The 218,100-nt window shown below is 46.3% G+C and overlaps 5 protein-coding genes across 9 annotated transcripts; 3 read left to right on the top strand and 2 right to left on the bottom strand.

Moving 5' to 3' along the window:
• Positions 1–3,264: 3,264 nt before the first annotated feature.
• Positions 3,265–55,860, top strand: DLEC1 (DLEC1 cilia and flagella associated protein). Of its 2 annotated transcripts, none has more exons than XM_060280932.1 (37): positions 3,265–3,392; positions 4,679–4,819; positions 11,173–11,329; positions 12,503–12,613; positions 13,976–14,175; positions 15,789–16,012; positions 16,388–16,469; positions 17,623–17,710; positions 19,538–19,711; positions 20,420–20,556; positions 22,388–22,480; positions 23,612–23,702; positions 26,672–26,834; positions 27,526–27,718; positions 28,379–28,437; positions 29,367–29,538; positions 30,431–30,524; positions 31,079–31,209; positions 31,497–31,655; positions 31,793–31,932; positions 33,120–33,270; positions 33,357–33,467; positions 35,010–35,128; positions 35,385–35,576; positions 36,827–36,894; positions 37,065–37,216; positions 37,742–37,851; positions 38,422–38,492; positions 39,440–39,627; positions 40,586–40,750; positions 41,604–41,726; positions 42,413–42,507; positions 44,168–44,252; positions 45,225–45,419; positions 46,655–46,816; positions 48,085–48,238; positions 48,803–50,154. In XM_060280932.1, exons 1-37 carry the CDS (start codon positions 3,330–3,332, stop codon positions 48,925–48,927), a joined length of 4,938 nt encoding a protein of 1,645 aa, XP_060136915.1. In that variant the 5' UTR covers positions 3,265–3,329; the 3' UTR covers positions 48,928–50,154. The 2 variants fall into 2 exon arrangements, with proteins under 2 accessions (XP_060136915.1, XP_060136916.1); XM_060280933.1 differs by lacking the exon at positions 3,265–3,392 and having other exon boundaries at positions 4,778–4,819; positions 10,975–11,329; positions 48,803–48,923; positions 50,053–55,860.
• ACAA1 (acetyl-CoA acyltransferase 1) lies at positions 51,046–64,905 on the bottom strand. Its single transcript, XM_035129375.2, has 12 exons — positions 64,697–64,905; positions 63,620–63,713; positions 63,336–63,393; positions 62,138–62,217; positions 59,202–59,244; positions 57,490–57,588; positions 56,624–56,704; positions 54,574–54,764; positions 53,342–53,521; positions 52,686–52,741; positions 51,968–52,113; positions 51,046–51,201 (listed from the first exon to the last, which is right to left on the bottom strand). The coding sequence occupies exons 1-12, from the start codon at positions 64,883–64,885 to the stop codon at positions 51,126–51,128; spliced, it is 1,293 nt and encodes a 430-aa protein (XP_034985266.1). The 5' UTR covers positions 64,886–64,905; the 3' UTR covers positions 51,046–51,125.
• A 782-nt stretch (positions 64,906–65,687) lies between these two features.
• Positions 65,688–178,498, bottom strand: LOC118091861 (mitogen-activated protein kinase kinase kinase 3). Of its 4 annotated transcripts, none has more exons than XM_060280931.1 (17): positions 178,480–178,498; positions 125,558–125,640; positions 113,466–113,575; positions 106,095–106,138; positions 103,528–103,627; positions 95,037–95,150; positions 93,290–93,401; positions 89,873–90,006; positions 88,338–88,411; positions 85,809–85,867; positions 82,625–82,717; positions 81,223–81,420; positions 79,104–79,252; positions 77,457–77,588; positions 75,631–75,760; positions 73,449–73,626; positions 65,695–72,829 (listed from the first exon to the last, which is right to left on the bottom strand). In XM_060280931.1, exons 2-17 carry the CDS (start codon positions 125,565–125,567, stop codon positions 72,601–72,603), a joined length of 1,866 nt encoding a protein of 621 aa, XP_060136914.1. In that variant the 5' UTR covers positions 125,568–125,640; positions 178,480–178,498; the 3' UTR covers positions 65,695–72,600. The 4 variants fall into 4 exon arrangements, with proteins under 4 accessions (XP_060136911.1, XP_060136914.1, XP_060136912.1 ...); XM_060280929.1 differs by lacking the exon at positions 178,480–178,498 and adding an exon at positions 164,633–165,223; XM_060280930.1 differs by lacking the exon at positions 178,480–178,498 and adding an exon at positions 148,456–153,174.
• Positions 178,499–180,975: 2,477 nt separating this feature from the next.
• Positions 180,976–195,140, top strand: LOC118091862 (cryptochrome DASH). Its single transcript, XM_035129378.2, has 14 exons — positions 180,976–181,096; positions 182,123–182,295; positions 183,139–183,232; positions 185,472–185,602; positions 185,688–185,836; positions 187,101–187,189; positions 188,585–188,658; positions 189,095–189,184; positions 189,951–190,030; positions 190,303–190,362; positions 191,655–191,812; positions 192,564–192,683; positions 193,989–194,165; positions 194,638–195,140. The coding sequence occupies exons 1-14, from the start codon at positions 181,034–181,036 to the stop codon at positions 194,746–194,748; spliced, it is 1,569 nt and encodes a 522-aa protein (XP_034985269.2). The 5' UTR covers positions 180,976–181,033; the 3' UTR covers positions 194,749–195,140.
• A 1,069-nt stretch (positions 195,141–196,209) lies between these two features.
• Positions 196,210–207,952, top strand: MYD88 (MYD88 innate immune signal transduction adaptor). The gene is made up of 5 exons (XM_035130082.2): positions 196,210–196,614; positions 199,034–199,168; positions 200,874–201,054; positions 203,160–203,251; positions 203,563–207,952. The coding sequence occupies exons 1-5, from the start codon at positions 196,254–196,256 to the stop codon at positions 203,715–203,717; spliced, it is 924 nt and encodes a 307-aa protein (XP_034985973.1). The 5' UTR covers positions 196,210–196,253; the 3' UTR covers positions 203,718–207,952.
• Positions 207,953–218,100: the final 10,148 nt, after the last annotated feature.

The following is a 218,100-nucleotide window of genomic DNA, read 5'->3' as shown; positions in this document are numbered from 1 at the left end:
AGGTATTCAATTGAATGCAATTGTCTTTCAAATAATCTGCAAATTTAGTCCATTCTTTGATGAACTTCTGATCCCACTGTTCTCGGATTCTTCCCGCATGCGCGGAAATCTCTAAAAACAGCAGGGGCCTCGGGGCAGAGGCAGAAACAGAATTGCTATCTTGCCTGCTTTTCTGGAGAGGCAAGCAGTTCCAAGATGTTGTATGGTCGATCGCCCTTCCCTATGAAAGACACGGGGTGCTATTTCCAGCTGAGCCGTACCAGACTTGAAATCAATGCTGTCTTAGCTCTTATTACTGCGTTAAAGGATGAAGCCCAAAGAGGTACACCATCTCTCTCTCTCTCACTGTATCTTCAGGATGGTAAAAAGAAAAAAACGACCAGCAAGCAGATTTTTGCCATGTGGCTGAGAAAAAACGTAGGAGCCCTTCCAGAAAAAAAGAGAAGACGACAGAAACCCAGAGCTTCAGAAATAGACATGAAACACACTCAGATTAGAGACTTGAAACTTCAAAGGCTTGAGGGTGTCTAAACAAGACACAAAAATAATCCTGGATCTCAGCTTTGTAATTTTGGAGATTTGCAATGGAAGAGAGGATGGGAATTCGAGAAGGCAGGCCACATTCCAAAGGTTGGCAGAATATAGCAACCCATCCCAGCCATTATCTTAGCTCCCTCCCTGGGGTCCATTGCCCTCCTTGCTTTCCTCTTTGTGCAGAGAAAGCCAGTGAATAATTGCAACATTTAAGAGTTTTCTTTGCAATTAGAGAAATGTTGACAATCTTGTTCTTTATGGGTGTGTGGGAAGTTCACCCAGCAGGGAATTTCCCCCCAGGATCCTGAACAGTGACATTCCTTTGAGGTGACAACACAATGTGCTCCGTTGGGTTTTATTGGACCAATGGGATGGATGCTTAAAAAGCAGTTTAGTGAGTGCATCTGTGCATTAATCTGTATCCATTGCTTTTCAAAAGGAAAATTGCAAGGTGGTTGTTGTTGTTATATTAAGCCTGCAACCAAATAACTGGCTGGATACTGTAGTATAAAGTCCTACAACAAGGGAATCAGATGCTAGGGACCTTCGAGTATCTTATTCTCTGCAACACTATGTGCAAGCACAGGGAACTGAGGAGGTGGAGGCATGAATTTCCAGCTGCACAGTAGGCAAACTAAAGCCGGGGGGGGCTGGATCTGGCCCAATCGTCTTCTCATTCTGGCCCGCGGACGGTCTGGGAATCAGCGTGTTTTTACATTAGTAGAATGTGTGCTTTTATTGAAAATGTATCTCTGGGTTATTTGTGGGACCTGTCTGGAGTTTTTACACGAGTAGAATGTGTGCTTTTATTTAAAATGCATCTCTGGGTTATTTGTGGGGCATAGGAATTCATTCATTCCCCACCCCCACCCCAAAGAGTCTGCCCCCCCACAAAGTTTGAGAGACAGTGGACCGGCCCCCTGCTGAAAAAGTTTGCTGACCCCTGCATTGCAGTGGCAACCTATGTTGCAATTGCACTGTTTATTTTTTAAAAAATGCATGCCACTGTTTCCTAAATATGTATCAAAGCAATGTACAGTGTGTGCATACAATAAAAGCTACAGATCATTGCCAACCATAACAGATTTTTCTTTTCTTTAATTGTCTGCATAAGCCTGGTGGCACAGAAAGGTTTCCAGCAAACTTTAAAGAAAATACACTTAAAAATTAATACAAAAACGCCTGCTGGATTTCCACTGGGAGAGCATGCCACAACCCCGGGCGGCTGACATTGAAAGTTCAGTTTTGTGTTGACCGTCACATTAGCTTCGCCAACTTGGGGGACAACCAAAGATGCTTCTGTGGATGATTTCAGTGATGGAACTGGGATTTAGCAGTTCAGAGTAGCAGGCACAGGGACCAGATTTGTTCTGGACTGGGGGAGCTTACACTTGCATTTAAAATTATGGTACAGTCATACCTCGGGTTGCAAACGTGATCCGTGCGCATGTTTGCAACCCACAGCGTTCACAGCCTGAAGCGCCACGTCTGCACACACGCGTGACGCAATTTGACGCTTCTGTGCATGACGTCATTTTGCGCGAGCGCCGAAATCCGGAAGTAACCCGTTCCTGTACTTCTGGGTTTGGCACGGTCCACAACCCGAAAACGTGCAACCTGCAGCGTTCGTAACTCGAGGTATGGCTGTAAATTAAAATAAACAAAGGCAGGGCATGATCTCTGAAGGTTTTTCCCTACAATCAAGTGGTATATACAATTTATGAAATTTCACACAAACACACACACCGATATCTATAACTGCTCCCACATTTGCAAAGCTAAGCAAGGTCTGGTATGGTTTCAAACTGAATGCGGGACTGAGTGTTGATTCTTGTGTTGCTAGGGTTGGACTAGATGACCCTTGGGCTCCCTTCCAACTCATATGATTATAAAGCTCGGCAGAGCATGAGACTCTTCACCCCAGAGTCGTGGATTTGAGCCCCACACTGGGTGAAAGATTCCTGCATTGCAGGGGGTTGGACTAGACCAGGCACGTCCAACAAGTAGATCGTGATCTACCGGTAGATCACTGGACGACACTGCTCCCCCCAAAGAAGCTCAACAACTTTGGCTCCGCCCCAAAAGTTTAGCTCTTCACCCCCCCCCCCAAAATTGGGTTTTCCACCTGCCTCAAAAAAGCTCAACTTTGACCTGAACCCCTTAGAAATGGGCCTTCCTTAAAAAATCTCAACAACTTTGACCTGAACCCCTAAAAAGGGGGGTAGATTACTGCCAGTTTTTATCTCTGTGAGTAGATCGCAGACTCTTGGGAGTTGGCCACCTCTGGACTAGACGACCTTCAGAGAACCCTTCTAACTCTTGGATTATATATCCACCTCGTGTGCATTGAAAGGCTTATAGGGGCGGCTTATTCTTTCCCTTCTCGCCCCACACCCTCTGCTCCTCAGCCTAAAATGAAAAATGAAATAAAAAAGCGCACAGCCCCGTGCACATTCACCTAGGGGAGGAAGCCCCCTAGATCAGATCCGGGCTGAGTAATCATTGCAAAGCGCTGGGCTGAACCGCTTTAGATAAAACAGCGGGGAGACGAAAGGCACTCTGCCCATGCTCAGAGGCAGTCCCGCTGCAGCGAAGAGGAACAAACGAGGACTCCGGGGTAGAACGTTGGGGAGGCTGCTCGGCCACGCCCCTCTCTGGGTGGGAGGGGGCGGAGGAGGAGGCGGAAGTAAGGCCGGAAGCCGCCGTTGCTAAGAGCCGAGGGAAGCGGGCCCTTAGCAACGGGGAAGAAGCTTCGCCGGGCGAGCCGGGAGCGAGCGGCGGCGGAGGGAGGCGCCATGGCTCGTCAAAGCCCCGAGCCCTCCATGGGCAGGCACAGGCCGGCCTCGGAGCTGACTCAGGTGAGGGAAGCGAAGCCTCCCGGAGTCGTGGGTTCCAGAACCCTCGTTAGGTCAGAAGTTTCCGGCATTGCATGGGGGCTCGGCTGGATGACCCTCGGGGGTCCCTTTCGAGTCCATGACTCGCCGCCCTGAGTCCCTTCGACAAAACTCGCGCGTTATAGGCTCAGGCTTCTCTGGGCATGTGCAGAACGCCCTTCTTTCTCATATCTGAGGAGTTTGTTTTTTTTGAGGGCGGGGAGGAAGTTTCGACTGCCGCGCGCTTGCATGGGGGGGGGAAGGTGTGCAGAGGTTTCTCTGAGCATGTGCAGAGCGCCTTTCTCTCTCGCTCTCACCCACAGCGCCGCTGATGATTGATTTTTGGAGGGAGCTGCGTATGTAATTCAGGCTCCGAAGCACGTGGGTGTGGTAAAAAGGAAATTCTCTGAGCCTGTGCAGAGTGCCTTTCTGTCTCACTCAAACCGCAGCATATCCAAGATTTGATTTTGAGAGTGGAGTGGAAAACGTTCCTTATATGCATGTTTACTCTGCTGCTTAGGCATGTATTTAAAAGGTTGCGCTTCGACACACACACATACATACACACAGACTAGAGCTTCTCTGAGGATGTGCAGAGTGCCTTTCCTTCCACAACACATCCGAGATTTAATTTTGAGGGCAGGGAAGGGTTATCCCTTGTGCTTTTTTATTCTGGTGTTTTTGCATGTGAAAAGCCTTGTGTAAACAAAAATGTATTCAATCTGAAAATCATTACTGACACTTGCTTTCCAGAGTAAACAATGTTAGCAGAGTACTTTGGGAGCTGCTTTGGTTTGCAGCAGTTTTTGATATGAAGCTTTATGTTGTTTTCTGTACTGTATTGCATCTTTTGTTTTGTTTTTGTACACCACTTTGGATATTTAAAGGAAAACGTCAAGTGGTTTATACATATACCTAAATACAGCAAACTTTTTCATTCTTTCCAGCAATTTTTAAAATTCCATGTTGACAGTTGTTTTTAATGACAGTCTCAACTTTTAATGGTTGCTATACATCCCATTTATCAAGGTTTAGCAAGATCATCATTGCAGACTGTAGTATTGTTTGGCCTTCGAGTTAACCTCTTCTGAGTCAGTTGCAGTTACGTTGATGAGATAAAGTCTTTAGTAATTCCCCCCCCCCATTTTTATTACTTTTTATTTAAATGCCTAGTCCTCCTCACTCTGGGACCTTTGTGAAATATTCTCAAAATCACATCCAGTCTCCAAAGCTTTTTTTAAAAAATAAATCTTCATTTTCTTTCTGTGTAGGACATTTCCCATCTGCTGGCAAGTGTGTTTAAGCAGATGTATACTTCAGAGTTCATATCAGCGAACACAGTGGAAAATATGATCAAATCCCGTGGAGGAGACAATTCCCACCATGAGCAGTTTGTGAAAGAGTTGCAGAAGGTAATCTCTCCATTCAGTCCTGTAGACTCAGTGCTTTGATTTGAACCAGGAAAATGGGTTGTTTTGTGCCTGTTCGAAATGGAAGTATCTCGAAGAAATATATATATAAATTGAGACCAATATTATTTGTAACTTTGATCATGCCTGACCTACCTTCCGGGGTTGTTGTGAAGATAAAAGGGAGGGGAATCATGTACTCTGACTTGAGCTTCTTGGAAGAAAGGCTGGATATAAAAGTAATAAACAAAAGCCTCACTCAGCCACAAAGCAAGGCTCCTTCCCAGCCCTAGGTGGAGATGCCGGGGATTGAACCAGTGAATTCTGCAAGCAAAGATGCTCTGCCACTGAGCTATGGTGGCAGAGTAGGTCTTTAGCTGGCAGCAAAAACTCAATAAGAGCAAGACATATCTAGGAAGGAAACTCATATGCCAGGGTTGGAAACAGGACATGTTTGAGGTAGTCACCTTGTTTGTGTTTGCTCTGAGCATGTCGTCATCAGCAAAGGGCACTCACTGTCTTGGGAAATGGAGCTTCAGTCTATTCCTTTCATTTCATCTATTGAATTTCTATGGCACAAAGAGGCTTACAAACCAGGGCAGTCTGGAGCAGGTCGGGCGCCCTGGCGCTGAGGAGCGGAGATCGCTCCGGCGCCCTTGCAGCGCCCTGCCTGGCTTCCGCGCGGCTTTGCCACGCAGTGCCCCACCTCCCAGCCCGGCGCCACCAGGATCTTACCTAGAGCTGGCCCTTTTACAAACAATAAAGGAAAACATACTAGAACACCACAGCATAAATCATACGGAATAATTAACAAATCACCAGTAACAACAAATCACCTTCTATTAAACACTATTAACAAAACAACTTAAATAAGCTAAACAGCACAGCTACAACAAAAATCATATCCACAAAGTGTTACAGCACTCATAACCCACAAAAACAATATAGTGGTACCTCTGTTTATGAACGCTTCTGTTACGTGCGCTTCAGGTTACGAACTCCGCTAACCTGGAAGTAGCTGCTCCTGGTTGCCAACTTTGCCCCAAGATGCAAACAGAAATTGCGTGTCAGAAGTGTGCATATGCAGCGGGAGGCCCGATTAGCATAAGCACGCCTCAGGATAAGAACGGTTTCAGCTTAAGAATGGACCTCTGGAATGAATTAAGTTCATAACCAGAGGTACCACTGTATTAACATCATTAACAAACTAACAACTGAAAACAAACTTAGCACTGTGGAACTCACACACACACACACACAGAGAGAGAGACAGAGAGAGAGATACTCTACCCCCATGACTCTTAAATTTCCCCTCAGTTCATCGAAAGACACACATAAAAATGCTTTTGGCAGCAACTCCATTCTGAAGGCTGCTAGGGCTGGAGGGTGGGGTGGGGCAAGGCATGTGGAAAAAGCCATTGCCTAGTTGTCAGCACAAAGTCTCAGTCCCCTCATAGTCTATAGCTATCATGTTCTTTCATGGACCTATCCTCCATTAACCCTTTTTAAAAACTGTTGAAGCTAGTGGCTGTGAGATCATTTTGTGGCAATGAGTCTCACAGGTTAAATGTTTGGTGCATAGCACTTATTTCTGTTTGCTGTCAGTCTGTTTCCTGGTTAGCGTGATTGAAAAGGGTCTGAATGCTAGTAATGTCTAGTAATGAAAGAGTAATGTCTTGCGATTCCCTCTTTCCACTTTGATCATAACTTAACAAGCCTCATTTAAAAAGAAGAACAAATAATTTAACAAGCCTCTACACATGCACAAACTTAGTACAGTGGAACCTCGGTTTATGAACACCTCGGTTTATGAATTTTCGGTTTATGAACGCCGCGGACCCATCTGGAACGGATTAATTCACTTTCCATTACTTTTAATGGGAAAGTTCGCTTCAGTTTATGAACGCTTCAGTTTATGAACAGACTTCCGGAACCAATTACACCCATGTTTCAGTTTATGAACGCTTCAGTTTAAGTACTTCGCGGACCCATCTGGAACGGATTAATCCACTTTCCATTACTTTCAATGGAAAAGTTCGCTTCAGTTTATGAACGGTTACTCCGCGGACCGTCTGGAACAGATTAATCCACTTTCCATTACTTTCTTTTTTTTTTTTTCTTTATTGAAATACATTATTTGTACAAACAAGGAGAATAGAAATGAAGAAAACAAACATTAATAAATAACAAAATATAAAACATCAAACAAAAACAAAACAAAAATAATACATTTTTTCCAAGTTGTACATATTTTCTTATACTCCTATTTCCTATATCCCTCCACCCTGCCCACCACCCACCGTGCGTGGTTAGATACTTCCAGCCTTATTCTATTCTGCGCCTTTCATGTTCTTGCGTGCAATTGTATACCTGATTTCTTGTTGTGGTACTGTTATTGAACCTTTTTGTATCTGAGCCCTCATATGGCTTCTGCTACCGAGGGATTTTCCACCATTGTTCTTAGATAGTTTCTGTATTTCCCCCAATCTTTGTTTCTAACTTCCTCATTTATTCCTTTAACTTCAGCATTTTTTGTTGCTGAGTTATAATATGTAAACAATTTATTTTGCCAATCCTCTATGGTCGGTGTCTTATTGCTTTTCCAATTTGAACCAATTAAAGTCCTCGCTGCTGTTCCTGCGTACATTACTATATTTCTGTCTTTTGGTCGGATTTCATCGTGAAGCATTCCCAGGAGGAAGAGTTCCGGATTCTTTTTAAAGGAGTATCTGAGCATTTTTTTCAATTCCCTATATATCATATCCCAATATGGCTTGATTTCACTACATCTCCACCATATATGAATATAATTACCTGTCTCCTTTTTACACCTCCAACACTTTTCATCTGCTCCCTTGTACATTTTGGCCAATCTGTGTGGGGTTAGATGCCATCTATATTGCATCTTGATTAGGTTTTCTTGCAGATCGTAGCTTGGTGTAAAATACATATCTCTGTTCCAGAGTTTTTCCCAACTCTCGATCATTATTTCTTTTCCCAGATCCTGTCCCCAGCGAATCATTGAGGTCTTAGTTAATTCTTCTTTTGTTTCCCATTCCAATAGTAGATTATATAAATTTTTTATGTATTTGCTTTTGCCGATTGTTAGAATTTTATCAAATTTAGACATTTCCTTATTGAATCCTATCTTTCTATCTTTTTGAAATCTTTGATTTAGTTGGAAATATTGTAGCCAGCTGTTTAGAAGATGTTTTAATTCATTGTAGCTTTTTAGTTTTAATTTGCCCTCGTCTTCTTCTAATATTTCTTTGTAAGTTGGCCAATTTGTGCCCATATTACGTTTTTTGACTGCCACCACTTCCAATGGAGATATCCACTTGGGGATTTTTGTTTCTAAGATGCCTCTATATTTTACCCAGATTCTATAAATAGACTTCCTAATAATATTATAAAAGAAAATATTTTGGGGCCTTAGATTTTCTTGAAGTAAATAAAAGTGCCACCCGAATCCTAACCCATCCCCTTCCAGGTCCAATATTTCATCGTTTTTGAGGTCCACCCATTCCTTCATCCAAAAGAGGGCTGCTGAATCATGATATAGTTCCAGGTCCGGTAAGCCCAGGCCACCTCTGCTTCTGTGGTCTATTAGCACCTTATATTTTATTCTGGGTTTTCTGCCTCCCCATATGAATTTGGTGATATCCTTTTTCCATTCACTAAAACATTTCATTCCTCCTAGGATGGGTAGATTTTGGAAGTAATAATTCATTTTCTCTAAGACTGACATTTTAACCAACGATATTCGCCCTAATAAAGAGATTTTTAATTTTGTCCAAATTTCCATTTTCCTTTTAATCTCCTTCCAAATTTTAACATAATTTTCCTGAAACAGATCAATGCTTTTTGACGTTATTTGTATCCCTAAATATTTTATTTTATTTTTGATTTGAATACCAGTCAATTCTTGTAATTTTTCTTTTTCCTCTAATTCTAAATTTTTTACCATCATATTTGTTTTATTATAATTTATTTTAAATCCCGCCAACTTTCCATACTCCTCAATTTTTTCCAACGCCCTGGGTACGCTATTGATTGGGTCCTCCGTTGTTACAATAACGTCGTCAGCGAATGCTTTCACTTTAAACCTTTTTTGGCCTATCACCACCCCTTTAATTTCCTCTTCATCTCTTATATTTTTTAATAGCACTTCCAGCACTATTATATAAAGTAGGGGGGATAGGGGGCATCCCTGTCTGGTCCCTCTTTTTATGTCTATTTTATCCGAAAGGCCACCATTTATTATCAATTTCGCTGTTTGATTAGTGTAGATTGCATCTATTGCCCTTTCCAGGTTATTTCCTAATCCTACCTTTTTAATTAATCTATTCATAAAGAGCCATGAGACTCTGTCAAAGGCCTTTTCCGCGTCAATTGATATCACTGCTGCCTGTTTACCTCTATTGTTCTCCAAGCATTCAAAGATGTTTATGATGTTCCTGATATTATCTTTTGCCTGTCTACCTTTAACAAAACCCGCCTGATCTGGATGTATAATGTCTTTTAAAATCAAATTTATTCTATTAGCCAATATTTTTGCATATATTTTATAATCCGAATTTAATAATGAAATTGGTCTATAATTTTGCGGTAATTCTAAATCTGCATTTTGCTTGGGCAGCAGTGATACCAATGCTTCTTTCCATGATTCGGGTAATTTCCCATGCTCCATAATATTATTAAATAGGTCTTTTAATGGTTTTAATATTACTGCTTCCAGACATTTGTAAAGCTCCGCCGGTAGGCCATCCGGACCTGGTGCTTTGCCCCTTTTTATCTCGTTCAACACTGCTTTGATTTCATTTTCAGTGATTTCCTGATTTAATACTTCTATTTTTTCCGGTGGTATTTGGGGTGCCTTGTATTTTTCCAAAAACTTTTCAATCTCAATAATAGCCGGGTCTTCATTTTGGTATAACGTCCTATAATAATTTTCGAATTGTTTCATTATATCTTGGGGTTGATCAACAATTTCATCCTGAATTTTTAATCTATTTATAAGTTTTTGATTTTGACGTTTCTTTATTTTCCATGCTAATAATTTACTTGGTTTGTTTGCCCATTTAAAATTCCTATATTTCCAATATTGGATTTGACGTTCCATCTCTTGGTCTACCAAATTTTCATATTTTGCTTTTAAAATTATTAATTCTTGATTGATTTCTTTTCTGCCTGATTTGTATAATATTTTTTCTTTATTTCTTATTTCCTCCAATAGATTCACTTTAAATTTTTCTCTTTCTTTTCTTTGGAACGAATTTTGCTGGATTAGGTAGCCCCGTATCACCGCTTTTCCCGCGTCCCAAACCGTATTTATGTCTACCTCGCCATTTGCATTTGTATCGAAATATTCTTTCATTAACTTAAAGGCTCCCTGTACAATTTTTTCGTTGTTTAATAGGAATACATTCATCCTCCATTTCTTTGCGGCATATTGGTTTCTTCCCTTTATTATAATTTTGATTGGGTTATGATCTGCCAGGAGCTTAGGTAATATTTCTACCTTATTGACTCTAGAGATTAATTCCTTTGGTGTCCATATTGTATCTATTCTAGATGCCGTTTGGTGTACAGGGGAGAAATATGTATAATCTTTTTGTGTAGGATGTTTGAATCTCCAAGCATCAATCAATTCAAGATTTTGCATCATTTCTGAAAAATTTTTTGGAAGTTTGTTATCTTTTTTCGTTTTTTTACCTTTTGTTCTATCCATTACCGGGTCTGTCACTCCATTCATGTCTCCCATAATAATAATTTTAAGCCCTAAATAATCCAATAATTTGTTTTCCACTTTTTTGAAAAAGTCCACCTTGCTCCCGTTTGGGGCGTACAGTCCCACCCACAACCACTCTTCACCTTCAACCAGTGTTTTTACCATCACGATGGGAAAGTTCGCTTCAGTTTATGAACGCTTCAGTTTATGAACAGACTTCCGGAACCAATTGTGTTCATAAACCGAGGTACCACTGTAATATTTTCTTCTTCAGATTGGCTGTTGGTGCAGACTTACATGAACATTGCAAATCTCTTCCCACCCACCCACTGCCACCAATTTTGTAAAACAGGTGTTTGTGTCTGTTGCCTCCATCAAGACCAAATTACAATTGAGCACTATAAAAAATGCTTTGATTGCTTTACAGATGCCTCTGGGAACCTGTTGAAGGTTTATGCCCGCCTTCCGCAGCCTGGTGTTCTGCAAACATTTTGGACTACGGTTCCCATCAGGCTGTGCTGGCTGAGGTTGATGGGAGCTGTAGCCCAATACATCTGTAGTGCCACCGGGCAGAGGAAGGCTGCTTTACATTAGTAAATCAGCAGTTATCTGGTTGCTACATCAGGTCCACAAGGAATATAACGGCCGGCTGACAGAAGCAGACATGCTAGAAAGGCACATCATCCAGGCAAGGGCCCGAGCCGCAGTGGAAGAGGAAAGGATCGTGAACTTATATCAAATGGAGATTCCAGAGAACTACTCTCATATTAAAATGCCACCAGGTGAGGGAAGTGACAGTTTGAGTTCTTCTGGGGAGGCCTTTCCCTTGGTCCTGCCACCTTCACATGCTTCTTTGGTGAGAGCACAAGAGAAAGCCTTCTTGGTGACTGTTTCCGGTTGTAGAAATCCCTTGCCTGGGAGGCTGGGCTGGACCCTTCTTGGCTTTGCATTCTCCAGAAAGCAAATACATTTTTTTGCCTCTGGCAGGCCTGTGGCCACTAACTGGCTGTTGTGGCAGGAACTTCTAAGGGTCAGGGGTTGTGTGCTTTTAGAATTGTAGAGCCGGAAGGGATCCCGAGGGTCATCCAGTCCAACCTCCTGAAATGCAGGAATCTCAACTAGACTGCAGGCATGTCCAACAGGTAGATCGTGATCTACCGGTAGATCACTGGACGTCTGTTGTAGATCACCGGTAGATCAGTGGCTCCCCCCAAAGAAGCTAAAAAACTTTGGCTCCCCTAAAAAAGCTCAACATCTTTGCCCTGCACCCCTAAAATGACCTGAACCACCAAAAACAGGGCTTTCCTTCCTAAAAAAAGTTCAATGTTGCTTTCCTCTTCCCTAAAGAAGCACAACAACTTTGACCTGAACCCCCCCAAAAGGGGGTTAGATCACTGCCAGTTTTTAACTCTGTGAGTAGATCGCAGTCTCTTGGAAGTTGGCCACCCCTGAACTAGAGTATCCATGACAAATGGCCATCCAACCTCTGCTTAGAAACCTCCAGTGGTTTTAAGTATTTTCAGTGCTATTTTTAATAGGATTGCTTACTTTTTTAAAAAATATTTGTATTTATTGTATTTTTAGTTGTGTCTGTTTTAGTTTGTGCTGTGAGCCACTTTGTGTCCTGCACTGCATAAAAAGATGGGAATATGAAATCAATCATTATGCAGCCTCCTATTTTATCTCGACAGGCAAAGGGAAAATATTCCTTCTGGTTCACAGGGAAAAGGTTAATTTAATTAAGCAAAGCCACGGATTTGAGACAGATTTGGATTGGAGCATTACAAATTACTTATTTGACCCAAAATAGCGCTAAGGGGATTTTCAAGTTAACACACCTTTTTTTGGTGTTCGTGTGAGTTATATTGAAATGGTCACTATAAATGATAAACAACTGTCTGATGGGCTGCTGTCTTTCTCTAAAATTAACCTCTCTTTAAATCTGCATGCCATAGTGAGATCTACCTTCAGATGGTGTGTGGATAGCAAGCTTCTTAAAGACCATAATTTAATCTGCCCCGAAGATTATATCACGGATCCAGAAATAATTTCCCGAGCACCTAAAGGTAAGCTTTCGAGACTAATATGGCTTGCCAAGAATATGATTTAGGAATCACATGAAATAATTACACTATTTGAGATTGCTGTTTGTACTCCCCTGTTCCCTCCAAGCATCACAGAGTGGCTGGTGTGAAGTTACCCCTCTCAAGTTATATTATATTAGCCTATATCCATTTTATAGCTGTTTTACTGTTGCCCAAAGAGTCCTGGGAATTGTAGTTTGGTGAGGGTGTTGATAATTCCCAGGAATCTCAACCTCTGCTCATTGAGTTTTCAAACTTAATTGAGGAGAGAGGCTGTTTTATGCCTGTGACGGAGAGCAAGCTATATAGGTAGATCCTAGATAATAGAATTGTAGAGTTGGAAGAGACCACAAGGGTCATGTAGTCCAACCCCCTGCAATGCAGGAATCTTTTGCCCATTCATGACCCTGAGATTATTTTGCCCAATGTGAGACTTGAACCCATGACCCTGAGTGGTGCCACCTTGCTGCAAAGGTATAGCTATCTCTATCTATCTGAATGTACCCATGTCTTTCTGTCTATCTACACTCAGGGTAAATATTGGGACAGAGAGGGGAGAAATACCCAGGTTCAAAACCCTTAAGAAGAAGGTGCTCAAATTTTTATTTGTATTTTTAAAACTTGCTAGGTGCTTGATGGGGCATGCTGACAAATGGAGGGGAAAATGTATGCTCTCTGTTCTTATTAATAAATTAAAAGTATATCCTGCGTTTTTATCTGACAATTAGACCCTCAAGGCAAGTAATAACCATTTAAAACAGTGAGTATGTAACAGTCAGCTAAGATGAAAAGCCCAAGAATGAACAGCTGCGGTAATAATAAACAGGCAGAACACCATGCTGACAAGCACATCTAGATATAATGGTTTTCAGCTGCCACCTAGAGCCACAAAGAGAGGGAATCATCAAGGAGAGGGAGAGTTCTGCAGCGGTGCCACCACTGAGAAGGCCCCGTCTGACACATTGGGACTCTCTAAATATTGTGGGCAGGTACATATGATTGGAGGTGGCCTTTTAGGTATCCAAGTTCCAAATGTAGTGTTGGCTGCTTTTAAAACTTTTGTGTTTTTTTAAGAGAGCACTCAGCTCCCCGAAGAAGCAAAAAATAAAAAGGGTCACAAAATAGCACACGGGTACTATTTTAGTATTTCCTATGCAATATTCTTTGACTGCCCTGGAGAAAGCCGGAGCTAGCCATTTGGAGGACAATCACATTTTACAAGTCTGAGCCAGCCCTCTTTGTGGTGAAAAATGAAGAGGCATCACCTGGAAAGGTCTTCCAAATCACAGTGGAATTTGCAAGAAAAAGATTTCAGTGCTTTCAGACCTTCCCTTTTAATTGCAGATTCATCTGAGCCTGGCTACTTGCAAGAGATACTTAGCTTCAAACAGCATATATCTGACAAAGCAAATTCTCCTGCACTTGGGGAAAGCCAGCGTGTTAACAAGATTCTGGAAAATCTACCAGAAGTATCGTTATCCAGCATTACGTTTGAGTCTTCACCTTCTGCTATTTCGGATAAATTGAAGAAAACGCTTTCTAAGGTATCTATCTGTATGTGTTTCATTGCCTTTTTGCACACGTAGGCAAGCTGAAAACCTCACCCTCATTTTTGTATCTTTCCCCCACTCAAGGCTCATTAAACTACCCCATTCTTCCATCCTGTAAAGTGTTTCCACCACCTGCTTTCTATCTTATTCAGAACAACAGGAAAGAGCAGTGTTTTATTTGAATTTTGGGTGTACATACATCAGTTTATTTGTATGCCGGCTTTCCATAGTTGAATCTGTGCTCAAGGCGGCTTACAACATGAAGAAAATTACATAATTGCAAACATAACAAAAGTAGTCATGAACAATAAATTAAACATCGAAAAGTGCACAACCGAATTGAAACAATTTCCACACAAATCACAATAAGGTCTGAAATAAAGTCTTAATAACCGTAACAACAACCCTGCAACAACCCTCCCCCCCCCCAACAGTACCCCAGCCTAAGAGTCTGTTCAGCAGCCTCAGCTTCTGCTGATTCCCAGCCTCACCCTCCCAGGCCAGGTGGGAAAAGGCCTGTAAGGCAAGGAGCAGGTAGAGTTGCCAGACTCAATAGAGGACAGGACTTTAATTGCCCTGCTCTCTTGTTTTGAGTCTGGAAACCTTAAAGAGAAACCAGCAGACCCTTTGTTTAATTTCCAAGCAAAGGGTCTGCTGGTTTCTTTTTAAGGTTTCCAGACTCAAAAGAGAGCAGGGCAATTAAAGGCACAGAAGTCCTGTCCTCTATTGATTCTGGCAACCCTAGGAGCAGGTCTTCCAGGACTCACAGTCAAGATTTTTCTGGCCTCAGCTTTTGTAGCTGGAGTAAAGGTATGTAGCCAGTGAGACAAGGGTCTCTTTCTTTTAATATTGCAAATGTAACATGTTTGTAGTAGGAAAAGCAAATTCTGTAACCATAAGGGGCATAGTTCTGCTAATTAGATAAATAATTATGTGTATAAGTTATATAATCTAAACAGTTGCGTACTTAAAAAAAACAAAAAACCTCCAGCCATTTTGATCTGGGATGTTAAGTGGTTGTGAACTGTCCTAAGATCTATATGGGTACATTGCGGTATACAAATTTTAATAATAATAATAATATTGGTCCCTGATTAAATGGATAGTAGAACTGAGGCATATAATGGAACATACATAGAATGTTTAGAAGCAATAGGTTTATAAGATTTATAAGAACCGGAGTGATCAGTCAGGGAGAGAAGGTTATGGGATTCAAAGATCCAACCGGCTGAACTCTTGAGCCCTATCCAACCCCAACTATGAGCTGTGAAACTTGATCCTATACATGTCTTCACAATATGTCCCATTCAGTTCTATGGATTGAAGAGTACTCATAGGATTACAGCTTTTACCAGAAACTTCCTGTCAATTCCATTTCCATGTCTATCTTGGCATTCATGAGCACCAGAGACTTGTTTTGTTGAGTGTAAACTTCTAAAGCAAAAGTAGTGATCTTCCTCTTTCCGACAGAGAATGCCATGCTTCCCTCTGCAAAATGAGGTCAGCATATATGTTTATGATCAGTCTTAATGAAGGTGAGCGAATCCATCGTAAACCTGTATCTGAAAGCGGTTCCCCCCCCTCTTTTCCATCACATCTGCTGTCAGAAGAAGGATAGCCCCTCGCAAAAACCAACTTGGAAGAATGACATGACCAGACCCGAACGACAAAAAGACCGTGCTTACCTCCAGAGGCTGGAGGACCGCCACAACTTCCTGAAGAACCCCCGCTTTTTCCCGCCTAACTCTCTTTGTGGCGGCAAGTCCTTGATCTTGCCTCAGAAGAAGGTGCAGCGAATGATCGCAGGAAAGAAAAGGACCATGGTGGAAAGGTAACTGCGTTTTTCCTTTCAGAACAGATAAAAACAAATCATCTAAATTAACTAGAGCCAGCATTCCCAACAGCGATAATTATACCGAGCATTTACATCGCCCTTTCAAGCATTCAAAGCCATCGTGTTCATTCCCCCTACAGCTCTTAAACAGGTCTGGTAATGTCAGGTAAGATAGTTTGCTGTAGTTTTTAACACCTTCGTGGACAGTGAACACAGCTGTTGTCGAACCGGCATCTGTTCTGGGTGTGATGTGAAGGACTTCGCAGCTCCATGCCTCTCAAAGAAAAGGAATTGGCGCCGCCACTGTTCTTACCTGCTATGTGCAGCCTGTAATCACTCCCTGGTTTTTCTCATTGTCTCATTTCATTTCAGCGACTCCCAGTCTGTGCCTGTCTTTCTAGCAAACCCGCCGGCTGTTGTGTTTTCTTATTATGAAGTTGGGCAGGTTTATGAGGTAAGAGCTTTGCCTCTTAAGGCTCTGCATGTAACTCTTCCTACTCTTGTATGTTGGAGACTCAGTAATAAGCTTCCATTTTCTATTAAACATTTCATAAAATGTGGAACCCGCAACAAAATGTTGCAGCGTGGAGTTTGGGATTCCAGCCACTCTGTTCCGTTCACCCTTTTCTCCAGGTATCCCCCCCCCCCATCTCCCAAAAACAGTTAGTCAACATTGAGAGGAAACTGAGCACACTTAGTAGTCATTGTGTTGTTGTTTGGTCCTTCCTCCTTTAATCTTTTTTCTTTCTAAAGTGTGTATGTACTTCTGCAACCTTTGGGTTACTCCACACCTGCTGATGCTTTGTCTCTTGTGTGTGGGGTGATGCCATTTTTACCATATCAGGAACATCACTTACAGCCCAAACTCTGGAAATAGTGGGAACGATTCTTTGTTGATTGAATAGATAGATATTTTATTGTCATTGTACATAGTACAACAAAATTGAATGTCATCCCATTAAAACACAATTACAGCCACACATACACACCCATCACAACTCCCCAAGATCATATTATTTAGTTACAACATTTAAGATGGTTATAGCTCTTGGATAGAAACTGTTTTTTAATCTATTTGTTCTTGATTTAATTGTTCTGTATCTCTTGCCCGAAGGCAACGGTGCCAAAAGACTATCCAGGATGAGATGAATCTTGTAAAATATTATTTGCTTTTTTAAGGAAGCGGGGATTGTATAGTTCTTCCAGAGATGGGAGAGGACGACCAGTAATCTTTTGGGCTGTGGTTATGACCTTCTGGAGCACTTTTCTGTCCATGATTGTGCAGCTGGAAAACCAAGCACAGATACAGTATGTAAGAATGCTCTCTATGGAGCCTCGGTAGAAGGACACCAGCAGTCTCTCACTCAGCTTGTTCTTTTTTAAAAGTCTGAGGGAAATATATTCTCTGCTGGGCCTTCTTTACCAGAGCAGTGGTATTTGCACTCCAGGTCATACTGTGTTTAGAAAAATGTTTAGGGGCAGGTTGTTACTATTGCTATTATCTATTCATTTTATTGCCTGGAATAATAATATCATTTCCAAAGGCTAAAAATGCTTCACAGGATGCATATATGCTGCCATATTTTTTTAATTTTCTCTCTTTGCAGATGACCATAGAGTTACAGAACATGACTTCAACATCTCAGTGTCTTAGAATAATTCCTCCAGCTACCTCTGCCTTTTCCATTGGGCTAGGTGAGATTCAGGAATGCAAATTTACTTGTTGGTTGCTTTTCTGCAGAAATTGGCATTTTTAAAATGCCGCCTGATGGCTAGAATTTTGCTTCATTTCCTGAAAGAACAGGAAAACACTTGTCCTGAGAATTGCAAATATTGTGTGAGCCATGCTGCTGATCCCCATATTTTAAATTAGTCATGGACTTAATTTGGCTGTCATTTGGACAAGCTCAGGGCACCCAGGTCCCACTTTGAGACACTCGATTATCAGAAATATCAGTTATCCAAGTACAAAGAATTATACCCAAACTTTGCTACAGGAATGGCCAATTCAGCTATCCAAACAGCCAGAGTTTGCCCACTACTTCCTTACTTGTTTGTGTTTTGCTGGTCGGTTGAAGCCATTTCTGGCAAAAAATCATGGAGTGGCGCTGTGGTCTAAACCTCTTCGGCTCTCTGATCGGAAGGTCGGTGATCCGAATCTCCACGACAGGGTGAACTCCTGTTGCTCTGTCCCAGATCCTGCCAACCTAGCAGTCCGAAAGCATGCCAGTGTGAGTAGATAAATAGGTACCACTATGATGGGAAGGTAAACGGCGTTTCTGTGCGCTCTGGCACTTGTCACAGTCCTCCGTGCGCCAGTAGTGGTTTAGTCATGCTGGCCACATGACCCAGAAAACTGTCTCTGGACAAACGCCAGCTCCCTCGGCCTGAAAACAAGATGAGCGTCACAACCCCATAGTCACCTTTGACTGGACTTAACCATCCAGGGGTCCTTTACCTTTGCCTTTTTAAATCACTTGTTCCTTTGGTTTTTGCTGAATGGCTGCAGCAGTTTCAAGCAGAAAGCAGGGAGGGGGGAAGAACAGGCAGTTATAAATGAGAAATGCTCCCGTCGGAAATATTGGAAACCACCAGCTCGTTATGCAAATGTTTGCCTAATGAACAGTTTCCTGGGAGAGTTCAGAAAGCAGGACCTGCATGTAGGTGCCAAGGCAGTGCTGGTTGTCAAATTCCTATGAAAATCTTACGATGGAAGTGTAATCCTAAAGTTGCAAACCTAGGAGAAAACCTATTGAAATCAGTGGAGCTTTATTTCCAATAAACATGTGTATAATCAGGCAGTTGAGGAGGACCTGAATTGGAATGCTCATGGGGTGAGGATTGTCAGAGATGCAGATGCGGCTACTCTAGAGTAACGACTCCTCACAGCATTGTCCTTTTAGGCTTTTATTAAGTGCTGATTATTTACAGTGCTCGGAGCGATCTATATACATGTTGTCAGTTAGGCGTCAGTACCTCCGAATGGAGGTTGGCGCGTCTTCTTCCAGCAAAGAAGTTTGGGAAGCCCTAATCTCCTCCCACGACGCTTCTTGCGTAATTCCGGGGTCGGCGGGGTCAGCCTTCCCCCCTTGCTCCCCCCTTCCTGTCCCACCTTGTGCATGGGCTCCGCTACCTTGCCGGAGCCTCGGTCACCACTTCCTGAGTCTCCGCTTGAGGCGGAACTCTCCCTGCTTTCCCCAGCGCTTGGCGATGAGCTGGTACTTAAGATGGGAGGGACCTCCCGGTATCCCCTGTCCCTCACAAGGATGATAAAAATTAATGACAATTTAAGTGGAGAGGCATAGAAATAGGCATTGTGGTGAATTTAGACGGCTGCTCAGTGGGGCAGCAACCTGTCCTCTAGTACTCTGAAAAGTGCCTTTGCACATTGCTGGCACTGTCTTATTTTCAACAACAACATCCTTGTTGTGCTCTGGGCAGAATTCTTTTGCAACCTGCTTGCGGCACTAGATGCATCTGTGATAATGAATTTTTCAAAGGATACCCGTGCTCCTCCTCTAGGACAATTTCCAGGCAAAGGAGGACTTGTCGCCCCCGGAATGAGTTGCTACTACGTGGTCCAGTTTATTCCAGAATACCTGTCAGATTACAAGGATTACATACTAGTAGAGTCGCAAACCACCTACCCGCTGCTGGTCCCTTTGGAAGGACGAAGGCCACCTCCCATCTTAACGTGTGAGTTTTCTTTTTTCTTTTTCTTTTTAAAAAGCACTGACTATTTGTGGGGCAAGTATGTGAGCTTCTGGGACGTTCTTAGGATGTCATACCGGTTGGTCCATCTCGTTCAGCCTCCCATTTCTTGGGGTGGATCTGCATGTTGTTTATAACGTAAAAAAATGTGTTATTAAAATGTGACACCAGAAGGCGCTGCAAATCAGCGAGCCACTGGCAGAGGAAAGCTGCCATGAAACTTTATAGAATGTTAGTGTTTAGAACAGGCTTGGCCAAACTTGGCCCTCCAGATGTTTTGGGACTACAGCTCTCATCCTCCCTAGCTAACAGGACCATTGGTCAGGGATGATGAGAATTGTACAGTGGTGCCTCGCTTAACGAATGCCCTGCTTAACGAAATTTCCGCTTAACGAAAGGTTTTTTCTAGCGGAGGTTGCCTCGCTAGACTAATTCGTTTTATGAAAAATTCGTCTAGCGAATCGCGGTTTCTATGATTCCTATGATTCTCAGATGAAGGGTGGTATATAAATGTAATGGAGAAGGAGAAGGAGAATTTCACACCATGCCAACTGAAGAACACAATGAACCCCCATCCCCGACTGCTGCCTCTAGACATAATAGAATGTATTGTCCTGGATTGAGAGTGCTTTTTTTATAAAAGCCCCTTTCTTGCTCTTGCTTCCCCCCCTCCCTTTTCTTCTTTTGCTATAGTGCCTCACATTTTGGACTGTGGGCCTTGCCTTGTGGGCGGAGTGAAATTTACAGAATTCCTGTGCAAAAATGAAGGGTCCAGCATTGGGAAGTTCTGCATAATGCCAAAGCATCTCTGGCCACCTCCTAACTTCCGGGTAAGTAAGAATAGGAAGTCCCGCCCCCACTGCCATGTCCTCAATTCCTTTTTTTTTTTAAATACATTTTATTCCAATTTTCCAAATTTAACAAATTAACAAAACCAATCTTTTATACAAAATCTTATATTCACATCTTTTACCTTGCTCCGCCGAGCTATGACTTCCCCCCCTCCCTTCATGCGGGTTTCTTGTTAATTCCCTTTTTTGCAGTTCCTTTTTTAACATATTGGTCAATTCGTAAGGTTATTTTAATCCTGCGAGAGTTTTTAATGATCTACAGTTTTTCTCCATATAGTCCACATATTTACTCCAGTCCTTTTGAAACCTTGTCTCCCCCTGGTCACGAATCTTGCATGTCAATCTAGCAAGTTCAGCATAGTCCATCATTTTTATCTGCCACTCCACAATTGTAGGTAATTCCTGTAATTTCCATTTTTGGGCTAACAAAGTCCTAGCCGCGGTTGTTGCATACATAAACAGTGTTTGATCTTCTTTTCTAATCTCTCCTCCTATTATTCCTAACAAAAATGCTTCTGGTTTTTTTGGAAAGGTATATCTAAACATCTTTTTCAATTCGTTATATAAACTTTCCCAAAATCTTTTAACTTTTTCGCATGTCCACCACATATGATAAAATTCACCATCTTTCTCTTTACATTTCCAGCAACTTTTATCACTCATTCTATACATTTTAGCTAATTTAACTGGAGTTAAATACCATCTGTACATCATCTTATATACATTTTCTTTCAAGGCAGTACATGCTGTAAATCTTAAAGTTTGATTCCATAATTTCAACCACGCATCATATTCAATATTATGCCCCAAATCTTTTGCCCATTTAATCATCACTTCTTTTGTCAACTCATCTTTTGTATACCACTCCAACAACAAATCATACATCTTTGCCAAAAGCTTTGTTTTGCCTTCTAGCACTTCTATTTGAAATTTGGATCTTTTATCCTCAAAACCTATTTTTCTATCTTCTTTAAGCACATCATTTATTTGATGGTATTCTATCCATCCTGTTAACACTCCTTTAATGTCCTCAAAAGGTTTTAAACTCCATCCTTTTTCAGTTTTCGTCAAGTTTTCCTCATACGTGGCCCGCCTCTTCTCCATATTTACTTTCTTAACTGTTAATACCTCTGCTGGTGAGACCCACCAGGGTGTTTTAGTCTCTAACAGCCTTTTATTTCTTTCCCACACCTCGTACAGAGATCTTCTTATCACATGATTCGTAAACCCGGTATGTGATTTCTTTTTGTCATAACATAAATATGCATGCCATCCAAATCTATTGTTAAAACCTTCCAAATCTAACAAGTCCATATTCTCTAAAGTTATCCATTCTTTTATCCAACAGATACAGGACGCTTCATAATAAAGTCTCAAGTCTGGCAGGGCGAATCCACCTCTTTCTTTCTTATCTACCAAAATCTTATGTTTTATTCTAGGTTTTTTCCCCTGCCAGACAAATCTTGATAAAATCTTTTGCCACTCTTGGAATTGCCTCGTACCTTTAACCACAGGTATAGTTTGAAATAAGAATAACATCTTAGGTAATACATTCATCTTTATTGTTGCGATTCTTCCTAAGAATGACATTTTCATATTAGTCCATCTTTCCAGGTCTTTCTTTATTTCCTTCCATACTTGTTCGTAATTATCACTGTAAAGATTAATATTCTTTGCTGTCATCCATATTCCCAGATATTTTACCTTTTTAGCCACGTCGAGTCCATGTCCTCAATTCCTAATGGAACGTTAGGTCGCAGTACAGATTTCGTATAGCCATGTGGTGACCGTTCTCTTTTCTTATACAAAGGCCGTTGCCACTTTAGGTTACGTGGAGCAAGAGCCGTTCGGGATCCGACCTGCCGTTTTTGAGCTACCTCCAGGCCAGTCTACTCTAATTGAGGTCAGTTGTTGCCACTCTAGCTCACATTTCAAGCATACACTCAAAATAGATGCACAGTTATTAGGAAATCCGAAGCAGGATTCAGCAGGTGGTTCATTCATTTAAGAAAAAAAATGAAAGCACTGGTAGCAATGTCATGCCCTCCAGATGTTGCTGGATTCTAGCTCCTGTTGTTTTCTTCCCTCATGACCTTTTCTGTGGTGGCCCCCAAATGTTGGCGCTCCCTTCTTTGCGACGGATTCCCAGCCCCAGCATTGGGGATGATCAGAAAACACACAAAGGCAGACTTCAGACTTGGGATTCTGCAATGATTCCTTGCTTTCTGCATATTATTTTATCAGTGATTGCTGTTTTAATTGTTTATGATCTGTGTTTTATAGTTTTTACTGTGCCGTAACCTGCCCTGGGATCTTTAGCAATGGGCTGGTAACAAATATGCCAACTAAATAAACCTTTCTTTCCCATGGGCCTTGCTTGCTGGGCCTGATGGGCATGGTGGTCCCTCACCTGAACAGCCCCACATGGACTACCTCTGATACATAAGATTGTGTTGTTGTGACACTGAGGACCAATTTAGAATGATATGGCGATCAGAGTCAGTGATGCCAATCTTGTGATGCGAATCTGTCTTCTCCACTCAGCTTGAAGACAGATGTAACATTAAAAAGAGGTGTTTGTTGCTGCTTGATTCTCGAACTTAATCTGTTCCGGGAGTCCGTTCGACTCCCGAAACGGTTTGAAAACCAAGGCGTGGCTTCCAATTGGCTGCAGGAGCTTCCTGCACTCAATCGGCAGCCGCAGAAGCCATGTCAGATGTTCAGCTTCCAAAAAACATCCGCAAACTGGAACACTTACTTCTGGGTTTGCGGCGTTCAGGAGCCGATTTGTTCGGGGGGCAAGCCGTTTGAGTACCAAGTACCACTGTATTTTGTTTTCTGTGGATTGCTGGTCTGTGTTTGAACTGTTTTAGGTTTTAGTTTTTATATTAGCAGTCCCCTCATTGTGCGACACTTCCCAATATTCTTTTGGAAGGCAATGATGAAGTTGAAACTTAGCACAACATTCATGTCCATTTGTAGCGTAGCTTGTGGGAGCGTTGTTCTTTTCACGATGCAGAAACTTTTCTTACAGGTTGTGTTCATGCCCACTTTGCCCGAAGTGGTGTCAGTGAAGTATATCCTCGTTTGCGACAATTGCCAAATCAACGACCTTACTGTGACAGGTTTGCCACTATCAACTTTGCATTTTTAGCATTCAAATGAAAATGAGTTTAGCGCCAGGATTTGGGGACCATGCAGGCAAGCTCTCATCAGCAGGACCTCTTAACTAGGGATGGGGGTCATTCAATCCAGTGTTTGGCTAAAGCTGGATCTACCTAATTCACGCTGTCTGAAATTGTGCCCCAAGTGAAACGAAACCATCCTTTTCAAAACCACACTTTTCTATGTATTTTGTAGTGTGGTTCTCCAACCATGCAACGTGTGCAAAAAAACCCCCAACATATACTAAGGTTAAGTGTGTGGAAATACATCTACAGTAATCGGTGAAAGCCATATACAAAATGCATTAGATTAGGCGAAATTGCCTAGAAAAACATGTTTTGGGAGACGGTCACACTAAAATGCTGGTGATTTTTCACTAGGACTTTTTTTTAATAAAAAATAATATCACAAACTGAAGTGGGAATGGGGAGAACTGAGCAAGAGAAATGAAAATTGGCAGATTTGCCCATCCCTCATCAATGGTTCCTCTTCATCCTGGAGAGAAGTGACTAGTGGGGTGCCACAGGGTTCTGTCTTGGGCCCAGTCTTATTCAACATCTTTATCAATGACTTGGATGATGCGCTTGAGGGCATCCTGCGCAAGTTTGCAGATGACACCAAATTAGGAGGGGTGGCTAATACCCCAGAGGACAGGATCACACTTCAAAATGACCTTAACAGATTAGACAACTGGGCCAAAGCAAACAAGATGAATTTTAACAGGGAGAAATGTAAAGTACTACACATGGGGGGGGGGAGGCACAAATACAGGATGGGAGACACCTGGCTTGAGAGCAGTACATGTGAAAAGGATCTAGGATCACAAACTTGACATGAGTCAACAGTGTGATGCAGCAGCTAAAAAAGCCAATGCAATTCTGGGCTGCATCAATAGGCGTATAGCATCTAGATCAAGGGAAGTAATAGTACCACTGTATTCTGCTCTGGCCAGACCTCACCTGGAGTACTGTGTCCAGTTCTGGGCACCACAGTTCAAGAAGGATACTGACAAGCTGGAACGTGTCCAGAAGAGGGCAACCAAAATGGTCAAAGGCCTGGAAACTATGCCTTATGAGGAACAGCTTAGGGAGCTGGGTATGTTTAGCCTGGAGAAGAGAAGGTTAAGGGGTGATATGATAGCCATGTTCAAATATATAAAAGGATGTCATATAGAGGAGGGAGAAATGTTGTTTTCTGCTGCTCCAGAAAAGCGGACACGGAGCAATGGATTCAAACTACAAGAAAGAAGATTCCACCTGAACATTAGGAAGAACTTCCTGACAGTAAGAGCTGTTCGGCAGTGGAATTTGCTGCCAAGGAGTGTGGTGGAGTCTCCTTCTTTGGAGGTTTTTAAGCAGAGGCTTGACAGCCATATGTCCGGAATGCTTTGATGGTGTTCCCTGCTTGGCAGGGGATTGGACTGGATGGCCCTTGTGGTCTCTTCCAACTCTATGATTCTATGATTCTAATGGTCCTCTTGGAGGGTCCACTTAATTCACAGTGGTTGGAGGGAAGTTGTGCAGCCCGTTGTCAGCTTAGATGACACCTGAATGCAAATCAAGCCTCCTGGAAAATCCAGTATCTCCATGGCATAGCACGTGCTGTGAATGCAGAAGGGTTTAGCATTTGCTGTTGCCAACAAGGTTCTCGGATGGTAGCTCTGGCAAAAGACCTTGATCTGTCATGACTCTGGAGACAGGCACCACTTATTCGGGGATGAGGTTGGGGTTTCCAAGTAGGGCAAGGAATTGCCCTCCTAGCTATCCCCAGATGTGCATACGGACCCTGAGCTATTGGTGGACGAGTAGCCTGTTGCACAGCGCCTCTCAGGCCCAAGGAAGTTGTGTTGCTGTCCTCTGAGGGTTCTAGCTTTGACACCCTGTTGGAATCACAACCTTCTCTGTTCCATCAGAATCAACAGCTGCCAAAGCAGTCTGGGTCCCTTTTAAATCGGGAGATTCCTCTCACCAAAGGCGAGCTAACAGCTGAGATACGTATGGCCCAATCGGAGGATTTCTGCTCCTGAAGCGGCATTTGAACACCGCTGTTGGTGTCTCCAGCCGGAGACCTGCGTGGAGTTGTCCATTGAAATCTTTCCTCACCTCCGTATGGCGAGCCAGTTCGTTTATTTCTTATAGAGTTGGAAGGCGCCCCAAGGATCCTCTAGTCCAGCCCCCTGCAATGCAGGAATATACAGCTTCCCCGTATGGGGATAGAACCTGCAGCCTTGGTGTTGTCAGCATCACGCTCTAACCGACAGAGCTGTCCGGTCTTTCTACCCAAGGTGGCATGCATAGTTTTCCTCCTCCCCATTTCATCCTCACAACAACCCTGTGAGGTAGATGAGGCTAAGAGACAGTGACTGGCCTGGGTCACCCAGTGAGCTTCATGGCCAAGTAGGGATTCGGACCCTGGTCTCCTAGATCCCTGGTGTGATGCTCTAGCTGCTACCCCACAGTAGCTTTCAAAACAGATCATGTTCTGAGACTTTGGAGAGCTGCTGCCAACTAGGGTGGGATGGGGGAAATCTATGACTTTGCAGATGTTGCTGGACTACAATTCCCATCAACCCTAATTATTGGTCATTTGGCTTGGGCTGGAGTCCAACCACATCTGGAGAGCCGCAGGCTCCTTCTCCCTGGGAGAGACACTACTGGCAATTTCCTATGGTCTGATGGGGGTCATGTTTTATACCAGACATCCCCAAACTGCGGCCCTCCAGATGTTTTAGCCTACAACTCCCATGATCCCTAGCTAACAGGACCCAGTGGTCAGGGATGATGGGAATTGTAGTCCAAAACATCTGGAGGGCCGAAGTTTGGGGAAGCCTGTGTTATACCCATAATGCAACAGGGTAGTCGCGTTGGAAGGGCATAAGCTCAGTCATGTGCATTTGCCGCAGGATGTTTGCGTTCACTTTTGTTTCCAGGACTTGGGCAGCTGATAGCTCTGCAGCTTTTGTCTGTTACTGGAGGAGAAAGCAGCCCTGTGCCCGGCGAGCTTGTCGATGTGACAGCGCAACACCTTGTGCGCTTTGGTTCTTTGAACCTCAAATCTAAGGCAGAGAAAACTCTGGTTCTAAGAAATCTGACGTATGTATGATGCTAAAACTGTATGGGGTGGGGGTGGGGGCATTTTTCTGGGCAGAAGCCAGTGGTCTTTGCACTGAACAATATTTATTATAGGATAATACAGAACAATTCTCGCGTACACAGCACTTTTAACGACAAGTTCACCTGCCCTAGGGTTAGCTGCTGGGGGACGACACATTGCGCTCATATGTTCCATCTTGTCCCTCACCCCTTGTGCTCCAACTGTGTCCCTGACTTCCTGGTTTGAACAAGCAACAGTTTGTTGTGATCTCTGAATTGGGTAAACTGTGGTTTTGAAAAACCGTAGTTTACCTCCAAACGCACACTGAGGGAGAAAAACACATGATTCAGTATTCTCATTCTGGTTTGAAAGCAAATTATGGTTTGTGAAAACTGGAAAGTTAGGAAAGGGAGAGGAGTGCGGGGGGTGGGGCGTGGAATGGCTGAGGTACAATTTCTGGTGCCAAACTGCTGTTTAAATAGACAATATGTGGGAGCTGAGCCATTTCTCTTGGACCAGCTGCTCTGGTTCTATATCCTTGAGGTGGTGGGGACTAACACAGGCAAATACTTAAGTCCCTTATTTTGGGGGGAAGGCTAATTAAAAGGTTCGCTAAAAATGTAATTTTCCTAAATATTTAGCCTGAAGCTGCAGAATTGAATGCCTTCTTTTTTCCTTCTCTTTGCTCAGCCACGTGGATTTCCCTTTTTTCTGGCAGATAATGAAGCCTAATCTGCAGGCATCAATGTTGGAAGGAAAAGCGGACCTTACAAAGATAAAGTACAACTTGGAGACGGAATCTGCTTTCTCTGTGACTCCTGCCTCGGGGGTTCTGCGCCCCCATACCAATCACTCGTTTACTCTCTCTTACCTTCCAAAGGAGGTACAGCCTTGCTTGTACTTGGTTGATACAATATTTGCAATCTATGTGCAATTTGTTGGATAAAAGTTTAACCAGCGGCTACTAAAGGGTCTGAATGAAACTCAAAAGCAAATGAGTTAATTTCTTTCCATACTAAAAGTCATTCTTAGATTACATTATGTATGTGCTCTGTAGGCTGGTATGAATCACGCCTGGCTAACTGCTGCTTATTTTTATTTTTATTACAAACTTCATTGAAAATTTGCCTTCCAAACTTGTTACACCTGCCAAGCCAAGCTCGCTCTACCCATTTGCTGTGGCCAGACACGTTCTTGGCACCGTTTGGTGTGAGACAATTAGCAAAACCAAGAAATCCCTCGCCACACCTGGCTACTGAGCTGAGATTGGCTTGTGTGGGTCTGGGGTGGCTGTTTGGGGCCCAAGTCCACCTTCAGCCTTGAGTTGGGGGCACATGCCAGGGTGGGTGTGGCTGCTTCCAACTCCATGGCGAGAGAACACTTGGTGCAAAAAGGCTCTCAGTCTTATCTGAAGCCTCAGCTGTTTAAACTACAAGAGGCTATGATCTCTTGCAGCCCAGAGGCAAATGCAGTTAACGTAAGCCATAGATTATTTTGGTGTGCATTAGTTGATTGTCGTTCTGGGTTTTTCTTCTCCTTGCAGCCAAAGTCGTATCACAGCGTGCTTCAGATTGTGCTGGAAGATATCCCAGAGCTACCTGAGTAAGTGATGTGTCAGAGGCATGTGAAAAAGTTCTTAAATTGTGCCAGAGATGGTTGGCATTCTTGTTGCTGTGTTGGTCTGAGAGATGAATTTATTGTCCTAGTGGCACCTTCCTCTGTCTGATTTAGCACCTTATTGCTAAACTGTGTGTGTGCTGCCACACAAACACAAGCATGGATACGCACGTGTTGCATTTGTTTCCCACTCAACCCTGGTCCTACTCCACCCCCACCATGGTCTAATAGCAGATTTGGGGGCTTGGGTGGGAATGAGACCCGAGAACACATCCTCTGCAGCGCAACTTCCCCGGTCTCATGCCAACTTTAGCCCTTTAGCTGTGCTTACTTTCGGTGGATTGTGCCGGGAGCGCAAAGCACCTCACAGGTCCTTTGCATTTATGGCAAAAGGTGTGAGGCAGGTTTACTTCCTGACAGGGTGGATCTGATTTAAATCAAACATGAAATACCTAAAACAGATCCTTATTTCCAGATGAATAGCCTTTGGACTATAATTGGACTATAATTGGACTGTAACTTATAAGAGAAAACTACCTTTAGAAAGATTTTTCCTCCAAAAGCATTTTATTTTAAAAATCCAATTTAAATTTTAAAAATCAATTTAAATAAAAAAATCCATTTAATTTTTTTTTAAAAATCCAATTTAAATTTTAAAAATATTATTATTTCCCCCCCCCATCCTGCTTCCTAAATCCTGTTCCTCTGTATGTTTAGTCAGTCTCTATGCCATCACATTCGGAGGGGTTTTCTCCCAAGCTAGGGGGCAAAGCATAAGAAACAGAGGCATAGACCTGAATGTGCCAAGAGGAGGAAGAGCAGTCTGTTTTTTTCCTGCTGGGATGGGAATCACACCCATTATGCCATTCTAAATATCCACAACAGCAGCAATTTTAACGCTGTCCCTCACGCAGCCCTCAAAAACGGGAGCAGTACGACAGCGGAGAAAGGCGTCAAGAAGACGTGATTGCTTTGGAAATAGACGTCAAAGGCGATACGGAACCCTTCCAGCTCCTTTTGGAGCCCTATGCCATGATCATCCCAGGAGAAAACTACATTGGTGTAAATGTTAGGAGAACATTTAGCGTAAGTCTACTTTTACTTCAGCCAGTATATGTATGCATTGATTGATTGCCGAAAAGTATTTCTGTATCGCTGTGTCACAGATTACCAATAGTGTGGTGTACGATGTTAGAACATAAAACACCACTCACAAAATAAAAAATGCATTTAACCCTTAAGATGACAGGCTAATGGAAAATATATAACCGGCTGCAAAGTCCTGTTGGCATAGATAAGGTCTTCAAGAGACACCTGCCAAATCTCTGCTCGGAGTGTGTCCTGTCAGGTGGGGGACCAGTGACACTAAATCCCCAATTTCGAGTTGAGGCAGTCGGGCCTCTGTAACCTGGAAGGCAGCAAACTGCCCTCCTGGTTGTTTGTGCTGTTTGGAGGTTGTGTCTGTTCTGTGCGCTTGGAGGCCTATTTAAGTGTGAAATCTATTTCTTTTGTAGTCTAGAAGAAGCCCCAGTGCCTGGGAAGGGAGCTTGATGCTTGTCCATGGTCTTGTGTGTCTTCCTTCACCTTCACACATGTCAGAAAATAATTCTAAACTCTGCAAATTGAACAATGCAAGCAGATTAAATTGCTGTCATGCAGAGCTAGGCTTTGGCTTTATATTTCTAGGTGTAAGAACCTACTTTTGTGTTATCGTGGGTAGGATCACTGCCCCTTACAACCCTGTATATAAGAAAAGTGTACAGTATTACTTTTTCTTACCCCTTTAATCTCCACTACCACCATTCAATTCTAAATATTCTCAAATTCATATATTAATACCGGTACTAATGAAGTATTAATCTATGTGTCTGTATTTTGTGTCTACCTGGCGCACATGCCGTTGTTTACTTCAGAAGTCTGGAAATGGTGATTTGGTCATATAATGGCATTGATTGTCTGTTCATTTATGAATCTCCAGATGTACAATAACAGCAAATCATCCATCAGGTTTACATGGGAGAAAATAAGTGATTGCGACATAGTTGAAGTTGAACCTTATTCCGGAAAATTAGGTAACTCTTTTTCTGTCTGTTGCATCTGTGTTGCGCACACTGCATTAATCTGGGCAGAGGGGCTTCCTGGCGAAAAAGGGGGAGCAACTTCCCTCCCCACCCCAGTCCTCCAGCCTAGCCCGGTGCTGTGCTGAGAACCTGGGCAGACACAGCTGGGCCACTCACACCCCACCCATCTTACCTGCCCAGGTCTCAGGAATATACACCTGGGCATTATCTCCCCATCCATGATCAGATCATGAATGAGTGTCCTTTAATTTGGACTGACCTGGCATTGAAAAGCAGCAGCACCAGGCTAGAGGGCTTGTTGCCAGGGCTTCTTACATATCATTGCATATGTATGTTCTTGATACTCCCTAGGCCCCATCATAAGACAAAGGAGAACGGGGTGGGGAGGAAAGATTATATGCATAAGTGCATATGCCACTATCATGAGAAGGCCATGATACGTGTTTTGGGTAATGCTGTTGGGTTTGGGAAACCATTAGGCTTTGAAAAAACACCACCTATGCTCATTTTCCCCCAGATGGAAGTAACAGAGTTGTCTTCTCTAGGGGTAAATGAATTCCAAGAGTTTGAGTTCACCATTACCGGAGGGAAACCTGGGCATTCCTGCCATGATCTGCGGTGCAAAATCACTCACTCCAAAGATCCCGTGATACTGCACGTGGAAGCCGACTTTAAGGTGGGAATATCTCAACCTATGAAGCTGCCTTATTGTCTTGGCCCTTGGGGTGAGTGGAGCCATGTGCTTTGCGCTGGAGGTATGCTCCCCTCCCCACACAGTGCTTGTGGCCTTCCATTGGACTCAGCTGCCCCCAGCAGAGAGTTCCACAGTCCCCACCCCAGTGGGTTTCACTCAGTGTTGTTGTGTTAGTCAATTTGAGCATGCATAACCTTGTCTTTTGGATGCTTTTCACTGAGACTTCTGTGGTGGTAGCTGACCTGTTTTATGTGGTTCGCTTTTCTCAGGGACCTGTTCTTTCCATTGACGTCCCATCCTTTGACCTGGGCCTGCTTAAACTAGGAGAAAAAGCGCGGTTCACGTTTCAGATAGAAAATCTAAGTCAGCTGCCAGGGAAGTGGAAAATTCAGGAAAGCCCTGCTTGCTTAGCAGAAAGAAATGAAGAGGTGTGTTGCTCTGAGATCAGAATTTGGCCATTTCCCTTCCTGTGCTTTGTCCAAAGGCAGGGCATTGAATGGAAGACTTTTGATGCCCAGACCTCTGTTCATGGAATTACATTGGCTCTTGGGTTTTCCCCCTGCAGACCTCTCCGTTCAAAGTTCAGCCACGTAGTGGAGAATTGTATCCTCTTGGCAAGTGCAAGGTCTCTGTTTTGTTTACATCATACATGTGTCAACGTCTTCAGACCGTGTTAGAGATGGAGGTGGAAAATGGAGTTGGAAGGTGAGGACATGAAATGGGTTAGATACTATTCTGGTAATGATGAGATCTCTCCTCAGTCTCCCAGAGGGCATTTCAAGAGAACATTTCCATCTCTGCTGCAGAAAGGGTCCTATAGCGTTGGTCATGTGGCGCCTGGCAGAAACAGTCCTCTTTACCCAGGCCTTTGGCCATTAAATAAACTATGGTTTGTTAAACCTGGGGTGGGGGTGGGACTGTTATTATGATTATTTTATTATTATGCTGTCTGTTATGCTTTTATTATGTTTTTATTATTGTGTTCCTTAAAACGTGTTCTTAATGTTGTGTACTGCCCAGGGATCTTTTGATAAAGGGAGGTATATGAATTGAAACAACAACAACAATTAATGGGAGTTTGGGCAGCCCAGAGGGAGGGGCTGCCCTGTCTCCCCTCTCCCCAGGACCAGCCCTGTCACACAGCAGGGTGCCTGCTGTTTTGCAGTAGAATCGGCAATCTTGCTGGTTCTTTTACCGGTAGAACTGGGCAGTCCAACTTCTCATACTGAGTGGGCTGCAAGAGTACTTCAGTACAGACCCCGCAGGCTGCACACAGCTTTGGGGAGGGGGGGAGCAATGTCGAAATTGGAGGGCACCCCAGCCCTCATGCTGCCTTCCAAAAGCTAGACAAACAAGGTACCAGGCTTTGGGAAGGAGGCACGAGACTGGCAGAGTCCAAGATCCCTCCCAAAGCTGGCTACGTGCTAACTAGGCTTCGGGAAGGAGGTTGAAGGACTCTAGGACCTTGTCAGAGCCCTCACGCCTCCTTCCCAAAGCCCAGCGCCTCGCTTACCCAGCTCTGGGAAGGCAGCACAAGGGCTGCAGGGCGTCAGATGTTGTCATGGACCGCCAAAAAAGACCTTGATGACCACATGCAGCCATTCAGACACGTGTTGGACCTGTTGAGAAAATTACTTATTGTAGTAGAGAACTTCACCCCCTCTCCCCTGTATCAAAAGGAGTTAGGAACAGGAAAGTTTGGTGCTCTCAGTAGAGGGGCTCCTGTACCTTTGGATGAATGATGCCCAGGCTGCCATCATTGCAGCCTCGGAAGTCTTAAAGGGACACTTGAAGCAGAGAGGGGGCTGAATTTAAAACTGCCCTGCTACGGAAGATAAGCGTTTGTTCACTACCTGCTGCTGGAGCTCATATACTTTTTTTCCTGTTTTCAGTCACATCCTTGTTTTTGTGGAAGTCCAGACTCCCCACGTCTGCCTGCTGTCGAGTCATTTGCATTTTGACCTCTCAGTTGGAATCCCCGCAGAAGCAGCCGTTCATCTTTTTAACCAGACGCTGCTCCCATCGCGCTTCCAGTGGGGCGAGGTCAGTGGGGCGCCTACTCCTGGCTAGTCAGAAGAGCATCCAACTGCCTCCTGTTAACTGACCAGCCTTCCTGATTTGTCCGACAGCTCCTTGGAAGCCAAGCTTCTTCCTGCGAGCTCAGCATCTCTCCGGAAAGTGGCACTTTGGGTCCCAACGAAACGAAGGAATTGCGCGTGGTGATAACTACTAATGTTAAGGTTAGGGTTTTTGTTTTAGAAATACTTGGCTTTCAAAGTGAAGAATAACATTGTGATTGCTGCTTCATTTGTTCATAGACAACCCCCTTGTTTACGACCCCCACAATGGGGTGGGATGCTGATGCTCACCTGACCTCTGGGACCTGTAGCAGTTAGAGTGTTGGACTAGGACTCGGGAGACCAGGGTTCGAATCCTCACTTGGCCACAAAGCTCACCAGTCACTGCCTCTCTGCCTAACCTACCTCACAGGGTTGTTGTGAGGAGGAAAAATGGAGATGAGGAAAGCCGGAAAGGGGGTTATTGTTTTGTTTTTGTTTTAACTATTTTGTGCTTTTATCCTATATTTTTACCCTGAGATATTCAGATGAAGGACGGTGTATATATTTCAGTAGTAGTAATAATGATGATGATGATGGTGATGATTAATAATTGCACCACACCAACTTTGCCTCCCCCTCCACACAACCACCTGCAGTGGTTGTCCCCCCCCCCCCCACGCAGTGATGTCCCCCCCCCACGCTGTCCTCGGCTGCAGTCAAAGAAACAAGAGCTCCTTCTTTCCTAGAACTGGCTTTATCTGCTGCTTCTGTATTTTAACTGCTGCCCTATTTATTTTTTTGCTATTGTTGATTGTTCAAATAATCTTCATTGGATTTTTACTGTGTGCATTTAAACAATTTAAAGCTGCCATGAGCTCTGCAGATGCCATGGGGGGGGGGGGTGAGAGGCAGATAAAAGTGTGTTGAATAATAGTCACCCCAATCTCAAAATGGTGCAAGATTCCAGGCCTTCACCCATCTTTCCTTTTGGGGATGAGGCACAGTGGAGGCTGTGGTGTCTCTATGGTATATGGTTTATTTACACATACATACAACCTGAGCCTACGATGGAGGGGCTCACAGCATCAACACCCCGAAAGGCCCTTATTTCTCCCATAGCAGTAGCCTTGGATTCAGACAGACATCAAACCTTGCCCTGCCTCTCTCTCTCTCCTCCCAGCTTGCTGCTTTTTCCTCTGGCTCACGTCACTGCCGCTCTCTGCTTTCTACTCAGGCTCTGTCTTTCTAACGATCCATGAGTTGAGGGAAGGTCCTCTTCCATTTCCCACGTCCCACAGAGCCCCTTCCTTTGTTCTCCTTATATCTCACCATAAGGCTAGCCTGGCTATTCCAGGAATTAGAAGACTTGGTTAGATTTTAACACTTGCTGGACACATTGATTAGAAGGGTCTGGCACACAGATTGACATCCCAAATTCATAACAGTAGCCAAATAAACTACGATTCTTTTTTTTTCCTATGGCAAAATTGGTTTTTGTATTTGTATGGATGTTTCCCCCCACCCTTCAAAAACCTTTCTCCCCTTTTCTTCTTCTTCTTTCATTGCATTCCAATATGTCTGTCATATTAAATGGGTGTGAATTTTTGCCTCTGACTTGGGGGTGTTCCCTCCAGATTTAGTCCTCTTGATGCCATTTGCTCTCTACCCCTCTGGCCCACCGTTGATGATTCTTACACGAAGGTCTAATTCTTTTTCTGCCAGGAGAAACTGAGTAACCTTGCCCTGTGCTGTAGCATTGAAGACATGTTGGATCCCCTATTTCTGGCAATTTCTGGTGAAGTTAAGGGGCTCAGAATCACCTACTCCATACCTTCTGACAGGTGAAGGAAACTTACAGTTAATAGCTTAGTAAAATATAGCTATTAATTACTAGTGGCTGAAAATGACGCTTTCTTTGGATTATATTAGCTAGGGTATAAAGAAGCATTTTACTTGTATTTCCACTAAACTGTTAATGGAAGCCCAATGTAATCGCTCATTTTCACATTCATCTTATCTTTCTTTCGTTATGTCTCTGAAAGTGTCTCACTGGCAAACAAGGGAGTCCATTTAGCATCTGTTGCTGTTTCTCTGCAGTGTTGAGGAGCAAAATTCGGATTCTTCTCAAGATCTGATGCTAGACTTCGGCTCGGAAGTAGCATTGAAAAGTGTGATAAAACACCAGCTAATAATTACCAATCACTCTGAGTTAGCTGCTCTGTTCTCAGTAGGGGTTGAGTATTTCAGCCAACCAGGTCCACTTCCCTCAGATGAACAGGAACAAGATGGGTAAGTCTTAGATCATATATGCAAAAGTCTCTTTGTGGGGGATTGTTTTATAATGGATAAATATTCTCTGTTGTAAGTGTAAGCCTCCTTTACTTCCATTTTGCCCTGATTAGTAGTGAGAATAAATAATATTTACTAATAGAAACTCCAAGTGGCCAAGTGCCTGTTGCTTGCTTTGGGGGCAGCACTGTTGGGGTGGAAGCTCCCTAGATATGCTGAAATATACGTTTGTAAATTAAAAGAAATATATATATATATATATATTTAGGAAACAAAAACAAAAAGTCCTGACAACCACTTGTGAGCTTTCAGGACATGCAAAATATTGGCTTGTCAGTTGAGCAAAAACAAAAAGGAAAGGAAGCTGGAGGTAGCAGGGGAGCAGAGGCAATAGGCTTCATAAAACCCCTAATATCTTATTTCAAGAGGAAGTAAAGAAAAAAGTCTTTCCTCTTTCTCTGTCTAGAACCCTACCTTTTACTGTGTAACCACAAAATGCTCAGGTTCCTAAGTCCTCTAGCACTACATAAGAGAAGAAGGAAGCTTGGGGAATTGTCCACATCAAGCTTCCAGAGTGGCTTCCCTATCCCACAAAGGCAACCACAGAGGCTTCTGCAGAACCACCTTGCCTTGATGTGGGGTGGGAAGAAACAGGAATGGCCTTTCCTAACAAACAAGTTGTCTTTTCCATTCTGTTGTACCCTTTTAGATCAGTGCTTATCTTGGTGGCAATCCTACGTAAACAGTTTTGTGAAATCCTCCTGAATAGGAACACTGTAAATTTTCCATTGAAATTGGGTCACCCAGCACCATGGTAAAGTTGGAAGGTATCCTGAGGGTCATCTAGTCCAACCCCCTGCAATGCAATGGGTGGCTACACTCACCTGCCATAGTGACCTAGCAGGGTGGGTTTGCTCTAGCCTGCTGGTTGGAGCTTGCTCTCCATCCTTGTCACATAATCTAAATGTGGCATGGCTCACTTAATCCAGCTGCTTTCCCATGTGAGGAAAGCTGATATTGGGAGGAAAGCTGATATTATACCCCTTTTAAAGATGGGTAACTAAGTCTGAATGATAATCATTTTCAGTAGTAAATATTGATTCACCCAGCTGGCCTTAGGCAAGTGGCTAACACAGCTGTACTGGTTGGAGCAAGCTCTGGAGGGTACCGGGCTCTTGAAAACTTAAAGCATGACATCTTAAGAAATCCCTGCACCCTTCAGAGTTCTCACAGAGACATCTTTTTCCAAGATCCTCCAAAGCTGTTGTGGAAACCCCAAGACGAATAACGAGGCAGGCCGCAAAGAGGAAACAATCAGGTAGGCAGAGTCTGGCATTGCTATCTTTTCAGATGCATTGTGGGTAAGGGGGGGGACGCAATGCAGGGATAAATTGAAAAAAGTGCCGCTGGATGTGATCTGACAAGAGGCTCTCCTCTTCCAATCCCATTGCCTTGCTGTCAAACTGTTCGTGTGCTCTGGTCTTACAGCCTTCAGAGCTGCCATGCTGTCTCACGGAAAGGGAGTGACTTTCCACGTACACCCCTCTGTGGGGATCCTGAAGGCCTTCGAGGAGCTTGTGGTCAATATAACGGCTTATAACAACATGTGGGGGCAATACCACGACACCCTCATCTGTAAGGTGGGTGGTCCAGGGGTTGCAGCTCTGAGCTGGAGGTTGGGAAGACCGAAGCTTAACTGAGAGTTCAGCATCATTGAGCAGAGTGGGGTTTGCTTTCATGTAAGCATGCATAGGAATGTGCAGAAAGTCTGTGCCCCCCCCCTTACTAGAGGATGAGCCCCCACTGCACTAAGGGTAACTTAACTTCCAAGGAAATGGGTGTATGAGTCCCTGGTGGGTGGCATAGTTCGCACCCAAGGAGTTTGGAGCTCAGAATGACGGACACTTTGTGGTTTGCTTGGGCTTTGTCTGGGTGTGGGAAGAGGAGCTGTACACTGAGCCTTGTTCACGAGGTTGTGACAAGCGACAGACCAGCTGTGCCGCATCTGAAGGTGTGCACATTCCCTTCAGTGCAGTCAGTTATCTGCAATAAGCAAGTGCTTTCTTGCTTGCAAAAGGAAGGAATGCCTGAGAATCATTTGTCTCCAAGGACACCTCAGGATTTAGCAGCTAGGTTCCATTCAAAATATTTCTTTCTCTGTACAGGTGGGGGAATCAGAGCCGATGTTGATCCCCATCCAAATGACTGTGAAAGGCTGCCCAATCTTCTTGCAGATGACTGGACCCAGCCATCCAATGCCCACGCCTGTAATCCGGTATAATAATAGTAATATATTATTTACACTCCAACCATCTAACTGGGTTGCCCCAGCCCCTCTAGAAGGCTTCCAACAAAATATAAAAACACAGTGAGACATCAAACGTTAAAAACTTCCCGATACAGGGCTGCCGTCAGATGTCTTCGGAAAGTCAAGCAGTTGTTTATCTGTTTGGCATCTGGTGGAAGGGCATTCCACAGGGTGGGCACCACTACCAAGAAGGCGCTCTGCCTGATAGAAACCTACCTGCTCTTCGCAAGGCAGTTGAGGCTGTGTCTGCATTCAGGATGGGCAAAACCTTGTCCATATTTGGTCCCTGTTCAGTTTCTCATTTTCAGATCTTAAGTGCAGTTCTCCACATTGGTTTGTAAATTGTCAAAAGTGTGACTTAAGGAGGTTCACCTGTCTTGTCAGAATTCCCAAGCCCTTCTGACCAGTTCCCAGCAGTTCCCAGCTGTCCCGGAGGAGAGCAGAGCCCTGTGGCAGAGGCATGCCCCCTTCAAAAGAAAGACCCAGAACGTAGACTTAAGTGATGCATACCCAGATGACCCCCTTTTTCTTCACCAGGTTTGGGGCCCACATCTCTGGAGGGGATACAGTCTCGCGGTACGTCCGGCTCAACAACCCCACTCCCTTTGGTAAGCGAAGAGGATGTTTGTCCTTTGTGAGAAGCATTGTAGGAAAAGCAGTGATCCTGTTTCCAACCCAAGAGTTGCATTCAGTTCTGGGCAGCTTCCAGCACCGAGTGGGGCCAGAGGCAGAGCAATAAACGTACATTAGTTCCTTTGCACAGCAGGCTGCTTTCTGCTGTGCAGATATTAATGCACCCCTCTCTGTCCATCCATCCAGCCAAGCAAGGAGCGTTATCAGAGTCCAAGGGCACTTTTCAGCAAGGCAAAAACACTAGGGTGAGGGAGGGGAGTTCCAGGCACCAGACAGACCCCCGGAGCAGGTCACATTTGTCTCATGGGCCTGAGTTTCCCCACTTCTGCATTACAGTGTTTTTGTTGCTGCAATCATGGCAAAGGCCCAGTAGCAACCTGTTCCAGTAGGAAGCTTTTGATCTCCTTTCACTGAGCCCTCCTTGCCTTTGTGGGGATACTGAATGAGCTACAAGAAGTGATCCTGGCAGTTTTGGAATTTGCATGTTGACCGACAGCAGTTCGAGGCTCCATGCGGTCCCATAGGCAGAGGTTTTGCCGTGAACATCCCAGGGCCACTTCTGTGGTCTGAGAACTTTCCCCTGCTCGCCTGCTTCCAATGTTGCCTTTGCACCCTTGAGGATTAGAAACCTGCTTTAAAAGGAAAGAAAGCTGAGGTTTTTAGGTCGCTGCGTTCTACACCAGTCCCAGTGCATTGTAGCATTGCACACAGCTTTGACTGAGACATGCTGTTCAGCAGTGTGCAAGGTTTCTCGTCTGTGGCGCTTGCCTGGTCACAGTTATTTCACGCGTGCGAGACATCATCTAACGTTGCCCTTGCAGATGGATGAACATGCAGATACAAGCTCAAACGTGGTTATAAATCCTTAGCAACTCGTGAGTTTCTTTCTGCATCCCCCACCCCACCCCCTTTCTCAATCCAGACATTCGAATGGACTGGGAAAGTTATAACCAGGATAAAGATGACGACAAGCTGGTGGACCTCTTGGTCTTCTACGGAGCTCCTTTTCCCGTTAGAGACATCGACGGCAATGAGATTGAAGTCCTCTGGGAGACTGAAACACCTCCAGAGAAAGTGGATTGCACTGACGGATCTCTCAAGGAGAAACCGGTAAGGATCTATTGTGCAGAGTTTCCTTAAAGGCACTTTCCCTCAGGAAGGCGCCTTGCATGCAGCTCTTGAATACGAGCAAGAATGCTCACATGAGTGCGTGCAATTCAACACAAATGTTCTTTACAACTCTCCTTCCTTCCAGTTGCATTATCATTCAGTGGTGTTGCTTTCCAGGCTTGAAGCTAGAGCAGGCTTCTCCATCCTAGTGAGCACTAGGTGTTGTTGCACCTCTGACCCCCTCATCCCTGACAATTAGATTATTTGATTTCTATATTTAAAATATATCTAAGTGGTGGACAAAAAACTGAAGCAACAACAAACAGACTTAAAATATTACAAAAAGACACAGCTACATATAAAAATGCTATATTAATACAAAGTTGCTAATATATACAATGTGTGACCAGAACGTTCGGTGGATGGTCACAGAAATCAGACAGCGAGAAATATTCGAATATACAGTCGGCATCAGAAACCCATGAAACGCTCACAGTTGTGTATGGAGATTAAGCTGTAACTGGAAAGACAGTGTATGAGTGGTTTAAGCGTTTCTGTGAAGGGCGACAACATCTGGAGGGAAACCAGGTTGGGAAAGGCCAGACCTAGAGAGTTTTGCATAGGGCTGTGGCTGCGCTTCCAATTGTTGTTTTGCTTTAAGACGAGGAAACCACAAGGCCAGGTTCAGACATCATGACATCTTGGAGGTGCAGCAAGAGCAGCAGATAACGTAGGAGCAAAGGAGACACCATAGTTTGTTTTTAACTGTGGTTTAATGTTCCATGCGGACCAGGCCAACCTGGGTGGAGTTGCAGAGAATCAACATTTTCTCCTGGGATGAAGGCCCATTGTGTGGGTTATGGCACCATCTGTCATCCAGAGGCAGAACATGCAAGCTATTTTTATGTAGTTTCCTCCCTCTCTGATCCTTCACAACCTATATTTTTCATTGCCATAGAGTCTGGGTGCAATTTTGGAGTACGACGAAGGAGGAAGCAGTAGCAGCAACAGCGATGATGACACTTGGCAACCGACCGTCCTCAAGAAAATAATCTCAGTGGTAATCCGGCCCCACGAGGGAGTGCCCTCTGACTACCCTTTCTGCATCACTCCCAAGCAAGTGGTATGTTCTACCTTGCCCTCCTGTGACCTTGGAAGCCAAGGGGTGAAAAGATGGGAGGGAGGGAGGAGAGGCTTTCAACACGAGAAAGGACTTGGGGGGGGGGAGTTTCATGTATTTATGAATCCTTCCCTGTGTTCTTTGAATAGAATAGAACAATAGTAGTAAATAAATTAATTAATAATAATAATAATAATAATAATAATAATAAATAATATACCACCCATCTGACTGGGTTGCCCCAGCCACTCTGGGCAGCTTCCAACAGTATATAAAAACATAACGAAACTTCAAACATTAAAAGCTTCCCTATACAGGGCTGCCTTGAGATGTCTTCTAAAAGTCAGATGGTTGTTTATTTCTTTGAAATCTGTTGGGAGAGCGTTCCACAGGGCAGGCTTTTTGTTTATTATTATGTTATTCAAAACAAGGCGATTGAAGTGGTTGGATTCTGGAGTTCAGGATATCACAAGTATGGGGGGGGGGAGGAGTTACTTCTTTTGAATGCTTCTCCGTATAAAACACTCCCCATAATAGTCTATTTCGCGCTATGTGGTGGAGCATTTAAGAATGCGTTCCCTCCACCTCCTACAATCTCAGTTTTGCGGGCTCCATATATTTAGAAAACTGGTTCTCTTCAGGAACAGGACACAAGGTTGACCCTAGGCAGCTGGGGTTCAAAACACAACCTTTCCTCTCTCCCCAAAAATCAGAATATTTTTGAAGCCTCCCTAGCTTCGCAAGTTGTTTGCCACATATGGAGGAGGGGGCGGCTGTTTCGGAAATACAAACCTCAAGCCCCCCCTGGATATGCAGAACCACCTGCTAATGTTCCTAATCAGCTGTTTGTGCCCAGGTGGTCCCCGCAGGTGGTGCTTCTGCCATCCACATTTCCTTCACTCCGCTGATGCTGCCAGAGATCATCAATAAGTTTGAATGCGAAGGTTTTGCCCTTGGCTTCATGAGCCTGGATAGCAGGGTATGGATAAGAGAAGACCCCCTTTCCTTTCCCTCCTCATCCATCCCATCCCTTCCCATCCCACCCGACTTCTCTCTTTTCCAGCTTTGTTGTGTCCCTTAGGCTTTGTCCAGCACCTGCTCTCGCCGCCCTACCCAAACTAACACCCACTTGCCACCACCATGTGTCATCCTACCCAAATTGTCCTCCCCAAATAGAGAGAAGGTGTGCTGTTTTTTCAGGGCAGCCCATGAGCATAAGCCAGATTCATTCCCTGAGTCTTCCCCAGCAGGTGGCCCAACAAGATACGCAGATAGGCAGGCTAGGCAGCTGCTCATGGTGACACAGCCCCATCACCTCTTATCAGGCCAGAAGCCTCGCATGGGTCCAGTTTCTTGCATCGCTGCTCCATGGGCAGCTCTTTCCACAAACTGAGATGGTAACCTGGGGTCCCTGGCAACCTTGCAGTGCAAACAAAGCCATTTTCTTCCAAGTGGAAACCATCTTGGGAAGCCACACCTCGCCATCCAAAGTGCTCTGGCCGTGGCAGGTCCTGCCTGTCCCCCGCGCCCAAGAACAGCCGTAGCCCAAATCGAACTGCAACCCAAATTAAGCCCAGCCCCATCCCATCGCTCGGAGGAGGCTCAGTGTGGCTCTAAGTGCCCACAACGGACCACCGTTGATACCTTTTTATTCCGCTCCACCAGATGATTCGGAACGTCCCTGGGAAAGTAACTCGGGGAGACGGCTATGCCGTCGCGCCTCTGCGGATTGACCTGCAAGCCTTTGTCAAGCCTGCTTTGTAAGTGCCATACCTGAAGTGATGGGGTAGCTTTTAGGACAGAGTGAGTGGTGGGTGCTCACAGCTGCACAAGCAGATAATAATAATAATTTATTATTTATACCCCGCCCATCTGGCTGGGTTTCCCCAGCCACTCTGGGCGGCTTCCAACAAAAAAACACACAGTGATCTATTAAACATTAAAAGCCTCCCTAAACAGGGCTGCCTTCAGATGTCTTCTAAAAGTCTGGTAGTTGTTTTTCTCTTTGACATCTGATGGGAGGGCGTTCCACAGGGCAGGTGCCACTACCGAGAAGGCCCTCTGTCTAGTTCCCTGCAACTTGGCTTCTCGCAATGAGGGAACCGCCAGAAGGCCCTCGGTGCTGGACCTCAGTGTCCGGGCAGAATGATGGAGGTGGAGATGTTGGGTGGTGAAGGGCACCTCCTGGAATGGGCAGTATGCCTCACGACTGGGATGATAATCTGATCATCCAGAACAGAGGCGGGACTCTTTTGTCACCATTTTTGGATTAATGCTGCCAGAAGAGAGTGCTCGCTTGGGTTCCTTAAGGGGCTGGAAACCTGGTTTCGTGCTTCCATTTCCTGAAAGAGAGTGGCGTTAGCTCACCTTGAACCCTGGAAATCTACAGAGCTGATGGGCCAGAGAGAACTTGAGCAGAGCCCAAAGCTTTCCCAAAATGGAGCTGGGGTTCTTTCTGCTAGGCAAATACACTTACAAAAAAACAAAAACAAAAAAATCTCAATCCTATTTTGTCTTTTATGAACTCCTTTGCAGCTTTGAGTTTTACTGCTTTATTCATTTTATGGTTGCTTTAGCCAAAGGAGAAATGAACTGCGTTTCATTCATAAACTGCTCTGCTGCTATTATTAAAAGGTGGCAACAAATGAACGTCATAAAATAACACCCGTACTAAATACAAGCAATGAATAAAATTATGGCTACAGTAGAAGGGCAGGGATGATGGGAGTTGTAGTCCGAGGGAAGGGGGACAGACTGGAGAGTCTCCTTCAACCCCAGGCCAGAGATTCCTCAGCTCTGACTTTAAAACCTCAAGTAGAAGATACACAAAAGTTGGCCCTTTCCTCCTGTTATAGGCCGCAATAACCATAGCTGCCAAGTCTCCCGTTTTCCCCGGGAAATCCCTGTTTTTCCAGCTGTTCCTAGCTGAAAAAAATGGATTTTTTTGTTTTTTCCCGGTTTATTCCGGCGCAGCAGCCATTTTGGAACTGGGCGGAGCATGCTCAGAAGCGACTTTTGATGCTGCTCTGCCCAGTTCCAAAATGGCTGCAGTGCGACTTCTGGCGCGGCGGCCATTTTGGAACTGAGCAAAGCAGCATCAAAAGTCACTTCTGAGCATGCTCCGCCCAGTTCCAAAATGGCGGCAGCGCTACTTCCGGTCTGCTATTTCTGGCCCAGTCCCTTATTTCTCTGACAGCAACTTGGCAGGTATGGCAATAACTGAGACAGCTGTGCATGGGGTTGCAGCCTAGTGCAAAGTTTATGGACTTGTTCATAATTCTGCTATAAGAGCTTAGTGAAAGCAGTCCAGAGCCAAGCTCGGTGGGCATGCTCTACACTGAATGTGCCACATATAATCCCATTAGTGGGTTACACTCCTGCTTAGAAAAGACTGAACAGCCTTTTGTTTTCTTCCTGCAGGCTAACTGCCGAGATGGATCATGAGAGCGGATTGGTGTTTCACGCTCTGGCCAGTGCCCTTATCCCCAATGAGCCCCTCATGGGCGTAAGTGGTCCTGATTACTTTCCTACTTTTGAGACCCTCAAAGAGTTGTCTCTTTCCTCACAGAACAGGCATCCCCTCCAGATGTTTTGGCCTACAACTCCCATGATCCCAAGCTAACAGGACCAGTGGTCAGGGATGATGGGAACTGTAGTCCAAAACATCTGGAGGGTCAAAGTTTGGGGGTGCCTGTCACAGAACAAGGCTCTGAAAGTGCACCATGAAACAGTCACACTCGGAATCCAGTGTGGGGATGCACTGTAAGGGAAATGCAGTCACCTGGGGATGTGAAGTGGGTTTTTGATAATTTGTTCCTCGACACTTCCCGCAAATCACTTAGCAACTGACAACAATTAAGCACTGGCGTGCAACAAGAAAAAAATGCTTTGGTGCAGTTTTTGCCCTTTTTTGCAGGTTGAAATTACAGTGGGACCTCGACTTACGAGCGGAAAAAGTGGCCGCTGACATCTGAACGGAAAAGCCGTTCATGGCTAGATGCGGTTTCCTAGACTTACGAGTTTTTAGATGCGGTTTCCTCGACTTACAAATTTTCCGTTTCCAATGCATTTCTATGGGAAACCGCTTTTCCTATGGGAAACTCGACTTACGAAGTTTTCGCCCTACGAGTGTGCATTCGGAACGAATTAAATTCGTAAGTCAAGGTCCCACTGTATGTATTTCCCAGCACCGCAGATATATGCAGCCGTGTGTGAGTTGAATGCACCTTATAATATAATATAATATAATATAATATAATATAATATAATATAATATAATTAATATAATATAATATATATATATACCGCCCTATACCCAGGGGTTTCGGGGTGGTTCACAGAATAAAATCATAATTAAATAAAAATAATTCAATAATTTTTTTAAAAAAACCCAATAGCCCTCCCTTACAAAAAGCACATTTTAAAAGGCCATAGAATGTATGCCCTTTTATGTACATGCTCTCTCTCAATCCTTTAGGTACTGACACAGTCAGCCACAACCCTCAACCTGAAGCTCACCAACAACACAGAGACTCCTCTGTCCTTCAAGCTGGTTTTGACGACGCCCTTCTCCGTGTCTGGCGTGGACCCCAAGAAGAACCTGAAGATCCCCCCCAGTGACAGTGAAGACGGGGGGCAGCACCTTTTACTCTATCCTCTGGAAAATATGCTGGTAGGTTCATCTTCAAGCCTTAACCGGCAGCTTATAGGCACCATGGATTGGATGCGGACTAAGTTAAACTTGAGCCCCATTGCTTTCACTGGTGCCGAAGTTCTAGTATAAAGAAATAGTGACACAGACCAGGGAGGGAGACCAGGGATTCAGATTAGAAGCATAAGCCATTTTGCAAGGAAGTTTTACTATTTAAACTACCCCAGCTTGAAGTGAGAACCCCGTCAAAGAAAAGGAGAGAACTATCCAATGTCTATTTAGTCATTATTACTTACTTAATACCGTCTTTATTAGTTAAAACAATCGTATAGATAAAAACAGTTTAAAGCAGAGGCAACACACGCATAGAATCAGTTCAAATCCAAGATCCCGACTGGGATAAAGCCTTCAGAAGGTATGTTGAAAGAGGAACGTCTTTAGCAGGAATCAGAAAGGCAACAGAGAAGGCGCATGCCTGATACGCAGTGGCAGGGAGTGCTAAAAGATAAATGCCACCGCACTGAAGCACCCTCCTTCTCACTTGTTGCATTTGAATTTTTAAATTGCATTTAGTCCCTTCAGTTCAAACTCACAGTGTTTGCAGGTCAAAAGAGGGCCCCTTTTTTAAAAGTAGGAACCTGTTTGCACTGATTGATTAGCATCAATATGGTAACCGAACAAACCAGAATGACTGGCTTGGCTTCTTCTGTTGTCTTCTATGTGAAGAGTTCTGTGTAGTTCAAGAGCCTGTTCATCTGCTCACTGAGAGAGGTTGGTCCAGTAAAAGATAATGACATGGTGTTTTACTGGACTGCAATACCTCATATTTCATATGAACCTACCCGAACGCCGAGGTCATCCTCTGAGGCCCTTATTTGTGTGTCTCCTCCATGAGAGGTCCAAAGGGCAGCAACATGAGAACGGGGCCTTCTCTGCAGTGGCTCCCCATCTGTGGAATGCTCTCCCCAGGGAGGTTTGCATGGCACCTTCATTATACACCTTTAGGCGCCAGGCAAAAACGTTCCTCTTCAACTAGGCCTTTGGTTGATTGACATCCAATGCCCTTTTAAAATGTTTTTTTTGGGGGGGGTGTTATTAGGTTGTTTGTTTTTATTTTGATTATGTATTTTGTGTTTTTACGGTATGAGATCTGCAGGTATGGGGCAGTATACAAATTTTAATAATAATGTACAGCACATCATTTTCCCTGCAAACATGGTTCTGTCATTAACACATTTGGCCTGGCTTACATGTAGGTAAAGGTGTCATTCCTTACATCCCTGGAGTTACTAACCTACCAACATCTCCCGGAAGACCAGTTCCTGCCTGGGCTTCAAGTGCTACAGCTTGAAAACGGAGACAAAATACTAGAGTTTAAGCAAAATCTCGTCATTGAATACAGTAACAAAGCAACCCAGGTATGCGGATTGATGTCAGTGAACCGAAAGTTCAGGGGAAAAAAAGATTCCAAGGGCTTCTCAATGTCATATGGGAGCTACCCCATAGTGGCGGAGCTTCGTGCCTACCCCATTCAACCACTATTGGGCAAGAAGCTGTATTTACTGCAGCAGGGCTCCCCACTACAGCGGTACCTCGACTTACGAAGACAATCCGTTCTGTGGCCGTCTTCGTAAGTCGAGGTTTTTGGATGTCGAAGCACGCGGTCGGCGCATGCAGGACGCGCAGGGCGAAGAGACTTCTGGGGTTGTCGACTTCGGAAGTCAAAACCTTTGGAAGTCGAATCATTTGGATGTCGAGGTATGACTGTACACACATTTTGCTTATGGGTGTAGGGGCCCAGAACGTTAACCCCTACGTATGCCGGGTGTCGCCTATACTTTAAAATAAATCAATATATTCCCATGCTTGCATTGATATATTGCCTCTAACTGCTTAAGCCCACTTTACCACATATTGTTTCAACCCTCTTTCATATTTTAATGTTATTTTATATACACCTTTGGCAGGACAGGTTTACTACCCCCAGACCAGTTACTAGTCTTCTGAACCTTTTTAGTTTTTAGGTACAAGTTTGATCTTTAAGAGGGGTGGGTGGCTGAGCAGACGTACCTGCCTTGCCGTACCCACTTCTTTTTTTGGCCAGAAATATGGACTGCCAAACTGAATTGCGTGCAAGAGCAACAAGGTCTCCCTGATTGCAGCAGTGTCTGGCTGTGCATAGAGCTGATTGGCTTACACTTGGCACGGTTAGGAAGCTGTTGCTCAGAGAAGCAGTCTTAAAATTTCTGTTTTTACCCTGCAGCAGAAAGAAACAAAACCCCAGAAAACACTGGCTCCTGTGTGGAGGTCCATCTGAATGTATTTTATGGTTAGGTTGGATCCTGGTTAACCACTCGTGCTGGCAGAAATGCTTACCCAGCTTGGGAGAGTTATATTTGGACTGGGGAAGGACTGTGTAATCCCACAACTCACCCCCAGAATTTTAGCGGTTATTTTATAAGCATCCATTTAGTTGGCATTGGCCCTCAAAGAGATCTGATGTCCACACCTGAAAGCTGCACTAGAAATGCTCTGGGATGCTTACACCAAGCTAGCTGCACACCTTACGTATACGGGCAATTACTATAGATCAGCTCTGGCCTATCGTCTTCCCAGTCTGCTTTGCCTTGTCAATGCAGAATTCCTCCTTGATCAAAGGCTCTTTCCTTGTTTTATACCTTTGCAGGCATTGCCCATGGCTGCATACCTCACTGTCCCAGTACTTGGGCTCTCTTGTGACACTATTGATTTTGAAACCTGCCTCGTTAATCAAACGAGGTCCGAAGCTGTCCTTGTGATGAATACAAGCGGATGCAGAAGCTACTGGACAGCTTTGCTGGGTAAGAGAAATTGGGAGGTTGACATCTCCCACTCTGTTAAGAAGGCTCCTGTGCTTGGAAGCTGCACTGTGAGAATGTCCATTTATTTTTTAACAAAATCATAGAATCTGTTTAATTTAGAACATTTGCAGATCTCCTTTGTGCAAAAAAAAAAAGGGAGCTCATTGTGTTACTGGTACATTAGAATGATAATCAAGGACACTCATTTGCAAACTGAGGTGTATTTTTGAAACAATTTTGGATAAATTAGAGCAGGCATTGGCAACCTCTGTCCCGTGGGCCGGATGCGGCCCACGGAGGCCACTTATCCGGCCCACGAGCTGCCTGGTCACTGAGCCGCCCCCTCGGCATGTCCCCGCTCCCCGCCACGTAAAACCGGTGCAGCACGGTGCGGAGACTCGCCGAGTGGTGCTGAAAATGGCATGTGCGCACGCATATAGATGCCAGAAACAGTGTCTGGACATGCCCAGACGCCCGAAATCGCTTCTGCGCATGTCAGGGCATGCGCAGAAGCGGAAATCGCTTCTGCGCCTGTGTACAACTTTTGCTCTTTCACTCTTACAGATAAAAATGAGCGGCACAAAGAACCTGAAGTGTTTTCCATCTCCCCAAATAATGGCATTCTTGAAGCACATCAAAGTAGTGTTCCTACCAAAACACTTCTGGTGGTTCGCTTCACCCCAAGGTAGGCCATGAAGCGAGTTAATGTTCTGCATTGCTTTTGTAGGGTTACCACCAAAGCTGCCAACTTGTTTAAAAAACCAGGGTGGGCTTTCTGAAACCATGTTTCCTCATATTTCAGCTGTAATGGCTGCATTCATAAGCACTTCCTCTGCTAATTTCTGCAGTTCACGCTACAGTGGGGAGGTAGCTGGAACAGAATTGTTTTCCATACAAAGGGGTAACCTATGGGTCTTCCGTGTACAAGAAAGCAGTGGCTGCAGAAGTATCCTAGGGCAGGTGGGCTCCCTGGCTCAGAGAGCAATAAAGGTAAAGGGACCCCTGACCATTAGGTCCAGTTGCGAACGACTCTGGGGTTGCGACAGTCATCTCGCTTTACTGGCTGAGGGAGCCGGCGTACAGCTTCATGTGGCCAGCATGACTAAGCCGCTTCTGACGAACCAGAGCAGCGCACGGAAACGCCGTTTACCTTCCCACCAGAGCGGTACCTATTTATCTACTTGCACTTTGAACTGCTAGGTGGGCAGGAGCTGGGACTGAGCAACGGGAGCTCACCTCGTCACGGGGATTTGAACCACCGACCTGCTGATTGGCAAGCCCTAGGCTCTGTGCTTTAACCCATAGCGCCACCCGCGCCACCCAGAGAGCAATACTTGCATATTAAATATAAATTGTGTCAAGGAGCTAGAATTAGGGCACATTGCAAAACAAGGGTTACTAACCCCTCCAGATGTTGGGATTCTGAAGTCCAGTTACCAGCAACCGCTGGAGGGTGAGTTAGCTCTGCCCAAAAGACTTGAGGCAGATACAGCAGCAAGTTTTCTTTATCCACTTGTGTGTGTGTGGGGGGGTTAAAATCAGGAGTGCAACACAGCTGGTATACAAAGATTTTAACTAGCAGAGTACCACATAAATTAAGAACGAGCTTAATCCTGCTGCTTCTACCTTCCATAATATAGAGTAACTGCATACATTCAGGGCTTCCTGCCATGCTGCATCAGTGTTTGTGGCTGGAGATCCCTCTGGGAGAGGAGTTTAAATGTATGTGGCTTGACATCACCACTAGTAAGCAGCTGCAAAACTAGCAGGCCTCCACCAGCCTTCCTGGATTGTGTTACTTTCCCTTTAAACAGGGAGGATGTGGAATATCAAACCGTAATCACAGTTGTTGGTATGCTGGGAGAGGCACCCTGCCTGCTCTACGTCCGGGGAACAGGATCTTACGATGAGAAGTATGAAGAAATGCGCAAAACGTAAAGCGCCCAACCAGTTTTCCAGTTGCCACAAGTGGCTGTAAGTAGGTTTACCTGGTTTTGGAGATGTATAGTAGAAAATAAAAAGCCATTATTTCTGTTGACTTGAGTGTGAAGGCTTGATTAAGAAGCTGAGCCATCAAATTTAAAATAGAATGTTAACACGATCCTAAGAGAGGTGAGCTAGTGCATTTTTAAAAATCAGGACTAGAAAACAGGAGTTATTAGAAAACTTTATTATTTAGTTGCTATTAAAGGCTCAAGTTCTGACACTAGGTGTCTTGCAAAGGCAGCCATACTGAGGTTTTCATTAATGAAATTTAATTAATTGGTTAAAATCCTTAATGATCAGTGTAAACTTCTGACCTTGCATAATATTGGCAGGAATGTTTTAGGAGTTATTAACATATAGGAGGGGGAGCACTTGAAGCCACCAAAGTAAGCTTTTGAACTCCAATTATTAAGTCACCTTCCCATAGAAGTTCCCCAAGCAAAGCCACAACCCTCCTCTGTTTCAACAGTGCTACATCAACCTGTACCTTTTTATCAGTCAGTCCTAAGAGGACCTCTACTGACTGACTTTTGTCTCGCAGAGTTAGGCTGGCTAAACGAAGAAGCCAGTGCTACTGGAGCCTGCTCCCAAATACACGATTAGTCCCTTTAGGCAGAATTCCCCTCAGGAACAGGTACTCAACTGGTTCTGCCCCACAGATCAAGATTTATGACACTCAGAGTCCCATCCCGCTTACCCAAAGCCTCTCTTGTAGGAGAATGCCCTCCCTGTGCAAGATTTAGCTGGAAGGCTGCAAAGAGAGAGATGACTGAACTAGAGCTCGGTGGCATGTATCCCACCTGCAGGCTACATACTGAGAATCTTTTCATTGGACTGATCCATGAATCATTTGGGGGGAGGTGCTGGAAACTTCCAGCCGTTAAGCAGGCCAGAGTTCTGTTCACTTTCCAGGGTACTCAAACACCGCAGCCGCTCCCATCCCTGTTCCAATGCACATGGAGACCACGCCGTACCCTCTGAAAGGAGACAAGTTAGTGTCTAACTCTGTTTGCATTCTCTAGTTTTATCTGACATGGTTTTAGAAGCAGACTACTTTTGAACTCATACCCCGATTGATGGTCGCGCAGGTCAGAATTTGCAACACAGACTAAAACCAGCTAACTCTTCTGCCCTACATGACAACTAGAATAAGTGGCACAACGGCAGCTGCATGCAGATCCAGCCACCTGAGATACTTCAGCCCAGTATTCCTAAACTGTGTGCTGCAAGAGCTAGATTTATTCAGAAGTACTCACCCCAGGGGCTGCCTGATGTGCCTCTGTATGATTTACTGCTCAGACATACCCAAAGCAGTGTATGAGAAAATGAGAGCATGCACATCTTGGCTATCCAAAGATCGGGGGAAGTTGCTTTCAAAATCATTTGAGTTACTGAGATTTGGGGAGGGAGAGAGAATTAGGTGTTCACTGCAGTAGAACCTAACAGTACACTTGGATTGCAAGTTTAAGGAGAAGTGGCAGGGACCAAACTGTTGAATTATTGCCACATGCAATAACAAAGTCCTTTGATGTGTCTTAAATTTATTTCTGCCAGTTAGAACTTGCATAAGAGTTTTGCGATAGTTGTAACTCCTGAACAAGTTCCGCCAGTTTAGAAACCACCTGCGCAACCCCTCCAGCTCTCTCTAGGGGCATTAAAAACTATGTCTTTCTTTGTTTAGCAACATGCAACATCAATACATACTTCAAAGTTAAGAGTTAATGCAAGTGACTCCACACTCACCTCTTCCCCCTACGCTTCAGCTCGTTGAGCAGAGTGACCACCTGCCGCGCCCCAGTGCAGCCCAGAGGGTGCCCCAAAGCAATGGCCCCACCAAGGGGATTGACCTTCTCCATGGGGATGCCAAGCTTCTCCACACAGTAGACAGCCTGCAGAAACACCACAAGTCAGTGTCACCTCCACTTAGCCAGGTGGATTCAGATTCAACATCTGAATCTCCCATCTTACACTTCTTAAGGAGATTCAACATTTTAAATCAACTGAATAGAGTTATGCAAGTCACCCATTCCTAGGTGAACACTAGAATTACCTGAATAAAGGCATGACCAAAGAATATGAACACCCCCACTGTATGCACTGGATTTCTACTATTCACACCACATTATAAATGTCGAAGCTTTGGAAGGGATGTACAGGAACTATTATGTGTGGGCCTGAGGGACTGGATGCCCATTATCCAGGGGCTACGAGAACCTTAAATGCAGTCCACCTCTTAATTATTGCAACTAGAAAGCCCTTATTTTTTTTTTACATTTTTCATCTACCTATCCAAGTTGCTTTTAATACAGATGCATTGCAAGAGAAGTGATGAGCCCTTTTGCTTTCACCTAAGCCTATCACCTCCGGAAGAAACCTAAATCCATTTGGTCCCAATACAGAGAAAAGGGCTTCTTCCTACCCCACCCTAAAAATGAAGTGCAACAGAATGGGCAAATCTCACCTGACTAGCAAAGGCCTCGTTGATTTCAAATATGTCAATATCTTTCACAGTCAAACCTGCATGTTAGAGCGAGAGAAGATGCCAAAGTAAGCCTTTCCAGTTAATATTCGTAACACCATTGTTGCAATTCATTGTGAAATTAGCCTGCTCCACCCTTTCAGTGTTTGACTCATCCCCCCAAAAGATATGGGAGGGAAATATGAATATGGGGTGGGGGAGAGAGAGAATGAACTTGGGGAGAAAGAGGGAGAAATATCTGTGAAGTGTGTGTGCAAGAGTTAGAGATGCTTGTGTGTCCATGGTTTGTTTGTGTGAGGTATGTGCACGAGAGTGAGTGAAATACAGTCACCTTTTGTATTTTTCCTGGTACTGGTGAATTCTCCCTGTTACTAGGTATAAGTGGCATCAGAGTTTGTGTTGATGAAATTAATATTCGTGATCCCCACCCATCAGGACATAGTGGACTTTCTACTGCAAGCCTCAGGTTTTCTGGGTGGGGGTGGACAGCAGCAAAGACCATACCCTCTCCATTTTGTGTGTCATGCCATGCTCCACAGCAGCCCTTTTGCAACTGGTGCCCACAGCACTTACTCAAAATCCAAAAAGTGCCCATTGGCCCCAAAAGGCTGGTAACCCCTGGCCCGAGGTTAACTTACCAGCCTTTTCCAACGCCACCGGAATGGCATAGGCTGGTCCAATGCCCATGACATCGGGCGGAACGCCAACTATTGCACACGACCTCAGCACCCCAAGGATGGGAAGGCCCAGCTGGGCAGCTCTGGAACGTTTGGCCAGGAGAAGCGCAGCAGCGCCGTCACTAACTTGGCTGGAATTACCTGTGGCAAGAGATTTCACATGCCAGAGCAAGGTTTCAGCATTGTGAGGCACGTTTAGTTACACAGAATGCTGGCAAGCCCAGCACAAACCTGTTATGACAAAACTCTACCAGAGAAAAAAAGAAAAGATTCAGACTGTCTGTTCCCAGCCATTTGCAGGCCTAAGTTAATGAGGTCATGGGTGATCTTTGACACAGAAATCCAGCAACATTAGGCATTTGTTTGCAGTGACTATGACTAATACTGATGGCAGCTATTCAGAGCAGGACTAACAGCCTTCAGAGAGGATCAATATACCACTTACTATTTTTTTTTATTTTTGCTGGTCTCCAATGTGGGAATCATAGAAACTGATACTGATTGAGTACTGATTGGCTGCAGAACTCTGCAATGTTCAGGAATTGTTGCCTATGCCTTCCCATCTAATCTGTTTCTTTCCCACAACCCCGCTTCAAACATGCACACAAGCTTCCACCATCAATAACCCGTTTAAGAGCAACTTTATCTGTTTCCTTAATCATAATAAAAGAAACAGCCTAGTCCAGATTATGGGTAGAAAGGTGCCTTATACCAGGTCAGATGATCTGCCCATAGAACCCAGTATTGTCTACTCTGACTGGCAGTGGCCTTTCCTATTAAGATGGAGATGCTTGAGTCTCCAGCTGTTTTGAGCTACAATTCCCATCATCCCTGACCACTGGTCCTGCTAGCTAGGGGTGATGGGAGTTGTAGTCCAAAAAACAGCTGGAAACCTAAGTTTTGGAATCTCTGCTCTTGAGTGTAAATGATGCATTCCACCACTTAGCTATGGCTCCTTCCAAATGCATGTCACGACTAGCTTCATTAATTATTTCAAACTGGCTTTTCTTCCTTTGCTGTTAACAGGCACTTTGCATCTTGCAGCTACTAAGCATTATGTAAATAACAGCCAAATCAACAAGACTGAACTGGCACGTGCATAACTGCAAATAGAGAAGACCCATTGGCACAAATTACAAATGCCTCCAGTTGCTTCATCTCCTGTTAATTCGGCCTCTGCTCCTGGTACTTACCAGCAGTCGTGGTGCCATTCTCCTTGAAGGCCGGCTTTAGCTTTGCCAACCCCTCCAGCGTGGTGCTTGGCCTGACCCCTTCATCTTGGAGCACAGTGATCGTCTTCTCTTGGCCCTGGTCATCCGTGAAGGTGGTGGTGACAGGGACAATCTCATCTTTAAACCACCCCATCTGCTGGGCTCGAGATGCTCTGGAAGCACAAATGTACTTTTTTGCACAACATTTTTCACGACGTGGCTGTGTTCTAAGCAACAGGGTGAAGCCACAAAATAAGATTGTGCCTTCCACAAGCCAAATGAAAGACATTTAAATGATGTCACCTATGTTAGCACAGGAAGGGAGCAGGAGGAGTTGTCCATGCTTGCTTTAAGAGGAGTCCAAGCAATGTTTGCTGCTCTGGGACCCCTTCCATTTGAATGCAAGGTTTCTGCTCATTTCAGTGGTGTTTCATGAGGATATTTATGTGAGACTGAGATAGACCTGACTTTAGACAAACACACTATTCCTAGTCTCAAGCATTGGCACTTGAGATGCTAAACTATGGCAATTGATTAGATGATCCATGACCATTCGAGCCTGCACAGGTTCCACAAAGCTCTTCCATCCGACAGGATGACACGTTTGCATCCAAACCTAAGACAAACACAAACAGGTCTACAAACTTTTACAGCCCTGCACTGCAGCAAAGAGTGATCCGTTAAGATTACTGACTTCCATGTTCTGCATACAAGCCACAACTTGCACCATAGCATCTGCTCATGCAAGGCAAGATACAAAACATTTGTCTTCCTAGGCAGAACTGAAAGAATTCAATTAAATGGAAACAAAAAAAAATTCCTTCCAGTAGCACCTTAGAGACCAACTAAGTCTCTAAGGTGCTACTGGAAGGAATTTTTTTGTTTCGTTTCGACTACGGCAGACCAACACGGCTACCTACCTGTAACTTCAATTAAATGGCTCAAAGGTACAGTCAGATCGAGCTGCAGAACCCAAATGACAATATCTCACTTTTGGAGAGTAGGTGCACTGCATTCCTGTGCCTGCAGAGCAAGCAGCACCGCATGAATCAAGCCAGCTAAGCCACACAACGTTTGACACACACCAGAAAAGGCCATAAATCAGCAGTAAAGCCCAGGTCCCTCCCAAGTCCTTAGTACAGTTGGGAAAGAGCTATGCTTGAAGCCCGAGAGAACCAGATTACTGAGCTGCCAGGACCAATGGAATGACTCGGTGTGAATGCAGTTTCTGGAGTTCCTACCAGAACAAGTCAAACTGAGGAGAAAGGGGTGAGCAGGAAGACATTATTTCCCCTCCGTGCATATCAGAACCCCCCCCCCCAACCGCAGAGGGAGGGTGTGAATGCACGAACTGCTATGACTGGTGGTGCCCTAGCAATGGCAAGGAGAAAGGCTTGAACCTTGAATTCCCTGGGAGGAAGGCCAAGTTCTAAAGGGCATCTGGCTTGGAAGCAACTTCCCCAACTGTGCACTAGGCACACAACCAACAAGCAAAGTCCCTGTTGCAAGCCACTATGTTATATCATCAGGCAGGAAGGAAACCTGGAAAAACCACTGAACCAAACAGGTCATTTCACAGGAATGACACAGCGTGATTTAATGCTGTATTAGTCAAAACATGGTATAATCGTACCTTGGTTTTCGAACAGCTTAGTTCTCGAACGTTTTGGCCCCCGAATGTCGCAAACCCAGAAGTGAGTGGTTCTGGTTTGTGAATGATTTTTGGAAGCCAAACGTCCGACGGGGCTTCCAATTGGCAGCCAATCAGAAGCTACGCGCTTTGGTTTCTGAACGTTTTGGAAGTCGAACGGACTTCTGGAATGGATTCCATTCGACTTCCAAGGTACAACTGTACCAAGAAATGCTGGATTCAATAAGCTGCTCTGTCTTTTGGATGCTGGTGTTTGCATAGACACAGGTGAACCGTAAGCAGTGGCTGTGGCAAGTAGGACACACAAAGCCGGCAGCTTCTAAATCGGAAAGAGCCAAAGTCCGTTTCTTTGGGAGCTGGAAGAGAAAAGCAACCACTTACTTTTGCTGAGAAGCCAAGGCAAAGGCATCTTGCTTTTTCCGGGTGACGTTAAATCTTTCGGCTACATTTTCTGAGGTTATTCTGAAAAACAAGATTAGTTATCAGGTGGATTAATCCATTGGTTCAGAGCATATTTGTCTCTCTAAGGAAAGAGAAGGAACTGTGGAACCAATGGAACTTTCAAAAGAACCAGGTGGTCCAGAATCAGGATCTACCACCCCAAGAATCACAACTTTCATTATTAAAAAAGCAAGTTTCCAGTTCACATTACTGCAAGACTAAGCTTATAAATATGTTAGCGATGCCCAATGAAAAACATCAAAAGAAGTGGCGAGGGAAAAGAAACCAACTGGCTGAAGAGGCGATATTTATTAAACACTTTTATAGTACTCCTTTCTGTAACAAAGTGACCTCAAAGCAGCTTGCATAAAGCATTGAAAGCAATACAAATTCTTAAATTACAAGTAAAAAAATCACAGCAATAAAATAATTATAGTCAACAAAACAATAGCAAAAAGAGAGAAGAACTGGAGTAGCCTAAACATAGTTGCCAAAATGTTGGGAAAATACCAACCGTGCCTTTGCTTTCTTTAAACAACTTACTCCAATGGTAAGCACATGCAAAACAGATGAGTTTGTTCAACTTATTATACAAAATGCCTAACTTCCATGCAAACTTTGACTTTTTATTGGTGTGTGTACACAAGTTGCTGTTATATTTGCTGTATGCCTTTTACTTGCCTTTATCATCATTCATCAGCTTTACCAGAAACCTGACAATGAACAATTTCTCAGAAACTCAAATAGATGGAAAGTAGCATCAAAAAAGCCCCCCTAAAACCATAAGAAGAGATAAAAACACCTACCCCATTGGGATAAGACAATCTCTGGCGTTGCTGTTGTCCATCATACGAGAACTGACGTCCCCAGGATTGCCGACGGTACGCAGAGACATGCTTTCCACTCTGGAGGGAGAACAGAGAGATAGAAATACTTTTGCAAACCTCACTCATATTAAAGAACCATATAGGGATCAGGAAAAGAGACAAGTACCTAACTGCTTTCATAGGGACACCAAAAAAGAATTAAATAAAGATAGCACATAACCAAAATATAAACTCGCTGCCTACATATATTTTGCCTGTTGGACCATCTGGAAAAATCACTTGAAGCAGCAATCTTATACCCACTTACTCAACTGGACTACTTCCAGGTAGACATGTATAAGATGATACTTCTCCACTAAACGGTATCAATCTCCGCCAGCCTTCCTTGGATTGGTGCCCTCTAAACATTTTGGACTATAAGTCATAACATCCCTGACTCATTAAACATGCTTGCTGGACCTGATGGGAGCCAAAGTCCAAAACATTAGGGGAGCAACCAGGTTGAGGAAAGCTGTCCTGTGCTATCAGGTCAGAACTCTGAAAAAGACTGACGCCTCAGTTATATTTATATTAACTCTGAAGGATCCTATTGAAATCAATTATTTCTAAGCAACAGTGTGTTGAAGGATAGCATTAAAGATATTAGGTGCCTTTAGATCTTACTCTGTACGAGCTGGGGTACACTGTTTGCATTATTTTCTGAAACGCTCCTACATGCAGTATTAAAATATGTGTTTAGCAAGAGAAGCCATCTGCCCAAATTCTTAGCAGTCAGACTGAATAGTCCATGGGTCAAGGTTGGTTGCCAAACAGCCTCCACAAAACTAATAAGCCACCCGATGAAGCCATGGACTTTCCAAAGAGCAGGTTTTTAACGTCTGCAGTGTCAGTTTTCAGCCCCAGACTAGAAGATACCAAAAGGTTTACGGCTCACAAGAATCAACTACCACTTTTTATTTGTAAGGGCAGCATATCTGCCAAGTCAACCGTTCTGAATTCTGTACAGATGCAAGAGCAGTTCCTGGCTACACTTTAAAACTCTTGATAGCATTAAACAACAGATCAATGTTGCCAGGCGGGCCGGTAAGTTAGCTACAGCAATTCTCTACATAGTTCTAAAAAGTGGGCTTAGCGAGTCTTTCCCGGAGAAATCAATACAAAGCCACTCGCAAGTGGCAACACTTGGCCTGCATTGCTCAACAGGAACTGAAGGTCAGAGTGCTCGGTTTCGGAATCCCAGATCAGCCTTCGTCCTACATTTTTCTGGCCTAGCATTTGCAAGCTAAGCTTTCACAACACATACATGTCACTGCAAAATTAAGACCAAGCTACAAAGCCTAGATTATAACAAAGGTGTGATCCTGAGCAGTATAAAGCTGAAACATGTAAACATCCTCCTACAGGAATGGCTTTTGCGCTGTATTCTAAATTCTAAATCAAATTAAAGTGGAAGTAGCATCAGACCCACAAGTTTCCATAATGGATTCGGGTGTTTTATTCTAGTGCAAACATTGCTTCACCATTGCTAGCACGAAACACGGAGGGTGTCTTTACATTCCTAAAATGCCAGAATGAAAAAAGATCCCTCTTCTGTACCAGCTGCCTCAAACAACAAAATACTATATGATCTGAAGAGAACATGATTGAGGTTACAGACTAGCAAGGGATGTTCGTGAAAAAACTCTTCTTACCCACAGGCCATGCCCATGTCGTAAGCTCCATTTCTGATGCCACCTACAAATAAAACAAGCAATAATTTAAGATCAACCGTAGGTTTCCGAGTGGGAGTTGATCATGGTGTGGATTTGGCAAGCGTGCCTTCCTCTTAGCACATTTCTCCCTTGTGTCCTGAGTTCAAGTGTCTTCAAAGTTGGTAAAGGCTGTTCTCCAACTGGAGCGTTTGCAGCCAGTGTTTCCCAGTTGTCAGTGTTTATACTACTGTTTTTAGATTTACCTTGAGACAGGTCACTGACTAATACGCTGCATGATGGCTATCAAGATTATACCTCAATGCAGGCTTCAAGGAAGGAAACTATTGAGGCGTCTCTCTATTAGCTGCAACCGGCAAAATTCTCACAAGGATCTTAGCAAACTGTCTCGTAACAATATTCGAGGTGACCCTTCCTGAATCCCAAAATGGTTTTCGGCCTTCTAGGGGGACAGTGGACATGATTTTCACTGCTTGACAGCTTCAAGAAAAATGCAGGGAGCAACACCAACCCCTGTATATGGTGTACATATCTTTAGGCACCAGGCAAAAACATTCCTCTTCTCTCAGCCCTTTGGCTAATAAAACAATCTATAGCCTTTTAAACGGCGGGGGTGGGTGGGTTGTTTGTTTTTATGGTGTGTATTTTTGTGTTTGTATTCTAAACTGCCCTGTGATCCTTGGCTGAAGGGCAGTATAGAAATGTAATTACAGTGGAACCTCAGTTTACGAACACCTTGGTTTACGAATTTTTGGTTTACGAACGTCGCGGACCCATCTGGAACGGATTAATTCACTTTCCATTACTTTCAATGGGAAAGTTCGCTTCAGTTTATGAACACTTCAGTTTATGAACAGACATCCAGAACCAATTACACCCATGTTTCAGTTTATGAACGCTTCAGTTTAAGTACTTCGCGGACCCGTCTGGAACGGATTAATTCACTTTCCATTACTTTCAATGGGAAAGTTCGCTTCAGTTTATGAACGCTTCAGTTTATGAACAGACATCCGGAACCAATGGTGTTCATAAACCGAGGTACCACTGTAATAATAATAATGAACACTCCCAGATCTTCATGGAAATAAACTTATTGGTCCAAATATCTTAACCCCATCTATCAACAGAAATCAATACAGAAACAGCACAGGAAGGTCAGCTGCAGGAATTTAAGTACTCACATGCCAAGCTGACACTTGCTTTGATCAGGACTTTCAAAAGCACTAAAACTAACCAGGCCTCTGAAAACCCATAAGTGCAGAATTTTGAGGCAAGCTACTTATCCTGAGAATCTGGCGGTTTGTCTTAAGTTCTTAAATGTGAAATTGTATTTGAAAGTGTGCATGCAATGCCTGCCAAAACATTTGTGGGGGAAGGAGACAACTTCTGTATCCTGTACTGATGTACCCAGGTACACGCCCTCAGGTATTAAGTCTATGTCTAAGGTACAGTGGTACCTCTACTTACGAATAACTCTACTTACGGATGTTTCTACTTATGAACGGAGCTCCGTCCGCCTTTTTGGATGCGGTTTAGGATTTTTTTTTCTACTTACGAATTTTAAGATAAGGTTGCTTCAACTTACGAATTTTTTCTCCCAGTGCATTCCTATGGGATTCGACTTACAATTTTTTTTGACTTACGAATGTGCGTTCGGAACGCATTAAATTCGTGAGTAAAGGTACCACTGTATATATCTGCAAAGCCTGAGCCATCTTTGTCTCTTTTGCCTAGAAGCAGGAGAAGCAGAGATTCATATTTTCTTAAAAATCATTTCTAAGTCTGTGTCCTCTGTCCCACTAATGAGAGGAGATGAAGGAATCATGTTTTGACAAGCGCATCCTTATTTGAGATACCAACCACCTGGTTTTAGTATATATTCTTCTCTAGGAAGAAGATGTTCAAGGTTTCTGAAAGAACTGGCATGCGGCCTAGAACTGTGATAGGAAAGGAATTCTTGCGAAAGCAGGCCACATGGGTTGTGTGGACTAGAGTATTCAGATTTCAAATATATATAGAAATATATATGAATGTGTCTAATAATCATTTTTCCCTTCTGTATCACTTCTTTGTATCAATAATGTATCTGTAATGGAAATAAGGATGTTGGAATGTACCTGTGTAGGGAACCTAGCTTCTCTCTGTAATGGGACTAGATGTTGACATGAGTCCTACAGAAAGGGAGGGGGTTTGATTTGAAGGAAGGCTGCTCAACGGAACTGGGTGAAAGTTACATACTTTACAAACTACTAGGTCATTGTAACCCTAAGTTTTGCGCTGACATGCCTTATAAGGAATAGTGGTCCGTAATCCTAAGTGAGATAATTGCGGATATTTCATTTATGGTCATTAGGTGTGCCTTCTCAGAATGGGATGTCTCTTCCTAGAATAAGGGTGGAACTGTTCAAATAAGGTCTGAACGGAAGGGCCTTCACCCCTAGGATTGGTCGTTCCTTGTTCTTTTAGAATGAATTTCATTGGTTGTCCTGTGTTGCAATATCTGGTTTAAGGTATATATTTTGTTGGCAACTGATGTTCTGGGCCAGCCTATGCTGAGTCACTTTCTTGCAAGCTCGCAATAAAGTACTCTTTATACTTTCAAACTCAACCCCATGTTTCTGGAAGTCTTCTTCGCCTTCGCAGCTGCCCAATAATTTGAACCCGCTTCTCAGGTACAACAGTATTGCTACCCGTGCCTCTCTTCCCAGCCTCAATATATTTCTTTATACACATCAATCACATTACACCACACATCCAGACTCTGCAAAACTTAAACTATTAATCAAAGATACAAAATAGGCATATTCCATGCTTATCAGGAACACCATATCAGAATTACTGAAATGCAGAATTTACTTGGAATGCAGAATTTTCATGAGCTTTTTGCCATGAAGCCCAGTCACCAGCCCCCTTCTTACCAGCTATATTGATCAGAGCCTGCAACCCAGATGAGCACTGCCTGTTAACACATGATATCGGTACAGTCTCTGGAATGCCACTGAAACAAGACACAAGCAAGATGATTCATTAGCACAGAAACTAAGTTGGAAGCCCATCTCAGAGATGCCAATTTAGAGGGATGGAGTCATTCTTTTGAGCGTCCGTTTATGCTGAGAGTAAGATAATGCAAGAGACATAAGGTATTCCAGCCACTTAAGACTCCTTAGTCACACTGAAGAAAGTAGGACTAATGATCTGGTGTAGTTTAGGGGATTACAGTCTATACAAGAAATCTGACTTATACCAAGTCAGACTATTGCACCATCTAGCTTTGTATCATCTATGCCAGATGTGCATAAGCTTTAGCCTTCAGCTGGCAGAATGTGACTGACTTAATCACCGTGTCCTGGCTGAACCAATTTGCAAAGTATTTTCCAAAAGATTGCCAAACGCCTTTCTGCACACATGCACCATTCTTGTATCCTAGTGATGTGTTGTATTTTAATGTACTGTTGTTCGCTGCCCTGGGAACCTCTGCATTGAAGGACGAATTACAAACTTAATCGCAATGCATAAGCTTTCAAGACCAAGAGCAACCTTCTCACATAATAAACCCTGATGGAGACACAGGACAGTGAGAGCCACATTATCAGACTGCGAGACGCCAGAAGAGATGCTAGTTGTCACTTTTTATGAGTAAGCACTCAATTACCTGTAAGTGAAAAGCCATCTAATCATATCTTTCTTTCTAAAGCACAACCCCCATTTCATAGCCCAACCTCTTAAAGACAGGTCAAGTAGACAATATAGGCCTCACCTGTGGTGGGGGGGTGGCATAAACAGAGAGCAGCACAACCCTAAACCATTACACCACTTTTCCTTGGCCTCTTTTAAGCCATCTTGGAATTACTTAAGTTACTAACACTTGTTCCTTAGCCAGGGGAGTGACTATCAAGTTTCATCTCACCTAGTATTCCTCCTCCCCTGCCTTGCTTTTTTCCTCTTGGCATGTGGAGAACCTGAGATAGTTATTACCACACCTGCTATCTGCCCCACAATGCATTACAAAGTTCACAAAAGTAGGACAAACCAGCAATACTCCTTCCGCACTCTCAAACATTAGCCAAAGCTGGCAGCCCCAATCTGGTATCAAGAGTGTTAAATAGCAAAGTTCACCTTAGAAATTGTCCAATCCTCGCCACTAAAGCTCCAGCTCCAGGTTGAAGAACATTTCCTAGGTGCAAAGAGATTAACCTGCTTTTGTTATCTGCAGTTCAGAGGCCATCTCCAGATTTATTTTTTAAGAAGGGGCAATTCAGCATTTAAGAAAGAGATGACAGCCCATTTCCCAGGCAGGAATTCTCAATCATTCCATAGCACAAGGTTAGTGATTTTACAGTTACAACTGGGGCAGAAACAGAAATATGTACAGTGATGCAACTTCAATATAAATTACTCACCTACACAGATATCTCCCAGCAACTCAGGGCTTAGATTTAGGTCTTTAAGGACAGCTGTCATGACCGCAGCAAGAAGTTCATCAGGTGTAGTTTCCTAGATGGGAAAGAAACAGAAAACCGTTCTCTTGTGTGTTTCCCACACTAAAGGCTTTACTATGTAACTTGTTGTTGTTGTTGTTTAGTCGTTTAGTCGTGTCCGACTCTTCGTGACCCCATGGACCATAGCACGCCAGGCACTCCTGTCTTGACTATGTAACTATGTACTACTTAAACTTTGATTCTTTTAAAAAATTACTTTTTGTAGCATTGAATTCATTCGGCATCTGCGAAATTGCTAATTTTTGCCACTTGAGTTTACTGGCATGTCATATACTTTGCACAATTGTATTTCCATTGCTCTGTATTCTGTTGTTTGGGCATAGTTTGTTGCGGAAAAGCAGCATATAAGTACACTAAATCTGTCAAATGTTTACTTACATCCCACCTTCCACCACCATCTGTACCCCTGGACCAGGCCTCAATGTGGCTTGCAACAAATTAATCCATAATCTGTTGGTTAGCTTAATAAAAAGAGAGCCACTGTGTTTGCCCTGGGAGTTAGTTCATTTTTGCTGGGATAGCTCAGTCCTTAAGAGTGTGACTCTTAACCTTAGGGCTGTGGGTTCGAGCCCCACATTGGAGAAAAAAGGGTTGGACTAGATGACCCTCATGACCCCTTCTACCTCTACAATTCTATTTCTCTCTTTTTCACAGACCCCTCCCAATCTCCTTTTCCCATCCACAAAAAGTGGTTTACACCTATTGTGTCTGACCTAGTTGAGGTTCCTGCATTGCAGGGGGTTGGACTACATGACCCTACCACCTCTATTTTATGCTTCTAAGATAAAAGGCAAAAAATCCAAAAGCACATAAAAAGATAGTCGTTTTTGAAATAGTATTATTTAATGAAGTGAACTGTAAATGTTTCTAAAAAAACAAGCTTATGAAAATGCAGAGAACTTGAAAGCATCGCCTCAGCCGCCCCCACCTGCGCCTCCCTCTCCGCCCCCCCCCCAACCTGCTCTCTTCGCCCACTACCTTGAAGCCGCCCCTCTTGGCCTTGGCGATAGGCGTCCTCCGCCCGTGGACCACCACCACATCCTCCGGGGCTGCCACCGTTGAGAGGGCGGCCCCCGAGTAGCCCAGGCAGGGGCTGGCCCGCAACGAGGCAGGTCGGCCGGCCCCGGACAGGTGCCCGACAACCACCTGCAGGCGATGCATCCTCATCCGCTCTGCGCCGCCCCTCAAATGGGCAGGTGAGGCAGCCCCGGAGAGCCACGCCCCTCTGCGCGCTGCATGCCGGGAGGCGCATAGCCCCTCCCCTGAGACGGCCCCGGGGAGCCACGCCCCCCGCGCGCTGCATGCCGGGAAGCGCCTCACTCCTCCCCTCAGCTGGGCGGGCGGGCAGGTGAGAGGCAGAGAAGACCACGCCCCCTCCGCGCTGCATGCCGGGAGGCGCCTCGCTCCTCCTCTGAGGTAGCCCTGCGGAGCCACGCCCCATACGCGCTGCATGCCGGGAGGCGCCTCGCTCCTCCCCTCAGCTGGGCGGGCAGGTGAGAGCGGCAGAGTTGCCACGCCGGCCCCCCCCCGCGCGTACTGCATGCCGGGAGGAGCCTCGCGGCTTCCCAATCACCCGCCGATTCTGGGCGCCATCTTGCCACAGGCAGCGTGAGAGCAGCGCCATAGAAGTAGGAAAATACTAAGAGTCGCTCGTAGACACCCCCACTCATTGGATCTGAACCGGGAATCAACCTCTCAATCTACGTCGCTGAAAGCAGAATCGGGAGCTTGACAGATTGGAGGACTGGGCTAAAGTTAACCAAATGAGTTTCAGTAGGGACGGATGCAAAGGTCAGGGGGAGAACCAGACGCACAAATATAGGATGGGGGACCACAAGCTTAACATAAAGTGAAGTGTTCTGCAGCAGCAAAAAAAACCTAATGCAATTTGAGGCTGCATCAACAGAAGTCTAGTGTCCAGATCAAGGGAAGTATTACGGTAGTACCACTTTGTTCTGCCCCGTTCAGACCACACCTGGAATACTGTGTTAATTTCTGGGCACCACAATTTAAGAAGGATGTTGACAAGCTGGAAGGTGTGCAGAGGAGGGCGACCAAGATGATCAAAGGTCTGGAAACTAAGCCATATGAGGAACGGTTGAAGGAGCTGGGTATGTTGAGCCTGGAAAAGAGGCGAGTGAGAGGAGATATGAGAGCCATCTTCAAATATATTCAAATGTCCCACGGAAGATGGAGCAAACTTATTTTCTTCTGCTCTGGAGGATAGGACTCGAATCAGTGGCTTCAGGTTGCAAGAAAGGAGATTCCGACTAACCATTTGGAAAAGCTTTCTGAGAGTAAGAGCTGCTCGGCAGTGGAACGGTCTCCCACGGGAGGTTGTGGACTCTCCTTCCTTGGAGGTTTTTAAGCAGATGTTGGACGGCCATTTGTCATGGATGCTTTAGCTGAGTTTTTCTGCATTGCAGGGGTTTGGACTGGATGATCCTCAGGGTGCATATGGCTCTGTGTAGAAAACCTCTGATCTACTGTAACCCTTTGCGTTTCAGTTCTCAGTGTCCCACTGCTTGCAACCAGAATGTATATCACGTGTAGACCTCTGTGGACCTGTGGACCTTCCATGTATCTTGACAAATTGAACTCCAGTCTACAAAGGCTTATACATACCACAGAAAACTTCCAGAAGGGCAGCTGTGTTAGTCTGCTGCAGCAAAAGCAATGGAGACTATTGTGGTACCTTAACAGCTAACAAAGTTAGTGTGATTTTGTTGAGATTCCTGCATTGCAAGGGGTTGGACTAGATGACCCCGGGGTCCCCTCCAACTCTACAATTCTATGATTAGATTCTTCATGGCACAAGCTTAAATAGGCTACAGTCAGCTTCATCAGACGCATTATGCTTATGCCGTTATATATTTGTTAGTGTTTGCTTAAGGTGCCACAGAATCCTTAGTTGGTGTTTTTGCAATAAATATTTAAGGGACCACGAGACTCTTGGTCATTCTTCCTGAAAGAAATTCTCACGGGCTATAATGACCATACACAAAAAGGAGGAGGAGTTTGGATTTGATATCCCACTTTATCGCTACCCTAAGGAGTCTCAAAGCAACTAACAATCTCCTTTCCCTTCCTCCCCCACAACAAACACTCTGTGAGGTGGGTGGGGCTGAGAGACTTCAAAGAAGTGTGACTAGCCCAAGGTCACCCAGCAGCTGCATGTGGAGGAGCGGAGACGCGAACCCGGTTCCCCATATTACGAGTCTACCGCTCTTAACCACTACACCACGCTGGCTCTCACAAGCTGCTGATCTGACAGTCAGTGCATCATCTAAGAATGCCAACTGGCAGACTTGAAACACCAAACACCTACAGCCTTTGCTGGTATAAAGGGGTATCTTTATGCTCCTTACTAAATGAATAAAATTAAGCATTTCTGCTCTGATTTTCCCAAGTGTGGATGAACAGATATGATCAGATGTGTGATGCTCTTCCAGAATGAAACATTTCACCAGGCTGCAGTCAGTGTGTTTCTTATTCCCTCCCCTCTTAAAAAAATAAATCAGAAATCTGCCCTCCTATTACCACAAAATTTAAAAATATTTTATTTCATGCATTTGGGGAGGGAGAGAAGATAACAGCATTTACAGCATTTAACAAAGTACATTCAACAATGTGCCCCAGTAACTCTTTTTTTTTCTTCCTATCAACAAATCCTTCTAGAACTAATAATTTACAATATTTAAAATCATCCATACCATTGTAGAGTATGAACCTATCTCGAGGATAAAGCGCTTTAACAGTGGTATTTATACTATGATAATGGTTTGCAAAGTGGGCAGTTTTACAACCAGGATTCAGCACGCAGCCCATGCCTCGTTCACGCTACAGTTTGGCAGTGTGTGTGATGCCCCCATTGCTTTGTGGGACAATGTGACCCTTCTTATGTGCAAACGGATCTGGATGCGATGGGATCTTTTGAACTGGGATCCACCTATGAGTGCAAGAACAGGGCAAAGGGGATATTGGCATTCTGCAAGCTAATTTCTCTTCCTCCTCTTAGCTCAGATGCAAACAAATGGAAATGGATGGATACATACTTCATTCCCCCACAACTTGAGTCCAAAAATTAACCTCATAACACTCGTCCAGTTTTCAACTCTGAAGTTCGAGAACACTCGTTTCTAGAAATGAGTGCATATACCTATATTGCTTATTCAGTTTATATTAAACTCATTCATTCACATTTCAAGCTTCAGAACTGAATGCATTGTTTTCCCTTTTAATTAAACCTCATTCCTAACAGGCTTTAATATTCTCCCGCTCCCCCCCAAAATAATAGGCAAGATTCGGTGCTGATCATACTGCAGACCCACTGAAGTCAATGGAACTAAGCAATCACAAGTTAAGTTGGATTTCATCCAGTACAATTCTTTATAGGTGTCTTAGAGGAAGCAATCTTGCTCTGGTTATGCGGCAGCCGGGGTGGGGAATATCAGGCCAAATGCGGCCCCTGGGCTTCTCGGCTCTGGCCCTCGGAACCCTCCCTGTTATGCCCCTTGCTTGTCTGGATAGCCGAGAGGAAGGGTGTGTTTGTTGTGTAGAGAAACTAACCTAATAAATAAGGTACAAAATAAAATTTATGCTCCCCTCACTTTTGCCTGTGGCCCCAGTCACCGCTGCCATGTGGCCCTTGGAAGGTTTCCCAGCAGGGAATGTGGCCCTCTGGCTCACAAAAAAGGTCCCCCAGCCCCAGAATGCAAAGGAGACATTTCTGTACCCAAAGCTATTGGTTTCCCTATGCGTGCAGCAATAGACTAAATGGCTCTTTGGTCCCTTCTAAGTGTTAGATCCATGATTATGTCTGTATTATGAATTTAAACAACTTTCAAGATGGGTTTTCCCCCCGCCCTGGCTGCTGTAGCCAAGGAACTGTAGTTGTGTGGACAATTAAGGATCTGTAATTTTTAGGTTTCCCAGATAATGCAAAACCGCCACTTCCCCAACTCCTTGTCAGGAAGGTGCAACTGTTAATCCAGTTTCACACCAGCTTCAGAGATCTGCTTGAGGGCTGGATCTGTAAAGTTAGATATACAGTTTCACTCCTAACCTTTTTTTCCCTCCTGTGCAAGGACAGACAACAAACAGCAACATCACTATCTACATGATGATGTCGTCTTTGGGATGAGATTGCAGTGCTTTCAAAAGCGGTGTCCCCACGACACACCTGGAACTTACCTCCTGATAGGCTATGTGCCTTTTGAACAAGTCATACAATTTGCTTCCCACCTCCCCCTGCCTCACACTTCTGCCTTGTTCTCTTTTGAACCTGAATCACTGCGAGAGATTTTGACGAGGAGAAAAGCAAAGGTACCCGAGGAGGAAGGACTTCACAACTCTATACATATAAACATGGAAGGGGATAGGGTGACATCAGTATATCGGTGGCAAAGGCTGCGTATGCTGTGGCAGGAGCCGCCGAAATAAGCAGGGGTGATCAATGCGCCAACTGGGGTAAAGTCCTGTGTCATGATATCCAGGTCAGCCCAGTTGGGAGGTACATAAGGAAAAGAAGTACTTGCAGCAAAAGTGGAACAAGATAAAGACTGCCTGGTGAGCAAATGGCTCTGTCAGAATCAGAGATGGCGAACCTGTGGCCCTCTGGATACTGTTGGACTCCGAATCCCATCATCTCTGACCAGGTTCACGTGGGCTGATGGGGGGTGGGGAGTCCAAGCGCAAGTGGAGAGTCATGGGTTCCCATTCTTTGATTCAGAGCATCAGATATTCTGGCTCAACACTCCTTCAACTCGTTTTAACCCTTGGATCTGCTCACACTTTTCAGAGGGCGAAATGAAGGCAAGAAGCAAGAGGCAAGAAACTTGGTAAAATGAGCCGCGTTTGGGTTCACTGCCCTTTTTCGTCCTCGGATAAGCAATCTCGTACACAGGAACAGGGTTGTTTTTGCTTGGTGGTTGGAGTTTGCAGTGCGACAGAGAGCGCTCAGTATCCAATGAATGACTCAAAATAAGGGTTGGTATGACTGACAGACCCTCGCGTTTGATGCTGGCGTAGACAGGGGTCGGTTCCTCGCGGTATCAACCCCCGAGACACCAACTTCTGATTTTCCTGGGTGTGCAAATAAGGCCTTAGACACCATCTCGTGAAACTTGTGAGCAGATCTTTTGAAAAGTAGGTCATGTTGCAGCCCTGCCCAGGCAAAGCCTCTCCGCCTTTTGACATTTTCATCCTTCAGTATTAACATCCCCCCCCCCCAGCGCTCCCTGTGGAGCAAGAATGAAATCCAGATGGCAGGGGGTTAGAACCAGCAATCTGCAATCAAATTCTTCAGGGCAAGCGTTAATATATGGGGGGGAAAAATGGCGACTGGGGAATCACGTCCCTTAAAAAATGAAAACAGAAACTCCAATGAGAACTGGCATACAAGCAGAGTCCGAGGGAGCCTTCTCAAATCAAGAAAAGACCATTTGATCGTCACGGTCTTGTCTATTCTACCAGCTTACTACAATTCCACTGCCTAGTTGAAACCGGTTTTTGGAGTAGTACAGGTAAAAAAATTAATGAGTGGGACGCAATCACGCCCTCAGCCAGAGCTGGCTGAATTCCACTTATATTGAAACACGCTGTGTAATCCAAAACAACTGAGATCGGGCACAAGATTCGGCATCCAGACAATCTCTGCTTGTTTTAGGTCTTTATGGCTGTAGAGGTGATCCAGAAAACATGTGCCTTTGCCTAGTGAAATTTTAGGCGCTCAAAGGCACGGCCAGAATGTGGGGATGGAGAGGAGCCGGGCTCCAGCGTCACGCACAGAACTCCTCGTATTTCTACTGTGGGCAGCAGAAGACATCATGTAAACGAAGCAAAACATATGCAAAGAACACACATTTGCTTAAAATGCACAACTGACTTAGGCCACACAATATAGAATACACTTTGGAACACAATCTGATTTTTGGGGGTGTGTGGTTGAGGGGTGGGGTGGGGAGATACTAAAAAAAAACCCATTGCCGTGGGATCTGCTGTTATTTGCCATGTTTCCAAAGGATTGCTAAACTGGCATTGAGCAACGTCGATCAACTCAGGAAGGAGATAACCAGATACAATTTTCTGTGACTTGCGACTACAATTGAATATAATAACGTCCACTTGTAGGCTGCTGAACAAGGTCCTTATCAAGGTCCCTACCATTTTAATGTTCCTCAGCATGTATATCCTCCTAAGCTCATGTAGCATTTGTAGCATTGCCACGGCACTGAGGATATGTAAGGTTCGGGGGCAATGCTTTTGGCGAATGCTTTTGGCTGTCACCCAAATTAATCTTAGTTCAATTCTTCATAGGGGTTTAGTTGATTAACCAATTAAACCAATTAAATGTTCGTCTAAATAATCATTCCGAAGAAACGAGATAGGTAGTACTTTCTTTGGTTTTAGGTTATGTATAAATGTGCCACAACACATTTATACATTTTAGGTTTTAGGTTATGTATAAATGTGCCACAACAGGCATCAACTTAGAAGAGGGAATGTTTCTTTTAAGACAGCACCTGACAGCTGTAGTTTGCAGAAGCGCTTCCATAAAAAGAAAATTATATACATTTTAAAAAAAACCTGCTGGCAATTAATGGGGGGTGGGCACTTTTTAATCAATAAAAATAAACAACTGATTAATCCAATTGATCTGACAAAAGCTGCAACCCTGCACACAGTGGCCTGGAAGGGATTCCCATTGAATTTAGAAGGACTTATTTCTAACGGCTAGGATTGCATTGTGTACATTGCAGCTCTAGTAGTAAATCATTTTAAAACGTTACTTCCGCCTCAGGAAAATGTTTTTTGAGAGCCTCCATTGCAAATAAGCAGGACGGGGGTCTTTAACGTGTAAACTGGCCCCTTACAATTGCACTAAGCAGAGCCAAGCGTCAGCTTGTGGGTTCATTTAGCAACCTCCTGCTTAGGGTTCCGGGCAAGGGAATATATTGCAGAGACAGCCTGCTGTTGTCTCAATCTCTGGGGATTTTAAACAATTATTTCTCTGCTAGGTGGGTTGGATAGAACTGGGTCCAAGGAAAAGATAGCTTTGTGGGAATTTTATAAGGTTCTACAATTCCCATGGTTTCCTGTTTGACACGATCACGTTTGCAGTCATATCCCTGACTTGATAACTTTAGGATGGATTGCAGCTATGTTTGCCCTCTGGATTATAATTGCCACTCAATATACAAAGGAATCCTCTTTGCTTTCTGCTCCCAACAGCAAAAGGCAGTTCAATGTGCACCAGAACTCTTTGCTTCTAGGACTTAGTAATGGCTTCTCCTTTTTCAAACAGAAGTAGATATGTGCCTTTGCTCTTTTGTGCTGGCGATTTATTTCCACTGGCTTCACACCGCGCCTGCTTTTTTTAACGGTTGCCAACCGGGTGACAAGCTAGTTCTACAGAGCACCCAGCCCATTCTGCGGCTTTCAGCTCTTTTGCCTGGGTGCTCTGGTCTGCTGACAAGAGGCTGCCAAAACTTCCTTAATTTTTTGTTCTTTCGTGGCTGATCAAGTCCGTGAGACCCTAACAGACACGTCACGCAAGCAGATAATTCACTGGCGTTCGTAAGGCAAGATGTCCTCCTTGCCAGCATCACCTCAATTCCTCCAAATCCCTCCATCTCAGGGACCCATCAGCCCCCCCCCAAAAGCCAAGATGGCCGCAAGTACGCTTTGGAGACTTGGCAAGATGGAAGCCACCTGGCCAACAAGGCGTGATTGTCAACACAGCGCAGCACATATGGCAGTAACCCAAACAGGAAATTGAGGTTGGATCTGGAAGTTTGCGGTTTTGGTCCTGTTGCTCAGTCCTCCGCGATGGTGTGAATCTTTGGTCCTTTCCCCGCCCCTCCCGATAACGGGAAGGTCTGCTAGAGGCTAAAGCTCACGAAGGGGTGCCTCAGGAGGTCTTCCGCGGTGGGCCTCCGCTTCTCTTCCACAAAGATCAACTTGAGGAAGCTGCGGCAGTAGTCCGAGACGCCGTCTGGAAGCTGGGGCTTTGTGGGCTGCGTGGCGATCTTGAAAATGGCGGCCATGGCTTCAAATTCTGCCCAGGGTGGTTTCTCGGTCAGCATTTCCACCACTGTACAGCCCACACTCCTGAAAGGCAACGCCAAGGGGAAGGAAGGAATTAGGAAAGAAGAAAGGCTCTCTTACCCTCGCAATTCATTGATTATTACATTTCGATCCAACCTTGCGTCCAATGGAGCCCAGGGCGGTAAACACAAACATGTTAACATAATATAATTAAATTAATATATATATATTTTAAAGCACAATCAATCACACATATTATGGTTTTTATAGCATTTATATTAATAAACAAAATGCCTTAGAGGTCCTATCCGATTTTTCCTCACAACAACTCTGTGAGTAAAACCTGACTGATAGAAAGTGGTTCGGCCTATTTTATCCATTGCCCAAAAGTGAGAAGATCTGAAAATCTTCTACCACATGCAAGCTGAAGACTGTCACCAATACGTGCGAGTCCCGTTTACTTTCCGTTCGTTTGTAACTTTTCTTAAAAATCCAGCGCTTATTATTGTAATAATCTTATTTAATCTTTGTGAGATCTGGCTGAAAAGCGGTACACCAATACTCTAAATAAAAAGGCATTCACAGTTATATACATTAGGAGATTCCAGCAAAAAACCCGCTCCTGCTACCCTTTTCCACCTCAGCAACCGAAACACATTTCTGGGATTAACTGAGATCTTACCACACGTCAGCTTTCCTTCCGTATCCTTCCCCGCTGATCACCTCGGGGCTCATCCAGTATGGCGTCCCCGTGACAGACTTCATCCCTGTTCCAGACATACAGATGGTCTGAATGCGTTTGCTGGCACCAAAGTCTCCGAGTTTCACGTTCCCGGCAGAATCTCTCAATATGTTGGCACCTAAAGAAAGTAAGAAAACAGCCCACCTCTGAAATGGAAGCTTTGTGGCAGAGCCTGTTGGAGGATACGGTGGCACCATTCACAGAGTGAAAGCTGCCACAGAGATACCAACGTATTCAAAAGCAGGGGGTCCATGGCTTGGCTTCTGAAAAACTGGGGGTCTGCAGGACTTAGCTAATGGGGATCCTCTGGGCCAGATGGCTCAAGGGTCTGACCATAGCTGTGAACCCTCCCCTTTTTTGAGGGAAACTCCCTTATTCCAAGCCACAGCTGTCAACTTTCCATTTTTTTTTGCTGAAAATTCCCTTATTCCAGCACCGTTTCCTGCTGTTATCCTGGATTGTTAGATACGCCGTAGAGTAGACTGTCCCCGGGACAGGTGAGGCTGCTGATCCCTTATTTTCAAATCCGAAAGTGGACAGCTATGGGTCTGACGCAATATGAGTCAGCTTCCTGTGTAGCCCAGCAGTCCATTAGCAGTCTTGCACTGTACAAAATGTTGAATATCTCGTTTAAATATTAGGGTTCATTATTGTTCCACAGGATGTGCAGGGTGCATATCCTGACCTAGTTTTTGCAGTTGTGTAGCAGGAGCTGATAAGTCGTTATAATTAGCCGAATAAAGGTGATTACAGGGTTTCATTTTCTTTAACATATTGCATGTGTCAGCAACTGTGAATGGTATATAACAGGCATCCCCAAACTGCGGCCCTCCAGATGTTTTGGCCTACAACTCCCATGATCCCTAGCTAACAGGACCAGTGCTCGGGGAAGATGGGAATTGTAGTCCAAAACATCTGGAGGGCCGAAGTTTGGGGGAGCCTGGTATATAATGTGCTGTATGTACAGTACCTTACTCTGCCCCCTGTGGGTGGATGAGTGATGGTTACAGACACTGTGTAGAAGGGATGACTGTAAGATGTATGTTTGGGCAGCTGTTGTTAAACCTTGCAAAGATCTCTTTGTGTCTTTTCAGTGATTCCATCTGTGTGGTCTGTGGCATGCTGCACAATGGAATACCTTTCCCTAAATTTGTCAGCCCTGGGATATAGTCTGAAGGCACATGAGTCCCCCAATGTGCCAAAGCTAAGCGGGTCTGGATCTGGTCAATGCCAGGACGGGTGACTGAAAGGAACCACATGTCCCCGGCCTTGGGTTCCATGGTGGAAGGAAAGCGGAATATGCGAGAAAATAAACACCCAACACTTAACGGGGAACAATACAGACTGAGTGGGCAGCACACTCAGTGACCACACCACACGAAGGGCCCTTATTTCCCACAGGCATTGTGGTTGTTGTTAATTAAATTTCCTAGTTGCTTTATCTTGCCCAAGGTGACCCAAAGTGACTTCCAACCAACTGAAGAAACAAAACGAAAAACTCGCAGGTACAACTAAAACTGGGGGAGGAAGGACAACAGCAAACCTTATGCACGGGGTTCTGAACAAATATTTAACTTTCCTTGTACGGGAATCAGTGTTTTTGCAACATTACATGGCTGAGTCTCCCCCCCCCCCTTCAACAATCAGAATGTTTGCTGGCATTTCTTAACATCAGCTTAACTCAGCCAATGGTTGGAGGTGGTTCAGGGCTCATGGACAGTGGTTTTTCCAGCTGAGAGCATGCTTGCCGGTTGCAATAGGCCCTTGGGGTTTATGCAAAATGTGCCTGCGCTGAATGGATTGTACGTCTTTGTCACTTATGGTCAACGAGCTCACTGGGAGCCAGTGTGGTGTAGTGGTTAAGAGTGGTAGACTCGTAATCTGGGGAACCGGGTTCGCGTCTCCGCTCCTCCACATGCAGCTGCTGGGTGACCTTGGGCTCGTCACACTTCTTTGAAGTCTCTCAGCCCCACTCACCTCACAGAGTGTTTGTTGTGGGGGAGGAAGGAAAAGGAGATTGTTAGCCGCTTTGAGACTCCTTCGGGTAGTGATAAAGCGGGATATCAAATCCAAACTCTTCTACCTAAGCGAGCGGAACATTTCCCCTGGGATCTCCACCTACCTTTGATATCTCTGTGTACAATCATGTTGCTGTGCAGGTAGAAAACCCCTTGCAGGATCTGCCGTGTGTATTTCCGGGTCACGTTCTCAGTCAGGGCTCCATAGGCTTTCAGCTGGTCTTTGATAGAACCCTAAAGAGCGCGAGGGGACAAACAAGCCTCCGTTGGCTACTTTGGATAATGGAACCGTGTCGTTTCATTAATGGCGCGAGCCATTTTGGAGAGGCCAGTCAAAAAGCAAGCTACGTATCAAGTAAGTTGCAACATTTCGAATCCTAGAATTGGAGGGACCCTGAGGATCATATGCAAGTTTGTCCCATACAGGGATTGAACCCCCAACCTTGGAGTCATTCGCTCACGCTCTAGCCAACTGAGCTATCTGCCAGGCATTTAAGCAATGGAGAAGTGAACTATTAGCTGACAGTACTGGAAGATCCTTCTTGCACCTGCTGAAAAGGGGGATATTTTGCTGCAGTTTCCTCTGCTAAAGAGAGTTTAAATGCCAAGAGCAAGGGAACATACAGTATTCAATTAAAAATGGCTTTTTTAAAAAAAAAATGTGGAAATCGTCTTAAAGTTACCTTAAACCACAGGACAATACTGCGTATTCCAAATACTAGCTGCATTTCCCCCCCCCTTCTTAAATGAAGCATACTGGCATTTAACACACATAGGTGTGCAAACTGCGTTTTCTCCCCCCCCCCCCGAAAGCATATTGAAAACATTTCAAAATAGATGCAAAATTGCTTTGGGAAACCATTGAGGAAGATAAGGGGCCATGACATCACGAACACTGGCCAATCAGTGGCTACTGAACCACCTCAGCCTGTATAAAATGTTATATCTTTTCACAGTTTACATCAGCTGTCAGGCTCCGATCTCTATGTAACATTTGTCCAAACAGGAGTACGCTCAAAATTATTTCAGGAAAGCAGGGTCCCAGTCCACGTGGGCCGTAAGAAAAGGTTTGCTGGTCAAAGGAAGACGAGGAGCACAGAGAATGCCAGATTTCGGGCCATGCAGAAAATTCCCTTCCCTTTTTGAGCTGAGGAAGCACAAAATAACAACAACTTCTGTTCTTGTAATAATGTGACGTTTCAGTGAGCCTGTTGGGAAGACCCATAATGAAAGCAACTGTGCCAAAAGGAATTACTGTGGAAATAAGCAATATTTAGAGGGGAGAAGCACTAGATTTTTGTCCTCGCTCAGGGAGCCATATGATCGAAATCTGCTCCTGGGACACTGTAGAAGGGATGGAAAGGGAAAATAAGGAAGGTAGATGTTATGTACTGAGCTTGGATCCTAGAACAATAGGCAGGTAGGATCCTAGAAGGCAGCAACCTGTTTGGTCTGCAGGAGCCACCCAATCAGGCTCCAGGAGGAAGTGAATCAGAAACCTGATTGGTCTGCAGGAGCTGCCCAATCCGGCTCCATGAGGAAGTGAATCAGCAACCTGATTGGTCTGCAGGAGCCGCCCACTCCAGCTCCAGGAGGAAGTGAATCAGCAACCTGATTGGCCTGCAGCAGCAGCCCAATCAGGCTCCAGGAAGAAGTGAATCAGCAACCTGATTGGCCTCCAAGAGCAGCCCAATCAGGCTCCAGGAAGGGAGTTGAATCAGCCAATCACGCAGGACCCATTGTGTAAATAATGTATATATAGCCAGAGGTTTGGGGGGGAAACACACTCATTCACTTTGTACAAGCTGCAATAAAGAGCATGAAATCACTATGCGACTCCGAGTATATTTCAGTGGACTGGAGTTGGGGAGCTCTGAGTTTATTAAGAACTCCACGACTTTGACAAAAATGCCCATGCAGGCTGGCTTACCCCTGGCATGTATTCCACAAAGATGGAAAGCTTTCTCTCCTCGGCGTCCCGTAAGCAACCGTAATACTGGACGATCCGCTCATGACGGAGGGTTTTGAGCAGCTGGATCTCACATTCCAAGGCGTTCACCTCCTGCAGAAAAGACAGAAGCAGCTGCATGTGGAAGAGGAAGAGGAAGGGGCTGTGGGCATAGCTAGTTGTTCCGGGGTGCATGGCACGCACGGATGGTGTCCGTGCAAGTTTGGGACTAATGTACTTCAAACCCCGATGGTCCCTGAAACGTCACTGAGCAGCACGGCAAGGAACGGGCCTGGGCTTCCAAAAACAGAAGACGGTTTGTCCATGCGAGCTGAATTCACGCAATCGCTTCCTTCTCCCAATATGAAGCCCCAACAGATATGGAAGAAAATAGGAAGGGCACCCTGCAGATCAGAAAACCCAAAAGGTCCTTCCTTGCTTCAGCGTCCTGTTTCCACCACTGGGCAGTCAGGTATCTCTGAGAAGCTCACATGCAGAACATGTTTGTGCCCAACACCTGGTGTATTGAGAGGTCCATTGCTTCAAAGGTTTGTTTATTTATTTGTTTGTTTATTATTTATTTATTTAAAAGCAACGTCGGTGCGGCCCTCGCAAGGCCACCGCATCCTATGTCGCCCCTTTTTGTGACATTTTTGGGGGACTTCCGGGACTGGCGTAAATGCGCACGGTCACACACATATCGGACGCACCTAAAACGTTCCCTTCCTGTGCAGTGGTACCTTGGTACTTGAAAGGTTTGTCTCCCGAACAAAGCGGTTCCCGAACGCCGCAAACCCAGAAGTGTTCCGGTTTGCGGACGCTTTTCGGAAGCCGAACGTCTGACACGGCTTCTGCTTGAGTGCAGGAAGCTCCTGCGGCCAATCGGAAGCCGCGCCTTCATTGTTGAATGGTTTCGGGAGTCAAACGGACTTCCGGAACGGATTAAGTTCGAGAACCAAGGTACCACTGTAATGAGTTTTGCACAAACTGCCCTTTATCCGAAGATCCCAGGGTGCTTCACAGCGGAAAAATACAAAATGAGAACACACAATAAAACAATTAACTCCCCCTCTATTAAGTTGCCATGTCTAACAGCCATGAACATGAACACCCCACCCTTTGAACATACATAAGGGTCTGGTGGATTCAGTTTCAGTGTATCTGACGAAGTGTGCATGCACATGAAAACTCATACCAAAATAAAATGTTAGTTGGTCTTTAAGGTGCTACTGAAGGAATTTTTTTATTTTGTTAGCCATGAACACGTCTATCCTCCTTGACTTTTCTCTGCAAAACCAAGCACAAAGAACCAGGGTGCGCAATCTCTCTACACTTCCTCGTTGATATCCCAGGTCAGGCATCCCCAACCTTTGGCCCTCCAGATGTTTTGGAATACAATTCCCATCATCCCTGACCACTGGTCCTGTTAGCTAGGGATCATGGGAGTTGTAGGCCAAAACATCTGGAGGGCAGCAGGTTGGGGGTGCCTGTCCCAGGTCCTTCTCAATTGCTTATGGCCCCTTATTGCCCCCTTCAGACCTTCCCGCCCCACAGAGGAACACACACACACGTTAATTTGGGCGGGGGGGGGAGAGTTCACACTGTGTCTTATCTGGTCCACATACTCACTTTGCTTGTCTCTTGGCTGTCAGGGTCAAAGGGCACCTGCTTTACAGAGAGCTCCCGGCCAGTGTCGACGTCGTAGCAAAGGTAGACCTCCCCGAAGGCACCTCGGCCCAGCAGCTTCCCAAGTCTCCAGTTCACTGGGGCCTGCAGTGCTACAAGGGAGGCACAAACCAATGTCAGGGAGGGGTGGGGCGAAAGGCTACAGACACCCAAGGTCTGTACAGCCATCACCGTGCCAAAGAGTTGCAAAGTTTGCATTCTTATTTTATTTTTGCTTGCACGGAATATGATGGCACCTTCAGAACACCAGTTTTCATTTCGAAAACCCCAAGATACCTGCCTCTTTCCGAGCGCAAGAGGGAAGCAGGCCTCCAGTTTCAATTCAGGAAAGAAAATCCCTGTTCCTGAATTGTCAAAAACATTGGCAGGGTGGCATTGCTGTAGCCTTTCTGATTCCAGGGGGGTCTGCGAAGCCGCAATTACGATTCCAAGCCTGATATTTCATACACTCTGCAACTGGTGACTCTCCAAGCCAAACACAGCTGTGGCCTGCCTGGCGCTTGACAACGCTCCTGTTACTGCAGTCCCTGGCAAAAACAGCCAGGCGTAAAGGCTTACGGAGTCCTTTAATGGTTCGCCATAGATGGGGGGCTTTCAGCTGCCCCAGGAGTTTGTAGGGCCTTTTTTTGTTCCCTGTGACAACTGGTGGATCCCTCTAGCCGAGTATTACCAATGGAAGGTGTAAGGGTGCCGTTGCGGCTACTTTTGAGTAACAACGTCCGAGTCTGCTCTGTCTTCAAGAGTTTTATTGCGCATAGTATTTACAGTGCAAAGATGGTAAAAAAAAAAGACCTCTCAGTCCCTCGCAGAATCCGGGTGTGGACGCCTCCTGTTACGCGTCCAGCATAAGAGCTTGGGAACCCCAAAATGCAGCCCCCCAACCTTACGTTTCGGCGCGCGCCTTAAATCAGGCGACGGAAGCGGTTGCCTGCTCCCCTCTACCTGTTGGTCAGGGCAGTGCAAGGGCTCTCCTACATCTCTGAGCCTTAACTGCTCCATCCCGCTAACTTCCTCATTTCCCCCACCTGACCCGCTGCTGCTGCTGCTGCTCTCACTGGTCGAGGTGCTGGTGTGAAGGATGGGCGGAGGCTCATTCCAGCAAACTCACAACGCAGGGGTTGGAAACCCATGGCCCTCCAATATTGTTGGGACTCCAACTCCCATCAGCCCCAGCCACTAGGGACAAATGATGAGGGATGATGGGAGCTGCAGTTCAACAACATCTGGAAGGCGACAGGTTCCTTTCCTTTGCAGTGAAGCAACCCCTTCAAGGCCAGCTCACTTTGCTTTTTTTGACAAAACAAAACAAAACAAAACCCTCTTTGCTGGCAAAATGCAGGCCTGCTCTATGTTCCATCTCTGTGGGAGCACCAAGTTTCTGCAAAGTTGGCAAAATGCAGAGCCCCCCCTATAGATCATGGTGTTCACCCACCTCAAAGGACATGAAAAATCTTCACAATCTGAACAGCCTTTAAATGTGATCGCCTTGGAGTGTCCATTACATCATGCAATTGCATTGGAACGTTTACTCTACAGTATTTGTCATGAACTGATAGGTTTAAATGATTGGCAGTTTGCTTGACGGGGACTTTAAAATGTTCTAATAGGCCACGTAATCAAATGGGGTTATTTGCTGGGTTGCCATGCTATGCTTTGAAACGGTTTCGTATCTCATCATTACTGTAACAGAACACTGATTGGTTTTCTCATTTTGCTGGAAAATTTGCAGCGTGCAAATTCAAGTAACAAATAACAATGAATAAATAACCAGGCTTCCTGCAAGCTACGCCCTGATTTCTCCGCAGGCCAAGTGTCAGTTATTCAAGTCGGCATTCAGTTTTGCTGATGATGTACAGAGCAAGGCAGGGTTCCGCAAACTTGGGTTTCCAGTTTGTTTGTTTTTTGGACTACAATTCCCATCATCCACTGCTCCTGCTAGCTAGGGATGATGGAAGCTGTAGTCCAGCAACAACTGGAGATCCAACTTTGGGAAACCCTGGAGTAGGGAAGACCCTTCCCGGCCCACATCCCCAACAGCCCCTTTGCTGGGAGGCCCACTTACTGTTCCTCGTCTTGGCTGGAGAGGAGCCGAAACCTTGGAATATCTTGTCACAGTTGTGCCACCACTTGTTTCCCCCGCGTTCCTCGTACCGCAAGGTGACAAGCTTGTTGTCTCCGTTGAAGCTTTTCGTCCTGCTGGACGGCATGATCTGGAAGAGGTTCTCTGGCGGGGCGTAACTTCTGGGGAAGGTTCTCCGGCCTTTTGGGGCAGGAGAAGGGGATTAAGTGAAGCTATGAGTAGGCACAGTGCACTGCGAATGCCTGCCGAGCTCTGCATCGGCCAGGAAGCTTCCTTACACAGAGTCAGACCACCAGTCCATCTAGTCTGAGCATTGTCACTCTACACTGACCGACAGCAGCTCTCTAGGATTTTTGAGAGAGTGACTCCTCCCAGTTCTACCTTGAAATGCTGGGAACCGACACTTGGGCCCACTTGCATGCAGAGGAGGAGGAGGAGGAGGGGGAGGAGGAGGAGGAGAATTTATTACTTATACCCCGCCCATCTGGCCGGGCCTCCCCAGCCACTCTGGGCAGCTCCCAACAGAATATGAAGAATTCACAATAAAACATCAAACACTAAAAACTTCCCTAAACATGGCTGCCTTCAGATGTCTTCTAAAAGTCAGATAGTTGTTTATTTCCTTGACATCTGATGGGAAGGCGTTCCACAGGGCGGGCGCCACTACCGAGAAGGCCCTCTGCCTAGTTCCCTGTAACCTTGCTTCTCACAGGGAGGGAACTGCCAGAAGGCCCTCGGCGCTGGACCTCAGTGTCTGGGCAGAACGATGGGGGTGGAGACGCTCCTTCAGGTATACTGGACCAAGGCCATTCAGGGCTTTAAAGCTCAGCACCAACACTTTGAATTGTGCTCGGAAACCAATGTAGGTCTTTCAGGACCAGTGTAATATGGTCTTATATGGTGTTTGTTTTTTTCTTTAAAAATGTTTAGGGGTACTCTCTCATTTTGAATCAAGAAAACCAGCATTTTATAGTTCAAATTGGGGGAAATAAAGACAGCAAATGGACAGAAGTTCAAATATTCACAAAATGCTTAGGGGTATGCATACCCGTGTGTCCCTCCATAAAAAAACACTGGTTACATGGAATGATGTGCTCTTCCGCTCAGCTACAGGCCTTTCCTAGTGTGGATCAGCCAGGGTCCACCACCTGGAGGCATTCGGTCTACTCACATTGTCACCACGTCGGGGAAGGAAAGCTAGTATTTGGCGCCCACCTTACAGGGCCCCCACCCTGAACGGCACCTCTCTCCAGAGCTCAAGAGCCAGTGTGCTCAACGCAGCTGCAACAAGCCCAATTCCGGTTCCCAGTTTCTGCCCAAGGCACCCACCGAGCTGCTCCCGGCACCCTTCCCCTCGGAAACCCACCAATTTAAACAGCCTTACCGTCACTGTAGTCCTTGCGGCTCTGGGACAGGTGATACTGCCTTGGAAAAGTCCCTCCCTTGCCGAATCTCTCGCAAAACGGGATGTCAAAATCTGACAAAAGCACAGAAATGACACTTACATCTAGTTTCTCTCCCTGTGCTTTGCCCACAACACCCCAGCATAATAAAATCCAAGATGGCAGCACTTACGTTAAGATTGTACATGGGGTGTGTGTGTCATGTTGAGATATCTGATCATGTTTTGGGTTGAATTAAGAGCAGAACAACAAACTATGGCCACAGCTGCACCTTGCATTTAAAGCAGTATCATACCACTTTAAGCAACCATGGATTCCCCCAAAGGATCCTGGGATGTGTGGTTTGTTAAGGGTGCTGAGAGTTGTTAGGTAAAGGTAAAGGGACCCCTGACCATTAGGTCCAGTCGTGACCGACTCTGGGGTTGCGGCGCTCATCTCGCGTTATTGGCCAAGGGAGCCGTTGTACAGCTTCCAGGTCATGTGGCCAACATGACAAAGCCGCTTCTGGCAAACCAGAGCAGCACACGGAAACACTGTTTACCTTCCCGCCAGAGTGGTACCCTTTATCTACTTGCACTTTGACATGCTTTCGAACTGTTAGGTTGGCAGGAGCTGGGACTGAACAACGGGAGCTCACCCCATCGCTGGGATTTGAACCGCCGACCTTCTGATCGGCAAGCCCTAGGCTCTGTGCTTTAACCCACAGCGCCACCCATGTCCCTTTCTGAGAGTTGTTAAGAGATCCCTATACCCCTCACACAGCTACAATTCCTAGAGTTGTTGATCCCCCTTCCTAGGGAAGTCTGGGAATTGTAGCTCTGTGAGGGGAACAGGGATCTCTTAGCATAAGGTTACCAGATTTTTCTCTCTCTTGGCACCCATAACAAGCTACACCTCCCAGGATGCTTTGGGGAAGCCACGCCCATTATAGTGATTTAAACGTAAGGTGCAGGCAGGGTCTCCGATTCTTTTTGCAGATTTTGTTGATGCTGCTGCTCCTCCAAGCTGCTTTTGTCAAGAGGGGAAAGGGCTAAGAAATCACACGTGGGCCCCTCGAGGAAAATATATCTGTGACAAGAACTGGGTGAAGTGTGGCTTCACCCTAAACTCAATTTCCACCTTCTAGGTGCCACATTTAATTGGTGCAAGAATGCTGCCTCTCTGAGACATGACGGAGAGTTCAAATGAAAGCAAGGAATGTGTGCATTCTTGCTGAAAAATAATCATTTTGCATATATATATATATATATATATATATATATATATATATGCGCGCGCACACACACACACACCTAGGGCAGTCTCGAGCAGGTCGGCCACCCTGGCGCTGAGGGGTGGAGATCGCTCCGGAGCCCCCACCCTCGCAGGGTGCAGCATGGTTTCCGCACGGTGCCCTACCGACCAGCCTGGCGCCCTGGCGCACCGCGCCACCAGGGGTCTACCTAGAGCCGGCCCTGCACACACCACAGATCACCAAAATGGATGCATCTCGAGGGCTATCTGCTGGCACAGCATTAACTAGGCAGCAAATCTCAAAGGTATATTGTTGCAAAAAGTTTATCTCTGGGTTTGCCGTCTTCCGCTGCCCAATTTTCCATTGCCACACTTTTAACTCACCGACCTCGCAAAGCCACTACTCAGTGGTTACCCCTTTAGAGTCGGGTTTCCCAAACTTGGGTCTCCAGCTGTTTTTGGACTACAACTCCCATCATCCTGAGCTGGGATTTTGCAAGATGATGGGAATTGTAGTCCAAAAACAGCTGGAGACCCAAGTTTGGGAAACCCTGCTTTAGAGCCAAGGGGGCTTTCCTCCCACCCTATCCACCCCCTTCTAGAAGCAGAGCATGTAGTGATGGTCACACAATCAGCGTGAACAGCAAGCCGGGGTGGGGGGGCCACATCCTCGAGGCTCTGGCGGACGGCCTTTTAAAGGGAAATTTGAGCGCTGTGACCCAGGGGGCATATTAAAACTTCACAGGATCACTTGGCCTTATTTGACGCTCAACTTCCATGCCTCGGCCCAGCGGCACCTCCGCAAGCCAAACATTGTCTTTTCATCCTCTGGGCCCCCTGCCATGCATTCATTTTTTAATAGCAGAGGTTACTACGATGCAGCAATGATGAAATTTTCCGTGATTTCACCAGCTGCACATGTGCGCTCAAGCGAAGGCTTCTGAAACCAGAGCTCTGCGAGTTAACATGTGTGATTTTGAAGTTCTCCATCTTCCAAAACGCCCGTTCTCTGGGCTCGCTCGCCCAGCTCCATCCCTCAGGCTTCTCAGGGTTCTAGTCCTCAGGCAATTTTGTTATCTATCTATGTGTGGGCACTTTGCATACTGCTGAATTGCAGTAACCTATAAGCGGCGTGCAGTACGATGAACAAATACAACAGAGATAAAAATCTAACTCCAGAATGAGAAATGATTATTCAGTATGGGCCTAAAGTTCAGCAGGGAGCGGGTTCCACAAAACTGTGCCAACAAAATGGAACTGGCGGATATGAGCTGAGCATGCAAGACTTCAATGACCGGGTAGGGATATAAGAGATCAGACTTTCCAAGGAAAAACATGGACTGGCATCTTTGCACTCAAGGACTTCTCACTTGGAGGCAGTCTAGCCTTCAGCAGTCTCATGAGATTCTCAGGGTATCTCCAGGGATGTTGGAAACGGAAGCCGGAGCAGAAATTTCCACAATTTGCATGTTTGCCTGAGGTCAGGAAAACAAGCAAACATAAGCAGCATTCGCTGTCGCTTCGTTTTTGGTTTGTGAATGTTGCATTTTAACTATGAGATTTATTTTTACCACCCTTTGTCACAAGATCTCAGGGCGGTTCGCAAGACAAAAATACAAGGTAAAAGCAAAAATAAAAATAGTTACAACAAAGTAACAACTCCCCTCCCAATAAATCATAATGTTCTCCGATTTGTCTTGATGTTTCCCTTCCACCGAAATGCAATGGAGTTAATTACGTGATTAACTGCATTCGTTTTGGCCGCAGCAGCTAGCGAGAGAAGTGACATAGTTTTGGCAGAAGCCAAACTGCAACGGAACAGAAACAGCACTGATTGCAACCAGCATAGGATGGGATTGAAATTGCTGCCTCCTTACATCCCTAGAGATCTCTCTCGGCGACCGTAAGCAATGCTGGCTCAGAGGAACTTACCTAGGCAATCAAGGCTGTCTTTGTCCCTTCTTGAAACAGGTGCTTGGCTAAAGGGGGGACTGCAGGATGAGAAAAAGGTGCATTAGACCCAGTGACATAGCCCTGGTCTTCAGCATCACTTATTCTAATACAACTAACTATCACCAAAACAATAGTAAAGTTTTGCATTTATATTGCGCTTTTATTGCAACCCAAACCTAGAATCATAGAGTTGGAAGAGACCACAAGGGCCATCCAGTCCAACCCCCTGCCAAGCAGGAAACACCATCAAAGCATTCATGACTTATGCCTGTCAAGCCTCTGCTTAAAGACCTCCAAAGAAGGAGACTCCACCACACTCCTTGGCAGCAAATTCCACTGTCGAACAGCTCTTACTGTCAGGAAGTTCTTCCTAATGTTTAGGTGGAATCTTCTTTCTTGTAGTTTGAATCCATTGCTCCATGTCCGCTTCTCTGGAGCAGCAGAAAACAACCTTTCTGCTTCCTCTATATGGCATCCTTTAATATATTTGAACATGGCTATCATATCACCCCTTAACCTTCTCTTCTCCAGGCTAAACATACCCAGCTCCCTAAGCCATTCCTCATAAGGCATCGTTTCCAGGCCTTTGACCATTTTGGTTACCCTCTTGTGGACACGTTCCAGCTTGTCAGTATCCTTCATGGCTTCCAAATGTTTTGGACTATAACTCACATCATCCCTAACCATTGGTCACACTGGCTGGGGACAATGGGAGCTGTAGTCAATAACATCTGGAGAAACACTGCTTGAGAGCAGGGGTCCCCAACATTTTGGGGCCCCAGGGCAAATCTGGAAATCTATGACACTGTTGTGGGTACTTCAAAAAAATGTACCCATTTCAAAGAAGGGAAGGTGGTGATGCTCGCCAAACATTGCCATGCACACTCCAAACAGGACCACAATACCTCAAGGACCGCCTCTTCCCATATTGGCATATTGGCATCCAACACCCTTTTAGAATGTGGCTTTTGGGGGGGGGTGTTATTGGGTTACTGCTTTTGGTTTGATTTTGTATGTTGTGTTCTGAGACCTCTGGTAATAGGGCAGTGTAGAAGTTGAATAAATAAGTAATAATAATAAAACAGACGAATAAGGAGGTAACAGCCTCACCCAACAGGTAAAACCCCAACTATACAAGAAGGCCCCCCCCCCCCGAAAAAAACATCTGGAAGGAGTAGGAGGCCTTGACAGGAGCTAGGGCAGATGTTTGAGGGCCTTGTGAGGCTCACAGGTGCTGCTTTGGGGGCCCCTTAATTTGGGAAGCATTTGAACCAATTCACAAACGACAGACTTGCAAGGCAGGCCAATGATATCACCCCCATTTTGCTGTTCATACGGCAATCTCTGCTGACCAGCCCTTAGACGCAGCAACCATACTTCTCCCTCACCTCCTGGTAGCAACTAATGAAACAAATACTGAACGGGGCATCCTGGCCTGTAGCGCTTTCTCACACCCCGGGAGCAAACGCCAATTAAGTGTAGTGTGGGGAAACGGGAGAGAACAAATGTGACGAAGTCCTGGCACATGTTTCTTTTACTGGACGTTGCCAGGGAGACTTAGGGGGGAGATGAGGGTCAGTGGTATAATAATAATAATAATAATAATAATAATAATAATAATAATAATAATAATAATTTATTATTTATACCCCGCCCATCTGGCTGGGTTTCCCCTGCCACTCTGGGCGGCTTCCAACAGAAAAAAAAAAACCCACAGTAATCTATTAAACATTAAAAGCCTCCCTGAACAGGGCTGCCTTCAGATGTCTTCTAAAAGTCTGGTAGTTGTTTTCCTCTTTGACATCTGTTGGGAGGGCGTTCCACAGGGCAGGCGCCACCACCGAGAAGGCCCTCTGCCTAGTTCCCTGCAACTTGGCATCTCGCAACGAGGGAACCGCCAGAAGGCCCTCGGTGCTGGACCTCAGTGTCCGGGCAGAATGATGGAGGTGGAGACGCTCCTTCAGGTATATTGGGCCGAGGCCATACGTCTCCTGTAACTGTCAGCGAGGGCTGTAGGCCACCCAATTGGTTCACAGCTAAGGTGACATCTGAGGTGGAGGCCTCTCAGCTCATGTTCTTCATCACTAGAGAAACTAGCAGAGACCCATCTTGAGTGCTTGTGGAGGTGACCTTGGCCTTCTAGAGCAGTGCTTCCCAACCTTGTGCCTCCAGCTGTTTTTGGACTACAACTCCCATCATCCCTAGCTAGCAAGACCAGTGGTCAGGAATGATGGGAATTGTAGTCCAAAAACAGCTGGAGGCACAAGGTTGGGAAACACTGTTCTAGAGTATGCAGTTCCTTGCTAAGTGTGCAGGAAAACTTGAGAGAGAGGGTCTTCCCCAACAGATGGTCCTCTCCAGCTTCTGCTTGAAGACCTCCAGTGATGGTGAGGCGCCTCTAGGCTCTCCTCCCATCTTGCCACCTGCCGGACACCATCCAGGCTATGACCTCAAGGACTGGGTGGGCAGATATGGACTCAGCTGTAAAGGGAACCATATCTGACTTACCTGTCTCCAGATCGATCCAGGGATTGACAGCTTGACGAGAGCGAGTCGTTTGGGCTGATGAAAGGCTCCAATAACTTTTTGAGAGGAAAGGAGGAAAGGGGGCACGGGGAGAGAGAGAGAGAAAGAGATAGAGAAAGATGCATTAAAATTTAGAAACAATTAAAGCTCCCCCTTTTTTGGCATCTAGGCGCGCACTGCACATCTGTGCTCGGCTTCTGCCAAAACTCACCCGGAGCGATTTTGGATCTCGTCGTTGTCATGTTAAAAATATGAGAGAGGTCACGATAGCATCACGGAACAAAAAGACCTCACCTTGCCAACGAGAGCGGCCTCCGGGGGCTTTGTAAGGGAAATGGGGCGCTCTCTGGGAAGCCTGCAAGGAGGACAGGACTGCAACAATCCTCTCCCCATTTGTGATTCCTAGCAACTGGTTTTCAGAGGGACGGTGTTTCCCATAGTGCAGGGACCATGGTATAATGCTCCAGCCTTTCAGTTAAGTAGTACGGCGAAGCTTGTGCCAGGGGGCATGCGAATCAGGAGTTGCTGTGCCAGAAATGCTACAACCACGTGCTTTGCATGCACAGGGTCCTGGGTTCGGTTCCTGGAATCTCCAGGTAGGGCTGGCGTGGGGTAGCTCCCTGCCTGAACTCCTAGAGAGCCACTTCAAATCAGTGCAGACCATAGTGAGCTGTGAGGCCCAATGGTCAGATTCGGTTTCCTGTGTTCCTGGGTGGAGGGGCAATAATGGTAGGCCAGCTTCAGTCTAGCCAGAGTGATGTACCATAAGATCTGGATCCCCGGATCTGGAAAGCCAGGTAATGCAAAAAGAGGCCAATTGGGCACTACGGGAGGGTATTAAGACTTGCAGATCGGCCGACTTCCTTCAGCCTGGGCAAATCCAGCTGACTTTCTGTATTGTGGTGCAACTCTGACATGAAGAATTAGTCTGCGATACGCTCCTTCCTGGACCATACCATTTCAGGATGCAGTCCAGGAAAGCATGGGATTTGAACGTTCCCCCGTTTTCAAATAAAAAGCTACCTCCCTGCATGCGGAAGGCTGGCAGTTCAGGGAGAAAGAGACTCTAAAATGATCTTCCTTGACAGGCTAGGTGTCCAAGTGCAAGGCTTTTGGAATAACAATCATAATTAGGATGATGCCGGGTAGTACATTCGCCAAGGCAACCCTTCACTTGAACTGGTCCAGGAGCAGCTGTGCCACATGATAAAATTGGTCCCAAGCAACCTAACCTAAGGGAAATGAGGTTGGAGACCAACATGAGAGTGCTTCAACCTTGGGGACCCCCCACGTTGTTGGACTACAACTCCCATCAACAACGGGCCGTTACCCAACGGTCTGTGTTGACAGAGACACATGGTTGAAGCGCCTCCCTTAGGAAGAACCCCAGGAGGTCAGAGAGAAAAAAAAAACCCAAAGGCTCTGTTTTCGCAAAGGGCACCCATTCACTTTTTGCCTGCTTACACCCTTCCCCAAACAAAGCCAGGCAGGGCAATCGCTTCCAGGCTTTAGCTTACGTTTTGGTCCATCATCTCGGGGATGAATTCCCCTTCGCTGTTGATGCTGGTGTAGGAACCCTGGCGCGCAATCTGCTGCTGCTCTTCGGGGACGCTCCCGGGGGGCGGGGAACTGCGGCCGGTGTGCAGGGAGCCTGCAAAACAGAAAGAGGCCCAGGGATTCAAGTGAAAGTCCCAGGACCATGCAAAGGCGAGCGACTCCGTAACGGCGCGGCACTCAAGAGTCCTGTTTTTAAGTGGAGATGTTGGAGGCAGGGCCTGGGACCTTCTGCAAGCGTTCTCCCGCTGATCCAAAGGGGTTCCCCGATTATCAGCAGAGAAGGGGCGGTGGGGGGGGGCAATGCTAAGAGCAAACGTCTCCATACAAATGGCAGCAAAGGAAGCCGTCCCTGTTGGGCCGCAGCAAGGCTGCAATCACACAGAGCACAGTACGCTGCAATGGCTAGGGAGTCAAGAGCCGGGTTCGAGTCCACACTCAGCCACCAAGTTTGTGACGTGCATCCAGAGAGCGACACACAAGAATGCGTTGGTACTTGGGGCTATTAGCGCTAGGCCGTATTGCTATGCGCAATACGATCCTGCTGTTTTGGCTTCTCACCTCCCACCCCCCGGGGAGGGGGAAGGATTTGAATGGTTTTTATGTTACTTATGCAACTGCTGTTATCAATAAAATAAATAAATAAATGGGGGAGGGGCACACACCAAAACAGGTCAGCGATCATCAGCCAAAATCTTCCTCACAGGGTTGTTGTGAGGATAAGACGGGAGGGAGGGAGGAGGCCAATGTATGCCCCCCCCTCCACAAGCTCCTTAGAGATCTAGGAATCTAATCCTCTGCTGCTTGGCTTCCTCCCGCCCTTGATTTCTTTCAAAAGAGAGGGTTAAAGGGCAGAGAGTGGGGGGAGGGAGAGGAATAGTGTCGGACCTGGGAGACCAGGGTTTGAATCTCCACCCGACCACGAAGCTCACCGGGTGTGGCCTTCGGCCACTCACTCCCTTTTCTCAGCCTAACCTACTACGCAGGGTTGTTTGAGGGAGCTAAAGGAGGAAGGGGGAGAAACCAGTTATGCCCCCCCTCGGAGCTCCATGGAGAAAACGGCAGGCTATAAAAGCAATAAACATATTAAGTAAGTGAATAAGATAGGGGCAGAGAAATATGTTGGGTTCTCCAACGCTCCAGCTTATTAAAAAGTACAGCATGTCCCATGAAGAGAGATGCCATTCCAGGCTGGCAGGCCCTGGGGCCTTTCAATGTCCTTTTTCCACGCCGTTATTTTGCAGCCAGATCCCAAAGCTGCTCATCGGAAAAATTGCCACAGTCTTGGCGTCATTCCTCACACAGATCCAGCAAGGGGAAGGAGAGGCTCTGTTCTGCCGAAGTTATAAGGATCCTGAACGGCCGCTGGCCAGTCCTGCAGCTTCGGGTGTCAACAACAGCAGAGCCACCCAAAGCAGGACATCTCATCTGTGCCACACTTTGTGGGGCGCTGGGGTCTCGAACCAGGAACTCACGGGGCTCAGCAGCATGCGCCACCATGGACGTCTGCCACAAGGGGGAGCCGCTCCGTACCTCGTAGCCATTATCCTTGGGTCTCAGCCGCCATCTGTGCAATCGAGCGACCCCTTATAAATCTGACTGCACATATGGTTGCCCCCCCCCCATGCACCCAAACAGGAGGCTGGATCCTGCCCCAGGTATATGGAAGACTATGGATGTGATCTAGTAATAGCTCCACCTGAGCAAACAATACAGTATTGGCGTGAATGTAAGCCTTTTCCAAATTCCGACCGTGAAAACTTAAAGTGTGGCTTAAATTTGCGACCTTACAAAAATGGGCTTTTACGATATCGCTGCTGAAACAGACATACGCTAAAATGCAACGGGTGTGAGTGCCTGCAGAATTTTGAGGCAGCGACTTATATTTGGCCGTTGTCTCCCCCCCCCCTGAATTTTAAAGGTGCGGCTTATATTCCGGCCAATACGGTATTTGTACACACACACACACTGAAAATTGCACTTATCTTTTTTTTGTTTTCAAAAACCTTACTGCAAAGTATCTGAAACTCTGCTGTAAGACAGGCAAATTCTGCAATTCTGCTTTTCATTTCAAGGGTCGTTTTTCTTCCAAGAGACTGCTATCAAAACTTGAGGTGTATCTCTCCCTGGCCCTCTCCCCCCGCTCCTTATAATCATGAGGACCAGAAAGTTGCTTTGTTTAAAGGAAACGAAATTTTGATTTTCAGTATTTCCTGTCTTGGAGGGCCTATACCGCAGCCGTGAAAGTTTTCCATTCCACCCAGGCATATAATAATAAATAATAATAATAATAATAATAATAATAATAATAATAATAATAATTGCACTTAATGCCATAGTTATTTATTTAGGACAACTCAGTAAAATCCAGGCCTTGGCCTTCGTAATAATAAATAATAAAGCAGCCCCATAAACTCTGCGTTCAGCAATGGTTGTCCCCATTACAGAAGAACAGGAAGTTTATGGGTTCTGCCAGCAACAAACTGGCACCAGTTCCAAATTCCATTGGGTTATTGGTGTTGGTGTGTGGCAGGGAGAACAGGCTGGCAGTCAAAAGAAAAAACAGCAAAAAAAAAATATTGTTAACTTTGTTTGAGTACAAGAAGCATCTGCAGTGACTCGATGTAACAGCACATTTTGTTTCAGAAAGAACCATCCCAGAATTCTGGGCAAAGTCTCAATGGCAGCGTCGAGGGAGGAAAGCTTTGACAATTAAACAGAAATTATAGGCCCCTGGTTTGTGTCAGCAACTGGGGGAACATGCGGCAGCTGACCCGCTTCTCCAGCAAAGGACTGGGGCATTTGGTGGGAGCAGCTACAGGGAAAACAGCAAGTTGCATCAAGGCATAGCTTGTCGGTTGGGCAACTGGATGGGGTCAAATCTGAAGACCTTGAGAGCAGAGCTGCTGGATGAGGCCCAACGCCTATTTAGTCCAGCATCCTGACATTGGCCAGCCAGATGCATATGGGAAACCGGTAAACAGGCCAAGAATGCATCAACTGTGATTCCCAGAAACTGGTATTCATGCTACTTCTGACAGTGGAGATAGATTTAACTAATCAGATAAATCTCCGGCCACACACCCCTGCCCAGTGACTGTGCTCATCAGATCGGGCACTGCTGAGAGTGTTGAATGCTGAGAAGTGTGCTTAGCTTGCACTAGAAACTGGGCTTTTAGTGTTTTGGCTCCAGCCCCCTGGAATCAGTTGGTTCTTGAAATTAGACAGGGAAATCCATCACTAATGCACTGTTACTGCATCAATGGCATGTTGCAGAATACACTCGGGGAGGGGGCTGGGCGCTGGAGCGGCCCCGTTTTCGGTGGTTGTCACCGCCCTGGCAGACCCTGTGGGAGAAAGAGAAGCTGCGTTTCACCGACCTGTTGAATGCTTCCGTGTCCTTTCTGCATCTTTGTACAGGGACCCCAAGATATCTCCCATCGATTTGGATATCCTCATCTCGTGCTGCTTGCTGTTGTTGGGTTGCAGAGACTACGGAAGGTATGTGAAGAGGGAGCTGTTAGGTTTCAGACTCCTCCGCAGGGAGGGATGCTTAAAATATTCCAGGCATACGCGTGAATGCCAAAGCCCGGGGTCAACTGGGACTCAGTCTCCCGGTCCAAAACATATCACTGGACTCTAATCTGTAGTGGCTGGCGCCCATGGGAACTGGTAGGGCAGAAAGCAGGGAGCCCAACAGTAGGTGGCGCCAAACCCAGCGACAGGCAGAGCCAATTGATTCATTCTCCAATGAAGGAGAATCCACCACTTTCCAAGGTCAGCTGTTCCACGGTCAAACAGCTCCTACTGTCCGAAGGTTCTTCCTGCCTGGTGTTTTATCAGAACCTCCTTTCTTGTAACTTGAACCCATGTGGATGGACAACAACTCCCATTGTCTCTGGCGGAGGGCAGAAGGAGGCTGATGGGGAAATGCTCCCTTTGATCTATGGGTCAGTCATCACCGGCCCCAAGGCTGGGGAGCCTGAGGCATTTTGCTTTGTCTAAAGTGGCTCAGGGAGGCACATGAGGAGACTTGTTCCCCTGCCAGAAATGGTGTTTTCCAGCTTCAAAATACAGTGGTACCCCAGAAGTCGAACGGGATCTGTTCCAGAAGTCCGTTTGACTTCCAAAATGTTCAAAAACCAAGGCGCGGTTTCCGACTGGCTGCAGGAAGCTTCTGCAGCCAATCGGAAGCCACGTCGGACGTTTGGGTTCCAAAGAACGTTCACAAACCGGAACACTCACTTCTGGGTTTGCGGCGTTCGGGAGCCAAAACGTTCGAGTCACAAGGCGTTTGTCAACCGAGGTACGACTGAAATGGCAAGGGGTGTGTGGCTGGACCCGGGCAACCGAGGAAGGTGAGAGAGAGACGGAAAGATTCGGTTCTGGTGGGTGGGAACTAGAGGGTGCAGGCTTGTGTGGAGAAATATCGCACTGCCACACAAAAGTCATGCCATGGGGTTGAATCTAGGGCATCCAAGGGGAAATCCTTCCAGTTAAGCTGAGGAATTAATCGCAATAGCCTTTTTGCCAACCGGGCGCCCTTCAGATGTCTGGAACTAAAACTCCCATCTGCCCCAGTCTGACAAAGTCCCCACCACAACCATTCCCACCTTGGTCTAGGTCAGGCACCCCCAAACTGCGGCCCTCCAGATGCTTTGGCCTACAACTCCCATGATCCCTAGCTAACAGGACCAGTGGCCAGGGATGATGGGAACTGTAGTCCAAAACATCCGGAGGGCCGAAGTTTGGGGATGCCTGGTATAGGTGAATCCTTGGTCTGATTCTGCAAGGAAACACTTATCTCCTTATCCCAAATCCCAAAACAGGCTGGATTTTGCTTGAGGGCTGCTAGATGCTAACAGGACGGCAACTGCATCATGGAAGGGCTATGGGGCAGAGAAAAATGGACTCCAAAGCAGAGCTGAGTGAACAACCCCCCCCCCCGAAACAACCAGATTCCAGTTCTAAGAGGGTGCCCTTGTGACACATTTGCCACGTGATACATCATTCAAACACGCAAGAGCGTTTTGACTCCCTGGGACAAGAGCATCGCCTTTTGCTTTGTACACAAATGGAAGGAGGAGGAAGGGGGGTCGGGTGGGAAAAGCTCAGCCGCTCTCTCACGTTTGTTTTCTTTGCCGTTTTCACAAACACTTTTAGGCTCTTCAGAGAAGGGCTGAGGTCCAAGTGTTCCACTGCCCGGTCCAAGTCTTCCTGGGATTTCAGGGGAATCAGGAGCTGGAAAAAGATTGAACAAACACCGTCGTTGCAGCTGAGTTACAAACAAGAGCAAACAGAGGAAGCCGGAGAGCAGCCGGGGTCTTGGGAACTGGCGGGGAGGTGGGCAGTTAAGACCCGGGGCACGGCAAAAGCAACCCGAGGCCCCCGGCAGAAAATAGCAGCCAAACATCTGGGCGCTTTGACCTTCTCTTCCAAGATAGCATCCCCCCCCCCCCCGGAGGAATCGGATAAAAGTTATCAAAACAACGGCCTGCGAAAGGGAAGGTGCAGAAGCGCCGCTGGCTCCGCTGGAGGGAAGACCTGTTTGGAAAAAGTAAATAAAACACTCGGGAGACTTGGATCTGAGTTTCAGATGCTACCCAGCAAGACAGCATCCAACTGCTCTTGCGTAGTTTGTCGGTTTAAAAACAAGACAGGCGTGCTTCTTAAAGGCAGCTGCTTCTGAACGCTGGGCTGAGGGGCACGGTCGTGTGCTGGGAGAGAACTCTTAGCATGCCCAAAGAATTAAATCGGTTATTTAATTCATCAGATAATTACAGGTTTCCCTGCAAGCCCCGAGTGTCTAACCACCAAAGAAGCTGCCCGTTGTGTCTCTGCATGATTCCCTGCTCTGGGTTTTGTCTCCTTCCAGGTTTGTTCAGACAAGTGACTGATTTAGAAAGGGGAAGAAAGAGATGGGCTCCTCTGAGAGCAAGGTAGAAGAGTATTTATTTTTGATATAAATACTGCTCCAATTTCAGTTCAGAAAATAGCGTGCTTCAGCTATGCGGTCGAGGAGACACAGATTTTATTTGCGATTATTATTATTAGGAAAACTTCCATCTGTCTAAAATAAACACTGACGGCAGCTCACAATATAATTTAAAAGCAGATCAGTCCACAAAGAGGCAAAATCAACATGCAATTTAAAAACACCAGGGAGAGCAGCTAAAAATTTGTAACGTACAATAAAAATGTATTTATGAGATAGAGGGGAAATTATCACAGAGGGAGAAAGCTGTGTCCCGAAATGCAGGGCGTCTCCAACTTCCCAACCAAATGATTTCTGGTGTTGAGGCTGGGATTCGAATCAGGTCCTCTCCCAGACTAATATATGGATTGGAACTTAATTAAAGAGAGACCTTATAAAAGTGCAGAATGTGAAGCCAGGCCTTTGGCTGATTGGCACGCTATGTCTTTTAAATATGTTTTTTGGGGGTATTGCTTTGCCTCTGGTTTTACTTTTATTATGTATTCTGTGTACTTATTCTGCATTTTAATGTTGTTGTTTTTTCAGCTGAAGAGCGGTATGCAAATTTAATAAAGAAAAAGAACAACGGTTATCCTTAAGATTTTGCACTTCTTCATAATTTGCGATGAAGGTTCTCTGCTCAAAAAAAGGTACTGCGGTGCTTTAAAATACATTTATAATTGTGTGCATGGAGATGAAGTATGTTTTTAAGCATGTGTTTCGTAATAAAATATTTTTAAGAAAACACAAATCCACAGGTAATGCCAAAATGGGACAGAACAGACTTGTGAATATGCATATGAGAAAGCAACATGGAGTTAGTTTTGTGAACAATGGGAGTATTCCACCCATTCCAACTTTGTATTTGAACATTCCTCCCCCCCCCCATCAGTCTTGCCTAGAATTTGGACCCGGACTTTGGGGGCAGTTCCCTGGCCGTCCCCCTAACCTCGCCCCCTATCCTCCACCCCCAAACCTACACAGGCCTTCCCAAAAAATGCCTCTGCTTGGAATAAAATGTCCTACGGACTTAGGAGCCTTTCCACCAATGTTCTATGTGGTCCCGTGCCTGGTTATCGAGACGCCAAAAAGAGACGCCGTGTTTGAAAACTTCTTCCTGTGGTCCTTTTGCCTAATGCTTGTGTCTAGCGAGAAGGTTTTCTGCCTCGCCTGCCAACGAAGCTGCTCTTTACATGAACGTTCCCTACCAGACACGGACCTAAATATAGACACACGTAAACCAGAGGGAGAGAGAGAGAGAGTTGGCAGGTTGCAGGCTCAGGAAACGGAGCAAAGCGTTCCTACAGCCGGTAAAACTGAACAGCTAAGTAAATGAGCCAGGGCACCCGTGATGGTGGTGGGGGGGTAAAGGGGGGCATGATTTGCCGCGTGCTGATTCATCACCTTGCTAAGCTTCTCAAGGTTTGAGCCTGTGAGGGTGAAGAAGACAGATGAAATATATTAAGAGAGGTAGAGGGGGTTTGGCCGATGTGCTGCTACTCCCGCTCCCATGCAAAAACATGCGTTTTTCAGCCTGAGAATAAGAAAGGAAGCAGGTTGCGGGGAGTTCTGCAGGTTTCCAAGCGAGATTTACATGGAACTGAGGGGCGGCTGGCTGGGGAGCGGGGAGCCTACCTGAGAAAATAATAAAAGCACCTTGAAAAAAATTTGGATTAGATGACCCAACTCTATCAACAAAGCCACTTCCGCCTTAAAGAAGAGGTGGTGTTGCGGGCTCTCACGGCCTCCCCACGTGCGCAGGGGGTGGTTGGCCAGCCCTGTGCGACTGGGGGATTCCCTGCTGCGTCACTGGCCAGGCCAACTGAAATATACTCGGAGTCGAGAGTGAATTTCATGCTCTTTATTCAGCTCATATTCATCAAGGAGAAGAAGAGAAGACGAATGGCTCTTTTCCCAAAACCATCTGCTTATATACATTATTTACACAATGGGCCTTGCGTGATTGGCTACTTCAGGGCTACACCTGTGGGCCAATTATATTGTGGATTGACTTCTGCCTGCAGCCTGATTGGCTGCTCCTACAGGCCAATCAGGTAGCAGATTCACTTCTGCCAGCCGCCTGATTGGCTGCTCCAGCAGGCCAATCAGGTTGCGGATTCACTTCCACCTGGAGTTGGATTGGGTAGCTCCTGCTGATTCTGAATCCTATTGTTCTAGGATTCAGCTCAGTACATAACACCCCTCCCCTCTAAGTTCCAGTCCTGCCCGGGAAGTTGCATTCGTAGTCCCCAAGGTCTGCTGGCCGCCTCCGTGTGCGTTGTGGCCTGGGGTGTTCCTTGGTCAGGGGTTCTGGTTCTGGCTCGTGTTCCGAGGCTGCTGGCTGTGCCGGGGCTGTCTGGTCTGGCGCCACTGAACCACTAGGTTGTGACTCTGGTTCCGGTGTCCTTCCAGCCTCGGGGCGCCCCTCTGTGCCTACTGCTTCTGCTTCCCCTGCCCACCCCTCTCGCTCTACAGGCCTCACTGCCCTGCTGTCCCCTTGGGACCCCTCTGTCCCGCTCTCCTCCCGGGTTCCTCCTGGGAATCGTCGCCGTAGCTGGTCGCAGTGGCGGCGCCAACATTGCCCCCCTTCCGTTAGTACCTCGTACGACACGGGACCGGTCACCTTGGTGACTGTGGCGGGTACCCATGCTGGGCCTGCCCCAAAATTCTTTGCATACACTGGATCCTGGGCCACAAATGTCCGGGGGTTCCTGCCTTTCCCCACCACTACCTCATCCTGAGCTCTGTCGGGGTGAAGTCGGTCCAGTCTAGTTGCAAGGCGCCGGCCCATGAGTAGTTCAGCTGGGCTCCGGCCCGTCGTTGTGCTTGGGGTGCTGTGCTGTGCTAGAAGAAATGCGGCAAGGCGGTATTCCCAGTCCCCTTGTGTTATGCGGCGGAGGCTGTCCTTGGTGGTCCGCACCATGCGCTCCGCTTGGCCATTGGTGGCAGGGTGGAATGGTGCTGAGCGGATGTGGCGGATGGCGTTCTGCGCTGTGAAGGTCTGGAACTCCTCTGACGTGAATGCGGTTCCATTGTCCGAGACGAGGGTGTCAGGGAGCCCGTGGGTTGCAAACAGCTTACGTAGTACCCGGATGGCTGCCGCCGTAGAAGTGGACGGTACCAGTGCGACCTCCAGCCATTTGGTGTAGGAATCCACCACTATGAAGAATGTTTTTCCCTGGAAGGGGCCAGCGAAGTCCACGTGCAAGCGTGACCATGGATGTCGGGCGGACTCCCAGGGCTGGACTGGGGCCCTTGGGGGATCCGGGCGGGATTCTTGGCAGGTCTGGCAGTGTTGGACCCAGGCCTCTATCTCTCTGTCAATCCCCGGCCACCACACATAACTCCTGGCAAGGGCCTTCATCCTCACTACCCCTGGGTGTGTCTCGTGTAGGGCTGTGAGGACCCTTTTGCGGAGGGGCTGGGGAACAACAACCCTGCTTCCCCATAACAGGCACCCCTTGTGGGCCGACAGTTCATGTTTGCGGTTTGTGTAGCCAGCGAATTCTGGCCCGGGGCTGCTGCTGGGCCATCCTCGCCACACCCAGTCCAGGACCCGGGAGATGACCCTATCTTTTGTGGAATGGTGCGCAACTTCTTGTGCCTGAATGGGTCGGTCGGGAAGCAGCTCCAGGGTCATAACCTCTTGCGCAGGCGCTGGGTCGGGGCCTGTTTCTGGTAGTGGTAGCCTGCTGAGTGCGTCTGCGTGGCCCATCGCCTTCCCAGGGCGGTGGATTAGTGCATACTGGTAGCCGGCAAGGAAAATTGACCACCTGAGGACACGTGGAGACAACACTTGGGGGGTCTGCTTCTCGGGGGCAAACAGGCCAAGCAACGGCTTGTGGTCAGTCACTATGGTAAAGGGCCGCCCGTACAAGAAATCATGGAATTTTTTTACGCCCTTCACGATTGCCAGACCCTCCTTGTCAATCTGTGAGTAGTTTCGTTCGGCTGCAGCAAGCGTCTGGGAGAAGTATGCCACCGGCACCTCTCTTCCATCCGGGAGTTGGTGTCCCAGGACAGCGCCGATGCCATAGGGAGAGGCGTCGCATGCCAGCACCACTGGCAGCCTCTCGTCGAAGTGTGCCAAGACCGAGTTCGAGACGAGTAAGTCCTTGACTGCCTGGAATGCGGCCCTTTGTCGCTGGCCCCACACCCAAGGGGCCCTTTTATCTAGGAGTCTGTGTAGGGGCTCCGCTACCGCTGCCTTATGGGGAAGGAAGGCATGGTAAAAGTTCAATAGTCCCAAGAATGACTGAAGTTCGGGCTTGCTCTTGGGCGCTGGGGCCTCACAAATGGCCCGTACCTTGTCACCGGTTGGATGGACCCCTTCTGCGTCCACCTTAAATCCCAGAAAGTCCACCTGCGGCACTCCCAGTAAACACTTTTCCCGCTTCACCTTGAGGCCCGCCGTCTGGAAACGGTGCAGGACGGAGCGGAGGCGGTCCTCAAATTCCTCTGGTGTGGGCCCGGCGATCAGTACATCATCGAAGAAGGGGGTGACGCCAGGAATCCCTTTAAGGAGGGAGTCCATTAGATTCTGGAATATGCCTGGTGCCACGCTAACGCCAAATTGCAGCCGCTTTACTCTGAATGCCCCTCTGTGCGTCACAATCGTCTGAGCCTCTGCTGTGGCTTCGTCCACAGGCAACTGTTGATACGCTTGGGCCAAGTCCAGTTTGCCAAAGATTTTTGACCCAGCCAGGGTGGCGAGGACATGGCTGACCACTGGCACTGGGTATGCATGGGCCGTGAGAGCCTTGTTTATGGTGCATTTGTAGTCTGCACAGATGCGGACCGAACCGTTAGGCTTGACGGGTGTGACAATTGGAGTTTCCCAGGGGGCGTTGGGCACCGGCTCCAGCACTCCTTGCTCCACGAGCCGGTCCAATTCCTCGTCTATGCGGGGTTTCAGGGCGAACGGGACCCGGCGAGCCTTGTGCCTGATGGGTCGTACAGCGGGGTCTAGCTGTAGGGCAATGGGGGGTCCTGTATATCGTCCCAATGCCCCATCGAAAACCCCTGGAAACTCTTTGCATATGGCGTCCACGTCCACTTGTAAGCTAGTGCGGTTCACCCCGGTAACGGCTAGCCCCAGAGGTCCAAACCATGCCAGTCCCAGTAAGCTAACGTAGGGGCCCTTAACTACCAGCAAGTCCAATTGTTGCTTTCGCCCTCGATATTGCACCCTGAAGGTCCCCACCCCCATTGTAGGGACCTTACGTTTCTGGAAGTCCCGGAGGGTGAATGGGGCCGGCCTTAGTTTGGGACCCCCATTAGGGCACAGTTCCCTTAATGTTCGGGCCGAGATTATGGATAGAGTTGAACCCGTGTCCAGCTCCATGCGGCATGGGGCTCCCTCTATCTGTACCTCTATATAAATTTTCTCTGTGCTGGGATGGGGCAACTGGAATACCTGGTAGTCCGTGATCTCCGTCGAGTTGCCTTGGTGCATGGTGCCGTGTGACCTGGGGCTCCTGGGTCGGTCATCTGATGCTTGTCGACGGGTGAGTCGAGCCCGACACACCCGGGCGATGTGTCCCAATTTTCTGCACTGCCTGCACTCTGCGTTGCGGAAACGACAGGTCCTCCTCTCGTGGTTCTCCCCGCAGCTTGCACAGTTCCCTCCTTCTCGTCGAGGCTGCTGTGGTGTGTGTGCTGCTTGAGTGCGCCGCTGTACTCGGTGTACTTCCTCCCTGTCAGATTCGGATTCGTCAGTGAGGTCTTCGTGGTAGACCCTCGGTTGGGATGGCGGGGCCGGTCGTGCCTCTTGCGTTGACCTCTCGGCGGCTTCGGTTGCCAGGGCTTCCTCCAGAGCAATCTGGAACGTGAGGTCTTTTTTGGCGTAGAGGCGTCGTTGCAACATCTCGTCCCTCAGGCCACCGACGAGGCGGTCACGAAGCATGTTCTCCAACTCTGAGAAGTTGCATAACCGGGCGGCTTGGCGGAGGGAGGTCACAAACCCAGTTATGGTTTCCCCCGGGGCTTGCCGCTTTGCGTAGAAGGCATTTCGGCAAGCTACCACCGAGGGCTGTGGTGAAAAGTGCTCCTTCAGCCGTTCCATTATTGTTTTGTAAGAGACGGTAGCGACATCACTAGGTGCAAGGAGAGCCCGGGCGATTACAAACGTCTCCTCTCCACAGACGCTGAAGAATGTCGCCCTCTTCATGGCATCGTTGGTGACTTCTTTCGCTTGCAGGAGGAAGTTGAAACGGGCGGCGTACCCTTCCCAGTCTCCTGATGCTGGTTTGAATGGCAAGAAGCTGCTGTCGGTTGCCATTCTGGGTTCCTTGGGTCCTGGAGCTGAAGCCTGGATGCACGGTGCGATGCAGCGGTGCAGCAGGTGGCGGTGCTGCGGTGCAGTGCGTGGTGGCGGTCAGCTCAGCAGGATCCCACCTTCGTCGCCAGTGAAATATACTCGGAGTCGAGAGTGAATTTCATGCTCTTTATTCAGCTCATATTCATCAAGGAGAAGAAGAGAAGACGAATGGCTCTTTTCCCAAAACCATCTGCTTATATACATTATTTACACAATGGGCCTTGCGTGATTGGCTACTTCAGGGCTACACCTGTGGGCCAATTATATTGTGGATTGACTTCTGCCTGCAGCCTGATTGGCTGCTCCTACAGGCCAATCAGGTAGCAGATTCACTTCTGCCAGCCGCCTGATTGGCTGCTCCAGCAGGCCAATCAGGTTGCGGATTCACTTCCACCTGGAGTTGGATTGGGTAGCTCCTGCTGATTCTGAATCCTATTGTTCTAGGATTCAGCTCAGTACATAACACCAACCAATCTGGTTGGTCTGGGGGTGTGGCTTTCCGATAAAGGCAGGACGCAGCTGGGAGATCTCTCTCTCTTTCCGGCTTCCAGCTGCTCCGGTTTCCCCACCCTCCTGCCCTTTAAGGTTTTCATCTCTTTTGACCTTGCTATGGACTTCGGTTGGTCGCCATTGAGGGGCCTGGTAGGAACTTTTCCACATGGCAAATTGGCACCAGCCACTTGGTTTTCGCCTACCTCACAGCAAATTGTCACAACTTTTAAGATTTGGCGGTTAGGCATTTGAATATTTCTGGAGAAGAGAAGAGGGGAGGCAGCGGCATCACCTGCCCCCCATATTGAAGGGTATTCCATTAAAGGATTCCAGGGGGCGTGGTCCTGTCCGAAGCCTAGGGAGGTTAGGGCCTAAGGCACGACCCCTATCAGTGACCCCCAGGGGAGCTCCTAGTTGATGTGCATTGGCAGAACTCCCCCAACTGGTGGTTAACCCTTCCCGGACTCCCTGCAGACGGGCTGGAGTCAGATATAGTCGGTTAGATCCAATGCCTAAGCCATCATCTGTAACAAATAAAGTTGTGGCCTTTTTTAGCCTGTTAACCTTAAATATTTGTGCCATGTGTCATTATCCCCCTGTCGCGGGGATTCGAACCGCCGACCTTCTGATCGGCAAGCCCTAGGCTCTGTGGTTTAACCCACAGCGCCACCCGCGTCCTAACAAGATATATACACAGTTTAATTTTAAAAAAAACAAAAACCAACCAACAAGCTCTAGGGAAACTATCTTAGTTTGCTGTAACCCACCTTGCAGAGAGGAGATTGTTTTAAGCACACACACATACATACATACATGCAAGCAAGCAAACCAACCTCGTTGTTGGCGTATTGCAAGTCCATCATCTGCCCAAACGCGTCCATGGCTTTCTGCAGAACTTCTTTGAACTTAACTGGCCTCTGGAACTGCATAATCCTGCAGGGAAATAATAGGCGTTTTGTTATTTAAAGTGTCACTCTGCCTCTGCTCAGTAACGTGGAGCAGCAGGGCATTCTTCCATTGCTTTCACTTTTCTTTGGGATATTTCCCAGTTTGTAAGTGGCAATGGACAAGGATGGAAAGGCCGTAGCTCAGTGGCAGAGCATTTCCTTGGCATGCAGAATATTCAACCCCCTGTCCAAAATCCTGGAGAGCTACTGCCAGTCAGTGCAGACAATACTGCGCTAGATGGACCAACGGTCTGACTCAGGATAAGGCTAATGAACGCATGCCATTTGCTCATACAGTATTAGGCAAGACAGGTGGTTTTCAAAGTATTTTTCTTTGCTTGCTAAATACAAGTAAAAATACAGTGGATGCTTGGGTTGCGAACGTGATCTGTGCAGGAGGCACGTTCGCAACCCGCAGCGCTGCATCTGTGTACGTGCGATTTGGTGCTTCTGCGCATGCGCAAAGTGCGATTTAGTGTTTCTGCGCATGCGCGATTGCCGGAACCCAGAAGTAACCCGTTCGGGTACTTCCGAGAATGGCACGGGATGCAACCTGAAGCGTCTATAACCCGAGGTATGACTGTATAAGCTGTGTTGGATCAATGCAAAGTGATGGATTTCTCATGCAGATTAATCTATGCAAATTGATCTAATTTGCACATGCGAGCCAGAGTGATTTAGTGGTTAGGGTGTTGCGCTTGGACTTGGGGCAGCACGGTTCAAAAACCCACTTGGCCATGAAGCTGCCTTGAGCCAGCCACTGCCTCTTAGCCTAAGCTGTTGTAAGGATAAAATGGGGAGGGGGAGAACGCTCTATCGCCTCTTGGGGGGCAGGTGGTATATAAATGTAAATACATACAGGTAAATGTAAAAAGGTAAAGGTAAAGGGACCCCTGACCATCAGGTCCAGTCGTGTCCGACTCTGGGGTTGCGGCGCTCATCTCGCTCTATAGGCCGAGGGAGCCAGCGTTTGTCCACAGACAGCTTCCGGGTCATGTGGCCAGCATGACAAAGCCACTTCTGGCAAACCAGAGAAGCGCACGGAAACGCCGTTTACCTTCCTGCCGGAGCGGTCCCTATTTATCTACTTGCACTTTGATATGCTTTCGAACTGCTAGGTGGGCAGGAGCTGGGACCGAGCAATGGGAGCTCACCCCATTGCAGGGATTCGAACCACCGACCTTCTGATCAGCAAGCCCTAGACTCTGTGGTTTAACCCACAGCACCACCTGGGTCCCTACAGGTAAATGTAGTGGTATTTTTAAAAAACTCTTTGAGGTTTTTGGTGGTATATAAATGTAATGCATATGGATAAATGCAGTGGTATAAAAAATGCTTTGAGGTTTTTTTGTTTTACAATCAGTCTGTATATAAATTTCACGAAATAAGCAAAAATAAATAACCATTGTTGTTGTTATCTGCATCAGATTCCCCCCCCCCCCAGGAAACTCACGTCAATGCTGATATTGTGCATGTTTTTTTACAAATGACAGCAAGTTAAGTGGGCAGTGGAATTAGAATCCAGGTTATTGAAGACTGCCCAGAATTGTGACCTGACCTCCCCCAGCCAAGCCCTGTTACTGGAGCTTACAAGGTCCTCATAACCCCGCCCCTTGTCAATTTTGAAGGCATAAAAATCTCCCTGGGCAGAAGGCAAAGCTGGAAGGTTTACAAGGAGCCTGACACCAGGTGTATTCTCGATGGAAACCACACTGCCCCGTTGCTGGGTTACGTCAAAGCAGAATAAGGCCCCTGTGCCTTCCGTAAGAGCAAGGGTTAATTAAGTAGTTAATTTCTATTTTTATATACAGTATATATAAAAAATTATTGAAATTATAAATTAAAACTTACAAATCAAATAAAATGTCCAAGTTAATTTCTACTTTTATTGTTATTATTAATAATAATTAAATTTGTTGGCGGCTCTTTATTTTGCCCAGGGCAACCCAAAGCGACTTACAACCAAATTAATTGATTAGTTAAAAGTTAGCTGCAAGGAGAGCTTGGGTAGGTCTCATCAACAGTTGAGAAAAGCTGCACTCAGTTCTTAATGGATATTCAACAAGATTTATATACAGGTTAATATATTGGCTTATATAAATTAATACAAAATATTTAAAGAATTGTCTAAATAATTATAATCAACAGACTTTAAAAAAAAAAGTCAACGGGATGCAATTATGAAAATATAGATGAAGCCACCAGTTCTGAAAAGCAAATATACATAACAAAATTGCATGCAATTAAATTAAACTCAACCAGTCAATCAGTTTTAAACAAATTAGCATATTGTTAGTATGGGTTACTCCTTTCCGTTTTTAAGGATCCTGAAGGACGGGGAGTTTCTCTCTATACGTGTGAACAATTAATGGAAGGGAGAACGACTCTGGGCTTTATACAATTTAACGAAAAACAATGACACACATTAGTCTTTATGCAGCCAGAGAAGGTACCTTTTCTCTCCATCGTGGTCAAATTTGATCCTCGCATTCCGCAACTGAGGAACAAAAAGAGATAGAAACTCATTAGCTACAGAGCCGATGTAGCATAGTGGCAAAAAACCCCTGGGCTACACAAATCTGGACACCCCCCCCAGACCCAAATCTCCACTTTACAGTGCTCTCACTAGATCTCTCTTACTCTTAAGTGAGTCTCTTACTCTTAAGTGAGCCGACCTCGGCCTCAGTCTGCCTCCCCTCCATCTGCAAAGTGGGGAGAATAATAGCAAGCTGCCCTGCAGGGTTGCTTAGAAGCTCCAAGGTGGATAAAGTACACCAAGCACTTTGAACATTCTCTGAAGCAGGGATGGGGAACCTCTGGCCCCTTAGACGCTGCTTGACCCCAACTCCCATCAGCCTCTGCCATAATGGCCAATGGTTAGTGGTGAAGGGAGCCGCAGTCCAAGAAAACCTAGAGACCCAACACGGAAGAAAACTGTTGGTTGAGTCCAACCCCCGCCAGCCCCAGGTAGTCCAGCCAATGTCTAGAGATGATGGGAGTTGTAGCTCCAAGTGGTACAGGACCATTCTGGACCAGAGATCTCTTTGCTGGGCTTCCAGGAAAGAGTTCTAGAGTTCTAGAAGGAGCAGATGGCCAAAGTTTGTAAGCCTTTAAGGGATGGACCACGGACAAAGTCCTGCTTCCCAACACACCCTAGAGATGCCGTCCTGGGGTTTTGTCTCTCCACTTCATAGGCACAAGCAGTCGGGTATATTTCGGCTTCTCTTGGTTTCTCATTTTTTCTAGACTTAAATTCAGTTTTCCACATTGCCGCGTAAGTTTGCAATTCACAATTCTTTTTAAAGTCCTCATGAAAATCCACCAGCAGTGCAAATTTCTTCTAATATGCAACCCCCCCCCCCTTGCAATTTCTCCTAATACACAATTATTATTTTTTGCACAGCAATTTTTCCTGGTGTAATGCAACTTTGTATGTTTTTTTAAAATGCACATGTCTTTATGCATATTTTATATTATTTAAGAATATGCATATACTGTATTCCTTCATTGTGGCAAAATGTCTAAGTGTTTTACATTTACCCTAGCAAATGTGTATTTTTGTGGACATTACACGGCTAGAGAAATGCACTGCAAATTTCGAAGCGGTGGCTGGTTTGCATGAAATTTCAGAAAGTCTGGGTTAGGTTCAACACGAACTGAATTTCCCCCACATCCCTAGCAAGCGTACACATTTATTGCAGCCTGAAACTGAGCAGCAAAGCCCATTGGTTGGAGGGCCTCGCTATTAATAGATTTTTTAAAATAAATAAATAAATACAAAAATAAATTACAGCCTCATCTCTCTCCTCCCTTCCTTTATTTTCTGGATGGGGAAAAAATGTATTCCCTACGCTGGATAAAGCAGGGCTTGGAAAGATCAGCCACACGTTGCTTACTATCAAATAAGGAGAATTCCTAGATGGGAGAGAGAGGGGTGACGTCTCTTCCTGAAAACGCTCCTTATCTTTTACTCGTATTTTGCCCAGAGCGCAGTTGGCAGTTTCCATGCTCCCATCCTACACTTCCTCAGGGTTTTGAAGAACTTGAAAACTGCCACTATTTTGTGATGTTCTGGTTACTGATACAGCTTTTAAAAAGAAAAAAAAAACCACAAGGAGGGTGGCAACACGAGAATGGGCCTTCTCTGCAGTGGCTCCCCATTTGTGGAATGCTCTCCCCAGGGCAGTTCGCTTGGTGCCTTCATTATACACCATTAGGCGCCAGACAAAAACGTTCCTTTTTAACCAGGACTTTGCTTGATCTGATTTACATCCTATGCCCTTTTTAAAATGTGCTTTTTTTGTGGGGGAGGGGGAGGCTATTGGGTTGTTGTTTTTATTTCGATTATGTATTTTGTGGTTTTATACTGTGGCACCTCGGAAGTGGAACGGAATCCGTTCCGGAAGTCCATTCAACTTCCAAAACGTTCAGAAACCAAGGTGCGGCTTCTGATTGGCTGCAGAAAGCTCCTGCAGCCAATCGGAAGCCGCGGAAGTCGTGTTGGGACGTTCGGGTTCCGAAGAATGTTTGCAAACTGGAACACCCACTTCTGGGTTTGCGACGTTCAGGAGCCAAGACATTCGACTCGCAAGACGTTCGGGATCAAAGGCACGACTGTATCTTGATTTTATTTTGTAATCTGCCCTGAGACCCCCGGGTATAGGGCAGTGTATAAATTTAAATAATAATAATAACAACAACAACAATGATCCACACACAAAAATTCGCATACAGGTGGCTCCCTCCCCGTTGCTCTGCTCACAAGTCACGTGGCCTCCTTGATCCTGGCTACAAAATGCAAAAGGGGCAAGAGAGGACGCTGCTTTGTGCTGAGTCAGATCATTGGCCCATCTAGCTCAGTATTGTCTTCACTGACTGGCAGCAGCTCTCCAGGGTTTCAGGCAGGCAGGAGTCTCTCTCAGCCCTACCTGGAGACGCTGGGGATTGAACCTGAGACCTCCTGGATGTAAAGTGGATGCTCTACCTCTGAGCCAAAGCCCTCCCCATGCAAATCATATGTCCTGGAAACATCCTATAGAATTACCAGGCACAGAAATCTGAGGTTTTGTGCAATGAGTGCTGTTTGCTTCGCTGAGCAAGAGAGCTTTGAGCCGCCATCCCCGCCCGCAAGACTTGATGCCGTTTCTGCTGACCAGAACGACTCTGTTTAGGAACAACGTGTTGCTGGAAATCGCCAGAGCACTTGTTTAAAACAGCCCCAGAAGAGCCCCAGAAGAGGGGGGAAATAATGACTGCATCCTTTTTCTCCGGAATGAAACAATAACAACAACAGTGACCTCCTCTGGCCGAGGGCCAAAGAAAACACACCAGCCGCCTCTCACATAACAGCACTTGGCTGGCGAGGAGAGAAATGCGAGAGAGCCAGATGCAGAAGAAGGGGTGGGGGGGCTAGAAAAGATTTGCAGGGCTTCAACTTCCCCTGCACTCAAGTGCCGCTCACTAGGAAAAGAACTATTTGAGAAAAAGGGCCCCAAAGACCAACTTCATTTGAAACGGATGGATCCTGCACCCCTTTGCAGGGTAAAAGCAAGGGTGGGAATGAGTGTTTTTGTCTGTAGAGACGTCCAACATTTATGTGGCTGGAAGTGCAAAAGGAAGGCGTAAGAAGTCGCAACCATCGATCTGGCCACCTTGGCCTTTGACCCCCACCAGGGCCGGCCCACGGAAGCAGCCACCTCGGGCGACGGAATACCATGGGGCAATGCCCAGCGTCCCCAGCGGGGTCGTACGGCAGCTTCCAGCGAGATACTGCAAGCGCTCCATGAGATTTTGCTGGAAGCCACCACCAAGGCCGATCGCAGTAAGCAAGACTTGGGCAGTAAGAGCTGTTCGACAGTGAAACAGACTCCCCAGGGAAGTTGTGGACTCTCCTTCCTTGGAGGTTTTTAAGCAGAGGTTGAATGGCCACCTATCCTGTATGATCTAGCTGAGATTCCTGCATTGCACGGGGTTAGACTAGATGAACCTCGGTGTCCCTTGCAAATCTACAAGTCTATGACTTCTGGGAATAGCAATAAAAGGAAGGCAGCCCGTTAGAACGCGAGAAGCATCCTGCAAAGGGACCGCCTAGTCCAGCATCCCATTTTCCAAAGCTGTCAGCCAGTTGCTTACAGGGAAAGGGCTTTGTCTGATGTTCTTCCCCAGCAACTCTGCCTCTAAACCTGGAGGTGATGTATAGCCCTCAAGACGAATAGTCCTTGATAGGTCCACCCTCCACAAGATAACCTAAAGAAGGAGGGGGGGAGGAGCAAGACTGACGGCTACATTAGCAGTGGAATCGCTGGTATGTACGCCTGTCTTTTAGAAAACGAGGGCAGGAAGAAGATGGCCTCATCCCAAGGGAGGAAAAAACCATGGCGACCACTGTTTTGATGTATGTTTACATTTGATGCATGTAACATATATATATGTACACACACAAGGATCTAGCGAATTTCTGCTCAGCTTTCATTACAGCTTTGGAAGGAGGTGTGGAAAGAGCCAAGCTGGCTGGTTTAGATTATGAGAACTGTTGGAAAAAACTGGGGAGAGAGAAAAAAATAATCATAACAAAGCGTCTCTGAATGAGGTGAATCATGATCTCATGCAGCATTCCCTGAAGAAATAGCTGCTGTTTATAATAAAACACAGAGTACGCAGTTAAAAGTTGCAGTGGGCTGTTCGGAAACTCGCGGAGAGGAACCAAATGTTTTCTGTGCACAGATGAGCACAGATATAAAGGAGAGCAGAGGGCATTCTGGCCAGAGGGTGTGGTGCATTATGGGTAGCAGAAGGGCAATCTGGCCAAGGCGTGAGAGGCATTATGGGTAGCAGAAAGCCTAAGATGGGCAAAACCATCTGTGCCATCCCTGCCCATAGCTGCCAAGTCTCCTGTATTCCCCGGGAAACCCCCGTTTTTCCAGCTGTCCCCAGCCGAAAAAATGGGTGTTTTTTTTTTTTTTCCGCGGTTTATTCTGGCGCGGCGGCCATTTTGGAACTGGGCGGAGCATGCTCAGAAGCGACTTTTGATGCTGCTTTGCCCAGTTCCAAAATGGCTGCAGCACGACTTCTGGTGCGGTGGCCATTTTTGAACAGGGCAGAGCAGCATCAAAAATCCACTTCTGAGCATGCTCCGCCCAGTTCCAAAATGGCGGCAGCGCTACTTCCGGTCCAGTCCCTTATTTCTCAGGCCGGAACTTGGCAGGTATGTCCCTGCCACTGTCTTGAAATGGACTACAACCCCTTTTTCCGTAATGCAGACAAAATGTTGGGCAACACACACAGGACCGAACTATGTTACATGGAAGCACATTTGCTGGTAGTCCCTTTTGCAAATGCCACTTTGTGAGGGAGCTATTGGAAGCTGATAAGTGTGTGTGGATGCCTCACCTTTTTTCACTTGCTTAACATTTCTCTACTCTAAATGAATTCCACCCCTGCCCAGGTGGCTTTTCTGCCCCATGGGATGGTCAATGCACAAACAAAATCCCACAGAGGAAAGATAGATGGCAGGGGAGGAGAGCTATCTCGATTGGAGAACAGCAAGGCCAAGGAATGGCTAAGCAGCTCTCCTCCTCCTTGCCATTTTTATACACACATACATGCATCCACACACAACACAGTTGTCAGAAGGCAAGGCGGCTTATTTCCACACTCCCCTGTTGACACCTGCTGCAACCATCAGCTGCTAAAAAGTACAAAGCAGTTTCACGGCGAACCTTTGCTTCGGGTCTCCCACAAATGAATGGTTGGTACAAGGAGGGGAGAGGGAAGGGGGGGATGGTACAGAGAGCTTGGAAAGAGGGGCGGCCAGAAATCTGAGAAAATAACCTGTGTGTGTGGAACATGCATAGCTGCCAAGTCTCCCGTATTCCCCGGGAAACCCCCGTTTTCCTAGTTGTTCTCAGCTGAAAAAACGGATTTTTTTTTGTTTTTCCCCGGTTTATTCTGGTGCGACGGCCATTTTGGAACTGGGCGGAGCATGCTCAGAAGCGACTTTTGATGCAGCTCTGTCCAGTTCCAAAATGGCTGCATTGCGACTTCTGGTGCGGCGGCCATTTTGGAACTGGGCAGTGCAGCATCAAAAGTCGCTTCTGAGCATGCTCCGCCCAGTTCCAAAATGGCGGCAGCGCTACTTCCGGTCTGCTACTTCCGGTCCGGTCCCTTATTTCTCCCACTGGAACTTGGTAGGTATGGGAACGTGTGAAAAACGAAAACAAGGAATGTGCAACTTTTTGCAAAAGAAAGCACACAACTCGTTGAACAAATCCCGACTTTCAAGCTGTTCTTCAGATCGTTCCAGGATGGGCCTCTGCCTTCACCCGTCACCTTTCATAAAATGTTAATCCACCCAGCACCAAGCCGACAAAATCTCACTAGGTCATCAGACATCACCGCAGCTGTTAGGGAGCCCGCGGGTTTGCTTAACATCTTGGATCCTTTTCAGCAGCCGTCGGATCTAGTGACACCTTGGAGGATGTGTGTGGACACGGACAGGCGCATTTTGAGCTTCTATCAAGCAGGTGTGCATCACTGTGGTATGGGGAAGACCGACAGTAGGTGGAGCCAGTCACAACGACAAGCAGAGCCAACTGACTCTGGTCACTCTGGGAGACCAGAGTTAGTTGGCTCTGCTTGTCGTTGGGTCTGGCTCCACCTACTGTCGGTGCCAGCGATGGAAAGAAGATAAAAGTCCCTACCAGAGAAGGATGGCAGATCAAGTTGATGGACTGTGCCAAAATGGCTAAAATGACCGGAAGAATCAGAAATCAGGAAGACCAAACTTTTAACAAGGAACAGGGGAAATTTAAAAGTTGGATGTAAGGGGAAGAGAGTATAGAGAACCTCCCCCTTGCATCGGGAGTAGCTCCTCCCCAAGCAGCGATGGGCTCTGAAGAGGCTAGTCAGGAAGCGGAGAGAGAGTGCTAGGTCTCTGGCAGCATGGGAGAGCCCCGGCTCCACAGGAGGGAAGAGAGAGAGGCGGAAAGGGAAAGCACGGAGCGTGGAGCTTTTCCCCTGGTTCCGGAATTACAGAGGAGGAGAAAGGGGAGGAGATTCACTGTCCCGAGGCTATTATGTTGGGGGAAGTCGCGCAGGGGGGCAGTGCCGGATTCTGGATCGGAATAAGCAGACATGTTTCCAACACCCCGTTACACTGTAAATAGAGTGCACCAATAAAGACTGTTAAAAGACAAGCATGCGGAAAGTCGTTACTCTAGAGTAGTCGCAACAACCCCTGACATTACCTTCAAGACCATTGTAAACAGTTGAAATCGTTAGTAGGGTTGGAATATCACTTGTAGTTTAATGGTGAATTTTGGATACAGTGGAGAGATAGAAGATTTAGATTATTAAAAGAGATGCAGGAGGAAATGATTAACAACAGGGCCCACAAAGGGGAGGAGGGAAGTCCAGGAGATTCCTTGGAATCTTGTTTTTATGTTGTATGCTGGACATGTGAATGTAAAATTTTAATCTGAAAACCAAATCAATAAACTTACTTCTTTTTTTACAAAAAACAACAACTAACTCTGGTCTCACCACCGGGATCTTTCTCCATGCTGTTTTACCAAGGTGAGACGGAGACTAAAATGAAGGAGGGAGCCTACAGGTAGTTCATTAGTTTCAATGGGTCTACTCTAGAGTAAAACATCACTGAATACCGCCTGTTGCAAGCAGAAAGGCAGGCAGGCGATGGCTAGCTGAGGGCAGATTAAGGTGGGTGGGGAAGTGTCCCATTCATCCTAATGGACCAGACTCCCGGTGTTTGAGAAAGGGCAACGTTTTGAGCCCTGTAGGAAGGTGTTCCCAGCAACTCAACTCACCTGTTTGTTGGAATAGACATGGTTTTTGTTCCGGTTGGTGTCCAAGAGGCCCCCGCATTTGCCCAAGGCGGCGAGATCTTTCATAATAGAGTTGAGTGCCTCCTCTTCGTCTGCAGAAGAAAGGAAACAGATTTAGTCTTGTGAAACACAAGGCCTTACCCTTCTGGACCTCTCCAAGCGCCTTGTGTTACACAGGTTAATTCAAGAACGAGTGATCCGAGATTCCCACATGTGTAAGACAAGCTACGGCAAAAATCTTTTATTCTTAGCAGAGAGAAAAGGAGGAAGCAAGTAGGCACAGATAAGTGTGTTTAAATGAGAACACTTCACACAATTTATATAGTTGCAAATTTGTTTGTATTTTCAGACAGTGCAATCTTCAGTACATTTTTTTTAAAAAATCAGTCGTGAGTGCCAGTGTGGCACAGTGTGGGTACAAATACATGCATTGATACTGCAGATTTTAAAGGTTAATATCCAATTGAAGCAAGAACTTTTTTTTCTTTTAGGGCTCATAGATAAACAACTGGAAAAGGACTGTGGAAGGTTATTCCAGGATATGATTACAGCGGCAAGTTTTACACGCAAAAAGATGGAAAGATACAGCCCACCCCTACTATGGAGGAATGGTTGACAAAACTATTGGACTTATCTGAGATGGCAAACTTAACAGGTTTAATTAGAGAAAAACTATTATTGACATTTATTAAAGACTAGAAACTTCTTATGGACTTTTTGTGTGTAAGAGAAAATGAACTCGTAACTTTTGGATTTGAAGATTGGAAAAAACATTGTCTTATAGAAAACAGAATAGTTGGATGTTAATGAGTGAATACTATATTTAGCTGATATGTATTTTCCATTCTCTTTTTCTTTCCCTACTCCCCCTGCTCCGCTTTTTCTTCTTTTTGAGCCCTGTACCTTTTTAGATTATAGTTTTTATTCTGGCATATTATAAAAAAGATACTTTGAACTGGGTATGAACTTTTGTATATCTTTTGATAAGTACCAATAAAAACCAGTTGTTACTAGTTTTTTTTTAAAGGAAATCTATACCTGTAGGTTTCTCAGAAAATGAGAAGACGAGCTCCTACTAGCATGGAATAGAAGGAGTAATCCCCTTCCCTCAGTTACCAGCAGGGTGGATTTGATTTAAATCAAACTGATTTAAATCACGATTTAAATCACTAGTCAGTAAGGCTTGATTTAAATCATAGTTTTCTACATAAAGACTAATTCTTGCTGGTATAACTTTAATATGCTGGTAGATGAAGATTTTTAGAATAACAACTTTTCATATTAGTTTTTTTATCCCCAGTTTAATAGGTTAATCATTCATACTGTATTTGGACAACTTTTCTGTTGTACTTAGGAAGGAGAAAAATAATCATTACCTTAATAATAACAATTTAAATAGATTTATTCAACTGAAACAATAACATTACAGCATATGTTATTTGCTTAAACAATCATCCATGTTTGTTAAGTAATTTGGCTAAACAAAAACAAAATATATATATTTTAAGAAACTTAGACTGTCAGACCAGCCTACACATGAAAAACTTAAATACTGTCCACTCCAAACAATCAGAAAAATATTGTTTCTATTCTATTCACTGAACTTTTTGAAACTTAGCACTGAAGGGGTTGATTCTGTATTCATAGGTTTGTAGAACAATAGGATTAAGGTCTTTTTCTCAACTCTATTCATGTTATAACATTTTTGCTGTGAAGAAGAGGCATGTGATCTCTGCTTAGTCAAATTCAGTTTTGAGAACTGCAAAAGTACACCAAGCATCTGTGATAATATCTTGCAGGCAGAGAAACTGCCCAATAATCTTACAAAAACCTCTGGAAGAGCATGACATTGTGAATGGATTAATGGAATTTATTTACCAAAAAAATTAAACATATACAACCTTATTCTACATAATTAAAAATCTAATCTTTATTTCATGATGGAATAACCTTTGGATGGTAATATATTTTCCTCAAAAAGCATTTTATTTTAAAAAATCCGATTTAAATCTGATTTAAATTTTGATTTTTTTAAAAAAAATCATTGATTTTTATCCACCCTGGTTACCAGAATGGGGCAGTGTGGTCCTGTGATTGTCAGTGGTAAGGAGCTGTCATTATGTTTTCCTGGGGTTCCCCACCCAAGAGAAAGATCACCACCAGTCTGAAGCAGCAGAAAAAGCTGCAAATCTAAATGTTTCCTTTATGCATGGAAACACTGAACCAGTTCACAGGTTGCAGTAGCCAGGCCCGGATGCTAGCAGTCGAAGGCTTTCGGCCATGCCCAAGAGTCCCCATGTCTTAGAAGGGGTGCCTGGCCAGTATACCTGAAGGAGCGTCTCCACCCCCATCATTCTGCCCGGACACTGAGGTCCAGCACCGAGGGCCTTCTGGCAGTTCCCCCGTTGCGAGAAGCCAAGTTGCAGGGAACCAGGCAGAGGGCCTTCTCGGTGGTGGCACCCGCCCTGTGGAACGCCCTCCCACCAGATGTCAAAGAGAAAAACAACTACCAGGTTTTTTAGAATACATTTTTAGAAGTTTAGGGAGGCTTTTAATGTTTAATAGATTATTTTATTTCATTTTTCTGTTGGAAGCCGCCCAGGGCCACTTCTCAACAGGAGCCAAACTTGGCTCCTATGCGCAGTGGCCGTGCACCATTTTAAATTGCCTCAAATGCAATGCCCCAGCAGCCAGTAAGTCTTCACAAATCTCTGGACTGGTGGGTTGCATTCTGGGTAGATTAAGATGGCAGGCAGCCACTGCGGATGAAAGCAGTGCATGGATCCCATTTCAAAGGAGGAGGAGCACCTCCCCTCTGCTAAAATGCCACAAGGAGGACAATGGAAGGTGTGACCGATGTGGTGGTCTTGCATAGCTGCCAAGTCTCCCGCTGAAAAATGCGGGATCAGCAGCGGCGCGGCACCGGAAGTCGCTTCTACGCATGTCCGGACATGCGTAGAAGCGACTTCCGGTGCCCCGCGACCCATGTCTGGGCACCAGAAATCGGGCGGCACCAGCACTCAAAATGGAGCCTCCCTGGCAAGTAGGAAATCCGGGGAATTTACGGGATTTTTCCCAATCTGGGCTGCCAGCGGGAAACAGTTTAAAATACGGGGGTTTCCCGCGAAAAACGGGAGACTTGGCAGCTACGTGGTCTTGGCAGCAGGGGAAAAAGTGCAGGTTGGGGTTTTGGGGGGGCAGAACTGTGCTGCAGGACGCCTGAAATCTGGCACCAGCCCCTTAGTTAATGCTTTACTGTGAACGAGCTGGATTGGGCTCTTTTCTTTGTCCCTGCTCACACTGGGGAGAAACGAGTCACGATACCTGACTTAGCATTACGAGAAAACCAGGTCGTAGTTTGTTTTGCTACGAAGGAACCACAAGTCAGCAAGCCTTGGCTACAGACTGAGGTTTGCCATGAGCGAAACAGAACACGGTCCCTGGTTCTGCCGTAACACTTAGCCAGGGCTTGTGCTTTGTTGATTGATTGATTTAATTGGTATACTGCCCATCATCCGTAGATCTCAGGCAGGTTCACAACATAGAAATGCAAAATGAGAACAGAAAGTACATAATAAAACGAAAACAAACGAGTCACGACCCCCCAAAAAACACATTTAAAAGGCCATGGAATGGTTAATCAGCCCGAGGCCTGGTTACAGAGAAACATTTTCACCGGGTACCTAAGGGTGTATAATGAAGGTGCCAGGCGAGGCTCCCTGGGGAGAGCATTCCACAAATGGGGGGCCACCACAGAAAAGGCCCCGTTCTCATATTGCCACCCTCCGAACCTCTTGTGGAGGGGGCACAGGAAGAAGAGCCTTAGATGATGATTGCAGATGAGTGCTTCTCTCCAGCGTGAGCCAGGAGGCATGTGTTGGAGCAAAGTGGCAGCAATTTGCTTGCGCATAATACGCTCTTGGTTTATGGCTCTGTCTCCCTCTCCCTCACACTATATCCATAGTGATAAAAACCTAGAAAGCACAAGAGCTTGTGAGGACATCAAGAGTAGCCTTAATACCAGGACACAGAAGCATAGAACCATGGAGTTGGATGGGACCTCCAACGGTCATTTAGTCTAACCCCCTTCAATGCATCTAAAGCATCCATGACAGATGACAGATGGCCAACAGGTCAGATCGCTGAGCTACCTTGCCTCCTCTCATGGGCAGCGGAGATCTTTCCTCACCCTTCTACACGATTTTGGTTTTAACCAAATATGCCGGTTGCCAAATCCAGGGGTTTTATGTGTGCAGCTGCGGGCTATGTGTTCTACTACTGAGCTGGCACCATTGCACCCAAAACCATTCGAATCCTGCTCCAAGCCTTGTCCTGCTGGCTCTACTGTTGTCCGTCGGTCAGGTGGCTTAAAGACAACATCTGCCTTCAGTGACTGGAAAATGTACAGCCCTGTGTTTTTCTACCTCAGCAGCAGTCCAGAAGGATGAACTAACAAGGGAAGACCACTCTGATGTACGGAAGAGCCACTTCCCCCTCTGCTCGATCTCCAAAAACATTTGTACTTCAGGAAACCCCTTTCTCCTGAGTTCTGTAAACAAAAATAGATGGCAGGATGCTCCTTCAGACAGTCCCATGTGTGTGGCTTAAACAATAAGAAAACTTGTTTGTTAAAGCATCGGTGGAGCGATGCTCAACCTCCAAGTCCTCCCAAAATAATAATAATAATAATAATCAGAATTCATTGGAGAAGACAGCTGCAATGCAGATCAGAAGAGCTGGCATCCCGGCTTGCAAAGCTGCTGCTCATTCAGTCCTGTTTACAAAGGATCCTGGGCAGAAATTGATGAATCCTGGCTCTTGGGATCCACCCTCCAGGGTCTCTTGTCCTTACTCATTCTTAGTTCTAACTCAATACTTAAGGGGGCATGATCTGAGATTATTATTGGGTGTGTGGTAATTCCTTTGACTATCCAATTACTATTGGCAAGTGCCCATTGTTATCCACCCCTGGCACCACCACCGCTGCTGGGGCAGCAGCTGGCACAAGACCCCTCGCTAAGTTTGGGGCAGGGGAAGGTGAGGGAGCTGTGTGCCAGGTGCTGAAACTGACAGCCGTGACAAGGAATTCAGGACAGCAACACAGACAAAAGCCAGAAGGCAACATAACTCAAGCCACAGTGAGTGGCTTGACAGGACTGCCTGCCTTCTGCTCACCGAGGACATCAGTATCCGGTGCATTTGAAAACATGGCACATTCCTTCTTCTCATGGCTGAAGAGTTAAGACGGGAAATGTGTGGGGAACGGCTGGCAACGTCCCCAGAAGCCTGCTTGCCATTGGCAAGTGCTCGCTCTCTCTCTTCTCTGAGGGCGGCAACACAAGCATCTCTCCACAGAGAAGTGTTTTGGTGATGTGAGCCCTCTCTCCGCTTGCAGTGCGAAGCGGCGCGGCCCAGGTGCATGTTTGGCAGCTCTCTAAGAACCAGCACTTAAAACATGCTCCCTGGCAGTTTAGCATGCGAGGACATGGGAACACGTGGTCCTATAAATAAATGTGTTGCAGGGGAGAATACGAGGGCAGGGGGAAGTCTTAGCCACCTACTCCTGCCTGCCACTCCCTGATGGCTCTGCATTAACATTTCAAGGGAAACCCCCTCAAAACGCACCGTTCTGCCCTAAAACACCCTGGGGGTGGGATTTTTGAGATGAGTGCAAAATAACAAGCACATCCCCTGCCTCACCCATAGGACTCGTCCATCTACCTTCACTCCCCACCCCCACCCCCCCCACCCCAGCCAGGCACCCCCAGCTAAGTGGCGCCTTCCCCTCGCTGACTTTCACATCACCTCAACTTCCCTTTTCAAGCAGTTCTTGAGAACCCGTTTGGCTTTCTCTCCCATTGCCTAGCTTTCAAATGCTATCTTTCGCCTCTCGGCCTTGCAAGAGGAAATGAGAGGATTTGCAAAAAGCGGAGTTTAAGAAAACATGCACTGTCTTGACAGTGGAACGGACTCCCTCGGGAGGTGGTGGAGTTTTTAAAGCAGAGGTTGGATGGCCATCTGCCGTGGGTGCTTTAGTTGAGATTCCTGCATCACTGGGGGTTGGATTAGATGACCCTCGGGGTCCCTTCCAACTACAATTCTATGATTCTACGTCAGGCATCCCCAGACTTCGGCCCTCCAGATGTTTTGGACTACAATTCCCATCATCCCTGACCACTGGTCCTGTTAGCTAGTGATCATGGGAGTTGTAGGCCAAAACATCTGGAGGGCCGCAGTTTGGGGATGCCTGTTCTACGTAGTCCTGTTACCGCAAACATGAACCATCAATTTTGAACCCCACACACACCCTAAATGCTTTTTCCACCTCACAAACATGTTGCTAGCATAATATTTAATGTGAGAGAGGGGGAACAGTAAATAACAGCACAATAAGTGCTATTAGCCCTGCTTCCAAGTCTTCCTCATTGGCTGACTCAGGATTGTTTACTTACAGGGCAACCCTGCACACGTCTCCTGAGATATAAATATTTGTTGTTGTTGTTTAGTCGTTTAGTCGTGTCCGACTCTTCGTGACCCCATGGACCATAGCACGCCAGGCACTCCTGTCTTCAACTGCCTCCCACAGTTTGGTCAAAGTCATGTTCATAGCTTCGAGAACACTGTCCAGCCATCTCGTCCTCTGTCGTCCCCTTCTCCTAGTGCCCTCAATCTTTCCCAACATCAGGGTCTTTTCCAGAGAGTCTTCTCATGAGGTGGCCAAAGTATTGGAGCCTCAGCTTCACGATCTGTCCTTCCAGTGAGCACTCAGGGCTCATTTCCTCCAGAATGGATAGGTTTGATCTTCTTGCAGTCCATGGGACTCTCAAGAGTCTCCTCCAGCACCATATAATTCAAAAGCATCCATTCTTCGGCAATCAGCCTTCTTTATGGTCCAGCTCTCACTTCCATACATCACTACTGGGAAAACCATAGCTTTAACTATACAGACCTTTGTCGGCAAGGTGATGTCTCTGCTTAATTATTGAGCTTAATGGGGGGGAAACCTCTGTCCGTCCAGTGCAGGGCTGGGAAACCTCTGTCCGTCCAGATGTCGCTAAACTACAACTCCCATCAGCCCTAGCAGCATTAAGGAGGCGGATGGCCAACTGGTAAAGCTGGCCCCCGGAACCTGCACTGTGAGGAGCTGGGGTTTAAAAGAATAGCCTTCCTCCACCACCCTCCTTTCATTCACATAACATTTGTAAACTAAACTGAGCCGATTTCAGCTTGAAATTATGATCCGAGATTGCCTTCTTATCGCTTCGACGTGGGGCTTTCCCGCCCGGCCTGAGATTCCAAACCGCAAGCTCTCAAACCTTTGCCACAAATCTGCCGCTGATTCAGCCGCCTGGCAGAATACCAGCGCCTCCCCCCACCCCAACCTAGTTGTGACAGCTCTGGTAGGCTCAGATCCTGTCTAGATCTCCCAGGCTCCACTCCTCCCTGTGCATACGTGTGTCTCTGTGTGGGGGGGGGGGAATCGCTAAGAGGAGAATCTGAGTTCCTAGTTCGCCTTCGCCGTTTGAGAGCCGGATGAGAAAACAGCCGCGAGAAAACAGGGTCAGCATCAGACCACCCAAACAGCTTAGCTGTCAAATGCGGGGGAATATGGGAGAGACGAAGGAACAACTTAGCAACATTTGGAAGGTCTAGACAGGCCTGTTATTGTTGGCTTTGCTAGCAGGCTATTAGTTGGGAGAAAATTTGCCGTGGGTTCCAAGGATCTGCTTCCATCAACAATGGGGGAAGAAACAGAAACTCCCCGTTTCGAAAGATTTAGGGGGCAGATGGTCAGGGCGAAAGGAGGAAAGGGTTTGCAGACTCGGTACAGAATACTGTATTTTCAGAATATCGATCCGAAAAGACCACCAGGAAGTTGTGGTCCCCTATCTATTTTAAAAGTTGCACACAACAGGACCACCTGTGATTTTGGTGGTCTAACTTCGGTTCAAACGTGGCTTATGTGAGGATGGGAGACCCCTGCAGTCCAGAGGGCACCAAGTGATCACCAAACAAAAGCCTCAGCAAGGAGAGGTAGAGGGGCATTCTGCGGTCACGGATTAAAGCCCAGGTTGCTAAATACTGGAAGCAGCAAACATTACCAACAATTGACGAATGGCAGATGAAGATGATGGAATTCATGGAACTGGCTGAGATGACCGGACGAATCCGCAACCAGGGAGAACAAGCGATGGAAGAAGAGTGGAAAGATTTTAAATTGTACTTTAAAAAGTATGCTAAAGTAATATTTTAGATTAGAAATTAAGTGGTAAATAAAACTGTGGAATATTTGAAGAGGTTATTTAGAAGGGAAAAAAAAGAGATGTATTTTAAAAGGTGATTAGTTGGATGTAGAATTTGCTACTTAGAAATGTATATAAGAACCACAGGGACGGGAACCCGAGGAGGTCCCAACTTACACTGTGAGGAAGATAAGATGTAATGCTTTATTTTTTATTTTTCTTTTGTATTTTTGTATCCTGTATCTTTGTTTTTCTCCTTTTTCTTTTATATTGTTTTAAAAAAATTTGTTAATCCTTTTGTGGAAAATCAATAAAATATTTATTTTAAAAAAAAAGCCCAGGATTAAGATAAGAAACTGCAGTCGTCATAGTCTTGGCCCTTTGTGGTTGCTAAGAGCAAACAATGACTGCTAAGACGCCCTGTTTGTACAAATGCTGCCTTCACTTTTTACTGCAACAGCAAACAGGCAGCCAGCTGGCTTCGAGTCTCAGCTTCCTTGGTGGAATCTATGCACATATTTAAAAAAAAACCGCTGTGAAAATCCTTTTTTTTAAGTTTGGAAAAATACATTGAATTTTGCATAGCTCACTGTGGCCATCTAGTGTCACATTTGTATACTGCACACCACAAAACATTTTAAATGTTTTATTTGCAGCTGTGTAGCTGAATCCCTTCTCTGTGCAGATGTGTGGTAGTGTTCGACACAACAAAGGACATATACACCATATGTTCACATTCCCCCTTGCCTGCAAAAAATTGTGGAAAGTGTAGTTTTCCCCTCACGGGGGTTACAATTCCCAGTACCCTTAACAAACTACAGTTCCTAGGTTTCTCTGGAGGGGGGGTGCTTTAAATGTTTAGCATTGGCCTAGCGTGTGGTAGGGTGGGACATGGGTGACGCTGTGGTTTAAACCACTGAGCAGCTTGGACTTGCTGATCGGAAGGTCGGCGGTTCGAATCCCCGCGATGGGGTGAGCTCCCGTTGCTCGGTCCCTGCTCCTGCCAACCTAGCAGTTCAAAAGTATGCAGTGCAAGTAGATAAATAGGTACCACTCTGGCGGGAAGGTAAACGGCGTTTCCGTGCGCTGCTCGGGTTTGCCAGAAGCGACTTAGTCATGCTGGCCACATGACCCAGAAGCTTTCTGCGGACAAACGCCGGCTCCCTCGGCCTGTAAAACGAGATGAGCACTGCAACCCCAGAGTCGTTCACGACTGGACTTAACTGTCAGTTGTCCCTTTACCTTTACCTGGCATGTGGTATACATTTTACACATTCCTCCGGGGAGCTGAGAGGCGCTATTTTGGGATTTTTACAGGTGGAGAGACATCTTTTTCTTGAGCAGGTGCATGAACACACGGAGGGCCAAGCAGAGAGGCTCGGAGGGCCACATTCTGCTTGCGGGCCTGAGATTCCCCAGCCTTGCACTACAGCATAGGCCAGGGTTGCCATCTGCTGCCCCTGCCCATCACAATGGCAAACACATGTCACTAGAAATAACGATAACTTTAATGGTGGAAAACAGCACAAGTGGGCCTTTAAAAGGAAGAATATCGTTACTGGGCCCACACACTGTGCAGATAAAAAAACCAACCAACCCAGAAATCCCTTCTCTCTCTCTCTCTCTCTCTCTCTCTCTCTCTCTCTCTCTCTCTCTCTCTCTCTCGTAATGAAATACTTGGGCAGCTGTTTTTCCTGGACCTTACAAGCGGCTAAAAGGATATTTGAGTTCTAAAACAGGGATTTCCCTCCCCTGTTCCCCAGCCTAGGTTCCCCTATCACTTATCGCTGCAATAAAACCATAACCAGAGGGGTTTGCAATCCGTCGCCACGGCAACAGCCCCACGGTCCCAAACAGAGCAGGCCTGAGGGAAGGCTGGAGTGGGCCGCGTTCCTTACGTCCTACTCGCTCCTGGCTGAAGTTTCTGGTTTCTCGCACGCGGGGCGGGGGGGGGGGGCAGGGAGCAGCAAGAAAGCAGCTGCGTCAACACTTTGTGCCTTCGGTATGGCGTGTGAATCGCCCTCGGAGCCGAATTGCACAAGGTTGATCCCCCCGCAAACACACCCCGTTCCACCTTCCTCCTTCGTTTGGGAGAGGAGGAATCTCGGCAGCTCCAGGGATCCAGCCCACCGACTAACTTCTGCATTTGGTGGTGGGCCTTTGTGAACAAGCGGACCCACAACTGAGAGCCAGCCGCCCGCCAATCATCCCAATCCCAATCATGAGGTGGCCAAAGTATTGGAGCCTCAGCTTCAGGATCTGTCCTTCCAGTGAACACTCAGGGCTGATTTCCTTAAGAACTGGTAGGTTTGATCTTCTTGCAGTCCATGGGACTCTCAAGAGTCTCCTCCAGCACCATAATTCAAAAGCATCAATTCTTCAATTAATGTAAAATTAATTCAACTTTAATTAATATTTAGGATTTAGATCTTTGCTGATTTGCTCCTATACATGGTGAACGAACGCCCAGGGTTCCTGCCCCTTTTAATTGTCAGTTACACGTAGGAGGAATGCTGGCAACTGAGGCTTGCAATGCTGCCCATGTTCAGCTTCAAAACAACAACCAGGTAAGACACAGAAAGTGTTTTCATGAATTTGACAGACATCCAACACAGAAATGGTGACACCAGCACAGACTCTGAAGGAACTCATCTATAGAAGCGGACGTTTGAAACTGATAATGGCTACTTATCATAGCATAATGCTACTGAGAAGGGTGGGTTTTTTAATGACACGGTATCTAAATCCTGTTAAATAAAACACCAATTTCCTAGAACGAAAGATGGCCAAGTTCACAACTCCACTCCCCGCAAACAGGCAAACCATCAACAGTTCAGTCGGTAGAGCATGAGCCTTTTAATCTCAGGGTCATAGGTTCAAGCCCTGCACTGGGCAAAAGGGGCTGGACTAGATGACCTTTGCGGTGGTTCTAACTCTACCATTCTATGATTCTACCAGCACATGCAAATGCACAAAAGGGATAAAGCATGGACAAAAAAGCAGGTAGCATGCCACACACCCCGTAGCACAAAAAAGCAAGCAACCCCTCAAAAATAAAAAATAAAAAAGGGCAGGGGGTTCTCTGCAGGTCCTAAGGTTGTTGCCTGATGGAACCCACTATCTTTTAAGGTGTCACAATCTGGGGCTGACATCTATAGTGGTACCTCGCGAGACGAAATCAATTCGTTCAGTCAGTTTGTATTGCAAAAATTTCGTCTTGTGAAGCGCGGTTTCCCATAGGAATGCATTGAAATTTAATTAATGCGTTCCTATGGGCAAAAAAACCGGCGCTGACTCACTCGCCACGGCCGGAAGTTTTTAAGGCTCTGGGGAGGGGGAAGCAGGAGGAGGGCCAGGGAGAGGCTCCCTCCCTCCTTCCCCAGCAGCCGTTCGCGCACCCAACCAGACGGCCGCTCCGGAAGCCCCGCGACTTCTGCTTGGCGCCTCCACGCAGCCATGCTCCCTCCCTCCTTCCCCAGCAGCCATTCGCACACCCAATCAGACGGCCGCTCTTCCATTCGTGCGCCTGCCCTGCTTCCTCTTGCGAAGCACGGCCATAGGAAACTTCGTCTTGCGAGTCTCCAAAAAACTCGCAACACGCTTTCGTCTTGCGAGTTTTTCTTTGCGCGAGGCATTCGTCTAGCGAAGTGCCACTGTATTGCTATTAAAGTCATGGGCATCCAGCAGCAAATGCAAACTCTGCCTGTTGGTTCTCTCGCTCGATTGATGGCCCATGTACCACACAGAAGTGTTGGCAAGAACTTAAAACGTCCCCCATTGTGCTCAGCCACCAGCAGGAAGCCAAGGTTGGGGAAAATAAGGGAGCCTTACCCATGGTCATATCTTCATCAGGTCTGTATCCCACGAGTCGAGGGCACTTGTGCCGTACAGGCCTTCAGGTCCAAGGGCTGCCCCTGCGACAATAAGAATGAAGATTATTAGATAACGAACCTTTGTAGACGGACATAGCAGAGTCAAATGTGGTTGCATTGCCTGTGCCAAAAAAAGCATCTCTTTGGAAGCAGAACAACATATGTCACGACTACGGTTCATTAATTCAGATACCGCACCAAACCAGGGTTAACGCACAGTCACTATAAACCATAGTTTCCCATTCTCAATTGCTGGACAGGCACAAACCATGGTTTGTCAGTTCAAACATCATGCCGAACCGTTGTAATAGTTTCCTGTCTGAATTGAGGCCACGGTAGTGCGTCCTGCCCTAAATCAATGAAGGAGCAGTTGTTTTCAGCAATCAGTTGAACTATTTCTATGGTTGTCATACGTCCTCCTTTTCCAGGACACGTCCTCTTTTCCATGGGTAGGTAAAATGAGAGTCGCCATAGCGATCCATAGTTAGAAGCAGAAGTCGGCAAATGTGTCCTCTTTTTGCTCTTCACAATACGGCAACCCTAATTTCACTAGGTGCCAGACAAGTGCTGCTCCTGTGCGCTGAGGCAAATGCTAAAGCAACCAACACTTTAGCGGCACCTAGTGGCAGAACACAAACATTGCAACACCAACAAAACACCCGCAAATTTCTAGAAAGGAAGCTCCTTTAACATAAAACTCCCAGGTATCGACTTGCAGATAACCAACCACAGTAAGATATGTACACTAGTAAACTCACCCTGAACCCTCCCTCTCTGCATTTTCTTCTTAGACCTCATAATAAAAACTGTAAACTGTTCACAAATAGGCATGACAACCACATAAATCACTTAAAGGTGCAATCTAAAAATAATGTTGTAAACACCCGAGACATCTTCAGACTCTAAAGCAAGTAACAAGGATATTTATTCAAACCTATTTTGAGATATTTGGGCAGGAAGAAGAGATAGATGCATCAAGCCAATAATCTGAAATGGACATCTGAAGCTAAACATGTTGTTCCTTTCGCTTGCTGCTACTTCCTCTCTGAGAAACCACATGGCTCTGTTTGGGAACCGAAACTCAGCTCTGCCGCCGCACATTCTGTAACTTTAAGCAAGAGGCAGGATGAGGTATACGGGAAGGCTTCAAAACAACCCCCTGACCGAAAGGGTGACAGAATTCATCGAGACTGGAGACAAAGACTTCTAAGTTTCAGTCTGGTCCCTGATAACACCACATGGGGGGGGACCCAAAACGCTGGCGGAAATGGAATTTGGAAACAATCTACAGGAGATTCAAACTGTGCATCTATGCGAAAGATACAAATGGGGACTGCAACAAAATGTTGCAGGGTGGAGCGCTTCTGTTCAGGGTCCCAAACAACCAGCTTTGCCTACTTCTAGAACACTCCATTCTGTTCTGCCTCCCTGCGTTTTCCTCCCCTCTCCAGATCCTCAGACTGAGCATTTTCAGTCCTCCTTGCGTCCCTTTCGCTCCAATTAATTTTTATCCGACTTCTGAAAACCTTGGGGTTTCCCCACGCCTATTGACGCCAATTTCTTGCATGTGAGTGGTGCTGTTTTAGCTATGTAAGGATCCACCTGACAAATCAGTTTGCTATTAGTATATAAGATCTGCTCTTGGAACTTCTTTCCCATCGCCACCAGGGCAAGTCAGGCACAGGCGGCAATGTGAGGCTACTCAGGAGGAGAGAGGGAGCACCGGCAAGCGCATGCCCGTCTCTTGCCAGGACGGGGTGGAGCTTCCAGTGAAGCAGTTTCAGTCCGAGCGGCTTCACAGCTGAAGCAACAGCTCGCTTGTAGCTCCAAGCTGCTGCGCTGAGCCTTCCTGAGCAGGAGAACTGGACACTGGGCTGTGATGTGGCTGGGGAAACCCCTGTTCTTCAGGCAACTCATCGGCTCACCCTGAATCTGGGTCACAACAGACTCTGCTCAGCCCCCTTGGCTGCAATATCTTAGTTCCCTCTCCACACTGCAATATCTAGTTTCACTCTGACCCTGCCTGAGAATCCAGCATTGGCATGCACAATATATTGCGGCATGCAATCTTCTCCGTACACCAAACTTAAGAGCAGCCGCCGAGACCACATAACACCGGTCTTGAAAGACCTGCATTGGCTCCCAGTACGTTTCCGAGCACAATTCAAAGTGTTGGTGCTGACCTTTAAAGCCCTAAATGGCCTCGGTCCAGTATACCTGAAGGAGCGTCTCCACCTCCATCGCTCTACCCGGGCACTGAGGTCCAGTGCCGAGGGCCTTCTGGCGGTTCCCTCGCTGCGAGAAGCCAAGTTACAGGGAACCAGGCAGAGGGCCTTCTCAGTAGTGGCACCCGCCCTGTGGAACGCCTTCCCATCAGATGTCAAAAAGAAAAACAACTACCAGACTTTCAGAGGCAGCCCTGTTTAGGGAAGCTTTTAATCTTTAAGAAATTAGTGTACTTTAATAATTCTGTTGGAAGCCGCCCAGAGTGGCTGGGGAAACCCAGCCAGATGGGCGGGGTATAAATAATATATTATTATTATTATTATTATTATTATTATTATTATTATTATTATTATTATTATTATTAGAGGCAAGTGGCCTGTTTTGTACACTTGCTACTTCCGCTGTCAAAGAAGCACTTCTTCTAGACAGGATTTTCTGTCCGTGCGTCCACATACAGTCATACCTCGGATTAAATACGCTTCGGCTTGAGTATTTTCAGTTTAAGTACTCCGCGGACCCGTCTAGAACGGATTAATCCACTTTCCATTACTTTCAATGGGAAAGTTTGCTTCAGGTTAAGTACGCTTCAGGTTAAGTACAGACTTCTAGAACCAATTACACTCATACTTCGGGTTAAGTACGCTTCAGATAGGGTACTCCGCGGACCCATCTGGAATAGATTAATCCACTTTCCATTACTTTCAATGGGAAAGTTCGCTTCAGGTTAAGTACAGACTTCTGGAACCAATTGTGTACTTAAACAGAGGTACCACTGCACTGGCCTGGTTGTCGCATAATGCTAAGCCAAGCTAAGTACGGTGGTACAATTAGAAAACCATGGCCGCTTCCCTTCCCTGTTTCTCCTGCTCCTGCCACCAGGAGCTAAGCCATGGTTTGGCCTGTTTCACTCTGAACAAACTATTAACTGTAACCAAGGTTTGTTCTTGGTTCACCACTCATGGTTTGTTTGCAGGAGACAAACGATGAGCCTGGTTTTGCAGGTAACACTAAGCCAAACCATAGCTTAGCTTCTGATAGTGCAGTGACAGCAGGAACGGGAGGAGCAAAGCGGTTGCAATATTCTAACTGTGTGCCGGTGTGCTTGTTCATTCACACTTAACCATGGCTTAATGAGAACAAGGCACTGGCTGACTCACGCCAATATTCCCAAGCACGGGTGCAAACATGCATGTCTTAAGAGAAGTCACCGGCTGTTTATCTATAACTGAAGCTCTTTTGTAAACTGGCACAAAGTAAAAATTACAAAAAGTGCCAATTCATTTCAATCTGCCGGTCGGTTTTTTTAAGCGGCTACAAATGCAGGTCAGTGCAAGCTGGAAAATCATCCGGATTTCATTTAATTTGCTAACAAAAAGGGGCTTTCCTTTGGTTCTGAAGTGGTGTCGAAGCAATAGGCCGAGCCTGGAGAATTTAACAAGCAAAATAGAGAGTCAAACGGAAAAGGAAAAAGAAAACTTTTCTTTAAAAAGATTCCACCACACTAACTTTCAGCAAGTTTCCGGGAGGCCTGCCAGCTAATGCACAGGAGGTTGTGTGTGTTGTTGTTTTAAAATGTACTGTGGTACTGTTCAAAAATATTATTGTCAGAGGGGTTTTTTTCTAGCGAACTTGGGGCCAGCAGCAGGATAGCACTGGCAAAAGCAATAACCAAATAATGAGAAACGGTTTCAAATGCAAGCCTATGCGCTGAAGAAACAGATTGTGTAGGGTTTGAAAAACTGAGCAATCATCATCATTACAGTTTATTTGCAGCTGAACAATGAAACTTGCAGCTGGGCACCTAAAGACAGCTTAAAATTAAAAACTGAAAATTACTTAATGGATGGTGGGCATGTATCCTCCCGCTATAAGTGTCTTGCTAGCCCGAAGTGCTCACAACACCCTCTTTTTGTTGTCTGTTAATCCCCATACTGTAAAAACATAGTTTAAAAGTACATTAACATCTACAAATACCAAAGTTTTTGCCGGTACAAAATTGATACAGACAACTTCACACCAAAAGAATATATCATTGAGCAGGCCTGCCTCAGATGACTCAATGAGGCCTTTTCATCACTATGCCTCCAACAACTATCCGAGAACAGGGGGTGTAGGGGGCGTGGCGCCCCGGGTTCCACTCAGGAGGGTGACACTTGGCGCGCCCCCACTCAGCGGCTGGCTGCTCACTCACTTGCTTGGCCATATGTCAGCAACCTCCGGCCCATGGGCGGCATCCAGCTCACGAGCTGACCGGTCACCGAGGCGCCCGCTCGGCAAGTCCCCGCACCGCGCTAAACCGGCGCAGCGTGGCAGGGGGACTCGCCAAGTAGTGCCGAAAATCGTTTCTGCGCATGCCCGGACATCTGCAGAAGCGGTTTTCGGCGTCCTGGACATGGGCAGCGTGGCACCGGATATCACTTCTGCGCATGCCCAGACATGCGCAGAAGCGATTTTCAGCTTCCGGGCATGCACAGAAGCAATTTTCGGTGCTGCGCTGCCCATGTCCGGGGCGCCGAAAATCGCTTCTGCCCATGTCCGGGCATGCGTGCTGCGTGGCGATGCCCTGCCCCCAGGTGCACGCCCCCGGTGCCTTCCTCCGCCCCTGTCTGAGAATAGACAACACTTTCTTGTAGAGGTGTTGTGGAGCATATCAGATCTTGGGGGGGGGGGTCCCAATAACCCAAAAGCACCAGTCATGTCCACATAAAGTCGTGGTCTCAGTGTTATGGACTCAACTCTGTGGAACTCCCTCAAGCTAGAAGTTAGACAGGCACCATCCCTGCGAAATTTCAGTTAAAACCATTTTATTTCAGGGAGCCTTCACATCATGAAGGCTTCTCTGGGGTTTTAAATTTGCCTGATGTACTTTGGTTGAACCTGAGATTTTAAATCTCTAAGGTTTTAAATGTTTGCAGTTGACCTTTCCAATGTTGTCCATTGTGCATTTTTATTGTTGTAAGTTTCTTTAAGACCTAGAACAGCGGAATATTAATTTTAAAAAACAAAGAAACAGCAACCCAGGGGACCATTCCTATATAGCCTCCCACAAGCTAGTGAACTCCATGTGTTGTTGGACTACAACAGGCATCCCCAAACTTCAGCCCTCCAGATGTTTTGGACTACAATTCCCATCATCCCTGACCACTGGTCCTGTTAGCTAGGGATCATGGGAGTTGTAGACCAAAACATCTGGAGGGCCGCAGTTTGGGGATGCCTGGACTATAACTCCTATCATCCCTAACCACTGGCCAGGCTGGTTGGGGCTGATGGGGGAAAGAAGAAGAAGAAGAAGAAGAAGAAGAAGAAGAAGAAGAAGAAGAAGAAGAAGAAGAAGAAGAAGAAGAAGAAGAGGAGGAGGAGGAGGAGGAGGAGGAGGAGGAGTTTGGATTGATATCCCGCTTTATCACTACCCGAAGGAGTCTCAAAGCGGCTAACAATCTCCTTTCCCTTCCTCCCCCACAACAGACACTCTGTGAGGTGGGTGGGGCTGAGAGACTTCAAATAAGTGTGACTAGCCCAAGGTCACCCAGCAGCTGCCTGTGGAGGAGCGGAGACACGAACCCGGTTCCCCAGATTACGAGTCTACCGCTCTTAACCACTACACCACACTGGCTCTCACACTGACTGAAGTCCAAGAATACCTGGAGGGAACCACTTAAGGAAAGCCTGGGCTAATTCATTTTGGAAAGGGGCAATTAAGCATGCCAGAGGTCTAAAAAAACTATGCATGGGTGGAGATTCCCCCCCCAAAAAAATCTCTCTCCTTCAGGGGCCACCTCCCCCAGGATGTTTATCATGATCCATCCATTGGCAGAGAGAGGCAGGACCCATGTGGGTGTATTCAAGATGGCAGCTTGGTCAAAGGTAGTCATGCTTCTGAATGGCAGCCCCTGAAAGCCACAGGAAGAGATAGTGTTTTTCTCTCTCTCTCTGGAAAAATGGCGGATGGCAGAGGAAACACTGAACTCTCCCAGCACTAACATAAGATAAGCAGCCTTAACTTTTATCTATTTATTTTCTACTACCGTGCCTCCCACAAGGTACAGTAAGTTTTAATTGGTTTTTAAATTGGTTTTTAAGTTTGTTTGTTTTTAAGTATTGTGTACTTTAAATTTTTTTGTTAAACTCCGGCTATGGGCTATGGCAAACGGCCAAGAGAGTCGGATGAGGCAATACCTTCCCTGAGGCCCAAACAATCAAAGACTGACTTGCACCTTCTTAATTGTGGTCGTTTTCAGGAGGACGTCAGATACACGGTGGAGACCCACAATCGTTTTAGCCCATTGGCTGGTTTTGCAGCCGCATTAGAAGCAGAGGAGGTGACCTCGCCAATGACGATAAATGCTAAAGACAACGATATAGACAATGATACAGAGGGAGGACCTACCTTGAAGAATAATTTTAAATAATTAGGACCCCTACACTGTATTTTTAAAAGTATAGATGGGATATCCTCGCAGCTGGACAAGATACAACAAAAGCTCGTTATACTCAAGTTGCAATCAGCTCACACTATGGCAGGGAGTGAATTAAAGAGCCAGCGGAAGAAGCTCCAGCAAAAGCTTGATATACAGTGGTACCTCGCAAGACAAATGCCCTGCAAGATTAATTTTTCGCAAGACGAATGCGTCTTGCGATCTGATGGTGACTCGCAAGACAAATTCGTTTTGCGAAAAATTCATCTTGCGAATCACGGTTTCCCATAGGAATGCATTGAAATTTAATTAATGTGTTTCTATAGGCAAAAAAAAGAAATTTCAATGCATTCCTATGGGAAACTATGATTCGCAAGACGAATTTTTTACAAAACGAATTGACTCGCGGAACGAATTAAATTCGTCTTGCGAGGCACCACTGCACCTGAGTTGCAGTTAGCTCACGCTGCGGTAGTGAGCAAATTATTAATAAGCAAGGAAGTGATAACTGTAATTATTACTCAAAATCCCGGTTGAACTATCAATCCTTGATCCTGCAACCCAACAGAATATGCTTATCCATATGTGGCTGGTTTATTAAACTTTCTGTTTTACATTTTAGAATATTCATTTGAACAACCTTAAAATATCAATGACTTCCCTTCTTCTCTTTCCATGGTTCATTGTGCATAACATAAATCCCTGCATATTTTATATAAACTAAACCATTCAATATTCCATGATTACATCCATCAAAACGTATTTACACTGTTGAATTTATCTTATTGCTACCCGTGTTTTCAAATAAACACAGTTTCCCTCCATATATTCAATAAACTTTTCCGAAACCTGGGAATTTCCATCTGGGTTATCCCCAACAAAAAGGACTCTGGCTTTTTTTGGAAAGGTACTTTAAAACATTTTTTTTCAATTCATTATGAATTATTCCATAATAATTTTACCCTTTTACAGGTCCACCACATATGATAGAACGTACCCTCAGTCTCATTACATCTCCGACACTTATATGATTCAGTCTTATACATCTTAGCAAGTCTACTTGGAGCTCGATACCATCTGTAAATCATTTTCAGGTAGTTCTCCTTCAAGTGTTACAGTGGTCCCTTGGTTCTCAAACTTAATCCATTCCGGAAGTCCGTTCCAAAACCAAAGCATTCCAAAACCAAGGCACGCTTTCCCATAGAAAGTAATGCAAAATGAATTAATCCCTCCTAGACTTTTAAAAACAACCTCTAAACAGCAATTTAACATGGATTTTACTATCAATCGAGACCACTGATCCATAAAATGAAAGCAACCAATGTACTATACTATAAAATAAATAAGACAGTACATATTGTAGATGATAAAAATTACAATTATTATTATTTTCTTAACTGCACTGATGATAGTCATTGTTTGGATGGGGGGCTTTTATCCATTTCTGCAGTCACACAATCAATCAATCAGTAGCTGGACTGGGTTCCACAGAGTCACAAAAACAAATTACAGTAATAGAAAAAGCCTCAAAAACAAAAACGCAAAATAAATAGCAAAAACAAAAGCGCCAAACTTATTCCATTCTGGAAGTCCATTTGACTTCCGAAATGTTCAAAAACCAAGGCACAGCTTCTGATTGGTCCAGGTGCCCCGGAAACAATAGCCGACAGCGGCATCAGATGTTTGGCTTCCGAAAAACGTTTGAAAACCGGAACACTTACTTCTGGGTTTTCGGAGTTTGAGAACCAAGGCACCACTGTATTGTGCTCGAATCCAGTTAGCTGGTTGGCCATTGTGAGAACAGGATGCTGGACTAGGTGGGCCACTGGCCTGATCCAGCAAGCTCTTACGTTCCCAATCTGTAAGGTACACTTCAGTCCCTAATAACGCTTTCTGGAATCTTTGGTCTAGATCAGGACTTCCCAAACTTGGGTCTCCAGCTGTCTGGGGACTACAGCCCCCACCATCCCTAGCTAGCAGAAAGAACCAGTGGTCAGGGATGATGGAAACTGTAGTCCAAAAACAGCTGGAGGTCCAAGTTTGGGAGACCCTGGGATTATGCGTAATGATTCCGCCCTGCAGTAAACTTTCAGAATGCCCTATCATTCAGCACAATCATAATGAGGAAGTAGGCAATAATCCTGCAGTTGCGAGGCTGTTCTGTGCTTTTCAGCTACACACTTTCAGACCCTTACGGGATTTTTATGCAGAGGTTGTCAAGCGATGGAATGTGCGTGCTTGGCTTCCAGGTCTGACTCATCTCATTAATTTCACTACCATCTATGGAATGAGCATGCCTGAGTCGCGAGGGGTTTCCAGGATGAAGGCGGCTGGAATTTCAAAAGAATATTTAGAAGTCCTTTGCTCGCAACTTCATATATACTCAGGGCTACTCATCTTCCAGATCAGGCATCCCCAAACTGCGGCCCTCCAGATGTTTTGGCCTACAACTCCCATGATCCCTAGCTAACAGGACTAGTGGTCGGGGAAGATGGGAATTGTAGTCCAAAACATCTGGAGGGCCGAAGTTTGGGGATGCCTGTTCCAGATGCACATGAAGAATCTGGGGAGGAAAGACTACAGTAGCTTTCATTAAAACACTGCATCAGAGAAAGGGAGCCTGTGGGCCACTACATTACAATTCCCATAATCCCTGTCTGTGGCTGATGGGATTCAGAGTCCATCTGGAGAGCCATAGATTTCCTCATCTTTACACTAAAGCAAGCTTCCTCAACCTGGGCCCTCCAGATGTTTTTGGCCTACAACTCCCATGATCCCTAGCTAGCAGGACAAGTAGTCAGGGATGATGGGAATTGTAGTCTCAAAACATCTGGAGCGCCGAGCTTGAGGAAGCCTGCACTAAAGCCACATGTTTCCAGCTCTCAAGGTTGGACAAGCCTACCCAGCATGTTCATGTGTATTTTAATCTGCTTTTAAGTTTATCGCTTTTTAATTTTTTAAAAAATTGTTTTAAATAGCTGTTTTTAACTGATTTTACCAATAATGTTATTGTTTTACTCGTTTTGTAAAGTGTTTTGAGGCTTTTTTAAAAAAACAACAACAAATCAAGCTGTTGATACATTTTATGAAATAAAGAAATACATAACAAATGCAAGCAGGAATAAAAAGGGGAAATATTGCAGGAGGAGTAGAATTACTGCGCTCCCCTCTAAAGGGTCAATTTCAGTTTCTCTCTGTTTCTGATCTTTCCAATCATAAGTGCAGTTCTCCCCAGTTCCACATCAGCATGAGATATATTTTTTTAAAGTCATCATGCAAATTTAACAGGACGTTAGCGCTAATTTCTCCCGATGCACATCTTTGTATGCAATTTCCCCTAATACAGTATACACACGTTGGCAAAGCAATTTTCCAAAACGGAATATCTTTTTTTAAATATTACATTCACTAATATATATGTATTTTTATGGGCACTTTATCCCAGTAGATGCATTTTTGTACAGTACACATTTTGCACACTGGAGATCTGCACTGCAAAATTCAGAGAAGTGCGGATTTTGAAGGACAGCTCTGTTTTGGTTCTCATACTGTTCTTGAAAGTGAAAGTTAGGTAGGTTTGAGTGAACTCACTCAAATTTTGCCCCCATCCCCCACACCCACCTCTGATAGGGGGTTGGACTAGATGACCCTTGGGGTCCCTTCCAACTCTATTAATTCCATGATGCTGCGATTTCCTTTTGCTCGTGTTGTCCTGCTTATACAACCACCAGCACTTTGATTTATACACACAAAAATATCCAGTTCACAATAACAGCATGGGCACCGCACCACTAAAAGCAATTGCTTTTTATTTCATCACATTTGCAACGTGGGTAACAATTATTATTATTATTATTATTATTATTATTATTATGTTATCAAATTTGTATGCCACCCTTCATCTGTAGATCTCAGGGTGGTCCGCAGCATAAAAATACAAGATGAAAAAACAAAATACATAATAAAAACAAGAACGGAAAAACTCACAAATCTCCCCCTCCCACAAGACGTCTTATACCACAAGCCAGTTACAGGTAGGTAGCCGTGTTGGTCTGAGTCGAAGCAAAATAAAAAAATTCCTTCAGTAGCACCTTAAAGACCAACTAAGTTTATATTTTGGTATGAGCTTTTGTGTGCATGCACACGAAAGCTCATACCAAAATATAAACTTAGTTGGTCTTTAAGGTGCTACTGAAGGAATTTTTTTATTATACCACAAGCGTTTCTCATATTTGTGGTTTCAAAATAGCAGAAGAAGGTTGGGGGGGCGACTTCTCTTCAACTGAGTGGCTGTTATTACTCTTATAGAGTAGAGGTGTGCAGACTTTGAGCTTGTGGGATCCACTTTGATTTTTACTAGGACCCCCAGATCCACAGAGCCAGGTACAAAATAGTGGCTCAGCTGAGCAGGCATGTTCTAAGGATTGATGAACAGGAGACCTCCAGGCACATGTTGAGCCCAGGAATCTATAATCAGTTAATAATAATAATAATAATAATAATAATAATAATAATAATAACAACAACAATAATTTTTTATTTATACCTTGCCCTTCCCAGTTCAGAAACCAGGCTCAGGGCGGCTAACAACAAATTTAAAACACTTAATTGTAATACAACATAAAAGCAGCATAAAATACAGTACAGTGAATCACAGAATCATAGAATCATAGAGTTGGAAGAGACCACAAGGGCCATCCAGTCCAACCCCCTGCCAAGCAGGAAACACCATCAAAGCATTCTTGACATATGCCTGTCAAGCCTCTGCTTAAAGACCTCCAAAGAAGGAGACTCCACCACACTCCTTGGTAGCAAATTCCACTGCCGAACAGTGGTACCTCGACTTCCGAAGGTTTCGACTTCCGAAGTCTACAACCGCGGGAGTCTTTTCACCGCGTGCGCGGTCCGCGCATGTGCAGAAGTGCAAAACCGCACTTCGCGCATGCACGGTACGGGACATCTGAAGACCTCGGCTTACGAAGAGCGCCGTGGAACAGATCGTCTTCGTAAGTCAAGGTACCACTGTATAAAAGCATGAATAACAATAAAATTCAAAAATCAATTTGGGGGAAATATTTAAAAAAATGAAATGAAATTAAATGAATAAAAGCACAAGAAACAGCCGCGAGCACAAACAGGGCAAGAGGGCTGCGTTCCACATGCATCAGCTCAGCCAAACGCAAACACTTTTTTTCAAACTTGCTGCCCACACAGCACACACATTCCCATTCCATGTGACATTCTTGCAAGTGTTAACTGCACACACACACACACACACAGGCACCAGAAATATTTCAAAAGCTACAGCTACAGTGACTCAGGGCCTAGCAACCCTGATGTGGAAACCACAAAAGCCAGTAAATGTATAGCGTGGGAGGAAAAGTGAAAGCTTTGAGAAACTGGGTTTTTTTCTTAAAGCTTTGGGGTACAAAACCTGGAACGTAGACAAAAATATTTCAGGGGGGGGGGGAGAGATGCAGACCCTCCAATTGCCCCTATATTCCAGGCACAGTCCTGGATTTACAGAATTTGATCCCGGAATGTCCCGCTTTTCCTTAGGACGTCCCTATTTTCATCGGAGAAATGTTGGAGGGTATGGAGTTACGTGACACACACACACCGAGCCAAGGAGATAAGTAACTAGACAACCTTTAGAAGACTTCTGAAGGAAGCCCTGTATAGCGAACAAATACAAATTAACGCAAAAAAGCCTCCAAAACTAAAAACACAAAATAAATAGCAAAAACAAAAGTGCCAAGTACAGTGGTACCTTGGTTCTTGAACTTAATCTGTTCCAGAAGTCCGTTTGACTTCCAAAATGTTTGAAAACCAAGGCGTGTCTTCTGATTGGTTCAGGTGCCCCGGAAACAATAGCCAACAGCTGCACCGGACGTTCGGCTTGCAAAAAACGTTCGGAAACCGAAACACTTCCGGGTTTTCGGCGTTTGGGAACCAAAGCTGAGAACCAAGGCGTTTGAGAACCAAGGTACCACTGTATTGGTCTTGTCCACTCAATCCACTGGAGCCTGTCTTCGCAGGCAGGGTAAATCCCTAACACACTGAGGGTTTGAAACCCACTCGCTCAAAGCCGTTTCCCAGGCTGTGGCCGTTGTCTAATGCTGACGGCATCTAGGAGCCACAGGTGAAAGCTGAGTGCAGGCTGGGCACCATAAGTGGACAAACTACCCCAGAAAGAGCAGAATATCCCAAATAGTCCCTGCCCAAGCTTAACAGCATCTTCAGAATTCATGCTTCAACTTCTTTGCATTGCCAATGTCTAAAGGTGGGATGTAAAATCTACTGTCTCGCCAGAAGACAAGTTCATTTTTAAAAACAACAATAAACTGATTGTTCTTCTCTCTGCCCTACGCGGACAATTATTTCTGCTTTCCAAAATATACAGACCTCACGCTTAACTTGGAATAAGCTCCCACAAAGCATAGCGGGGCAATTTTTAGTAAACATGTTTAGGTTTTGCAAAGTAAATGACCAGCTACTACAGCATGGAATTGACAGGAGCTATGCTAGTGACCCAGGTGGCGCTGTGGTTAAACCACTGAGCCTAGGGCTTGCTGATCAGAAGGTCGGCGGTTCGAATCCCTGTGACGGGGTGAGCTCCCGTTGCTCGGTCCCAGCTCCTGCCAACCTAGCAATTCGAAAGCACGTCAAAATGCAAGTAGATAAATAGGAACCGCTACAGCGGGAAGGTAAACGGCGTTTCCATGTGCTGCTCTGGATTGCCAGAAGCGGCTTTGTCATGCTGGCCACATGACCTGGAAGCTGTACGCCGGCTCCCTCGGCCAATAATGCGAGATGAGCGCGCAACCCCAGAGTCGGTCACGACTGGACCTAATGGTCAGGGGTCCCTTTACCTTTTATGCTAGTGACTATGGCAGGAGATTATTATACCCTTATTGCTAGGATGTTAACCATTGGCATCTGAGACATTTTTATTTAGTTCATATGGTTGGACAGTGTTCTCGCAGCTACCAGCATGAGTTTGACCAAACTGCGGGAGGCAGTGGGAGACAGGAGTGCCTGGCGTGCTCTGGTCCATGGGGTCACGAAGAGTCGGACACGACTAAATGACTAAACAACAACAATTTATATACCGCTTGTCTGTTAAAAAAAGAAGACGACAAAAACCTCAAAGTGGTTTCCAAAAAAGAAACCGAATAAAATCATCAATAGGAAAAATTAACAATGATTTAAAACATTTTGGTTACAGGTAGGTAGCCGTGTTGGTCTGGATCGAAGTAAAATAAAAAAAATTCCTTCAGTAGCACCTTAAAGACCACCTTAAAGAAGTGTGCATGCACACGAAAGCTCATACCAAAATAAAAACTTAGTTGGTCTTTAAGGTGCTACTGAAGGAATTTTTTTTATTTTAAAACATTTTGAAAGGCTGGTATAGGAGAACCGACATTCAGGAGAGTCTAAGGAAAACGACAGGCCCTGTAAATCCAACCAGTGGCCTGGTTGACATGTGATAAACACAAAATGTGCTTCTGGAAATGTATCTTGTCTCTGCCTCTGTACTTCTCGTGTTGTCTTAGTTCTTTTTTTAATAAAGGGGGGGAAAATACAAAACACCTTCCTTCCACTCCTCGATCGATACCCATTTTTGAAGTCAAATTCCAATTTGGGCGACAGAGCGCAGTCCTTCGTAATGAGCTCTGCGCGGCTACAGTGTCATATTGGGCTGGTTGAAATGGCAACTCCTAATTGGCTGCCCATCTCAAACGTGCCAGACACCTATTGACTGGGCCGGATTCTGCATGGCTTCGGGGAACTTCTAATCCTTGCAGAGTTCCTGAAAGTGTGCGCTTTGTTTAAACTTCTTCTTTTTTTTTTGCTTGCACCCTGAAGAAAATAACCCCGGTGTGAACAAGGAGACTGTTGTTACATAAACGAGAAGGAACTGCTATTGCTCTGTAATAATCAATGTGCAATAACTGCAGCTCTCTAAGGTGGCCTGTGATGTAGGGGCAAAGTTGTTGAACTGCTTTTCAAAAAAATTGAAGTTTTAAAGCTCTTTTCTTCCTTTCGTTCAGCTCTACCATCGCTGGCCACTGAGAGCTTTCCTGATCCCTAAAGGGCTCTCTACCTGTGTTTTCTTTTATATACTAGTGTCATTCAGCCCGTTCAGTAAACGGGCGCTAGCCGGGCGGGAACGGAGGGGAAGCCCTGGGACCGCGCAGGCGTCGCCTCCGTCGAGCGCCTGAGGCCCACCAGCCCCTCCTCCGCCTCCTCCTGCTGTCCCAAGTGGCGACGGCCTCCTCCACCTCCCTGCTGTGGCGGAGTGACGCGGGGTGGCAAGGCGGGAGAGCGAGGGGCGGCGCGCTTACCTGAGGCGCGCTGCACGAGGCGGCGGCAGAGGCCTCTTCCTTCTCCTCAGGAGAAGGGAGGTGGAGGAGGCTGTCGCCACTCGGGACAGCGGGAGGAGGCGGAGGAGGGGCCGGTCTCTGGGCTCCAAGTCTCTGTGTCCAATCCCTGTGTCTGTGGGGCACATGCGCAGTAGCGCGGACACAGGGACACAGGGACTGGACGCAGAGACACAGGGACTTTATTATATAGGATTACATTTATACACCACCTTTATCTTCCAAGGATGTCTAGCCAGTGTACATGGTTCTCTTCCTCCCCAGTTCATTCTCACCACAACCCTGTGAGGCAGGTCAGGCTAAGAGGCGGTGACTGGCCCAAGATCACCCCATGAGCTTCATGGCTGCGTGGGGATTCGAACCCTGCTCTCCCAGGTCCAGGCCTAAGTCCAGCACTCTTAACCATTATGCCACACTGGCTCCTTTCTCCCTTGCTGCCCCTTAGGCCTGAAACGGTCTCCCACACAAGGCGACTCGCCTTGCCTCCTTCAAAAGCCACCCTTTCCACGAAGCCTATAGGGAACCTGCGCTGCTCGCAATAAGGCCACAGGTTCAATCCCCAGCATCTTCAGGTGAGGCCAGGGGAGATCCTTGCCTGTAGCCTTGAGCATCCTGGGCCAGTCAGTGTAAACAATACAGCACTGAGCTCCATGGACCAATGGTCTGACTCTGTATAAGGCAAATTCCTATGTTCCTAACCCACTGACTCCCAAATAACTAAGGCTAAAGTAAATCTAACTGAAACAATTGCATATTCTTTCCCAAACCATCCTCACCTCCACTTCCTCCTGCTTCTTCCATTGTCGTCTCATTCCCCACCCCTCCACCCCGGATTATAGTAATCTCCTGCTTGGACTACTGCAATGCGCTCTGCGTGGGGCTGCCTTTGAAGGTGACTCGGTCCCTTATTTCTCTGACAGCAACTTGGCAGGTATGGGGGTTGCCAAGCCACTGACGGGCAGCAAGAAAACAACCTAGTAGTCCTCCTTAGTAATAAATGGTCAGGGGTGAGGAGCCATGTCATGAAGTCACCCGATTCCCAGGCCCAAGAAGAATTCTGAAGCCCTGGTGAGAGCTCCCTGGCTTTGGCTGCAATTCCTTCCTCTGGAACCAGCGCCTGACCCACCAGGCTGCCAGCCCATTTTGAGAACATCTTGGGATGCATCTACACCGAACAATTTCAGGGTGGTTGTTTCACAACTGGAAATCTCGCCCTGCGCCAATCTCGTCCCGAAATTAAAATGACGAGAGCAAGCCTGGGATGATAGGATGACAAAGGAGGCTACTGACCGGGTACTCACATGACTACAAAAAGGAAATCAGGACGCTCTGTTGTTGGCAAGAGTGAGAGGTTGCCTCTCTGTGTGTCTGTGTGTGCTGAATTAGCTCATCTTCAGGATTATGAGGAAACCCGAGCACACCTGCTCAGTATTATTGTTGAGAACTGCTGATGAACATTTTTTGGCTGCTGACTTTCCTGCTGCCTTTGCATGCAGGAGGGAGGAGTCTTGGGACAGGATTGTGCATTAACAGAGAGGCTCCACAGATCCTCTTCCTGGGTGGCCAGTGATATGCGCACTCATTTAACGTTCTTCCGTCTGCTTTGCAAACTTTGAAAAATCACACTTATCCAAATTTTGCAATGCAGCTCCCAAACATGTATATATTGAGAATATTGCATATAAATGCATATATGAGAAAAACGTTCAAAAATGCATTATAGTAGAGAAATCTGTCTTGCAAATATGTGTACACCCGGCAACATTGCATATAAAAATGTGTGTAGGAGAAAATTGAGCAAAATGCTGAAGAATTTCCACGAGAACTTAAAATAATAATAATTGCAAACTGATATAAAAAGGTAAAGGGGCCCCTGACCATCAGGTCCAGTCGTGTCCGGTTTGCAGCGCTCATCTCGCTCTATAGGCCGAGGGAGCCGGCGTTTGTCCGCAGACAGCTTCCGGGTCATGTGGCCAGCATGACAAAGCCGCTTCTGGCGAACCGGAGCAGCACACGGAAACGCCGTTTACCTTCCCGCCGGAGCGGTACCTATTTATCTACTTGCTCTTCTAAACCACAGAGCCTAGGGCCTGCCGATCAGGCGGTTGGCGGTTCGAATTCCTGCGACGGGGTGAGCTCCTGTTGCTCGTTCCCAGCTCCTGTCAACCTAGCAGTTCAAAAGCACATCAAAGTGCAAGTAGATAAATAAGTACTGCTCCAGCAGGAAGGTAAACAGCGTTTCCGTGTGCTGCTCTGGTTCGCCAGAAGCAGCTTTGTCATGCTGGCCACATGACCCGGAAGCTGTCTGCGGACAAATGCCGGCTCCCTCGGCCAGCAAAGCGAGATGAGCGCTGCAACCCCAGAGTCATCCACAACTGGACTTAATGGTCAGGGGTCCTTTACCTTTTTAGGTCAGGTTATGAGATGGAACAAGGAAAAGTGAGGAAGAGAAGGTCAGTTGGGTGTGGAAGATTCACACTCCTGTATTTATTTACCAGAGCAATTCATTTTGTGAGCCCTTTAGGGATTATGGCCAATACTTGTCATACTCAAGAGTAGACCCACTGAAATTAGCAGACATGACTAACTTAGCTTTATTAATTGCAATGGGTCTACTGTGAGAAGAACTGAGTTAGCTACAATCCTTAGAAGTCCGTTTCCATCGACACCCCTGCAGCTGCGCAGTTTTGATGTTTCTGTGCGCCAAAAAAAAAGTCTGAAAAGTCGCTCATTTCTAAAATGCCAAGAGATCTGGCTCGGCATTGTCATTCTGATCCTCGAAGGCTTCCTGCATCCTGTTCACGTAGTACAGAGCTGCGCAGCGCAACGAGCTTCTTAAAATAAACCCCCACAAAAGCAAGTAAAAGGGCTTGGAAATCCCCTGTTGCCCCTTCCATGCAGCCTCCTCTCCAACCATTCACTAAAGAAACCAGATGCGCCAGATTAGCCCAAATAATGAGCTCATCCAATCTTAGCCGTTTCTGCCTGGCATTTCGTGAGTCATGGAAAACACGAGTCTCGTTGCTCGGGTAACTGCAAAGCAAGCATGTTGCCTGTGGGTTGCGCAAGACAGCATCCAGCCTTCGTCCGAAACAAATAGCCCCGTTCGCCTATGTGAGCTCCATGGGATGTGGCACTAAGACACCTTGAACTGAGCCCCTTCCTCCTCGTGAGAATTTAGTGGCTGTGCCTGGGCAGCAGCCATGAATACGGGCAAGAAAGGTGTGGCTATTGGGATTTCAGGCTTAGTCACCTATGCTAAGCATCATCTCTAGGCCTGGAATTTGCATAAAGCTTTTTGACTTTTGCTTTAAGTCAGGGGTAGCTGAGCCGGGTCCCTCCAGATGCGGCTGGACTACAACTTCCATCATCCCTGACTCTAGTCATTGGCCATACTGATGGGAAACGGGGCCCAGGGGTCGCACACTAAGAGATAGGTATGGGCAAGTGATTTCTGTAGGCATGGCAAGGCAAGCATCTATCCTGCCCCAACTCTGTGACTTGTGCTTAGGTAGCCAGATGCCATGGAGGGAAGGAGATCTTGTTCATTTAATAAGGCTGGCGTGGCTAACCTGTGGCCCTCCAGATGTAGCTGAACTACAACTCCCATCATGCAGCTGACTACCAGCCATGCTGGCTGGGGCTGATGGGAGTTGTATTCCAAAACGCCAGGAGGGCACTAGGCTGGTGAAGGCTGCCGTAGAGCAATTGCTTTGGATACCGAGTTGCTCTGGCTGAAGGACGGCCAAACCTGTACTACACTCATTGCTTTTTATATCTCAGATCACGAGACTCTTAGTCTCAGGGTTGTGAGCTGGAGTCCCATGTCGGGCAAAAGATTCCTGCATTGCAGGGGGTTGAGCTGGATGACCCTCGTGGTCCCTTCTGACTACCATTTTGTTGTTCTATGAAGCAGCAGTTCTATAAGGGGCCTTACAGGATCCCCAGATCACCAGGAGAGGCTGGCTTGACAACCTTTGAGCCATGATCGGGTATGTGGGTGTGTGTTGTGGATCAGCACAGTTTCCTGCACCCAAAAGCTGCCCCAAATAAATAAGGACACATTCCACTGTCTGAGCCCACTGGGACCTTACAACATCGCAGCCCCGCGAGAGTGAGAAAAGGCACGTCTTCCACAAATCCATTTTCCAATTTTGTTCTTAGAATCGTAGAGTTGGAAGAGACCACAAGGGCCACCCAGTCCAACCCCCTGCCGAGCAGGAAACACCATCAAAGCATTCTTGACATATGGCTGTCAAGCCTCTGCATAAAGACCTCCAAAGAAGGAGACTCCACCACACTCCTTGGTAGCAAATTCCACTGCCGAACAGCTCTTACTGTCAGGAAGTTCTTCCTAATGTTTAGGTGGAATCTTTTTTCTTGTAGTTTGAATCCATTGCTCTGTGTCCGCTTCTCTGGAGCAACAGAAAACAACCTTTCTCCCTCCTCTATATGACATCCTTTTATATATTTGAACATGGCTATCATATCACCCCTTCTTCACTGCCTGCTTTCTATTGCACAAGGTTGTCTTCATTCAGGGCAACACAGAATCTTATACAGAGTCCATCTCGCTCATAACTCCCTACTCGGACCGGCAGCTGCTCTCCGAAGTTCCAAACGGGTCCTCTTTTTCAGAGCTCCCTAGGGATGCTGAGGGCTGGACCTTGGCCTTCCTGCATACAAGCAGATGCTCCACTGCTGAGCTACGGCCTTCCCTCAGCACCTGAAAACGCCTCCATGGGCTTTGCACAGGTATAACGCCCACCGTCTCATGCAGATATGACCAGCCAAGCTGACACACACGTGCACCATAATGTGGAGATGTTGTCTGGGAGGGGAAAGGGGGAGACGCCCCTTACCTTACCAAAAAAAAATCTCTGGTCCAAGCACCTGTTATGAAGCTTTAAAGGTGGCAGCTCCAGGAAAGAGAGAGGGGGCCGTATCTCCATGGTAACCAGGCCTCAGAGCACCAAGGCCTTCAAAATAGGTCGAAGCCGCATGCAAATGGTGGTAAATGAGTGCAGGCCACAGGTGTGAAGAGGTCTCTGCATGAAGCCAGGGCCTCGGATCAAAACTGTGAGGTGAAGTTCTTCACGGAGGCAGGCGCAAGCGGCAGCGAGGAGGAGGGGAAGTTGCAACCTGCTCTCTTCCTGCCGCCGAGCACCACGTTCAGCAAAGGCCACGTGGCACGGCCCTTCCTGGACTGCGCCACAATTGCGTCTCCTCTCTCAATTGCGTCGTTTTCACAGTACCATCCGCGGGAACCTGCAGCCCTCGTGATGTTGTTGCAGGCCGGCTCCCGCCTGCCCGCCTACCCTACAGAACTGGGGGTGTTGATGGGAGTTGCAGCCCCCCCCCCAACATGTGGAGGGCCACAGATTCGAAGAATGGAGAACCTAACAGAACAAAACGGGCAGCTGAGCTCCCTGCGCCAAAGTTAAGCAAGGAGGGCTTGGAACATAGGAAACGGCCTTCTCCTGAGTCCGACCACTGGGTCCATCTATCTCAGCATTATTGTCATAGTCCCATGCTGCTCAGCCACGGCAGAGCTCAGTGGTGGGAGAGGCCAGCCAACCAGCCACATCTCGGAGGCGGGCGGGGGACATTGCCTGGAGGCAAAGTCTATATGCAAGGTCCAGTCCAGTCGTAAGGCGAGAGTATCTCAGTTCACGTACACACAGTAATACCGCTGGTTGCGAACCGTCCCCCTTGCGAACACTTCGGGCATGGGTAGGCAAACTAAGGCCTGAGGGGCCGGAACTGGCCCAATCGCCTTCTAAATCCGGCCCACAGACGGTACAGGAATCAGCATGTTTTTACATGAGTTGAATGTGTACTTTTATTTAAAATGCATCTCTGGGTTATTTGTGGGGCATAGGAATTCGTTCATTACTAGTGCCATTCAGTCGGCGTCAGAGGCACCGACAACCATCTCAACCTGTTCTGAAGTCACTCCGCTGGTGATCTTGAAATAGTGTTCTGCACACTTTATATAAAGTACTTTTACATTGCAATGTAGCCGAAACAAAATCCCAAGTATGTTAGTACAGTGGTACCTCGACTTACGAAGACAATCCGTTCCGCGGCCGTCTTCGTAAGTCGAGGTTTTTGGATGTCAAAGCGCGCGCCGCTCTGTGCAGGAGCAGAACGTGCGCGCCGGGCATGTGCAGCGAAAAGACTTCCGGGGTTGTTGACTGCGGAAGTCTAAACCTTCGAAAATCGAAGCGTTCGGATGTCAAGGTATGACTGTACTTGACCAATAAATTATTATAGTGGTACCTCGACTTACGAAGGCGATCTGTTCCACGGCGCTCTTCGGAAGTCGAAAACTTCAGAAGTCGAAGCGTCTATTTTGCGCATGCGCAATGCACGATTTTGTGCTTTGCACATGCGCAGATCGCGCGCGCCGCTTCTGCGCATGCACAGAATGCGCGTGCAGCGAAAATACTTCCAGGTTAGCGGACTTTGGAAGTCGAAACCTTCGGAAGTCGAGGCACTCGTAAGTCGAGTTACCACTGTATTCTATTATTCTATTCTATTCTATTTCCCCCAAAAAATATAGTCCAGCCCCACACAAGGTCTGAGGGACAGTGGACCGCCCCCCTGCTGAAAAAGTTTGCTGACCCCTGGCTTCGGGTTATGAGCTCTGCTAACCTGGAAGTAGCTGCTCCCAGGAGCGAACTTTGCCCCGGGATGCAAGCGGAAATCGCACACCAAAGGCGCACACGCAGCAGGAGGCCCCATTTGCAAAAGCGCATCTCAGGATAAGAACAGTTTCCGGTTACGAACAGACCTCCAGAACGAATTACGGTCGTAACCGGAGGTACCACTGTAGTCAGACGGTCCACAGGTCAAGAAAGCAGAGAGTCCAAGGTCACATGAAGCAAGAAGCAGCAAGGCCTGGCCAGGAACGACAATTGTTGTTTCCAGCAACCGACTTGAGTCACCGAAACAGAGTGTCTAGTTGTCATTTGGGGGCAAGATGGCTCTAATGTCTTATTTTTCAACCCCCGAAATCTCCAAGTAGCATTGGGAATGCCTCCAGTCCAAAACCCTGGAGAGCTGCTACCAGTCCGTATGGACAATAGTGAGCCAGGTGGACCAATGGCCTGGTGGACCTAAAGGCAGCTTTATATACTGCCGTGTAAAGGTAAAGGTAAAGGTGCCCCTGACCATCAGGTCCAGTCGTGTCCGACTCTGGGGTTGCGGCGCTCATCTCGCTTTACTGACCGAAGGAGCCGGCGTTTGTCCGCAGACAGCTTCCGGGTCATGTGGCCAGCATGACTAAGCTGCTTCTGGCGAACCAGAGCAGCACACGGAAACGCCGTTTACCTTCCCGCCGGAGCGGTCCCTATTTATCTACTTGCACTTTGATGTGCTTTCAAATTGCTAGGTGGGCAGGAGCTGGGACCAAGCAACGGGAGCTCACCCCGTTGCAGGGATTCGAACCGCCGACCTTCTGATCAGCAAGCCCTAGACTCTGTGGTTTAACCCACAGCGCCACCTGGGTCCCTTCATACTGCCGTGTAGGAAGTTTCAAATGTAGCTTTGTTTTTCAAATCCTCCGTTTCAAATCCCCATGTAGATGACATACCAAGAAGAAACCTGGGTAAGGTCTCTCTTGCTGACATGCTAGCTTCCTTCTGCCAGGGAGTTGCACACGAGGAAGCGTGCAAAAGGGAGGCAAGCCTTAAAAGTAACACAATCCCACAGCTGCAACCGAGAGGACTCTGCCACTTGTTTTCTGCTAAGCACGTACACTCAAAAACTCCGAAATCTTGATTGCCCAAGAGGAGGCAGAATATAGGTCGGAAGACACCCTCTCCTACCTAAGAGCTGGTGAGATCATCGCCCATATCTCGTCGCGAAGGCCTAGTAGATCTCAAAGCTGTGCAGCTACAGGCTGCAATTCTTCTGCTGTTTACGTATGAACTGGCTACGAACTGAGTACACATCCTTAAGGCTTTTACTGCCAACAGAGACAGGTGCCAAGTGCAATGATTGTGCAACTTCCCCTCTCTCACACCAGCCTGTGCCTTTGTGCAGGTGAAACATCTGGAACCCAGGAGCAGGACCGAAAAGCCCCACCTGCTAAATTTGTCTGGGTCAGGAAGCTGCCAAGGGCCCAGAAGCGTAAAAAGTAAAACGAGAGCACCTCAGCTCTTTGTACCATCAGGTAGACTTTGTCCTACATACCTTATCCTGGCTCGGATCCCAGTTTCTAACATCCTCCGCCCTCCCGTCCACAGTCTCGCTCTTACTTTTCCTTCCTCCTCGCTTTCCTCTTGCCGTTTTCCATCACAGTATGTAGGGCAAGAACGTGCTCTATATAATTAAGGAGGCTGGGTGGAAAACGAGGTTCCTTGGTGTAGGCAGAGGTCTACAAACACAACATCGCCTCGTAAACAGTTTCTACAGCTGCAGCGCTCTACACTTTCCTGGGAGTAGGTCCCATTTTACTCAGTGGGGCTGACGTTGTCTTGTGCCTACCTAGTGCTAGGTGTGGCCTCGGCGTGGGACCCAGGTTACTTAAAATCACTGAATCCCAGAATTGTGGATTTAGAAGGGACCCCCAGGGTCATCCAGCTCAATACGTGGGATCCCTTTATGTATGCCCACTTGATTGTGTCAATCTGCAGAGCTGTTGCTGCTACCGATGCCAAGTAATACCTGTTCTGCCCTTGCAATAAATCAATATTTTATTTTACACTTTGGAACTCCCTGCCGATTGACATCAAGGAAGCATCTTCCCCATACACATCTCACCAACTGCTTAAAACATTTTTGTCTGCTGCCTATCCGGACTGATAAGTGCTTTATCCCCACTTTAGTTTTCTGTTAATTTTAACTATATTTCCAATTTTTTGAAATACCTGGGGTTTTTTTAATGGTATTTCATGGACAGTGTTAATATCGGGTGTTTGGTTTTTGTTGGTAAACTGCTTAAGCGTTCTGTTTGCAGTCAAGTAGCATGTAAATGTTATCAAACAAAAAATAAACGAGAGCCTGTATAGGATTGCGCGCAGCGCGGGGTAGGTTTTGCACGCAATTCTGTCCTGTGCTGTTCAAGCACTAGTGGGACCTTCGTTCAATGGAAGGGCAGAAAATAAGCACCTGAGAGGCGGTCAGGATGCCCTGTAACACAGAACAAAAAAAAAAAGCTGCAAAATGTGGTATAGGTTGAAGAATAAAGAATCTCACCTTTCATTGCAATGAGCAAACAACCTCGCCAAGTTTCTAGCCAAGTTTCTTAGAGTTGCAACCAGGGTGGATAAAAATCATGGATTTTTTTTAAATAAAAAATAAAAAAAATCGGATTGTTTTTATTTAAATCGGCTTTTTTATTTAAATCAGTTGTTTTTTTACGGTAAATTGGATTTTTAAAATAAAATGCTTTTGGAGGAAAAATCTTTCTAAAGATAGTTTTCTATTTAAGTTACATTATAGTCCAAAGGCTATTCATCAGGAAATAAGGATTTGTTTTAAGTTTTTCATGTGTGCTAAAACTCAGTCTAAAAAAACTCTTTAACCACGTCAGTTAACAAAGATGGATACATATGCTATCATGTTATTGTTTTAGTTAAATAAATTGTTTAAATTGTTATTAAGGAAATGATTCTTTTTCTCCTTCCAATAAAGTACATACAGCAGAAAAGTTGTCCAAATATAAACAGTTAACTTATTAAACCTCACAATAATTTCATAATTACCTGTCTATGTATTTCTAATAGTATAACCAAATCAGCCATTTTAGATATATGTAACTGTAAAAACGTACTCTGAAAATTTATTATTCCAAAAATGAAACCTTCATCTGGTTGTAAATATTAAGATTATAACAGCAAGAATGAGTCTTTAAACCAAGTCTTACTGACTAGTGATTTAAATCACGTCTTAAAATTTAAATCAAATCCACCCTGGTTGCAACAATATGATGTGAATGTGCTTCATAAAAATCCGTTGTAAAAACTCAGGGCAGTTGCTAAGTGGGGTGTAGCAGTTCTGGTGATGGGAATACACCGGGCGTGAGGAACCGAAGACCCTGGGACCAAATGAGACTCTCCATGCCCCTCCATCTGACCTTTGGGACCCACCCTGGCCAGGCCACTCCCCAGTCCTGCTCTGCGCGCCCCACAAATGCTTTTCCACCTTGCAGGAAAAAGCATCCTTCAGCCGTGATAATGCCTCTTAGCTGCCTGGATGGAGAGAGGTAATTGCATGTCGAGGTCACCGGATTCCCCCCAATAAATTCACACACACACACATTAATTAAGTTTAAGGTTTTTGGCATTACAGAGGTACCTCGACTTACGAACGACTCGACAACCAAATTTTTCAACTTACGAATAGGGGTAATGGCCCCGCGCTTACGAATGTCTCGACATCCGGGGAAAAACCCACAGCGGTTTTAGATAGGGATTTTTCGACTTACGAATTTTTAGATCGGGTTGCTTCGACTTACGAATTTTTCTGTTTCCAATACATTTGGGAAATCGCGTTTCCAATGGCGTTTTTTGACTTGCGAATTTTTCGACTTACGAAGGAGCCTTCGGAACGGATTAAATTCGTACGTCGAGGCACCGCTGTATTTTGGCCACAACTTTATTAAAATACAATCAAATGTGAGTGGTTGCTTGGGCATTGATTAACCCATCTGTCCCCCGCCCTGGGACAGATTCTGCACTGACTTCCTCTAGGCATTTTGTGGAAGTCAGTAGGTAAACATTCTCAGAGGGAGGACGGAGCTGAGTACCAGGCCCTTCTTGTCCTCCCTCAAATGTTCCCCGAGGCTGAATTTGCTCTGTGTTAGGCCCAATCCCCTAACGGGGTACTGACGAGAGCCGTTCGAGCCCCAGCATTCATTCCTTTAATGGAATACCTCTATAAGCAGCAGCAATTTAGCGTAACTTTCCAGCTTTTCCATACTCCTCTTTCCATACTCCTCTTTCCAGCCAATCTCTTACCAGCCAATTTTAACCAATGCCTAACCGCCAACCTTACAAGTTGTGACGATTTGCTATGTAGTAGGCAAAAACCAAATGGCAACAGCCAATCAGCCAGGTGGCAAAATTCCTACCGGGCCCCTGCCCCAAGGCAGGCGACCCCATGACAGGCACAGCAATGTCAATACTGTACGCAAAGCATCCTTAAAAAAGGAGGTGGGCGGGCAGGAAATCTGAAGCGCTTGGCAAAAGTGAAACCAATATAGTCACACAGAGGGTTTTTATAGGCTAGGGGCCGACCCTTACACCAATTTGCAACAAGCTTTTCTACCCAGCAACAGCACCAAATATGCCCAGTCATGCCAGTGGCCATTTTGTCATCCTGATTCCCCTCCCGTAACGCATGCTCTCCATAATTGGAGAACCCGTTGAATGTGTGTGTCAAAGGGAAGAGCCATAGCTGTTGTTCCACACACTATTTTTCTCTGGTCCAACTCACCGGCATGCGGCCCCCAGAATATTCCCATGGAGGAAGAAGGATGCTGCTTTGGGGCTGCAAAGGGTCCCCCACTCCTGGACCAGATCTAGGAGATTCAGGTTCAAATTCCCAGGCAGCCATGAATCTCCGTGGGTGACCTTTGGCCAGCCAGTCTTTCTCAGCCTAACTTACCTCGCAGGGTTATTGTGAGAATCAAGTGGGAGGGAAAACAAGTGTGCCGCTCTGAGCGCCTTGGAGGAACAGCAAGATAAGAATCAACGCAAACAAACAAACAAACTTTCCAGCAGGAGGAGTTTCAGCGCAGCTTCCTGATCGGACCAATGACTAGTAAAAGCGGAATTGTGCAAAAAGGAGGGACGAGCTGCTCAAATTTAGAAGCAATCTGGTGATTTATTTAATTCAAATCTGCACCTGGGAAAAATCTGGCTTTCTCTGGTGTGGAATTTGGATAGGTTTTTTTTAGCATTTTGGCCAATGTTTGGTTTAGGCAGGGAAGAATCCGCAAAATCAAGTCCTTTTGCTTTCATATGAGAAAATGTCATAAAAAGTTGGCTTCTCTTAGTCCCTTAAAGCCAAGGTGGGCATGCTTCATTCTTGCACGTTCTATTTTGGGATACATATATTTTTACTAGAACCTTGCAACCCACCTGGTGCAGAAGGCAGGCCATTAAAAGAATTCTGAGCCCAAGAATTTGCCAACTATCAGACATGAACTGAGATAACATACAAAAAACCCCACTCCTTGTTGCCTGTCCATTTCCCACACCTGCCCTGCATTCTTCCTCTCAGCAGTTAATTGTGGGGGAGGGGAACTAATATGTAACATCACTGCCACCATTAAGAAATTGGGAATCCTTTTCAATCTACGTCAGATCACTCAAGAGATCTTACCAGTAGAACCTGATCTGCCTTCAATGCCGTGGGAGGCTATTGAAATAGCATTCCCGGTGCTATTTCTGACCCCAAAGTCTTCTGGCTTCTATCACCTGCAGGAAAGGCCTACACCTGAATCCCAAAGAGATGCTGCGTACGGAAACCGCTGCCTAACCCAGTGTTTCCCAACCAGTGTGCCTCCAGATGTTTTGGGACTACAACTCCCATCATCCCTAGCTAGCAAGACCAGTGGTCAGGAATGATGGGAGTTGTAGTCCCAAAACATTTGGAGGCACACTGGTTGGGAAACACTGGCCTAACCAATGTCAGCTTCCCGGGATCACAAGTGGAAATGAGCAAGCAGGTGAAAAGCAGGAGGTCCTCAGCCCCTCGTCAGCCACATAGATGGAAGAAGCATCGCAGCCTTGGGGTTGTCAAGGTCTTTTCTAGCAGGGCTCCTATGCCTGTGACTGCTGCTCAGCCACCAGAAATACGGGAGGTAGACGTTTGTCTCCATCACTGAATTTGGATACTGAAAAAAGGCTTCACCTATTGTCAAGTGGTTTCCAGATTACTGAAGGCTCTAAGGCACCTTGGCCAACCTATCATATTGCTCTGATTGGGTAGGAAGGGATAGCAAACTTCTAGTTCTCCAGATATTGCTAGATTACAACTCACATCAGCCCCGGCCAAAATGGCAAATGGTCAGAGACAATGGGGATGGCAGTCCAAGAGTGTCTGAAGGACTACAGGGTAGCCACTCCTGACCTACATACAGCACAGTCTGGGGACTGAGAAGGAATGTGGGTGATGTCACCGGCACTAGCCAATGCGGCCCCTTCTATAGCTGGCCTTTCCTTGGTTTGTTGAAGTGAACCACTCTGAAAACTTGTGAAATTGCATCAGGATACAAAAGAAGCAGCACATTTGTACGGAACATCACAAGGCTGTCTCCAGACCAGGTACAAGGATCTCAAAAATGAAACATCGGCCTTCATCCTAGCCCGTGAGACTTGCAGGAAAAGCAACGGACTCGGCATCTACAAAAACCAATGGGTGGCAAAGTAAGGGGTGCCCCATGGCAGGAACAGGTGTGAAATCATTTGTCCATAAGAAGCCAACTTCTTCCTTGCCGCTCGAAAACACGCCGCCTTCCTTTGACTTCCCTTGAAGCGATTCTGAGTGCAGCGTGATTAGTCATTTTGGCCTACGCTTCTTTAGATGAACAACGGGGGTTTGCGGGAAAGCCACAGCCAGGCCCCGCTTTGGGATCAGCAGCCTACGTATCGCTTTCTGAGAAAAGCAAACATCATGTCTGGAGTTTCTGCGCAAAGAAAATAACTGAGATGAATCCCATATTTCCTCCCCGGGCTCACATAATCTATTTTCCAGAACACGTGGTGCACAGAAAAGACATTCAGTCTGATTCTCGTGGAAGGGGAAAGTTTGCAATTTAATCGCACACAAGGTTTCCATCGCTACAAACGCCCTGGGAACAGAGGCCGCTCGGTAAAACTCCAAAGCAGGATTTCTCCAACTCGGCCTTATGGGACATGGAACCCCGAGAGAAGAACAACCTCTTTCAGGCACATGCCCTTTCCACTTTGACTTGGACGTTTCTTGGTCAAGGATAGGAGAAACTCTTGGTGGCTTCGTTCCCTTCTGGGCAACCTCCCAGAGGCCGCATGCCATGGTTTGGCACAGTCAGAGGCAAAGGTGAGCACAGCAAGGGATGAAGAGTCTCTCTTTGTGCAGTGAACTAGCGTCAACACACTCACACATCCCTCTGAAGCCTCCAGCTGGGGAAGCAAGAAGCATTGAGTTCAACTTGGACACATTCCCAGATCCTGAAGCTGCGGCTCCAATACTTTGGCCACCTCATGAGAAGAGAAGACTCTCTGGAAAAGACCCTGAAGTTGGGAAAGATTGAGGGCACAAGGAGAAGGGGATGACAGAGAATGAGATGGTTGGACAGTGTCCTCGAAGCTACGAACATGAGTTTGACCAAACTGCAGGAGGCAGTGGAAGGCAGGAGTACCTGTCGTGCTCTGGTCCATGGGGTCACAAAGAGTAAGACACGACTAAACAACAACAACAACAAAGGTACAAAGCCAGCTGCAGAAATTCCCAAGCGCCAGAGAAGCCAGGAGGGCCACATTTGCCCCTCACCCTGGACCTGAGGTTCCCCATCTCTGCTCTACGTGGTCGGGGAGGAGGCCTGACCCCCTGGCACATCTATTCACACCCACCCACACCCCTTCATTTCTTTGCCTTGCACACGATGTTAAAAAAATGGGCTCTGTGCGTAGGCCTGCAGACAAGACCTACACTGTCCTTACTTCTCAAAATGACAGGATATAGGGTGATTATTATTACTATTAAATTTCTATACTGACTGTCATCTGAAGATCACATCACGATTTGGAATATAAAAACACAAAGTACGTACCATAATATCAAAAGCAACACACACAGCCTGTTTCAAAGACCACAGGTCAAAGGCCTGGGAGAAGAGAAGTGTTTTTGCCTAAAGATATATAATGAAGGCACCAGGCGAGCCTCCCTGGGGAGAGCATTCCACAAACAGGGAGCCACCACAGAATGGGCCCCGTTCTCATGTTGCCGCCTTCTGGAGCTCTTACAGAGGGGGCACACAAAGAATGTGTATACGGAAGCTCAACACGGTGGATTATATGTGTGTATATCTCAGTGGTAGGGATTGGCGGGGGGGGGCGGGGAAATGGTTTGTTTCACAAATTTAAATGTGAACCTACCTAATTTGCACTTTGCAAATTGGCCTTACACCAATTTGTACACCAAAAAGTACCACCAACCAGCACTTTGGACCAGTGTGCTGGCTGATCACAGGGGATTTCCCCTCTGCCACTTTGTGTGTCACTCTTAACATCCGGAGTCTTGGATGGGATGCTTCAAAAGTCTGTGTTTGTTACAACCCAACACACACAAGCCCCATAAAAACATTTGCATGTGTGTCAGAAGCGGGACATTTCAGCCGAGGAGGGGAAATCCAGGGGTAGTAGTTTCAAACCTATGAAATAACACACAGCCCAGAAGAAAATGCCTGCAATTGGCACGTAACAACGTCAACCTCTGTTTGACAGACCGCAGAAGGGCCCACATCTCAATCTAGCCCAGCCGCTATTAAGAGAGCCTTTCCCTCTTTGCTTCAAGTTTCAAGTTCAGTCAGCCTTCTGCCCCCACCGCTGTCTGAGCGGATGCATGTCTCCGCGAACCAGCTCCAATGGCCTACAACATAAAGCATCTCTTTTTAGCACTTGCAAAACACAGCAGCAGTTGTGGCTTTCCGAGCACAGAAAACCAAGACACATCGAGGTGGAGCGGGGCGGGAGGGGGGGGGGGAGAAAGACCCCAAAGACACCACTTTAATGGAGAGGTATATAAAGGAGCCTTTGAAATCGACAGCAGCACATTCTCCTGGAAGCCGCAGGAATCCCACCGAGCTCAGAGACGCCTTCCACCGAAGAGGTTTATTTTTCTGCGTTTCCACACAGTCCAAATCAATTCTCGCTTTTGGCACAACGCGGGTGAAACTCGTCACGGCACGTCCGTCCACTGGCCAAGCAGCGACTATATTTAACTGTTTCGGAAGTCCAACCTGCCCCTTGTGGGTCCCCAGGGCCAGGAGGCGGTCTTAAAACACACATACAAAGAAACAGCTCTGGGAAGAAGCTGGTCAGGTGTGCGAAGCAGAAGCCTTGCAGGTCAGAAAAATGATTCCCTGCTACGGGAAAGAAGCTGGAGGAAGGAGTCGCAAGCAATTCAACCTGGGATACCGCAGTCACATCCCAGAATCCTTCCAATGCTGTCAATCACTGCCCAGAGAGCCAATTTGGCCCATCCTGTGTTCCACTCATTCTGCATTTGGACTGTCTGCTGGCCAGCCATCAACTCTGGCCCAGTTTTCACACACTAATACTCCATCCTGTAAAGGTGAAAAGGTAAAGGACCCCTGGACGGTTCAGTCCAGTCCAAGGTGACTATGGGGTGTGGTGCTCATCTTGCTTTCAGGCTGAGGGAGCCAGCGTTTGTCCACAGATCATGTGGCCAGCAGGACTAAACCGCTTCTGGCTCAACGGGACACCGCGACAGAAACCAGAGCGCACAGAAATGCCATTTACCTTCCCACTGCAGTGGTACCTATTTATCTGCTTTCACTGGCATGCTTTCGAACTGCTAGGTTGGCAAGAGCTGAGACAGAGCAACGGGAACTCTCCCAGTTGCAGGGATCCAAACTGCCGACCTTGCGATTGGCAAGCCCAAGAGCCTCAGTGGTTTAGACCACAGTGCCACCCACGTCCCATCCTGTAGAATTCTATCAGTTATATTTTATCTGCACAACTGAAATGAATTTCAGGAACCAAAATGCTTTCTCTGTGCAGTCTGAGCAGGAGCAGTCACCATTAGGAAAAAGAGGTCGGAATTAATAATAATAATAATAACACCTTTATTGTCAAGGTACAACCTGTGTACAATGAAATTAACCGAAATTATTACTACTACAACTACTATAACTCCACCAGATGGGTTTCCCCAACCACTCTGGGCAGTTTCCGGTGCATATAAAAACATAATAGGTCAATATATATGTGGACTTTCCCTGGACAAGTGACTTTCTTAACCTAGCTCAAGGTTGCCATCTGAACTAGGCAGGTACTTAACTGATAATCAATCACAGTCAGTCCATCGTTTGAAAAATAAGACTTTAGAGCAGGCATCCCCAAACTGCAGCCCTCCAGATGTTTTGGCCTACAACTCCCATGATCCCTAGCTAAGAGAACCAGTGGTCAGGGATTATGGGAATTGTAGTCCAAAACATCTGGAGGGCCGAAGTTTGGAGATGCCTGCTTTAGAGCCATCTTACCCCAAAATAGCAACTAGACATTCCGTTTGGGCAACTATAACCTTGGTTGAAGGAGACATTTGGCACCTAGCTTATCTATCTTGAGTTTTTAGCACTGGGAGAACCCCAACATGGAGAAACAGAGAAACCCTCAATAATCCCAAGGGAGCCCCCCCCCTCCAATAAGCTCCTGTCCTAGCCTCAAGAGTGAAGGGGCCAATAGACCCAGGAGGAAGCACAGAGTCGCTTTAGGAGTGCCCATTTGGCTTCCAGAGGAAGGTCTGCAGGGGAGGAGAAGGAAAGTCCAGTTGAACCAGCAGCTCATCAGGGAGAGAAGATGCTGGTGTTGAGAATATAAGTCAGGGTAGGGGAGTTTTTTCAGCCCAGGGACACTTCCTCACTGTCAAATTTCCGTGGTCCACGTAACAATGGTGCGTGGGGTGAGAGGCAAAAAAAACCAGTAGGGTGAGAAGCAAAACTGGGCAGAGCAATGGATTTTACCTTTGTACAGTTGATGGTTTTGAGAAACACGCAGCACTCTCTATCACCAATCCAGGCAAGCAAGGGGCTCCACCAGGGTGGGGACTCCGCCTGGGTTTTGTACACCTCCCCACAATTGGGTCCACAACCGACTGAGGTCAGAAACGCAGCGTCATCACTCAGGAGAAACCCAAAAAGCAAGCGTATCCGTATAGCTGAGGTCAGCAGCCCAATAACGCAGCCCAGGAGTAACCTTTGAAAGGTCTTTGAAAGGTCAGTAGCACAGAAGATCAGTCAATGAAATCGAAGCGCAGCTCAGAAGAGTCCCGTGACCTGAAAGACGTTTGTCCCAACAGCTTTTGTTGCTGTTTGGTCATTTAGTTGTGTCCGACTCTGTGTCCGACAGCTAACAGGCTTCAAATTGCTGCAATCCTAAGGCCATTGACATGGGAGCTTGCCCAGAAAGTGTCAAAAATCCAGTGTATTTAAAAGGACTTCCGAGTTGACATGGTTAGGACTGCTCTGCCCTATGCTGCAGTCTGGTGCCTCAGACCCCACCCAAAAACAGCTGCAAGCACTTAATTCTGCATTGAGTCCTTTCCTCCCAAGGAATCCTTTACTCACGAGTAGCTGTCCCCTTGGGCTTCAAGACACACGTTCCTTCATGATGCAGCCAATTGACTTTGGCCTCTATGGCATCTACATTCTCTGAAGCTGGGAGGGATTCCCCCCCCTCTGCCACAGGTGAGTCACAGATCCCCCTCCATGGGTCCTTCCACAGCAACAGGCTTGACAAGGTCTCCACCTGGATGCAAACCCTCCTCGGTGCCAGACACCATCTGTTCCCCCAGGATCTCCTGGCTCTGTGCTCACTCTGGGTCTTTTCGACAGAGGAAGAAGAGTTTGGGGTCAGGCCAAGGCCTGGCAGTCTCCTCTGGACCCATGCAGGGTTAACAGCTCCTATTGACCTCCAAGACATTGAGCTCGCTTGCTCCAGCTCCCACACTTGGTGCTAGTCATGGCCACCCCAAAAGCTGAGAAACAGCACGTGGCAACTCAAGAATACAAAGAGGAGCCTGCAGGATCAGGCCAATAGTTCATCTAGTCCGGGGTAGCCAACTCCGAAGAGACTGCAATCTACTCACAGAGTTAAAAACTGGCAGTGATCTACCCCTTTTGGGGGGGTTCAGGTCCAAGTTGTTAAGCTTTCTTTAGGGAGGAGGAAGGCCCATTTTTAGGGGTTCAGGTCAGAGTTATTGAGGTTTTCTGAAGAGGGAGGAAAGCCCTGTTTTGGGGGGGTGAAGGGCTAAAATGTTGAGCATTTTTTAGGGGAGCCAAAGTTGTTGTGCTTCTTTGGGGGGGGGGAGCCAGTGATCTACCACAGATGTCCAGTGATCTGCCGGTAGATCATGATCTACCTGTTAGACGTGCCTGATTCTAGTCCAACATCCTGTTCTTACAGCAGCCAGCCAGAATGCCCCAATGAGAAACCCACAAGCAGGGTCAGAGCACAAGAACACTCCCACTCAGCCCAGTGGCTTCCGGCAACTGGTCTTCAGAAGCCTTGCTGCCTCCAACCGTGGAGGCAGAGCATAGCCATCCTGGCTAGCAGCCATTGATAGTCTTCCCCTCCCTGAACTTGTCCAGTCCTCTTTTAAAGCCATCCAAGTTGGTGGCCCATCACTGCCTCCTGTGGCAGGGAGTTCCATAGTTTACCTATGTGCTTCGTGGAGAAGCCCTTTCTTTTATCTGTCCTGAATCTTCCAGCCTTCCCCTTCATGAGATGTCCCTCAGTTCCAGTGGGTTTTTTTGGGGGGGGGAGAGTCTTCTCTACCCAACTCTCTCCAGGCCATGAATTATTTTGTAACAAGAAAGGGCCTTCCCGGTGGTGGCCCCTTGCTTGTGGAATGACTTCCCCAGGGAGGTCTTCCTGGTGCTTAATTTAATGTCTTCCCCCCCCCCCTACACCAGCCATAGAGACCTGTTTATTCTCACCAACATCCTTTCACCCTTCAGCTGTTTGAGGTTGTGATCCAATGTTGTTGGCATGGTTTACACACACACACACACACACACACACACACACACACACACACACACACACAGGTTTACACTGACCATTTCAGTGCTGTATTGTAGACTTAACACTCTATGGGCTGTATTATATCTTGCCCAGAAAATGCTATTTAGGAGGTGACTTCTAAATACAGTTTTTAGAAAGCGGGTAGGATGGGGATAGGGTAGCCTAGAATCTTTGTTGAACTGAGATGAACCAATAGGGTGATACTGGCAATCTGTTCAACAGAAACAAAGCTACATATATGGTAGCCAGAAGAAGTTTCCATCCTCTGTAATAGGAGCTTAGAATGAAACAAATTCCTATTTCAGGTACCAAGATTCCAGCAGGATTTGTCGCTAGTGCCCTACAGAAGCTCTTTTCTCCTGAAACAACTTCTGATGCGGCTTGGGACCCTCGTATCTATGCCCCGCGGAGGACCTTAAGGTCCACAAACAACAATATTCTGGAGATCCCGAGCCATAAGGTGGCTAGATTGGCCTCTACTAGGGCCAGGGCCTTTTCAGTATTGGCCCCAACTTGGTGGAACGCTCTTTCACAGGAGACCAGGGCCCTGCGGGATTTGTCATCTTTCCGCAGGGCCTGCAAGACAGAGCTGTTCCGCCTGGCCTTTGGGCTGGACTTAGTCTGACCCCCGTGTTTTCCTCCCTCATGGCTTGGATTTATGGACTACTTAAAATGAGGCTGCATTTTAAATTTTAATACTGTATTTTAATCTGTATTTTAATTAATTGCTTTTTATGTTTTATTGTAATTTTATTGGTGTGAGCCGCCCTGAGCTCGGTTCTGACTGGGGAGGGCGGGGTATAAATAAAAAATTATTATTATTATTATTATTATTATTGATGCAGAACTGGAGGTGTGTTTGTTTTTTGTTTTTGTAGCACTAAGAATCCAAGGTTTTAAAATGCTATTTTCATACTGTGTATGGAGGTTTCGTGTGTCAGTTACTGAGTAAGAGATTACCTGCGAAGCCCAGCATCCCCACCTCGATTAGAGGAAGGTGGGATATAAAGGCAACAAATAAATATAAACCAAGCAATGGCTACCCGAGGGCCATACCCCTCAGCCATTTGCTGAACTGCTGTGATGTCACAGAATGCCCACCCTCAATCTAACCATCCATATTCTAAGCCAATGTGCTGTTTTGTGTTGCGAACTGCCCTGTGATCTTTGGGTGAAGGGTGGCGTACGAATTTAATTAAATCAATACTGTTCTTAATTCTTATCATTCATTTGCATGCCGCCCTATCTTCCGTAGATCTGAGAGTAGTTCGCTCACAAATAAAATGTAGTAGTTCCAGGTATTTTCTTTCCTCTCCTATGCTCACAAAGGGATCGTGGTTTTATATATATATATATATATATATATATATATATATATATATATATATAGTTCAAAAACAACTCCATGCACTATTCTCTGCATTTGTAATTGATTTTAGTCAAATGCAATGAATGAATGAGTCAACCACTATTCTCAGAAATGTTTGCGAGCATCTGGTTTTATATCTTGATTTTATTCTGTGAACCGCCTTGAGACCCCCAGGTATAGGGCGGTATATAAATTCAATAAATAATAATATATAAAATGTGGTTGGCCCCTGTGAGAACGTGATGTTGGACTGCATGGGCCACCGCCATTGGTCTGATCCAGCACCCTCTTCTTATGTTCTGCCCTTTAAAAAGGGAGGGACTTATTGGTGTACCTTCTAAGAATGTAAGGAGAGTCTGTCTCCTGGATCAGGCCAATGGCTCTTCAAGTCCAGCATCCTGTTCTCACATTGTCCAACCCGATAGATGCCTTTGGGGAACTCGCAAGCAGGATCCGGCCGCAAGAGCACTCTCCCCTCCAGCAGTTTCCAGGTAGTTTCGCTCCCATATATTGTAGCGTCGTCACTTTTAGTTTTAGGGGAAATGTAGCTAATTCTGATCCTCATTTGTTCCTTCCTCATTGATCCAGAATAACTCCTACCAAACACTGCTACTCCCTCCCCACCCCCGTCACTAAAAAAGCAGATTAAGACTCTCCAGCCAATACTTGCATATCATAAATTGAAAAGCCAAGGGGCCAGAGAACACAAATTTTCCTGCCCTTCCTTGACAGCCTTCACTTATTTTGTTGCTTTAAAAGGTATCAGTGATATGCCACAAAGCAATCAAACCTGTGTTAAATTATCCGGAAGTTGAATCCAGCTGAACTAATAATAGAGCTTGAAGTCTTTACTGCTGTTCAGATTATCTAATTGCTTTGACTTCTTTTCCTCGAGTTATGTCCAGAACAAGACCGGGGGGGGGGGGGGAGAGGAAGAGAAGGCATCCCATAATAAAAATCCACGGGAAACGGCAAGAAAACAAACAAACAAACCCTCAGCAAATTCAAAGCCAGATTTTTCTCATTCCAAATTTCCCAAATCTGTGCAGGAGATAGGATTTGTAGATCATCTGTGCACAAAGAGTGGGGCGTGGTTTTGATACAAGTGCTAGTACTGTATATACCGGTATCAAGAGTGAGGGGGGGGGGTGAGTTGAGTGCCACGCCCCTTGTTTCCATCCTCCCTGTGTTGTCAGGTTGACACCCACAAATTATCTACAAAATTGGTGTTGGCTGGGCTGGGCTATTATATGCCAAGGCTCATGAGCGTGTCTGAAATTGACCCGCAGTCTTTGTTTCAAATCTATGCAGGAGTTGGGGAAAGGATTCTGCACATGGGCAGGAGAAGCGTTCTCTTTTTATTATTATTATGATTATGACTCCCCTGTCACAGGCATGGACTCCAGCCTTCAGGACAGGTTCGGAGGTTCCTCCTCAAAACGAATTTCCTGGACTGGCCCCAGCTACAAAAGCAACACCTGCCGCAACACCCCAAGCTCAGCAGGAAACCACTTTTTAACACAGCTAAAGTGATATAGAAAATATATACAGTATCTATAAAATCCTTGGAAGCACGTCAGCCTGGTTTGCAGGTTAGCAGCATAGCTGCCAAGTTTTCCCTTTTCTCGCGAGGAAGCCTATTCAGCATAAGGGAATTTCCCTTAAAAAAAGGGAGAACTTGGCAGCTGTGCATAGCAGCCCGAAAGTCTCTCTTGCATACACAGATTAACTAAAGTTACTTCCCGCAACGCCCAAAAGAGAAACTTTAAGTAAATACTGTATAACAGACAATTAACATATATATATATATATATATATATATATATATATATATATATATATATATATATATATGAAAATGCAGGTTTAAAATGTCAAAAAAGTGGTCTGGTCCAAGCCAGAACTTTTCCCCAACTTTAGGAAAGTTGTTGTGATTACTCTGTGCTAAGCGAAAGGCACTCTGTACATGCACATGGGCACACACATTTCATCAGAATTTTCAGAATTGAACCTGGAACATCTGGATAGGGACTAAGAGGTTCCAGAGCAAACAAAGTTTATATTTTAAAATCGTGCTTTCATCCAACAGAGAAGCACGAACAAACAACAGAGAACCTGCACAAACGACGCTGACACCGAACCCCTACACATATCAAGAAAAACAGAAACATTGACAATCCACCTCCCCATCCCACCCACCTCTTTTCCCCCTTCCTCATAATGTCTCAACAAGTAAAATTGATGTGTAAAAATGATGCATGAGGCACTGCACTACCTTTGTAACCCAAGAAAATCCTTAATAAAAATAATTATTTAAAAAAATCGTCCTTTCATAGGATAAAAAATCATGGGTGCAACCTTTATAGAGTTTTAGACAGGACTCTGGAAGCTTGTGCCACCGATCGCTATAACTAACCCCAACGTTTTGCAGCTCTCGGGCTCGATCTCACCCACCATCACTGACTTAACATTTCATAACCCAAAAGGTCACTGAGTTATGGTGAATCAGGGGAGGGCTGGCTGGCTGGCTGGCTGATCGCGGAATATCTGGCAAGGTTTTTCCGGAGCGGCGCGCGTTAAGAAGACTATGCTGTACTACAGTCTTAGGAGCCAACACCACGAAACAGGAAACGGGAGACGCGGAGAGCAGAAAAAGTAGTTTTCAGAAGAAGCAGAAGGTGGAGTCCCAACAAACTTCTCTTCCGATCCCGCAGCATTAAAAAAATAATAAAAGCCCCCCCCCCCCCAAAAAAAAACCACAACCAAAACCAACCACTCCTCCATCAAAGTATATTGTGAAATAGGTGGCAGAGGAAAGATATTAAGCCGGGCCCCTCCCCCTCCATGAAAAGGTGCAATAAATAAAATAAATCTTGCCTTTTCTCGTTTTTTGCAATAAGTGGAGGGAAATTCTTATGAGGTCGTCCTCGCTTCCGAGGGCTCCATATCCGATGCCTTTTTTTCCGCTGCCAAACTTGGAGAGGAGGCGGAGGGAAATCGGCTGAGATTGGGGGGGGGCGCTCTACTCCGCGCACCAGGATGGGGAGGGAGGGGGCGCCGGATCGTGACTTCTTTCGCCTCCAAGTCCCCTAAGAAGTCCACGGCGGATGAACACCCCACCCCAGGAAAAGAAGAAAATCCAGAACTTGTGTGCCGCCTTCCCCAGCTGCAAAACTCCTGATGCAATCCGTCCGTGCGCACCTCTTCGCGGAAAGAGCGGGGGGGGGGAGAACTCCGCTGCAACAAGTTTCCTGCTTGCACGCAAAGAAAAGAAAATGAATCACGGAGGAGAAGGTGGAGGGGTTAAATAGGCCCCCCTGGATCAAGCCCGGGTGGGTGCAAAAAAAACTCCCCACAAAAAAACAGAAAAGATGCGAGGATTTAATAGCCAAGCGCCTGGAAACTTTTCGCTCTCTCGGGTTCGTCCTGCACAGCTGCAGAGCGCAGCTCTCGGCAAAAGGCTCGGGGACAAAAGCTACAGGAAGAGATGACGGCAAAGGCGAACGCAGCCAATAGGAACCCAGGAGGCTTCTGCGGGGTTGGAGCTTTTCGGATCCGGACGGTGGACCCGTTCCCCCTCGTTTTCTTTCTTTTTGCAAGCTCTCGGGAGGGAGATCACGCTGCTCAGGTGGTGCCCACTCAGGGCTGGCCGAGCCACTGCTGGGAGGGCGGGATTCTCTTTTTGGGCACCCCTCTAAAACTTGTAGGTATTTTTATTCTTATTTCAATCATCACCTTAACAATTTTATTATTTACTGCACCATCTGCCTGGGTTGCCCCAGCTTCTGAGCGGCTTACAATAAAATACAGAGGGAAAAGGGGGGAAATAAAATACCGTGTTTCTCATATTATAAGACACGTCTTATATTTATTTTTTCCTGAAAAAAACACACCATGGCTTATTTTCAAGGGATGTCTTATTTTTTAATTAAGTACTGGTATCTGTACAGACCACAGACCTGCTCCCACCGGGTCTTTGCACGCAGCAGGCAAAGGCTGCAGCCGGGTCCTAGGGCTACGCGCGCGGCAAGCAAAGGCTGCAGCTGGGTCCTGGGGCTGCGTGCGCGGCAAGCAAAGGCTGCAGCCGGGTCCTGGGGCTGCACGCACGGCAAGCAAAGGCTGCAGCCAGGTCCCAGGGGTTAACGCGGCAGCAGCAACCCTTCTTTGCCACAGACCTGCTCCCACCACCCGGCACGGCTTATTTTCGAGGTATGCCTTATATTTTTCCACCTCAGGAAAATCCTGCCATGCCTTATTTTGTAGGGATGCCTTAAAATATGAGAAACACGGTATAAATCAATAAACATAATTGTCATCAAACATTAAAAGCTTCCCTAAACAGGGCTGCCTTCAGATAATAATAATAATAATAATAATAATAATAATAATAATAATATTTATTTCAATAAAGATCTACTGTATTCTATTCTATTCTATTTCTACCCCACCCATCTGGCTGGGTCTCCCTAGCCACTCTGGGCAGCTCCCAACAAAAGATTAAAAAGATTAAAAATGCATTAAAACATCAGTCATTAAAAACTTCCCTAAACAGGGCTGCCTTCAGGTGTCTTCTAAAAGTCAGATAGTTGTTTGTTTCCTTGACACCTGGTGGGAGGGCATTCCACAGGGTGGGCACCACGACCGAGAAGGCCCTATGTCTGGTTCTTGCAGGGAGGGAACCGCCAGAAGGCCCTCAGAGCTGGAGCTCAGTGTCCGGGCTGAACGATGGGGGTGGAGATGCTCCTTCAGGTATATAGGGCTGAGAGGCCCTTTAGGGCTTTAAAGGTCAGCACCAATACTTTGAATTGTGCTCAGAAATGTACCGGGAGCCAAGGTAGATATCGTAGAATCATATATTTGTAGAGTTGGAAGGGACCACAAGGGTCATTTAGGAACCTTTTTGTGCAATGTATGCTTTAATAAAGGGACCCAGGTGGCACTGTGGGTTAAACCACAGAGTCTAGGGCTTGCTGATCAGAAGGTCGGCGGTTCGAATCCCTGCAACGGGGTGAGCTCCCGTTGCTCGGTCCCAGCTCCTGCCAACCTAGCAGTTCAAAAGCACGTCAAAGTGGAAGTAGATAAATTGGGACTGCTCCAGCAGGAAGGTAAACGGCGTTTCCGTGCGCTGCTCTGGTTCGCCAGAAGCGGCTTTGTCATGCTGGCCACATGACCCGGAAGCTGTCTGCGGACAAACGCCGGCTCCCTCGGCCTATAGAGCGAGATGAGCGTCGCAACCCCAGAGTCGGACACGACTGGACCTGATGGTCAGGGGCCCCTTTACCTTTACGCTTTAATAATCATAGCTAATAAATCCAAATCTTATTTATTTGCATTTGTGTCCTGCCTTTTTCCTCCAAGGACCTCAAGGCGGCAGCACACACAGTTCCCCTGCTCCCTGTTTTGTCCTCCACAACAACCCTGTGAGGTAGGGTTAGGCTGAGAACGAGTGAGGGTTATCCTAGGTCACCCAATGAGCTTCATTCCGGCCTAGTGAGGATTGGGAACGTTGGTCTCCTAGGTCAACACTTCTTGGCTCTCCTAGATGCTGCGGATGTAGGTGAGTTAATCAGGATTGAAAGCGGAGTTAGATGGCTTTTACTAAGAGCCAGTGAAAGAGGGTTAGACAAATTCGTGGAGTTTCAAGGCTATTGCTAGCCGCCGGCCGTGATGGCTGGACTGTTCCTCCAAGGTGGGAGGTGGAGGTAATGCTTCTGAATTGCAGTTGCTGGAAGCCACAGGTGAGAGTCCTGCTGCACTCAGGTGCTGCTTGCACAGGTATCTGCTTGGCCGCTATGAAAACAGGATCCAGTAGGGCTTTTGTTGCATTATTCTCTGCATGGCTACTCAAAAGTAGGAGACTTGTGGGAGGCCCAAGCTTAAGAGCATCTGATCGTGCGACACAAAACGAAAGGAGAATATTGCTGAAATTTTAGCATTGGTTTTTAAAAAATTGCTTTAAGGTTTCTAACCTTTAATAAGTTTACAAAAGTATGGATGACATTCATGCAGAACATTCACAGGGGGAATCAGAGCTATGTTATAACATTATACTACGTACAGAGTCAGAACAGTTTCTTTCAAATTATTCCTTTGATCACAGCTTTCCGCAACCTGGAAATAAGCATTATCGCTTAATTTTGAGGCTCACACAAGTGTTACCGTGTTTCTCATATTTTAAGGCATCCCTACAAAATAAGGCATGGCAGGATTTTCCTGAGGTGGAAAAATATAAGGCATACCTCGAAAATAAGCCGTGCCGGGTGGTGGGAGCAGGTCTGTGGCAAAGAAGGGTTGCTGCTGCCGCGTTAACCCCTGGGACCTGGCTGCAGCCTTTGCTTGCCGTGCGTGCAGCCCCAGGACCCGGCTGCAGCCTTTGCTTGCCGCGCACGCAGCCCCAGGACCCAGCTGCAGCCTTTGCTTGCCGCGCGCGTAGCCCTAGGACCCGGCTGCAGCCTTTGCCTGCCGCGTGCAAAGACCCGGTGGGAGCAGGTCTGTGGTCTGTACAGATACCAGTACTTAATTAAAAAATAAGACATCCCTTGAAAATAAGCCATGGTGTGTTTTTTTCAGGAAAAAATAAATATAAGACGTGTCTTATAATATGAGAAACACGGTACAGGCAAGGGGGTTGGGGCGGGGGACAGAACAGGCCAAGCTGCTGTAGTTTTTGGTGAGCTGGCCATTCCAGATATATATGACCCTGTGGCTTTAATGCAGAAGCTCCTCTTTTCTGCAGGAAGTGTCTGTCCCAGCCCAGCAAGGTTCCTGTCCCTGTCAACTGCATCTGGCCAAATATTGCATAGCCTATGGTGGTGAGACTTGGGCTTCTTCTTTCATGCTGAGATTTCCCTGCTTGAAAATTCAGACAAGGGTCCAGGAAGATCCTTGCTCCCAGAGGCCCCTCCCCTCCCGGTGCCTCTGGCGTTAGAGGAAGCACAACTCGCGTTTCCTTTCCTGCAGCTCCTTTAGAATGGCTTTTCCGGTATTGTTTGGGGTCTGTGTTTAGTGGTGCGAATGCCACGTATATAGAGACAACTGGTGGTTGGCTGCAATACACTTGCTCCACCTGGCCTTTTGGGAAGTAGCAACAATGCTGTAACACGCAGCTGGGTTGCAATAAGCTTCTGGCCCCCCTCCTGCCTCTGCGGGGGGGGGGGTGGATGGTAGCATTGGGCCATATTACTGGGGCTTAGCAAAATCTATTATTATTAACATGGACCACTTATAGAGACCAAGAAGTATAACAATGTGATAACATAATATTGTATATAAACAGCAGAATGTATCATCTGATGTAATAAACCAGAAATGGTAGTTGAGGGAAGTCAACAGGGAGAGGGGAAATTGGAAAATGTATGTTTAACAATAATATTGAATATTTGTTTTGGGAAAAGAAAAGTACTACAAATTATTAAAAAAACAAAAACAAACCATGCACCACTTATAAACGTTATCTATAGCTACTCGAAAGATTCCATCAACAGTGTGTCCGAAACTTTTTACACATCACTTGGGAAGACAGGCAAACTAATGCCAGTGTACTGGAAGAAGCAAAGATCACCAGTGTCGAAGCAATGATTCTTCAACATCAACTTTGTTGGACTGGGCATGTTGTGCGGATGCCTGATGATCATCTTCCAAAGCAGCTACTCTATTTCGAACTTAAAAATGGAAAGTGTAATGCTGGTGGTCAACAAAAGAGGTTTAAAGACTGTCTCAAGGCAAATAATTTAAAATGTAGTATAAACAACAATTGGGAAACACTTGCCTGCAAGCGCTCCAATTGGAGAAGAGCCTTTACCAAAGGTGCCATGGACTTTGAAGATGCTTGAACTCGTGATGAAACGGAGAAACATGCTCAGAGGAAGGCACATTTGGCAAACCCTCACCGTGATCAACTTTTGTCTGGAAACCTATGTCTCCACTGTGGAAGGACGTATGGATCCAGAATTGGCCTCCACAGTCACTTATGGACTCATTGTTAAAACCATGTTTATGGAAGACAATCTTACTTGGCTATGAGTGATCACCAAATATAAGTATTAATTATATATTATTAGGGATGGGGAGAAATCTAATTTTAATTTAAGGCTGAATTGGTCAGATTTGTGCTTTCCAAATCAATATGATAAGCAAAACACAGCCATCCTACAGAATGCACTGAGCCTTAGGAGAAAACGCCTCAACAGAATGACTAACCATGGGTGAAAGGGGAGGTCTTCAAACAGGGGCTACACACACAACCATCTATTGGAGAATCCCCAAGTTTTGATTCCCTGCACTCAGCAGTGAGCGTGACATGATGACCTAAAACAGGTGCGGGGAACCTCTGGCACCCCCAGATGTTGCTCCCGTGATCCACTGGCTAGGGCTGATGGGAACTGTAATTCATCAACATCTAGAGGACCAGAGTTCCCTGCTCCTGACCCCTCCAAGGCCCTCCCCCCAGCTCTGATTCTCTGTTGTGATAAATTCTCACGAGTCAGACCCTCAGGTCCATAACATGGCATAATATCATCTCCCACATTGTTTTCAGAGGGGGGCCTGAATATTGCAAAATGAAGTATTTAGATAATGCAAACAGAGGGTTGCTTTCTCTCTTTTTTTTTAACACTGGGTTTTCTTCCAAAAGTTGACTAAATGAGGAGAAAATGAGGGGCTGGCTTTTGTGTGCCAATGGTGTGCATATAATGTAAAAAGAAGAAGAAGAGAATACGTGAGCAGCACTGGTTGTAAGCCCCTTTGGGTTGCCTGGGGCAAGATAAAACGACTAATTCAATTAAGAAATCGATAATCCCACAATAAACACCTGGCTGGAAGCACCCTCTGTCTCCCTGCTCCTCTCCCTGAAACAGGAGAATAATAATATTGAATCATGTCATTCTCTTCTCCTAGCACAGAAGGGGGGGGACGCTCAGCCCCTGAAGCTGAATGTGGCCCTCCAGGCCCTTCTATCTGGCCCCTGGGGACTCTCTTTGGCCATGCCCCCTCAGCAGCCCTGCTTGGTGGCCCCTGCAGAGCTTTCGCCTACTTCAATCACATCCCTGAACTGCGATGAAGCCTCTTGCTTGCCTGGTTGGAGAGATTCTGGGGCACATTTGAAGGAACCACTGACTTTTGCATTGGTGGGATGTAGCCTTAACTGTAGCCCCGTCCATTGCTCTGCCCGATTTTGGCCACACACACAGCCCAGGAGGAAATCCCGCCCTGGGCTGAAGAAAGTTGTATGGCCTGGCCCTACTGTAAGAAATGTACAGTGCAATTTTAAAAGACACCTCTCTCTCTCTCTCTCTCTCTACACGCACACACACACAAATATTTCCACACAGACTGGAAAGAGAAGTTGCTGAATTGCAACTCATTATCAAGCTTAAAACCATGGAGAGACCTGGTCTGAATAAGGACACTGGATTCTTATACATGATCAAGCTTTCTTTAGCACCTCAGCCCTTGCTTTTTCCTGCAAGACCAATTGCAGTCGTTAACAGTCATCAACAGGTTTACCACTCCTATCAGCCAATCACCCATTCCCACCAGCCTTCTGAGTAATACCCCTCCCCACCCTCTGACTATACGTAAGGGTCTGGTGACTTCTACTTCAGTGTATCTGAAGAAGCGTGCATGCACACGAAAGCTCATAGCTATGACAAACTTAGTTGGTCTCTAAGGTGCTACTGGAAGGAATTTTTCTATTTTATTTTGACAAATATCTGGTGTGAGCAAAACTCCTCGGGAAAGCCCTCTCTCCTGCGTTGGCTCCCTGCCTCTCCTCCCTGCTCCTTGGCCAGCGGGACTAAAGGTTCTCGGGAAAGAGTGGAACAGCAACGTGATGGACAGAACTGTCCCATTGAGGGGTGCCGGGCTGTGCATGCTGCGGGCGGGCAGCGACAGGTTGGAGAGTGCCGCGCAGTCAGGCAGGGCTGGCCTGAGCAGCGGGTGGCAAGGCTGCCCGTACGGACGCTGCGCACACCCTCGGCCGCTCTACAGCTGGGGGGAAGGCTGCGGGCCATCTTGTCACACACTTCAAGTTGGCACCCAGGGTGAACCGCCCCTGCCCCCCCCTTCGTACGCCACTGCATATGGGCAGGGTATAAATGTTAATAATAATAATAATAATAATAATAATAATAATAATAATAATAATATGGAATAGGCCATCCCTATTTTCATCAGAGAAATGTTGGAGGGTATGTAGTTACTAGGTAAATTTCATGACATTCTATACAAGATCTCAAAGCAGCTGTTTTATTACAGAAAAAATTCAGAAACAGACTGGAAAGAGAAGTTGCTGAATTGCAACTCATTAGCAAGCTTAAAACCATGGAGCCACCTGGAATGAACAGAGACATAGGATTCTTATCTCATTATACATGATCAGGCTTTCCTTAGCATCTCAGCCCTTGCTCCCCCCCCCCCGCAAGACCAATTGCAGTCATTAACAGTCGTTAACAGTCATCAACAGGTTTACCACTCCTATCAGCCCATCACCCATTCCCATCACCCCCACCCTCTGAATAAACATAAGGGTCTGGTTACTTCTGTTTCAGTGTATCTGATGAAGTGTGCATGCACACGAAAGCTCATACCAAAATAAAAACTTAGTTGGTCTTTAAGGTGCTACTGAAGGATTTTTTTAATTTTATATTTAATCTCTCAGAGTTTTCAGTGGTAGGTGGTTTTCCCTTGGCTGTTTTTCCAACTGCCCCCCCCCCAAAAAACTCTCCTCTTTCTCCTTGTAAAAAATAAATAAATTGTTGGATAGAGGTACAAACTCTTTGCCTCTTAATTAAAACCAATGTTCTCCAAGTACTGTTGTCTGCTGACCACTTCTGCCTCTTGTTTCCAAACCAGAGTGGGTCTTATTTTACCTCCCAGCGAGGAAGTGGGAACATATGGCTTCTGAGATAAGAGATTTATGTGTGCTGTCTGTGGAGCAGAGCGGCCACTTTCCACACAAGTCCATTTATAAACTAAATTGTGCGTAAGCGGCCCATCGGCTTGTGATTGTTTTCTGTGGTTTTTCCGTCTCGCAACTCGGTTCCCCCCATAGCACACACACACCATCCTATTTACAAAGGGAAAACCTCCAAATTTCCTGCAGGGAGATCATTTTGAAGCAAATGGGGATTTGTTGCAAATGAGCTGAACGTCAGGTGCTTGGGTTAGTTAAAAAGATCTCTTGTTTGATTTAAATAATGAGTTTAGGGTTGGCTCAGTGTTGCTTTTATACAGCAGGGCTACAACGTTTAGGGCAGGCATCCCCAAACTGCAGCCCTCCAGATGTTTTGGCTACAACTCCCATGATCCCTAGCTAACAGGACCAGTGGTCAGGGATGATGGGAACTGTAGTCCAAAACATCTGGAGGGCCGAAGTTTGGGGATGCCTGGTTTAGGGCTTTATAGATGCAAATCCTGGTCCTTTAATATTTTTTTTAAAATATATTTTTATTAATTTTCCAATTAAAACCAATTATATCACATTCATTATTTCAAATTATACACATATATATATCAATCAAACCGAATGTTATGCCAAATCGTCTAAAGAATTTTTTATTTGGGTTCCCATGCTTCAAGAAATTGGGGATTCCTCGCAACCGTCCACTGCCGTCTTTTTTCTAAAGTTCAAATCGTCCTCCAAGTTCATAATAATCCAGATCTTCCCCTTACAGTCACATAGATGTTTTCCACTTTCAACCGATTGTTTCACAGCTGCTGAGATAAATATCAAACAAGGTTTCACAAATGTTCTTTCTCCTGTGTGGGTTAATCAGTCCAGCCTCCCCATAAATCTTCTTAGTCTGGAGCTCCCTGTTGCGTCGAAGCAGCGCCATCTTAAAAAGCTCAAATCACTTTCGTTTTCTCTCATAGCCATGAAGATTAACGATCTTTATAGAATTTACAGCTTTTCCAGGCAGAAGACCCAAACATCAAACCATAAACTCTTGGTAAATTAATGGATCTCCTTGCCCTATAGCTGAACTTAGCTTCAGGTCGCTGCTCCAATTCAAAGTGCGTCACAGCTCATAAATCCTCCGAACGCGTCCAGGACTCCTTCCGTCCAACTAGAGGGGGGGCTTTTCTCATCGGCAACTCCACATCTTTAAAAAATATGCTCAGTAACAACAGTTTATAAAGTTCAACTCACACAGTCTTTTGCTTCTCTTTCACTCCAAACAAGCCAGGACATCGCGTCTGGGAAGATACGAAGTAACTCATATGAAGAAAAATTAAAAAAAACTCAATTCCCTTATCGCTCCGTCCCCATCAATCCTTCTTCCAGATGATATACAGCCTTTGACTCCTCTCCCTCAGCAGCATAAATTTCTCAGCAGTAAACAGCGCTTCTTCCCCTCCTTCTGAAGTATGTCCATAGATTTAAGCCTAATTATCTTCTTTAACCTCCTGCCAACCTAGCAGTTCGAAAGCATGTCAAAATGCAAGTAGATAAATAGGAACCGCTACAGCGGGAAGGTAAACGGCGTTTCCATGTGCTGCTCTGGTTTGCCAGAAGCAGCTTTGTCATGCTGGCCACATGACCTGGAAGCTATACGCCGGCTCCCTCGGCCAATAATGCGAGATGAGCGCGCAACCCCAGAGTCGGTCACGACTGGACCTAATGGTCAGGGGTCCCTTTACCTTTACCTATCTTCTTTAACCATGGAAATCCCCGCCATGCAGATTAGCGTCCGGGAGTCCTGGCCCTCGTAAGTGCTTTTCAGCCCAAGCTCCCCCCACTCCATAAACAGTCGGAGTGGGTCTGGGGGCATCGCGGGCCAGCGGCCCCTCTCCGTAACCCCCGGAGAGGGTAGGGGGTTGCCATTTACTCCCCTAGCAACCGCCAAATTCCTTACGAAGGTCAGAGGGATGGAAAACAGGTCCGCCATTCCTGCAGGCGGAAACCGGAACCTCAATCCTGGTCCTTTAATAAAGGGTCTCTGTGGGGCAACCGAATGACAGCAGTGATCCCAGTTGTAATATGCTTGCGCTAACTACTTTCCTGACAACCCCTAAACAGTCTTTAACATTTGAAAGATCTACATTGGCACCCAGTACGTTTCCGAGCACAATTCAAAGTGTTGGTGCTGACCTTTAAAGCCCTAAATGGCCTCGGTCCAGTATACCTGAAGGAGCGTCTCCACCTCCATCATTCTGCCCAGACACTGAGGTCCAGCACCGAGGGCCTTCTGGTGGTTCCCTCGTTGCGAGAAGCCAAGTTGCAGGGAACTAGGCAGAGGGACTTCTCGGTGGTGGCGCCTGCCCTGTGGAACAGATGTCAAAGAGGAAAACAACTACCAGACTTTTAGAAGACATCTGAAGGCAGCCCTGTTCAGGGAGGCTTTTAATGTTTAATAGATTACTGTGTTTTATTTTTCTGTTGGAAGCCGCCCAGAGTGGCTGGGGAAACCCAGCCAGATGGGCAGGGTATAAATAAATTATTATTATTATTATTATTATTATTATTATTATTATTGCACTTTAGTGAGCTACCGATATGTCCCGTGTGTCCAGATTCTGCATGCAGATAATTCTGGATTCCTCAATGTGGATATCTTGTGCAAATCTTCATGTCTCCTGTTAAGCGCAAATCGGGAATGCTACTTCTGCTAGGAGTGGGAAGAGGTGAGGAGTTAACACAAGGTTTTTAAACTCCACCAGCTGAGTGCTGCTCCTCTCTTGCTTCTTAGATCTCACTACGAAGTACTGCACACATTATCAAACCTCTCCCTAGGCATAAGAGCTGGAAAGGAACTTTGTGTATGTGTTTTATGCTGAGGCCTCCACTAGACTGTGGGTTTGTTTGTTTGTTTTGTAAATGTATTCTTCAACATCTGGTGCAATAAGAGTGCGCACCATCCATGTATCATTCCACTTTCTTAGCTGTTCTGCAAGACTCCCCCAAAGTCGGGAGGGACATGTTGGATTTTTTGAATAGTCAAGTTACTTTAGAGCCGGTCTAATGTAAATACTGTCTGTTTCTGTTAATTGCTCACAGGCGTGGGCTCTGCTTCTTGTACAGTATATAAGGCTCTGCCAGAAAGCCTTCTGTATCTCTTAGTTAGATCTTTTCAGTTTGATTCATCTCTAAGTAGATCACTCTCTCAGTTGTTCTCAGTTTAAGAGATTCCCAGTTGAATCTTAGTATGAGAGTTGCTTAGTTATAAAGCTAGTTTGCTGTTAATTCTCGGGTAGTTTAATGAGAGTTACAGTATGTGGGAATTTTGTGGGAGGTTTGGAATGTGAGAGAAAGCATTTATCTTTAGTTTAAAGTCTCTTTAGAGTCAGTTTGTTTTTCAGTTAAAGAAACCCAACTGTTTGTATTTTCTTCTGTATACTTTTACAAGTGTGCAGCTAGTAAGGGGTTTCACATAAGGGAGATAATACCCTATGCTCTTGGTGGTGTTTTCTTAGCCAGGTCAACTTCTGACTGCGTATACTCTGCATGAAGCGTACTTTAAAGGGCCGCTGTAAAACTGGGATATATGATTTAGGTTAAGCAGGTTTAAATATCCAGTTTTCTCCAATATTATTCTTATCATATATATATATTATATTACAATAGGACACTCTTGGATTCTAGTGCAGCAAAAACAGGAGAACCTGGAACATTTGTGGTATAAATGGATTTCAGCAGGAAAATATGGGGCATGAACTGCTTGGAAACAAAGCAGCGTGTCTGGCCCTGGAAGTTTTGGAGCTGCAAATAGCAGCGAAAATCACACTTAACCACCCTGAGCACAAATAATCATGAATCCTTTCTAATTCAGTTCTAAGATCCTCAAGATGAAAGGCACACAGCCTTGATTCTAGATGGTTAGTATTTAAATCCTGCAAAACAAAGACATTGCTCCAAAAAAAGGGGGCCTGTCCTCATTGACACCGTAAGCTGCAGAGAGAGATGACCTAAAACCCAGAAATGAAACAGCATCCTTCAGCGACACCTACTGGTGATTGCCTTTTGACAAAACTTAACCCGTAAAACACACTTTTTTGAGCCAATTCACGTACAGTATGAGGTTTTTTTGCTGCCTCTTCATTTTGGGCTGCAGTTACGACGTATTGGGAAGCAGCTAAGTGCGTTATTGTGGTTAAAATTCACCTTTTCCACACGCTATACCCCAGAGCTGGCACAACCAGAAGTGTCTTGTGTCCTTGAAGGAAGAACATAAATAGTTAAGGTAAAGGTAAAGGACCCCTGACAATTAGGTCCAGTCGCAAACGACTCTGGGGTTGCGGCGCTCATCTTGCTTTACGGGATGAGGGAGCCGGTGTTTGTCTGCAGACAGTTTTTCCGGATCATGTGACCAGCATGACTAAGCCGCTTCTGGCAAAACCAGAGCAGCGCACAGAAACTGTGAGGAGACCCAGAGCTTACAGGGTTAACAGCTCAGGGAAGTTTACTTTCCTGCTGGAGTGGTACCTATTTATCTACTTGCACTTTGATGTGCTTTCAAACTGCTAGGTTGGCAGGAGCTGGGACCGAACAATGGGAGCTCACCCCGTCGCGGGGATTCGAACCGCTGACCTTCCGATCGGCAAGCCCAGCACCACCCGTGTCCCTAAGAACATAAATAGTACCTGGATGCAAAGATACCCAGTAAAGCAAAAAAAAAAAAAGGTCTGGAACTAAATGGGGAAAAAACTTTGCCTATCTCTGCCATACAGAAAACATACCTCTTTACCCATTTATATCCTCTACATGCAGGTAAAGATTATCTTAATTTTAATTTTTTTTATGCTACAATTTTGTTCTATTTCGAGCAAGAGTAGTCAGACATACACAAGGCGCGATTCCAAGTGCAATATTAAAGGAACGGGTTATTGGCCATGGGACCAAATTTATCTCTGAACTGCTTTTGTTCCTCAAAACATGGAAACAAAAATAACTAAGGCAATGGTACCCACCAAAAACACAGGCACTAATTCAAAACGATCAACCAGTTGTTGGGTGCCCAAGGCCCAAAGTCTAAATGCGGACCTCCATGGTTTTTCTATCTGGTCCTCAAAACTGTACCCAGACCTCACTCAAGCCCAGACCAAACACTTCGCCTCCCCTGCTTCGCACCCCAAGTGGATTCAAGGTGTCCTTGAACTCCGATGATGATGCCTCTTGCTTGTCTGATGCAGAAGGAAGGTGTCTGTGCAGAAAAATAGCTTATTGTCCAATGGTAAAGTTTACCTTCAAGGCCCCACCTACTTTTGCCTCTGGCCCCGCCCACCAATGACTCTTAAATAGCATGATTCTCTTCCTCTCAGGGCTGTGGGTTCAAGCCAGTGGCATAGGAAGCCACTCCATCACCTGGAGCGGCAACCTGTGATGCTGTGCGCATGCACAGCACCGCTTCATACGACGCATGTGTCACTATGTAGCGACGCTGTGCATGCACGCTACGTGGCGATACTGCACAATGCACTATGTAGCGACACTGCGCATGCGCGCTGTGTAGCAGGTTGCCTTCCCACAATCACACACAAAGTTACATTGCCCAAATCAGGCTGTTTTATGGTAAGTCATTACTCAGACCACTTTACGTCAGATGTGAAAAGCAAGTGAACAAAGGCAGACTTTTAAGATGAGACAATTACCTCCCTGGTGAACAATACAAATATGGTGGAAATGTTAAATATAGCTCCATTGCAAATAGGAAGTCTAATAAATCAACAGGGATAGAGGAAACATGAATAATTTTAGTTTGTTTAAAAGAAAGAATGCTTAAACTTACTAAGTGGCATTTTGCAAGAGGGTGGATGTTCAGACCCATAGAAGAATGAGGACAATATCTAGGATTTAAACAATACCAAAATTTTGGTTAATGATTTGGCATTTGACATATCCATTAATGGCAAGAGATTTACAGTGAGCATACGCCAGCTTTCAGCAAGGCAGTTGTGATAGTCTTTAAGGTGCCACGAGACTGTTCCTTGTTTTTTTCTGCAACAGACTGACACCTTTTATTATGGTGTAAGCTTTCCATGTAATCATTGAATGTTACCATGAGTAGGCAAGGGTATGCGGCTCCATCCAGGCAGCACCATATTCCATTTTCGTGACATTTCCTTCCTCAAATAATTATTTTTTTCTGATCTTTCACATGGTGGAAAGCCAATTCTGGAATCTAGCAGAATCTAGTGCACATTTCTGGGTTCACTGCTTCCAGAAAGATATCCATTTGCAACCCCATTAACCCGGAAAATTGTGGGACGGAATTGCGGGCAGGAATCCAGAATGTAGCTCTTTCCTGCCTTCTTCCTGGGGGAACAGAAGAAGCATGCAAATGCTTGAAGGGCAGTGACATGCCCAACAACGTCTGATGTTGTGTCACACCACAAACGCTGCTGCAAATGAAACTCAGCGCAACGTGGTGGCACATTGATCAAAGAGCCACATTCCCAAACACAAGTAATGCAGTACAAAAGAAAGGTGAGAAATTGTGGCAGAATTGCTAGCAGTATAACCAGCAAAACAATAATCCCAATATATGTATGCACTCTGAGTGCAGTGTACACAAACGCACGCACGCACACACACACGTGTGCAAGTACTGGATACTGTAGATCAGGCATCCCCAAACTGCGGCCCTCCAGATGTTTTGGCCTACAACTCCCTTGATCCTTAGCTAACAGGACCAGTGGTCAGGGAAGATGGGAATTGTAGTCCAAACATCTGGAGGGCCGAAGAAACATCTGGAGGGCGGAAGTTTGGCGGTGTCTGCTGTAGATAAATGGTAGCTCTGAGGTCGGAGGCAAAACAAAATAAAGACCATGATCATCAGGTGATAGAATCAACACAGCTCTGTGCAGTTATTGTCACACAAATGATGGGTCCTGCTCGTAGCTGTCAAGTTTTCCCTTTTCTCGCGAGGAAGCCTATTCAGCATAAGGGAATTTCCCTTTAAAAAAGGGAAAACTTGACAGCTATGGTCCTGCTAGTAAATGTATACTGCATTTTTCTAGTCTGGAAAATACTCTGCATTCTTTATTTTCCAAATATATTTTTTTGAGAAAGGGAGAGTCCTTGCCATCTTCTTCCTATTATTCAAGCTTATTCAAGCAGCTAAGTATAGGAAGGCCCAGGTAAGCTTTTTCAAACAGGTAAATATAGGGAAGGCCCAGTTACTTAACTGGAGGGCTGAGTTACACAAAAGCTTCATACAGCTGTCAGATTGCATTAGTTTAGCTCCACAGTGCAACCAACACTGTAACATTGTCCATCGCTGTAGGATAAAAGGGACAGCTATCGCTTGATGGTAAATGCCTACATGCATGCGAAAGTATCGATATGGGACATTGTTTCCCATGTCCAAACCTGACTAAATATAAAACTTCATTGTGCAACCATAGGTTATCGAGGCCAGCTTGAATGAATCAAATCAGCGTCTGACTCTCTGGTGAGTCACCCCGTCGCTCTGCACATTTTAATTATAGGAACAATAGAATGGAAATCAAGGAAGCTCTGAACTCCCCAAAGGCTCTTTGAACTGCCATACTTTGGATAGCTGAGCCACACCTCTCTGTAGCCCCTCAAAAAGGTTTCTTTGGGGAACGTGTGTGAGTGAATTATCAGCCTTGGGGGAGGCTGTTCTCTGTGTTTCAGGGAATCATGCAGAGTTGCAGCGGGCACCTGCCCCTGCAGGATGAGTAATCTCGGCTCACATAAGTCTTTCCCTATTTAATGGTGATTTATTTCCGGCGACAGCACACAATTAAGAGAGGAAACCGTGCTGTAACTTATTTAAGCAACACAGCTGCTGCCACACTGGCCAAATTTGGCAGGTGGGTGGAGTCAAAGGTCTTCAGATGATAATGCACTAAATAAATGAGGGGTCAGAGGGGGGCCCAGAAGTGACTTTAGTCCACCTTGCTTAACATTTTTGGGTTTGGTAGGCCCAATTTCATTATTCTATATGATGCATATAATGCATATAAAATTTTTTCCCTAATTTTCAGCCACCCACCCTTAACTTGGAAAATATAAGGCATTGGAATCTTTTATTCACCTGTTACTTGGATATGTGAGATAATCCAGCAGAGCAATTCTAATCAAATTACGAGACGCAGCAGTTGTTTTTAAAATGCCCCGCTTTGGCCTCTTGAACGCGCCAGACACGCGGCTAAAACACGCCACCCCACCACCATCCCGCGTCTCTCCTGCAAAGGGAGCGCCGCGGAAAGAAGCCGGGTGCGGCTCCTCCCCTGTGGGCGGCGGGGCTTGGGCACCTCCCGCCCCCTCGCAGTGGAAGGCCGGGGCGCTACAGGAGGCTCCGGTCGATTGCCCCCATGGCCGCGCTGAGGACAGCCCTGTGCGTTTTGCGGAACGACCTGCGCTACCACGATAACGAGGTACGGGCTTGGACGGTGCGCCCTGGGCGCAGCCAAGCAGCAGATCGATCACGGGGACCTCTCCTCCAGCAAGTAATTGGGAGAGACGTGGGGAGTCTAGGAGGGGACCTCGGTCCGGGGGAAGCCGGGAAGGAATGGCCCTCGGCGGTCTTCAGCGCGCCCCGCTGGGTCGCCAGGGCCCCAGAACAGGACCTCTCCAAAAGCGTCGCCGGTCCGGCTTTTACGCTCCGGACAGCGCGGCTCCGAAGTTTATGTAACTTTGCAGCGGGCGCTCGAAGCCCCGCCTCCCCCATGTGCTGCTTTTGAAGTGCCCGTGACGTCACGATCTAAGTTATCAAACAGCGCGTGGGAGGAAACGGGGCGGGGCTTGTTAACAAGCGCTGGAACCGAGGAGGAGGAGGCATCCCTGCGCTTCCACTGAGCAAAAGCATCCTTGAAGCGGAACCAGATAGGGGTGGGTGTGTTCATCTGCTGAATTAGGGTGCCGCCTTATACGAAGGCCGGCCCTTGGTCCAGCTAGCTGGGCAGTGGGGTGTAGTGGTTATAGCATGGGTAGGCAAACTAAGGCCTGGGGGCCAGATCCGTCCCAATTCCTTCTAAATCCGGCCCGCAGACAGTCTGGGAATCAGTGTGCTTTTACATGAGTAGAATGTGTGCTTTTATTTAAAATGCAATCTGTGGGTTATTTGTGGGGCATAGGAATTTGTTCATTCCCCCCCAAAAAAATATAGTCCAGCCCCCAACAAGGTCTGGGGGACAGTGGACCGGCCCCCTGCTGAAAAGGTTTGCTGTCTCCTGGGTTAGAGTGTCACACTAGGTAGGACCTGGGAGACCAGGGTTCAAATCCCCACTTGGCCATGATGTTCACCGTGTAACCTTGGGCCAGCACCCTACCTCACAGGGTTGTTGTGATTAAATGAGGAAGGGGAGAGCTGCTGCCAGTCAGTATTGACAGTACTCAGCTAGATGGACCAATGGGCCTGAGTATTCCTGTGTTTCTGATGCTAATCCCATCTGCCCCTGCAGGTTCTCCACTGGGCACACAGCAACGCAGACTTCGTCATTCCTCTATACTGCTTTGATGCCCGGCACTACGCGGAAACCCATTGCTATCAATTCCCCAAGACTGGCCCCTATCGCCTCAAGTTTCTGCTGGAGAGTGTGGAAGATCTCAGGGAGACGCTCAAGAAAAAGGGCAGGTATGTGCAGCTTCATCAGTGCTAGTTTCGAAACCCGTTTTTTGTATACTTCGTTTGATGCATTCTGCTGTTCCAGACTCGGCTGCACTTCATCCGCTAAATGCTCTTTCTAGTACAGTGGCCAGCAGACCAGAGAGATAGGCAGCCTGGTCTGCTCCTGTGCTCGCAACAGTAATTTGATCTGCAGGAATTAACTGATGAAGCTTTTCACAGCATTGGGGGGGGGCATTTCTCTCCTGCCAATGTCTGCAGGTGAAGCTGCTGTGGTCTAACAACCCTTCTTCCTAGGGAACTCTGAGTATTATAGCTCTGTGAGAGGAATCAGTGTCTTCTGACAACTCTTAGCAGCCTTGGCAAACTACAGTTCCCAGGATTCCTTGGGGGAAGCCGTGGCTGTTTAAAGTGGTACGGTGCTGCTTTCAATGTCTTAAGTGCAGATGTGGCCATGTGGTTTCAGTGAGATCCATACCTGCCAAGTTCCGGCCTGAGAAATAAGGGACTGGACCGAAAGTAGCGCTGCCGCCATTTTGGAACTGGGCGGAGCATGCTCAGAAGCGACTTTTGATGCTGCTCTGCCCTGTTCCAAAATGGCCGCCGCACCAGAAGTCGCGCTGCACCCATTTTGGAACTGGGCAAAGCAGCATCAAAAGTCGCTTCTGAGCATACTCCACCCAGTTCCAAAATGGCCGCCACGCCAGTATAAACCGGGGGGGGGGGGAAACAACAATTTTTTCGGCTGGGGACAGCTGGAAAAACGGGGGTTTCCCGGGGAATACGGGAGACTTGGCAGCTATGGAGATCATGCTGCTGTTTAATTTTCTGCTGGCCCTACTTCCTCCATAGTAATCTGGTGGTGCGAAAAGGGAAGCCGGAAGATGTCATCTGTGATCTTATTGCCCAGCTCGGTTCCGTGGCTGCCGTGGTCTTCCACGAAGAGGTAAGGAAAGATCTCCCACTGTTTCAGAGCTTAAACCAGTGATGGGGTATCTCTGGCCCTCCAGATATCCTTGGGACTCCAACTCCCATCAGTCCTCACCCAGAATAGCCAATATAGTGGTACCTTGGTTCTCAAACTTAATCCGTTCCGGAAGTCGGTTCCAAAACCAAAGCTTTCTGAAACCAAGGCACGCTTTCCCATAGAAAGTAATGCAAAATGGATTAATCTGTTCCAGACTTTTAAAAACAACCCCTAAAACATCAATTTAACATGAATTTTACTATCTAACGAGACTATTGATCTATAAAATGAAAGCAATAATCAGTGTATTGTACTATAAAATAAATAAAACAGTATTGCAGATGATAATAATAAAAAAATCTTACCTGCACTGATGATAGTCATTGTTTGAATAGGGGGCTTTTATCCATTTCTGCAGTCACACAATCAATCAGTAGCTGAACTGGGATCCACACAGTCACAAAAACAAATTAACTGAAAAAGCCTCAAAACTAAAAACGCAAAATAAATAGCAAAAACAAAAGCACCAAATATAAGCTCCAAATGTCACCTCGGAACACTGCAACCTGAAATGGAAGGCTTGAATTACAATGGGGGGGGGGACTCAAATTAGCAGCGTAACAGGAAACACAGGGGGATGCAAATTAGCAGCAGAACAGGAAACGGGGATGCAAATTATTAGCGCAACAAGAAACACAGGAAACACAGGGGGACTCAAAACGGAGCACGTTTGGCTTCCGAAAAAAAGTTCAAAACCCGGAACACCTACTTCCGGTTTTGCAGCATTTGGGTTCCAAGTTGTTCGTGAATTAAGCTGTTCGAAAACCAAGGTACCACTGTAGTGAGGGAAGATGGGAGCTGTAGTGTGACAACAACCATATGTTCCCCATCCCGAAATGTCAGAAGCGTAGCCATGTCGGCCACTTGTAGAATCTTGCTATATATACGGTAAGTGTGGCAGGTAAGTAAGTGAAGTGGTACTTCTTGGCTCAGGTAGCAGGCTTGGCTCTTGCATCACCATCCCTGTGTCATCCCTTGTGCTGGTCTCTGCCAGCCCATTAGGGTGAGAAGTGATGAACGCAGCTTGCTCCTCTCCAGTTAGCCATGAGTAGCTCCACCTTGAAGCTCTGTGTCATGGACTGGTTGGACGCAGAGGAATTTTAGGAGAAACCAGAGCCTGGGGGTTGGTGGTGGGACAATGAAGAGCGGTCAGAGGGAGAAGACAGGGAAGAGGAGGTGTCGGAAGCTGAGGAGGTAACAGGGCTTAGTGAGCAGGGAGAGTCTGTGCCAGAGAGAAGTTCAGAATCAGAGGCAGAAGCTGAAGCAGGAGAGGAGAGGAGGCCAAGAGGCAGAGATTAGCATAGCTGTCAAGTTCTCCCCCTTTTTAAGGGAAATTCTCTTATGCTGAATAGGCTTCCTCGCGAGAAAAGGGAAAACTTGACAGCTATGGAGATGAGTCAGGCAGGTAAAGAGTCACAGGTGTTTCGCCTTCCTGCTGCAACAAGTTCCCCGCCCTGCTGGTCTCCCAGCACCAGGAGAGGCATGAAGAGGGTGGAGGAGAAGTTAGCTTCACGCAGGCGTTGTCTCAGATTGCTTGGGGAAACCCTGGAGAGGAGGAGATTTAGGCGGCTGTGAGGACATTCAGTCTCACCCAGGATGAATTTGATTTAAATCACGATTTAAATCACTAATCAGTAAGACTTGATTTAAATCAATTTTTTTTTACAGAAAGACTCATTCTTGCTGGAATAATCTTAATATTTACAACCAGATGGAGGTTTCCTTTTTTGGAATAATAAATTTTCAGAATAATTTTCACAGTTATATCAAAAATTACTGATTTAGTTATACTGTTAGAAATACATAGACAGATAATTATGAACTTATTGTGAGGTTTAGTAAGTTAGCTGTTTATATTTGGACAACTTTTCTGCTGTACTTTATTGGAAGGAGAAAAAGAATCATTTCCTTAATAACAATGGAAACAATTTATTTAACTAAAACAATAACATTATAGCATATGTATCCATGTTTGTTAACTGATGTGGTTAAACAATGAAAATGAAAATAAAGCTTAGACTGAGCTTTAGCACACATGAAAAACTTAAAACAAATCCTTATTTCCTCCAACATGCACAGTGTGATTTATTGCTGGCTGGCTCTTGTAGTTGTTGCACAGATGGGAGAATGTCTCTCTTTTGCTTCCTGCTTGCTCTAGGCGACAAAGGAAGAGCTGGATGTGGAGAAGGCGCTGCTGCAGGTGTGCTCTGAGCAGGGGGTGGTGGCCCAGAAGTTCTGGGGGTCGACGCTCTATCACCGGGATGACCTGCCCTTCAAGCACATTTCCAGGTGAGCCGAGCCCCCAGCCCTGACCCTTATAGTAGTGACTAGGAACCTGTTGCCCTTGATATGTTAGTGAGAGTCTGTTTTGCAGGTTGCCCGATGTGTACACCCAGTTCCGGAAAGCCGTGGAGTCCCAGGTGAAGGTCCGGCCTCTTCTGCAAATGGCAGCTCAGCTGAAGCCATTGCCTCCAGGGGTGGAAGAAGGGACCATCCCCAAAGTCGAAGATTTTGGAATGCAAGGTAGGGATGGGACAGTAAGAGCTGTTCGGCAGTGGAATTTGCTACCAAGGAGTGTGGTGGAGTCTCCTTCTTTGGAGGTCTTTAGGCAGAGGCTTGACAGGCATATGTCAAGAATGCTTTGATGGTGTTTCCTGCTTGGCAGGGGGTTGGACTGGATGGCCCTTGTGGTCTCTTCCAACTCTATGATTCTGTGGTTCTGCCCAGCATTTTTCACTGTCCCGGCGTGCTCTTCCACCAGTGTTTATGGTGGAATTTGCACTTGTTGTACACCTATAGAATCACAGAATAGTAGAGCTGGATGGGACCCCAAAGGGTCCTCTAGTCTGACCCCTGGCAGTGCAGGAATCACAGCTAAATTCCCCACCTCCCTCCCTCCCTCCCACCCTGGCAGTATCTCCATGATATCATTAGAATGGTTTGTCGGGGACAAGGACACGGCTGAAGAACTAAACGGGAGAACTGTAACATTTTTTTTAAAAATCCTGCTTTGTCTGACTGGATAAGCAATTCCTGAAGGAGCGTCTCCATCCCCATCATTCAACCCAGACACCGAGGTCCAGCTATGAGGGCCTTCTGGCGGTTCCCTCACTGCGAGAAGCGAAGTTACAGGGAAGCAGGCAGAGGGCCTTCTCGGTGGTGGCGCCCGCCCTGTGGAACACCCTCCCATCAGATGTCAAAGAAATAAACAACTACAGTGGTGCCTCGCTTAACGAATGCCCTGCTTAATGAAATTTCCGCTTAACGAAAGGATTTTTCAAGTGGAGGTTACCTCGCTAGACGAATGCGTTTTACGAAAAATTCGTCTAGCGAATCGCGGTTTCCCATAGGAATGCATTGAAATTCAATTAATGCGTTCCTATGGGGGGGGGAATTAAAAAAAAATTCAATGCATTCCTATGGGATTCGCTAGACGAATTTTTCGCTATAAGAAAAGACCCGTGGAACGAATTAATTTCGTCTAGCGAGGCACCACTGTAGCTGACATTTAGAAGACATCTGAAGGCAGCCCTATTTAGGGAAGTTTTTAATGAGTGATGCTTTAACGTATTTTTTATCTTTTGTTGGAAGCCGCCCAGAGCGGCTGGGGAAACCCAGCCAGATGGGCGGGGTATAAATAATAAATAATTATTAATATTAATATTAATTTTAATTTTATTCCCTCCTCCCCCCTAATTGCACGATTTGGAGGGTGTTTTCAGGGCAAGAATCCCACTCTTCCCCCCATACTTTTTGCTCAAGTTGATTCTTCTCTCTTCCTCGGCAGATCCATTAACCGATCACCGCACTGCCTTCCCTTGCAGCGGAGGAGAGACACAGGCCTTAATGAGGCTGCAGCATTACTTTTGGGACACGGTAATTCATAGAATTGTAGAGTTGGGAGGGGGCTTGTTTTGGTTTTGGAGGGCAGCGAGAGAGACACTGCTTTGCATTCGGGGAGGGGGAGCAGCCTGGCTTATCCCCCAATATCTCTAGCTGAAAAGTCCTTGTTAGCAAGGTTGCAGAACAGTCCTGATCTGGAACCCTGGGAAGATGCTGCCGGCCCGTGCAGACAATCCTGGACTAGATGGAACGCAGCTCTGACTCGGCGCAAGAGAGCTTTACCTGCTCATCCATCTGTCTGCTCTCTCTCCACCGCCGGGGGGTGGTGGTGTACACATGCACACATGGAACATTTAGTCGGGGATTGTGGAGCCCCATTCAGCTCAAGGGCCGCATTCCCTTCTGGGTGATCTTCTGAGAGCCAGAGGCAACAGAGGAAGACTAGCTTGAAAACCAAGCTAGTTTCTATGCACACCTCTCTGTCCTTCATGTAGGCGAGCAAGAGGCACGATTCGAATTCATAGACACATTTTGGCTGGGCCGAAACTCCTGAGGCATGAGTCGGGGCCAGTGGAGAGAGTTTTGAGGGCCAGATTGTCGCCCTCAGGGCCTCTCTAGAACGCCCCCCCCACCTGAGGTTCTTCACCTCTGGTTTAGTGAAATGCCGTGGTGTTTATTGACTGCGGGTGCCAGCTTTTAGGGACCCTGGTACTGCAATTGTTTTATTTGTTTTATTCTTCTTGTCATTTTACTGTTGCGAATTACTTTTTAAAATGAAAAATGGTGCAGAGATTACCTGTTTAACTATCGTTGAGATCTCTTTATTGATTGAAAGTCACACATCAACAACACCCCCCCCCCCAATTAATCAGGCTGCAAATTGTGTGTGTTAAAAAATGAATTTTATTTAATAAAGGCAATATGAAAGTGCTTCCTTAGAAGAAGCACCTCCCCTCTTCTTAGACAGGCAAGAATGCCTCTCCTAAGATGGTCTGGTCTAGACAAAGCAAACAGGGAAGGCTTGCCCTGAAATTGAAGTGTCGCTAATTCACTTGCACATTTCTGCAGATTTATTTGATTAATTAGTTAGCTAACTGAAGACCTTATGGCTTGCTAAGGGTTCTTTATCTGCCGATCTCATTTACACAAACCTGCCTGCCCACCCCCATATGAATAATGGAATCCTCCAAGTTTCCCACTTCATTCTGATTGGAGGGACCCATTTCACTGCTGCTGATCCCGGGATCAACTCCTGATCCCGGCCGCTAGAGGGCTCTCTTAGATGTGGAAATCTCTGTCGCAGAGGTTATGTTCATAGGTTCGATTAGTTCTTCACTGTTCAATTTTGCATTTATAGAAAAAGTGTTTTTTTTAAAGCACTTTTATGTTTCCTTTGAAATGCCTGACTGTGTACGTCCATTTGCACAGAACCTAGTCGCTTCGTACAAAGAGACACGGAACGGATTGATAGGAGTGGATTATTCGACCAAGTTTGCACCCTGGTAAATGTCTTCATGCGCTTATGATCGCGTAATCCTGTTTCAGTGACATCCGCCTTCTCAGTGGGCACCGCTCAACGTGCATCAAAAGGTGGCTTTGGACAAAGAGCAGCCCAATTGCCTATAGATACTGCTTTTATTGTCGGCATCCAAGTCAATGTTGTATGAAAGCCCACAGGAAGCTCCGCTTTGCATAACCTCACAGCTCAGAGCCATGTGATATGCAAGTAATAGAATGCCAATCGTGGGTTTTCAGAGTTGATTTAATTAAATATGAACTGGGATTTAATCAATGTGAGTTGGGTGGTGGTAATCGAGCATGTTGTTATGCGCTTAAGATGGGCTATGCCTCAAATTAAACAGTGGATGTTCTGAGTTCAGGTCCGCCACCTAAATGATGGCATTCCGCAGAGATCACGTTCCTTGATTTGTCTTCTAGGCTGGCTCTGGGATGCATCTCGCCCCGGTATATTTACGAACAGATCCGGAAATATGAAAAAGAGAGGACAGCAAATCAGAGTACCTATTGGTAGGATATGAACGACTGCTTTGGAAACATTAACACGGGAGAGAGAAAATTATTCTCTTGTTCACGTTCTGCCTGCCTGCCTGCCTCCCCCTCCTTCTCTTTCTTAGGCACACACATACAAAACTCTGCAGCCAACTGACATTCTGACAGTGCGGAATGTGGATAGCGCAGGTTCTGAGAGGGAAGTGAAAAATCAGTTTTAAAGAAACCCTCACACAATATGCCCCCCAGATGCCTTGGAGGTTTTAAAACAAAGGTTAAACAATTTAACGTTTATAATTTGTTGGAAGCTGCTCATAGAATCATAGAGTTGGAAGAGACCACAAGGGCCACCCAGTCCAACCCCCTGCCAAGGAGGAAACACCATCAAAGCATTCTTGACATATGCCTGTCAAGCCTCTGCTTAAAGACCTCCAAAGAAGGAGACTCCACCACACTCCTTGGTAGCAAATTCCACTGCCGAACAGCTCTTACTGTCAGGAAGTTCTTCTTTCTTGAAGGTGGAATCTTCTTTCTTGAAGTTTGAATCCATTGCTCCATGTCCGCTTCTCTGGAGCAGCAGAAAAGAATCTTTCTCCCTCCTCCATAGTGGCTGGGCAACACAGTCAGATGGGCAGCATATAAATAAAAAATTATTATAATTAATATAATTATAATTATTATTATAGGTTGGATGGCTGTCTGCCAGGAATTATTTAGCCGAGATTCCTGCATTGCAGGAGGTTGTATTACCTGTGTGTGTTTGTGTGTATTTTTTCTCTCCCAGGGTGCTTTTTGAACTGGTGTGGAGGGATTACTTCCGGTTTGTGGCCCTGAAATACGGCAGGAGGGTTTTCTTTGTGAGAGGTAAGCGAGTGAATTGCCCTTTCCAGTCAAGATAGCGGAAAGGAGCCAGGCTTCTTTCTTGCGTGGGTGAAAAACAGAAACCTCTGACTTGCAAGTGGCTGGCACCTGCCACATCTGTGGCCACGCCCACTTTTGCTTGTGCCACGCCCACTTCCCACAACTGGCCCCTCCCAGTCTTGTATGGGAAATCCCAGCTTCCACTTCTGGAATAGAAACCCCTTACCATCAGACAATGCCCCCTAATGCCCAGCAAATCCTGTCTCCCCACCTAGGGCTCCAGGACAAAGATGTTCGCTGGAAGAAGGACCCCAAACTGTTTGACTCTTGGAAAGGTCAGTAAACCAATGAGGGGCGAGATGAGATCTGCCTGCTTCCACCTCTGCCATCGCCTGCTTCTCCTCTACCGTCACCTCCCCTGCTCATTCCAATGCTGATAATCACTTTCCCCTTTTAATTCCTATTTTCACTCCCCTCTCTCATCTCAACTGGCAGAGGGAGGTGCCATTTTGTGGTTTGCCTCGGGTGCCAAAATGTCTTGGGCCGGCTCTGGCCAGCCCTACCATTAGGCAGAATGAAACCAGTGGAGGTTGGTCCATTAGGTGGTAGGTTGGTCAGAGTGAGACCAGTGGAGGCTGATCCTCTGCCTGACCTCCAGCGTCTCTCCCCACACCTGCCTGCCTTCTTACATGCAGCCAATCCAGGGGGCAGCCACAGACCCTCAGCTTCCTCCTCCTCAATCCATGTAGGGAGAAAGGAAGGGAGGAAGATGGGGGAAATCCACTTCTGGGAATGCAGAGGAAGCTTGGCGTTCATTTCCTTGTTGATTCGTTTCCATTAAAACAAGGCATAGGCAACCTCGGCCCTCCAGATGTTTTGGGACTACAACTCCCATAATCCCTGACCACTGGTCCTGCTAGCTAGGGATGATGGGAGTTGTAGGCCCAAAACATCTGGAGGACCGAGTTTGCCTATTGCCTGCATTAAAAAGCCTGTTTTCAACCCTGTTAACTCAGGACTTTTGCGTTGCAATTCCGCATGATGGAATCTGGAGCAGCCTCCCGGCATACAGTTATTTACTGCAGTTTAAAATTTAACACGATGTGGTGGTATATCGATCAAAAGGCTGCATTTCCATAGGGCAACAGGTACTGCAGTGTAAACAGAACGTTAGAAAATGGTGTTGTTACCAATAAAATTGAGGCAATAAGCCTAGTGTTTATTGCAGCCTAGTTGGCTCCGCCCACCGTTGGCCTCCTTATCTCCGGCCCTACCAGACCCAATTGGCACCAGCCACCACAGAGTGAGACAACTGCCTTGGGGAGGGCAAATGCTTCAGAGCAGGGGTGGGTGGCAACCATGCCCCCATTTCTCCTGAGCCCCTTAAGCTAGGCTACCCTCCATCTCCCAAGCTAGCCGTCCTCAGGTAGCTGTTCCATCACCACTTTTCAAGTAAGATTCAAAGTGCTTGTTCGTTCAGATTATGTAGGTGGGGAAACCAAAATGTTAAGGCCCGGACTACGGCATGAAAGCCCTCTTTCCCGCCTGTTTGCAGAAAAACGAAGCAGTATCTTAATATTTATACAAACGTGTGTGTGTGTGTGTTTGTGACTTCTTGCTCCCGCAGAAGGAAAAACGGGGGTTCCCTTTGTCGACGCCAACATGCGTGAGCTGGCTGCCACGGGCTTCATGTCGAACAGAGGGCGCCAGAACGTGGCCAGTTTCTTGACCAAGGATTTGGGTTTGGACTGGAGGATGGGAGCTGAATGGTTTGAGTCCCTGCTGGTAAGATGGGAGCAACTTTGTTTATAATATCTTATGTCCAGCTGGTTTCTGGAATTTGCCCTGGGTTTTGAGACGTATGCAGGTTTGGAATAAGTTCCCAGGAGTCGTAGAATGGTAGAGTTGGAAAGGGGACCCTGGCGGTCATCTAGTCCGGCCCCCTGCGATGCAGGAATAATGCAATGCTTGAGTCTTTGGAAGAAGTATGGTGGAGTGTGCACAACCTCACAGGCACTGTGGAGATTTGGGGGGTGTGGTGTATTTTATTATTTATCTATTAGAATATTATATTAAAGCTTAATAAAGATAATGATCTCTAAGCCAGGCTTCCTCAAACTCGGCCCTCCAGATGTTTTGAGACTACAATTCCCATCATCCCTGGCCACTGGTCCTGCTAGCTAGGGATCATGGGAGTTGTAGGCCAAAAACATCTGGAGGGCCGAGATTGAGGAAGCCTGTTCTAAGCGGTAGCCACCCCACTGGGGTAAAGCCAGGGGGGAGGATGTGTTCTTCAAAGAACTGCATAAACCATATCCTCAGCTGAGCAGCTCATGTCATGCACCACTGAGAGGTCAAGATACCTTCCCAAAATCCCTTGGAATCATCAATGCAACTTTAGCAAATTGGGAGTCATCTCAGAAAAGGAAGAGGATTGCATTGAATATCTGATCAAGCCCCTTTTAACAAGTCATTGTGATATATAGATAGATATATATATATATACAAACACATAGATCTGTTTCCTAAATTCAAGGTGGATTATGATGTCTGCAGCAACTATGGCAACTGGTTGTACAGCGCTGGAGTTGGCAACGACCCGAGGGAGAACCGGAAATTCAACATGATTAAGCAAGGCTTGGATTACGACAGCAACGTAGGTTCTTTCTGGGAAACCCGAACACTGAACACCACACATTATCCTGCTTCCTTTGTTGCATTAGGCTGACGTCCACCTTTATGGAATGCCACCAGGAGTAATAGGGGGGATTTGGTATGGTCAACCATTTTTCTTCATTAGAGTGTGTGAGAGGCATGTTCTCTTAAACGGCCCAGCAAAACTGGGGGGGGGGCAATTAGGAAGAGCAGGAAGACCCCCGTGGCAGAGCATCTTTTTGGAAGCGTGTGAACGGCCCCAAGTCCAACCTGTGACATCTCTAAGTAAGACTGACAGCGAGAAAGCCAGCATCTCAGAAAGGCGAGGTTAAAACCCTGGAAGGCTAGCTTTCCATTTGCAAGGAAGTGCTTTATTTTACTTAATGGGCAGAGTACTCAAATATGTGCTTCTACTTTCCTAGCCAGTTTGCACTCTGGCATAGAGCAATCCAGAAACATCATGCTGTGAATCCCTCCATCAGAGGCTCAGGTTGTGTGTGTGTGTTTATTATGATTATATTTCTTCAATTTGCATGCCACCCTATACCCATAGATCTCAGGCAGTTCACAACATAAAAGTACAATATAAAAAACACACAAGACAAAACATTTAATAGAAATAAGAGCAAAAACAAACCAATAACCAACCCCCTCTCCCACAACACATTTAAAAGAGCATCAGATGTCATTCAGCCAAAGGCCTGGTTGAAGAGGAATGTTTTCGCCTGGCACCTAAAGGTGAATAATGAAGGCGGGAGAGCCATCCCACAAACGGGGAGCCTCTGCAGAAAAGGCCCATTCTCATGTTGCCACCCTCAGACCTCTCATGGAGGAGACACATGAAGGAGCACGGCTGCAGGGTCTGGGGGAAATCAGTCCTTGAGGTATCACAGTCCTGAGCCGTTTAAGGTTTTATAGGTCAAAGCCAGCACTTTGAATCTGATTGAATAACCCATCTATCCTAAAGACGCTACAGTCTCCGCTGTTCCTCGTTCCCGAAGGAAATGAGAACCCTGGGTAAGCGCTTGGCACCCCGGGAATCTCACGCCTCTCAGAGATTGGGGTGGCGGCGTGCAACCACTGCCTTCTACCATCTCCCTGATGAATGGTCCGTTCAGTTCAATGCTATGTCTGGGCCTCCAGGGTTTCCCAAAGGCGGCATTCCCAGCCCTACTGAAAGACACCAGAGTATGAACCAGGGACATTCTGCCTGCCAAGCAGGTGTTCTGTTACTGAGCTGCAACCCTTCCTCCACCTTTGCCTCACCAATCGGCAAAGACCAGACTGAATTGTTTTGCCTCTGCAGGGAGACTACGTCCGACTGTGGGTTCCGGAATTGCAGGGCATAAAAGGAGGAGACGTACACACCCCTTGGGCGCTGAGCACGGCTGCCCTTTCTCAGGCTGGCGTGAGCCTCGGGGCCACCTATCCTCTGCCAGTCGTCATGGCCCGGGAGTGGAGCAGACACATCAACCAGAAACCGGTATGTGCTGCGTCACTCAATCTTACTTGCCTTGCCCTAGGCACGGCTGAAAACTGCCCTATGATCTTCAGATGAAGGGCAGTCTATAAACTTTTAAAAAGACGTTTAGTACCGTTTTGGGACCCACCCTATTCTAGTGACTGCAAATTGTTTTACCTGATTCTTAATATTTCTCACATTTGTATATCACCTTTTCCTCCAAGGAGCAGTGTACATGGTTTTGCCCTTTTATTCACAACAGCCCTGTGGGGTAGGTTAGGTGGAGAGGCAGGGAATGGCCCAAGCTCTCATCCAGTGAGCTTTGTGGCTGAGTGGGGATTCGAACCCTGGTCTCCCAGTATTCTTAACCGTTTTACGTTGCTGTAACATGCTCTGGGACTTTCTGGTGCAGGGCGGGTAAGAAACCAAATTAAATAATAATAATAATGGTAATAAATATAGCAATTCCTCACTGTTTCCCTCTTTTTTGCAGAACAGCCAAGGTCCCACTCGGAAGGGAAAGAAAGGCCCTTCATATACCCCAAAGCAACACAAAGACAGAGGAGTGGATTTTTATTTTTCTCGGAACAAAGACTTGTCTTGAGGAGAGTGGCTGTGGATCCCTGGGAAAATGACCGGGAGGCGAAGGGTCCCGACAGACATCTACTACTGGGTATAGCTAGTATCCCTTTTTGGACCTTCAGGGGCTGGGAAAGCTGTGATGTGGTAGGCCACGTCTTTTGGGCAAAGCTATGTGTGTAACTTGAAGGCTTGCAGAGGCAAAAGCTCCTTGAACTGAAAATATGGCCTCCCCTGGAATCTTGCTATTTTGACAACCTTAATATGGCCGCCCCTTTGTAAAGCAAACCGAGTGTGTCCCTCCGACTGATTCGTGGGAGGGATTCCAATGCACTCTGGGATATTTAGGGAAATTTGCACAATTAAAGTAGATCAAAGTGCTCTGTTGTCCTTGCGCCACAAAACCGCTTTAAGAAAGAGACAGACTTTTGCAGTTAGGAAAGTGATAGGGAACTGCATTGAAAAATGTGGGGGGAAAGGATTAGCAGGAAGGTGTACTAACACCCTGCAAGCAAATCAGAACAACTGCTCAATAAAGCGTGGATATATTCTAACCCCTGCATAAGCGAATCAGTATGAAGGATGGAAGAAAAAGGTTGTTTGGAGGAGTCCAAAGTTATCACTCACATAGGAGTTACAAATCAGTTGTGCTAAATGCTGTGCTATGCAGTCTATTTTTAGCTAGGTGTCCTAGCTTTGGGAGAAAGCATGAGGTTCAGAAAATAGTTTTTTATATTAGTGTGGGCTTTGTTTTCTTACGCAAAAATGGTTTGGGCTATTAAAAAAATTATCATGACAAATAAACTTGCTTTCGGCATCAAGATTTTCCTGAGTTTCTTTCCTTTTTCTTTCACCATCCATTGATAAACATTTTGCAAACTAAGCAATGAAGTTTGCTAACAGTGCAGTCACCCCCAGAATTCAATGGGGTCGGGAAGTTTTTTCAGTAGCCATGGATCGCCCTCTCCTCTATCAAATTTAATAAATAATAACAGTGTGTTCGAGGGAAGGTTTATCTTTGTTTTGTATTTTGTGTTCTATTTTCTTGTTACAATCCTTGGGCTAAGGCAGAGCTTTCCAAACTTTTCCTGTTAGTGACATGCTTTTTAGACATTCAGTTTCACTTGCAAATTGAAGGTTAAACCCTTTTCCAACCCCAGGAGGAGCGTGGGGAGCGTTCGCGCCACAAACCTACACACTGCAGCGGACACAGTTTGGAAAGCTCTGGGCTAAGGACAATACCCAATAAATTTTAAACACTAATAATAAAATTTTAGAGCCATCTAGCTTGGCGTGGCCATCCCTGCCTCTCGTGGGAGCGCGCGTCACATAGCTTTAACCACTAGGCGCATCTATTCTGAATCTTATCTGCTGGACAGATGCATCCCGCAGCTGAGCCAGCACCAAAAGCGAAACCGGTTTGGAGGCTCATCATCTCCTCCTCCTGCTCCGCCCCGTCGGGGAAGTTGCGAAAGCGGCTGCGGGGACAGGAAAGGGAAGGCGGCGGGGCGAGAGAGCGCCAGGCGCGCGATGGCGGGGGTCGCTGTTGTTGACGCTGCTGGCGCGTCTCCGTGCGCCCCAGCGAACGCGTCCTCCCCGTCTGAAGAAGACTCGGTGCCGCTGGTGGCGCTCAACTATTCGGTGCGCCGCCGCCTGGGGCTCTTCCTCAACCCGCGCGCCCCGGTGGCCTCCGACTGGACGGCGCTGGCCGAGCAGCTGGGCTACGAGTACCTGGAGATCAAGCACTTCGAAGGCAAGGCCGACCCCACCGAGAGCCTCTTGGCCGACTGGCAGAAGCGCTGCCCCGGCGGTGCCACCGTGGGCCGCCTCCTGGGGCTGCTGCGCCTCCTCGGCCGCCGAGACGTCCTGGCCGACCTGGGGACCAGCATCGGTGAGTAAACGGGGCCCGGGGACGCCCCTGATTCTCGTCCTCCCCCCGTCCCGTCGATGCCCCCTCCACCCCAGTCCAAGGGGGACACCTCCCTCTCCTCACGTCCTCTGTTTTACGCACGGCCTCTCCTGAATGAGCGCCTTTCTGTTGCGCCCCAATGCCCAGTTCCCAACAGAGGAGGCAATTGCGCCCATCCTCGGAGCGGCCGTGGCGTCGCCGGTTGGATTTCTGCCTGTAAGGGGCGGCGCACGGCAGCAGTTTCCCGGAGAGAGAGAGGAAATGGCTACCGATATTTTCCTCCCTCTTGTCCTCTTCCTAACATGTTGGTTTTGATTCCTTCTTGACGCTTCCTCGTTGTTTAGCACTCCTCTATTTGAAGCTATTTTGTTTCCGGGTGTGTTACTGCAATGCTGTTACTTTTGTTTGTTTGTTTTAACTTAAAAGCATTTCATAGGATCATAGAAATAAAGAGTTGCAAGGGCCACCGAGGGTCATCTAGTCCAACCCCCTGCAGTGCAGGAATCCCAACGATGACAGGTGGCCACCCAACCTCTGCTTCAAAAACCTCCATTAAAGGAGAGTCCACTCCCAAACAGCTCTTACTGGAAGACCTTTCCGTGGGTGTTTGACCTCTGCTCTTAGCACCGGAAAGTTCCTTGTGATGTTTAGCTGGAATTTCCTTTCTTGTAACTTGAATCCATTGAGTCCTACCAGAAGAATGTTCTCTTGCTTCAACAAGAGAAAAAAAGCTTGCATTCTTTCATTCTTTCTTTCTTTCTGTAGCTGAAGAGTTTTTAGGGAGCTGTACAGCTGAATTGGCTTCCCGAGTGCCTCTACCCAACTAGGACGTACTTACCCTAGCTCTCTCTTTGTCCATCCTTACAAAAACAACAACATTAGCACTGAGGAATGAGAGCCCAAATAAGCAACTGATATTTGAAGCAGCAGCAAAATCTAAAGCTTGGCGTCATTTTGTTATTTGTTTATATCCTGCCTTTTTCTCCCAAGGACCTCTAGCTGGCATATGCCGTACAATTCCGCCCCTTCTGGGCTCTGCCCCTCCTCTTTTAGTCCCAACAACAACCCTGTGGGATAGGTTAGGCCGAAAGACGACTGTCACTGGCCTGCGGTCACCCAGCGAATTTCATTCCCGGGTGGGAATTTGAACCCTGGTCTCCCTAGTCCAAATCCGGCACTCTAACCTCTGCACCACACTGCCTCTTGCATAGCTGTAGGTTGTGCTTGCTCCCGCAATCCTCAGTCTGCATGTCCTTTTTTAGATGCTGTTGCACTCTGTTTCCCACAGGGTAGATTTGATTTAAATTAAATTGATTTAAATCACGATTTAAATCACTAGTCAGTAGGACTTGATTTAAATCATTTTTTTAACAGAAAGACTCATTCTTGTTGGTATAATCTTAATATTTACAACCAAATGAAGGTTTAATTTTTGGAAAAATAAATTTTCAGAGTAGTTTCTACAGATAATTATGAAAATATTGTGAGGTTTAATAAGTTAACTGTTTATATTTGGACAACTTTTCTGCTGTACTTTATTGGAAGGAGAAAAATAATCAGTTTTATTATTTAAACAATTTTTTTAACTAAGACAATAACATAGCATATGTATCCATGTTTGTTAACTGATGTGGTTAAACAATTTTTTAAAAAATAACTTAGACTGAGTTTTAGCACACATGAAAAACTTAAAACAAATCCCTATTTCCTAATGAATCGTCTTTGGACTATAATGTAACTTAAATAAAAAACACTTTAGAAAGATTTTTCCTCCAAAAGCATTTTATTTTAAAAATCCAATTTAAATTTTAAAAAATCTGATTTAAATAAAATAAAAATATTAAAAATCATTGATTTTTATCCATTTTTATCCTGGTTTCCCATCAGCCCCAACCAGCATGGCCAGTGGTCAGGGATAGTGGAAGATGCATTTCAATAACACCTGGGGAGCCTAGGCTCCTTATCCTTCCCCCAGTGCCTAACAAATCCAAACCCCTCTGCCTGTCCCCAACGGCAACCTAATGTTTGCTCCAAGGAGGTTCCCAACCAGGGCTGGTGGAGATCTGCCCCCTCTCCATTGCTGTCCCCCAAGATCTTGCAAATCTGAGGTATACTGCCCCAGGACATGGAGGTTCCACTTTCATGCATGAGGTTGAGCTGATACAGGGTCAGTTTGGGCTTGTGAATCCCCATCATTGGCTTTAGGGTATTGGCCCAGGAAGAGAGATTTAGCCTCCTCCTGCTTCCTCCAGCCCATGTTTCCTGTGTTTGTGGTTTAGCACTGTATAGCACTGAGCAGAGGAGGCTGCCGTGCGGACAGGCCCCAAGCCGCAGACGAAGCATACCCAGAAACAGGCCTTTTACTAATTTTTTTTTGTTTTTGTTCTGTGACTCTTTGCAGAAGAAGATTGCAAGAAGTACCTGCGGAGGAAACAGCAGGAGGAGGCGGAGAGGCCCCTTCAAGTCCCAGCGGTAGACAGCAGCATCTCAAGGTCATCTGAACTGCAGGGCATCACAACGCGAGATGATCCCCTTGGTAAAGGAAAAGAAAAAAGACCCTAAGATTGTTTGATTCAGAAAAGATGGCATGGGTGTGTGGGAGAGAACAGTGTTTATGCAGCCACTGAAAGGAAGACGAAATGAAATGGCTTACCCACCTTTTGTGGCTAGGGTTGATGGGCACCTAATTTTCTGGCAGGGCTCCCGAACCTTTAACAGTTGCAGCACAGGCAGAAATTCAATAGGTAAAGCTCCCAGCCTCGCACTAATTGCACCGCACCTGTTGAATTTGCTTGCTGTGCAGCTGTTCAAAAGCACCAGGTAAAATGCCATAGACAACAGAGAAAAGCACCAGGTAGAATAAGCACAAAAATAATAATACTATGGTAGCTAATGATTATTATTAAGAAATTACCGTGTTTCTCATATTATAAGACATGTCTTATATTTATTTTTTTCTCAAAAAAACACATTATGGCTTATTTTCAAGGGATGTCTTATTTTTTTCCTCCTCCTCCTGCTGCAGCCGGCATTGCTGCTGTGCCTATCACTATGTCTTATTTTCGGGGTATGGCTTATATTCCTTGAATGCTTAAAAATCCTGCTATGGCTTATTTTATGGGTATGTCTTAAAATATGAGAAACAGGGTAATAACACACTTGAAAAATGAAACAATTAAAATGCTGCATTTTGGGAAATCAGCATAACCCTTGAGCACAGCACCACAATGATAAACTAAGAGGGAAGACATGTGTAAGCAAGTTTTTCTTTGACCTTGGTGTTACCGCCCATGGAGGGGTCTGCATAGCTCATTAGCCTGTCTAGAATTCTTCCTGGAGGAGGGTGCTCTGTAGAGCAATGTGTTAAATGGCTTTTGAGCTACATGTTATTGCCAAGCATCTGTTACAACCGGGATAGTCTCCACCCCCATCGTTCTGCCCACTGAGGTCCAGCACCGAGGGCCCTCTGGCGTTTCCCTCGTTGCAAGAAGCCAAGTTGCAGGGAACCGGGCAGAGGGCCTTCTCGGTGGTGGTGCCCGCCCTGTGGAACGCCCTTCCATCAGATGTCAAAGAGAAAAAAAGCTACCAGATTTTTAGAAGACATCTGAAGGCAGCCCTGTTTAGGGAGGCTTTTAATGTTTAATAAATTATTGTATTGTATTTTTCTGTTGGAAGCCGCCCAGAGTGGCTGGGGGAACCCAGCCAGATGGGCGGGGTATAAATAATAAATTATTATTATTATTATTATTACTATTTGGTTTGTAAGCAGCTACTTTCTTGCTCTCCTGTGGCGAGCGGTTACATCCTCCAGGTGACTAGCAGGGAAGGTTTACAGCAATTTTCTTTTAAGTCTGAGGACGTTTCACACCTCTGTGTGAGCCGGGGGATAGTAATTTTTGAGAACTTGTGTGCAAGGCTGGTTCAGACGAGTAACACTTCCCTGCTCAGACAGGTAAAACTTCCCTCCATTCGCGCCAGTGTGGTGTAGTGGTTAGCGCATTGGACTAGGACCTGAGAGACTAGGGTTCAAATCCCCACTCTTCCATGAAGCTCACTGGGTGCCCTTGGGCCAGCCTCTACCTCTCAGCTTCACCTACCTCACAGGGTGGTTGTGGGGTTTAAATGAGGAGGGGGTGGTCCATGTTTGCCACCTTGAGAAAAAGGTGGCATATTAATGCAATGAAGGCATGAATGAAGGCATAATCCCATCCTGTGTTGTTTTCGTTGTTGTTTAAATTCAGGACAAACGGTAGAGAAGTTTGATGCCTTCATCTGTTACTGCCCGAACGACATTCACTTTGTGCAAGAGATGATCCAAGAGCTGGAACAGACAGAGCACAGGCTGAAGCTCTGTGTGTTCGACCGGGATGTCCTCCCCGGATCGTGTGTCTGGTCCATCACCAGCGAACTTATAGAGACGCGGTGAGTTGAGGAATTTGCACCCAGGGGCGAGAGAGCAGGCGGGCAGCAATGGAAATATCCACCCTGTTTCCCGCAGCTCTCTGGGTTTGTTCCCAGGTAAGTTCTACTCAAGAGTAGACACTTGATTTATAACGAGCTTATAACTGGCTGCCGAGTGCATTTTCACAATGTATTTTTATTATATCTACTTGTTTCTACAGTTTGATTTTTACTGGTATTTTAAATAATAATTTGCGCTATTTCATGTGAATCACCTAGAGTTTCCATTTCTTTTTGATCAAGTGGTCTATAAGTTTTGTTGAATAAAAATAAATAAAACACTACCCCTCAAAAAACTGCAAAGTAAAAATAGCAGTGATAAAAAAAGGAATTGGCAGCATAAAACAGCCCAGAAAAAAGTGAGAGTTAAATCGGTGCTGAAAAGGCTGTAATTTAATGGATTTTATCATAAAAGCATAAGAACCTGGTCTATGCAGTCTAGTATCCTGTTCTCACAGCGGCCAACTGGATGCCTGTTATTTATTTATTTTGTTTATGAATTGCTTCCAGTGATGCATCCCAAAGCAATTTAGGGTATAAGTTTCTCTTAAGTAAAACGGTTACATTTTATTTATTTTTAAAAAGAAACCCACCTGCATGTGTCATATATAAAATAAATTGTAAGGCTGTTGTCATGCTGCAGTTCACATGGCTGCCTGTTGGTGGCTGTAGCAACTCCAGCATGATGACAAAACGGCAGGCAGGCAAGTCAGCCAGCAGTGCGGGTGGAACATAAAACCAATGAAATCCAATAGAAATACCAAGTGGAATGAAGACCTGCATTTAGAAGTCTTCCTACTGTATGCCATTCCCAGGCGCCACCTGGATTTTTAAATAAATGAATGGCCTTTAAAACCCAGTGATATTTAAGATAGAGATGGCTAGAGGGAGCAGCTTTCCCTAAGACTGTATAACAGTAAGCTGGAGATTTGGGATTCCCTATCTAACCTTTGCATATGGCCACAGAGAAGAAGGGGACAAATTACAGTCAAAATTAGTACAGTCAGGCTCTGCTTTGCAGTTTGGGTCGGATGCAGTTTTGGGGCTATATTTTAAGATGTTTCTTGCCACTTTAAAGTATTGGGACTAGGCAGACACAGAGAGGGAACGCAGGTGTGCGGGGCCGTAATAGAAGATTTGTTGTTGTTGTTGTTTAGTCGTGTCTGACTCTTTGTGACCCCATGGACCATAGCACGCCAGGCACTCCTGTCTTGCACTGCCTCCCGCAGTTTGGTCAAACTCATGTTCGTAGCTTCGAGAACACTGTCCAACCATCTCGTCCTCTGTCGTCCCCTTCTCCTAGTGCCCTCAATCTTTCCCAACATCAGGGTCTTTTCCAGGGAGTCTTCTCTTCTCATGAGGTGGCCAAAGTATTGGAGCCTCAGCTTCACGATCTGTCCTTCCAGTGAGCACTCAGGGCTGATTTCCTTAAGAATGGATAGGTTTGATCTTCTTGCAGTCCACGGGACTCTCAAGAGTCTCCTCCAGCACCATAATTCAAAAGCATCCATTCTTCGGCCATCAGCCTTCTTTATGGTCCAGCTCTCGCTTCCATGCATCACTACTGGGAAAACCATAGCTTTAACTATACGGACTTTTGTAGGCAAGGTGATGTCTCTGCTTTTTAAGATGCTGTCTAGGTTTGTAATAGAAGATATGCATATGGAAACGGAGTGCCTCGTGCCCTTTGACCCCACATCTTTCAGGCTCCCCGTTGCGCACTAGGCCAGAGGTCCTTAATCTTTTTTCTCTGGGCCACACTTTCAGAATAAAAGTTTGCTAGCGTCACAGCAAATATTTTATCAATAAGAAATACACTGGGAAACAAAAAGAAACAACTAGCAAGGCTTGATTTAAAGCATACAACATAACCAAACCACTTTATAATGTGATCACGGGACATCCAGGAAATATAAAACATCGCAGCTCTGAAAATGCCCCGTCCCCTGTTGGTCAGAACGCTCCCAGGTGCCTAGGCTCCATCTTGCCCATTGTCCACTCACTTTTCACAAACGTGTTTTCTCTGTTCTGTTCTGTTTTTTGTTTTTTTGTTTTTTAAACTTCAGGTGCCGGAAAATGGTGGTAGTGATTTCGGATGACTACCTGGATAGCGAAGCCTGCGACTTCCAGACCAAGTTTGCCCTCAGCCTCAACCCAGGTAAACACCTGCATGGCCTCCCTGATCCATATTGTTGCTATTTATTTGTTAAATTTATGATCCGCTTCCCGTGAGGCACCCTGGACCCTGTGTGTGTGGGGGGGGGGGGATGGAGAGGAAGGAGTAAAAGGGAAATTCTCAGAAAAAATGTTTTCTGAGAAATTTTGACTCGCCTCTGACGCTGAGCCTCGTTGGAGCTCAGAAATGAAAGTGGGGGCAGCTGTTTCCTGCCTCTCTGCGAAGGAGCTAGGAGGAAGGTTCTCAGGCCATCTCTTGTTATGCCACATTCCCATGTCGGCTTCCTCTTTCAGGTGCTCGCCTCAAGCGCCTCATTCCAGTCAAGTGCAAAAGCATGAAGAAGGATTTCCCGAGCATCCTCAGGTTCATCACGGTTTGCGACTACACCAACCCCTGCACCAAGAAATGGTTCTGGATGCGGCTGGCCAAGTCCCTGTTGCTCCCATGATGCAAAGCCGTGAGGCCAAGTGTCTTGCACCGTGACTTGAACTGCGTCTTGAGGAAGGGAGGTTTTGGTGGGGGGGGGGGCGGCTAAGTCTTTCTTAGCCTTTGCCATGAAACCAACTTGTGCTAAACCCCTTGCCTCACCAAGTCTCCGAAACAATGGCGTGCCTCGGAAGCCAGTCCGTTTTAAAAAGGAGGGCTAGAAAGTATTGAGAACGGCAGCTGGTCCTGAGGTTTGGGGTCGACGTTTCCTGATTTCAGCTGATTTCCTCCTTGTGAAACGGGAATTGAGAAAGAATGAACACGAGCGGGAGAAAGCTTTCAACAGCTGCGGCGCAGAAAATGGCAGTTGTCTTCTGCAAAGTGTTCAGCGTCCTCTCTGACAACGCAACAGCAACCTTTTTTTTACTAGCACAAACCAACAAATGTACTAACAAACAGTATCCTGTTTCTGACACGCCTGAGTTCCTGGTGCCTTAAAATAGAGGTGGATCATTCGTCTCCCAAGATCCACAACTTAAACCTGCTATTGTATAGAAGGATAACCAGATTCCGCAACTCTCACTGCCTGCCATTTGCCATGGGGTGGAGAATTATTTTAAGTGTATGTGGTGGGCATTCCTAAGGAGGGGTTTGAGGTGGACATTCCTAAAGGATCTTAGGCAGCTGCCAAGGGATGTATCCATGTGTGTTTGATCCTGCCCTCACCCCAACTGCATGTCTACAATTGGACCAAGAGGCTCCCAATCCAATACATTCTGTCTTTAATCAAAGCACTGCCGGTATCTGGGTGACACAGCACTTCCCAACATTATATAACGGCCAGTGGGGGAAGTGGGTTGAAACTGTGGTCTCTGTTTTCTTTCAAGCTTTCTGCTTCCTAAACCTTGCCCAAGCACTTTTATAAGCACGTTGGGATTTTCTGCTCTTTGGGTCTGTTGAGTTTCTCTAGAATCATAGAGTTGGAAGAGACCACAAGGGCCATCCAGTCCAACCCCCTGCCAAGCAGGAAACACCATCAAAACATTCTTGACATATGGCTGTCAAGCCTCTGCTTAAAGACCTTCAAAGAAGGAGACTCCACCACACTCCTTGGTAGCAAATTCCACTGCCGAACAGCTCTTACTGTCAGGAAGTTCTTCCTAATGTTTAGGTGGAATCTTCTTTCTTGTAGTTTGAATCCATTGCTCCGTGTCCGCTTCTCTGGAGCAGCAGAAAACAACCTTTCACCCTCCTCTATATGACATCCTTTTATATATTTGAACATGGCTATCATATCACCCCTTAAGTCTGGTGACTTCTGCTTCAGTGTATCTGAAGAAGTGTGCCTGCACTTAGAGTTGGTCTCTTAAGGTGCTACTGGAATGAATTTCTCTATTTTATTTTTATTTTGTTTCGACGGCAGACCAACACGGCTACCTACATGTAACTAGTTTATTCCTGGTTTGCAACAAACCATAATTCGCCATTGCATCTGAACCAGGAAACTATGGCTTGTGCTCATTCTGCAAAACTAGAGCTCAAGCAATGGTTTGCAGGGGAAGCACAAGCCATAGTTTATAGAATCATAGAGTTGAAAGGAAGCAAGAGGGTCATCTGGTCCAACCCCCTGCAATGCAGGGATCTCAACTGAAGCATCCCTGACGGGTGGCCACCCAGGTTTCCTGCAAACCAGGAAGTAACTGACTAACTGGATCTTGCGAGGGGAGGAATGAGTGTATGAGCGCTGAGTTGAGGACCAGAGGTTAGCCAGTCTTCTACTACAGTATTATAAAAGCACAAAGGGAGATCTCATAGATGTGTCCAATGCTGTGCCAAACATCTCCATGAGTTCTAGCCCAGATATCAATATTGACAATAGCTCAATAGGAATAAGGGCATTTTCAGAGAAGATAGATTGTGGATATTATAAGGAAAACAAGTGGGTTGTACAACAAAAAGTCACATTCTGGAATGCTGCTGTTCAGGATTGCAACTGCTCTGTTTCTTCTCCCGCTGTCCAACAACCAGCATTTTGTTGTGATGGAATATGCTTAGCCCCCATCAGGCCTTTGATTTTCAAGGGTAGTCCTCTCTTTCCCTTACACATTTTTTGGTACTTCTGCAAACTTTGGGGATCCCTACAAGCCTGCCTCCCTTGTGTGCGCGATGCCATTTTGGCACACATGCTTAGGCAGACACAGGCTGAACATCACCAATAGAGGGAACGGTTCTCTCCAAATAATGTGACAAGTCAAAATAAAAGTGCCTTAGTTTCGTTGGGGCAAATTGAGTTAGAGAACGGTTCTGCTGCATTTCCTAGTTGATGTGTCTCGAGTTTGCATCTGGAAGGCTGGCCTCGGGATACAGTAGGATGTGGGGCTCATTTCAGTTATCAGAGTTCATTGAGGCTCTTTTTTATTAAGAAAAATCCTGATTGATCTACCTCTTCTTGCGTCTGTTTACACAGGCTGGATTTGGCAGCGCATTCTAACCACACCCTGTTGCTCACCATTTCCAATTCAGCTCAGCCCACTGCATGCTTGCTTTCAAAGTTTCTGAACTCCACTCAACCCTGCCCCCCCCCCCCGAAAATGTTTTCCCTGTGACCTCCAGAAATGAAAGATGGGCAGCAATGGGTGCTTGGTTAATCCTTGGATTTTTCTCTGGGTGTGCATTCCTTATCCATCTATGTACAGAGACATGTCCGAGGATGAGGATATATAATGTGCCCAAACAGAATAATTATAAGCCACGATAGCTGAACGGAACCTCCATAGAGAGGGGCAGTGTACCACTGCATACCAAATACTGTGGGAAACAAGAAGGGCAGGCTGGCCCTGGAGTTGCTTGTGGTATTCAGGCTCTTTGTGGTGGTTTGCTAATAATAATAATAATAATAATAATAATATACCCCCGCCCATCTGGCTGGGTTTCCCCAGCCACTCAGGGCAGCTCCCAACAGAATATTAAAAACATGATAAAACATCAAACATTAAAAACTTCTCTAAACAGGGCTGCTTTCTGATGTCTTCTAAAATTCAGATAGTTGTTTATTTCCTTGACATCTGATGGGAGGGCGTTCCACAGGGTGGGTGCCACTACCGAGAAATCCCTCTGCCTGGTTCCCTGTAGCTTCACTTCTCGCAGTGAGGGAACTGCCAGAAGGCCCTGGGAGCTGGACCTCAGTGTCCAGCTCCGCCACTGGTATACCTTCCAGGAAAAGGTGAATCTTAAGATAAACGCAATCTCTTTACAAAATGGCGGTTCTCAGCATTCCAAGGAAGTGGGCTGCAGTGCAATTATTCCTAGGCAGGGAATGATACCATTGATACCATATGTGATGTCTGTAAACTAAATTGCTGCATCCGTCTGTTGTCCTTGTATTAAATTCCTGAGTGTTGCAGAGACCTTCCTTCAGATCCCATGCACTTTGAAATAGTTCCTATCATTATATATGGACGAGAGAGACTGCGACAGCTACTTAGAAAACAGGGGACTGTGTTTTCAAAGAAAACAATGACTGAAAACTGCAGCTGGGTATGCACTTAAACCACTTAACTCAGTGGAACTAACTTCTGAGTAATAGCACTGCACAGACTTGCCCTCCCCTCGTGATTGCATGGTTCAGTTCTGCAATCCCAAGTGGTTTATACTCTTTCCCCCACTTCTTCACATGTTAATCTCTGGATTTGGATGCTACAAGGTGTAAGGGGGCCACTAAAAATTCATGGAGGACAAGGCTATGCATGGCTGTCCACCATGATGGCTGTGTTCTGTCTCTGCTGTTTGAGGCAGCATGTCTTGGAATACCATGTGCTGGGAATCACAGGTGGGCAGAATGTTTTGCATTCATCTCCTTGCAGGCTTCCCATAAAGCAACTGTAAGAACAGGACGTTGGAGGAGATGAGGCTTTGGTCCGATTCTTGTTCCCAAATCAGTGCTGAATTTCTGAATGATGAGGCACTTTCTTGTGCATACATTTAAATAATCCAGCCCCGTTGGCAGAGTGCTGTCTTTGAGGAATTTAGGTTCAAATGTAGGTCTAGGGTGGCCCTGGGCAAGCTGCTTGCTCTCTCTCTCGGCTTAAACGAACCGCACAGGTTTGCGATGTGAGGACCCAGCACTATTCTAAGCTCTTTTAAGAAAAAAGAGATGGATGTAAATGTATTTTTAACATTAAGGTCAAGGAGAATGCTTTGTATTAAAACCTTTGTTTAGCCACTTTGAAAATACTGGTAATAAACTGGTTTGGTTTAGTTGTTTGCCTTTTGGGGGTGGGGAGGGAAACTGCTTGCGGTTTAGAAAATGCTTACAGTACTAGCAATTGTAAGATGGGTGCAGAGTTGCACATACCTTATAGCTCATGCTGGCTGCTGCTGCTAGGAGTTGTAATCCAGAGCATCTAGAGGACACAGAAATGAAAAACCAGTGTTTGAATTGTGCTCCGAAAAAACCCGGAAGCCAGCATGGCTGTTTTAAAATGAGCAAGGTAAGTCTCCGTACCCAGCAATCTAGCTGCAACATTTAACAGCCTCGACTGTTTCTAGTAAAGGACAGCCCCGTATATAATTCAATGCAGTAGCCCAAACAAGAGGTTACCAAAACATGTCCTCAAAAAGAACACACTAGAGTTGGAAAGGGTTCAGGAAAGGGCAATCAGAATGATAAAGGGAATGCAGCGATTCCCTGGTAAGAAAAGGTTGCAACATTTGGGACTTCTTATTTTAGAGCAGGGTTTCCCAAACTTGGGTCTCCAGCTGTTTTGGGACTACAATTCCCATTATCCCTCACCACTGGTCCTGTTATCTAGAGATGATGGGAGTTGTAGCCCCAAAACAGCTGGAGACCAAAGTTTGGGAGACCCTGGTTTAGAGTGAAGGCAAGCCAGGTGACATGAGTGAAGTTTAAAAACTTACGTATGCCATGGGGGAAATGGATGCAAAAAAAATTTCCTCCCTTTTTGGGACTCGTGGACACACAATGAAGCGGAATACTGGGAGATTAAGGACGGATAAAATAAAGTACTTGATTCACTAAGAACTCTGCTCCCACAGGAGGCAGTGTTGGCTCACAGCTTGGGTGGTTTCAAAAGAAGATTGGACACCTCCACTGAGGTTAAGGCTATCCGTGGCTATTAGTCATTATGGCTATGTTCTGTTTCCACTATTGAGACAGAATGCTTTTGAAACCCACCTTTTGCTAGGAATAACAGGTGGGGAGAGTGGCTCTTGTGTTCGAATCCTGGTTGCAGGCTTCCCACAGGCATCTGACTGGTCACTGTGAGAACAGGATGCTTGGACTAGATCGCCTGAACTTGCAGGGCTGTTCTTATAACAAGCTAACATTTTGTCATATAGCAAATGTTGGCCAATCTCTTATTACACGGGACTTAATCATTTGGCTGTTTCATTTTGCTTCTCTTGGGGTAAAGCCAGCCCTAGTTGGGTGTAGCCCGCATGCTCATATAACATACTCAGAAAGGCATAAACGTTGACTACAATAGCCGAGAGGTACACATTCTTGGATATACCAGGAGCAGCCTCAACTTCACTGGAGGACGGGATCCCTTTCTTCCTAATATAGTCATTCGTTTTGAAACCTCAGCTGCTGTGAAGCTCTTCCATAACTATCCAGAGGTTGGTTCCATCCTCAGCCTGGGGGAGTAGGCTTTGCACCCAGCCCTGAAAGGGGGGCACCAATGTGGGGGTGGGTGGGGGAATGAATTCAGTTTGAGTTTAAAGGTAAACAGAGTTAATGTGCGCTTTCCAAAACAGTATGCAAATAGAAAGACAGCCATCTTTCAATATTTATCCAAAATTTGGCAATGCAGTTCTCTGGCTGAGCAGTGTGTAGAAAAATGTGTATGCTAAAGAATAAAGCATGCATAGAATGCAGGTATTAGTAACAAAGTACAAAAATGCATTGTAGCAGGGGAAGTTGCCGATTTCATATATTGGGCAAACTTGCATACATGCATGTTAGGAGAAATGTGAATGAGGAATTTTCAGGCAAAGTTTTTTTATAAAAAAAATCACAAAGAAGTAGTAGTATCAGACCAACTACAGTACTGACCCAGAACAGCGCTAGATACTATTTAAAAGCCAACGCAACGATTTCCCAAAGCTTTTATAATCGGGGGCAAGGGGAAGCCTGTAGTTCTCCCAATGCTGTTAGGTGAAGGAAAAGGTACCCCTGACCGTTAGGTCCAGTCACAGACAACTCTGGGGTTGTGCGCTCATCTCGCTCTATAGGCCGAGGGAGCCGGCTTTTGTCTGTACCTGTAGACAGTTTCTGGGTCATGTGGCCAGCATGACGAAGCCGCTTCTGGCAAACCAGAGCAGCGCACGGAAACGCCGTTTACCTTCCCGCTGGAGCGGTACCTATTTATCTACTTGCACTTTGACATGCTTTTGAACTGCTAGGTTGGCAGGAGCAGGGACTGAGCAACAGGAGCTCACCCCGTTGCGGGGATTCGAACCGCCGACCTTCTGATCAGCAAGCCCTAGGCTCTGTGGTTTAAACCACAGCGCCACCCGCGCTGTTAGACTGCGACTTCTCTCAGCCCCTCCCACTGTGGCCACTGGTTAGGAATGATGGGAATTGTAGCCCAGCAACATCCTTAGGCCCAGAGGGTCTCCTCTCCTGTTGCAGTCTAAAATATCTGGGACAGAAACGGGGCTAAAGTGAGAAGCTGCCATCTTTCATATGATAAAGCCTTTTGGAGGGGAAACTAAGGCACCGGGGCCACGCAGTCAGAATTCCTGTACTGAAGTTAATGAAATACACGTTCTACAGTCTCCATCCCACTGCCTACCTTTCAGGCGCAACTTTTTTTAAAAATAAAGTAATTTTTAAATGGGTGGGTTTTTTCTTTTTTTGTTTCCTTCCCCTACCCCAACACACACTGCAGTAGAAAATCTTCTAATAGGTGGGTTGTCCTTGTTTTGCTTTTTTGGCAATGCGCTCAAATTTCATTATTAGCCTTATTTCCTGCTTCTCTCTTGTATGCCGGGTCTCTCTCTCTCCCCCCCCCCCCCATGTGTTTGATTCTGATCCTTTCTCGGTTTTTCTATACACAGAAATGCGCCTATTTTTAGCACCTGTCACTCAGCTCAATGACATTGTCCTTGGCCTTTAAGCAAGAGCCACATCATAAGGAGGGGAAGGGGGGGAAAGCTTTTTGCAGTGTGCAAATTTGCTGAGTAGGCACTAAGAGACCCATATGAATTGATGAGATGAAAGCGAGATCGCTATTCCCGTAGGGAAGGCTGAAGATCAACCAGAGGTCAAGAAGAAGCTCGGGGGTCTTTTGCCAATCTCTCAGGGATATTGTCCCATCATCCAGAAAACTGTCTCCTTTATTTAGATCCTGGGAGTGGGGGGGGGGCTACTATATGACCTTCCAGGCGCAGCTGGAACTAACTGCAAGCACCATCATTGCTGACCATTGGTGATGCTGGCTGGGGCTAATGGGAGTTGGTGGGGGCACAGGTTAGCCACCTGGATTTAGGTTTTCAAGCTCCCCTAGCTTCAGAGTTGTCAGCCTGTGGCTTAAAAAATATCTGGTCTGTGGACAGAAGCAATGAAGAAGTCAGGACAGTAACTCCTTTCTCTTCAGCACTGGATGTTTCTGTCGGGGGCAAGCCAGCAATAAACCACAGAATAAGCAAAGCTAACTCTTTATTAGAAGAAACAGGATCTCTACACAGGTGTGCCAGGTCTAATGAGCACAGCAACTCTTCTTGGTAGATTGTAACCCCATGAAGACGTTGTGGAGACTGAAGGTCCCCACCTTCCTAAGTCGCCTCTTGTGAGTCTTTCCCAAGCAATCTGATATTACATCTGCCTTTCTTCCTACCACTTCATACCTCTCCTGGTCCTGGGAGATGAGGAGGGAAAAGATTTTGTTGCAGCAGGAGGGGGAGACACCCTTGTTGCTTCAGCAGCTTGAGTCATCTCTGCCCCTTGGCCTCCCTCCTCTCCTGCTTCTGGTTCTGAACATCTCTCTGCCACAGAGTCTCCCCGCTCACTAAGCCCTGTTACCTCTTCATCTTCTGGCACCTCCTCCTCCCAGTCTGCTCTCGCTGACCTCTCGTCCCACCACGACTCCCTGGGCTCTGAGCCTTCTTCCCTTGGGGGTTCCCCAGTTGGTGCCTCCCACCATTCCCCTGTGTCTAGCTAGTCCATGACAGCTGCCACACACACACAGACCCTTGGGTCCCTTCAGCTCAGTATTGTTCGCATCCTGGGGACTGAACAGAACATTCTGCCTGCAAACAGATGCTCTACCAAACAATGGCAACCAGGAGATCGCATAAGTTGGTTAGAATATGGTGCCGACAACACCAAGGTTGCAGGTTCGATCCCTGTATGGGACAGCTGCCTGCCTTGCAAGGGGTTGGACTAGATGATCCTTAGGATCCCTTCCTATTCTAAAAATTCTATTATCCGATAAGTACAAGAAGTGCCAGGGTTACAATTGGCGCTGGACCTTTACTAGGGCACGGACATTGGCAGAGTTGCTGCTACTCTCTTCCTTGAAAATAAAAAAGTGCCAATGTTCAGGATAAAAGCACACACAAATAAAATACAGTCTTCATGCAGAACAACCGGTGTGCATTATGCATTTGGGGGTTGTGGTGTGTTAGGTGGTGTTAGGAAAGGCCTGCGAGAAATGAATGGGAAAATAGCCTGGCAGGCTAACAGAGAGAGAAGAAGGAGCAGCCGGCCTGAAGGGCTCAGCATTACAGAGAATAACTGGTGCAGGAAACCTCCTTGGCAGAGATTATGCTCCGTGCTGGCTCCCGTTTTGGAAACCGTGCCCTGCGAGCTGATGGCTGAGCAAAACCCCTTTGAGAGCCAAGGGAGAACTCAAAGGCGCTGCTCTGAACACTGAGGTGGGGCTTTATAGAGTGTGTTTTACTGTTTCATTAAGCACAGAGTGGGGTGGGGAAGAAGCAAAACAAAAAAAAGCCCAGAGTCCACCAGCTCCTTGCAAGATTCATTGGGCTGCGAATAGAGTTTGAGCCCTCTTGTTTAACAAGCCTGTAAATATCCCCTTCAATGGAAACCAGGAGGCCCAGCGACAAGGTCAGGCGTCCTGCTTGCCAAAACCCGCTTGCTCTTTTTGTGTGAGCGGAACAACAGGGCAGGCATTGTTCACTGGGGAAAGAGAGGCTTGCCACAGCCAGCGCCTTAAGCCCACAAACTGAAGGTTGCTAAGTTCAAACCCCGAGCGTGTTCCAGAAACTTTAAGGGTTATCCGAGGAGGGAAAATACCATCTAGAGCAGCAGCTTCTTCTTCACATGGTCAGTGATCCTAAGAGCATGGGGCACAGGGGAGGAGAGTGATCTGGTCCTGTTCACTTGCACGCTCCAGCATGGAGACTGATGCGCACACAGGCACTGTCTCAGAATAATGCGCCCTGGAAAATGGTACCAGCCACTGCTTCATATTTTACTTAGTTGTTCTATTGGGGCAGTTGCTTCATGTGACGAGGCGGGGAACCTTCAGGCCTTCATCGCTGGACTACAATTCCCATCATCTCTGGTCACCAACCATGCTGATGGGGGTTGTTGTGTAACGGGTCTTCACTGAGTGATTTCAGCTCAGTGCATATAAGAAGCAGGAGGCGAGGATCTGGTACAACATCTCTTTACTTCAAAGAACAAGTAAGAGCCAGAACACAGGGCATGGGGAAAACTGGGGCTTATATAGTAACAGAGAACTAGCAGGGAAAATATACATTTTGGCGGGAACCAATGGCAAGGATTCCCTCCAGCGGAAACCAATCCAGCAGCAGATCCAAATCCTGCACTCTGAACCAGCAAATGATAGACGTTCCCTCTGGAACTTGTACATTCAAATAAACTCTGTAATACAATACAACAAACTCTATATTACAATACATACTTGGCTGTGCTATTACTTTAATACACAACAGGGGTAGTGTCCGGGAAAGCCACCAACACGCTCCCCCATTACTGCCCTTGATGATGGATGATACGTTATAAAACAAACATTAAACATATCAGCTTGCGAGCAAAATACAAACAATTCAAAATAGCCCAGTCAGCTGACGAGTGAAAAGCAAACAAGCACATCAACACAGCACATAAAAAAACAACTGAAAGCCCCAAGTGCAAACTAAACCCCCAAATGCAAAGCAAAACCAATCACCGTATGGGGCAGGTGTGTGTTCACAAAGCACAGTGTGCCCAGGGCTTTCAAGTACAACTTCGCCCTACAAATGCTGCAAACACCTCCCACGTGCCTCTGTAGTACTCACACATGCACACAACTTGCAAGAACCGCTCTGCTGCATTGGCATCTCTCAAACTGTTTCACCTACCGGTTTTGGCAACTGGCCCAAAGGATAAAACTGCGGACAATCCAGCAGATTGGGAAGCAAGCGGAACTAGCATGCCACACACAAATAGCCATGCGAGCAATTAAGCAACGTGAACACCAGGGTGCGACTACGCAAACATATGGTGGTTTCTTTCCACTTCTCCTTTTCCATATTGAAGGTTCTTGAACCCGAGGTCTGCTATTTATTTTATTATGATGAATTGCACCTGTCCTCTACAGTTCAGGGTCTCATGTTATCGCCCCATTTTTATCCTCAAGGAAATGTGGTGGGGCAAGTTAGGTGGAGGGCCTCTCCAGCCTGGGAGGGTCAGTCTATTCCTGCAGGCGTATTCTTGCAGCATGCCAGAGATGCTCTCAGTGGATTGCCGTTCAGATCTCCCCCAGATAACCTATTTATTCAGCATTTTCCCTGATTTGTTTCCACCAACAGACCATTCAGCTATGTCCGGTGGGTTGTTGTTTTTAACATTTGTCCTGATTTGTTCGCTGGAAGGTTATGTGACAATGAGCATGCATCTGGATTTGTTTGTAGGCTGTTGTACATGTCTTGCTGTTTTCCACCTGCCCTTCACTTTTCAGTGTGTTTCCCAGTTATTTTCCAAACCTCAAAAAGTAGTTGGTTTTTAAAATGTGAATCTGCTGTGCTAGGATGAGAGAGAGCTTTAACTGCACATACCTAAAATTCAGATACGCGCTCGACTCCCTCCTGAAAAATGCTGAGTCTGGAGGCCCCCAAAGCCTCTCTGACTACCTGAAGGTGAATACAACTATTTCTATAACTAGGTGGCCCTGCCACGCGTTGCTGTGGCTCAGTCTATTAAATGGAGCCTCAGAGTCCCCCTTCATACTCCCCTCACCTTCAGAATCCCCATTTTTCACGTGTTATGTTTACACAGGCGCATCTCTGTAACTCCCCCCACCCTGTTCCGACCCATTACCTATGCCGCCCCCTCCTCCCCCCACCCCCGGCTCATCCCTGTGATTGGGCCAACCCTGTCCCGACCCATGACCTATCCCGCCCCCTCCTTCCCCCAACCCTGGCTCATCCCTGTGATTGGGCCCACCCTGCCCCCTCCCCCCTCCCCCACCCAGGCAAATCCCCACCTACACTCAGCCTAGTCTGGAAAGCGGCCTAGTCTGCAAAGCCGAGCTGAGATACTGTGGAGAGGGGAGCTTTCTTAGGTGCAGTACCAGTGTAGCTGTCGCTAGAGGGCGCCGTTTTGCAATCTCGTTTTGCAATCTCTCCTGTGCTCCCAGCATGCACTTTTGTATGATTTGTGAGTTCTGAAATACGGGTTTGGGTTTTTTTTTACCTGGCGTAGGTGATACACCTGTCTTTGAAAACGGTATGGGGTCACTCGGGTAGTCACATTTGACTTTGTGTCCAAATTTCAACGCTATCGGTCAAGCGATTTTGTTGAACATTGGAGACGAAGGAACATACCCAGTTACAGTATATATATAGAGAGAGAGATGAGAGAGAAAACACATTTGAGACTGAGGGAAACAGGGAGAAAGAACCAAGGAAACAGTATTTGCTTTCCAGCCAGTGATAAATCAAAGCCAGTGGTAACTGGTCCTCTCTGCCAGACTAGCTGGTCTTTCCAGCTATGCTGGTGTGACATAAACAACCACAAGCCTTGAAACAAATGCAAGCAGGACAGATCAGGTTTGGTTGCCTGGGATTCTTGCAGCCCAGCGATGATTACTAGGCTCTTTTTTAGGGAATGTTCATACTTCTATTGTGTTTGTCCTAGAAATTAATAAATGGTAGGATTTTGATTATTTGGGATGTGAAGGGAGAAATACAAGCTGCAGAGGAATTCCTGAGCTAGCCAATGCAAACAACAACAACACCACGCAACCTGACCTGGCCAAGCTAGGGCCATTAAGAAACAATTAAGGGCCACTGAGAGCCATTGGCAATGCAAGAGAAATGTCCTCCCTGCCTGCCCTGAGGTGTGAACTGAGGGTTTGGAAGGTTGCCAGGTGGTAACATTTGCAAGAACAGGGATATGGAGTGCAAGAACATTTGCAACAACAGGGGTATTTAAGGCAGAGCAGGTTGCCTTGATATGGTCTGAAGCTCAACATCAAAAAAAAACTCCAAGATCATGGTCACTGGTCCCATCACCTCCTGGCAAATATAAGGAGAAGAAATGGAGGCAGTGAGAGATTTTACTTTCTTGGGCTCCATGATCACTGCAGATGGAGACAGCAGTCACAAAATTAAAAGACACCTGCTTCTTGGGAGAAAAGCAATGACAAACCTAGACAGCATCTTAAAAAGCAGAGACATCCCCTTGCAGACAAAGGTCCATATAGTTAAAACTATGGTTTTCCCAGTAGTGATGGATGGAAGTGAGAGCTGGACCATAAAGAAGACTGATTGCTGAAGAATTGATGCTTTTGAATTATGGAGCTGGAGGAGACTCTTGAGAGTCCCATGGACTGCAAGAAGATCAAACCTATCCATTCTTAAGGAAATCAGCCCTGAGTGCTCACTGGAAGGACAGATCCTGAAGCTGAGGCTCCAATACTTTGGCCACCTCATGAGAAGAGAAGAATCCTTGGAAAAGACCCTGATGTTGGGAAAGATTGAGGGCACTAGGAGAAGGGGACGACAGAGGACGAGATGGTTGGACAGTGTTCTCGAAGCTACCAACATGAGTCTGACCAAACTGCGGGAGGCAGTGGAAGACAGGAGTGCCTGGCATGCTCTGGTCCATGGGGTCACAAAGAGTCGGACACGACTAAACGACTAAACAACAACAGGTTGCCTTGATAGCTGGCCTAGCAGGAGCAAGCCCACTTTAGTCTAGCCAGGTCTACTCTGAATTTTATGAAGTCCCCCCCCCCCCCAAGTGGAACCAGATACAAAATTGTCACTTACGGTGGGGAGGCAGAGCGAGATGCAAAAATGATGGCTCAATGGATGGACTGGGCTATCCGTTTTGTTTATTATTCTTATCTGTTTTTTTGGGGGGGGGATTTTACAACTGCTGTAGTTTACACTCTTCTACACCCATAGGAATCTGGTTGTCCACTGTGAGAAAAGGATGCTAATTCAAAGGGGCTCCTCTTATATCAAGACTAGGGTAGTAGCCAGCATACGTGTATTTTTTAAAAATACAATAGAATATGCTACCTGAGCAGGTATACCTTGCCCCATGAAATGTGCCGCTTTCCTCACTGTTCCTCACATTATTGTTAAATACCTTTTCAATCCGGAAGGCTTTTAGTTTATGAGGCAGGCAATGCCTTAGTGATCTTTTTAAACTGCTGGGGGATTTTTGTAATAGTTTTAGGTTGTTTTATGAAAATGGTTTTTCAATATATCAATATATTTGTATACAGTATAAATACAAACAGACAGACAGACAGACACTGGCATTACTACAGTTCAAGGATCCTAACATAAAACCCTAAAGTTGGCCAGCAATCTGCCCAAAATATGTGGGCAAAGGCAATACAAATATTTTACAGGTGAGGAAAAAGTGAGGAATAAGTGAGACATTACCACAAGGTAGGCCAAGTCAGATATTTTGTTTTATTTTGCTATTGTTAAACTATTGTGAGTCAAAACTCCTTGCCTACCTACCCAAAGATACCAGTAGATCCAGATCTACTTCCTGTCTGCCCAGGTACAGAGTGATTTATTTATTTAGATGATTTATATGCCACCATTTGTACTGGCCACAGGGTGCTTTACAAGAAAAACAAGCAGGTAAGAGTACATAAAATCCGTAAGAACAGCACAGCCCATGAAGAAATGCACAACTATTCACTAAATGATAGTTACTAGTAACAGCAGTTGCTCCTCCCCCATAAGCATCTCTTGACCAACCACATGAGGCGATAAAGAGATGAAGCCAGACACACCTCAGTAGGGAGAGATTTCCATATGCAAGGAGCCACCACTGAAAAGGCCCTTCTCTGGGCACTCACATCATCACCATTATTGGTTACATATATTTGTTGGTTGCTAACTACAACAAAAATCAAAGTGACATAATAATAAAAAACACCAAA

Source organism: Zootoca vivipara, chromosome 12 (assembly GCF_963506605.1).
Source record: "Zootoca vivipara chromosome 12, rZooViv1.1, whole genome shotgun sequence".
Taxonomy (NCBI): Eukaryota; Metazoa; Chordata; class Lepidosauria; order Squamata; family Lacertidae; genus Zootoca; species Zootoca vivipara.
Note: the sequence above shows the minus strand (reverse complement) of the source record. Positions and strands in the feature narration are given on the sequence as shown.

What these genes read in the sequence shown, in the direction of transcription:
- DLEC1 (XM_060280932.1), top strand. Translation starts at nt 3,330, where the DNA reads ATGGCTCGTCAAAGCCCCGAGCCCTCCATGGGCAGGCACAGGCCGGCC. An exon ending in TCATATTAAAATGCCACCAG is followed by an intron (nt 11,330 to 12,502) that starts GTGAGGGAAGTG and finishes TGCATGCCATAG; the next exon opens with TGAGATCTACCTTCAGATGG. An exon ending in ATGCCCACGCCTGTAATCCG is followed by an intron (nt 37,852 to 38,421) that starts GTATAATAATAG and finishes TTTCTTCACCAG; the next exon opens with GTTTGGGGCCCACATCTCTG.
- ACAA1 (XM_035129375.2), bottom strand. Translation starts at nt 64,885, where the DNA reads ATGAGGATGCATCGCCTGCAGGTGGTTGTCGGGCACCTGTCCGGGGCC. An exon ending in GATTGTCTTATCCCAATGGG is followed by an intron (nt 56,705 to 57,489) that starts GTAGGTGTTTTT and finishes CTTGTTTTTCAG; the next exon opens with AATAACCTCAGAAAATGTAG. An exon ending in CTGAAGCGTAGGGGGAAGAG is followed by an intron (nt 51,202 to 51,967) that starts GTGAGTGTGGAG and finishes GTCTCCTTTCAG; the next exon opens with AGGGTACGGCGTGGTCTCCA.
- LOC118091861 (XM_060280928.1), bottom strand. Translation starts at nt 102,163, where the DNA reads ATGGCAACCGACAGCAGCTTCTTGCCATTCAAACCAGCATCAGGAGAC. An exon ending in CCGAGATGATGGACCAAAAC is followed by an intron (nt 88,412 to 89,872) that starts GTAAGCTAAAGC and finishes CCTCTCAAAAAG; the next exon opens with TTATTGGAGCCTTTCATCAG. An exon ending in TTGTGGAATACATGCCAGGG is followed by an intron (nt 75,761 to 77,456) that starts GTAAGCCAGCCT and finishes CGCGCTCTTTAG; the next exon opens with GGTTCTATCAAAGACCAGCT.
- LOC118091862 (XM_035129378.2), top strand. Translation starts at nt 181,034, where the DNA reads ATGGCCGCGCTGAGGACAGCCCTGTGCGTTTTGCGGAACGACCTGCGC. An exon ending in TCGACCAAGTTTGCACCCTG is followed by an intron (nt 188,659 to 189,094) that starts GTAAATGTCTTC and finishes TTTGTCTTCTAG; the next exon opens with GCTGGCTCTGGGATGCATCT. An exon ending in GCAAATCAGAGTACCTATTG is followed by an intron (nt 189,185 to 189,950) that starts GTAGGATATGAA and finishes TTTCTCTCCCAG; the next exon opens with GGTGCTTTTTGAACTGGTGT.
- MYD88 (XM_035130082.2), top strand. Translation starts at nt 196,254, where the DNA reads ATGGCGGGGGTCGCTGTTGTTGACGCTGCTGGCGCGTCTCCGTGCGCC. An exon ending in AGCGAACTTATAGAGACGCG is followed by an intron (nt 201,055 to 203,159) that starts GTGAGTTGAGGA and finishes TTTAAACTTCAG; the next exon opens with GTGCCGGAAAATGGTGGTAG. An exon ending in TGCCCTCAGCCTCAACCCAG is followed by an intron (nt 203,252 to 203,562) that starts GTAAACACCTGC and finishes TTCCTCTTTCAG; the next exon opens with GTGCTCGCCTCAAGCGCCTC.